General features: G+C 40.5%; 1 protein-coding gene across 8 annotated transcripts; it reads left to right on the top strand.

Annotated features, from left to right (window-relative positions):
• Positions 1-55,500: 55,500 nt before the first annotated feature.
• COL11A2 (collagen type XI alpha 2 chain) lies at positions 55,501-179,417 on the top strand. Of its 8 annotated transcripts, XM_063431544.1 has the most exons (67): positions 55,501-55,782; positions 88,464-88,631; positions 88,715-88,925; positions 90,409-90,571; positions 103,362-103,493; positions 108,460-108,573; positions 110,696-110,905; positions 111,788-111,937; positions 112,246-112,434; positions 115,263-115,322; positions 115,788-115,829; positions 116,913-116,975; positions 117,068-117,142; positions 118,179-118,265; positions 118,345-118,401; positions 119,387-119,440; positions 120,134-120,187; positions 120,366-120,419; positions 120,517-120,570; positions 121,802-121,855; positions 121,946-121,990; positions 124,609-124,662; positions 124,755-124,799; positions 124,903-125,001; positions 125,086-125,139; positions 126,648-126,692; positions 127,430-127,483; positions 127,742-127,786; positions 128,199-128,252; positions 128,433-128,540; positions 128,627-128,680; positions 128,767-128,820; positions 130,334-130,378; positions 133,996-134,049; positions 135,886-135,930; positions 136,194-136,247; positions 140,945-140,998; positions 141,185-141,238; positions 141,815-141,922; positions 142,041-142,130; positions 143,721-143,774; positions 144,932-145,039; positions 146,834-146,941; positions 149,068-149,121; positions 150,815-150,868; positions 152,132-152,239; positions 152,762-152,815; positions 152,899-152,952; positions 153,207-153,260; positions 154,268-154,321; positions 154,407-154,514; positions 156,474-156,527; positions 157,157-157,210; positions 159,773-159,826; positions 160,044-160,097; positions 160,290-160,397; positions 161,056-161,109; positions 161,218-161,271; positions 163,943-164,050; positions 164,156-164,209; positions 173,194-173,229; positions 174,501-174,554; positions 174,768-175,017; positions 176,214-176,326; positions 176,411-176,479; positions 177,011-177,244; positions 178,039-179,417. In XM_063431544.1, exons 1-67 carry the CDS (start codon positions 55,683-55,685, stop codon positions 178,183-178,185), a joined length of 5,613 nt encoding a protein of 1,870 aa, XP_063287614.1. In that variant the 5' UTR covers positions 55,501-55,682; the 3' UTR covers positions 178,186-179,417. The 8 variants fall into 8 exon arrangements, with proteins under 8 accessions (XP_063287614.1, XP_063287608.1, XP_063287607.1 ...); XM_063431538.1 differs by lacking the exon at positions 108,460-108,573 and having other exon boundaries at positions 55,502-55,782; XM_063431537.1 differs by lacking the exon at positions 108,460-108,573 and having other exon boundaries at positions 55,502-55,782; positions 111,788-111,940.
• Positions 179,418-235,332: the final 55,915 nt, after the last annotated feature.

Raw genomic sequence — 235,332 nt, 5'->3', positions numbered from 1 at the left:
GTTCCTCTCCCTTCTCCTTTAGTGGTCCTCCCCTGTACCTTAGTGTCCTCCCTAAATGTTCCCCTCTCCCCCGAGTGTTCTTCACTCCCCTTCCCTGTCCCATAGTGTTCTTTTCCCTCCCTCCCTGTCCCATAGTGTTCTTTTCCCTTCCTCCCCTCCCCCATAGTGTTCATATCCACCACCCTTCCCCCATAGTTTTCCTTACCACCCCACCCCCTGCCCCATAGTGTTCTACCACCTCCGGCCCATTGTGATCCTTAACCCCCCCCCCCGTCCCATAGTGTCCCCCCTGTGTATCTCCCCTCCTTGGTCCTCGGTGTGTCTCCTGGTAGCTTGGCCAAGCGGAGTAGTGCGCACCGCTGAGATTCAGTCTCCTTTACCCAGCCGGACTGACTGGAAGTTCTCTCTCAGTCAGCACTTCCATTCAGTCCAGCCGGGTACAGGAAACATAAGTTCCTTTACCGCGGTGTGCACTGCTCCGCTCGGCCATGCTACACAGAGTGCCTGGCAGGAGGGAGCGCTGTGCGCCCACCTCCTGCCTGTCACTCCAATCTAGCGCTCCCCCCCCCCCCGGCCGCTTGTGCCGCCTTATGGACGCGCCGGCCCACATTCATTATCGGTATTGCCGGTGATTATCGGCCGATACTTACAAAAAAATCGGAATATCGCCCGATAATATCGGCAAAACCGATAATCGGTCGATCCCTATGTATATTATATTACACAAGATCCAGCGCACTCACTCATCCACTAAACAGCAACTTAAAAGCTCACATATTTTTTTTAATTTTTTTTTAACCCTCAATCTAGGCAAAAATAATGGGGGTTTAGTTACAGTATACGATCATACCTTGCATAACCCTGCCACAACGTTGATGTACCTCATTCTTGGCAGGTCCTACTCGAACAGCCTAATGTCTGCTCTTATGAGATTAACCTACTTACTTGGGGGGAAAAGTTTCCATCTGCAGCTCTCTACAATACAAGGTCAAATAGGGTGCTGGAATGAGGCACCTCTGACAATGAGGCGTGCAAAACCAAGGAGTTGGCCTAAACTCTCAAATATCTAATATCTCTCTCTCCTTCTGTCTCCTTCTTCCACTGTTCATTTTGCACATATAATGGTCAAGATATTGTAACAATTAAGGCAATAATACATAGAGGAGGGGGTGACGCAATTATGTTAAGTGTTTAAACATTTACAATAGGTGCATGATATATTATGTGTTCTAATCTTAATTCTTTTAGAGGTTCACTCAGTAGTATGTCTGCTATCATGGAATTATGGTCTTTTCAACATGCCAACATTGCTGTTTAACTCAACGTGTTTCTTTCCAAACTTTTTTTATTGTTTAATTTTTTTTAAAGTACTGGATCACAGGGCTCAGCTTCCATTTGTGTTGGTGAGTGTAGAATTTATCAATGTTTAAATCTTTTCCACAGTGGTTCCAGGACTCCTATTCCATACAATTGTGGAGCGGAAGCATTGTGCTTCCTCTACACATTTTTTTACCTTGTTCATTGCCGCGTTCTCATGCACACTCTGTAGCATACTGTTTTCAGTGTATTCTACCACTTTGCACTGAACTGCAATTAGAGGTGTGTTGGTGTATAGCACCAGGCTTCTTTTACAATAGAAAAGGTAAGCAAATGGTGGGTCAGGGGCCCTAGTCAAATCAGCATCTCCTCAGAGAGTTGCATTGAATCAATGAATCTTTATGAGGAAAGTTCAGTGTCTCCATGCCGAGGGCGGAGACACTGAATGTCAGTCTCACAATGCAGCACTGTCGCACGAAGCACCTCTAGTAGTCTGTTGAGTGGCCACTGGAGGTGTCCCTCGGCCAGTGATGGCTAACCTTGACACCATACATTGTTTCTGGGCTACATTTCCCATGATGCTCAGCTAGCTTCTGGAGTTTAAAAGCTAGCTGAGCATCATGGAAAATGTAGTCAAGAAACAATTTATGGTGTCAATGTTTTATATTATTAGGAGGTCATGGGGAGTCCCATTGTGTTTTCTGTGCTGCCTGCTTGTAATGACAGTATGCCAAATTATTCACATACTCCTACAGAGAAACTGCAGATTAGCTGAACTCCTTTAGTCTAACTCCAAAAAGACTAATCGGTGATAGGCAAATGTCCAAACTTGTGTATGGCATGGAAATCAAATATACAAATATACAAATATGAATGCAAATTGTCTTTTTAAATGAGTTTCGTTTTCAGTTAGATTATTCTCACATTATCTTCCATTTGGAACTTGGTGAATACTTTTGGCAACGGATTGCGGTGTCATTACATAGTTTAGTAGTTCAATTTACTCTGATTTTGCAGGGCCTAGAGAGGATGAGACAGATTTAATCAGTGCGAATAGGAATTGTGTACAGCTATTTCACAAACATGCTATTTTCTAAATCCCGTGAGGTATGTTTGATTTTCACTGCAAACAAGTATCTAGTGTGTGTGTTGCTATTCCTTTGACATTACAGCTGTATAATATATTCAACATGTATATGGAAGCTGATTAAGACATTACATTTCGAAAAATAGAAAGCGTGCTGTTACTGTGCGTGGCTTTTTCCCTAGAACTGTGAAATAGTGCCCCACGATGCTTAGCCAGAAACTAGTGCGAAATCTAGTCTAGAAATGCCTGCCTTCACCTCTCTGTACCTCGAAATTTACATCCCCTGTTGTTTTCTTATAATCTGGGAAAATAAATCAAACTCTGAAATGTTACGTGAATCCCCCTGTGTAGAATTACCCCCTTTTTTTTAAATGAATTCTCTATTGTCCCGTAGGTGGGTTAATGACGCACCAGGAGTAAACTAGATAAACCTACTTGGTTCAAAAGTGTGTGATTGCTCGATCACCTTTTATTGCCCAATATGTGTGGCACAGGGAACAAGGATGTACATAACCACATATTTTAAAATCAGAAGTGCTTACTCACGGGGTAATCCCCAAAAAGCCCAACAAAGTTGTGTCTTAGTAAATATCGCATTTTCACTTATTTGTGCTCTCATTTACATTTGTATTCTATGTTTCCATTGTGAGGCCTTTTTTTTATTTTTTTTTTGTAGATTTCTCCTGTGATTGATTTGTATAATATATGCTTGGCTATTGACAATCTAATTAGAATATCCATAGTAAACCTTAACTGCTTTTAGAATCAGACTTCGGTTTTGTAGAACACATGACATTACCAATTAACTTGCAAATAGTAGGTGTGGATGAATGTGGCTTGGCCTTTCCTATTGTGAAATTGTGCATGTCAACAGGCTTTATGTTGTTGGTTAGGTTTCATTAGTGCTATGAAGAAATCTGAGCATGTTTATGATGTCACATGTATACACAGGCTGCCAGTTACATTGCTGAATGGTTACTGATTGACACAATGTTCAGGGCTGAGCTGCCAAGGTTTTAAAACCACACAAACAAGTGCTATACACATAGTCTCAAGTCATTTATTGCCATACCAGTTATCCCCCTTTTACTTTGTAAAAAAACAAAACAGCAGCTTGACATCTTGCGCCTCTTTGCCTTTTTTCCCCTTGGTGTTTTTTGATAAAGGAAAGTCTCTTGCTGTGAGTCCGTCACATTAACAATAGCTACACATACACTGTATCTACTAAACACACAAAACTGCATCCCTTACACAGCCACTGTATCTACTATACAAATGAAATAAAATACATCCCCATCACACTGAATGCCCTATAGTCTACATTCCCCAAAACACACACACCGTACACACATACTGTTACATAACCCGATGGCTTTTACCTTCCCCGTGGCGTCCTGAAGGCAGTCTTGGGGTCTCGGGCGCCAGCTGCTCTTGGTTTCATGGAATTCCTGGCTTCTCACGTTCAGCTTGACTCTTGACCCCACTCCTTTGCTGCATACCCTGTCCATCGGACTGTCTGAAGCCAGAAGGGTGCAGACAGCAATCTGTGTCAATCGCTTCCTTTGTAAATAAAGGGACCCATGCCCTCATAGAGCTCCCAGGTACCAGTATCACTCTCAGGCACCTGAGAATGTCGTGTTTGCGAGGGTGTTGCCGTTCCACTGCAGCAGAGTTCCTCTCCAAGCAGACCAACCAGTAAATTGCTATGCATACAGCCCATAATGAGTGGCAACAGTATCGTGTGCAGATATAGAGGTAGAAAAGATAACTTAAAATTTAAAACGTTTACTCCAACACGGAAGAAAGCACTCACAGGGATTCTAATAAACAGAGTATGCACCTAGCAACAAGATTGGGCCGATACATGCTCATTACATATATGTTCTATATTGATGAGATTTCTGTGTGTACTATACATATATATATTAATATGTGTAAATATTAATACATAATTATATATATATATATATATAACACACATTAATATACGTGCGTGTGTGTCTCTGTCTGATTTCCCCCCCCCTCCCCGGGTGTGACTATATTGCTAACCCATCCCCTTTAAAAACATACACCTCTAACCACACCCATTTTCTATGGAAACCACTCCACCCCCAATCCAGGTCACATGCCCCCAAATAGCTTATTAGTGTCATATTTATGCCCAGCTTGTCAGTGCCGCTTGTCCACATACAGCTTCTCAGTTCCATCTTTGTCTCAAAATAGGTAATCAGTGCCATCTCTGTCCCCATACAGCTTCAGTGCCATTTTAGTTTTAAAATATCATTGTCCCCATATTATCAGTGCCAATTTTGTGTCCACATAGCTTAATAGTGCCATGTTTTTTCCCCAAAACACTGAGCAGTGTCATTGTTGTCCCAAAATTGCTAATCAGTTTCTTTTCCTCAGAGAGTTTTTTTTTTAGCTGGTAGTGTTTTTTTGTATGAACTGTGTGTAAGCTGGGTGTATTTTGCAGAGAGTCAATGTATTTGTAATGCAGACATGTATTTACAGATGTGTGTGAATTCCAATTAATATTTGTGTTTAATAATAATGTGTACAGATGCAGTTATTGATTATTTGTATGACGTGTTAGTGCAAGAAGGTATTTGTAAGATGTGTGTGTGTGTGTTTGTATGTATGAGTGTCCTTCACTGGACGTTGCCGTGTGTGCATGCATTGTTGTTTTCAGCAGTATGTTTGTTTATATTTCTAAATGTCCCTGTGTGACTTATCTCACCATTCTCTTCCACTTTTGGCTCTATCCCATCCCCAGGAGTGTTGCCATGTGGACCAGGGACTTCAGCCCACAAATACATTTGATAACCCCTCCTATAGTTGACAGTAAAGGAGGACTAGAGTGCCAGGAAAACAAACTTGTTTTCCTGGCACTATAGTGTCATTAGGTGTCCCCCCTCCTGATGGGCTAAAAAAAAAACCTTCAGCCACTTACCTTTCTCCAGTGCCGGGCTCCCTCTGTGCTGGGGAACTCTCCACCCCCTGCCGATGTCAGATCTGAATGCGCGGCAAGAGCCGCGCGCGTGCATTCAAACAGCCCTTAGGAAAACATTACAGCATTTTCACAGTGAGAATCGCGAAAGCGCCTCTAGCGGCTGTCAGCGAGACAGCCACTAGAGGCTGGCTTAACACTTAGTGAAACATAGCAGTTTCTCTGAAACGGGTATGTTTTCAGCTGCAGGGTTAAAACTAGAGGGAACTGGCACCCAGACCACTTCATTGAGCTGATGTGATCTGGGTGCCTATAGTGGTCCTTTAAGCTTGCCCAATAATCCACCTCACCTCTACCGTAAAAAAAAAAAAAAATGCTGGCCCCCACTCAAAACATAGTGATATTACAAAGCTCTGGGATACCCAGCCCAAGCTGTCTCTCCTCACCTTAATTACTGTTGCTGGCTGGCTGCTGTGACTAGCAAGCTGCTGTGGCCAGCTGGCAACTGTGGCTGGCCTTTTTCTTCCACCAGCAGGCGTCTGTTTTTTTTTTTTTTTTTTACCCCTTTTGTGTGTCTCTTTTCCCCCCACCCTGTTGTGTGTGTGTGTGTGTGTGTCTCTCCCCCTAGCCCTTATTTATTTATAAAATATTTTACCAGGAAAGATACATTTAGATTTCTCTTGTTTTCAAGTATGTCCTGGGTCCACAAAAACATTGCATTGATACAATAGGGTACAATAAAATACAAAAACAATATTAATACACAGTATATACAAAATTTAACATAGGTAGGAAATATATAATCAACCATAACATGTGCATTCAGTTTTGAGGTATGTAGAGAGGGATCTCATGACCCCTTCACGACCAATGACGGTTCAGGAACATCATCGGAAAAATCCCCTTGAGGACCGGTGACGGTCCTGAACCGTCATAATGGAAATCTTTACTCACCTGGTCGCCGTCGTTCCCCCGGTGGCGAACGGAGTTGCTCCCAGTGTGGGGAGACTGCCTGACAGCCCAGGCAGTCTCCCTGCGGCAAATTAGGACCCCACGGCCACGTGATCGCTCAACAGAGCGGTCATATGGCCACAATAGGTGACCAAGTGTCTGCCTGCATGTGTAAAATATTATTTTTTTTAATGTTAATGAAAAATATAATTTTTATATATTTATATATATATAAATATAATTAGGGATCGAGCGATTATCGGTTTTACCCGTATATTCGGTATTTTCGGCAATATCGGTATCGGCCAATAGAGACACCGATATTGCCGATAATACCTCCTAGGACCGCCGGGCTCATTACAAGCCCGGCGGTCCTGGGGGGGCCAGCAGCAAGCACTGACTTACCCTCCCAGCAACTCCATGTCTAAATCTCGCGAGACCTGCGGCCACAGAGCGTTGCCACGGGTTACCATGGCAACGCTCCGTGCGGCAGTAAGTGCAGCGAGATTTACACTGGGGAGCTGGAGGAGCTGCTGGGAGGTAAGTCAGTGCTTGCTGCCGGCCCCCCCAGGACTTGACTTAAACCACCGGACCACCAGGGAATACTATATCCCCCATCCCGGGTAAGAAGCAGGGAGGGTGGACTAAAAAAAAAAAAAAACACAATTTAAATATAAAAAAAAAAATCCTCCCCCCCCCATTTTACACAAATTACATCACTACACACACACTGCATTACATACATGCACACTACACAAGCACACACACACACTGCATTACATGCACACTACACAAACACACACACACACACTGCATTACATGCACACTACACAAACACACACACACACTGCATTACATGCACACTACACAAACACACACACACTGCATTACATGCACACTACACACACACTGCATTACATACATCACTACACAAACACACACACACTGCATTACATACATCACTACACACACACACTGCATTACATACATAAATACACTACACAAACACACACCCACACTGCATTACATACATACACAAACACACACTGCATTACATACACACACTACACAAACACACACTGCATTACATACACACACTACACAAACACACACTGCATTACATACACACACTACACAAACACACACTGCATTACATACACACACTACACAAACACACACTGCATTACATACACACACTACACAAACACACACTGCATTACATACACACACTACACAAACACACACTGCATTACATACACACACACTACACATACACACACTGCATTACATACACACACACTGCATTACACACACTACACAAACACACACTGCATTACATACATAGATACACACACACTGCATTACATACATAGATACACACACACTGCATTACATACATACATACACACACACACACACTGCATTATATACACACACACACACACACTGCATTATATACACACACACACACTGCATTATATACACACACACACACACACACTGCATTATATACACACACACACACACACACTGCATTATATACACACACACTACACACACACACACTGCATTATATACACACACACTACACACACACACACACTGCATTATATACACACACTGCATTATATACACACACTGCATTATATACACACACTGCATTATATACACACACACTACAAACACACACTGCATTATATATACACACACACACACACACACACACACTGTATTCACTTTACCCACACTTCACACACAGCTCCCCTGTCTAAATACACTTCATCCACTACATGTGGCATGTATATTTTGTGCATTTACCGTTAGAAATAGTTTATTTTTTTCAAAATGGTAAATGTACAGAATATCGGTAAGTTATCGGCTATCGGCCTGAAAGTTCACAGATTATCGGTATCGGCTCTAAAAAAAATCAATATCGGTCGATCCCTAATATATATATATATATATATATATATATATATATATATACACCGTATTTTTCGCTCCATAAGACGCACCTCACCATAAGACGCACCTAGTTTTTAGAGGAAGAAACCCAGAAAAAAAATATTCTGAACAAACTGTCCCATAGTGTTTCTTACTATGGGACAGTTTGTACAGAATATTTTTTTTCTCCCCTGTCCCATAGTGTCCCCCCCTCCCATAGTCTTCTCCTCTCTCCCATAGTCTTCACTCACCCCCTTCCCATAGTCTTCATCCACCCCCTCCCCATAGTCTTCATCCACCCCCTCCCCATAGTCTTCATCCACCCCCTCCCCATAGTCTTCATCTCCCCCCTCCCCATAGTCTTCATCTCCCCCCTCCCCATAGACTTCATCTCCCCCCCTCCCCATAGACTTCATCTCCCCCCCTCCCCATAGACTTCATCTCCCCCCCTCCCCATAGACTTCATCTCCCCCCCTCCCCATAGACTTCATCCCCCCCCCTCCCCATAGACTTCATCCCCCCCCCTCCCCATAGACTTCATCCCCCCCCTCCCCATAGACTTCATCCCCCCCCCTCCCCATAGACTTCATCCCCCCCCCTCCCCATAGACTTCATCCCCCCCCCTCCCCATAGACTTCATCTCCCCCCCCCTCCCCATAGACTTCATCTCCCCCCCCCCTCCCCATAGACTTCATCCCCCCCCCCTCCCCATAGACTTCATCCCCCTCCCCATATTCTTCTCTCCCATACTGTCCCCCTCCCCTTGTCCCATTATTACTTACCTGTCTTGCAGCGTTGGCCGGCAGCACAGGGCGCACCGCGGTAGTGGAACTTGAATTTCATGTTCCGGTTTCCGGCGGGACTGAAAGGAAGTGCGCACTCAGCTTGTGCACACTTCCTTTCAGTCCCGCCGGAAACCGGAACATGAAATTCAAGTTCCACTACCGCGGTGCGCCCTGTGCTGCCGGCCAACGCTGCAAGACAGGTAAGTAAAGCTTCATATTCGCTCCATAAGACGCACAGACATTTCCCCTCACTTTTGAGGGGAAAAAAAGTGCGTCTTATGGAGCGAAAAATACGGTATCTATATATATATATATATATATATATATATGTGTATATGTGTGTGTGTGTGTAATGAATGAGGGCTTGCACTCACGGTCTGTAGATAAGTAAAATACTTCTTGTTTATTTCAATTCGATTAAAACATGGTTGCTGCCATTTTAATCGAATTGAAATAAACAAGAAGTATTTTACTTATCTACAGACCGTGAGTGCAAGCCCTCATTCATTACATATTATAGTAGTTTTTGGCTATGGCTTTTTATGCACCCGGCATTTTTCATATTTTTGAGTGTGTGTGCTGGGTAACATTGTAACATATATATATATATTCGAAGTTTCGACCCATACAGGGTCTTTTTCAAGATCCCTTGAATCTTGAAAAAGACCCTGTGTGGGTCGAAACGTCGATTAAGGATTGTTGTATCTACACATGTAATTTGCACTTAAGAATAAAAAAAGTTATTCACGAAGTCCTGTGAGTGCACCTTATAACATATTTGAATCTCTCGCGCTCTCTCTCTCTCTCTCTCTCTCTCTCTCTCTCTCTCTCTCTCTCTCTCTCTCTCTCTCTCTCTCTCTCTCTCTCTCCTACATCCTGTTCAAAATTATTATGCAAATGATATTTCTAATTTACCTAAATAATTGATGTAAATAACAATCAGCATATTTCTCATGTTATCAACTATTAAGAGTACAATTCAAATTTTATTGAACAAACCTAATGATAACAGTATTTTTTTTTTAAACATTAAAAAACTAACAATGCACTGTTAGCAATTATTACGCACAGTAAGTTTCAAAACACTTTATAGGTTGTAAAGAACTGAAAATTGACACTTGTTGTGTTTACAGCATATTTACTGAAATCAAAAGCTTTTTCAATCACATTTATAACAACATTTCACTTTTTAAACATTTTAACAGTTCACATTACATTTTAACATAGGACCCCTTATTTGATAGCATCTTCACAAGTCTTGCATCCATTGAACTTGTGAGTTTTTGGACAGTTTCTGCTTGAATTTGTTTGCAAGATGTCAGAATAGCCTCCCAGAGCTGCCGTTTGGATGTAAACTGCCTCCCACCCTCAGATCTTTTTCTTGAGGATGCTCCAAAGGTTTTCAATAGGATTGAGGTCAGGGGAGGATGAAGGCCACACCATGACTTTCTCTCTTTTTATCCCCATAGCAGCCATTGACGCAGAGGTATTCTTTGCAGCATGAGATGGTGCATTGTCATGCATGAAGATGATTTTATTACGGAAAGCATAGTTCTTCCTTCTGTACCAGGGAAGAAAGTGGTCAGTCAGAAACTCCACATACTTTTCAGAGGTCATCTTTACACCTTCGGGGACCCTAAAGGGGCCGACCAGCTCTCTTCCCATGATTCCGGCCCAAAACATGACTCCACCACCGCCTTGCTGACGTCGCAGCCTTGTTGGAACAGGGTGGCCGTCCACCAACCATCCACTACTCCATCCATCTGGCCCATCCAGGGTTGCATGGCACTCATCAGTGAACAGGACTGTTTAAAAATTAGACTTCATGTATTTTTCTTCCCAATGCAGCAGTTTCTGCTTGTGAGCATTGGTTAGTGGTGGCCGAATAGAAGGTTTATGCACAGTTCCAAGACTCTGGAGGACTCTACATCTTGATGTCCGTGGGACTCCAGAGGCACCAGCAGCTTCACATATATGTTTGCTGCTATGTAATGGTATTTTAGCAGCTGCTCTCTTGATCCGATGCATGGATCTGGCAGACATCTTCCTCAATGTGCCTTTATCTACACGAACCGTCTGTGCTCTGAATCAGCCACAAATCTCTTAATAGCGCAATGATCACGCTTAAGTTTTCGTGAAATATCTAATGTTTTCATACCTCGTCCAAGGCATTGAACTATTTCACTCTTTTCGGCAGCAGAGAGATCCTTTTTCTTCCTCATATTGCATGAAAATGGTGCTCTGCTTAATAATGTGGAACACGCTCCTTTAGTAGTTTTTCCTTAAATTGGGCTCAACTGGCAAACAGGGTATATATATATATATATTATAAAATATAAATAATAAATAAATTAAATGTAAGAATACATTTTTAAAAAATTCTATATCTATATGAAATGTTATTCTAACTGTATTTTGATATTAATATATATATATATATCAAAATACACAGAATGAAATTATATATACATCTATGTATATATAAATAAATCAAAATAATACGAAATATATATATGTATATACAGGTAGACGTCAAATATATAAATATGCATATATATTTAAATTCTACATGCGTATTTTTGTAATATTTTTACATAATTTAGTAATTTTGTTGATTGCAATTTGAGGGACCTGCCTGACAATCCAGGCCGAAAGTCCAGAGAATTTAATTTGCAAGCACTGTATTTAACCATGTAACTTTCTATGACACCCTAAAACTTGTACTTTACTTGGGAGACTTGTTTTACTTGGGAAACTTCGCTGAACACAAATATTAGTGATTCAAAACAGTAAAACATATCACAGCGATATTGTCAGTGAAAGTGAATTTTTTGCATTTTTCACACACCAACGACGCTTTTACTGATGATATAATTGTTGTGATAAGTTTTACTGTTTTGAAACACTAATATTTGTGTTCAGCAAAGTCTCCTGAGTATAACAGCACCCCCCATGTACAGGTTTTATAGCATTTTTGAAAGTTACAGGGTTAAATATAAGGGTCAAATATTTTTACATTGAAAATTGCCAGGTTGCCTTTGAGAGCGTATGGTAGCCCAGGAATGAGAATTACCCCCATGATGGCACACCATTTGCAAAAGAAGACAACCCACGGTATTGCAAATGGGGTATGTCCAGTATTTTTTAGTAGCCACTTAGTCACAAACACTGGCCAAAATTAGCGTTCAATTTAGTTTTTTACTTTTTTCACACACAAACAAATATGAAAGCTAACTTTGGCCAGTGTTTGTGACTAAGTGGCTACTAAAAAAGACTGGACATACCCCATATTGAATACCCCGGGTTGTCTACTTAAAAAAAATATGTACATGTGGGGTGTGATTCAGAGATTTATGACAGATAACAGTGTTACAATGTCACTATTGATACATTTTAAAAATATATATTTTGAAACCGCAATTTCCTATATGTACTTATAGCCCTATAACTTGCAAAAAACGCTGGGTGTTTTTAAACTCAGGACAACATTTTGAATCTATTTAGCAGTTTTTTTTCATTAGCTTTCGTAGGTAAGTAAAAGATTTTTCAAACAAAAAGCTAAAAAAAGTTTTAATTTTTCACCATTTTTTATTTTTTTTAAAGTACCGTATATACTCGAGTATAAGCCGACCCGAATATAAGCCGAGGCCCCTAATTTTACCCCCAAAAACTGGGAAAACTTATTGACTCGAGTATAAGACTAGGGTGGGAAATGCAGCAGCTACTGGTAAATTTCTAAATAAAATTAGATCATAAAAAAATTACCGTATATTAATAGAATATTTATTTACAGTGTGTGTATATAATGAATGCAGTGTGTGCGTGTGCAGTGCGTGTGTGTATGAGTGCAGTGCGTGTGTGTGAGTGCAGTGCGTGTGTGTGTATGAGAGCAGTGCGTGTGTGTGTATGAGAGCAGTGCGTGTGTGTGTATGAGAGCAGTGTGTGTGATGCAGTGTGAGTGTGTGTGTTTGTGTATGTGTTGGGGGGTGGGCATTTTGATTAGTTATTTTATTATTTTTTTTTTGTTATATTATTTATTTTATTAATTATTATTTTTATTTTTTTGTTAGTTATTTTTTTAATTATTATTTTTTTATTATAATTTTTTTTCGTCCCCCCTCCCTGCTTGATATATGGCAGGGAGGGGGGCTCTCCTTCCCTGGTGGTCCAGTGGTATTGGCAGTTCAGTGGGGGGTTGAGGGGGGGGGACTGGCAGAGCTGTACTTACCTGTCCTGCAGCTCCTGTCAGCTCTCTCCTCCTCCGCGCCGTCCGTTCAGCTCTTCTGTCAGCTCACACTGTAAGTCTCGCGAGAGCCGCGGCTCTCGCGAGACTTACACTGGGAGCTGACCGAGGTGCTGAACGGACGGCGCGGAGGAGGAGAGAGCTGACAGGAGCTGCAGGACAGGTAAGTTACAGCTCTGCCAGCCCCCAGTCTGTATTATGGCAATGCAAATTGCCATAATACAGACTATTGACTCGAGTATAAGCCGAGTTGGTTTTTTTCAGCACAAAAAAACGTGCTGAAAAACTCTGCTTATACTCGAGTATATACGGTAAATTATGACATGATACAAATAATGGTATGTAAAGAAAGCCCTTTTTGTCCTGAAAAAAATATATATAATTTGTATGGGAACAGTAAATGAGAGAGAGGAAAATTACAGCTAAACACAAACACCACAAAAGTGTTTAAAGAGCCCTGGTCCTTAACTTACAACATGGCCAAAAAAGTCCGGTCCTGAAGAGGTTAAAGGATTTTAGGCTTGGGGAAGATTTGAAAGTGTGCGGGAGGTCGTTCCATAAATGCGGCGCTCTGTAGGAAAAGGAGGATCGGGCTGCTTTCTTTTTGTATTGAGGCAGACTAAAAAAAGTCATTGTACTGGATCGGAGGTTATAGGCAGTGGGAACAGCAGAGGAGGAGAGCATTTTGCTCAGGTAGGGTGGGAGCTTCCCAGAAAAGCTCTTAAACACAAGGCTGGAAAGATGAAGGGTGCGTCTGGATTCCAGCGACAGCCAGTTTAGTTCTTTTAGCATGTCACAATGGTGGGTCCTGTAATTACATTGTAGCACAAATCGGCAGAACGAGTTATACAATGTATTAAGTTTATTAAGGTGGGTTTGCTGTGCAAGTGCATATACTACATCCCCATAATCAATGATTGGCATCAGCATTTGCTGTACAATCTTTTCCTTTACTGTAGGGCTTAGGCAGGATTTGTTTCTGTACAGGGCACCTAGTTTTGGTTAAAGTTTAGATGCAAGCTTTTCTATGTGCAGGCCAAAAGATAGATTGGGGTCTAACATCATACCCAAGTATTTGAAAGAGTGAAATTTGTGTAATTTAGGTACTGTTCCAAAGATCACTGTGACAGTTTTTATCAGGGGCCAGATAATTAGATTGTTGGTAATACTCACATAGTTGTGTATTCTTATAACATTTTTTTTTTTTTTTATATTCTTTATTTTTGGAGTGCAGCAGAAACAAACATTGCTTGATCATGACATTTAGGTAAGTTACAGTATAAGTGATTACAGGCTTCAAGTTTAAACACAGTATGTCAAAAAACTGCACATATTTTTTGGTTGAAAATGTAAAACATGAATTAGTTGCTGCTCCAGCATTTACATACATGCTATTTTACCATGTCGAGATGGCCAAGCGTTGTACATCACTTTGGTAAGGTCTGAGACATGGCTTGCTAAGAACTTGCGTTATTACAGGCTATAATAATAGGTTAATTAAGGCATAGTTAAGTACAAGCTGTTATTACCACTGGGAGACCACGCCCTGCTGCAGAAATGATTGGTGCACTTTCGCTAAATAAAATAAGGTGAAACAATTTTAATTGAAAATAATGTAAAATTATGTGGCTGGCAGAGGCCCACTTGCTGAGCTGAGTTAAACTGAGGGCACAATATTTGGTAGGTGTCTAACATTTTACATCTGTATCATTTTATTATAGCAAAGACATCAGGCCACAGTTCTATGCTGACAGGTGGCTGGCAGGAGTATAAGCTTTAAGGACAGAACTGCAGCTTTGCAGTGGGAGATAAGATGGTCACCTCAGGGGCCCTTGCGGCCGAGTTCTAGTCCGGTTGGTGAGGTCAGTTTGTCAGTGGTGCTGGATCTCGCCTGTGTAGTCTCCAAAGTGTGCAGGTTTAGTTCAGTGGGGCACATAGGCAAAACAGCCATGTGAGGCTCTGCTCCGCCAGTGTCCTCTGTGTGCCTCTCGATCTGCTGCTGCATGCCGGCTCTCAGGTGTGCATCACGGCTTTTTCAGCAGGGGTGTGCGGCGCTTTGCGTTGGAGACCAGTTCTCTTCTCGGCTGATGGGTAGGGTTTTGCTGGCTCGTTGTGCCCTCTTCGCTTCGCCGGCTTTTGGCCTGCTGAGATGCTGCAATGTTGTCAGGCTTGTGTGTGGGTGAGGAATATCCCTTCCCTCTGCCATTAGCGCACATGGCGTCCACCATTTTGGATGAGGTGCAGAGGTCGCCGATCAGGGTGGTCTCGTTACTGGGCCTTAACTGTGTTGTAGCGGTCGGTGTCCCAGGGCAAGGACCGGGATCACCCCCCCGGTCCAGAGGGGGGGGGGGGGAGAAACAGGGCCGGTACCACTCTGCTCTGGGCCTTCAGGTCAGGCACTGTTAGGCGGGATAATGGGGCAGCGGCCGTCCGCCCCACTCACCGCCGGAGTAGGCCCCATCTGGGGCTTCAAAGATTCCTCCTCCAGGGGACTGTAGCTCAAGGAGCCAGCCTCTCCCCGGATCCAGTGCCTCCTTTGGGCTGCTGGTCATTGCTGTCGGTCAGCTTGTAAGTTGAAATTCGTTGTTTTAGGGTTAAAATTGCAGGAGCTGTTCATCCTTGTGACCGTCCAGCTCGGCGGTCCGGCCCCGCCCCCCCCCTTCTTATAACATTTTTGACAATACTGGGAGCACTGATATTGGGCGATAGTTAGAAACCAAAGTAGTATCACTATGTTTATGGATAGGCACTACTCTTTCAGTCTTCCAAAGTTTGGGTATGTATCCAAACACCAAGGATTCATTAATTAGGGTTGTGAAAGGTTTAGCAATTGCCGGTGCACTTGGCTTCAACAGCATTGCTGGGATTTGATCAGGTCCTGACTGGTTTTTCGTTTTTAGATTATTAAGGTGTTTCTTAATAACCGTAATGGGTACATGTCTAAAATGTAACTTCTCTATATTGGGTCTTTGCAAATTTAGTGGGGCCTGATCCACATTTGTAGTTTCAGGATGTGTGCCATTTATTAGCTTGGCAGTCAGGGTAGTGGAGCATCCAACAAAATAATTGTTAAAGGCATTTGCTACATCTAAGGGAAGTTGCAGGGTTTGGTTATCCACTTTGACAGTGGAGGGTTGGGAGTGGATTCGGGGAGTTGGTAATTTATTTATGACTTTCCGAAAGTTTCTAGGGTTTGAGATGTTATGTGCCCCTTTTACTCTCCCCTTACGCAGCGGGACATGCAAATTCCAAACTTGTAGGAGTTGAGACTGAAATAATTCAACTGCACAGTCTAGATCTGGGATAATGTTTAATCTGTGCCATGGGAGGTTCTTGATGTCATTTAGAAAGGATTCAAGGTACAAAAAATGTTGAAGGACATGGTGATTTTAACCATAGGAGAGTATTTAGTAGCCTTTACTTTGCACACGCAGTACACTAAGCAGTGATCCCTGAAACTGTTAGGGAGAACACCTGCCTCCTGGATGCTATCAGGAGAAGTGGGAAGAATCCAATTGAGCAGGGTATGGTTATGGCTTTTAATGTTTATGTGAGTTGGGGAGGAGATTAATTGCGTTAGCTGCAAAGTCTTAAACAGCAAACAAGAACTATTATTTTTAGGATTCGGCCAATATTAAAATCCCCAAAGACCACCAGTTCACTTTTTGTGTCTTCTGTGTGTCTTCTGTGTGCCTCTTTGTCTCCCCCAGCCAATTTGCGCATCCGTTTCTCCCCCAACTCCTTAGTGTCTTTTTTCCCCTTCCCCAGCCTATCTGTGTCTCTTTGCCCCCTTTCTATGTTCCTCTTTGTCCCACAAGCCTTTCTTTGTGTCTATGTGCCCCCCAGTCCCTCTGTGTGTCTCCCCACAGCCCCACTTTGTGTGTCTTTGTCCCATCTCAGCCCATCTGTGTGCCTTTTTCACCCAGTATCTGTGTGTTTCTTTAGCCCCCTGCCCCTTCTGTGCCCTCTGTAGTCTCTCTCCCCTCCTGTCCCCTTATGTAGCCCTTCTACCCTCCTGTGCACTCTTCAGCCGCCCTCCTCTCGTGTGCCCTTATGGACCTGGTTGATGCTATTATTTCCCCCCCCCCCCCTTCCTTCCCCGGGCATAGAATAATACCCTGGAAGCTAATGACAACCATCTCACAATACAAAGCTGTGATAAGAAAGTGCATTCCGATAAAACAAGCACCTTTTTAACCCCTTAAGGACCAAACTTCTGGAATAAAAGGGAATTATGACGTGTCAGACATGTCATGTGTCCTTAAGGGGTTAAATGAAAGTAATAAGGCTAGGTAAGCACGTCCGGACACAGAGCAAAATTTAAACAAAACTACCCAGACAAGTAACATGCTCGGCTAACCTATATGAAAAGCCACTGGAACTGAATGCTTTTTTTGGAGCATTGTGCCACTCCTGATAACAAATAAAAAGATAAGGGAACTTGTCACAGAAAGGTACTTGAAGGCAAATAAGGATATTTAGATGCAAATAAAGATACGATGATAAAATGACTGCCACTATGAGGGCCAGAACTCAATGCATAGTTACCTGTGTCATATATTCATATATATATATATATATACATATATATATATATATAATATATATGAATATAATGCAATGCCAAAATTTCAGAGTACTGCAATACGCAATGATACCTTCTTTATTGGACTGACATAATATATCAAGTTTTCAAGAGTTTTCCTCTCTTCCTCAAGTCTGTCTGAAGCAATATTGTATTGATTCAGATCTACTTATTCATTCCTGTCATTACATTGACTGGCCAAGTAACTTACATTTTATATAAATGTGTGTTACTTGATTGTTGTAAGTGTTGCAAATGCTTACAGCTGAATCCTGGCTATGTTTGTATACTTTTTATTTAAACTTGTATACAATGTAACATTCTTCCACTGGGTAAGTATATTAGTACTTAGGCAATACTGTGCTTCGGCACTTTTGAACTTCGGCAGTTTCGGAACTTCGGCAATTCAGCTATTCGGACTTTCGGAAGTACTTAAATCCTTCTGCAATCGCCTCTGTAATCCATTTTTAAAAATCCGTTTGAGGTGATTGTCTTCTATCCATTCCCTCAGCGGCTTCTGTCAGACCATCCCTACAAAGGTTTCTTCCACTGGGTGCAGTTTGATTGCAGTTAACACATCTATTTGATTTTTCTTTGTGTTTTCTTGGGGAATCCTCTTGTGGATTGCTCGGGCTTAAAAAGGCCATTTTAACAATAATATATTATAGGCCCTAAGTGGCACTCTTTTACCCTCCCCCCCCTCCTATATAGGTTAAACGTATTTGAGGTTCACCTATGTTTTCTAGATACAGATCATGAGGCAGGGTGAGAAGCCATATAATTTAAAATATATATATATATACATATATCTTAATATCCGTTTCAATTTACTTCAAATGCAAGGAGCAAAACAAATAAAATACTTATTGTTTACCTTATAGATATTTTTCCAGTCTAGGGCAGGCAGCATTTTAACAACCAAATCTGTTTCAATCTTCAGTCAGGACACTGCAAACAGCACCAGAGGGATTTATTATACGATTCCCGGTTTTGAAAATTTTGGCACTCACACTTTCCTGGAGCTTCATACAGCTCCAGTGTATGCGCCTGGGAGGAATAATCCCCACCTATGGATCAAGTGCAGAGGCAATTCTTCAAGTTATAGGTGTGGTAGGGGGTATCCTCATAAAAAAACTAACAAATAAAAACTGTATATGGTGAAGTATGTAGAGCTATGAAGCAAGGGTAGGTAAAAACTATAAAATGTACACTCACGTGTAATGGAGCCGTAAAACCTGGCTCCTCTGATAGCGCTTGAAGTGGTATGATCCCCACTCAAGGATACAGGTGTAGATGCAAATTCTTCCCTCCGTGTATATGTGGAGATAAACAAACAGAACCACAATACTGTACACTGTAATAAAGGAGTGTGAGCAGAAATAAATAATTTAAGCCTACTCATAGAGCAAGTTGGGTGGTATGATCCCATAGCTCCAAACAATTTAAATACACTATTATTCCTTCTCTGGTTCTCTTCACATATACCTTGTCAAGGATTACTGAAGCACTGCACCTACCCCCTGTTTTTATCGAATATTCTAAAATGTACCTAACTCAGTTAGTCCCGCTTTTGCAGGCTGATTACTGAGTTCTTCAGATACACATGGGAAGGTGGCCTCAAAAAAAGTTTGTAGGATTTAATTCCTGTTTGTCCTGTTTAAGGACAGAAAAAAGACTGTGGGTTAGAGGGAGGAGGGACCTTTTATGCCTACAGTCTGGTTATAATTAATTACCGTATATACTCGAGTATAAGCCAGGCCCCTAATTTTACCCCAAAAAACTGGGAAAACGTATTGACTCGAGTATAAGACATGGGTGGGAAATGCAGCAGCTACTGGTAAATTTCTAAATAAAATTGGATCCTAAAAAAATTATATTAATTGAATATTTATTTACAGTGTGTGTATATAATGAATGCAGTGTGTGTGTATGAGTGCAGTGTGTGTGTGATGCAGAGTGTGATGCAGAGCCTTGGTGGGGGGTGGGCATTTTTATTATTTTTTTCATTATTATTTTAATATTAATTTTTTTTGTTGTATTAATATTTTTTTATTATTATTATTTTTTATTTTATTCTTTTTTTTAAATATTATTTTATTATTATTTATATTTATTTTCGTCCCCCCTCCCTGCTTGATACATGGCAGGGAGGGGGGCTCTCACTCCCTGGTGGTCCAGTGGCATTGGCAGTTCAGTGGAGGGAGGCTGGCAGAGAGTGCTTACCTTTCCTGCAGCTCCTGTCAGCTCCCTTCTCCTCCGTGCCGGTCCGGTCAGCTCCCTCTGCAAGTCCCAGTGTAAGTCTCGCGGCCGCGCTATGACCCCGCGGCTCTCGCGAGACTTACACTGGGAGCTGACAAGGGAGCTGACAGGACCGGCGCGGAGGAGAAGGGAGCTGCAGGAAAGGTAAGTAACAGCTTCCTGCCAGCCCCCCTCCTACGCAGCCCCTTGTCTGTATTATGGCAATGTAAATTGCCATAATACAGACATTGACTCGAGTATAAGTCGAGTTGGAGTTTTTCAGCACAAAAAATGTGCTGAAAAACTCGAGTATATACGGTAATTGTTTCCTGTCCTGTTCCTGTTGGGGGCGGAGCTAACCCATAAGTGATGCTGCCATGAATGGCCAGGAATATGTGTTTAAGGGTTCCCATATCGTTTTCGCATCTCCAACATGTGGAGCTTGAGGTTTGGTATATCTGAACCAGTTTGCAAGGCACTATGTACCTGCACATTAATATCTTGGTATATGCTTCCCACAACTTTGGACAAACTGCAGTTTGGACCAAAACCAATCTCCAATGTGGACTATGCTATAAAACTGACTTACTGCTCCTCTACAGTACCACTCACTTCCTTACTTCAGCAAGTTCATTACAACAGAGAGAACAAAAGTCTACCTAACATTGCTTGGGCACTCAGGGAGTATGACAAATAGGGAGGAACCTTTTGGCCACCTTGGGTTAGAGGGGGCCCAGAAAATGTCTTGCAACAGCGCAATCACTAAATTAGTTCTGTCATTGGAGAGAGGGGGCATATAGCTGCGGGACTTGTGACAGAGTGTGTGACTGTGTGTCACGTATTCATTCTCACATAAAAATGTGGTTAATGGCATTTACTGTCCTGACAGGAAAAGTTGTGCTGAGCAACATTACTGTCCTGACAGGAAGAGCTGTGCCGAGAAGCAATCAATCCACAGGAAGGTTTGTGCTGAGCAGCAATCATGCAAATTGAAATCTGGTAATTGCCTTTGGGTTCAAATGCCGATTACAGCCAATCAGATCCACAGGAGGGGTATTTAGGCTCAGTTTTCCTCTTGGTCAATGCCCTGTCGTGGTTTCATGCCTATGGTTATCCAAGAGTGCGTTCCTGATCTTGATTTTCTGGTATTTGACTTTGGCTTTGTTTTGACTTCTCTGATATCTGGTATCCATGACTTTTGGCTTTCCCTCATCTTTGCATGCCGCGCATGCGCATTAGCGCTCCCCATAGGAAAGCATTGGAAAAGATTTTGTACTAGGAATGGCAGATGGATTACTGTAGAATCTGGTAAACTTAAAAGGCATATTGCACAGTCTGTTGCTCTACATAATTCATTTTCAGCACTTTCAGAGTGTAATGGTGGGAGACAGGCTCAGGCACCAAGTGTATTGGTGTTAGGGAGACAGGTTCAGGCACTGAGTGTAGTGGTGTTATGGATACAAGCTCAGGCACCGAGTGTAGTGATGTTGTTGAGACCGGCTCAGGCACTGAGTGTAGTGGTATTATGGAGACAGGCTTGGAGACTAGGAGGGGGGAACAAAAGGGTGATAAAACATCAATCCAATTGCCCCCGAAAACAAGGACAGAAGGTGCCTGTAGCAACTGTGTTAAAAAATGATAAGCTTAGAGTCATGTCTACAAATACTCGCAGTTTAGGGAATAAGATCCATGAACTTGCGGCAATAATGGCAACTGATAATGTAGATTTAGTCGCTGTTACTGAGACATGCTATAATGAGAAAAATGACTGGGACATAGCAATACCAGGGTACTCTTTTTATATAGAAAAGACAGGGAAGGCAAGAAAGGGGGAGGGGTGGTCCTGTATGTGAAGGATAGCATAAAATCTAGCCTAATAAAAGTTAGTGAGGCGAAAATAGAGTTCGTTTGGGTTAAGTTAGAATTTGGTAATCACACAGTAACTCATGTAGGTGGGATTTATAGGCCCCCGGGACAAATAGAAGAGTTAGATTATCTACTAGTTAAGGAAATAGATAAAATGACAAGGAAGGGGGAAGTTCTCATCATGGGTGACTTTAATCTTCCTGATGTGAACTGAAATACCAAAATAGCTGCCAGGAGCACACATATTCTAAACTCCCTACTGGGATTGTCTCTAAAACAAGTCGTTGAGGAGCCAACTCGTAAAGAGGCCATACTAGATTTAGTGTTAACAAATTGAGATTTGGTATCAGATATTACTGTAGGTGAAAGTTTAGGATCCAGTGATCATCAGTCAGTGTGGTTTAATATAAGAACAGTGACTGAGTCACGCCACACAAAAACAAAAGTTTTAGACTTCAGAAAAACAGACTTTTCTAAAATTAGAATATATGTAAAGGAATCATTATCAGACTGGAGCAATTTCAATGGAGTCCAAGAGAAATTGGATTATTTAAAAGATGCACTGCTAAAGGCAACAGAAAATTGCATTAGGCTTGTCCGTAAAAGCAAAAAAAACAAAACACTGTGGTACTCCGCAGATGTAGCCAAGATAGTAAAAAAACAAAAAGTTAGCATTTAGTAATTATAAATAAACCCAGAGTGAGGAAGATAGACAGATCTATAAGATTAGGCAGAAAGAGGTTAAGCAAGTTATTAGAGCTTCCAAATCACACACGGAACAGAAAATAGCACAGTCAGTAAAAAAAAAAAATGTTTAGATACATAAATGAGAAAAGGAAAGTAAAACAAGGATTAGTTAGATTAAAAACAAAAGAAGGAAGGTATGTAGAAGAGGATAAAGGTCTAGCTGACCAAATATTTTTGTTCAGTATTTACAGATGAAAAGGGCCCTACAATATCAAAAATACAGCTTTGTATTCCTGACATTATAATGTCCCTTTAAATAGGAGGGCAAATGAATCTGAAATCAAGCTGTACTTTTTATAAGAGAAGATGTAGACCCAAATCACAGCTTTAAAACTACTAGACATTTATAACATGACCTAAAGATTCTCCTCCTCTGTGGGTGTCTCTCACTTTTTATATGTCTGCATGTCCCTGTATGTATCAGTGTCTGTGTTTTCCATCTCTCCCTTTCAGTGTGGCTGTCTCGCAGAACATCTGTGTTGTACACAGATATATTTAAAAGAAGAAAAACTACCACAACAAGAGGACATAGTCTTAAATTAGAGGGGCAAATGTTTAAAAATAATTTCAGCAAGTATTACTTTACTGAGAGGGTAGTGGATGCATGGAATAGCCTTCCAGCTGAAGTGGTAGAGGTTAACACAGTGAGGGAGTTTAAGCATACGTGGGATAGGCATAAGGCTATCCTAACTATAAGATAAGGCCAGGGACTAATGAAAGTATTTAGAAAATTGGGCAGACTAGATGGGCCGAATGGTTCTTATCTGCCATCACATTCTATGTGTGCAAGATTTAGCAGAGATACCTTATATATAATTTGGGTGTTTAGCTTAAGTTACAAAAACCATGAAACGTGTCCATTTTGTTCTGTAATCATGTAACCATAAGGACTGCTGTGTGGTGAGACATTTGTGCCTTTTCGACGGTGGAGAAAATCTGAAAAGAGCTTTGTCTATACGGCTGAATGAGCTTTGCCCTACTATTGCTAATCCCATATCATAGTGTAAGAAGTAATACATACATTGTACATATATGGTTCACACATCCCGGAGAGATAAAAACCCAGCTTGAAATCTGGATTGAATTTCAGTACTTCCAGATAATGTGTTAGGGGAATCAAGTTATGTATGTAGTAATCAGTAGCAGACAGTTCGCTGGTGGAAGTAGTTATTAGCCAGTTGAAACAGCAGTGAAAACAGGTATAACCGGCAAAACCTCTGGACCGACTTTATTCACCATATGTCTTCCACAATTTATGTTACAAACTACTGTATTGTTTATTTACAAATCTGCAAGCCTCTATATTCTAGCTGGACCACAAGAGGGCAGCAGCATCCCATAGTTTGACTTTCTGGTTGCAAACAGGTAATTCCATGCATTAAGGAATAAGACAACATATTGCCCAGAGTAAAGTTTACCTGTCATGGGTGACCTAATGATTATAGAAAATCATCATTACATTGTAGTAGCAGGAAACCTAGCAACTGTACCTCCCCTCATCTGTCTATTGGCTCTCAACACAATGGTCAACATTGACAATTGGATTATTATTATTAATATATAGTAGCAATTTATTCTGCAGAATTTTACAATATTATAAAAGGGGGGAATTTAACAACAAATTAGATAAACTATTGCAATTTTTGACATGAACAAGAGGTTGATAAGGACCCTGCTCGAATGAGCTATCAATCTAGAGGTGACAGACAGAGAGGTGGATCTCCTACTCTGTGTCTGTGCTGTTTCTCTGGTGAGTATACCTTGTGCTGTTTGTAGCAGGCCAGGGGTGACCCGTGTGGTTACCTAATCCAAGATACTGCATTCACCTGGAATAGAACTGGTTACCATACGTGGAGACCCATCCTTTCCCCAGTAACTGGATGACACACAGGTCCAGGGGGTACAACACAACTTTATTGGCCACATTCGGCTTTATAATTTTCCCCATGCAAGGGGTGAACACCACACATTGTCCCCTCCCAGGGGTCCCAGCGCAGGACAGGAACTCTGGTCCCTTTGTCCCTTATCCACGTCACCCAAGCACAGGGTTTCCCACTTCCAGGAACAGGGGGTCTTCTTCCTAGGATCCTTCATGCCTGGGAGCCAACATGCGAGAGAAGGGGTGGTCGTTGTCCCTTTGTCTCCCAGGCATAGAAAGCCCACCACTCAGTGTCTTCCTCCCATGAGCCTCTGTACCTGGGAAGCACCTCACGGGAAACCCCCTGCCTCTCTGTTCCCCAGGTACAAATAGCCTGCCTAACCCGCCATTGTCACCAAAGGATGTCCACACCAATCCCCAGGGACCACCGTAACGGTACTTGCCTCGAGCAGCCTCCGTTCGCGGAGTCCCCGTGTGAAACCAGGAAAGGGAAGCGTCTCCTTTTGGGGCACGAATGCTCCCCCTGGTTGTCGTTCGTCTATACAAGCCACGGCCACTCAGGGAAGCACTCATTAATTACTTATCTTGCGATTTTACACTTATGCCTCGAGTTGTGAATGATGGCGCGAACATTCCAATAGGCACGGGGAAGGTACTTGTTCGGGAACCAATCCACAAATGCTCCACCTGGATGGCATTGGTCTATGTGAAGTGGCTGCCACCCAGGGGAGGCACGCACCAAGGCTTCCCTTGCCCTTTGTGGTTTTGACACCTTGTTACGAGGTGTGAATGTTCTTAGCCAACATTCTAAATGAGGTATCAGGGTGGTCCCTGTTCGGGAGGTGAATGACTGCCCATTGTGGAAAACCTCCCGAATGGGGAGCAGGCACATTTATACTGAATAGCAGGGAAACACACAACTTCTAATAAGGCAATGCACAAACAGGCCAGCGGTTCTGCCACACTGTTCACTTTCTGTGTTCACTAGAGGAATGTAAGAATCGACTGACAGATATCACTCTGTTCCGACAGCAAAGTATTGACAATGAAACCAGCAGGTCAGCATCATGGGGGAGGTGCGACTTTCTTATGGTGTGTTCCCAAGCATCACCACTTTAATAGGAGGAGGAGAGGTGGGCTGTAGATGGAAGATGGCCATGAGTCACATGTCTATTCACATATAGGATGGAGTTATTATTAGTATTTATATCTAATCTGTGATTAATGAATAAGCTCGTTTGAGTAGGGTCCTCATCAACCTACTGTTCCTGTAACAGTTTGTAACTGTCTAGTTTATTGTTAAATTCCCCCTTTTATAATATTGTAAAGCACTGCGGAATAAATTGGCGCTATAAAAAATATCAATAATAATAATAATAATACAAATAATAATATACAAATTTCCCTGTGGGGGTTGTTACAGTGAAACTAAACCTCTAATGACATGACATGTCAGACGTAAGAATTTAGGGGAAAAAAATTATACCAAAAAAACAGGCACTGTGCTATTTTAAAAAAAAACTAAATAATAAAATTCTGAATCAATGTCGAGTTATAAAATTCTTTGTATTTATAGTGAAAGGAAGAGAGAGATAAATTGGAGTTGATAAATTTACAGAACACCGGCTCGTGATAGGAGTTTGTGCACTCTGCTTTGACATATGGTGTCTATGCTTTATCCAGAGGTTTTTCCTTTTCACACCCGATCTTACAATATCTCTCTATTTCTTCAGCCCCATCTGTGCATACAATGCTTCCCTCTCATTCCTAATACACATATACCTACACTACTACACTTCATGATATCTGTCTTTCTCTGTCTCGAGATCCCTTTCAAGAACGCAACATATCCTTTTCTCTCTCTCTCTGTGTTATTCTCACACAATATCTCTTTTACCTTCCACTCCCCCTCCCTCTGTCTCATTTCCCCTCCCTCCCTCATTACACAAATTCCCCTCTCTCCTCCTACTGCCATTCCAGCCTTCCATATTTTTCATTCCTTCTCTCTCTTCCCTTGGGTCGTATGTCCACTGCTAAGGATCTCTTATTTTTACTCTCCCTCCCATCTAAATGTTTCACTAATGAGAGAGAGAGAGAGAGAGAGAGAGAGAGAGAGGGACGACGATTCAATAACTTTAAATATGAAAGAAATGTGTTCATGGTGGAACACTGTTATTTCAGCACAGGAGTTTTAACTAAACAGATAGAGTAGGGCACAGGGTGCGTTCTGAATCCCCGCTCTGTCCTTGTGCTTTTTATATCACGCTAGACCCAGAAAGCAAAAAAAAAAAAAATGAATTTAATTTTTTTTCTGGCCCTGTCAATGGCTCCTTGTTCTTTGTGTGTGAAAGCGAGAGAGAGAGAGAGAGTCTCACCTTCTGCTCCCATTACCCCTTCGAGACCCTACCAGGCTGCAAACGAGAATTCCTGCTCCTGTCCTATCCTGGGATCGGCTTGATTGCCTCGCACGTTTCACGGCAGACCAATCGACACAAAATCTCTCTCTTACTTTTCGAATTCGAAACACTTTTTTTTCCAGCTTTTGTCAGAGTGCAAGAAAAACATATTTTTATGGCAGAAAAGTTGTCGTTTCCATGTTAATGGGAGGAGTTACTTAAAAAAAACAAAACTTTTTTGTAATAAGTCACTTTTTAAATCAAAGTACTACGTATCATTTTTTTTTTCTTAACCACAACAAAGGTTTTGTGTCTTTTTAAATGCACGATAAATAATATTAAAAATAATGCAGTCACAAACAGTAAAAAGAAAAAAAATATTTTTTTTTTTTCCAAAAGCAACCCTTTCATCTTCCTGAAAGGATTTCTATACAATGAAACCATTTATTTAAGGAACGGGGGACTTGTGTTGTTTATTATATCCAATTGAGCTACATTTTACCGTGAATAAAGAAGTGAATTGTTTAAGTGTGTTTTTTGTTTTGTTTTCTTTCCTTCCTTTTCACTGAGGGTTTTTTTTAGGTTTTTTTCCCCTGGAAAATATTGAATGTAAATGCTCTTTTTTTTTTTTTTATAATTCATACAGAACACAAATGCTTGTGATTAAATGTTAAAAGCAGAAAAAAATATAACAAAATCCCATTCATTCCATAAGCGGAGATCTGCATGAAATGTTTTGACTGGAAGGCAAGTATCAGAGAGAAAAGCAGAGATAGGACAGGTCCGTATTTAAAAAGAAACCTCTGTGTGGGTTCAAAATGTCTAAGAATTCTAAATATTTTACGGTCTCTTGGGTTGTTTACACCCTCCTCCTCGCTGTTTTCCTATTGGCTCTATGTAAGACCCCACCCTTTTCCAGCCCTTACTGACTCCTCCTCTCATCCCCAAAATTAGATCTCCGTACTTTGTTAAAGGAACACTATAGTGTTAGGAATACAATGCTGGTGTCCCTCTGTAACCAGTACCCCTCCTCCCTGGCAAGGTAAAGGGTTAAAACACTTACGTGATCACTGCACCATTGGCCCTTAGCTCTGGGTTGGGCTCCTCCTCTGCTCACGTCAGCCAATGAGGGGAATAATGCACATAGGCGCCAAGCGCACATTAGGCTTTCACCATAGAAAAGCATTGAATGGCGATCTTTCAAGACACTGGACGCCCTCATTCAAAGCATTAAGGTCGTCCAGCATTACTCTGTGAAACTGCAGGAAGCCACTAGAGGTAGTCTTTACTCTTCAAAGTAAACGTTGAAGTTTCTCTAAAACTACAGAGTTCTCCATTGCAGGGTTAAGAGAACAAGAGGCACTACACCAAGACCACTTCAATGAGAGGAAATGGTCTGTGTGCCTGTAGTGTCCCTTTAAATATTCCTATCTTTATTTTATTTTTTAATATACAGGCACTTTATATATCGTTTATTTTGAGACTTTTAACCAGGTTAAAGGATTCACTGAGAATATGCATCATTTCATCCAAGTAGAAAGCTATAAAGTGAAGCTGCAGATATAAGGAGTAGAATGACAGAAGACGGGTACAGGGGTACAGATAGTTCTAGTGCGTCCAACCAGTCTGCAGCTTTCTTCAGACTAAGTTATGAAGTATTTACACAAGCTTCATAATAGGAAATATGACTTCAGGCAGGTGCACATTGCGATGGCGCTCCTTGTGTCATTGGCCGAATAGATGTGGGACAGTGGGATGAACCTGAACAGCTGGACTTGGTACTGACGGAGCAGTGGGTGGGTCTGCTCAGAAAAGGGTCAGTTCTGCATAAAAGGGGCAAGTGAGCCTGGTGTGTTCTTCAGGCAGACTCATTGGTCAGCCCCACTTAGAGTTGGGCATGTGCAAATAGTGCTGGTGAGATTTGTGCTGAGTGCTCCAGCTAGCCTTGGCCCAGTGTGAGTGCGTCCAATCATGTGCTTAGCTTAGTGTAGACTTTCCTCTGGTGTCCCCAGAAGTGCACTATCAGTGAACAAACCCTGGATATTGGGACTGGAGCCCAAATTCGGTAATACCTAAGACTGCAGGGAGATATGCTACGGCAGACGGTGTTTGCAAAGAGTATCTCTGAAATTCTGCAATTGACTCATCATTGAAATCAAAGGCGATTAAAGAGCTCCAATAAATATTCACCAAGTTTCACCATAGTATCCATGAACTTACGATATCTCCCGAAGTTTATTTAACCTCCCAAAGAACCATAACATGTGACATTTCCTGCATTAAACTGGAAAGGATTTAAATCACAGTTTATTTAGACTTTCAAAACATGCGAAGATCTGATTAGAAGATATTAAAATGTCCGTGTTGTTATAATTATTTTATTTTTATTTCTCCATAGGGTCTCTAAGATTGAAATGTTGGAATCCTAAACTCTGTGTTTCTTTGGTACTGTTATCAGTAAATTGCGGTGAACTAAATAACATAAAATAATACGATTTCTTTCAGTGTTACAATGTTCCCTTTTTGGGCATGTTGTTATTTCTACAAACTTGATTTTCTTTTTTACATTGTTACATTGGTGTTATTTATAATTGTTGATACACCACCATCTCAACGTCATGTCTGTGATGGCTGACTAACAAAAAGTCACAAATAAAGAATTTATTAAAAAAGTTGCAATGTTGCCATGGCTCAGTCTTATAATTTCTCTAACTCTGCTATTTTAGTCAAAATTTGGCAATTTCGTTTTCAGTTTATTAGAAGTCACGGTTTAGTGAATAAATAACATTAGCGTACTGATACCGATCAAGAAGAGATGGGTTTAAATCTTAAAGGGGCAGCCCGCTGCCCACATACATTCAACATCTAAAGAAAAAAAAAAAAAGATTTATTAGTAGATATACCCCAAATCACAACATATATTTCATTTTCCTTTTTTTCCGTTGGGGGTATATTTAGACCAGCTTGCAAAAATTCCAGATCTTTTGCCTGCTGCCTTTGCAAGCCCTCTCCTTCTAACCCAGCCAAGAAGTCTTTGCAAGGCGCGTTCTCTTGGCGATTACTGCCTCTTGACAGGGCAGTAACATGACCTGTTGTCTGATTGACAGCCAGGGGGTGTAACAAGGTTAATTTATTGAAATCTGCACTTTTTGTAAAATGGAAAAAAAAAAAGGATAACACACTCTTCACACATAAAGCATTTCAGCAAGCTAAGATGCTTTAGGGATCCAGAGTGTCCCTTTAAAGGGAGATTCATACTGAGCAATGCAACACATGTTTTTAATCGGGTATAAGTGTCCCTTTGAATGTGCTAAGAAAACACCTTGCAAGGCAGACAACCTTATGAAGTTTCCAAAGAGAAGATAATATTGACTTAAATCTGCTATATTTTATATTTATTCGGTAGCTTTTAATAAAGATTAGTTCTTAATAAACTTAACATACTGTGGATTTCTAAGATGGCCTGCAAGATAGCCTACATACAGTAACGTTAACATTAATATTATACTTAGGGCATATACCACAAAAAGTAAACGAAATATAAAAAAAACAACAACAACCTGTCTTCTTCATTCCTATCCTGGCAATGACTGGTTGGAGAAGCAGACCTGCTACAGGTATTACACTCCCTCCCATACCCTTTCCTTCCCAGTCACTGTACAGGTATTACCCCCCCCTTCCTTCCCAGTCATTGTACAGGTATTACCGCCCCTCCTTTCCATTCCCTGTACAGTTATTACTGCCTCTCCTTCCCAGTCACAGTACAGGTATTACCCCCCCCCCTCTTTCCTTCCCAGTCACTGTACAGGTATTACCCCCCCTCTTTCCTTCCCAGTCACTGTACAGGTATTACCCCCCCTTTCCTTCCCAGTCACTGTACAGGTATTACCCCCCCATTTCCTTCCCAGTCACTGTACAGGTATTACCACCTCCTTTCCTTCCCAGTTACTGTACAGGTATTACCCCCCCTCCTTTCCAGTCACAGTACAGGTATTACCCCCCCCCCCCGTCCATCCTTCCCAGTCACTGTACAGGTATTACCCCCCTCCCTCCCAGTCACTGTACAGGTATTACCCCCTTCATTTCCATTCCCTGTACAGGTATTACCCCCCCTTTCCTTCCCAGTCACTGTTCATGTATTACCCCCCCCCTCCTTTCCATTCCCTGTACAGGTATTACCCCCCCTTTCCTTCCCAGTCACAGTAAAGGGATTATCCCATCTCCCCCCTCCCCCCCCCGTCCTTCCCAGTCACTGTACAGTTATTACCTTCCCTCCTTCCCAGTCACAGTAAAGGGATTATCCCATCTCCCCCCCTCCCCCCCCCCGTCCTTCCCAGTCACTGTACAGGTATTACCTTCCCTCCTTCCCAGTCACTGTACATGTATTACCCCCCTACTTTCCATTCCCTGTACAGGTATTACCCCCCCCCTCTTTCCTTCCCTCTACAGGTATTACCCCTCTTTCCTTCCCAGTCACAGTACAGATATTACCCCCACTTTCCTTCCCAGTCACTGTAAAGGGATTATTCCCCCCCCCCCCCCGTCCTTCCCAGTCACTGTACAGGTATTACCCCCCCCTTTCCTTCCCAGTCACTGTACAGGTATTACCCCCCCCTTTCCTTCCCAGTCACTGTAAAGGGATTATTCCCCCCCCCCTCCTTCCCAGTTACTGTACAGGTATTACCCCCCCTTTCCTTCCCAGTCACTGTACAGGTATTACCCCCCCTTTCCTTCCCAGTCACTGTAAAGGGATTATTCCCCCCCCTCCTTCCCAGTTACTGTAAAGGTATTACCCCCCCATACCTTCCCTGTCACTGTACTGGTATTACCCCCCCTTTCCTTCCCAGTCACTGTACAGGAGCCTGCAGGGGTATATATATGTACAGTGCTGCTGCCATAGGAAGTGAGGGAAGAGATTTGAGGCATCCCTTTTCAAATACCACTTCATCTGCCACTTCATTAGACAGACACTGTATTTACTCTACGCAGTGTTATAGATTCCCACAGCTATAGTTTACTCACTGCAATGGCATGTGTGGTATCTGCCCTGACATAGATGGGTGCTGGTCCATTCCATACAGCAGTGAGCTGGAGTTCTTCAGCTTTTCTGCTGTCATTTTTGGTCCTACTGAATATATCTGGGAACGTTCTCCGGTATTCTGACCAGGGAACCCATATTATCACTAACCCTTCGCCAGTACTCCCGCAGTGCTTTAATAAACAGCTGAATATATGTTTTGTTATGAATTTACTTCATTTAAATTATTTTATTGAGTGACAGACAGCTAGATAGGATATATATCATCTCTTTAATAATCCACTCAATATCTCCAGTGGCAATATCCATCCATCTTTCTGTTTATTCATCATAACAGATAAATCAACAGCCCCTTACTATTAATTTCAATGTTTTTACCACACGGACTGTCTCATTCTTGGAAGTCAGGGCCTTCCTAGCAAGGCTCCAATTACCTAGTCTGCTGAGCTAGTTATTGTCATGGCTTTCCCATATTTATCCAGTCCTAAAGGGACCCCACACTCCAAACCTTCCATTTCAGACTGATTCACCAAAACCTCCTCATCTTGGTCCAACAGTGTCTGTAGATGCCATCGGGTACCACTGCTCCCTTATTTGTAGCTGGAAGTAGTTTAACAACACTGAGTTAACCATTGGACTAAGGCCATGGCCTACGTCTCTTTGGGAGTAAATTAACTTTATTTATGATCAACTATCAAAAAATAAAAAAGGTGTTAAAAGTGCTAAATAAAATCAAATTGCAGGTTTGTTTACTGAAGTGAGAATTTAATGTGAAGTCTGTGGGCAGGAGGACGGCATTCAAGCCTCTCAGATAGTCCGTGGCACAGGAGCTTCTGACAAATAGTTTTTTGTCTGGAATTTTTATCATTGAAAAAAACATTGGAAATCATGAATAACATATGTTAACCTTTGTGCATGAGATGCTTCATTTTCCTTAAGTTTGTAGTCAGTTACATCATACTCCAGTTCAGACAAAGCACAGCTTGGCAAATATTATGAATGAAGTGGAGAAATAGAAACATTGTTTAATTGTTCTTTTTCTCTGTATTTTTCTCTCTATGCTAGTGCCAACTGATAACAATGATTGTCTGAGAACTAAAATGGAGGCGCCCAAGTTCCAAGGTAAAGCGGTTCGGATTTCTACATTTAAATGTATTTTTCCACACCTCACAGTTTCATATTTCTTAAATAAACGGATAAGTAAAAAAAAGATAAAAAAAATCATGGGAAGTGATAGTGTCCCTTTAAATGGACAGATTTCTACTGTATAATGCTAACCACTGAATGAAAGCCCCCAGAATCTCTTGCATTGAAGCTTTTCAGAATCATATAGCTATCTGTGATAATGTACAAACTGTATTATTGGAACTTTAAGGGAAACTGCAGCTTGGGAGGGAGGCATCGTATGTCTATACGTGTTGGTTTATAGAGAAAAACTGGGAGTCACCTTCCTTCTGATATTCTGAAATGTAAATAAGACATGGAAAAAGGCATAGCAGCATGGGATGGGGAAAGTCAAAATCTGTGAAAATGGAATTTAACATCATTCATTTTCTATAGTATCTTCTATCTGTTTCTCAGTTATCCCTGCTAGTCTATGATTACATAAAGGGACACACAAACATTACATTTTAATATAGTGGTTTTGGTGCATACAGGTGGGTGTGGATGTGTATTCATGATGGGAGATCAGATATTAGGACAGTTGAGCCTTCTCTAAATGTAATTTCTGGTGCAAATAAAATACAGTTAGAAAACAGCAATATACAATCTGACGACAGTGAAGGAAAATGTGTATGTTGGGAGTGATCACATGTAAATCAGATTGAGACAGAGTGATTGGCAGTTAAGGTGTGCCATTCCATCAGGCAGTGTATAGAAACAGGCAGGTGGGTATTTTTGTCGAAGTATTCTATTTAATTTTTAACAGATGTCTACTGCAGTAGGTAGAGTTTGTAGACGGGTAGGTTAGTTAATTACAGGTTATTTGGTTGTATACATGCCCACACATATTCAGCGTTATGGGGGTTATTGTATCCTATTCTTTCAGGGCAATTTGTGCCAGTGAGACCGCATGTCCCTTATTATAGCAGGGTGAATTGGATTTTCCTTTGTCCTGTATGAGTTGGGGCTAGCTCCAGTGGTAGCTGTTGAAGTTTAAATATGGTGGGGAACCAGACCCTACTCCCTGTAGAACACCAGGTCGGGGAGTTTAAGTGTTCAATAGTTACCTAAGCTGTTTGTAGCGGTTACTCTCTGGCTGTCCATCACATTTTCATTTGGCAACCATATTTTCTTATGTTTATTTGTATACAAACAATTTGGAACTAATCATTCATCTGGTTGTTCGGTAAAAAGCCATGGAAACTAAAGTGAATCACTCTGTTCGACATACGAACAAACTACCGAACAACCAGACCACCCTTGAGCGAAGTGTGGCTCCAATTTACCTCCCCAGTCATCTTTACTGGGCAGACTAGATGGGCCGAATGGTTCTTATCTGCCGTCTCATTCTATGTTTATATCTATGTTTCTTTATTACCACATAATTGAAACATAGGAACGCACTGTGTTTTCCCCTGAGTGGCCGCCATTCGGCATATGAACACGTGGCAGCGGCCATCTTGCCATACAAACGCACAGCGGTGTTTGGTCGTCGAGTGTCTGGAACCCAAATCGGACCCTCGACCACGCGAACACCGCTGAGACCTCCAGACTTCCATTACTTTCATGTGCGAGGAAACACACGGACAGCCTGACGTTTGGTAAAAGGAATCCCACGAACAAGGGGATTCATACGAATGCAAACACAGCCCTGTAGATTCAGTATTTTCGTGCCCTTTCCTTCACGAACAGAGACCGACTGCAAAGCCAAAATGCATGGAACTGATTTCGGCTACTATTTCGTGTGCGGTCGTTCAAACGAATACATCCATGTAATTCCCGAACCCCTGATCCGATCTGGGTGATTTTTGAGTATGTTGCTCACCCAGATCATGGCTACCAGGGGATGTAAGATTTAGAGGTGTATCTTGTGTATTTGGTGTACATCCAGAAAATGGGGAAAAGTGTGTACTGAATAATGGGATTATCTGTCATGCAGAGGGGAGGAGATGTGTGGGTTGTAACTTGTATATGATTGGTTACTGTATAATTTTATGTGGGTGTCTCCCTTGCATGGGAGAGATGCATAAAAGCAGGGCCTGTGGAATAAAAGATCAGTTCTGCTCCTGATACTGTGTGTCGTCCAGTTATTGGGAAAGGTGATGGGATATTCCTGGATTATTTTCTTTACTACTGATGCTGTTTATCCTGGGTTTACTTCTTGTTCCTGCATTACTTTTGGAATACCAGCGGAGAAGCCTATGGGAAACTAGTGCTCCGCTACACTGTTTAGTTTACCTTTGATTGCCACAATTTGTTTATTTCTTTGTATGTGTGCTCTACCTGCAATCTATTCAAATTATTTAATTTATTTGGCATAAACAGGGGACAAAACCGAAATCCCAGAATCACATTCCAAAATGACAACTCAGGAGCCAAGTCAGTGCTTATGGATTTCGTAGAATCACATTTGTTGGACTTACTTATGGGTAGTGTATGATCCTAAGGTCAGGGCTCTATTAACATAGGGGCTAAAGGAACTGAAGCTCCAGGCCCATGCTCCTGAATATAAATAAATACAAATAGAAATATATACTATATCCAGCCTTTTCTCTCTCCCTGACTGCTTACTAGTAAGAATGGATGGAGAGGATTGGATAGGTGAGTGCTGGATGAAAACATAGAGCAAGCGCATCATTAGATAAGTTTGCGGCAAGCTCAGGGCACCAGAACAGCACTGTTTGCCTTAGATGGCAGGACTGTGTGATTGGCTGGCAACCTGGCATGCATTCAAGCCAGGATGACCTTCCAAATCTTTGGCAGACTTGCCGCCTTTCATAGAGGCTCTTCCCCATTTGGGTGGTTCTAGTGGCATAATTCCCATCACTGGCCCACCTTGTTTTACTCCACCCAGTATCATCCCACTACATAGAACACCAATGTTGAGGCTATGGATATGGTTGAAAGAGGAAAGAAAGAGATTAGCGAGAGATTAGTATAAGGTATATGTATTCTTATAAATGCATCCTGTGAGTCTACCTCCACCAGATACAAGACACTTGGGAGGTATGACAAGACGATATCATTATATCTGTGTCAGCGTCAGTGGAGGAGTAGGATTGTATGTGTTGCAGTGAGTGTTTGTCGGTGGATTACAATAGTAATAACTCTGTCTGATCGGAGTCTGTCTCTATTTACCATGGATGGTCATGTGTAATGTTATTATTAATTGAATAAACGGGCTTCTCGTTACTGGCTGTACATTTGTCTCAAGAATTCTGAAAAGATTAATATCATAAAAAGAGTTTTTGACGAATCCTTCCAATTCCAGGAAGGTGAGCAATGTGTCGTCCAGTTCAGTGGTGTATCCTGGTTTTGTGCTGCCCTAGGCAGAACAAAACTCAGGCGCCCCCCCCCCCCCGCGCGCCACCCCCACCCAACCTTTACCCCGCCCCGCATTCTAAATACACACACACACATTCACTGACAGATACGCATACACTAGCTAACAGAAACACACACTGTAACAGACAAACTCACACACTGTAACAGACAAACTCACACTCAGTAACAGACAAACTCACACTCAGTAACAGACAAACTCACACTCAGTAACAGACAAACTCACACTCAGTAACAGACACTCAGTAACAGACACTCAGTAACAGACACTCAGTAACAGACACTCACTAACAGACACTCACTAACAGACACACACTCACATACACACACTCACATACACACACACTCACAGGCAAACACACACACGGTCAGACAGACAGACACACACACACTCACAGGCAAACACACTAACAGACACACACACTAACAGACACACACACACACTAACAGACACACACACACTCACTCACTAACAGACACACACACTCACACTCACTAACAGACACACACACTCACACTCACTAACAGACACACACACTCACTAACAGACACACACACTCACACTCACTAACAGACACACACACACACACTCACACTCACTAACAGACACACACACACTCACACTCACTAACAGACACTCACATTAACACTTTTTTTGTTTGTTTTTTTACTTTAACCCCCCAGCCTCCTTACCTTTGGGAATGCTGGGGGGGGGGGGGGGGCTTCTTTTTTCCCTGGTGGTCCAGTGGCTTTTTTTTTAACTTTAACCCCCCAGCCTCCTTACCTTTGGGAATGCTGGGGGGGAGGGGGGGCTTCTTTTTTCCCTGGTGGTCCAGTGGCTTTTTTTTTTTTAACTTTAACCCCCCCCCCCCCCCAGCCTCCTTACCTTTGGGAATGCTGGGGGGGGGGCTTCTTTTTTCCCTGGTGGTCCAGTGGCTTTTTTTTTAACATTAACCCCCCCCCAGCCTCCTTACCTTTGGGAATGCTGGGGGGGGGGCTTCTTTTTTCCCTGGTGGTCCAGTGGCTTTTTTTTTTTAACTTTAACCCCCCCCCCCCAGCCTACTTACCTTTGGGAATGCTGGGGGGGGGGGGCTTATTTTTTCCCTGGTGGTCCAGTGGCTTTTTTTTTTTTTAACTTTAACCCCCCCCCAGCCTCCTTACCTTTGGGAATGCTGGGGGGGGGCTTCTTTTTTCCCTGGTGGTCCAGTGGCTTTTTTTTTTAACATTAACCCCCCCCCAGCCTACTTACCTTTGGGAATGCTGGGGGGGGGGGGGGGCTTATTTTTTCCCTGGTGGTCCAGTGGCTTTTTTTTTTTTTAACTTTAACCCCCCCCCAGCCTCCTTACCTTTGGGAATGCTGGGGGGGGGGCTTCTTTTTTCCCTGGTGGTCCAGTGGCTTTTTTTTTTAACATTAACCCCCCCCCAGCCTCCTTACCTTTGGGAATGCTGGGGGGGGCTTCTTTTTTCCCTGGTGGTCCAGTGGCTGCTGGGCGGTCGGGCGGCGCTGCTGGGCGGGCGGCGAGGGAGCACTTCCTTTGAGCTGTCTGCTCAGCTCCCTCGCGCGCCGCACAGTGAGGCTGGGAGGCGGAGCCGGAATATGACGTCATATTCCGGCTCCCAGCCTCACTCTGCGGCGCGCGAGGGAGCTGAGCAGACAGCTCAGAGGAAGTGCTCCCTCGCCAGCCGCCCGCCCGCCCAGCAACCAGCCCAGCAGCCACCAGCCCAGGATGTCTGTTAGCCGCAAGGCTAACAAGACATTTGCCTTGGGCATTTGGGGGGCGGCTTTTTTTGCCGCCCCCTGGAAAATGCCGCCCAAGGCAAATGCCTTGTTTGCCTCGCGGCTAATACGCCCCTGGTCCAGTTACCTGGTTAATGGTTGGCAGGGTCTTGTAGTCCAGTGTAGTCCACTGTTAAATATCAGTGGCAGGCATATTTTTGTGTTTGTGTTTGTGTTTCATCTGGATCTTATTTTTCCAGGTACTTTTTCGCTTTCAAAGAACTGTGCTCCTGTGGGTTTCTTATTTCAGTGTTGAAACTGGATCTCCTTAAGTCTCAACAGTGAGCACTAAACGTCAGCCATCATGAACGACTCACCATGGCAACGGTTTATGACTGTATTAATAAGGTTAGACGTTGGTGTAACGGAATGCAGTAGTATAGTCCACGGTTTCCGTTGGTATCACAGGTAATCCTCAGTCAGAGTTAGAAAGCAAGGCAATATCCCAATCCTCCCAATAACCGGACGAAACACAGTCAACTAACTGGCTTTATTCACAGCTGGCATATTTATACAGTTCCCCATGCAAGGGGTTTCTATACAGTAATTTCAGGGGATTTCTCCCATCATGCAGTGTAATTCTCCCAACAGGCTTTGCTGCACGAGAAGGATACTCCCACTAAAATGGACGATTAAGTGGATTATCCCCTCGTGCAGCAGAACTGACAATCTACATTAAAATACGTTTTTTGAGTTTCATTCGGTAGATTAACGTGACCGAATGTTCGGTAGATAGCTGGGGTCTGAGCGCATCTTTTGGGAGAATACCGCTCAGCTCCCAGCTGAATTGACCGAACACCGCATGAAATACATTTAACCATCGAGTTCGGTTTAAAACTACCGAACACCGATGGGGAACGAAATGTAATGAGAGCGGAACTCCCGAACGCTCTGGAAGTCCAGCGGTGTTCGCATCATTGCGTAGCCGTTTTTAGTACCAGGCACTCGACGACCGAACACCGCTGGAGAGACAAAGGATCCAAGATGGCCGACCGCCGCATGGTCGGTAGTCGAACGACGGCCACCTAGGAGAGCCTTTAATTACCGATTGCAACATTGTTGCAATCGGTTAATGAGCGCCACACGACTCTAAGCGTGTGGTCCACCTGGGGAGCCCGTATTCGTTTGGCGAACGGCCCGGATAGCCGCAATTCGTCAAACGAAGTGTTTGCATGCTGGTAGCTTAGGGCTGCCAGCATGCGAACGGCCATAGATAATACACACGTAATACAAAATATACAGTCCCCCCTTACAGCCTACGGACAACCTTGGTATAGCATAGTCCAGAAGTGGCTAGGTTTGCCACAGTTGGGTTATGGGAGTTTGGATTCCTTTTTGGTTCAACATTATGTGAGTTACGGTCAATATTTAAATTCATGTTCAGGATTATTGGAAATAAAACATTTTACACTCTATAAGCAATGTCTGGCTGAGATTGCTGGTAGCAACAGTCCACAGAAGAGAGTGCACCCCATACATAGGGCTGTAATAGGAAGAATGTATTCCTTAAAATATGGTTTTAAAACTGTGATTTCAATTTTAGAAGTAAGCATATCCACTGGCGTCAAATAAACGTGACATATATAAGCTGCGGATAAAGTAAAATAAAGTACGGTAGTCTAGATATCTTTCGCTTATTCAGGCTTTGGTCCAATTAAACCACTGGACACCGCTATTGTAGGCGACTAATAATTATTCTGCTAATTAATTATATTATTATTATTATTATTGGCATTTGCATAGCGCTAACACATTCAGCAGCGCTGTAAATATTTAATACAATAGTATTAATATTTAATATTTAACTACAACTGATAGCTAACTTAGCTATGATCTGCAAACGATTCCTCCTAAAATTAGTATGTTGCAGGAATAATATTGCAAGGGCTGGGAATATAAGAACCAAAGACATATAGCTGGAGATCTTAATGTAAGACAGCAGTCACAGAAATAGAACTGTCATACAGAATGGCAATAGCACAGGAAATGACGCTATCTAGAGCTGTGCTTAGATGTAAATAGGACTCTGCAGGGTTTGATGATATATTCCCTGTGTCCTTCTCCTGTAATTAGATGACCACACAGAGCTTTCTTGTAGAAGAGTAGGTTGCTAATAACGGGTAGGAGGCAACATGTGTTCAATCCTGGAAAAAAAAACTCATTTTATTTTAGTGGCAGCATTTGTGTAAAACACAGACTCAAGATTTGAGTTCCGTGAACAGCAATGTGTGCATGAGTGTATCACGGAGCTCCACAACAATATCACTCACTGTAATGTGCATTGTATGAGAGCATCACATAGCTCCACAACAGTATCACTCACTGTAATGTGCATTGTATGAGAGCATCACAGAGCTCCACAACAGTATCACTCACTGTAATGTGCATTGTATGAGAGCATCACAGAGCTCCACAACAATATCACTCACTGTAATGTGCATTGTATGAGCATATCACAGAGCTTCAAGCAATGATACTCACAGTAATAAACACTTTGTATGAGTGTATCACAGAGCTCCACAGCAATGATACTCACAGTAATAAACACTTTGTATGAGTGTATCACAGAGCTCCACAGCAATGAAACTCACAGTAATATACAGTGTGCATGAGTGTATCACAGAGCTCCACAGCAACAAAACTCACAGTAATATACAGTGTGTATGAGTGTATCACAGAGCTCCACAGCAATGAAACTCACAGTAATATACAGTGTGCATGAGTGTATCACAGAGCTCCGCAGCAATAAAACTCACAGTAATGTACAGTATGTATGAGTGTATCCCAGAGCTCCACAGCAATAAAACTCACAGTAATGTACAGTATGTATGAGTGTATTAGAGAGCTCCACAGCAATGAAACTCACAGTAATGTACAGTATGTATGAGTGTATTAGGGAGCTCCACAGCAATAAAACTCACAGTAATGTACAGTATGTATGAGTGTATTACAGAGCTCCACAGCAATGTACAGGAGTCAGTCATCACATCAGTTTATTTATTATTTATAAAGGGTTAACATAGTCTGCTACAAGTCAAGCTTAAATTAGAGGTGGTGAAAGTCCACAGGCCTACAATCTAAAGGATGAGCCTAACCTGATGCCTGGGAAGGAAATATACTTTTTTGTGGATGCCATGGAAACGCACGATGCAGGTGACAAACCCCATACTACATATTACATATGTCTTTATCTGTCAACGCCCTGTCCGTAGGAGTCCTGTAATTTAAAAAGCTAGGAATAGCTGCAAATCCTAGGCTAGCACTAGGCCTGTCCAGCCATAATTATAGGCAGAGCAAACCTCACTCTCCCTTCCTGGTGCAGTGAGCACAGAAAGGGAAAGACAGTCGAACATAGTGAGGGTTTTGCCTTTTAAAAAGGCTCCTGGTGGAATAACATACTCCAAATTCTTCAGGGGTAATGTACCAAAGCAGCACAGCCGAGCAGCTAACGATCTGCTTGTGTCCTGCCTAACTTGAACATCAGAAGAGGATGCTGGGTGCTATTACACATTATTACATAGATCATGGCATGTTATTACATAAATCAAGATGCATTATTACATAGATCATGGCGTGTTATTACATAAATCAAGATGCATTATTACATAGATCATGGCGTGTTATTACATAAATCAAGATGCATTATTACATAGATCATGGCGTGTTATTACATAAATCAAGAGGTGTTATTACATAGATCATGGCATGTTATTACATAAATCAAGATGCATTATTAGATAGATCATGGCGTGTTATTACATAAATCAAGATGCATTATTACATAGATCATGGCGTGTTATTACATAAATCAAGAGGTGTTATTACATAGATCATGGCGTGTTATTACATAAATCAAGATGCATTATTACATAGATCATGGCGTGTTATTACATAAATCAAGATGCATTATTACATAGATCATGGCGTGTTATTACATAGTTACATAGTTACATAGTTACATAGTTAGATAGCTGAAAAGAGACTTGCGTCCATCAAGTTCAGCCTTCCTCACACCTGTTTTTTGCTGTTGATCCAAAAGAAAAGAAAAAAAAAAAAAAAAAAAAAAGAAAAAAACCCAGTTTGAAGCACAATTTTGCAACAAGCTAGGACAAAAAATTCCTTCTTGACCCCAGAATGGCAGTCAGATTTATCCTTGAATCAAGCAGTTATTACCCTACATTGAAAGATTATATCCTTGAATATTCTGTCTTTGCAAGTATGCATCTAGTAGCTGTTTGAACATCTGTATGGACTCTGATAAAACCACTTCTTCAGGCAGAGAATTCCACATCCTGATTGTTCTTACAGTAAAAAAACCTTTCCTTTGCCTTAGACGAAATCTTCTTTCTTCCAGTCTAAACGCATGGCCTCGTGTCCTATGTAAAGTCCGGTTTGTGAATAGATTTCCACACAATGGTTTGTATTGGCCCCGAATATATTTGTATAATGTTATCATATCCCCTCTCAGGCGACGTTTTTCTAAACTAAATAGGTTTAAATTTGTTAACCTTTCTTCATAGCTGATATGTTCCATTCCTTTTATTAATTTTGTAGCCCGCCTCTGCACTTTTTCTAGTGCCATGATATCCTTCTTTAGAACAGGTGCCCAAAATTGCACAGCATATTCAATATGTGGTCTTACCAGTGATTTATAGAGAGGCAAAATGATATTCTCGTCCCGAGAATGAATGCCCTTTTTCATGCATGACAATACCTTACTGGCCTTGGCCACTGCTGATTGACATTGCACATTGTTGCATAGTTTGTTGTCTATAACAATTCCCAAGTCCTTTTCGTGTGTTGTTATCCCTAATTCGCTTCCATAAATCAAGAGGTGTTATTACATAGATCATGGCGTGTTATTACATAAATCAAGATGCATTATTACATAGATCATGGCGTGTTATTACATAAATCAAGAGGTGTTATTACATAGATCATGGCATGTTATTACATAAATCAAGATGCATTATTACATAGATCATGGCGTGTTATTACATAAATCAAGATGCATTATTACATAGATCATGGCGTGTTATTACATAAATCAAGAGGTGTTATTACATAGATCATGGCGTGTTATTACATAAATCAAGATGCATTATTACATAGATCATGGCGTGTTATTACATAAATCAAGATGCATTATTACATAGATCATGGCGTGTTATTACATAAATCAAGAGGTGTTATTACATAGATCATGGCGTGTTATTACATAAATCAAGATGCATTATTACATAGATCATGGCGTGTTATTACATAAATCAAGATTTGTTATTACATAGATCATGGCGTGTTATTACATAAATCAAGAGGTGTTATTACATAGAGCTCGCTGTGTTACACCACATATCCAGCTCTGGAATACGATGACTATTGGAATATTTAGGATTATTTATTGAAATTTAGTATTACTCAATCTGTGTCCATTTGTGATTAAGGCAGTCCCTTCTGTTAATGTGTCTGTAACTCATTCCTTTTATTACCTCAATCCGCATGCCCCTCTTTTTATTAAAGCACTCCTTTCACTTATATAATCCGTCTCCAGGATCACAGATTTTATACAGCTTGCCACCTCCTTCTGTAATCAGTGCTAGATATCTTTAATAATGGCAGGCATGCTGGGTATTACTGACTCCGTTACCATTTCTATTATGTATACACTATATATTTTACCGTTTGTATCTTTTGTACGTTTCCCCAAGTCATTATTTTATTATTTTCAATTACGTAATATTCCTTTTGCCCACTGGCTGCTAGCACCATTTATTTATCATTGATTATGGGCCCGATACAGGGAATCAAATCACCTCATCCCATATTGTCAATGTAAAGATTAGCTTTAAAATATGAATAATAATGGTTCGCTCCCAATAAGCCTTTAACGACGGTAAGTTATTTGATCTGAGCTATTAAATGGCTTATAAACGTGATCGACTATAATCAAATTATCGCCAAAGTTATAAGTTATGTGTATGAAAACTGCACACAAAATAATTCACTAAATTCGGTTCGTATTGGTGGTAAAATGGCCCAAAAAAAATAATCCAAAAATATATCATATGAATACCACAGGGTTTTCTTTGTTTGAACACAAAGCCGTACACCCATAACTTTGGCTTGGTGTAGACACAAAACCTCGCAGAGCTATCCATGGACTAGTGCTGTACTTAGTGGATGCGGCTAAACACAAATTGTTCGTGTTTTTCCTGTGGTAGCACAAATCAGGCTTACATAATTCTTAACAAAATTGAAATGTGCATAACAAACAAAACATACCAAAACGTTTACTAATGAATTTGTCAGCACATATTTTTCTCAGCATCATTTTTGTTGTTTGTATATTTCATAACTACCTTAAAGGGACACTATAGTCACCAGAACAACTACAGCTTAATGTAGTTGTTCTGGTGTCTATATCCTGTCCCTGCAGCCAATTTAATGTGAACACTGTCTTTTGGAGATGCCAAAATTTCCCTATAGAGATGCATTAAGTCAAGGCATCACTATGAGGAGACACTCATTGACGCAGCACAGCGTTTTGTCGCGATAGCCTCCCAATACTTTCCAATAGGAAAGCTTTGGATTGGCTGATGATCTCAGCCAATGGGGGTGGAGCAGGAGGCAGAGTCAGCGCTAGCGGACCTGCGTGGCGCTGCTAAAAAGGTACGTTTTATACTTATTTAAGGGGGGCCGGCCACCTAACATGTTTTTTTTTAACACTATAGGGGCTGGAATACATGTTTGTATTCTTGACCCTATAGTGTTCCTTTAAATACGGCATCATGTGACTAGTTATCATAACCACATTTAATTATTTTAATCACGAACAGTGCTGCCGATGAGCTGTCAACGATGACAAAGCAATCAAAAAACTAGCATTCCAGTAACTTACAATATCAATCTGATCATTATCAGATCACTGATGTGAGGGTCCTATTCCTTATGATAAATAGTCAAGTTTCATGAATCACAATCTGCAAAGAGGAATTAGTGACACATTAAAGGAGCTTCATGATTCCTTGTTACGGTGCTATTTATATGCCAGTACACAATGTATGAAAATAGACTGTGCTGACGGGTCTTCAATTGTGGCTCAAACCATTGCTTTTAAAATGACCTGAATACATAATGACAGTGTTTATTATGTTCATCATATCATTCTCATTCCTCAAGGATTTATTTGCACAACACCATACACAAACCGAGGGAGTTTAAAAGCAGGATGAAATGTGAATAGGGGGTTGCTTGACATCATAATGAAGAGTGACATTCCAAAATCTAGGGTCCCCAAAAGAAAGTAAATTAGAGCACACACTAAGTAATAAGGAACTCTATAAGTAACTAATATTGGTGTAGCAGAGAGGTAGTATAATCCACAGTATCTCCGCTGGGTAACAGGAACAGCATAAAATAATCCAGGTAAATAAATACAGCATACAATAATCCCGGTAGCGTTGTAAGAATCCTTCCTTCCCAAGAGCTAGACGACACATAGGCTGGGAGTCAACTGAGCTTTTAATCACAGGTCACAGTATTTATGGGATTCCCCATGCAAGGGGTTTCCCTACTGACATTACAGGGGTTGTACAGTAGGGGACTACATGGGGACATTTCTCCCATCATGCACTGCTGCACGAGAGGGATACTCCCACTAGAAAATACAGTTAAGTGGATTATCCCTCCGTGCAGCAGAACCAATATTTCACATGAAAATGCATAACTTTTATATTGTTAACTTTATTTAAACGAATGGACGTTCGGTAGATAGCTGGGGTCTGAGCGCACATTTCGTGAAAGTACCGCTCAGATCCCAGCACAACTAACCGAACGCCGCACGAAACACACATTATTTTCAAGTTACATTCAAAGTACCGATTGACCTTGGGGGAACAAACTACCGAAGAACCGGGGCTCCCGAACGGCTTGGAAGTCCAGCGGTATTCGTGCCGTCGAGTAGCCGCTTTTAGTTCCAGGCGCTTGACGACCAAATACCGCTGGGCTAACAAAGGATCCAAGATGGCCGACGCTTGGTTGGTAGCCGAACGGCGGCCACCCTGAATCTTGCTAATTACCGATGGAAACAATGTTGCAATATTTAATGGGAGCCACACGACCTCCTGTGTGTGGTCTCCCATTCGGTAGTTTGTTTGTTTCACGAACAGTGTTGAATTTCACTGTTCGTGAAACTACTGTAGGAATGCTGGTGGCTTTCATGCCGCCAGCATACGAATGCTCTTGTTCGCATGAAATACAGATACATGTATACACTTGGTTCTAACAGCCTTAAATCTACAGAAGCACATTAATGCAAATACAGTCTTAAGTGGCTAGTTTTGCCACAATTGGAAAATGGACCAAAGATCCAGAATAAAACCACACAATCTACAATCTGAAGAACCATGATGTCAACGCACTAGCTGAATACAAATAGAGAGAATATTGAAATGTAAGCAAGCAATGAATAGACAAAGTGAGTTACAAAACATGACACATTCAAATCGAGCCGAAATGTTACTATTTAAACCTACATTGAAGTAAAGATAATCAAAATATAGAAACAATATAGCTACAACCATAACTAAAGCATCATTATCACTGGGATCACACTTCGTAAATGACAAAGGTATGAAGCTAAGACCAGATACAATACAATTAAAGCTTGCTCTTACATTTAGGGAGAGTTTGGTGCCATTATTCTCAATGTTCAGATATGTTCTGCGCAGTGGGTCAGTAACTTGATTACCTTGTAGATATTTGATGATGTAATCCATACCCAGAAATCAGAGTGCTAGAATTGTTTAACCTTAACGAAATGTCTGGCCACATGTCTATCCAAGTTACCATTCCTATTAATTGTTTAAATAGAAGATCTGTGTCTATAGACTCTTTATATAAGTAAAAATAAGGGGTTAATAATTGCAGTGATGTAACAGCATCACAGACCAGCATGGACTTGCTGAACTACAATCACAGCTTCTGTTCATGATGAAGAGCCATTAAGGCATGAAGCGCTTAAGCCCTATCTACCTGGTTCCTTCACCCCAATTGTGTTCAGCAATTTTTTTTTAAAATGAATAAATTAAGGTAATTTTTTACTATTTCCAAATTGCTCTTTTAGATGTTTTTCTTTCTGGACATCCAGCCTTCAAAACATTTTGTTTTCTCCTCTATAAATTCTTTCCCTTAATACATCGATGTTGGGGGCGGGGCCTAACCGCAGAGCCGAGAGGTCGCAGAAAAGAGCTGCTCCTGCACCTCGGGACAGAAACCTCGGGTTAAACGCCTAAAACTTACCGTAAATTCCTCAAACGAGTATCCAGCAGAAAGGCGAGACCGGGGGCTACCTACCGATACCAAATATGTGGCATACCAAGCAGAAACCCTCGAAGTACCCCTCAAGGCCTGCCTGCATAGCCGGCACAGGGGAGACGGCCGCTTCCCTGATGCCTCCAACAGAGATAAACATGATTACGGGCCCTAACCCCCCCCCCTATGGACCGGTGGGGGTCATCCCGGTCCCAGGAGGACCACCCCAGAAGCTGTGGCAGCAACCCCAACGGGATCGACCTGTAAGCAAAATGGCGGAGACTACACTCGAGCCAACAGGCCCAACAAAGGAGACCGACATCCTAGCCCGGCTGGACGCCACGTTTACAGCGTTTTGGGACAAACTAGCAGACCGGCTGAGCACAAGTAAGGCTAAAGCTTCAGACCCACCTAAGGCACCGCCATATCGCTCCCGTCCAACGCGCACACGTAGTCAAGCCAAGCGCGCCAAAAAAGTATGGCGGAGAAGAAGACGCTCTCTCCTGCAGGCAGGGACACACACGAGGCGGCGCCCGACAGCACGGCACAAAGTACAGCAAGCCGCACCCAAGCAGATGAAAACAGAGCTGCTAACCATGAGAGCTGGGAAGAGCCTGCACTCACACCCGAGAGGGGTCCACACCACGCCTGCAAATATACCGGGGAAAAAGAAGATCTATCCACATCTCAGCAAACGGGCAGCAAAGCACATGAAGCACACAGGCCTGGTGGTCGGAACGGAAGGCAACCAGCACAGCACAACACCCCACACGGACGACAACAAAGCCCAATGCGAAGCAGAACCAGCTGCAGCAAAGCAGATTCCAGAGAAACAAAGCTGTTGGGAAACCTATACACGGAACCCAGGAAGGACCACACCAGCCAGAACGGGAGTTGGGTGAAGCAACCAGGACTTATGCACTCCACGGCCTACAGCCGCAACCCTGCCTGTAAGGCAGAGACGGACACTCATAGCAGCCGACAGTAAAGTATAAGACTCTCCTTTACATGGGGAACACCCACCCTACACACCCAGCTATAGGCACTAGCAATGTTACGCTTATAACTTAACTCTCACCGGGGCCACTTTAGACGTAACATAAAGTCTTGCGTTAATTAAACCCGTACCTGTGACCCTTACACCTAAGTATATGTTAGACTTAGCATACTGTAGGAATAGGCTGAAGCAGCTCAGACAAAGCGACTGAAACTACTAGCTGGACTGATTGTTCACCCTAGTTAAAATGGCGACGTTTTCGTATTAACTTAACTTAATCTATGACATTAACCTGTTATTGTTTCAAGTTGTAATGTTTGACCTAACCCTGTATCACACCTTCCCAGATAAGATGAACTGACAAACTACTTGATAAGCGACAATTATATATAAAATGTGCAGAACCCTCTAATGCCTGACTATTGTAACATGATGTCTCATTACATGTTTTCCTTGCTGTTGTGGCATGATAAGCACGACTTGTTGAACCCTTGCACAAATAAAATAAAGAATTTAAAAAAAAAAAAATACATCGATGTTTTTGCCAAAATACGTTGAACTGCAGGGACATGGTACCCGACAGATATCAAACTAGGTAGTGCACGTGATTGCTTTGCCTCATATAATATATTTTCCTGGTTTATGTCCGATAAAAACCATTGATGGCGAACACGTTACACATTCAAACTAATGGATTAGTAAAGACTGTGATGTAACGTATGTAGGTTAAGGCCTACGAAACAGGGATGAAGATAAGATATTATATGAATTGTATTCAATGAAGTAATTCGCAGCAAAGAGACAATTCCCAGAATCCCATCTCATCCCCTTTGAATCCACCAAAAAACTAATCTGCTCCACACTTTCTTCATCTCAGCGCTAGGTAACGTCTCCCATCAAAATGCATGCTGTGAACATAAAGAGCCTAATCAGTGGCTCTGGAACATGTGAGTGGCTTTATTTTACATTTATTGCTAATTTGTTTTCTAAGCATACTGCACTATATGTCTTTTATCCATTCCTGTTTCTGAAGGACACACCATTATCACCGCAAGAAAAAAGGAGTCTCCAATAAATTGCCCCAAGCAGATTTATATGAGCCAATTTTTGTATTTATTTTTGTCCTGTAATAGTGTGTATCTATATTATACAATCTGTACTATTGTACACTGTTTTTTTTTTTTTAGGTCCTAACTATTGTGGAAATCTGATTGCTGCTAAATATTATATACAACATTTTATATATATATATATATATTTTTTTTTTTATAATTGCACCTTAAATGTGAATTTAAAAAAAAAATATTGGAAATGATATGTTATTTTATTGAAAGTTTGCTGTGACTTGCACATAATTACATGCAATTATTTGTTCTGTGTACATTGGTACTTTATAGGTGACTTCAAATTGGAACTTAGCCACATAAACTGTTATATGTGTAAGTTTACTGTGCTTTGCACTTTATTACTTGTGTGCACTGTAATCACATTTAAGCACCATATAAATAAGGTCACAGTGAAGAGCTACACTATGCTTTTTTATTTTATTGGTGTTAGGGAATACACTTAGTAGTGACCAGTGGTTAATTAAATTTTCATGTTAATATTAACTACACATTAAGAAAGAAAACTAATTCCCTTTAGATAAAAATCCCTTTTTTATTTTTAGAGATTGAGTATGTTGATTTTTCTTTCTGTAATACTGTTTTCTTCTGTTAGAGGTAAGATTTCCTTTCCTTGTTTCTCAATGGGTAATCTTTAGTACTTTGTACAGTCCTGTTAACGAGCAGGTAACCAGGTGGTTGTTTGCAGTGGGCCTGTATATATTTCTGCTTTAAGAACTTTCTATAGGTAGCTTTTCACATATATGGTATATTTAGCGTTACCATAAGGTTTTCACACTTCTGCTTTCGATAGGGTGCCCTGTGGGTTTAATGTTGATCAGAACTGTCCCAGGGAATGCAATGGAATGTGTTCATTAAAGCCAAGAGGGGAATATTCAAAAAGCATCAATTTTGATTAAAATGCACATCTGATAATTATGCCTCACCTGCTTTTATGCAATTTAATATAATTTTGAAGTATTATTTGTCTGCTGGTAGCACTAGCACTGGTAAAATAATGAGGACCTGTCCCCACACATGGTCAGTGGATGAGTCCTGTTTAATAAAATGAAATAGGAGGCATCCTAAGGTCCCCTGTGCCGCCACCGATTCCATCAGAGCTCTCTGACAACTATGTCTCGAGAGAAGTCTTAGTTTTTAGATGTGCGTTGTAGCTGACATAGCATGGGAAAGCCTTTACAATGGCTCTCACCACTGAGAGCTCAGTCTGCGGTGAGCATTAGCGGGGCAAAGATGCATTAATTTTATTGCATTTTATTTTTCTATATTTTTTTGGGGTGAATTATTATTTATTTTCCCCATTAGTTGCGTTTGGAATTCTGTATTTTGATTTGACTTTTTAATGGCTAAAAAAGGATTTATACAAATGAGTTTATAGAGATAACCTTTAATCTGTTTAAGAGGGCCTCACCAAATATAGAGTCCACTCTGCACGGAGGGGAAGCAGAAAGGAATGCCTGCCTCCCCAACACTAGACACCAGGGACCCTGGCCTCCTCTCCTCCTCTCAGGGCTCATGACAGCAAGGACTGTGTGTATGTGACCGTGAGGGACTTTTGTTACTTATATTGTGCAAGTATGTGACTGGCTGTGTGTGTGACTGTGTGCGTATAAATATGACCAATACTGTGTCCATATGGTTGTGTGAATGTGTGTGTATTGTGTGTGTGTGACTGTCTAGGTATGCATGGGGCTGTGTGTGCAATTGTGTGATTATGTATGTTGTGATTAACTATGAGTGCTGGACTTTCTTGTTTTGTGTACCACGTATATCTGGAGATGTGGTCACCCCCTTAGTTTGTTACCCCATGTGTTTTTTGGTTGTTTTTGTTTACATTTTGCATCATTCAAAAGACATTAAATTCTGTGATTGGAGTGCAGTCCCTTTTATTCAATATTGGTGTGTTCAGTTTGTGATTATGGTTATGTCCATATATATATATATATATGTGATTGTATGTCTAGGCATCTATGCATGTGACTGTATTTAGTGGGGGCAAAGAAAGGGTTTAAAATGGGTTAAAAGTCACACAAGACGTAACAGTGACAAGACGGTAAAAGGAAACAAGAGACACACAAGGGGGAAAGAAGGGATTAGGAGAGACATTCATGGAGAATCAGGAAAAATGCACAAGGGTTTGAGGAGGTGTGAAGTAACACAAACATTTATTCTAATCTATTGGCATGGTAACGACTAACCTATTCAAAAACAGATAAAATGGAATTAAATATCTAATTCATTTCGTTTCAGGTCAGCTATTTCGTCCAAGATATATTGCTTTGGCCTAGATTTTGCAATACCTTTAGGTTGGGTAAGGGGATGGGCCAGGGAGGATTTTTCCCTACAGTGCGCCTAACGACCTAAGGCTGGCCATGTCTATCAGTGTGTGTCTGCCAGTGAGTGTTTTAAATCAGTGAATGTGTGTGTCTATCATGGAAAGTTTGTCTGTCATTTAGAGTGTGTCTGTCAGAATGTGTGTTTGTCAGCCAGTGTGTATGTATGTGTCTGTCAGTGTTTGTATCTACAGTGAGTGTTTCAAATCAGTGAGAATTTGTATCTGGCATTGAGAGTATGTGTGAGTGTGTCTGTCTGAGTGTGTTTGTCAGTGTGTGTCAAATCAGTGAGTGTGTGACTGTCAGTGAGAGTGTGAGACAGTCAGTGAGTGTGTGACTGTCAGTGAGAGTGTGAGGCTGCCAGTGAGTGTGTGTCTGATTACAAAAAGGATGAGGCTTAGAGATGGAGAGGTGGAGTTGCTACCATAGAAGCATGCATGACTGGAATGGACATCTGCAAAGGGGAGGGGTTAGTAATCACCACGCCCAACCGGGAGACGCCGAAATAATTCTGCTCCTAGGCACCTGTGACCATACAATCGGCCCTGCCCACATTAATGTGCAGTGTATGAGTGTATCACAGAGCTCTACAGCAATAACACTCACAGTAATGTGCAGTGTATGAGTGTATCACAGAGCTCTACAGCAATAACACTCACAGTAATGTGCAATATAGGAGTGTACCACAGAGCTCTACATCAATAAAACTCACAGTAATGTGCAGTGTATGAGTGTATCACAGAGCTCTACAGCAATAACACTCACAATAATGTGCAATATAGGAGTGTACCACAGAGCTCTACATCAATAAAACTCACAGTAATGTGCAGCGTATGAGTGGATCACAGAGCTCTACAACAATAATACTCACAGTAATGTGCAGCGTATCAGTGTATCACAGAGCTCTACATCAATAATACTCACAGTAATGTGCAGCGTATGAGTGTATCACAGAGCTCCACAGCAATAAAACTCACAGTAATGTGCAGTGTATAAGTGTATCACAGAGTTCTACAGCAATAAAACTCACAGTAATGTGCGTATGAGTGTATTACAGAGCTGTACAGCAATAGCACTCACAGTAATGTGCATTATATTAGCATATATCATAGAGCTCCTGAGCACTAAGACTCATAAAGAGTTGATCTGCTATTGTCCTGAAATAACTTAAAATAGCCCCAGCTCACCTCACAACAAAACTCCCTGCCTCACCCTCCAATACCTACCTGGAAGACCCTGAGAAACTTCTCATTCCCCCTGAGAATCTACTCATTCACCCTGAGACTCTGAGAATCTACTCATTCACCCTGAGAATCTACTCATTCACCCTGAGACTCTGAGAATCTACTCATTCACTCTGAGACTCTGATAATCTACTCATTCATTCTGAGACTCTGAGAAACTACTCATTCACCCTGAGAATCTACTCATTCACCCTGAGACTCTGAGAATCTACTTATTCATTCTGAGTCTCGGAGAATCTACTTATTCATTCTGAGAATCTACTCATTCACTCTGAAACTCTGAGAATCTACTCATTCATTCTGAGTCTCGGAGAATCTACTTATTCATTCTGAAACTCTGAGAATCTACTCATTCACTCTGAGACTGAAAATCTACGCATTCACTCTGAGACTCTGAGAATCTACTCATTCATCCTGAATCTCTGAGAATCTACTCATTCACTCTGAGACTCTGAGAATCTACTCATTCACTCTGAGACTCTGAAAATCTACGCATTCACTCCGAGACTCTGAGAATCTACTCATTCATCCTGAATCTCTGAGAATCTACTTATTCACTCTGAGACTCTGAGAATCTACTCATTCACCCTGAGACTCTGAGAATCTACTCATTCACTCTGAGACTCTGAGAATCTACTTATTCACTCTGAGGCTCTGGGAATCTGCTCAATTACTATATTCACCCTGTGCATCTGCATATTCCCTCAGAGAATTTTCCTATTCACCCAGAGACTCAACCCACTCATACTCTGATCTCCAGAATCTGCACATTTATCCATGGACCCTGAGAATCTGCCCATTCACTCTGAGAATCTACCCATTCATCCTATGATTCTAAGAATCTATACATTTATCCTGTTACCCTGAGAATCTGTACATTCATCCCAAATTTCTGATAATCTGACTTTATCCCCTTGAGATTATTGCCATTATCATTCAAACCCTGTGAATTTGCACATTTACAGTGAGAATCTGCCCATTCATCGTACGATCCTGAGAATCTGACCATTCATCCGGAGAATCTGTCCAGGGAACTAAAAACCAAATTGCAAAATTTGGGGTAAAATAGTTAAACTGTGGAAAATGATTCTGAGTTATCGCTGCCTATTTTGTGTAATTTGGTATTACTGCGTGTTGAAGGAGAGACAGACTCTGTCACCCAGGAGAGATAATGAGAAACCGAGTGTGCGGTGGGAGATGAACTGAATCCAGCTAGTCATTGCGTGACTTCTCTCATGAACGAATGGACTTACAACAACTCTGGTTCTGCAGAATGTGTCTTTATGAGTTAATCTGTGTTTGTTCGGAGGACAGGGACGAGGATAGAAACATAGAAACATAGAATGTGACGGCAGATAAGAACCATTCGGCCCATTTAGTCTGCCCAATTTTATAAATACTTTCATTAGTCCCTGGCCTTATCTTATAGTTAAGATAGCCTTATGCATATCCCACGCATGCTTAAACCCCTTTACTGTGTGAACCTCTACCACTTCAGCTGGAAGGCTATTCCATGCATCCACTACCCTCTCAGTGAAGTAATACAGGATGGCCAGAGGTGGCATTATCCTAAACATAACATTATAAAATGAGACGTAAAATAGTAATTTAGGACTATTCACCATTCCCCTTAATGTAGGAAAGCACGTTTTTGTAGAAGAAATTGCAATCTTTGTCATGTCTCTATGAGGTTATTAAGGAATTTCACAGAGAACTGTTTTGTCAGGGGGGTACGAAGAGGGGAAGAGAAGAAAAGAAAGTGTATATGTTAACGAGCAGAGGAAAAGAATAAGAGAAAGAGGGAGTCAGAGAGATGGAATGAAAGATGCAGAGGTGGAATGTTAGAACATGTGAATGAAAGATGGAATGGGGGGGCAGCTATGATTGGGGTTTTCAGAGAGAGAGAGAGAGAGAATGGAGGTGATGTGAGGGAGGGATGGTGAATGGTGGAAAGGAAGGAGTGAATGTGGAGTTGGGAGGGAATAAGGTCATAATGGTGGCATAGGTGACGGGGAGAATGAGAAATAGGTCAGGGCACTAATTAATGACAGAGGGAAAGGGAGAGTGTGAGAGCGGAGATAAAGAAGAGAAAGTGGGTGAGAGTGGGTGTGTTTAATGAATTAAAGCTCAGACAGGGTCTCACCTCAGGCACCCCCCTCTAACTCTCCTCCTCCCCTCCCAGTGCCGGGCAGCCCTCCCCTCTCCTCCCCAGGCTGCCTGCACATGGTGTAAGTAGTGAGAGTTGAACAGTAGCTGCAGCCTGTCCTCTCCTCTCCTGTCCTGTCCTGTCCTGCTCCCTTGTACCTAGCTCCTGCTGAACCTGCGGCCCATCCTCCTCTCCCCTCCCTTCCCTTCACCTGGGCACCATGCCCCGGCCTCAGCGGCAGCCCAGGGTCCCCGGGGTGCCACCTCTCTGCAGCCTGGCGCTGCTCCTCTTCTGGCAGCTGGTGAGGACCCAGGCAGCAGGTAAGACTGGCATCCCCATGCCAAAACATATTTGAGGGTGTGTAAGCTTGGGGTACTTGGGGTACTTAGTGACAAAGCCCAGAATGCATGTTGGGCACCCAAAATGGTCTGAATGATGGCACCCAGTGATTGCATTTTAAGTAAAGTGACTCAATATGAACACTCAGAGCTGACAGATTGTCTGCTGCTGCAAGGTGCATGTTGTATTCTGTTTCAGGATCCGCAGCTAGCCCCTCAGTGACATTACGCACTGCGTTCCGGGGTACACAGTGCCCACGGTGCCCATCAGCTTACTGACAGCACTCAGTGGTACCGCACACGAATGATGCCTGTTTAGAGATGTGAGCCACAGCTATTCTAACCTGTTATATCATTCCTAAATTTTATGCCCCAACCAACGTGTTGGGCTGTCAAACGCAGAGCTGTCAAAGCAAAAAATGTAAAAAAAAAAATACCCCAACTTTAGCTCAATCTAACACGGGGAGAGTCCAACTCTCTCCACTGAAACGTGCTGCTACTGCAAAGCAAAGTGGATACAGAAGCAATAAATAGTAAGGACTTGGTGCTTTGAAACCAGGGACAGTTCTGAACCGAATTCCAAACACTATCTCATAGAGCAGGTGAAATGTAGATGGGAATTTTGGATCTCACAGTCAATGTCCCCACTGGATCTTAAAACATACCTTCCTAGTTATGGTGCAATTCATTTTGTGTGGTGGGTACCAGGTCTGTTTTGGGTACCATGGTGGAATGTTACTGTCACGTCACTTTTAGCACCCATGTCTATATCTAGATAATGCCTGGTTGTTAGTTTGTAGGTATTATAGGCTGACACTAGCTGAACTGAACTCCATATTCTTTATGGACAATGACATCCATCTTCACCCACTTCAATGCGACAATAACAGCCCCCCCCCCCCCCCCCCCAAATTCACAGAACACAAGAAGAGCATCAGTGCCCACAGTATACCAAAGCAATATTTTTTGAGAATCAGAAAGGGAGATGAAACCAGATACACTTTAAATGTGTTCTATGGGCGTAAGAGTTACATTGGTGATGTGTTTTACCACCTGCGGCAGGTTTTTTGGAGACTGTAACACATATCTGTGGGTGCAGGAGGCTTCCTGCTCTGCTGCGGCCAATGAAGGTGTTTTCGGAAATCATGTCATTAATTGGGAAGGTTTCTATTTACATGCATTGCTGGAATTCAGATCCAAGGCACAGTGTTTGGACTGTGTGACTGTGGAGTCCAATAAGTGATTTTACAGACGATCCTTGGATCAGGTTTTACGCATTCCTATTTATAAAGTCTACAAACAAATAATATATTGTATTACTATGAATCGAGATGACCTCATAGAGCAATGACAATTCCTGAAATATTAAACATGACGACATAGTGCTGATATATTTTTAGTAGTTTATAAACAGGCAAAGAAAGTTCGTTTTAAGGTTGGTGAATATTGCCATTATTAGACAAAGGTGTGGACATGATATGTGGCAGAGAATCGTGTGGGTTCTGCTTGATGTATGTAGATTAAGAAATGTTAGGGTAAATATTTGAGGTGGGAGTACTCTTGTGGTGTCAGCTAGCATTATCTATTATTGCTTTTTTGGAAGCTTATTAGAGTGTTGGTGTGTGTTTAGCATGCAGGTGTGATGTTTAGGTCTGTTGCAGATGATTAGGGAAGGTGTTATCCATGTGACAGCTGAGTTTGGTGCATGGCAACATCTGGGTTCCAGCCTAGGAGCTTCAAGTGACAACTCATTTTGACACAATTAGCATCAAAATCATAAGCACCTTCCACAAACAGTTCACATTCACATAAATTAACATTAAACAAACAAACAAAAAAACAAAAAAAAAACCGGACCTTATAAAGGAATTTCACACATATTGCAATTAAATTCTTGTCTTGAGAGAGATTTATTAACAGCTGTCACTTATGAGAGTGCACACCCTGGCTATAATAACTGTCTGGGGGCAACACTCAGCAGAGTGTGTGACTGTCACCGGATTCCTTGTGGGGATAGTGCTGTATTTTAGAATTCATGTGTTTAAAAAGGGTTAGCATAGAGATGCAGTTATGTGTGCGTGCGTGTGTGTGTGTGTGTGTGTGTGTGTGTGAATAGCAGCATATGTTTGTGTACAGTAGGGTCTGTGTCTCTGAATGTGGTATGCAGGAGCAGCAGGCACACAGGGTGTACAGGTAGTGGGTACACAGAAGCTTTAGAGTTATGTGAATAGACCACTCATACCACTTTTATCTTAACCCTTTATGCACCAGGCTGAAGCACTGGGTGCTGACAATTGGGTCAGTCACATGCATTTTTAGAATTTGGACTGATGGCAATGCAGAGAGGAATGTGCATGCACATATTCTATAAACAGGTTAAACTTTTACTGCAAAGGCCTTTAGCTGACTATTTGTCCTCGTGCCAGAACAGGAAGGGTTAAAAACATATTCTTATAGTAATAGTGTCTCCAAACCCATTGCCTTAAATATTTCAGGCCCAGTGCAATGGCAATGCATTAGTAAGTGATGTTTTTCACATCCCCCAGGCACTGAACTGGTTAAGGTTGGGGTAATGTTTAAATAAAAGTACATGTGTTTTATTACATATAAATATCAATGGCTTGGAGGGAGTCTGATCTAGACATATTTGCACATCTTTATAATATTATAGTGCTATTTTACTGCAGCTTCATTGGCAGCTGAATGTTACCCTGCTGGATGTCAAAATTGTGAGATTTACTAAAATGTCATTCCTTAGTAATTCCATTATATTCTTCGCAGCAGAAGTTTGTTTTGAATTCTTTTGTGTATTTTATTCCCTGACGTCTGTTCCCCAAGGAGAACAATGGAGATATTTTATTGTTTTAAACGGCCAGATTAGCTTTTTTTGGTGTGCATTTAATGAGCTCAAAACTGGCCAAAGGAACAAGAAGACCTTTATAGAAGATCCAGAAAATTTCCATGAAGGCAGCAGTGTGTTAGGAGTGCACGCATCTATAAAAAGGTGCTGTGCTGGGACTGCTTTGGAGTCTGGGCGTCTAGCCCCAAAATCTCCACAAAATAAAGATTTTATATACAAGACTGGCAGAGCTGAAAAATCTGCTTAAAAATGAAAAAAACTTGCAATAAGGCAGAGAGAGGAATTGACAATGTAGCATTAATTGCATTGCCAGATTGTCATTTTTTTGCTGTTCCAAAAAGCTTATAGCCAGGATCCCACAGCAGCCAATATGGTTGGGAGCACATGTATTTCACATACTGCTGGGCAGCATTTTTTTGGCTTACATTATGCTAAAAAAAAATAGCAACCACAAGCATAGAAGATTTGTGGCAGAATTGGAGGGCAGACCTTCACTTGGCTTGGAGGAACACATTTAGGGAGATGGCCTAATGTTTCTAAATGCAATCTGTGCCAGTGAGTGATGTATGTTCCATATGATGACACGTGGTTTGAGGAGAGGTGTGGGGAAAGGGTTTACTGGATAAGAGATGATGGACTAAGTAGGGTAATGTTGGAGATAAGAGATGATGGACTAAGTAGGGTAATGTTGGAGATAAGAGATGATGGACTTAGTAGGGGAACATTGGAGATAAGAGATGATGGACTAAGTAGGGTAATGTTGGAGATAAGAGATGATGGACTAAGTAGGGGAACGTTGGAGATAAGAGATGATGGACTAAGTAGGGGAACATTGGAGATAAGAGATGATGGACTAAGTAGGGTAATGTTGGAGATAAGAGATGATGGTCTTAGTAGGGGAACGTTGGAGATAAGAGATGATGGACTAAGTAGGGGAACATTGGAGATAAGAGATGATGGACTAAGTAGGGTAATGTTGGAGATAAGAGATGATGGACTTAGTAGGGGAACGTTGGAGATAAGAGATGATGGACTAAGTAGGGGAACATTGGAGATAAGAGATGATGGACTAAGTAGGGTAATGTTGGAGATAAGAGATGATGGACTTAGTAGGGGAACGTTGGAGATAAGAGATGATGGAGGTTATGAAAATGAGAGTTTATTGCAGTGATCTACTTGTCAAGAAAACTTAGAGGGAAGGAATGTAATACATAATATATGATATATTGTGTAAGATACAAGGGATTGCATGGGGGAGTGTTTGTAGCAGTTATAGCCTTGATATGAGATGATGCATTTTATTTATAGAGTCTAGAACAGTATTCTCCTTGACCACATAGAATACATTGTGTGGAGGAGAATCTGGTGACGTGATCTAGGTGAGAGATGATGGGAAGAGTCTAAAACATTGGTATTCTTGATAAGAGATGGTGGGTTGGTTAGGAGAGAGGATTGATAATAAATGATGGGTCTAGTATTGTAGGGGAGAGCTTGCTATGCTCATTTTCTGGATCAGAACTGATGAATTGGGTAGGAGAGTATAGAGCAGTGCTTTATCTAATAACATATTGCAGATTGGGTGGAGAAGAGCTTGGTTTAATGATTCAGGATAAAAAGTGATGGATTGGATGGTGGTGTCTAGGGCAGTGATATGCTTGAACAGTAGCATGGTTTGAGTGAGGGCAAGCTTGGGGCTGTGGTCTTTTTGGCCAACTGATGGGATGAAGATTCTGGGACAGTGAATTAGTGATATGAGGTGGCAAATTGAGTGAATACAGTTTTGTGTTTATTAAGAAGGTAGTTTGGGGTATGATCTTCTCATAGAGTGAGTGTGCTATCTTTAATAAAATATATGAGACAGTTCAAGGGTAAGATAATATAGTGGAGATAATAAAAAGATGACATTTTGTAAATGGAGCAGAATTAAATCATATATTTTCTTATTCAACTAGTATAATGCACAACACACATGGGAAAGTCTAGGCCTGGATAAAACATAGTACTTTGTTGAAGGGTTTTACACTCGTACATTTTCACTCTTGGGACAGACTTTTAACACATGGTGACAGATTGGGTAACAGATCTGGCTGAATATGAAGAATCCATTCATAGCCTATGCTTACAGGACTTATTGCGAGCTACAGTTTGTAGCCGAGATGAAGAAGAATTGATGTTCTAGGTGCAAATCCATTAGAGAATAGTTTGGTCTGTTTTAGTCATTATAAGAAGATGGTGCAGTCTGCAGGAATAAGAGGAGTCAGACTGAGACATAGCGGAGAGGACTTTAATGTCTGGCTGACTTGCAGAGTTTTTCTGAAACAGTTTAGTTTTTTTTTGTTACTTTAAGTAAGTTAAAGAACATTGGACTTTTTTTTTATTTTAAGAAAATGATATTGCTGACACATTAATTAATTTGTTTGATGCATTTTTCAAACTCCCAAAACAAGGTTATGTCAAAGTTCAATTTATAAAAGTACACACATCCCAATGTAAGAGCTTGTGAAGGACCAATTAAAGTAGTGATGACATATGCATTGATATGGGATCTTGGATGTTAGTCACCTGATGCCACCACTATAGTACCTCTACCAGCTGAAGTGGTAGAGGGTAATACAGTGGAGTTTAAGCATGCGTGGGATAGGCATAAGGCTATCCTAACTATAAGATAAGGCCAGGGACTAATGAAAGTATTTAGAAAATTGGGCAGACTAGATGGGCCGAATGGTTCTTATCTGCCGTCACATTCTATGTTTCTATGTTTCTATTATAACACAGCTACTAGAGTAGTTATATATTCTCTGTATAAACTGAGTGATCTTCATTCCCTAACCTATGTTCTGCACAGTGGGAATGGATACACTGCATTCTGTATTCTGCGGTCTAAACCCTGTGTTTGAATGCATTTCTATACAACCATCATAGCCTTGCAGTTGAATATAAGGATCTGGATGTAGAGTCAGAACGTCACTTTCTGTATAATAACAACCATTATATGTTAGCTGCACCTTTATTGCATATTCAGCTATTTTGATAGGAGTTTGAAAACTGCTACACAGAGAATTAGAACAATTATCATTGAAATAGATATAGTTACAGGGGCACCCAATATGTAAGAATAGGAGAATGAGGCAATATGGGATCTAAGTAGGGCATATGTACCGAGCAGAAGATAGCATTATAAAGAGGTCATATGAAGGAGCAGGGGGTTGTATTGCTGTCGGAGGGGGTTTAGGGAGGAGTTACATGTGGCAAATTAGATAGTTAAAGTATAAAGCCATTTGAAGTGGCAGTAGGAGGAGTCTTGGGAAGAGCTACACTGTACTATAGGAGGCATCATAGGACTCGTTATATGGAGTAGTAAAGATATACTGTAGGTTTTTGCAAGACACGTAATAATTGTACTGGGCAGTGCATATACAAATGCTACTCAGTTTCATGTGGATCCATCTCTCCTGGTGTGAAGAGGCTTGAAATGAACCAATCTCAGTGGTGTTTTTTTTTTTTATTCCTGGTCCCATTACATGTAATTGATTTAATTTCTCAAACATGAAACCATTAATTCCACATGCTGCATATTCAAGCCTTGTCTGACAGAATGCAGAATTCATAGGTATGCTTTAATAAATATGGCAACCCTGGAGCTAAACAATACAGAAAAGCTGTATGGCGCAGTGGGAGGAGACTTAGGTAGTATAGAAAGATGGGAGATATACTGTAACCATGACATCACTTCTTATTCTTATATACAATGTGTCATTAAAGGGATACTATAGTCACCACAACAACCACAGCTTAATGTAGTTGTTATGGTGAGTATAGCCTGCCCCTGCAGCCTTTTTACTGTAAATAGTGCCATTTCAGAGAAAAGGCAGTGTTTACATTGCTCCCTAGGGACACCTACAGTGGTCACACCTTTGAGGCTACTAGATGTGCTTCCTGGGAGAGTGTTGCACACTGAGCTTTCCCTATAGATATGCATCCTCACCAATCTCATCCAATCCAAAGCTTTTCCTATGAGAAAACATTGGATTGGCTGAGATCATTAATTCTGATGATGTCAGCAAAGGAGGCGGAAATGGTGCGAGGCCAGCAACAGCGGACCCACGTGGTGCTGGAAATAAGGTAAGTTTTCTCATCTTTTAAATGGGGCAAAGGGGGACAAGTCACCTAAATGGGGTTTTTTAACACTATAGTGTTATGAATACACGTTTGTGTTCCTGACCCTATAGTGTTCCTTTAATTATAGAAAATAGCCGGTGAGGTAATGAAGTTAAGAATACAGATTGTGACTATTCCATTTTGAAAGATCACTTGTGAGAAGATAGTTCAGCTCTGTGAATAAATGGAATTAGAGATTTCAGCATTAAACGTCACTTAGGAAATTACTGTGGGTGTGATCTGGGCTCAGAGGGCTCCTTTCACACAAAGCATAAGGAAGGGATTATATTCTGAAAGTCTGCTCTGCTGCAGAAAATAACATTTAGAGATGCACAATTCAACATTCAAGCTCTCTCACATACACCCAGTGTCTGCACTGCCCCATACTATTCATTGTAGCACCTTTTATTTATACATTTATGTCAAATGCGCATTGATATAATGAGTTCTTTTCAGTTAGTTTAGGCAGAGTTACAGTGACTATTACTCAATATTGTTACCATTTATTTCATATTTTTACAATATGGTGTTCTATTCTAGGAAAATCAGAACTGCTACATTTTGTTTCAGTCAAACAAACGCTCCTTTATCCAGGGCAGGGCCCACATTACACACAATGCATTAGCATGGTGACCCATTCTTCAATTGTAAAATATAGCTCAGTCAGCATTTCTTCAAATGTAACAAGATAAACTCGGCAAAACTCGTTAGACTCGTCCTAGTGTCCAAACAAGAGTCCATTGGGGAAAGCAGAGCCACTACAGAAAACATTCATTGCAGCAGCTTTCGGGGACCTGATGAAAATTATGAATCTGTTCCAACTGAAAAAGTTAACAAACCCAATTGATTTAAGGGGTGTAATCAATAAATGTAAAGGCCTCTGCTGGAAGATGTGTTATAGTAAGGAATCTTCAAGATTCTATGACAATAATATATACTATAATATATGCAATCCAGGAACGAGTGATATCATTCATGTAAACAATGGTCCTTCTGTTGGAGCCTGACATATTGTGTTTTTGTCCTTATATGTAAAATAATATTTCTTTATTTTAAAGGCCCAAGACTTAAATAATCCCACATATTGCACTGTGGAGAAACACTGAGATTTGCATGATCTCTTTATACAATAAAAGCAAAAATTTGAAAAAAAACACAAAAACAAAATTCGATTTGGACTAATTCGAAGACAAAGCTCCATAATTCTCTGCTACTTATAGCCTGGCAGGGAATTATGGGAGTTGTAGATCAACAACAACTGAAAGGGCTGCAGTTAGACATTGCCATCAATGACAAGTCTGTATGTCAAACACAGCTTGGTTGTCCCCACTGGTATTTATGTTACCCAGCATATTTATAGATGGGCAATGGGTCAAGGAACTTGGCTCAAGCGCCTGGTGGGCTGTTGGCATTCAAAGTGAATAACCGTTAAACAGACCACTATATTTATATACTGCTTCTGAGAGCACCAATCGCTTTGTAGATCTTTCCTTTGATTAGGGTTTTGCATTACATGTATGACCGTGTAGGTTGGTGAGGGTGAACAGTGCGCTGAGGGGATAGATGGATGTCAATCCACGCATATCACTTCAATTTGCGACATCTTGTACTCTTCCTTTAAAAAAAAAAAAAAATCAGATTAAAACAAAGGTGATAGAACACATAACACCATCCAGCCAATCAGTACAGTCCTCTCCTAACAGGAACCAATGAGAACAATAGGGACCACCATGGTAGGGACTTGTAGCAAGCACATGAGCCTAGCCAAGTCCAGTAACCTTTAAAGGTCAATATATGGAATTAAATGAAAATATAGACGTTAACCTAAATACACCAGTGCCTTTAGATAGGAGGGTCCGGCTTTGTCTGTTCATATACTCTTATTTTTTTTTTAAATATTACATTGGCAGATTAACATATTTAATTTGAACACTAAGTAATAACTCATTTTTTAACGCACCGTAATAATAAGTTGATTTTTTTATTTCATATTTATCTGTTCTGTTTTGCCATCAAATATGTATTAAGCTAAATTGCTAAGATATATTTGCCAGTGTGTTCTCATGCAATTTGTTCAGCTAAATCCCTGTTCTCTCACTAATTAAAGGGATAACATTTTTATGCCCAAACTAGGAAGATGTTAACTAAAATATTGCTTCCAAAAAATCAAAACATTTCCCGAAACTGTCTTAATTTGAAAACATTAGTTCCGAATACATATTTACATGATTACCCTCCAGTAAGTAGCTAGAGGTTGATCCAAGCAAGAACAAACAGGCTGGGTTTACAGCTGATACTGGGCCTGGTGCTCAGTAGGGCCTAAAAAAGGATGAATTTATGTCACTCAATTTTCTGGAGTGTGAGCTGACAATTTCAGCCTATTAGTGGTGCCGGGTTCACGGTTTTCTGATTGAATCCTAAGACCAAGAAAGGAAGATGATTGGCACAACAATCGTATGCTGTCTTCCAAGTTTTGGAATACACGGTTTAACCCCTCAGGGAAAGATGGTACCCAGGACCTCAAGACAATACCAACTTCATTGCAATTAAGTTGTTATGGTGCTTGGAGTGTTCCATTAATACTCGAATGTTTTAGATGTTTTCTACTTGGATGTTTTTTTTGTATATTACATTTTAATATTGTATTTATAACATCATCAATAAAATATATCTAAATTTATCGGTAGAATAAGAGAAGTCCAATTTTAGAAGGTCTTACCATTAGACACTGCAGACAACATCTTTGAAAAACTAGTTTCAATATAAGTTATAATTAGCTTAGCATATGGTGGTCATTTTACACAGAGCTTGTGATATCAGTTAATTTATTAATGCCCAGTCTATATACATGTCTGTGCTTTTCGGGAATATGTTTTCTAGAGAAGAAAAATAATTGCAATGCTAAATGTGTTTTTTTATTGTATAAGTAAAAAAGAAAAACGAGGGTAAAACTTGTTTAAATCTCCCCACACCCTGCATAATCAAGCTCTAACTGGGCTGAAATTTTGATCCTGTGTTATTCTGTGTACTTGGGACATCCTCTGTCTGCAATCCTAGGACGGGCCTGCACAGAGAGCCCATTGTGTGAGTGAATATACAGTGCTCCGTGTCTCCTGTGTTTATGGAACAGCCACAGTTTGGGAGAAGCTGGGGGGCCTGCAGTGAAAGGAGTCAGGGGAAGAGGAGGGAGGTAAATATTTAGTTTGGTTTTAGAAAGTATGTGTCAGAAGTTGGGAGATCATTTTCAGAGCCTATCACTGGCCTGTCTGTTCAGATGCACGGCATATGCTGGGATATGGATCTGAGGATATTTTAAGGCGTGATGTCCTGAGCAGTTTATTTAATACTAAATGACCGAATGTCTGAGCTATTTTCATAGATTTTTATTTCTACCGTTACATTTAATAATGTGCACGTCAGTGTTACGTTCCTCTGCTCTAAGCTGATTACAGACACGGAGGTTGTAACAACAAACAAAAAACAATTGTCCCATTTATTCTGCTTGTAATGAAGTCGTGGACTGAATTTGCTTCTGTGGCTTTCATGCTAGCCCTATGCACATCGAATAAATCCCTTTACGATATTAGTGCTTACTACTTCCATCGCAAATCCACCGCAACCCAGAAGACGTCTCAGCTTTTGACCATGTTTCACAGTCCAGAATTTTTTTCTTCCACCAGAGAAAGTATACGTGCGTCATTAATCCCTTAAGGACACATGACATGTGTGACATGTCATGATTCCCTTTTATTCCAGAAGTTTGGTCCTTAACCCCTTAAGGACCAAACTTCTGGAATAAAAGGGAATCATGACATGTTACACATGTCATGTGTCCTTAAGGGGTTAAAGGACCACTCTAGTGCCAGGAAAACATACTCGTTTTCCTGGCACTAGAGTGCCCTGAGGGTGCCCCCACCCTCAGGGTCCCCCTCCCGCCCGGCTCTGGAAAGGGGAACAGGGGTAAAACTTACCTTTTTCCAGCGCTGGGCGGGGAGATCTCTGCCTCCGATCCTCCTCCGTTCCACCCCGTCGTCTGAATGCGCCTGCGCGGCAAGAGCTGCGCGCGCATTCAGCCGGTCGCATACGCTTGCGTGCTCTCACTGTTATTTTCACAGTGAGAATCACGCAAGCGCCTCTAGCGGCTGTCAGTGAGACAGCCACTAGAGGATTTGGGGGAAGGCTTAACCCATTAATAAACATAGCAGTTTCTCTGAAACTGCTATGTTTATAAAAAATATGGGTTAACCCTAGCTGGACCTGGCACCCAGACCACTTCATTAAGCTGAAGTGGTCTGTGTGCCTAGAGTGGTCCTTTAAGGGGTTAAATATGGTTGTGACCGTACAAGACTATTACTGGCCATATCTGCCTTTGCTCGGTGCTCTGCACATGTATAGGGATAGCTGACTGTTGTACACGAGGAAAGCCTGTATAAATGCCAGATAATTTCCTAATTTTTGCCTTTCAATATGTGCTGTGATTTGCCCCACTGCCATGTCCCTATCAGGGGTAGTTGTTAAAGGCACACCCTGTCCCTTTAACAAACCTTCCAATGCCAGGAGTTAATTCCAGGAATGCTGGTACAGTCAGTAGGCTAAATTCCTTTCTGGAAAAAAAAATATATGTGTGTGGATGTTTGATGCTAAAAAGTCACCAATCCCCGCAGTAAAGGCACTGCCCTGATTATATTGGCCAAATTCCTGGGGGTTATAGTGTTATATTATAGGACAATGAGCTTTTTGAAACTATATCCGTTCTCAGTGGCTCAGGCTTGTGAAAGGCTTGAAGTCAACTTGTTGTGGGCCAAATGAATCCATTCACATAACTGAAAAAAACAAGTTTACATTGAGGTTAATTCATTAAATGGTGACCTGACAATTAACTTGCAAAACTGAGGCCAAAATTAGCGACGTGGAAAAATGTTAAACTTGGCTGGACGGGAGAGTTTTTCCATCTCAGGTTCTTATGGCAAAACGTTTTCAAAATGTTAATCCGCAACAGTGAATTGAACTCATTGAGTCTCATGGTTTCTGGAAGTAAAGGAAACATATGTAATAACTAAAATAAACAATGCCGAGAACACTCAGGTATACATTCTTAGATATAGCCCAGTTATACATTCTTAGATATAGCCAGGTTATACATTCTTCGATATAGCCCAGTTATACATTCTTAGATATAGCCCAGGTATACATTCTTAGATATAGCCAGGTATACATTCTTAGATATAGCCCGGTTATACATTCTTAGATATAGCCCAGGTATACATTCTTAGATATAGCCCAGGTATACATTCTTAGATATAGCCCAGGTATCCATTCTTAGATATAGCCCAGTTATACATTCTTAGATATAGCCCAGTTATACATTCTTAGATATAGCCCGGTTATACATTCTTAGATATAGCCCGGTTATACATTCTTAGATATAGCCCAGGTATACATTCTTAGATATAGCCCAGGTATACATTCTTAGAAATAGCCCAGTTATACATTCTTAGATATAGCCCAGGTATACATTCTTAGATATAGCCCAGGTATACATTCTTGGATATAGCCCAGTTATACATTCTTAGATATAGCCCAGGTATACATTCTTAGATATAGCCCAGTTATACATTCTTAGATATAGCCAGGTATCCATTCTTAGATATAGCCCAGTTATACATTCTTAGATATAGCCCAGTTATACATTCTTGGATATAGCCCAGTTATACATGCTTAGATATAGCCCAGGTATACATTCTTAGATATAGCCCAGGTATACATCCTTTGTGTTTGCTCAGGTGTACCTTGTTTTATCCTTGGCTTATACTTAGCTATTTTATAAATAAACATGTCCCATGTTCTAGCTGAACCCCTACCATACCAGGTAAATACACAGGCCCTGGAGGTAGGAAAAGGCAGACTATCTTGATAAATGCCGTCTTATCTTTGAGACACCTGCATGGACATCACTGTGCATTGAGCCTATGGAGTGCTGATGGCACTTAGTGATACAATGAAGCAATAATGGGATTATGACTCTACTATGGTCTGGTACCCTTCCTGCAGTACCCCACTGAACGTGGCCCCTCAGGGTTGCTCACAACTTTAGAAGTGGCAGATAGAGGGTATGCCATTCACTTTACAAACTGCACTCAATTTCTGTAATTATCTGAACATGATAAAAGGAAGGGGTAAGCCTGAGAGCACAGTTTCCTTAGTATATTCAAAGCCTTTCACTCAATGACCCATTACATGACATTATTTAACCCTTCATAACCCTACCCAAGCAGCCATGAACAGTGACTGCTGCCAGTATTATCAGCCCCTGTCCAGGGTACTGAAGGGCGAGGGTGAAACCATTAAAGGAACACTATAGTCACCTAAATTACTTTAGCTAAATAAAGCAGTTTTAGTGTATAGATCATCCCCCTGCAATTTCACTGCTCAATTCACTGTCATTTAGGAGTTAAATAACTTTGTTTCTGTTTATGCAGCCCTAGCCACACCTCCCCTGGCTATGATTGACAGAGCCTGCATGAAACAAAAACTGGTTTCACTTTCAAACAGATGTAATTTACCTTAAATAATTGTATCTCAATCTCTAAATTGAACTTTAATTACATACAGGAGGCTCTTGCAGGGTCTAGCAAGCTATTAACATAGCAGGGGATAAGAAAATCTTAATTAAACAGAACTTGCAATAAAGAAAGCCCAAATAGGGCTCTCTTTACAGGAAGTGTTTATGGAAGGCTGTGCAAGTCACATGCAGGGAGGTGTGACTAGGGTTCATAAACAAAGGGATTTAACTCCTAAATGGCAGATGATTGAGCAGTGAGGCTGCAGGGGCATTTTCTATACACCAAAACTGCTTCATTAAGCTAAAGTTGTTCAGGTGACTATAGTGTCCCTTTAAATTCAACATTCGGGGTTATTCGCTAGAGCGAGAATTCAAAGTGAATTCAAACTGAGTTTCCAATTTGAGGTCAAAATACCGAACTGGAAACATTTTCCAAGTTCCACCTATGCTTTCAGTTTGGCTAATCGGCCTTAAATGTAAAATTCACAGTGAATTTACTTTAAATTCTCAATTTAGTAAATAACTCTGATTTTATTTCTATTCGTCCCTCTGGGTTTTAGGTTGGGTTGATAAAATAAATGGACGAGAGTCATAATTGGAAGACATTTGGCCCTGTCTTTCAGCTTTAGCAGTATTGGATATAGTCTCAGGAAATGATGTACCATGGCTATAGAAATTAGAATTTGTTCATTCAATATCTATTTGGTAATATTTAGACTTTAGTAATACTTATCAGATGATATTTAAACCTGGCAATTGGTGCTCTTTTTTAAACTAATTTATCATAATTGAGATTGCTGATGGAATACGTGTGAGTTGATTAAGGCAAATTTAAATCCACAATCTTTTGTGATTGTTCCATATTTACAATAATGAACTTTGTGAATAGGTCTTAATTCAGCCAGTTAGAGTCCAGTAAGTCATGGCATAACACAATGTTTTTCATTAAAAAGATGTAGGACTTCTGGAGATTTTAAACTGTGTGTGAATGAGTTTTATAACAAATCTTATGTTGGCCAATCACAAAATTTAACATGAGCTTGTCGTGACCTCTCATGCCCTCTAGAAGCAGCAATTTTGCCCCAGGGCAGAGCTTAGCACTGCAGTGAGTTACATTAACTGGTTTTAGCTGTGTAGAATATTTGTAACTAGAACTCATATTTTTATTAAAAGGATCCTCCTAGATCTCAGAGGGGTGATAGAATGACCTTCTATATCCACCGCCATTGACATGCTCAATATTACCCCTGTGAAGCCAATGGTACGTCTATATGACTGACCATCCCGCTGTACGCACTCCCAGCTTCTGAAATATATAGTCATCGCACACAGGACTGGATCAGTGGCATCAATCCAGAGCCTTAACATCTCTGATGTGGACCTTGTTAGGGTTTGTAAATAAATTGGATAATAATGATAATATGAATATTACCGAGTGATTCATTTCCATGAGCGAATATTTCTGAGGGTTGGAAGTATCGTCATTGCAATCTCCACTGTACAGCCAGAGTATGAGAACAAAACAAGTGAAATTACTTTTTTTTCTAAAACAAATTCAAACTCATTATTGTTAATTCCTCAAAATAATTTGGTTGGAAAATAAAAAATAAAAATGTATAAAATGTTTCTGAGTTTTCAGATTCATGCCGACAGGTACCGCCGACAGGGGCCAACCTCTGATTGGTTGAGAGCATTCATCCGACATTCTCAGCCAATCAGCGACTCCACATTTATACGACTGGCATGCAAAGAAATGTACCTTTTGCAAGCCAGTTTTGTGAATGGGGAGTTACAGATTGGCTGAGAGCATCAACTGACTTCTATTTCAGACAACCAGTGTAGCCCCTGCCTGGCAGAACTCCACGCTTCCAGAATCAGAAAATTCAGAAGTGAGATGCCGCCAGGGGGGAGTAGACATTGCAGCTGGAGGTAACTTTGGGGTTAATCCATTCAAGAACAGTTTAACCCTTGGAGGTAACAGTGCTCCTGGCCTAACCTACACCAAAGAATGCACTTGAAAACATGAGAAACTGCAATGTTTACATCGCAGGTTTAAGTGCACCTCTGATGACTGTCAGAATTCCTAACACCAAACTGGGCAAAAGCCATGGGCCAAGCCCGACAGGGGAGATCCCTGCCGGCCATGCAGAGCCAGCCTTGCTGTGTGCCATCTAGGGCAGGTGGGGAGAATAAAGCTCTCTCTCATTGGCCCTTCATTCCAGGCAGAGCGAGGGGAGGTACAGAGAGCTGCAGGCAGAGTAACTCACCTCCAGTGGACCACTAGCTCCTCTACCTGAGAAAAAGGTAAGAAGAAGGGAGGGGGATAAATGTAAATAATAACATTAGTAACAGTAATATAAAAAAATACACCTCTCACCCCCCACCCACACAATATAGAGACAATGCCACACCACAATCAGCTCCCTTTACACACATGCACTCCACCAACAGCCTCCAACGCATGTACAGCACTATTTCCTGGCCTCACTTATGGAGACACCAGAGACAAGTCACAATCAAACACAGCCATTAATGTGCCATTAAATTCGCTTGTCCTGGGCAGAACAAATGCAGGGCCTTTTTCTCATATGAGAGTTTTTCAGCATAGGCTGCCCTGGGAGAGCGTTGAACCAACATCCAACATGTTCACTCTGAAGGGGGTTTGCATATCATGGGTGATGCCACAAACCCCCATCTGGTCCCACCCCTTTCCACTGGGCTGCTGTAATGAAAAAATAATCCAAATCGTTTTCTCGGGGGCCATATTGCCCTGACTCCTAGTTAATAAGGGTCTTGATGACCCTCACATTAATGGGTAACTCCAACCACCATGACCACGTTAGTGATTTGAAGTAGTCATTGTGGTAGGCGTTGTGCAGTATTTCAACTTGAAGCACTGTAAGTTAATTGAGTGATGAGGGAAAGCTGCACCCCCAGCACACGTGACATTGACCATGTCAATTCTGTGCATATTTTCCATCTGTTGTCAGATGCAGAGCATCCACCCCCTCCCTCTCCATCCCCTTGCTGCCCCAGAACACATGCATGTGCTCTGAACTGGTGAAATGGATCAATCACAGACTTCTGTATGGCTAACACTATAATGTTCTTTTAGCCCTGGCTAACACTATAATGCTCTTTTAGCCCTGGCTAACACTATAATGTTCTTTTAGCCCTGGCTAACACTATAATGTTCTTTTAAATGTAAATGTACCTTTCCATTTTAAACACTTAAATACCTTGTTAAATACTTGTATTATTATCAAAATGCCAAGTTATGGAAACCGACTATCGGGAAACATCAAGTGGTAATGGCAAAAAAGAAGCAGAATTAGTGTGGCGGCGCCAAACCCAATCCCCAAGAGCTACGGCTGAAGGCATTTTATTATTATTCTAATTAACAAGCAATCAAATATTTAACAGTATATATCACTCACCCACTTGGAAATAAATGCTATTCTAAGTCTACGCAAAGACTATTGTTCAACCCCCCTGGGATACCGTCCTTTATTTTAATACAAATCAGAATTGAATTCATCCCAGTTTGGATCGCTTCTTCCCGAGCCATTGAATTCCATTTTGCTGGTTATATACGCTCACTGTTGGGATAAATCAGATTTTTCCATCTGCTTAAGTTTGTTATTTTGAAGTGCTTAAAGTGATTTTCCATCAGTGCTTATTTCTTCAGTCAGTGTTTGCTGGGTGGTGAAGAGCTCTGTCAGTCGTGTATATATTATGGAAATGTATATTAGTGTTGTAATATGAGCGATCACCTACTCACTGTGCCTGGGTTTTATTCAACTTCTTTTACAATTTATCTGAGTTGTGAAGCTCACTGTGCAGGAAATTTGCCTTATTGGCGTCTCACAATTTAGTTAGGTTTGTTAAGGGAAGTGAAAAAGTTTTAAAAATCTTAAAAGGTCCCTGGGATTAAGCTTTTACCACTCTACCTATCCCCCAACCTTATGTAGAGAGGGTAAAAGAAGGATAACTATAATTACATCAGCTTATCTGGTGTTATGTCTCCCTGTTCCCACTGCCATGAGCAATAGAGGTTTGGTTTAATGATAGTACCAGCTGGTCATAAAACTGGCCACCCATCTGCATCTCATCCTATTCTCTGTCCTTGTTAGATGAGGACATTTCCTGTGTAAAATTCCCTATTGAGCACTATGGAGAAGGTCCCACCTACATTTGCAGTACATCGTGCAAATAAAACATACAGCAGTCTGTGATTGATCCATTTCACCAGTCCAGAGCACATCATGCATGTGTTCTGGGACAGCAAGGGGATGGAGAGGGAGGGGGTGGATGCTCTGCATCTGACAACAGATGGAAAATATGCACAGAATTGACATGGTCAATGTCACGTGTGCTGTGGCTGCAGCTTGCCCTCATCACTCAATTAACAATATTCCAGTACTTACAGTGCTTCAAGTTGAAATACTGCACATACTAACGCCTACCACAATGACTACTTCAAATCACTGAAGTGGTCATGGTGGTTGGAGTTACCCATTAATGTGAGGGTCATCAAGACCCCTATTAACTAGGAGTCAGGGCAATATGGCCCCGTCCTCTGACCTTCCAACCTCAGACATGGAGGAGTGCAGGTTAAATAATTTGTAGGTGCCACTGGATTTATTATTAACAAGCAGAGATCTCTGGGTTTCGTCCTATTCCCACACTCTATTTGGGCAATGTTATAAAGTGAGTAGGTTTTTATGCCCACATAATCCTCTCCTAAACAAATTATACCCATCATTAATAAAATGATGCGCAAAGTGCCCATGATCCCTTGCACTATTTGTTTTTCCAGGTAGAGTGCCCGGGGGTCTCATCTTAAAAAACGCTATAATAGTTTATACTGGGGTACATAAAATGGCAAGTGTTAGGAACAAAAGATGATCCATTCTAAAAATCACCTTCATCTATCAGTCCTTCCTTTTTTGACTCTAGTGTTCCTATACACTTGATATAACAGCAACTTGGGGTAGCTGGCCAGGGACGTCCCTCTGGGGCAGCTCGGAGGCATATATCTGGTTACTGCATACATTAAAATGAATACTTTACTGGGGAACTATTACTTCCCAGGATTTTAAACATACCGTTGACCTATTTTCTATATTTAGCAAACATATATTTGTGAAATCCGAAAAATAAACTCAATTATAGGAAGCAGCATATCTATCCTGTAACTGGGCACCTCCGTCTTGGCTCTCAGTCAGCGATGATTATAAACGGTGCCATTTTCTGCCATTGGACATGGCTAGTGGAAGAGATGAAACTGAAACACCGCTTCTGTGTTCATTGTCATTTGCATTGTGTGCCCTGGCTGTGCCTAGACTGAGCTGGATTGTGATGTCACTTGATAAATACTGAATATACAATTTAAAAGAAAACAGAGCATGGCATGAAAAGGGCTAACACGAGTTCTAGATGGATTGCAATGTATTGTTAGAGGACCGTTCTGCTTTAACATGTAATGTTACTCTTTGTAACTGGATCACTGATGTCTCTCAAAGGAACACTCAACGTCATAATTAATTCGATTTATTTTAAAGTCCATCTGGTTTGGATTATTTGGCTTGCCCTCTATAATATAAAGAAAAAAAACAATTTTCACTCAACATTCATCCAGTTCTGGGCATTGTTCATCGCTCCCAATCTGTCTCAATGATATCTGCTCCAACCCAATACTTCTCACAGAGAAGCACTAGAGACATACTGAGCATGTGCAGCAATCATTAAGACCATTATATGCTTCTCATATACTATTGGTAATAAATCCAACTGAAAGGCTTCATGAGGAACTGCCTCCAGTGGCTGTCTAATAAACACGTTGATTGTCTGATTGACACATTGATTGTCTGATTGACACATTGATTGCTGATTGACACATTGATTGTCTGATTGCCACATTGATTGCTGATTGACACATTGATTGCTGATTGACACATTGATTGTCTGATTGACACATTGATTGTCTGATTGCCACATTGATTGCTGATTGACACATTGATTGTCTGATTGACACATTGATTGCTGATTGACACATTGATTGTATGATTGACACATTGATTGCTGATTGACACATTGATTGTCTGATTGACACATTGATTGCTGATTGACACATTGATTGTCTGATTGACACATTGATTTTCTGATTGACACGTTGATTGCTGATTGACACATTGATTGTCTGATTGACACATTGATTGCTGATTGACACATTGATTGTCTGATTGACACATTGATTGCTGATTGACACATTGATTGTCTGATTGACACACTGAGTCTATGGAACAAGCGTGGTATAACCTAGAATCAAGAACGGGTTTGGATAATATGGCACTGCTCCTCTGGTGTGAAATAAGCAAAAATAAAAAATAATATATCTAATATAATATACCTAATATATCAGAACACACTTCCCTGGTTCTTTATCAGATTTTAAAAGAATGGAAAATCATAAAGAAAGAACTAAAAATGATTAATAAGGTCTATGAAAATGTTCGTATCAAGTCTTTAGAACTCATTATGTCTGACATTTATCTTAAAAATTGGTATATAAAAACCAAATACCCTATTACGGATTTACATATCGGACACCAGATTAGGAGGTATGATGATTTAAAAAATACATTGAATTTGTCATCCAAAGAGATGGTTAGTTATCTGCGTATCACGAGTTTTTAAAAAGATCATATGTTGAGTTTAGACAATGACACGCGGATATTACTTAGGAAAATCTTCTCTGGTGCTAAACATAAAAATATATACTCTGTTGCAATGGAGTTACTAAAATTGATGGGAGGTTCAAACATGCCAAAGGCTTTAATGAAATGGGAAAAAGATTTATCAATAGGTATACATTATAGAAAGTGGTGTCTCTCGTTTATATATATCAAAAAATATATCCACTGTTTAAACATACTAGAGACCCCCCCCCCCCAAAAAAAAAGATTAGTTATAGGGGGTATATGGTCCCAACGAGACTAGCTGAGATATCCCAGACGAACCCTCCGAACCGCTGAAGATACTTTCATTTAGATGGATCAATGACCCATATATGGTGGAGTGGTCCAAGAATTATGCAACTATGGAATGTAGCTTTTGAACTAATAAAGAAAGTAGGAGGGGTGATACAAAAAAAAATTGGAAAAACGTTTGTATTCCGACTAAAAAACATCTTAAAACTCAACTGATAATTCGGCTTGAGATGGAGAGCGGCAGCATTCTCACCAATATATATTCTAATCGAAGATGTCTTGAAACCTATACGACCCTTACTGATAAGATTAAAGGTTATTGAGATGCTACCTTTATCCAATCCTTTTAAACTACACATCTTTCGACCTTCTACAAGAATATTTGAGCAACCATATTTAAATTGGACTCTACGACCATGTGTTTGGGTTGATGTGTGCGCATTAATTCCTGTCTTGTGTATATGTGTTTTGCACTAGCGATATACAAAAGGCTTATAACAATGGGTCCACAATGGTGTAAACTAATGGAATGAATGTTGATGTTTGTCAAGTTCTGTATATGAACTTTGTGTATACATTTTTTTTTCTCAATAAAAAGCCTTTAAAAAAAATGAAATAATAAAAAAGCGCGTTTTTCACTTTCTTTTGTTCTTTGTCACATTAAAACCATTGTGTTTTATTGTGCAGATAATACACATGGTGGGTTTGAATGCTCCTGAAGATATATTTGTTTCTTTTCAGCCTAGATTGGAACTCCCCTTTAAGTAGTATTAACTGTTTAATAATTGTGACATATTTGACGAATACTGACAGAATGTGCTAAATGACAATCACATGCCACCTTTCACCCTTCCTTTTTATATATATCCTGTTTTCCTGCTCTTTCTCCCTGTGCTGCCTTTGCTAACGCTGCTATAGTCATGGTGTACCCGGCACATTCCACTCTGCAGGTCCCCTGCCAACCTTCCAAATGGGAACCAAATGGAAGTATTTCTACAAGAGGAATCAGTTTATTGATGTTCCGGCCTCTCCCAAAAATCCAGACAGACTTCTAACCTCCTGTGAGCTCACTCAGTCTCCCACTGTCATGCAAAGTATCACTTCTAACTGCGGTACCCTGGAGAGAGGAGGCACTGCAGGAAAAGGGAAAGAGGGCCAGTTAGGGACATGTATTTGGGATGAAAGATGGCTCTATATATGTATTACAATGATAAACACATAGTCACTCAGAGGAGATGACAGTTTCTTAATGATTTTTCCTGTTTTGATTCAGCTACTTTAGCTGGTCAGATCAGCTGCTTCTGATAATTATAACCAGGGTGACTGCCTCACAATTGAATCAGGGCTAGTTATTATCAATGCATGCTGCAGGGCTGCAAAGGTTAAATATTACAGACTGGCGTCTTCATTTAACTTATAATAACTCTCTGGATATGGCATTTTTTCATGATGACACCAGCTATACAGTCACCATAACAGTAGCAGTCTAATAGCAATAACAGATCAAGGGGCCCATTCACTAAGCTGTGTATTGCATTGACAGCTAAACTACGAACTGCCGGCCAAAAATGGCTGAAATCTAAAATCTCTCCAATTCAGCTATTGTGACGTAAAATGTGGAGTTTGTTGATACTTTGTATTTTGTCTTTTTATACTGCACAAGATTCCACGTGCTTGGTTATAACATGGCGATGATTTTACTATATCAGGAAAACAATATTTTGACATAATTAACAAACAGAGGGGTTGTTTCTGGGGCGAGTACCACCCCTCCCCTAACTCTAAGCTTGATGTAAACATTGCCCTCTACATAATAACTTGGGGTACAGGGCAGGCATTGTGCTAGGTAGGTATATTGTATCTCCCTTTGTTTATATTATTTCATATTTAATATGCCAACATCTGTTCCAAAATTAATTTAAATCATGATGGTATATTATATTTATTGATCAAACACAGTATGCATTATGAGAGTATACCAAGTATACAGAGGCCACATTTTACCTATATACATTTGTGTATAAACAGATGACTAATTTTCTCTCTTTTTGAACACTACCAAGTTGAATGTTATTAAACAGTCTGCCTGTGCTGTTAGGTAGTCGAAGTGCCAAGACACTTGGCAGGACTAAGTGTTCTTTCATTTGCAGTGCTCTGACTGTATATGTGTATTAGAGTGTGCATGCCTGTATGCATGTGTGTGTCTGTGGGTATATGTGTATATCAATGTCTATGTAAATATATATCTATATTTAGGTATCAATGGAGTGATAGATTGTAACCCTGTTTGAATAAACCTCTTATATGTGTCAATATAATATTATCTGTTGACTGCTGTTATTTATCCCCTAGGTATGGTTGTAATGCAGAATATATTGCTGCTAATAAATGCTACTGATAATAATTACCAGCTGTGTAATTTTACTCTGTGTTCTTGTGGTGTTCATACTGCCCTATGGACTATGTTGGTGCTATATAAATACTATAATTACCAGCAGTATGATTGTACTCTGTGTCCTTGTGGTGTACACACTGCCGTATGGACTATGTTGGTGCTATATAAATACTAATAATTACCAGCTGTGTGATTTTACTCGGCGTCCTTGTGGTGTACATACTGCCCTATGGACTATGTTGGTGCTATATAAATATTATAATTCCCAGCTGTATGATTTTACTCTGTGTCATTGTAGTGTTCATTCTGCTGTATGGACTATGTTGGTGCTATATAAATACTATAATTACCAGCTGTGATTTTATTTTGAGTACTTGTGGTGTACACACTGCCGTATGGATTATGTTGGTGCTATATAAATACTATAATTACCAGTTGTGTGATTTTACTATGTGTCCTTGTGGTGTACATACTGCCCTATGGACTATGTTGGTGCTATATAAATACAAATAATTACCAGCTGTAGGATTTTACTATGTGTCCTTGTGATGTACATACTGCCCTATGGACTATGTCCGTGCTTTAGGCAGTTTATCAGATGATGGCAGGATGAGCAGACTGTGTGTGGGCCCATTACCCTGTGTTTATAAAGGATGTGCCCTCTGACCTCTGACACTGGACTGTCTGTCTCACTCATTGTATTCTGTCTGTCTGTGACTGTGTCTGCTTGTGGGGCCTGTCCTGTAGAGTGAGACTAAATAGTGTCTATGGATGATGCTGTCTAATTCCTTCCTCCTCTTCTCATTGTCATCTAATTCCTTCTCACCTCACAGTAACGTCTCTATCTTACCGACGGCCCTCACTGCTCTCTCTATGATATCAGACGCTCTCATTTCACTTTCTGTCTATATTTTCATCTTTATTTTTACACTATCCTTCCTTCCTCTCCTCCTTCACTCTTATCTTCTACACCTTTCCCCCTCGTCCCATTTTCCTTCTTCTCCTCTCTCTCTTTCCCCTTCTCTCTTATCATGTCCTTCTTTTCTTCTGTCCTGTTCTCTCGTGTCCTCTCCTCCTCCTTTTCCTCTTTCCCCTTCCTTCGTGTTCTCTCCTCCTTTCACTCTTTCCCCTTCCCTCGTGTCCTCTCCTCCTTTCCCTCTTTCCCCTTCCCTCGTTTCCTCTCCTCTATTCCCTCTTTCCCCTTCCCTCGTGTCCTCTCCTCCTCTCTCTCACTCCGAGTCCCACTTGGATTGAAGTATGTGGAGGGTAATGACTTTTTCCTCTCTGGCTTCTGGTTGGAAGTCCTGCAGACTGAATAAGCATCAGATTACTGGGAGTCTGTGATTCACATCAGCTCCTTTCATTAGTCTGCCCCCCTCCCAGCTCCTTTCCTTTCTCACTCTGTCTCATTCCTTATTCTATTTATCTGACCTTTCTCCTGCATCCCTCCCCCAGCAGTCCCCCAGCTGTCCCCAGCACTGTTATGAAAGCGAAGATATGTACAGGTGAGAGAGAGCACTCATTCCAAATGCATATTCTTCTCCTGGGACATTCCTGCATGTCTAATATATGCAATATATTACGCTCTAATTACCTGCGCTCTCCTCTCTGTATATACAGGTAACAGCGCTCTCATTACCTGCGCTCTCCTCTCTGTATATACAGGTAACAGCGCTCTCATTACCTGCACTCTCCTCTCTGTATATACAGGTAACAGCGCTCTCATTACCTGCGCTCTCCTCTCTGTATATACAGGTAACAGCGCTCTCATTACCTGCAATCTCCTCTCTGTATATTCAGGTAACAGCGCTCTCATTACCTGCACTCTCTTATCTGTATATACAGGTAACAGCGCTCTCATTACCCGCTCTCTCCTCTCTGTATATACAGGTAACAGCACTCTCATTACCTGCACTCTCCTCTATGTATATACAGGTAACAGCACTCTCATTACCTGCGCTCTCCTCTCTGTATATTCAGGTAACAGCGCTCTCATTACCTGCACTCTCTTATCTGTATATACAGGTAACAGCGCTCTCATTACCCGCTCTCTCCTCTCTGTATATACAGGTAACAGCACTCTCATTACCCGCTCTCTCCTCTCTGTATATTCTGGTAACAGCGCTCTCATTACCTGCACTCTCTTATCTGTATATACAGGTAACAGCGCTCTCATTACCCGCTCTCTCCTCTCTGTATATTCAGGTAACAGCGCTCTCATTACCTGCGCTCTCCTTTCTGTATCAAATTTATTTTAGACAAAGTAAATAAAAACAAAGATTAGTAATTTAACATATACAATAAAAAAGTCATGTTGGTCTTCTTAATCCAATTTAAGAAGACCCACAGGACTTTTTTATTGTATATGTTAAATTACTAATTATTGTTTTTATTTACTTTGTCTAAACTAAATTTGATAATGCACATGCCAAGTTGTCTCGTGGATCATCTACTGCTGCTGCTGAGTAAAGAAGGGTATCGTCCCTTTCTAACCCCGCCCAGACTTTCTGTGGCTGTCCAATCACAGACTTCCCAATGCAGAAGTCTTTGTAAGGCAGGTACTCTGGGCAACTGCTGCCTCTTGCGTTTACCTCCAATGAGCTAAACAAAAAAATAAATAACAGGACCATTTGACTGCTTAAAAGCAAAGGGGTGTGTGGCAAACATGCCTGTAGCGGAGCTCCCTGTACCCCGGCTGGGTACCTCCACCAAGGATCACTTCCTAGCTGGAACCGGGGCAAACCTCAGCGCCTCTACCCCAGTCGCCGTGGCTTGACTGGGGTCCTCCTGAAGCCTCTTCGTCCTGGAGCAGGCTAGGAGATTAGCTCTATTCCCTCCCAGGGACTGGATGACACAGTCCTGGGAGCTGTAGTCCTTACAAGGACTTTCCCCGCTGAATCCTCCATGATCTGGAACAAGGTGCTGAACAGTGAATAGCACTTTCCCCTCCCAGTAAGTAGACGACACATAGTTCTGGGAGTACAACGGATTTTAATCAGCCAAACTCGGCCTTTTATGCACAGACCCCAGCAGGGGGTTTCCATTGCATTCAACACAAGCCCCTCCCAGGAATCTCTGGGCCTGGGAGATAATCAAGTAAAAGACTGGTAAGCTAATTATCTCTCAGGAACAAGAGGCAAACACAAACTACATTTGAATGGAACCGAACGCTCGCTCCCTGGCAGCCGTTCGCACGGACAAACCCACAAAAGGTCCTCAGTGGTACTTAGCCGTGACCGCTATGGAACTAATTTCAGCATGAGGACTTCATGGCTCCCGGTCACCTCAGCGATACTTAGTCGCGAATGTTCTGGAACTGTTTTCGGCTAGGTGACCTTGCGGTTCCCGGGCAACTTGGTCCGGTGTTTTAAACAACTTTGCGACCCACCAGAAGATCACTTCTTGGAGGGAAGGTGCCTGAGACACACGCTACCTAAGAGCCGGGGAACAGGGGAACAAACGCTACCTAAGAGCCGGCTGAGCACCCCGTATTTCGGACACGGGAGCTCCCGAAAGTTGACCAGAAAAAGCACCAAACGCTCTGGAACTATTTTGGGCTAGGACCACATGTGAGGTCCGTCAGAACCCCGGTGGCGATTCCCCTACACTGTATGGATCTGAGCGCTATTTGGATAACTTGGGCGCTCAGATCAGGGCTATTTGGGGATGTATAATATGTGGGGTTGCTGTATGTTTTTATTATGTTTTTGGATGCTTTTATGGTTTTATGTTTGGCTCTATGTTCCTGGGAGATAATTAGCTTACCGGTCTTTAACTCAATTATCTCTCAGGCACAGAGATCTCTGGGAAGTTCTTGTCTTGTATTGAATAGAGACCCACTTCTGGGAGTAGTGTATATAGGCAGACAATAAATCAGATCCTTTACACCCTTCACTCTGTCTCGACTAGTGTTTGGGTGGAACAGCTATACTCTCTGCAAGAGAGCTTAATCACTCGGAGCTGTATGCAGGACCCTGTTCCAGGGTGGGTAGCAACGGCGAGACCCGTGCCAAGCTGTGGCAGCTATGGGCTTTAGCCCTACATGTGTCCCGGTAATAGCTCGGGAGTGTGTTGGCAGAGGTACCTAGTTGGGGTACCAGGCGGTACGCCACAGGGCGTTACAAGGTAAATTTAGAGAAGTGCCAATTACTATTGATATCTGTATTTTTGTAAAATGAAAATGAGGACACACTCATTCAGGTGTCTGGAGTTTCCCTTCAAATGTTGTTCAAAAGATGCCCTGTGTTTAATGTGAGCTATTTTAACAACAATTATTTAAATGTATTTCAGTTTATAACACACCTTCCTACATTTGAAATGTACAAACTAGACACTTTAAAGGTACACTACAGTCACCAAAACAACTTTAGCTTATGAAGCAGTTTTGGTTTATAGAAAATGCCCCTGCAGCCTCACTGCTCAATTCTCTGCCATCTAGGAGTTAAATCACTTTGTTTATGAACCCTAGTGACACCTCCCTGCATGTGACTTTCACAGCCTTCCTAAACACTTCCTGTAAAGAGTCATCTAAAGTTTATCCTTTCTTTATTGCAAGTTCTGTTAAATTGAGATTTTCTTATCCCCTGCTATGTTAATAGCTTGCGAAACCCTACAAAAGCCTCCTGTATCTGATTAAAGTTCAATTTACAGAGCAAGAGATAATATTGTTTAAAGGACCACTATAGTGCCAGGAAAACATACTCGTTTTCCTGGCACTATAGTGCCCTGAGGGTGCCCCCACCCTCAGAGTCCCCCTCCCGCTGGGCTCTGGAGAGAGGAAGGGGTTAAAATCTTACCTTTCTCCAGCGCCGGGCGGAGAGCTCCTTCTTCCTAGCGACGTCATCGGCTGAATGCGCATGCGCGGCAATCATTTACAATGATTTTCACAGTGAGAAGCACGCAAGCGCCTCTAGCGGCTGTCAATGAGACAGTCACTAGAGACTCTAGAGGCTGGATTAACCCTCAAAATCTTACCTTTCTCCAGCGCCGGGCGGAGAGCTCCTTCTTCCTAGCGACGTCATCGGCTGAATGCGCATGCGCGGCAATCATTTACAATGATTTTCACAGTGAGAAGCACGCAAGCGCCTCTAGCGGCTGTCAATGAGACAGTCACTAGAGGCTCTAGAGGCTGGATTAACCCTCAGTGTAAACATAGCAGTTTCTCTGAAACTGCTATGTTTCTAAAAAAAAGGTTAAACCTAGCTGGACCAGGCACCGAGACCACTTCATTAAGCTGAAGTGGTCTGGGTGCCTATAGTGGTCCTTTAATGTAAATTACATCTGATTGAAAGTGAAACCAGTTTTTGTTTCATGCTGGCTGTGTCAATCAGAGCGAGGGGAGGTGTGGCTAGTGCTGCATAAACAGAAACAAAGTGATTTAACTCCTAAATGGCAGTGAATTGAGCAGTGAAATTGCAGGGGAATGATCTATACACTAAAACAGCGTCATTAAGCTAAAGTTGCTTTGGTGACTATAGTGTTCCTTTAATTTTTGGTTGTGGGTCTGAGCGTGGCCATATGTATCTTATTTACACAGATCGATTTCTCAACACATTTATTTTAGTTTAACCCCTTAAGGACCAAACTTCTGGAATAAAAGGGAATACACTGGGATACAGTCTGGCTAGGTACCCTCTCCCCTGCCATCTCCCCCTATATTATCTGGACTTTAGGAAACTCATATACTGCTCTCAGTTCTAATCGGCTGATCGGACTATTCCTCTGTAAACATTGCACCCTCAATCTGTGTTCAGTGTATAGAAATAAGGCATCTGCTGGTATATAGATAGAGAGACAGAAGGACAGGCAGACAGACAGACAGACAGATTGACAGATGATTGACTGATCGATCGATAGATACGAATAAGATAAGAAATAGTCTTTATTACACCTGGACCAATCAGATACGTGCTTGTGATAATACATACAGATACAAATGGTATGTCTAAGTCCTAGCAGGCTGGACTAAAACACTGTATTTGATAAGCTCTCCAATAAAATTTGTATGTCTAATGAATAGCATGCATACAGCATTGCATATCAAATTCAAGGTTGCATAAGAGAAGAAATAGCTGTACATGTTGTAGACAACCTGTAAATAAAATATGCTGAACAACGGATTAGCAGGGATACAGGTGGATAAAGGTAAGAAAAGGACAGAAAGAGGAGTATTCGCTAAACCTCTCACTGTCCCTAGCTTAACCCAATATCCCATAGACACAGATACCTGCCTGCTTCTCAGCACACCTAGGATCTGGGTGCAAAGATAATAAACCTCTAAAAACAGAGAAAATAAACCTAAAGATAATAATAAATGCAGGAATATATAGAGAGAGGAGATAGATAGGACCAGGGATGGCGCCACCGTTAGGCGAATTAGGCATTCGCCTAGGGCACCGGCCAGCTGGGTGTGCCCACCGGAATATTTCCTGGTGGGCTCCCCCTGTCCTGGTCTTCCAGGTGATGGAAAATGACGGCGCCTGGAGGAGCCTTGTAACAGGGGGCCCAGGAGGTGGCCATTTGTCCACATCAGGGGACCCCGGAGCTGCCGTTTTTCAGTATGGCCGAGCAGGCACCTGCTTACCCTGATGGCAGGTGCCTGCTCTGCCAATGAATGCCGGTAGAGGAGAGTAGTCAGGCAGGCGTCAGTGTGAGCAGCAAGGAAGGCTCTTCTTGCAGCTTCCCACTCCTCCCTCGCGCCCTCTGTGACGACGGGAGCCGGAATATAATGTCATTCTGGCCCCGGCATACTAAACAGCGTGCTGGAGGAGCGAGCAGCTGCCCCACACTGGACCCCAGGGAGGTAAGGAAGCTGGATGTCTGAGTCTGTGTGTTAGTGAGTGTGTGAGTGTTTGACTGTCAGTGAGTGTGTTTATGTCTGTCAGTGAGTGAGTGTATGTATGTCAGTGAGTGTCTGCGTGTGTGTCTGTTAGTGAGTGTTTGACTGTCAGTGTGTGTGTGTGTCTGCCTGTGTGTGTCTGTCAGTGAGTGAGTGTATGTATGTCGGTGAGTGTCTCTGTGCGTCTGTCAATGAGTGTCTGCCTGTCAGTGAGTGTCTGTGTGTGTCTGCCTGTGTGTGTGTTGTCTGTCAGTGAGTGAGTGTATGTCAGTGAGTGTCTGCCTGTGTGTGTGCCTGTCAGTGAGTGTTTGTGTGTGTGTATGTCTGTCAGTGAGTCTCTGTGTGTCTGTCAGTGAGTGAGTGTCTGTCTGTCAGTGAGTGAGTTTCTGTGTGTATCTATCAGTGAGTGAGTGTGTCTGCCAGTGTGTGTCTGTCAGTGAGAGAGTGACATGAGGGGGCGGCAAAATGGATCTTTGCCTAGGGTGGCATAAATCCTTGCGCCGGCCCTGGATAGGACCTAAATCAAACCCCCAACAAACTGTCTGCTGCCTATACCTCAGCACAGCTAAAAGACTGTGTGCCTTCCATAGGGTACATATCCACTTTAAACCAAGGGAAAAAATACTGCAATCCAGGGCCCACCTAGAAATACCTCAGCACACCTACAAAAATGTACAGAAGCCACTAAAAGGTCAAAAGGGCCGTTAGAAACCCTGTAGTACAAATAGCTACAGTCCTGGTCGGCCTTATAAATCCTACATTACCCCAGCTCACCACAATGGTTTGCCTACATACCAAAGAAAATAGTCCACACTAAAGTTGGAGAATCAAAAACATACTATGACATACTAAATAAGATAAGTGCTACCCAAAGTGACAAAAAGAAGAATAAATTACACAAAAGACAAGCCCGACGCGCTTTCGTCATGTAGTACCATGCCTTCGTCAGAAAGGAATCATGAGGGGACTCAGAATGTTTGAGAATCTGCCCATATGCTTTGGGAATCTGCCCATTCACATGTGAAGCAATATCCATGTATATAGTGAATAAAGGCAGGTATATTCAGTGTGCTGGTGGGTAGAGGTTTTGTCCAAGTTACTGTATGCAGACTGCACACTAATAAAGCGAGGGATAGTGGGAGGAATGATTGTATCTGAGGCCTAGCTCAATGAATCTAACAGACCTCACTGGCATTTTAACTGTGAAATATTTACTGCCGCCAGTTTCCATTCTCTCAGAGCTGTGGCGTCCAGACACCTGCACTGCTCGGCAAAGCTCTGAGATGTTATGTTAAGCTGTGTGTTATTCTACCGTGTCTATAGGGCTCTGCATGCAGCTCCATGGCTATGTGAAATATTCTGCAAGGGGTTCTGTGTGCCCCGGACTCTCTGTATTTCTGATTCCGCACGCTGCTCTGGGCATAATCTACTAAACTATGAATTTAGAAAAATTGAGAATAATCTGCAAATTTGACACACATTTTGTTTAATTTCCCTATTAACTAAAAGGGTATTGAGGTACTTAAAGTGGCTCGCAATGTGCAATTCAGAATCTAGTAAAAATGATATCCACAATTTGGGAAAATCAGAGGGATTTTAACATATTTAAAACTGAATCTGGATTGTCCCTAAAATGCTAAGTTTCCAAAACAGATTTGGGTATTTCGCTTTGTTGATCCCCGTTGACACGGACAGGAAAAATAAATAGGAATTATTTGGCCACCAGGAGAACAACAATAAACAAACAATGAATTATATAATAATAAACCATAGCATTCCTTATTATTAGTGGTTATTATGGTTTTTAAAAAAATATATTTTTTCATTTTATTTAACATTTTGTCCATGCCTATTTATATATTTGCGTATTTTAGAAGACAGCTTGAGAATTGTAAGGGAATGAATGACCGAGTTTACATTTGAGGTTATTTCAGGTCATTCTGAATCAATATGAATCCAGGTAGAAAGGCTTCTATTCAGGGATTATTGTTAGGTTTGGTCAGTTCAGATGATGCTATGCACTAGTATAGAAATCCCTTCTTGATCACGGGTATTTTTGTGCTATACGCAAGGTTGCTGTTATTCTGACATTCTTCCTAAACCTGCTCAATTCAGTAACTGCTGCTCTGATGTACCCCAGAGATCCATGTGATCATTTATCGTACATACTTTAGCTCAAATTTCTGTTTTTCCTTAATTATTGTCAAATATCTACTTTTGAATAATAAGGGTTAGCCCTGTAAAGTCACCATATCAAGGTTACAAAATGCTTGTGATTCATTCCCTCCTCTTACATTCATCTTCCCATTCATTCATGTTATCTCCCCCATATATCACTTATCATTCTCCTACTTATCCCTTTTTGCTTGGTTTAATGACACCTATTTATTCCCCCTTACTCATGTCATGTCATGTCTTTGTACAGCCTAAACTTCCCTAATGCTCCTAAATTCTCCTTAATTTCTTACTTTATCCTCTTCAGTCACCCACTTGTTTCAATCTATGCTTTCCCATCTGAATCACTGGCAACTCCATTCTCTCACTTTATCTCTCTTCACATATCCCTCCCTTCCCTAATACTAACAATTCATTCATTTACTTTCTCTCTACACATTCCCCTTCTCTAATGTTCTGTCCCAGGTCATTCACATACGTCCCATTCACAGCACCTCTGCCAACTTCTGATCCCTGATTTAATTCTATCCCTTCTATTCTTTCATACTTCTTCTCTTCTCCTTTTTATTCATTCATGGTCCCTTTTGGTCCACATACCCCCCACCCCCATCTTCTTCCCCCTACACCCTATTCAATCTCTTTCCTTCTTTCCTAACATTCATATTTTTTCTTTCTCTCAACAGTTGACCATGTGGATGTATTAAAGGGTCTCCAGTTCCATACACAGCCTGAAGGGATAAAGAAGACTTCTGGCTTTTGCCCTAATCGTCGCTCTAGCACTGGTTCAGATGTGGCTTACAGGATATCCAAGCAAGCTCAGATCAGCGCCCCCACCAGGCAGCTTTTCCGAGGTATTTGCACCTTTTCCACAAGGAAATTAGAAGCACATAGATTTTCTCACATTTTAACATTGTTTTAATTTTTTTTATGGCAGATAAATTTCCGGAGGACTTCTCTATCATGGCATTGGTGCGTGCTAAGAATGGATTACAAGCATTCCTACTGTCAATATATAGTGACCAGGGAGTCCAGCAGCTTGGAGTGGAATTGGGACGTTCCCCTGTCTTCCTTTATGAAGATCAACATCAGAAGCCCGCCCCTGAAGATTACCCTATTTTCAGCGGGGTGAACTTGGCAGATGGAAAGTCAGTATTTCGAGTAATATCAAGCATATGAACGAATACTAGAGGGCATGAACGATGCATTGGTCATACTTGCCACTCACGGGTTTAACCCAGAATTATATTTATATAAATAGTATTTTATTTTCAAATTCAAGCTCATTTGCTGTTGAAGAGCGACTGTGCTCATATAATGTAGTGTAGCATTGAATGGGTGGTTGGGATGGATACATAGTAAGTGATCCTATCATCCTGGAGAGTAGAATTCAGAATTCAGACGTATGATGCCCAAATCTCTTTCATGTAACAAAGGAAACAGAGTTGGATTCAAAAGAAATTACTCCCGCTTCTAGATTAGCAATGTATATACTATCTGATCTCTATAGTCAGTGTCTGGTAGACCTTCATCTCCCAGTTGGGAATCGTGTGATGGATGTCTGATATATTCCATACTTCACTTGCTTTATTGTATTATTTGCAATGCCTCTTTTTTCAAATTATAACATTAGTATTGGCTCTAATCTTGTCTTTACTCTTTTTATCTCTTTAATTTACAATCACTCTTCAGTCTGTACCCATTCCTCCAAACCCATTTACCAATGTCACCTCTCACTTCACATTCTGTGTTCTCCCTCGTCTTGAAATCAGCTATATTTTCATGGTTATCTATCACTTCCCAGTGTATTTCCAATCCCCACTTACCTCATCTCTCTGTGATGAAATCTCTCACTTCTCATTATCACAGTTATTCACTAAAGGAATGCTTGCCGGGAATTCAAACTTAATTCAAGGTGAAGTTCAAATTTAAGAGCAAAATAGCAGAAGAAAAACAGAATTTAATTTTTTGAATCCATTTTCAAATTTGCTTTGAGTTCCTGGCAAAAAAACTCCCTGAGTATGTCCATGTTTTGTGTTGCCCATTTTGATCATCTCCCATGTCTGGCTTTGTCTTCTCCATCTCCCCATCCCCTGATCTTCTCTCACTTCTCATTCTGTCTTCCTCTCCTCCTCATATAATATTTCTCTCCATGGTCATCTCCAGCATCCCCAATCTTTTCCATCTCTGCAAAACTATTTCCAAAGCCATTTCATATTTCTTAGGTATGTTTCCAACTCGCTAAATCTTGTTTCTATCTTTGACCATCAGTAATCACTCATTTCTAATCCAGTATCTCAGTCTCTTTAAACTTCTCTCTTTGACCTGACCACCTCATTCTTGTCATACTGTTTTCCCCATCTTCCAATACCATTGACCATTGACCATTGACCATTTTCTTCCTTTTCAATGTGTTTTCTGTCATTCTGTTTTCCCAATCTCCCCCAAAACACTGTCACTTACTAACCAGTGATGGTTTTTCACATCGCAATGTAAAGCACAGATTGTCTGTCTTGTCACTTCACATTTTATCTCTTCCGTGTCTCCAAACTATCTCCATGATCATATCTAATCCTGTCTTTTTCATCTTCCCAAACCCACTCTCTCCATCACCACTTACTTGTTCCTCAGATGGCATCGCATTGCTCTGAGTGTAGAGAAGACATCAGTCACCTTAATACTGGACTGTAAGAAGAGAATAACAAAGAAGCTTCCACGTGGAAAGAAATCCATCGTTAACACTAACGGGATCACTGTATTCGGAACACGTATTCTGGACGAGGAATCATTTGAGGTGAGAAAAAAATGGATCTGTATGTTATTATACCCCAAGAATAGATGGATAGGTATCTTTGTCAGAGTTCCAGTATGATGACGGTTGTATTCACAAGCACATGAAGAGATTACTTGATCGTTACAGAAAACAATACATTATTATTATGAAGAGAAGATTGTGGTAAGAACATTTTTTTAGCTAGAGGATGAAGTTATTGTTCCAGTGTTATACCACAAGAGGGCACCCTCATTGCAATTTATAGAACACCTTTAGCATGAGTTCTTTACCAGAATCCATCACTTCAGGGAGTTGAAGTTGACGCATTCTACCACTAGAGGGAACACTCGATAAATCCAGGTAACACCAAAGATAAATGTCATCAGGACAATACTACATCAAAATGCCTCTCAGTTTTTAGTTCTTAGTAACCTTAAACCCATAATGTTCTACTTCTGTGATAACAGGCAGCAGGATGAAATGGGCACAGAATTTTATGGGTTTAAATATATAAAAACTTAAGAGTTTACCAACATGAAATACATTGCAAGTTGAATATCATTAATGAATCCGTGAATTAGAAAATAATATAAACATTTTAGCCACTTAACAATTGATTCTTACACTATATTATACTAAAGTTTAATTACATTAAGTACAACGGCAGCAGCTGGTAGCTGCACTAATACATAGCTGTAGTTAGTCACATAATAACAGGGGATTAAAGACCACTAAAGACACCTTAAACATGTTAGCTTGCTGAAGTGCTTCATGTGTGAAGAGTGTGTCCTCTTTATTTCATTTTACAAAAAGCACAGATTTTAATACAAATTTACACTTTTTTAAATTAATCTTGTTACACCTTCCTGGCTGTCAATCAGACAGCAGGTCATGTTACTTCCTGGTTTGGTTAGCTAAACTCAAGAGGTAGGTAATTGCTTAGAGCACCTGCCTTGCAGAGATTTCTCATTGAGCTGCATTGGGAAGTCTGTGATTGGACAGCCAAAGTCTGGGCGGGGTTAGAAGGGGAGGGCTTGCATAAGCTTCAGACAAGAAATCTTCAGCTTTTCAATCAATTTTAAGATGTACCCCCAATGAAATAATGCATAATTAAACACATGCTTGTTTTCACTGGGTTTTATCTATTAAATAGTATTTTATTTTGAGCAGTGGAATGATGACAATTAATTTTGGAATATAGCCACAGTGATGGCGATTTTTTGTTTTTTAATTCTGTTGGCCTAACATTTTAAAATTGTTGGTTACCTATTAGTGAATCTTTGTGTGTGAATCTTTAACTAAAGAATTGTGATGAAATGAAATTCAGATGTTACGTTTTGGGCAAAATAGAAAAAATGCAATAACATTGTAAAAACCTTTTGTCATATACTTCCTACGTTCAGTTTTCAATTCCTCAAATGTCACTGTTTATCAAATGGCATGTATCAATCCTCCCACTGAGCTGTATACGTAGTAATTTATACTGTTTTACATTATTATGGGGGGGACAAATGTGTGGCTAGTCCAGTATTCTAATAAACCAATCATCTACAAGCTAGTTTGTTTGTGTGTTTTATTCCATACATACTTCCCTATAGTTTATGAATGTGTAGAAATAATAAAAAAAAATATATCAATATCTTACATTGTTATTGTGCTATTTTGGGGAGGAGGTATATTTGGGGATTAGAATATGTGGTCATTTTCCATTAATTATTTTACACTAATTGGAATCCTTTCAATTATGTATTTAGATTTGTGTGGGACATTTAAAAATAATATAGATTTGGCAAGTCCTTTGTTTTGTTTTTTAAGCCAATCCATGTTATGTTTTAAGTAGTAAGTAGTCTTATTTCACAATGAAATAACAAAAAAACAAAACCCCCATGAGTAAAAGAGGGGAGAGGGGGGGTGTTAGGGGGCTTGGGTAGGGAGAACTGTAATAAGGAAAAAAGAGCCCTAACTTTATTGAAACTAAGATCGATAGTGTAAGAACGGTGTCCAGAAGATCAGCGTAAAGCGGGTAAATCTAAGACTCTGAAAAGGGCGCAGGTGGTTAACCACCATTTAAAGTGGGAACTGAAGTAGAACCAACTCTGTATTTTAGGACTGTCTCCTGGTGGGTAAATAGTTACTTATATTTATGCCTGGAAGGCTGGAACCTTTTATTATTCTTGTTTCACTTTTTATGGTTGTAATTCGGTTGTATCCACACATATTTCCTTGTCACTTTACCCACCTTGTTACTTGGGAGCGCCCTTTGCCCAAGTACATTATGGCCATAATATGATGTGTTGTCACCCCTTGGATGGTCCTCTCGTAGGTAACCATAGAGGGTTCAGTCCTTCCCTAGACATAGCATGTACACCCCTTGGATGGTCCTCTCGTAGGTAACCAGAGAGGGTTCAGTCCTTCCCTAGACATAGCATGTACACCCCTTCGATGGTCCTCTCTTAGGTAACCATAGAGGGTTCAGTCCTTCCCTAGACATCGCATGTACACCCCTTGCTTGGGTTGCTTATATCTTTATAATGTCTGTCCTACTGAGAACTACCCACTCCTCTGCCAGATGTGATGTCATCATTTTATTTATCTCTTTTTTTGGGGGTGGGAGGGGGGCTTTGTGATTTATTTATACTCAGAATCTCATATTCATTCGTTTGGTAACCTGAATGATGCAGATATACACTTGTATATGCCCTCTCCACCGTTTTAGAGATGGGCTTTTATAATCACAATTTTATGCCGTATCCCCACTGGGTGCATGTCTTATATGATGGACTCGTCTCTCTTTATACTGTTTCTCCACTTGCACAATGGCTTCTTTGATGTCTCAACCTGGCCGAGTCCACAATACATTTGGTGCAATTGCCGTAGGATCCTACGAGAAGCATTCCATTGGACTGTTTGGTTGGAGAGGGAATGAGGGAGTGAGGGAAGGAAGGAGGGAGGGGGGAAAGGGGTAGACAAAGTAGGAGGTTTAAAACAAAAACAAACAAAAAACAATTGAATGCAGAGACCTGGGAGGGGCTGCTCGGTAGGAAAGAGGGAAGAGGAAGCTTCACCTTGCAGACACGTGAGCTGTACGCACTGATGACATATGTACATTTTGCACAGAATTGACATTTGGCAGCCCAGAATAGAGTTAGTATTTTGTCATTCACCTATATCTAACCACAGCTTCCAAAACCTCAGACCTGCTCTCTGCAGCCTTTTGTGCCAGGGAACGCACCAATCAGAGGCATTCATTGAGAAGCCACAAATGCACAATTGCTGCTTGTCTATGGTTCTCAATGAGCTCGTATACAGCTCATTGATAAGAGGGGATGGTGGGTGCACACCTTCCTCTTCCATTAGCTCTCATTCTTTGTGCAGCCAACCAATGTGGAAGAAAGCCTCCCTACTTCCTGATTGACAGCCATGGAGGTGTTTCTGCCAACACACGTTAAAGTTAAATGTAGAAAGTAATCCAGGCACTCCAAAGTATCCAAAAAAAAGGCAATTTTTATTGGACCCACGAACCAAAATACAACGTTTAGACCCCTTAGGGTCTTTGCCAAGCTTGACAAAGACCCTAAGGGACCGAAACATTGTATATTGGTTCGTGGGTCCAATAAAAATTGGATTACTTTCTACATTTAACTTTGCATTTGGTCCTTTGGTACTGGGACTGATCCGGTCAGCACCCAAGGATCCCTGAGAGGAAGGTTCTGAGTGCAGTTCCACCACCTTTCCATGGACACATGTTAAAGTGGCGATTTGTATTGAAATTGACATTTCTATAAACTATCACAAATATGACAGACTCAGACATATAAACACCTCAGTAAGCTGAAGTGCTCTGCGCGTGTTCAGTGGTCCTACACTGCAAGCTTATTATTGCAAATGGCGAATGTTACATTTCCCAAACTTTCAGTAAATGTTTTATTTTCCTGGACAGCTAGAGCAGATGGGGAGGTGGTTGAAGTGGTGCCCTGGCCGCTACCCCCAGTCAGAGCAGAGATTAGAAATGAACTGGCACATATTTGTTGGTTATAGTTCTATTTGTACACCCTCTAAACACTTTCCTATGATGGGATTCACTGGGGTGAGATGTGCAGATAAGCTAAGTAAATATAAACCTATCTATTTTGCTCCTTCGGGTGTCATTCCTCCATCTCACTGCGCTGTGCGTCCGTCAGGGATACCTTTCTTATTATTCCAAGTGCCATATGCAGGGAATCATGGGATAACTAAGATTTGGATTGGATGTCAGCATTTACTGTAAAAAATATTAATAATAAAGAAAGACTTATGTGTAAAACCTAAACCACAGCTAACGACTAACTCTAGGTTACTATCTGAATGGGATTTGACTTCCTCTTTATAATAGCTTCATTTTATATGCTAGGCCCCAGCACACCATGGCAGCGCCGTGTGATAGTTGTGTTTTCACTGGGTTTTCTATACTCACTGTAATTCATTTGTTGAAATATGACGAATTCTCGAATTCTTGCATTTATGGGGCGACGCTGAAGTTTAATGAAATCTTTTGCACAGAACAAGAGAATTTTGTTTAATGACTGTGATTTAGCTCTCGTGTAAGCAAACCGTGCTGAACTGAAACAGAGGAAGTGGCTGCTGATTGTGGTTTTATGTTAATTATTAGAGATGTGTTCACTAAATTTGTTTTCTTAAAACATTTGTGAAAACACATTGGAGTATTTGGAGGCAATTCTAAAAGTATGGAAACATGTGAGCCAGTAGGGGTGTGCCAGGCAGTATATTTGGCTGGTAAATAGGGACGAGGAGCTAAACAGATGGCAAGGAGTGTAATGCTGGGCTGGTGAGCCGGAGACTGGGTAGGTGTAATGACTTTAAGGTTTGTGTCTGAATGAATAAGTCTTGAAATGGATGGTTGGTAGTTGATCGGAGTGTATGTTTGTGGTAGGGAAGGGGGCAGATAGTGATGTTTTGCTTTGCAGCCGAGTCAGAGTAATATGTAGGTTGAGCAGATTTGTAGTGTGCGAGTCTGGGCAGATTACAGGCAGAGTCCTGTGAGCAGGTGGGGTGTATTGTGATTTGTTGAGTGTGTAGTATCTCAGTAAGTACTAGTGTGCTTGGCAAGGCAGGTTGGTAGGAATGAGGTAGGAATACAGGACTGGTATAAGCATGGGTAACTCAAAAGTTACTTGCCACTGCAAGCTATAGTATTCTCATCATCGAGGACTTTCTAATCTAACCGCCAATGGCTAGTGGAAAGTGGAAATTAAGGGGTTTAATCATCGTTATGCTGTTGTAGGAACATAAGGACCCCCAGCATGGTCTGCCACTTGGCATATCATTAAATACATGCAGGCAGAGAGGACACATGTTGGGAAAAAAGAACCCAGTTGGCATTAGTGAGGTCTCAAGGTGTCCCATGATGTCCAGCCCCTTAACTAAATGCACAGTCCGCAGCCTCGTAACGTCAGCCATGGCAGTTAATATTTAGCTGGGGTCTGGCTTTCCCCTGTCTAATGGGGGGCTGCTCAATATCACTATGTGCAGTAGGTGGTATGGGATATCAAACAATTAAATAAGGGCCAGCAGATCTGTGTTTCTGTTGTCCTGAATTCTTTCAATATTGCCCCATTCCTGTCCATCACATCGACATTCAGGCACAGAATGCTAGGTCCTCCTCCTTGTACACTGACCACTTCTGACTGATTCAAAAACTCTCACCAGCTAAATGTGGGTGAGGGGTTGGGGGATCACTAAACTGATCTGCTCTGATAGAGAAAGGGTCAGCTGGACCGCCATCAAATAATAGTGAAGCCATTGACAGCCACACAATGGATGAGGGGACCTGGGACCATTGCGCAAACCCTGCTCCAGCCTGGCAAATAAATGGAGGTTAACATTTTCCTGTAGCAATCTCTGAACATACCTCCACATGTGTAAATTCTCAGCCAATGGGGAGTCTGAGCAGTATCTGATAAATATTCATATCCCTACATATTGCATCCTTGTTAAGAGCCGTAACATGTGCTTTAATTCACTAATACCGATTAAACGGGGATAAAGTGTAGAAATGGGCAGTCATAAACGTACAACAGAGGCATAAAGGCAAATCTGTACTCCATTTAATTAGATTAAGCATGCTGACTATAACCTTCTACCATCTAGAAACATAGAAACATAGAATGTGACGGCAGATAAGAACCATTCGGCCCATCTAGTCTGCCCAATTTCTAAATACTTTAATTAGTCCCTGGCCTTATCTTAATGTTAGGATAGCCTTATGCCTATCCCACGCATGCTTAAACTCCTTTACTGTGTTAACCTCTAACACTTCAGCTGGAAGGCTATTCCATGCATCCACTACCCTCTCAGTAAAGTAATACTTCCTGATATTATTTTTAAACCTTTGCCCCTTAAAATCTAACATTTAGGTAAATCTTTGCTACTTAAGATATCTTTACCTTTCCTATAACAGCTGCTATCACATTAGATACTTTCAGATAGTTACTTTTTCGGAGTTAGTACTTCATAACTAAGTATCTTTTTGTTTAAATAGATCTATTAAAGTCATTTACTACTTTATATTATTTCTTGTTTGTATATATCAGTACCCCCTGTATATATTGTCCCTATCCCCTGTATTCCTGAGATTTAAGGTTACTTTACCTTTTTAATTATATCCATTAAACGTTAGATTTTAAGTGTCTAATTTATTCAGGTTCCCAGTCTGTTAGGACAGATTATATTCTTTCTCTCTTATTTAACTTTTGTGAAGGGTTACCCCCTCTAATCTGTCCTTTAGATACTAATGATACGCTTACAGCTTTTTTTCTTCTCTTTTCAGGCACAATAACCACTACATTATGTTGTAGTGGTTATAGTGCCAGTAGTGCCGTAGTGCACTTCTAGTTTAAGAACAGTTTGACAACTTACCTGGGGTCTGCCGGGATAGGAGCTGTAGTGTGTGTGTGTGTATGTGTGGGGGGTGGGGGGGAGCAATGTGTGTGTGAGTGATGGAGTGTGTGAGGGTTGCAGTGTGCGTGTGTGAGGGTAGCAATGTGCGTGTGTGTGTGAGGGGTGCAGTGTGCGTGTGTGTGTACAGGGGTGCAGTGTGTGTGTGTGTGAGTGGTGCAGTGTGTGTGTGAGGGGTGTAGTGTGTGTCCAGGGGTTCAGTGTGTTTGTGAAGAATGTAGTGTGTGTGTGTGTGTGTGTGTGAGGGGTGCAGTGTGTGTTTATGTGGGGCAGTTTGTGCATGAGGGGTCCAGTATGTGTATGAGGGTAGGTTGTGTGAGGGGTACAGTGTGTGTGTGGGGGTTGCAGTGTGTGTGTATGGGGGGGCAGTGTGTGTGTATGGGGGTAATTTTATGTATGGGGCAGTGTGTGTGTATGGGGTATATGTGTGTATGTGGGTGGCAGTGTGTGTAGGGGGCGTAATTGTGTGTATGGGGGGTAGTGTGTGTGTATGGGGGGTAATTGTGTGTATGTGGGGTAGTGTGTGTGTGTGTATGGGGGGAGTTATTGTGTGGTGTGTGGTCTGTGGGAGTAGGAGGGAAAATTAATAAATATATACTTTAATACAAAGACGATATCTCCCTTACCTTTGCCTGGGAGGGGGGACATATCCTGTAATCCATGGTGGTCCGTGGGGAAGCCCTTGTGGTCCCAGTGGTGACAATGAACTTGTGGTAACCGCGGCAACGCTCTGAGCTCGGGAGAGGAGAACCCAACAGAGCTGCAGGATAGAGCTCCCCCGGGTCCTCTCTCCCTCCCTTCCCTGTTGGCTGCCAGCATTACAGTGCTAGCGGGCCGGAGATCGCCAGCAGAGCCGGCAGGGGAGAGAGAGGCACAGTTCCTGGTGCTATGATCATATGATTATAGCACCGGGAAAATATCTTGCGTCTCCCCTGTGTGCCCGGCACACAGTTTGGGAACCGCCGATCTAGACTCTTCTTCTTATCCCTGTGATAGAAAGGACACAATCCAACATTTTTTAAATGATCTAACGCATTCCTTTCTCTATACAATTACAGTGAGCGCTTGCAATAACATTTACATATAAATACCAACTTCATCTACAAATATCACCAGAAAATTACAGATGTCATTGTTGTGCTGGCAAAATATTTAATTGCTTATACAATAGTGGATAATCTAGTGGATAACTTGGGCAACTGCATGCAAACTAATAACAAAACAAAACCTTTTTCACAATTTGTATAAAAATACTGTTCTAGGAGTGAACTGAATCATTAAAAGCAGATAGAATATTCAGACACAACACAATAGCTGATCTGCACACTCCCTCGGTAAGCTAAAATGTATACGTGATGTAGTTTTGACACATGTGGTTGCATGCAGTTCACAACTATGTCCACTAGATGTCACCAGAAAATAATAAATAAAACTGCATTTTCCCAGCGCTAAAGTAAATTTTCTTATAAAACAGGATAAATAATGCAACTGCAAACGAATGAATGCAATTCTTCTTCTTTACAATTTGTATTATTATTATATTTATATAGCGCCAACAAATTCCACAGCGTTTTACCGTGGGTGGACGAACAGACATGTAATTGTAACCAGACAAATGGACGCACAGAAACAGAGGGGTTGTAGGCCCAGCTCAATGAGCTTACATACTAGAGGGAGTGGGGTAAAGTGATACAAAAGGTAAGGATAGTATTAGGGAAGTAGATTGGTAGAATAGTATTCAATGACGACTTAGTGTGGGGTTCTTTGGAGCCATTAACAGTTTAATTGATACGCTTTTGTGAAAAAGTGAATTTTTAATGATTTTTTGAAGGAGTGGAGACTGGGTGATAATCTAACAGAAAAGGGAAGGGGGTTCCACAGTAACAGTGCAGCCCTAGAAAAGTCTTGAAGGCGAGCATCAGAGGTGGGAGTACGAACAGAGGATAAACGCAGGTCTTCGGCAGAGTATAGGAGCCTAGACGGGACATATTTGTGTATGAGGGAGGATAGATAGGTGGGCGCAGCATTATGTAGAGAATTGAACAGCAAGAACCAGAATTTTATATTGAGCCCTATATCTTGTGGGAAGCCAATGCAGGGACTGACAGAAGGGTGAGGCTTGGGAGGTGCGGGCGGACAGGAAGATGAGCCTCGCCGCCACATTCATTATAGACTGCAATAGGGCGAGTTGGGAGCACGTAAGACCACTGAGAAGCGGATTACAGTAGTCAGGGCGAGAGAGGACAGTGGCATGGACCAGCACCTTAGACTCATGTGGTATTAAGAAGGGGCAGAGGCGCGCAATGTTTTTAAGATGGAAACGGCAGGATTTGACGATTGACTGGACATGAGTGGTGAAGGAGAGGGCGTAGTCAAAGAGAGCACCTAGGCAGCGAGACTGCCTGGTGGAGCTGAGATTTTGCAGCGAGTAGATCGTTTGATACTTTGGTCAGAGCCGTTTCCACAGAGTGCTGAGCGCAGAAACCAGACTGAAGTGGGTCGAGCAGAGACTCGAGGAAGTCTGTCAATCTCACATACACAAGTCTTTCAACTATCTTGGACACAAAAGGCAGTAGCGAGATAGGGCGGTAGTTGGACCGGGAGTTAGGGTCAAGGTTGGGCTTTTTTAGAATTGGGGTTCCAGTTGCATGTTTGAAGGGTAATGGAAATATGCCAGAGGATAGAGAGAGAGAGATTTGGAAGTTTAGTGAGAGGCAAAGCAAGAGAAGGATAAGACGTGAGGGAATAGGATCAAGGGAACAGGTGGTGGGGTGGGAGGACTGAAGCAGATCAGAAACCTCTTCTGCTGTAGCAGGTGTGAATAAACATAGAACAGCAGAGGGAGTAAGGTTGGGGGAAATATTGTTAGGGGAAGGAGAGAGATGAGAGATCTTTTCCCTGATTGTCGAGATATTGTCAGTAAAGTAAGTTGCAAAGTTTGTGGCGGTTAAGTCGGTAGGAGGAGGAGCAACAGGGCAAAGAATCGAGTAAAAAGTGTCAAATAGTCATCTGGGTTCGCAGGAGAGTGTGGTTATGAGGGTATTGAACTAATTTACTTTTGCAGTGGAAAGAGCCAAGCTGTAAGAGCGCAGCATAAATTTATAGTGGAGAAAATCAGGTGCAGAGTTAGACTTTCTCCAATAGCGTTCAGCAGTTCTGGAACATTTTTAGAGGTATCAGCTTGGAGTGCCAAGGATGTAGTTGGGGGCGCTTTCTGCATTTAAGTGTAGGAGGTGGCATAATGTCTAGTTGAGAGGAGAGGGTGGAATTATAGAAGGAGATTGCAGAGCTAGGACCGGTGAGGTTTAAGATAGGGAAAAGGAGAGTTTGAAGATTAGTGGAAAAATGCTCTAGGTCAATACATTGGAGTTTTCTGTGATACTGATGTGCCGAGGGTGGTGTCAGTTGGGTCCTGTGTGATAATAAAGTTCCAGGAATTAATTGAATCATTAAAAGCAGATAACATATTTAGACACAACACAATAGCTGATCTATGCACTCCCTCGTTAAACTAAAATATGTTTGTGCCATAGTTTTGACACACTTGGTTACATGCAAATAACAACTTTGTCCACTAGATGTCACCAGAGAGTAACAAATTTTACTGTATTTTCCCGGCTTAAAAATTCATTTTCTTATGCAATAGCGACATCTTGTGGATAAGTTTGAAAACTACATTGTTCTTTTTGTATATTGCAAAAAGTCACATCGACAGCAATCCTTAAAAAATAATAATAATCCAGACTTGAAATAACACTGGAATTTAATAAAACAAAAAATACGACCATTAAACAAAAGCAAATCTGCACACTCTCTTAATAAGTGAAAGTATTGTTTCTATACTGTAGTTTTGGCACATGTGAAGTGCAATACAAATTGTGACCACTAGATGTCACCAGATGATAAGAAATTGCAGTTTAATTAATTTCCTACACATTATTTTTAGGCCACATTATGGAAACTGCATGTAGTTTTTCTGTGTGGTTTTATTTTTAGAAAAATATTTTCTTTTCCTGTAGAAAATACAATTTCAAATGTGAATGGAAATAATTACATTGCTAAAACATGAGAATATGTGGGTCTGGGCATAACTACGTTAGATTATAATTACCTCACATGCAAATATCAGGCTGTCACACACTGTCACACACAATTACCAACTTTGTTTCCACTAGATATTTTTAGGACATAACTGATTTTTGTACTTTTTTTTATTTAAAGAATTCATTTAGACAATATGACTTCCAGCGCTGCAGACTTAATTGAAGTAATAATATATTTTTTATCCATGAAGCATTCATTTCGTTTTTTATGGTTTTCATGTATATAAAATTATATCTAGATGCATAATATTATAGTTTTACATTTGGCTCAATGGCTCACTCACTCCCTTGAAATCCGTATTCCAATTTGGCTACATCCATTTTTTATTAAACCTTTGAATTCACGTGTAGACATATGTTTCAGATAATTAATATATGTATACATTTCTTCTGTGAATGTATATAAAATAGTACTTTGGATGTTGGGATCTGTGAAATCTCTCATAATTAATGGCTTTAAGAAAACGGTGAGGGTACTAACTTCATATTAATGATCATTTTATTTTATATAACACTAACTACAATAGGCCCTCTAGATCTACAGTCTTACCCTAAATGCATATCATTTGTTCTTATTGATGGGCAACACGTGATACGCACTGCTTTGTACTATAACCGATTTAAAGCTGCAGTAACAACATTAATTAATTAATCATTGAGTAACCCTGCAAAACATGTATATAGAGATGCTGGCCACGAAGCTCTTCCAACAAAGTGAGAAGGCAAATTTGGTGCAAATCATCTGAATAAACAATGCAGCGATTCACGTCTATTTGACCTTATAATTTGAAAAGATACTTTGAGGTTTGAAAACGAATGTAACTGCTGCTGGAACTTTTATCAGTACGTTATCTGACCAGCTCTGACCTACACAGATATTTTGTGCAATATTTATTAAGTCATTCCTTTTCGATGTCACAGTCGTAAATTCTAAGAAAAAACATTATCGCCATCTCTGCATTTCACGGAATCATATAAGCAATAAGAAGATTGAAAACGAAATCACTGTGATGTCAGCCAGTTCTGCTGTTGGCTCTGGGTTGCGATCTGTGCAAATTCCTAGAATAGAAGACATGGGTGGATAAACACATTATAACCTTATGTTATGGAAGTAGGAAGAGAGACCTCCATTAGTTCAAAGACTCCCCAAGTAACAGTGTTCTTTGACCAATATGTGACCAGATTCTTCTTAGACTATATTTGGCAATAGATGGTTTTCAATGGTAGTGGCATTTGCCCTTGGTGGATCTTACCTTTTAAAACCAGCAGACAAGTCCATGGATTGCATGGTGTTCTGACTACGGCCTCGGTTGGATTGTAAATGGTAACATTTATTGTATATTATTATCTGATATCCTTTTAACCCCTTAAGGACACATGACGGAAATATTCCATAATAATTCCCTTTTATTCCAGAAGTTGTGTCCTTAAGGGGTTAAATTAAACCAGTTCAGTTGTGATCCTGAGCCAGTAGATAATGGCATGGCGTGATTAATTAATTTGAGCCACCTGTTAGCTTATAAGAGCAGATTTATTCTCTATACTGTGAATGGCTTGGCATTCACCAATAAATGGTAAATCTTACATCAAATAGTTGATCTGAAAACTTGGCTGACTTTTTTTTGTTATATTAGCCTAGAATGCTCAATCCCCTTGTGAAATCCAACAATTCATGGTTTACTATTTTTCAGAATCAGTTGGTTTTGTGAAATCATTTTCTTATGTTTTGTTTTTTTCTATTTTACTGTCCTCAGGGAGATATACAACAACTGCTCATAGTATCTAACGCTCAAGCCGCCTACGATTACTGCGAACACTACAGCCCAGACTGTGATACTGCTTCATCCAACACACCGCAAGCCCAGGACCCAAACTCGAGACAAGATGTAAGTGTGACGTTGTCCTGGGGACAGCAAGGAGGTGACAAACATATTGACAGTGACTAAAACAAAAGCCTTTTATCCCATGTAGTCTGCCCCTCTCCTATCTAGTAACCAATACCATGTCAATATATCCTCGTTATGTCATTCCTCGTACTTTATATATTTTATATGTTAGTATTTTATTCCTCTGGAATGCTGTAAATGGTAATATATTAATTATAATCAATGAATCCCAGGCCTTTCATTCCAGGCTACAACAATCAGTAACGCAGCTTCCAACTTCATCACAATTCATTTTCACTTTCTGACAATGTTATGAGCAGCCTTGGTCTCTTTAAATACATTTCTGTTTGCTGATAAGATGGGCAGCACTTTATTTCATAACATTTGTTTGTGTTTTACACAGCTGGTGTATGAATAGTGATACATTATCATATCTACAGTATATTCTTACAATGGAAATGTACTTTGAGAACTTCCTTTAATCACCAAATTTCACATGCTGGACTCATATAATGCCCTTTATTGTGTCCTGTTGAATGAGTCAGCTGTATGGGTCCTCTCCCAAAATATGAGTGGAAACATGGGTGATCTCTTGTTAAGAAACTGAATCCTCCAGTATTTATTTACAAAACCAGTAATCAGAAAGTAACCAATCTATGTATTGGGTAGCCTCTTCTCTGGACCAAATCCCGTCTACAATTCCTTGTGACCCCAGAATTTCATCTTCAGTCTCCGTAGAGTAGAGTAACAACTGGAACTCAGAGTAACTGACCCAAATATCAGCCGCTCTACTCAAAGTCTTCAAAACTGTTCAGGTCTTTGACTAACCTTGTTGCCTTTCTGCTGATTAAGCTTTTTGCACCCAACCCCCTCCCTGCAAATGTCCAAGTCTTCCTCTTCATCTCCCCAACCCTCTCTTTGTATTGATAAAATGTTAAGAGATTGAGTAAGATCCACTCATTGGCCAGTCCTATTGGTCATCTGGCCTTATCTGGGAAGATCTTGCTTTCTAAAGGGAGATATGCAGAGCTCTCGGATATGTGTTAGATTGCTTTTTGACATTATGTATTTTATAGGGTTAAGTTTTCAAGTGATGGTTCAAAGGAATGTGCTTACTGAAAAATGCATTGTACTGTAAATATTTTAAAGGATATAGACATTGATATAGGTCTGCATACAGAAATATTCTTAGGTGGATAAATGACTGATAGGTAGATCGATAGACAGATAGACAGATAGACAGTCAGGCACACAAACAGATAGATAGATAGACAGACAGATAGACAGACAGACATATATATATATATATATATATATATATATAAATATATAGAGATAAATAGATAGACAGATAGACAGGCAGGCAGGCACACAAACAGATAGATAGGCAGCCATAGATAGAGAGATAGATAGACAGTCAGATAAATAGATAGATAGATGGATAGATAGATGGATAGATGGATAGATAGATAGATAGATAGATACAGGGGCGGACTGACCAGTCGGGCACTTCGGACATGGTCCGAGGGCCCGGCTGGGAGGGGGGCCCGCCGCCAGAGCCGCCATCAGGGGGCCCGGCGGCAGGGCCGGATTGCCCCACCGCGGCCTCGGCATCTGTGCATGTAAGTGCCACCGGGTGGCCGGTCCGGTGGCACACTGAAGGGGCCGGGTACATGCTGGAGCCGCCGGGCCGGGTGGCAGCCTCGCCGGTCCGGCGGCACTCCTGTCAGGCTGTCAGTAACGCTGAGGACGGAAGGAGGGGAGGAGGGGAGGAGCATGTCTCTCTCACATGCTCCTTTGCGGTTCCCACAATTCCCAGCACAGGATGTGGGAACCGCAAAGGAGCATGTGAGAGAGACATGCTCCTCCCCTCCTTCCGTCCTCAGCGTTACTGACAGCCTGACAGGAGTGCCGCCGGACCGGCGAGGCTGCCACCCGGCCCGGCGGCTCCAGCATGTACCCGGCCCCTTCAGTCTTCTCTTGGTAAATGGGAGGGGGAAAAATAAAACAGAGAGGGGGAAAAGATAGAGGCAGGGGAAGAAACAGACAGTGGGAAAATAGAGACAGGGGGAGGGGAAGGAAAGAGACAGAGGGGGGGGGGAGAGAGTGACACAGGGAAAGGAGGGAGAAATAGACAGGGGGGGGAGAGTGAGACACAGGGGGAGAAAGAAGGGGAATAGAGAGATGGTGGAGGGGGGAGAAAGAGACAGAGGGGAAGAGAGATGTGGGGTAGAGAGAGACACAGGGAAAGGGGGGAGAAAAAGACAGGGGATGAGAGATGTGGGGTAGAGAGAGCCACAGGGAAAGGGGGGAGAAAGAGACAGGGGGGAAGAGATATGTGGGGTAGAGAGAGACACAGGGAAAGGGGGAGAAAGAGACAGGGGACGAGAGATGTGGGGTAGAGAGAGACACAGGGAAAGGGGGGAGAAAGAGACAGGGGACGAGAGATGTGGGGTAGAGAGAGACACAGGGAAAGGGGGAGAAAGAGACAGAGGGGACGAGAGATGTGGGGTAGAGAGAGACACAGGGAAAGGGGGAGAAAGAGAGAGGGGATGAGAGATGTGGGGTAGAGAGAGACACAGGGAAAGGGGGGGAGAAAGAGACAGAGGGGACGAGAGATGTGGGGTAGAGAGAGACACAGGGAAAGGGGGAGAAAGAGAGAGGGGATAGGAGATGTGGGGTAGAGAGAGACACAGGGAAAGGGGGAGAAAGAGACAGAGGGGACGAGAGATGTGGGGTAGAGAGAGACACAGGGAAAGGGGGAGAAAGAGAGAGGGGATGAGAGATGTGGGGTAGAGAGAGACACAGGGAAAGGGGGGGAGAAAGAGACAGAAGGGACGAGAGATGTGGGGTAGAGAGAGACACAGGGAAAGGGAGGAGAAAGAGACAGAGGGGACTAGAGATGTGGGGTAGAGAGAGACACAGGGAAAGGGGGGAGAAAGAGACAGAGGGGACGAGAGACACAGGGAGAAAGGAGAGAGACCCACAAGGGGAGGGGGAGAAAGAGGCAGAGGGGGAAGAGAGACTGGGAAGGAGAGGGGAGACATGGACACAGAGGAGCAGTGAGGGGGAGAAAGAAACATACAGAGGGACTGGGGGAGACAAAAAGGCACACAGTAGGGCTGTATATATAATTGGTGGATCGCCCCAGCCGATCTCTCTCCCCGGTCTGCAGGCACCGTGCGGGCAGCTGGCAGGGAGGGAAGAAGAGAGGACCCGGGAGCTTAGCCTGCAGCTTCTCTGGGTCCTTCTCACGCAAGCACAGAGCGTTGCCGCAGTTACCACGGCAACGCTCCGGCTCTCGCAAGAGTGAACTCTAGCCCTGGAGCTACGGGCTAGAGTTCACTCTCAACACTGCGACCACCAGGGATTCCTGGTGGTCGTAGTAGTGAGAGTGAACTCTAGCCCCATACAAACACTGCCCCCCCACACACACACCATACACATTCACTCACTGCCCCCCATACACACACACTGTCCCCACACACACCCTACACATTTACACACATTGCCTCACACACACACATACACAGACCCCCATACACAGCCCCCCATACTAACATTGCCACACACACCCTATATGTTCACACACACACACACACACACACACACTGAACCTTTCACACACACTGCACCCCTCACACATTGCACCACTGCTCCTATACCCTACTACAGCCCCATATCCCAGCAGACCCCAGGTAAGTTTTCAAACTGTTCTTAAACGGTTTGACTACTTACTCTGGGAGGGGGTCCTGGCCCTCCTGGCACCATAACCACTACACAGAGCAGCAGTGGTTATTGTGCATGGATTATTTCTTTAAATAATCTACAAGTGCCCCCGTAGCCAGCCAGCCAGCCCACAAGCCAACCAAGCCACCAGTTAGCCAGCCCACAGGCCAGCCAGGCCAGCAGCCAGCCACAGGCCAGTAGCCAGCCCACAGACTTACAACAAGCCACAGGCTTACAGCCAGCAAGCCCACAGCCTGCCGGCAGTAGCCAGCAAGTCCACAGCCTGCCGGGAAGCCACAGCCTGCCAGCCGCAGCCAGCAAGCCCACAGCCTTCCAGCAACAGTAATTAAGGTAGGATGAGCCAACTTGGCCTAGGTATCAGCAAGCTATGTTGTGTTGCTATATTGTAAATAGGAACCAGAGTGTTGGAGAGACCCCCCTCCAGGCCCCCATTAGACTCCATTGTAGTCTCTAATGGGGCTCGAGTAGATTCTTTCTAACACTCTCTAAATAACACTGAGATAGCCTCTGCTAGAAAGACCCCCCCCCCTCCATGGCCCATTAGCCCTCAATTGTAGTCTCTACTGGGGCCTTGAGGGGATTATTGCACTTTTGTTCCTTGTGTCTAAAGATTGTGTAGGGTGTGGCTGGAGGCGGGACAAGGGTGGGGCTTGCTACGGAGCATGGGTGGGGCCTGTAAGGGGGCCCTTGATTTATTTTGCCCGTGGGCCCTGAGGGTTCTCAGTCCGCCCCTGGATAGATAGACAGACAGTCAGATCGATAGAGGTCCAGTTGTCTTCTTCTTGTAACTCTAATTTGCTTTATAGGATGGGCAATGTGATCACTGACACAAATGCCGAAAACGCCAGCTGAATTCTGAGCTTTTCGTGATTAAAATGTAAAACTCTGCGTTTGGCCCATAGATTAAGGATGTCCGTGGTTGCATTTTTGTCCTTGCACCAGTTGGACTACCTATTTTAGAGGGGTGGATGATTAATTTTAATGTTTATAATAGAAACCAGTCTGGTGTAGAAACAGTTTTACTTTTCCAGTTTAATTAAAAGTAATCATTAATAGTTTGTGTAATTGGTGTTTTTACTGATAGTTCGAGTATAGAGGTACCCAACATAACGCCTTCACAATATACAATCTCTTAACGATTCCAAATAACAACCTCTCTCTCCCTTCTCCCACTCCTCATGCTTGGTCCCCTCTTCCCCAACCTTGCCGCTTATAGTATGCAGAGGAAGAGGTGGAGTATTACGAGTATCCATATTATTATGACAATAAAGAGGAAGGGACACCTGCCCCACCTACTGCCAAAGCCCCCGAGGGAGGTGCAGCTGAGCAGGTAACACGTGGATGTGTCATCGTGTCCATCCGTGGTGTCGTGTGTCACTCCATCTCATTCCATCCAGCATCTGTAGCTGTCAAACATGGTGCTGCTCAGTTTGAGAAGAAGGGTACTACATCCGTGCTCTCATATATTTGGGGTGAAAATTTTAGATTTGGATGGGGTTGGGGAAAAAATCCAAAAGGCGCTTCTTCTGTTTTTTTATTTTCTGTTTTTGAGAATGTGCTTTACCCTCTGTTATATATATTTCCTGGTTTACAAGAGTCCTTCCTCTTATATTTCCTGGTTTATAAGAGTCCTTCCTCTTATATTTCCTGGTTTGTGTGTGCACTTCCTCCTGTTATATATACGTCCTTGTTTGCATCCTCTGTTATTTATAATTCCTGGTTTAGAAAGACACTTCTCCTGCCTAATTATTTGCAGTTCTTGTATCCGCTACGCATTCTTTTCTCTTGTTGTATTCACAAATGTTCTTTATTACGCCTTCCTTTTTTGTTTTATTTCCTGTTTTTTTGTATTTCCCCATCTTTTTTTTTTTATACTCCTGCCTCCCAGACGTACCTCTTGTTCAGTTATTGTTTATATTTTGTACTTTCCTTATACATTTTCTCATTTATTTCTTGTTTTCAGCATGTACTTTTCCTTGCGTCCCCCTATTTAATGACACTTTCTGTTTCGCATGTTTAAAGGAACACTATAGTCACCTAAATTGCTTTAGCTAAATAAAGCAGTTTTAGTTTATAGATCATTCCCCTGCAATTTCACTGCTCAATTCACTGTCATTTAGGAGTTAAATCACTTTGTTTCTGTTTATGTAGCCCTAGCCACACCTCCCCTGGCTATGATTGACAGAGCCTGCATGAAAAAAAAACTGGTTTCACTTTCAAACAGATGTAATTTACCTTAAATAATTGTATCTCAATCTCTAAATTGAACTTTAATCACATACAGGAGGCTCTTGCAGGGTCTAGCAAGCTATTAACATAGCAGGGGATAAGAAAATCTTGCGATAAAGAAAGCCTAAATAGGGCTCACTTTACAGGAAGTGTTTATGGAAGGCTGTGCGAGTCACATGCAGGGAGGTGGGACTAGGGTTCATAAACAAAGGGATTTAACTCCTAAATGGGAGAGGATTGAGCAGTGAGGCTGCAGGGGCATGTTCTATACACCAAAACTGCTTCATTAAGCTAAAGTTGTTCAGGTGACTATAGTGTCCCTTTAATTCTACCTGTGCTATTTTTATATTTTAAGTCTCACACGTGTAATTACTGTTTTTTTGTATTATGTATAGTTCCTGTGTTTTTTTTTTTTTTACTTTTCCTGTTTGCCAAATGTATTTCCTTCCTGTATCAGATCTTGTTATTATATATATTTATTTTCGTTCACATTTACTTCTTCCTCTATTTTTAACGTTACCAGACACTGTTGTTTATTCAGCAAGTTTCCCACGTATAATTCCTTCCTAGCTTTTTCATTTGCATACTCCCTCTTCTGCCATTATATTCTGATTTCTGTAGGCGTTGCCCTTTGTTCCTGGTATCCCCTTTTGCTTTCTCTAATATCGTTTACAATATCTGCTTTTTATGTATTCTTCGTCATTTTATAATTTACTTTATGTCGTTTCCACCCATACTTTGTTCCACGACCTCCCTAAGGATAGGGGTCAGGCACTGTTGTTTTAAAAAACTTTTGTTTTGATTATTTCTCTCACATATCTATTTAACATTGAACCTGACACCTAAACAGCAATATAAACCTGCCTGGATTTTCTTTTAGGTTAGTTAGCATTACTTATAAGTATGGTGAAATATTTGCCCCGGTATGCTGATCTATAGTAACAAAGTCAAAAGTCTTAGAAATTGTATTAAAGGGTTTTGGAAATTGTGGGGTATATGGAGCAAACCGTGTTACCCTTTTGTTCTCATGCTTGGCCGCACCATGGTTCTGTACCCCGTGAATGTTGCTTGTCCATCATATGTTTTATTCATGCGTGTTTCTCTCTTTCTCTCTCCAATTCATTTGTTTGTCTGTGCACCACTTCCAACGTGTTCACTATCATTTCCTGCCCTGAAAACCCTTTTGCCCCCTGTTCTACCAAAACTACCCTGGTCGCTGGCAGAAAAACAAGGCCAAAAGCCACAAGCAGCCGGCAAAACCGAAGCCAAAGGTGCCTCCTCCTGCCAAGAGTAACAGCAAGGTGAAAAACGGGGCAGCGGGCAAGTCCCCTGCCAAACGCAACACCCCTGTGAAAAATTCTGTAGGCAAAGTTCCGCCCAAGAAAAACTTCGCTGGCGCCAAGAGGAAGAACGTGGGAAATGGTTACCAGCAGGTAGAGCAAAAAAGTATGCAGATCCCAGGAGCGAGATCTGACATACATGACCCCCCTTTGCCCACATTGCTCCCCAAACCCCATGACTTCTCTCAATGTGTGTGGAGATAGTCAGACAAAAAAGAGAGAGAGTTGCTTGTCTTGTTATATGTCTTGTCAGTGATATTTTCTTTTCTGCACTGTGCTGCTCCATGCTTGGAGCTCATTCATCATTATGACCACAAAATAAGAGAGAAATGAATGCAACAGAACCAAGTGCATTACCTGGAATTCATTCACAAAATTCAGAAACCCAATGACCAGGAATAAGTTACTGATACACAGTGGGATATATGGGATTAGACTCAAAAAGATTCAAAATTTGGATTTGGGCATATTAATAAATAGGTGATTGACCTCCTTCATCTGCACTCCTATTTTGTTTCTTCAGAGCTCTCTGTTGGTTTTGTTGGCTGTGTAACTGTTGATGTTACAGCGAATGGATGAATATATCTGCCTCATCATATACCTTTGTGAATGTATAATCATCACTTTGGACATTTCATACAGAATCCATTATTGGCCTGAATCTCTTTTGCTTTGAGATTGGGTGATAATGCTAATTCTGATTGAATGTGAGATGGGCAGAGGTTTTTTTTTCCTCTTGCACGAGGAAAAAATTAAAACAGTAACTCACTAATGCTTTGATTTTTTTTTCTCTCTTTATTCCCTCTCTCATGCTCTCATTTTTATTCTCTCTCTACCGTAATTCGGTGACTTCTGTATTTCTTTGTCTCTGGTTTTCACGTCTAATCTTCACAACTTTCCTCTCTTCATTGAATCACTTCATATTTGGACCCTCTTTTCCTCAACTTCACCCTCTTTGCCCTTCTGGTCACCAAGGATCCAGCTCTTACCTCTCAGCCTATCATGACCCCTGAGCCCACCATCGTAGAACAAAGTTATGATTACACTGCACCTCATCATGAAGAGGAGGAGGTGTATGGGGCCTGGGAGGAAGAGGTCCCACAGGAGGTCCTACCCACTCCACAGGTAGTCAGTGACATCTCCGCTTGTGTTGGTGTTACATTATTTTGTTTCAAAAGAAAATTCTAGAATTCTCATATTCCCTTTTCTTGTTGCATGTTCCAACTCAGTCCCCCAAAAAAGCATCCCCAGGGAAAAAAGACTGCTCATTCCCAAGTAAATGTCTCACAAATGAAGGCCTCCTCCCCTTATCTCACTTACATGTATACCAGTAATGTCAATGTTTCATTTGACCCCAGTTCCTGTTATACTGTACTCTCCCTCCCTCTTTCCTCCACCTATCTTCACACTTGCCTCATCTTCCTCTTTGGAAGGAAAAAGAACAAGCTCCTTCAGTGGCGGTCAAGGGTAGTGATTCCTTCACAGAGGAGTATGTGGTCGGGGAGGAGGACACTCCAGCAGCTGAGCTGGATTATGAATATGTTTACAAGGATTACCATGAGGGCTCGGAGAGCGCACAGCTGGGCCCAGTCCTGTCAGCAGAAACCCCAGAGAGTGGAGGTGTAAGTCTCAATATTTAGTGTCCCTATACTTTATGGAGAAAAAAGGAAAAAAAACATGTTACAAAACATTGGTGGAAAAAGTTCAGTGAAACCTGTGATTCCCCAAAACTACCTCTTCCTCTTTGATCCCTTTGTTCATTTCTAATGTGACTTCCTGTGCGTCAACTTTTCATTGTTAATATTTCCTCTGTCCATGCGTCACCTGTTTTCTGATGTCACTGTTCCCTTTACGTCTGTAGTCCTCCCCATGGACCCACATTTGTGATGTGATCCGTGTCTTCTGTGTTCTTTTGTTGTCTCTTCAGTCTTGAAGTATGTCGTCATCCTCTACAAACTGCCTATCTGTTTTTCTTCCTTTTTGTTTACTCCCTTTCATCATCTGGCCTCCCCTGATCCATTGCAGGTTCTGCTGACAATATGATAACATATTTTTGTGATGTCAGAAGTAGCGCAATCCATGTGGTGTCTTGCGTAACCAAGCATGCCTACTGCTTAGTGTCATCTTGGTCATATTGACTCCCAAAGGATTAATTCTGACTCAACTTCAGTCATAGAATTCCCATCATGCTCTGGGGTTTTATGATCTGGCCAGTCTATTGGTCTGAATGCTTTGGCCTTGGCAATTCTGCAGCTAAGCCCACCTTAAGATGCCAGCCTTGCTACTGCAATTCCTACATATCTTGGTTATCATTTGGCTAGGGCTTGGCCAACAGGTAGCTGTCCAGCCATTTACAGCTTCCCATGATGCTTTGCAATTTGATGCCCAGTCAAAGTATCATTAATGGTTTAGTTCTGTAAAAACAGGAAGGCTACCTGCTGCCAATTCTTGATGTAACATGTGCATTGTTCTGTAAACAATGGGATATTTCTGTATACATTGTATATTTATACATCTCTGTGTACACACCTCATATTACAAAGGGAACAAGTCAAGAGTACTCAGTTTGAAGTTGGTAGTGAATGTAAGAGCTTACTATCTAAGGAAGCAAAAGACGTGCTTGGGTAAAAAAATAGAAGAGGCGTTTAGAAACAAATCACACACATTTTAACATTTACCTGTGTGCACTAAACATATAGAAACACTGTATTTAAAAAAAAACACATTAACCTTGAGAGTGCCAGAGGGCTGAGAAATGCAATGCCATGCTACCACCTGGTACTCTAAAGATTAATATTATTGTCTGTATAATAAACTCCCTTAATATAAATTTTGGCATATGTATTCACCCTGTTTGGCTTTTTCCATATTTTGTATTGTTACAACCTGGAATTAAAATGGATTTTATTACATTTTTTTATGTAAGTTAAACAAAGCATACCTAAAAAACTGATGACCCGACATATTTCTTATTGTAATACAAAAGCTGTATAAACAAGGAGAAATGTGTTGGTTGCATTTTCACCCTCTTAAATAAGCTCTGGTGCACCCAGCTACCTTCAGGAGTCATACAATTAGTTAAATGGAGTCCATTTGTGTTCAGTCAGGCATCTCGTCATCTCAAAATACATTCACCTTTTCTCAGGAAGGCACCAGAGTTTTCTTGAGAGTATATTTAAACAAACAGCATTACGGAGACAGAGGGACTATCAAATACGTTAGGGATACAGTAGTGGAGACGTATCAATAAAGGTTGGGTTAGTAAAAACAATATCCTACACTCAGAGCATCCTCCACAACACTGTTAAATCCATTATTCAAACTGGAAAGAATATGGCACTACCACAACTTTGTCTGAAAAGAAACCTTTTACAAAAACTCAGTCCCTTTGTAAGAAATATGTCAGAGAAACAACCAAAAGGTCAAGGGGTTGGGGAGATATACAGCTTTCATGGAAGCTGGGAGAAACCATTTATAGGATAGCTATAAAAAATGGATGCTCCATACAGCTAGAAATTAGGAATGTATGGCGAGAAAATGGCTATTGCTGGAGAAATTTGAGGTTACCAAAAAGCATGTGTGAGATGATGACGACACCAACATTTTACACTTTGGCTGAGGGTTAAAACATTATATAAACCAACAAGCCAACACTGCTCCTCTCACAAAGAAGTCATCTTCACGGTGAAGATGGTGGTGGTAGCATCATGCTGTAGGGATGAGACAGGGAAATCAGACATGTCTGAGGGGGCAGGGTCAAATTCAAGGCAAACCTCTTTCAGTCTACATCTAGTCTAGGTCACCTATAGCAGAGGCTTAGGTCCCCACTCCATTAACATAATGACCTTATAAATACATAAAACTTGAATGGAATGGTTCATAAATGAATAAACGCAATGTCTAAGAATGTCCCAGTCAAAGCCCAGACTACAACGGGATTGAGAATAGTCACTGTCCAACCTGACAAAATTACAACATTAAGACGAATGGCAAAAAAACGTTCAATAAATATGTGCAAAGTTGGTTGAGATTTATCCTAAAATACTCACAGCTTTAACTGAGGCTAATGATGACTTTGGGTAACCATTTAGCAACTGACAAAAGCCATTTTTTTTGTCTTGTTCAATTCACATTTATGTAATCAAAACGTATTTTGCAACTTTGACGTGTTAGGTATGTTGTGTAGCTAAAATGGTAAAAATCTCAATAAATTCCATTTTAGTACCACCACAAAATGTGGAACTGTCCGAGGTCTGAATACTGATGAAAGGAAATACGAGTCAAAATAAGATATAGTCACATTTATAGGTAAAGTCATGTAGCAGCTCCATTAGTAGATGATACCTGCTTCTTCCCTGTCTGTCAGATTAGAAATATCACACAAGGCATGCCAGGTCTGATCGATACTAAATAACGGCATCTTTTATGGTTATATGTGTGCCACCCTCAGGCAATCAGCGGACCCCGGGGGGTAAAAGGAGATAAAGGCGAGTCGGCTGTCCTGGAGCCGGTAAGTCCTGCCTTTTAACATTCATTATTTTATTATCACTATTATTCTCTTTATTATGCACCAAGACATTTTGCAGGTTTGACAATGTACTTTCAGCACTGCGAGCGCCCATTGTTGTGAACCTCTAAAGTGATGGTAAACGTATAGATTTTAAGTTAAAAGGCATAGTTATATTTTTCTGCAAATATTTTTGATAGCACTTGGTTGCCTATTGCTTTCATACAATGCTATACTAATAAATGTTTGTTTTAGATCATATTTCACATTATTAAAACATCATCAGATTGTAGTCCTCTATTGTACATGATGTCTAAAGTTGAGGAATGCCAGTAGATAGTTGGAAAATGTTATAATTCTACTTACCCCTAAGATCATCTGCTTTGTTATTGATAGCAATCATCGTAGATATGACATTATACAGTAATTGTGTGAACCATTGTGACATTAATCCTTTGTTTCTCACAGGGTATGTTGGTTGAAGGTCCACCAGGACCAGAAGGACCTGCAGTACGTATAACTCTCCTCAACTCTTTCTCTCTCTCTTTCACTCATTTACCCTTCTCTTTCTTTATTGATTATCTCCTCTTCCTTTTTATGTCATTCACTCAACCACCATTTCTTGGTCTACATGAATATAAAACAGAGCTCCACATCAACAAAACACTGTAACTTAAGTGCCAGCGGTCTCTGATTAGGCAAGACAATAATGATTCTGGGCTCCTGTCCCACCATCCCAAGCTTGTTCTCAGGAATTCCACATCTGAGAATACCAGAGAAATATCCCATGCTTGATAAACTCACGGCATTAAATCCTATACAAGAGCTCTTCCATAGGCAGCCCTGAGTGAGCCAAGGCTGGAATGGCCACTTTTCAGTTGGTTACCTGTTTTTTGGGGGGCACATTGCCTTGTAGCCCCTCCACACCTAGTACTGGCTCATAAATATAAAATATTCAATATGTAGATTAGTCTCTGAAGTCATGTTTGTCAATAAAATGCGTTATTATGTGTTATACAGAGAGACTCCCTTTTCGTACACTTTAATTCCTTTATCCATTAAATCACTGGATTCCTTTTATGGTCCACAGGGCTCTCTCTAATTCTGTTTCTGCATCCTCCATTTTGCCTTGAGTCTCAGTGAGCAAGTCTAAATTATATATGCATCTAACTAATTTTCATGAACGGCTGTCACGGTTATCACAGTAGTGTGGTTGTGTGCATTTTCATTCATGAGAAGTATTGGATAAAGACATGTATGTACTTTATAAGACCAACCACAGAGTTTATTGCCCTTGGTTAAGTATAGAGCTGCCACTAACAGAAAATTATGGTAATTGTACCCCAATAACAACTAGATTTACCACCTCACTCACACCGTAGATTAAACAGGATATATAGATGATAATCATGTCTCTTTTCTGTTTTCCTACATAAAATTCTGAGCTCTTTAGTGTAGAGTAGAGTAATAAACAGCCACCAAGTTAGTTATTTGGGAGTTACAGCAGCCTTACAGTGTTACAGAGTTACAGTGGGAAAGGACAAGCTCTGTACCACAGTTTAATGTCTCTAATGGGTTTCTGCTTTGTATTAGGGTCTGTCTGGTCCCCCTGGAACACAAGGACCACCTGGACCTGCTGGTGACCCTGGAGAGAGGGTAAGTTAGACATCCATTATTGTGTCTGTGGCATTCTGAATAATATAACAGTTTTCTTTTAAAATGATTGTACTCTATCCTCCCTGTTCTAGGGGCCTCCTGGCCGCGCGGGTCTCGGCGGAGCCAATGGATTGCCAGGACCACCAGGAAGCTCTGTCATGCTCCCAGTAAGTTTCCAAATATAAAAAATGTAATACATTAAATATTACTGATTGGACTAACTGGTTTCAAGATTGTGTATGTTTTATTGGGCTACCAGGAATACTTTTATTCCCGTTGGAATGATCTTTCACTCCGCACACTTTGCTGTAATCCCACCTCAGTCATGCTCCCCCCTTTCTAGCTTCTTGTAATTAAACCCACCTTATCTAAACAGCTCCTAGACCCAGCCCCTCCATTTCACTTCCTCTCTACCTTCGTCTTGAAAACTTCCAAAAGAGTAATGATCCAAGAATGTATCCGTTCTCCAATTATAAATGGCCACAGCCATAATTATCTCGCAGGAAATACGAACCCAGATCTGGTTCTGATTATTAGTATGTAGAGAACAACAATAAAATGTATTTTCGTTACATGGTTTAATGATGATACTCAGCACAATATGGCTGTTAAAGAATTTGATATGGCAAACTGTATGTAGCCAACAGGAGACAAAATAATGCCATCCCTTCTCACTGGCTGCATGGCGTTCTCAAATGTAGACACAGGCCTACTATTGATGAACTACAATGCACAGAATATTCTTTCCATTGCTTCCTGTCCAATCTTTGCTTCTCTCTGCTAATTATTGTTTTTATTAAAACTTTTAACAAATATATATTAGTGGTGGTGGTAGGTGGAAAAAAGGTCACCTCTCTTGGCTCCTTCCCAACAAGCCTACAATAAATTAGAATACATTCTTGTTTTTATTACTTGCCAGCTTTGTGTATCAATATTTGTGCCGCCATTTCCGTATAAATACTCTGGCTCCAAGTGTTGGGTACTCCAGGCATAGAGTGATAGAAGATCTAGTTCTACATAATTTAAATACTAATCTTCTAATGCTTCCTCATGAGATATTAAATGGAGGCCTTTGTCCATAATGGTAACATCTAATCATTCTATATAGATGGTAGCTCTAGATTGGTTCTGGTTATAATAAAGAAGAGAGCCATCTAGATCCCTACTGCTTGTCCTCTTCTCATCACATTGTCTGTTGTTCAGTTCCGATTTGGTAGCAGCGGTGGAGATAAAGGACCTGCGGTTGCTGCACAGGAGGCCCAGGCACAGGCCATTTTACAGCAGGCCAGGGTAAGTACTCTGACATGTCCTGCTTGTTTACAGTCATCTCTTCATACTGTATCTTCTAACTATGCCTCTCGTCCAACAGCTTGCACTTCGTGGAGCTTCTGGACCCATGGGATACACTGGCCGATCTGGACCAGTGGTAAGTGAAGTATTGGATATTGTGCAATATCTCATAGTAATACCATCACATAATAGTCCACAGTAATAATATTATTGAGTAACATCTAACATACTGAATACTCAGTAACATCCCATAGTAATACTGAACACTGGGCAGCAATTCATATTGATACTCGGTAATGGGTAACATTCCATAGTCATACAGTGTGTTTAGTAGCATCCCACAGGTAGGATGGTCATCGAGTTACATCCCATAGCAATACTATTGTGCTTTATATTTCTCCTAGTAAAAGTAAAAATGTTAATCATCCCATAGTCTTAATAGATATTACATAAAATGTCACAGTAATACTGAGCATTGAGTAATATGTCACAGTGATACTAGCACTGCTTGCTAATGTTGAATATTGTGTGACGTCCCATTGTGTTACTGAATATCATATAGCAATGCATAATATACTGAATATGTGTGAGATATCATGGAAATGCTAAGTATGGGATAGCATTGCAAGTTATACAGAGTAACAATGTGCAAAGCATTGTTTAACATATAGTAATATAGAGTATTATGTAAGATATAATATATACTGTGTTTGCGTGGCACATAGTGCTGTATGACGTATCATAGTAACAATAAGCATTGTGTAATACCTCTGAGTAATAAAACGCATTGCTTAGCATCTCATAGTAACAATGATCGCATGCAGCATTATCTAGAGGTGAGATCTTAAATCTGCCCCCTCAATATTAATTGCCTAAACCCCCCTGATTTCCTTGAGTGCAAGAAATGGCTAAACAATCTTCGGAGTTGTAGTTCAGGAACATCGAGCAGTTTGAGATGCTTGATCTAGAGTATGCATCCTATAAAATACTCAGGGTTATATTGTATCCCTTTAAATATTGTGTAGCATTGTTGTTTGAATTAATCCTTGTAAGTTAATAATATTTGTCTGCCAATTTCCATTTATTATGATAACTGTTTGTCATTTATTGCTTCGTTTTAGGGTCCACCTGGAAACCCTGGTGTAAAGGGGGAGTCAGGAGATATCGGTCAACAGGTAAACTAATATTTCAATGTAATATCAGGCAGCATTCTTTTTATATATGTATTTATTAGAAGCTGTCTAACAAAACCCCCGATTTGGCATGCCAGTGTGGGCCTATGGGTTCTGTGTAATGGACTGGTTATGATTTGCTGGACAAACTGAAATAATAAATGAGTTGTAAATATGGCTTAGTATAGACTGACCGCTGTAATATTATGCATTCTCTAATTACAGTGTTCGGGTCACTTAATATTTCATAAACGGTACATTAAAAGCATAGTGTTGAGAGTGCTGGGCTTGATGTCAGCGATGGCTGCTGAGTATTATGTGAGATGAAGTCCCCAGTTCCAGTGACCAAATAATACACACGCATACGAAACATGTATTGGGACACTATCCTCGCACTGTTTGCCTCGCCTGGCTGCCCCAGCTCCACACAAACATGGCACGATGAAACACTTGGCTACCTGCTGGTTAATTAATGTTCTATGGAATGTTAGATCCCAGTATAGATTCTGCCAACCCACCCTGCTATTCCGTTACTTTTAAATATAGTGCGTAAAATCATATTGCGTAAATTTATACCGGTAAATTATTACCACAGTGCACGTTGTAACATTATGTTAATTATTGTTTTATACAGCTATATTTACATATTGTATTATGGTGATATAAGGGTATGTTTTTCATTTTTACACGTTTCAGGGTATAAGAGGACCACAGGGATTGGCGGGCCCTCCAGGAAAAGCAGGGAGAAGAGTAAGGATTACCATTTTATCTTCCTATTTTATTTCACTTTTGGTTTCATCCACTTTTCCAAATCATTTTATTTTCCTTTTTTATTTCATCCTTCATTCTTCTTTTAATTGCTTCCTTTGTTTTCTGTGGTTTTCACTTTACCATCTCCTTACTTAATATGACCTATTATTTCTTCCAGGGCCGCTCGGGTGCTGATGGAGCTCGTGGTCTTCCTGGTGAATTTGGGATGAAGGTATGTAAACCCTTAATTTCTGACACCTCTCAAACCATGTCAGGTCATGCTCTGTCTATCATGCTAATCCAACTGAAACCAACTGTTTTTGTTTTAGGGAGATCGAGGTTTTGATGGTCTACCTGGACTTCCTGGCGAGAAAGGACACAGGGTCAGTCAGCCGAAATTAATTTTTATGTTCTTCCTAACCAACAATTCACACTTTCACAGCACTCCATTCCTGTAAACTAATTTCCAACTTTTTTTTACATCAATTCATTGCTAAACCCATTGGAGAAAGCTATGTTTTTATAAACTGTACCTATAAATAGTTGAAAGTTTACAGAATATGGAATTCTGGAACATCGTCTACAATCTTGAGTCAGTCCTGCTACAGGGTTGGGCAAATGGTAGATTCCCAAATGTTGTGGAACTATAGCTGCCACGATGCTTACACAGCCGCCATGGAAACAGCAGTTCAACAACATCTGGGGATCTACCGTTTTCCCAATCCTATCATACTATAACAAATATTTATCTAAATCTCCCCTTTTTTTATTACAACAAAATGTCCAAGCCAAGTATCTTCCACTGGTTACATCTGCACCATCAGGGTACCCAATTACCAAACCTAGTGCCATTCATCCTAAAATGTGTTACCCAATGAAATCTATTGTAGTATTGTTCCATATCTCTTACACATGGCGGCTCCACAATATTGTGCCATCCAGTGACACCCTATAGAATATAAACTTAATGGACACTCCATATAAAACACTTAAATAGTCACCAATGCTGTGACAGAAACACAACTGATGGGGATGAAAAAAAGTAGCATTTTTTTTTTCAGTGAGAGAAGGAAAAGCCAGTACGAGTGAAAAAAGTGACACGAAAAAGAGTAAAGAATGATAGGAAACCCTATGATACTGTGTATCAGGAGTGATTACATAATATTAGAAACATGAGATGGAGCAAATGTATCAGACACAGAGTAAAGACTAGAGAGTGAAGTATGAGTCTGTCCTCACATCCTCACACTAAGGTAACCAACAATTACAATTTGTAGAAAAGAACCCAAATGACCAACAGCTAAACTTCGACACGTTCGAGGGGCAGACTCAAACAGATAAAATAATGATTAACAGTATCAGATCATTAAACCGGACTAGTGGGTAAATCTCGTTATTTAAAGTATGGTACACACAGAAAGCACACATATTAATTAGCATTTACCATCCCCATAATCCTTCAAACAGTGCTGACCATTAAGCTGTCATGGTCTTAGCCCAATTTGTAATAGAATTTGCCATGTCTCTGATACCATTTGGGGTGTTTGTGATAACCTACTCTCATGAGTCTTCTTTCATTTTTCTAAATGACACAAAGTATTTTGTCTACTGCAGGGTGACACCGGTGTTCAGGGACCCCTAGGTGGACCTGGAGAAGATGGTGAGAGGGTAAGTAACTGCATTGAAACTTGGTATCACATTTTGGAACCTAAACTTCTATGTTGGATTAATAACCCTCTCCTCTTTTTCTGATCATAGGGAGGAGATGGAGATGTTGGACCCCGTGGACTTCCCGGAGAGCCAGTAAGGAATTCTTCTTGTCTTAGCACTAAAGCCCACAGAGGGTATAACGTGCCTATACACAGATAACAACCAATATAATAGAGGACAATGTTATCTATGTAGTGTATTTGTAGCACACAGCTTTCCTTAAGTCGTGTTTTATAATCATGGGTAAAAGCAAGTGGGAAGGGTTTTTAACCCCTTAAGGACCAAACTTCTGGAATAAAAGGGAATCATGACATGTCACACATGTCATGTGTCCTTAAGGGGTTAAAGGGCCCCAGTCTACCGTTACACTGTACAGGTTCTGCCATAATACCCTGTTTTTGTATTTATATTTGGGTCGATGTTTCTGAGTATGAGATAGGTGTAAATATTTATGGGAACCTCCCATCCATTCTTAACATGATCTGTTCCATGCACTTATTGTGGGAACTGCTCACCCTTTTTCCTCATAATGTTTGTGCCACTTTGTGTAAAATTGCCAGCAGCAGAAAGTGATAACGTACTATTGGGACAAGAAAAACTTATCCACAGGATGGATAATCATGCTTACACCCAAATCCATTTGTTAACGATATGCAGCACTGCAAATGATCAATCAAGCGGTGGCAGACACTGTGTTTAATGTATCTAAATTCTGCCAGTAATATGAACTGTCTGTGTGGACACATGTTGGTAGCAATTGGGGGCTTTAATAAAAAGGCTGTACAAATTCTGTAAACTGTCACTATGGTAACTATGGAATTCCCTGCTGATTACATTGGTTTCTGTAGTGATTATCCTACTTAAAGAACTTTACCCACATGTGTGTTAAAGGTGATTTAATAAATATAACACCATCGTGCTGTATAGTTACATTAAAGGACCACTATAGTGTCAGGAAAACATACTGGCACTATAGGGTCTCTAGGTCCCCCCCCACCCTCAGGGCCCCCCTCCCGCTGGGCTCTAGGGGGTGTTTACCTGTTTTCCCCCGCCGGGGACTCTTCTCCTCCTTTTTGCCGTCATCAGCTGAATGCGCATACGCGGCAAGAGCCGCGCGCACATTCAGGCAGTCCATAGGAAAGCATTCTCAATGCTTTCCTATGGGCGCCGGCATCTTCTCACTGTGAAAATCACAGTGAGAAGTGCGGAAGCGCTTCTAGCGGCTGTCAATGAGACAGGTTCTCTGAAAATGCTATGTTTACAGCAAAATGGGTTAAACCTAGATGGACCTGGCACCCAGACCACTTCATTAAGCTGAAGTGGTCTGGGTGCCTATAGTGGTCCTTTAACATTTAAGGTTTTCATTAGTAAATGTCATTGTTCAGACATCCCTACTGTGGGACTAACCATGACTGTGGTAGCATAGAACTACCCGTATTACAGTGCTGACAGAGGAGATATGCAAACATTGAGTTAGTAACGCACATTGTATTCAGGGTGACGATATTTCGCTTGTTATTTGGTGAAATTGTTAAGTGAAATCGTTGATTTTATAAGTAAGCCTATTTAAAGTGACAGTATAGTAAGTATAAATATTAGTCACTTTAGATAAACAAATTAGCCATTATATATAGTTATATAGGTTTAATCAAGAATTAACAAGGGAATTGCAAATTATTGGTCAAAGCATATAACCTGGAAAAAATGACAAGTTATGGATTATTCCAATCCAACTAATGAAACCAAATTTTTGCAATTTCCTCCGCAAGTCACCATGATTGCCAGTTTAGAGAATGCATATTATAATGCTTCCCGTGGGATTTATCTATTATTATTTTTTTTACCAGTTTAATAAACATGCATGCTCACTCACAGCTGCCTACACACTCAGGAGAAGAGCAAGTTTATAGTGGCTTTTATAGATGAGATTATACGATACCTGTATATAGCTGCCTCTCCTATTATAGTATATGGGTTTTAAATTGATGTAAAGACATAAAGTTGTGCATTTAATGCATCCAACACAATTGATATGTAGAATTTATCCTTTTTTACTGATGGGGAAGATTGTGGAATGTCCCTATAAATTTTATTGCCAACGTGAAAAGTAGCATTGAGAGCAGTTAACACAATTTAACAGCCCAGGAGCTCCTGGTAATCAGAGTAATCCGTGTATCACCATGGGTAACTACACATCAGGAGTATTTTTATATTTGCAAGCCCTGTAATGACATATACAATAAACTGCTCCATATGGTTTGTGCATACGGCAGACTTGCCTGTTCAATGGCATGGATTCTGGTCTAAAGTAATGTACAGAAAAGATAGAACTGTATTAATATTGGACAGTACTGTGTTAAATGCTATCACTGAACACTCAAACAGCTTCCTCTCCTTTTAATTGCATTTCCTTACTGTGTTAAATGCACTTAGAATTAAACACAGCTTTGTTATTACTGTATTTCACTGCGATTTCTTCAAATAAACCGATACAACTAGAGGTTCCAATAGAACAAGACCAATCATTGAGCACTTTCCATCTGATTTATATACTGTTTATTTGTTTATGAGTCCTTTGGATACTAATTGTTTAGAAAGGTCCCATGGATATAATTATGTTTTTTCTTTAGTGTATTTAATGTTTTAGTTTAGTTTGTGTTATCATATTCTGGGGGTAGCTCATATGTGTGCGTTTTTGTTTTATAATTTAGGGCATTAGAGGACTTCTTGGACCCAAAGGCCCCCCTGGAATTCCTGGCCCCCCTGTGAGTATTTGCCATATATATCATAGTGGGAGTTTCGATATGCAGACCACTTACCCATATAACGTATAACCTCACATTCTTTATCTCTGCAGGGAGTAAGAGGTGGTGATGGACCTGTAGGACCAAAAGGAAACTTGGTAAGATATTCATTTGTGGATTATATTTAATTAAGAGAACTGTAATTTATAATTCAGACAGTCTATATTTGTGAATAATCTAATTTAATGCTGCATTTTAAAGGGTCCACAAGGTGAGCCTGGACCTCCTGGACAACAAGGTACTCCTGGCACGCAAGGACTTTCAGGGCCACAGGGTGCACAAGGGCCTCCAGGAGAGAAAGTAAGTAGCTGAATATGTGTTTGTTGGGTAGAAGATGCTGAAGGTTTGATATACAGATTCTTATTTCCATCTGCTTTTTTACAGGGGCCTCATGGCAAGCCTGGACTTCCTGGTATTCCTGGGTCTGATGGACCTCCTGTGAGTATGATGTGCAAATAAACTTAAATAGGGCTGTGGGCAAGGGTACATGTCAAAGTAAATTCAAAACCCAACTGAATAGTCTCCATCACAGACACCAAGGAGAGTTTAAGTCAGCATGATAATGTCTCCTCTTGGAGATGGACATTCCTTTTTTGCTTTTACACACCCCACAGCATGCTGGGAGAGTTACCATCAAACAGCCACATATGTACCTTGTATTGTAATACAGCAGAGATGATTTGGGGTTCTTAGATGTTTGTTAATGCAACAGTTCCAAACATATTTAACAAGCAAATGAAGTTCCCAAATATTCATGACTCTTGTTTTATTTATAGCGTGACAACACAGTCCACATAGAAATACTGTACGGCTGACAAACAAATAGAGGAATGCAGGATCAAGTGACGAGGGGCTAGCTCAAACTGACCTGCAGTCTAAAGGACTTGATTAAAATTATTACAGTCAATAAAAGGAATGGGAGTTTGAATAATATGACGATAATATAATGAGGAGTGGAGTGCGTGTTGCATACCATGTCTGCTAAAAACAAAGATAGGAGCAGAACATAAATGATAAAATAGGAGAACTGTCTAAATATTAAAATATAAAGTAAAATGAAAAATGTTGATCTTATACCATTAGATCCACACCAGCAACAAAATATATTGGGCGAGCGTAGGTTATATATACCCCATGATCACTTTATAAAATATGAATGTAGGGTTAGAATTAAATCCTACCTGTAGTTATTATGCCATTTTGGCACAAAGAACTGTGGTTCTACTAAAAATACCAAATGGCATTAAAAATACATAATTTTTATATTATGTATATATTTAAACGCCATGTGACCAAAACTTAAACATGTTTATTTTGGATTAACTGATTTGGATGAACCAATTTTGCTGTCATGTAGAAGTCTATTATTAAAGTGGCAGTGTCACCTCTCCTGAAAAATGAATAATTTATAACACTAGAATCTTTATGAAATACTCGTTTTGACTGTGTTTCACTGAATTTCCAAACCAGTCAAAAAAGATAAAGAGACAAAGTAGGGGCTACTTTGTCTCTATATATTTACACCTCCTGACTTTCCTAGAATCTGGGCAGAGCTACAGTGTCAATCCTGACAGCTGTCACCAGTGACAGCTGGAGAGAATTGGCTGTGTCTATGGAGGATACTACAGTCTCGCTGGATCCTCCTTAGGCCCCAATGCTTTACTCTCGCTCTTAAGGGACAGGTTCAGGTAAGTCATTCTCACCTTTACTTGCCCCTTCCCGCTACTGGATCCCCAGTGGCAATGTCATCGTCGGGGGTTTTTGCGAATTCGACAAACTCGCCAGACAGTGACAGGGCTGGTGGAACTGCTTCTATTTTATTATTAAAAAATAAACACATTATAATCTTGCCAAATGTATTTGTTAAAATAGATGTGATGTATACGACAATAACAGCATATAAGTGTGATCTTTATGATGTTGAACTTTTTCCTTTTACTTCTTAGGGTCATCCAGGTAAAGAGGGTCCAGGAGGGACCAAAGGAAACCAAGTAAGTACTATGGACAGTATTAACACGAGCATATCTCTAAATTGTGACTAGTGATCAAAGCACAATTTTCTAATAATAAATTGAACATTCCAAAGGACTTGTTTTCCACAGAGTGAGTTTCCAGAGGACTCAGTGTCCATTTAGTCTTTTTCATCCAGTGGATGACCTTTACAAAAGGTTTTATACATTTCCCATTAACCGCTGCATTCCGTTTGGTTGGTCTACACAGTTTGTTTCTATACCAGAAGTACTTGTCAGTTGTAGCGTTGTAGAAATTATAAAGGATAGATTACTAAAACAATCTGCCTTGATTTCTTATAGACACATGACCTAATTTCTTTCTTCCACCCAATGTGTGATTGATACACTTTTGGGTATGTCCCACTTCTCAGACTATACATGTTGACCCTTCAAGTATGTCCAAACTTTTAAGGTACTCATGCTGTATCTGGTCTGCCATATCTGTTTTAACTTATAAATGTCTATAACATTTGATTCATCTATCCAACTGCACATTACTCATTTACACTCTCCTAGAACACAGCTCACCCTTTCTGTTTAATGGCCCAGGAAACTCTGATTGATGTAACCCATGTAATATTTTAGTTGGCCCTCGACTCTTAGAATCGCTTCCACCCTGTGAAGACTGAGCCATACAAGACAGATATGTTGCTACTACAGACTGACCGTTTGTCATGCGTAATTTCTAACACCAGATATCTGCTTTGTCTTTATAGGGTCCCCTTGGTCCACAGGGTAACCTTGGCTATCCTGGTCCACGTGGTGCAAAGGTACTTTAAAGAAATCAACTTCTGCTTCTGTCGGAATACCTGTCGTCTACATTCTTCAATCATTGAGCATTTTATGCTTGAAACCTTATCCTTTTATTTCCAGCAATTCAAATACCCTGTTTTTGGTTCCTATATCCATCATTAACTTTATTTTTGTTCATTTATTCATTTTTGCTCTTTACTTTCTAATATCTTCTACCTACTTGCTTTTCTCTTTGACTTCATTATTGATTGATTGATGTAATTATTTATTTACAGGGAATTGATGGAATTCGTGGTTTGAAAGGACACAAAGGAGAAAAGGTACCAAAACAATGGCCCATTTTTTCTTATAAACCCAAGATTTCCCCTTCCACCATCCAAGGACAATGTCTCCTGCCCACTAAGTCTCTATGGGTACAGTGGCATCTCTTGTGCTACATAAGTGGGCACATCTATAAGAAATGCAGTCAATCACTTCTGTAACCATTTTATCAGAAGAGTCTGGGTGTAGCCTTCTATAGGAGTGTCAGGGTGTGTTGGACACGACTTTGTAGTGTGTAGTAAGTGTCTTAAGGGCAGTCTGCTTGTGCAAAAGGTGCATTTGTCTGGAACTTTTAACTTACTCTAAAAGTTACCAGCCTGTTCATAAATGTAATCCACCCTTTCAGGGATCTCTTAATATTCCATCATAAGAAGGAGCCATGTTCTTGACGTGACCTTTATTAATTGTCAGGGTGAAGACGGATTTCCAGGATTCAAAGGAGACGTGGGGGTGAAGGGTGACAAGGTGAGTCTAAAACAAACTCAAACTAATAGCACTAATTGTTCTAAATGTTAATCAAAACACCATGCACTTAATTTCTTTCTGTTATCATAGTGTATATTATGTTGTATTAAGAAAAATATAAAGTTCAAACTGTACTTGTTTCTAAAAATGTGAAGTGCCATCAACACCTTTTGCTTTTAGGGTGAAGGTGGAGTGCCAGGTTCACGAGGAGAAGATGGTTCAGAAGGTCCAAAAGGAAGATCTGGGCCCAATGGTGACCCTGGACCTCTTGGATTGACTGGTGAGAAGGTGAGCTATGGCAGCTTAGTGCATGTACACCTGTATGAAAAAACTATGGTCCATAACTTACCTGCATCTCTTCTCTCTCTCTCTAGGGCAAGTTGGGGGTACCAGGACTCCCAGGGTACCCAGGACGTCAGGGGACAAAGGTGAAGAAAAGGGCAGCAGATGACTGGTGGGAAGATCAAGCCATGCTGTGGTGGGTCATAACTTGTCCTATTTTATGTTTTTGCAGGGATCACTTGGATTTCCAGGTTTTGCTGGGGCCAATGGAGAGAAGGGAGCTCGGGTAAGGGCTATCTTATATATTTATACCATGTTTATATTTATACCGGACTCGTGCAGTATTTAATAAAGTTTCACAACGAAGTTCCATGAAAGGTGATGATTTATTTATAAGAAACTTTGTCATATGCGGCAGAGATCAGACCACATAAACAACAGAGATCAGACCACATAAACAACATAGAGATCAGACCACATAGACAACATAGAGATCAGACCACATAGACAAAATAGAGATCAGATCACATAGACAACGTAGAGATCAGACCACATAAACAACGTAGAGATCAGACCACATAAACAACGTAGAGATCAGACCACATAAACAACGTAGAGATCAGACCACATAAACAACGTAGAGATCAAACCACATAGACAACATAGAGATCAAACCACATAGACAATGTAGAGATCAGACCACATAAACAACGTAGAGATCAGACCACATAGACAACATAGAGATCAGACCACATAGACAAAATAGAGATCAGACCACATAGACAACATAGAGATCAGACCACATAGACAAAATAGAGATCAGATCACATAGACAACGTAGAGATCAGACCACATAAACAACGTAGAGATCAGATCACATAGACAACGTAGAGATCAGACCACATAAACAACGTAGAGATCAGACCACATAGACAACATAGAGATCAGACCACATAGACAATGTAGAGATCAGACCACATACACAACATAGAGATCAGACCACATAGACAACGTAGAGATAAGACCACATAAACAACGTAGAGATCAGACCACATAGACAACGTAGAGATCAGACCACATAGACAACATAGAGATCAGACCACATAGACAACGTAGAGATCAAACCACATAAACAACGTAGAGATCAGACCACATAGACAACGTAGAGATCAGACCACATAGACAACGTAGAGATCAGACCACATAGACAACGTAGAGATCAGACCACATAGACAACGTAGAGATCAGACCACATAGACAACGTAGAGATCAGACCACACATGTGTAGACAAATGTAGTGACATAAAAAGGAAATATAAAAAAGTCCTCACACAGCAAGACATAAGAAAGGGTGTGGGGGGAACAGCAGAACTATAGAGAAAAATGACGTATTTCCCTGTAGTTATTTTGTCCTCCCTTCTTATGTGTTTAGTTGTGTGGACTTTTATTATTTTTCCTTTTAATATTGCTACATTTGTCAACACCTATGTGGTCTATTCTCTGCCTTATATAACAAATACTATAATGTTATAATTCCAAGATTTATGTAAACCTTTCCTTTAGTCAGAGTAAGTTCTTTAGTTTTTATATTCAGATATAAATTCACATATATACAGCACATTATAATTAGCAGTGGCAAATAACTTTTAAGGCTTGGCTAGTAGTGTAGAACTTTTAAGCCCTGCTTCTATGTCACTTTAATAAAATATAATAAACTCCTTTCCCCCATGTTCTTATTTATTACTTTATTTCATATGTTCTAAATAGTTGTACTTTATGTTCACTGTGGTCTCTTTTAGGGTCTCTCAGGAAAATCTGGTCCAAGAGGAGAGAGGGGTCCCTCGGTAAGTGAAGCATTCTAAAGGCTGTGAGCTGTGATATTTCATAATGTCCTTGCTAAACGAGTACCCAAAATCCTTTTATTGCATGGCCCTTTTGCCTAAAAATATATTAAATATAGCCCATTACTTACACATTCATTTACTGTCCTCCCCTTTTGCTAACACTAGCATATTTAATGGTATATTGGTGTGTATTGGTGTTACCACAATCCTTCACCAACGATAAACAACGCAATGGATATTGTCTGTTCCCCCCCCCTATAGATTGAATAATCAGACTTACTGTGTCCTTCAATTAAATGTCCTGTTTAAATATCCATCAAAATAACTTTAGTATTGATCTGTTAGTTACCTGTCCTATCCAATAAATCACGGATGTAAAGTCGTTGGATCTCTGTAATTCATGGCTATTACAACATATCTCATTAAAGCAGACATTGGATTCTTAGAACATGGCCTTCACTTGGTTAATATCTGGTCTCCCATACATACAATCAAATGTTTATTTAAAAAAGTAGAAATGCTAACTTTTTATTACATATGATGAAATACAGATCTAATTAATGCATTAGTATTGTATTACATCGTCCTCACCACACATGTCAGTAATGTAGTTACATGTTTGTTATTACCTTGCTAAGTTACAGATCATAATGATGCATTCACATACTTGTTATCATATGAGTCTTTTCATACACATTACAGTAATGCAGACCACTAGCTTGTTATAACCAGGCCTCACCTTCATATACCAATAATGTAGCCACTAGCTTGTTATAACCAGGCCTCACCTTCATATACCAATAATGTAGCCACTAGCTTGTTATAACCAGGCCTCACCTTCATATACCAATAATGTAGCCACTAGCTTGTTATAATCTGACCTTATCTTCATTTACCAATAATATAGCCACTAGCTTGTTATAACCTGGCCTCACCTTCATATACCAGTAATGTAGCCACTAGTTGTTATAAACAGGCCTCACCTTCATATACCAATAATGTAGCCACTAGCTTGTTATAACCCGACCTCATCTTCATATACCAATAATGTAACCACTAGCTTGTTATAACCAGGCCTCACCTTCATATACCAATAATGTAGCCACTAGCTTGTTATAACCCGACCTCATCTTCATATACCAATTATGTAGCCACTAGCTTGTTATAACCAGGCCTCGCCTTCATATACCAGTAATGTAGCCACTAGCTTGTTATAATCTGACCTCACCTTCAAATACCAATAATGTAACCACTAGCTTGTTATAACCAGGCCTCACCTTCATATACCAGTAATGTAGCCACTAGTTGTTATAACTAGGCCTCACCTTCATATACCAATAATGTAGCCACTAGCTTGTTATAACCAGGCCTCACCTTCATAAACCAATAATGTAGCCACTAGCTTGTTATAACCAGGCCTCACCTTCATAAACCAATAATGTAGCCACTAGTTGTTATAACCAGGCCTCACCTTCATATACAAATAATGTAGCCACTAGCTTGTTATAATCTGACCTCATCTTCATATACCAATAATGTAACCACTAGCTTGTTATAACCAGGCCTCACCTTCATATACCAATAATCTAGCCTCTAGCTTGTTATAACCTGACCTCATCTTCATATACCAATAATGTAGCCACTAGCTTGTTATAACCTGACCTCATCTTCATTTACCAATTATGTAGCCACTAGCTTGTTATAACCAGGCCTCACCTTCATATACCAATAATGTAGCCACTAGCTTGTTATAATCAGGCCTCACCTTCATATACCAATAATCTAGCCTCTAGCTTGTTATAACCTGACCTCATCTTCATTTACCAATTATGTAGCCTCTAGCTTGTTATAATCTGACCTCATCTTCATTTACCAATAATGTAGCCACTAGCTTGTTATAACCGGGCCTTATCTTCGTATACCAATAATGTAGCCACTTGATTTTTATAACCGGGCCTCATCTTCATATACCAATAATGTGGCCACTAGCTTGTTGTTACCATTCCTATAGATCTCAGTAAAGCAGAAACTAGCGTATTATTGCAGGACCTTCCTTATAGATCTCAGTAAAGCAGAAATTAGCTTATTATTGCATGACCTCTGCTATAGATCTCAGTAATGCATAAATTAGTATTATTGTTGCATGACCTTCCCTATAGATCTCAGTAAAGCAGAAATTAGCTTATTATGGCATGACCTCTACTATAGATCTCAGTAAAACAGAAACTAGCTTATTATTGCATGACCTCTACTATAAATCGCAGTAAAGCAGAAATTAGCTTATTATTGCATGACCTCTACTATAGATCTCAGTAAAGCAGAAACTAGCTTAGTATTGCATGACATCTACTATAAATCTCAGTAAAGCAGAAACTAACGTATTATTGCATGGCCTTCCCTATAGATCTTGGTAAAGCAGAAATTAGCGTATTATTGCATGACCTTCCCCATAGATCTCAGTGAAGCAGTAACTAGCTTATTATTGCATGACCTCTACTATAAATCTCAGTAAAGCAGAAATTAGCTTATTATTGCATGACCTCTACTATAAATCTCAGTAAAGCAGAAACTAGCTTATTATTGCATGACCTCTACTATAAATCTCAGTAAAGCAGAAACTAGCTTATTATTGCATGACCTCTACTATAAATCTCAGTAAAGCAGAAATTAGCGTATTATTGCATGACCTTCCCTCTAGATCTCAGTGAAGCAGAAACTAGCTTATTATTGCATGACCTTCCCTATAGATCTCAGTAAAGTAGAAACTAGCTTATTATTGCATGACCTTCCCTATAGATCTCAAAAAAGCAGAAACTAGCTTATTATTGCATGACCTCTACTACAGATCTCAGTAAAGTAGAAACTAGCTTATTATTGCATAACCTTCCCTATAGATCTCAGTAAAGCAGAAATGTGTTTGTTTTTATATGATCTTTCATATGAATCTCAGAAATCCAGAAAATTACTTATTAATGCAAAAACTAACTAGCATAATATTACATTACCTTCTCTACATATCAATCATACTAATGCAGTCCCTAGCTTGTTATATTACATGACTTTCCTTACAGATCTTAATAATGCAGTGTTTAGCTTGTTATTACATGACGTTTGGTATAGATCTTATAAATGCAGTAACTAGCTTGTTATTACATGACCTTCGCTATATTTCTTATTAATGCAGTGTTTAGCTTGCTATTGCCAGGCTTACCTCTAGATCGTATTAATGCCGTTACTAGCTTATTATTACATGGATTTCCCTATAGATCTCAGTACCACCGTAACTAGCTTGTTATTACATAGCGTTCCCTATAGATCTCAGTAATGCAGTCTTTATCTTGTTATTGCTTAAACTTCCCTAAAAAACTCACTAATGCAGTCAGTCCATAGCTTGATATTATATATCAGTAGCAACAGAATTTATTAATGCAAGTTAGATGTTATTATATGACCTTGGCAAGAGATTCCAGTCATGCATTAACTAACTTTTACATTTAACATCACAGCCTCTTCTGCATCCACATTATTTTGCAATGACCTGTTACTTGTCTACATTTATCTTTAGTTTATTAAAGCCTGTAAACTGTGTTTTTAATTGCATAATACATTTATTTTAGGGACCTAGAGGTCAGAGAGGACCGAGAGGGGCCACGGGGAAGTCTGGGCCAAAGGTGAGTTTCAGGCCTCTAATAATTTATTGTTTCAGTCATTTGGGATGTGCTTTTAGGTTCACTCAGCTGTGCAGTGCTTGGGTAATCTTGTCTAACACTCAATGAGTATTGGAGAACACAAATCTAAGTTACGTTTTGTTTCTATTTTTCTTTCTTGCAAATATCAGTGTCAAAGTAGAGTGACAGTTAGCATACAGACAGTCCATTAAACCACTCATTAAATCACTCATTGTATCTTGAAAGGAATGGGATATAGTGGTTGCTGACTAAGTAAATAACAGCAAATAACAAGAACCTTTCCACGGGCTATAACATTACATTGTTGAGTGGGTCTTGTGGGAGTGGGGCTTGCATGGGAATGTATTGTGATTGGTTGACTTCATATGATCACCAATCACCTTGTACCGAATCCTCTTAGATCCATACAAAACCTTTTTTTCATGAGCCCTCCAGTAAAACTGTTGGATGGTCTGGACTTTTCCATAGAATTTTCGCAAAATGTTTTAATGCAATTGCACTGGGCTGTAATAAGTGTTTGTCTCAAGTTAAACCACCCTCTCTCTAATATCCCCTAATAGGTAGAATAATGTATATTGGTCAATGGGAGGCGGAGTATTTTAGGCCAAGGGAATGGTAATTCACTGATCCACTTTGGGGCAGGTGGGGCAACAAGGCCAAAGAAAATGGGCACCTTTTGACCCTAAAGCTATTAAGAGCAGTGGGCTAGTCATCCCCAGACCTGCTTATAGTTGGGCTTAGGAACCGCCTTGCCCACTTAAATCTCTTAGATCTACCACCTTCCCAATTACATATTACCCATACAAATTGATTACCTTGTCAATAGATTAACAGGCAATTGATTTGTTTAATGCAATTGACAGGGATTTATGGCCAAGTCAATCTGACGATTTTCCTTATGATTACCATGTAAGATTAGTGTGGTGCAGTCAATGATATAATGTCCTTGACTGCAATAACGCTCTATAATACTTGGATAGAATTAGAGGTAGGTAGGCGCATGTGGAACAAAATAAACAAATTAAAATGGCAATATGCATATAACCTGCTAAGCACCAAAAAAAGTGAGGGGTGCCTCTAATAATGCAATAATATTTATTTGTTGCCATTAATATAGAGATTTACAATATTATTAAGGGGACGTTAGCAAAAAATGATAGAAACTATTATAAATGAAAGACCCTGCTCAAACAAGCTTACAATCTAGAGGAGGTGGGGTATAAAAACACAATAGGAAGGAGATTGAAACCAAGTGACATGGCAAAGTAGCAGAATTGCAAGGTGAAAGTGAATCTATTTGAGAGAGGAATTACAGTTACCCTGGGAGGTCATAGAAGTGGGTTTTAAGGGACTTCATAAAGCATTGAAGTCTTAGGGGAAGTCTGACAGGGGGAGGCAGGTTGTTACATAAGAATGGAGCCTCCTGCGAGAGGTCCTGTAAGTGTGAGTTAGCAGTATGTGTACGTGTCACGTGCATGTTCTCTTGCAGTGTTACTAGAGAAATGTCAACTCTTGATGATTAAAATGTACATAGATTGAAATAGGTGATAACTTCATGAACCAAGTATCTTTAAAAGTAAACCCCTTTAAGGCCCACAGTACCTCACAACACTCTCTCACCTGATCATTTTTAATGTTTTTTTTTTTAATGATTTTTGTGTCTGGCTGGCTTGTATGTGTCTCTGCATTTATGAGTATATGTGTCTATAGTTTGTTTGTGTTTGTGTGTCAATGAGTAAAAATATAGGCACATATCAGTGTTTACATATAAATGTGGGTGATATTCTTACATTAATTTGGCTCTCTTTTCAAATACAGGGTACATCTGGAGGTGACGGACCTTCTGGACCATCAGGAGAGAGAGTAAGTCACCCTCAAAGTCTCATCTGCGTCTCATCATCTTAATGCAAGTCACCATAGCTCCATAACTTCATACTGCACCCGTTTAAATTAATTCTATTACTTACTACTTACATTAAATTGTATTCACTATTTTATACTCCTTTACTCAGGCTTTTCTCTTAAGTTCCTCTAAAATCACCGTCAATATAATTTACTTTGTCATGTTACTCTTGCTATTAATACAATGAAATTAACTTCCTCATCCTGTTTCCCTTCTTTTGTAGGGTCTTCCAGGACCACAAGGACCTAATGGCTTCCCAGGCCCTAAAGGACCCCCTGTAAGTATTCTTATGGGCTGACGAGGTAGTCCATTATGGAATGCAGAACATATGGTGAATTCACTGGTCTCCTTTTCAGTATTCTTCCAAAAACAAACCAAGTTCCTAATCCACAGTCTAACCATTATGCCAAATTCTATTAACAATCTATCTGCCCAATTTAGAACACATCATGATATTCAAGCACACAGATCCAAAAAGTTAATGTTTTTTGTGTAAAAAATTAGATTGAGGTGTAGATAGATTCTCACAATATTCACTAGAATTGCTATCATGATTTTTTACCATTCATAGTAGCAAACAGCATGTGAAAGTAGTGTAAATATCAGACTTACGATAGTCCTGTTCTGAGCTGTTGTAAAGTTTAAGTACTTTTCAAGTTTTCAATCAGTGTGCATCTGTTAGTCAACAGCAGCCATCTCCCAGATAATGAATAACTTGCAGAATAAGCTCTGTGCCCATGCAAATCCATGTCTTATGCAAAATAAATGAACATAGTGAGAAAACCATTAAATAATGCGAAACCCAAGGATTTGTGACATTGCAAAAGCCACGGATTCCTCATGGATGCCTTAATAACATGACTTTTACATTAGTTATTTATTTGCAAAGCTAAATTGAGAACAATATCTGTGATACTGCCATGCGGAATTAGAAAAGCATGCGCGACCTACATTGCCTGCACATTTCTCACAGACCTAAACCAGGCTGCGTGGTACCACTAATTCAGATCCGCTACAATCTTTAATATCCATCCACTGATTGTAATTTAACCATGCCAGGTTAATGTTGGGGCTTTTGGAACTGAAACGCAGGTCCCACAGATTGCCCAATATCTATTGCAAACTGCAGCCAAGTGTTCAACACCACATACTTCCTAGTTCCTACTGCATCATCTTCCCAAGCCCAAGAAATATTGTGATACCAGTAAACACTGCCATATGTTCTATGGTACATTATTGATGGTTTTGTGGCTAGTTCAGCAACCTGGGAAATGTAGTCCACAATAGCTGGAGTACCAGAGGTTAACAATAACTGGCTTAATACAGAATATTTACGTATAATTATTAACTAGATCCTGCAAAACAGAGAAAATAGGTCTTTTATTTATGTGAACGGTATCAACATTTCTAATTATAAATTATAAATAGAATTGAAATAGATTTCTGAAAACTTATGCTCATAATCACGTGTTAGTGTGCGAATTATTACTTTTATTTTTATTTTTTTTTAATCTTTTTTATTTATTTTATTTTGTGTATATCAAAAAACATACATATTATAAAATGACAACACAGTAAACATATAATACAACAATACAATATGATACAATCCTAGGTGGCTGATGCCATGTGGATTTTACTTAATTAATTAATTTCAATTTGTTTGGGAGCTTAATAAAGGCAAATAATTATATTTCGGGGATAAATTTCTTGTGAATGATATCTTATCTTGCGCAATTATTTTATCAGGTCACCCCTGTGTTTCCCAGTATTTTGAGGCGTCCTCTGCTAAAATATAATTTTTTCCTTGTGTTAGCCCTCTTTCCATTTGTAATTGGAAATTTATTTGTTCTTTTAGTGAGTGCCATGAAGGGACTTCTTGGGTTTTCCATCTTTGAGCAATTAGAATTTTTGCTGCTATTAATATGTGTGAAGCCAAGTATTTTTGTAATGTATTTAGGTTAGGCATATTTAAGTGCAATAGGTACGATTCTTGTATCTTTCTGATTTCCCTAATCTCGAGATTTTCTAAAATTTTCTAAAAGTAACCAAATTCCAGTATTTATCCAACCTAGGGCAGGTGCACCAGAAATGGGTATAGGAACCAATCTCTGACTTACATCTCCAGCAGGAGGCTGAACAGTTCTCATACATCTTATGTAGTATTTCTGGCACTAAGTGCCATTTGTGGATGATTTCATACTGTATTTTTAACAGATTCAAGCAATGTATGGATTTTTTGAGATATGGAATAATACTAAACCAGTTGTTTATATTTATTTCATGTCTAAGCTCTCTCTCCCAGCTAATGAGGGCTTTAGATTTTGTCAAAAAAATCATCGGGTAACTCCAGTAGGTCTTTTTTAAATGATTTTTCTAATCGATATTTCCCCTTCTAAAAAAATGGTTATTTTTTTTTATATAAATAGCATTCTTGTTTTCTTTTAGTAAAAAGTCTCTTATTCTTAAATAGTTAAAATTTCCCTATTTGGAAGGGAGAACTCGAGCCTAAGTTGGGGGAAATCTCAACTTTACCATCTTTCCATAACTGCCTTTATATACATATGCCATTTTGGTTCCATCGTTTAATATCTAAATCTGGGATATTGTCTTCTAAAAAGTCTATCGGGGTATTGGGAAGAACTAAACATTGGATATCTAGCTTTTCTTCCCATTTCCTCCAGAAACCTAAGAGGCTATATATTATTAGATTATTTTTATAAACATATAAATCTTTTTCATTCAGAGCTGAAGATAATAGAAGTCTTCTTAACACCAAGACTTCACATTTATACCATATTTCATGTTTTTCCTCCTCATAATTGCTGCATTGTGGTATTTATTTATTTATGTCTGGGAAACCCAGTCCTCCTTTATTTATATCTATTTTTTAAACTTTGAAACTTATTCAAGGTTTTTTTCCTCCCCAAATATATTTTACTAAGTTTTTTTGTATCTCATTTAAATAAGATCTTGGTATGGATAAAATAACTAATCTAAATAAGTATATCCATTTCGGAGGATGTAACTTTTCACTGCATTCAATCTCCCCCACCAGGAAACCTCTAGTTTACGCCAAGTTTGTAACATTATTGAAGTTTGAGAAAATATAGATCTAAATTTTTTTTCTTTCCTTCCTCTGTGTCCATTAGGCATCCTTTTATTCTGTTGTCTAATTGATTGAGCAAATGGCTCTAATGTAAGGACCTATAATAGGGGAGATAGAGGACACCCTTGACTGATCAAGAACCATGGGGACAATATACCTGCCCCTACAAGTTTTGCCGATGGAGACACATACGATGCCTTAATCAAATCTAAGATTCTTCCACAGAAATAGATACTTTTAAAAAGTATCTATCATGAACCCCCAGTTGATCCTGTCAAATGCTTTCTCTGCATCTAAAAACAGGGCCAACATGGGGGTTCTCTTTCTTTTTGTTATATCTAATATATGAATAATGCGCCTGATGTTACAGTTGGATGACCTTCCTGCTACAAAGCCTACTTGATCTTTGTTGATCAAGTCTGGGATTATTTCTTTTAATCTTGTGGTTAATATAGAAGCGTATAATTTTGAGTCAGTATTAAAAAGCAAAATTGTCCTGTAACTACCAATCTATGTAGGGTCCTTATCTGCTTTTAAAGTAGGGATTATATTTGCACACATCATCTCACTAGAGAAATCCTGATCTGGTCCAATTGAATTGAATATCTGGGCCAATTTCTAATCCACTTTGTCTTTTAATATTTTAAATATTAAATTTGTAAACCTGTCCGGGTCAGGGGAAATGTTGTTTTTTAATTGATCTATAGCTCTTCATATTTTGGCTACCGAAATTGGTTGGTTTAAAAGGTCCAACTGGACTTTAGATAGGGTGGGAAGTTTAATATTCTCAAAGTATGTTTTCAAACTTATTGGAGAGATATCTTGCGGAATATTATAGAACTTGCTATAGTAACGGCCAAAAGCAGCACCAATATCTTGTAGTTTTAAATAGTATTTATCATTTTCTTTTATTTTATAGATTCTTCTCGTTGCTATTTTTTTTTCAATTTACTAGTTAGTTGGAAGTTTGTCTGCTTTATTATTTTTATAGTACCAAGTCGGATTTCGTCCTTTTAGATTCTCTTCAATTTTTTTTTTCCTGGTAAAAGTTTATTTTATTTGTAATTTATTTTGTAACTTCTTGGTAGTTAAAACCAATGGATCTTGTTTATTTGTTCTTGACAATTGTTCAAATTCTAATAATAGCTCTGGGAGTGAAAGTTCACCTTCTCTTCTATCTCTAGACCCCTGCATTTTTAAGTGGCCTCTCAGCACGCATTTGTATGCACACCAATTATTTACTGGCTGAATTTCATCAGAATAATTTTCTTTAAAAAAAGAACTCCGTAATTTGCCTTAGATATATAACATTGGAATCTTTTACCAATATAGAATCATTTAATGTCCAATCCATACCTGGGGTTCTATTCTTTATCTCATCAGATATCATAATAACCGCATTATGATCGGACCATTTTATATCCAATATATATATATTCTCTATCTCATAAAATGAGCTTCACCTAGGAACATGTTCAATCTAGAATATGAGAAATAATTCTGGGAGAAATACGTGTAGTCCCGTTTATTCGGGCAGAAGGCTCTCCAAAAGTCCTATAATGACTGCTCCTTCATGATTTGTTGGAATTTTTTAGTCTGACTTACTATTTCCCTGGAGCATCTACCATCTTTGGGAAGTCTCTTGTCCGAGTCTACATCTAAGATCATATTGAAATCTCCTGCCATTATCAGTTTACCTTGCTTTACTGTCTCTCATCTATTTAATATTTTCCTTAAAACATTTTGTGGGAATGTATTTAAGGCATACAAGTTTACAATCGTGTATAGGTCTCCGTTCAGCCGACATGCAAGAATAATAAATGCAAATTATTACTTTTAACTAAAACAAACCTTTTCTTTGACAGGGCCCTCCAGGGAAAGATGGCATTCCAGGGCATCCCGGACAGAGAGGGGAAGTGGTAAGTGGAACTCCTAGCTTTGTATCTATAGAACATGATGTGAACCAAAATAATTCTTCAGTACATGTAACAACGTAATTATATTTTAAAGAGCTACATTTACAGCAATGTTTTTGTACTTGTTCACATGGGAGGGCAATGAATGGCTTCTGATTCTCTCTGAACATTTCGTTCTGCTCTTTGTAGGGTTTCCAAGGAAAGGTGGGAACTACAGGACCCCCCGGAGTTGTCGGAGCTCAGGTGAGAAGTTCACGTCACTTTAAATGGGGATATGGTTTGTTGGAGTTGAGGAATGATACAATGATTCATTGTATCAGCATGTCCATGATCAGTGTATAGATAATTACAATCACTGTAAAACACTGTAAAACACCAACAGTATATAGATAACCAGGATGATTAAAGACACGGTGTATAGGTACTCATTATCACTGTACAAAACAGCCGGTTCATCTTCAATACTCCATATAGCTATCCTGAACATTTTATGTAATGATTGCCTAAATGTTATACAAAACAGCATGTTCATCATCAGTGTATGGATTTCCACAGGGTAATTAACACACTGTTCAATCTCAGGGTGAAGATACTCAGCATCAATATGTGAAATAAAACTTGCTTAATATTAGGCTAAAGATATTCAGTTTTGAAATGTAATAGAGACCTTCCTTATTATCACGGTAATGATACTCAATATCAATATGTAATACAGAACTTTTTATTATTGGGGAATGGAAATTCAGCATATATTTACAATAGAGCCTCTCCCTAGATGCACTCTTTATATCAGTCTGACTCATATCTGCTTCTTCACAGGGATCCCAAGGTGAGTCTGGACCAATGGGAGAGAGAGGACATCCTGGGCCCCCAGGTCCACCCGGAGAACAAGGTTTAGCTGGACCATCTGGAAAGGAGGGTACTAAGGTGAGTGAGCATGTTAGACTCAGTACTCCCTTTATTTCATCCCTACCAACTCATTATATGGTATGGTTCCCTTTTTGTTTCCAGGTCTCTAATCTTCTGCTCTTCACTTATCTGTTAGGGTGACCCAGGTACTGTTGGTGTTGGTGGAAAAGATGGACCAGCTGGTTTAAGAGGATTCCCCGGTGAGAGAGGCCTACCTGGTACTCCAGTAAGTAACGGACACCCTGCTCCAATCTGAGCTTGATGTATCATTATAACATACAGCTTAATTTATTGGAGTACCTGTCATGCTGCAGACAGTTGTACTCATCTTACTCATCGATTGATTGCACTAGCAAAACTGCTAGACAGTGTATATTTAAAAAAAAGTCAAAATAATACATTGCACCTTCCGCCACCTGTCAATCAATTCTCAGTATTCCCAGCTGCGCCATTTTTATGCCGGGAACTAATTGACCAGCTAGAGGACAACACGTCTATATGTGGTTCTCCATTCATCCTTTACAGCAATTAGAGTGCATGTACTGTAATAGCTGTAATTTTTTTTGTAGTGAGCAGATCTCATACTTTGCCAAAGAAATATTGAGATCATTGGATGGCTAGCAGGTAGATAAGATCCTTGGATGGATAGCAGACAGATGCACTCAGTGAGTGTCTAGGAGAGAGATGCAGTCAGTGTATGGCTAGCACAGAGATATAGTCAATGAATGGCTAGCACAGAGATACATTCAGTGGATGGCTAACACAGAGATACATTAAGTAGATGGCTAGCACAGAGATACAGTCAATGAATGGCTAGCACAGAGATACATTCAATGGATGGCTAGCACAGAGATACATTCAATGAAGTGCTAGCACAGAGATAGTCAATGGATGGCTAGCACAGAGATACATTCAATGGATGGCTAGCACAGAGATACAGTCAGTAGATGGCTAGCACAGAGATACAGTCAGTAGATGGCTAGCACAGAGATGCAGTATATGGATTGCCAGCACAGAAATACATTCAATGGATGGCTAGCACAGAGAAACAGTCAGTGGATGGCTAGCACAGAGATACAGTCAATGGGTGGCTAACACAGAGATACAGTCAGTGGATGGCTAGCACAGATATACAGTCAGTAGATGGCTAGCACAGAGATACAGTCAGTTGATGGCTAGCACAGAGATACAGTCAATGAATAGCTAGCACAGAGATACAGCATATAGATACAGTCAATGGATGGCTATTGGCTAGCACAGAGATACATTGAATAGTTGGCTAGTGGGTGGGTGAGATCTATGGCTGGCTAGCAAGCAGATAGGACTAATGGATGGCTTGTAAGCTGATAAGATCACTGTATGGCTAGCATGCAGACAGGCAGGTAAGATAGCCTTTTCACTGGATATCAAACAACATCACTAAATGACTGGCAGAAAGATAGGATTGCCGAATGGCTAAAAGAGATTTAGAAACCAAGTCTAGTGGGCAGATAAGATTGCTGGAGATAGATTTATATGCAACTAAATCAGATCTCTCTCTATTGCCCACTGTTTATAAAGCAGAACCCAATTCATCTCTCTGTTCTAAATATGTTATACCCACCAATACGCAGATAAGATAGTTCTCTGAATATTATGTGTCCTCCGTGACACGCTAGTCACATTATCCTAGACATGTCTGGAGATGAGACAGATCTCCAGTAAAATATCAGCTCTGTGATGGAATAAAATGCATTTGGCTGTCTGCTCAGATCATTACCAAGATGCATGGACAACATCAAACACTGGAATTAATTATTATTATGTCTCCTTTTAGGGTGGTCCAGGTCTCAAGGGTAACGAAGGCCCAGCAGGACCCCCTGGCCCAGCGGTAAGTGACTTCTGCTATAGAGACAATAAGGAAATGCTCTCCTGTATGCAGAATGTGTTTAAAAGAGAGCACAGAACATATTAACAACTGCGAATATTGTTGATGTCGGTGTGGTCCTTGTAAGTTACTGCATTTCTTTAACAAATACAGTTATCACTTTATCATGAATATAAATGTATGTGCAGAAATGCCCTTTTCCTATAATAGAATGCCCTCCGCAATGTTCACACCATACAGATAGCACGAGAAGATTAAACTGTGCGACAGCAGATAAGAAACACTTGCGCTGTTTAATCTTATCCTGAATACTCGCAGGACACTATGGCCATCCAAATGCATGTTTAAATCCCCTCTACAGAGCCTGCTGAAAGGATATTTGATGTGTTAATCATCCTGTCATTTAAGGAATACATTTCACATTACATTAAACCATTTCACCTTCACTCAGCGGTCAAGTAGACTATGACCGTTTCTCGCATATTTCCCCCTGTACTTCCTACTGTATTTTGTTGAATACCCTTACACATTCCGATCTTATTGTAATATGCCATCTTCCATGTATGTGTGTGTGTGTGTGTGTTAAGGATATTATTAAGACTTCCCAATAATGTTTATCCTGTAAAACATTGTTATTAAAAACCATTGATTGGCAATATTTAATACAATCCCCTCACCACTGCATGCCCATTCAACTGTTTAAAACACCATGTAGCCCTGATCATGAAAAGGTTGGAAGAACACAACAGAATGTTAAATCACAGTGGTTTGTTATATTAAATCCCCAAAAATTATGTTTGGAAAAAAAAACAAGAAAACCACAGTTGCTGATTATGTACCAGTCTGCAATTCTTCTCCCTATGAGAGAAAGAACTGTATGCTATCCAAATGGAAAATACTGAAGGACTTCATGAATCCATAGCTTGCCCCGTATAAGTAAATTTTTTCCAAACTATTCCAAGTGTTAAATGTAGAATTGATGCAGTGCATAGAACGTGCAAGACAGTATGTATTAGCTAGTTATTATTTATTATCAATAGAAATGTAGAATTGTAGAAATGGACAGGAGATAAGGAACATTTAAATAATCTGTATTTGTGTATGTTGCTTGATGTTTCACTTATTTACTTATTTTGGCTTCTCCCTTATTATTTTTGCAGGGATCACCAGGAGAGAGGGGAGGTCCCGGGCAAGGAGGACCTATTGGACCTCCAGGAAGACCAGGACCTCAAGGGCCAGCAGGGGCTGCTGGGGAAAAAGGAGTACCAGTATGTATATATCAGTGTAAATCTGCATTAAACAATACATTAAATATACACCTGTTTTATTTCAATTAAATTAAGCCTTTAACTGTCAAATTGAACACACCAAGATTAGATTACTCTGTACTTATAGATTTTCCATAAATCTAATTTTTAGAGGGATTACCCTCGTTTCTAGTGGTTTAGAATGTATAGAGTTTCTGTTTGTATCACGGAGCTCCCTAGCAATGAACTCACAGGGATATGGAGTGTGTCTAGGGAGTGTTTTAAAATGCAGCATTAACACTTGCAGTAATGTGTGATGCGTTGAATGTATCACAGAGCTCCACAACAGTAAACTCACATTAAGGCTTCTCATAAATTAATCTCACATCAACGTGCAACTGTATCAATATGTTCCAAAGCATCAAACCAAAGCCCACAATGATGTACAGTGATGCAACACAGTAATACGTAGTGTGTATAACTATGTCACTGTGCTCCAAAACACTAATAATTGCAAAAATATTTGTCTAGACTACACAAACTATGTTTGTAAATTAGTTTGTAAAAATGAAAAGCTTTTATTTATTTTTCAAGTTATTGATTTCATTACACAAATAGTTATAAATAAATCATGCAGTTTAATAATTGTCAGGTTTTCTCCCCTTTTTCAACACTGTAATTAAAAGAACCCATCGTTGGTTAAAGAATAATAAAAATTATTATTTATTTCATACATAGTTTTAGACATGTTTGTAAATTGGCACACAAAATCAGTGTACTCAAATCACTAGTTGCTTTATCATAGTTGATGACATGTGCAAAAAAATGTCCAGGGACACTTTGAGGCAACTAGATACACAGATATACACAGACACACAGATGCACACACACTGACATACATGAACAAACGGACACACACAGAAATATGTCAAGAAAAAAAAATTTTTCAAGCCACCTTCCTATGGGGCCTATGAGGTTGCCCTAGTGCTGTGAAAATGTTAGACAGGTAATTTTTGCTTGGATAGAAACCAAAAACATAGGATTGTCCTGACATTCATGCTCAATATTTTCCTAAGCAGGAGTTTAAATTAGGCTTCAAACCTGGATTCTCGAATATCTCACAATTATGAATTACGGTATAAGTCCATAACACAAACAGAACTCTACCATCCCAATAATTTTACCACACTTGGTGGTTGAGGGCTGATAATATAACACTATAAAAATATATATATAACAATATAAAACAATAATGCAAAACACAGACATATGTAAACTTTATAACACATAATAATGAAACAACAGGGTTTATTCAACCTCTGGACACAGTTGTTACCTGAGTAAACAGCTGCAATAACATTTTAGGTTATTTACACTGTCACTCAGATTCCTGTAATCATTGCTGTTGTTATATTATTTAAATAACATTATATAATAAAGTATAACATTTCTCGATAATTTTGCTAAACAATACTAGATGCCGACAATTTGAGGCCCTTTAGCTGTCGTCGGATGACTGGCAATCAACATTGCTCTACAGGCCACATAATTACATAGTAATATATTGGGCAGACTAGATGGGTCAGATGGCTCTTATCTGCCGCCACATTCTATATTTCTATGTTTCTATATAGAATGAAAAAGAATTGAGTGCATCGGTATTCAATCTTTTATACATTTTATATATTTTAACTTCTTGTTTCTGCTGTTGATCTAAAAGTAGGAGACCATGCCCAATTTTACATGATTTACAAAAGGGCTGCATAAAGGAGAGAACTCCCACTTGATTGAAAGCCGTTTCCTCTCTATTTCTAGGGCGAGAAAGGACCACTTGGTCCGGCAGGTAGAGATGGCGTGCAAGGGCCTGTAGGATTACCAGGACCTGCTGGACCTCCTGGCATATCTGGAGAAGATGGGGACAAGGTACTGACATTTCTGTTGATGTGATGTGAATCTTTCATGTAGTGTTGCAGTTTATGCGATGTATAGTGTGCTGTGTCTTAATCGTGTGTAGTGTCATTGTTTAGTTTGCAGGCTGTGTGTGACTTTGCATGTCATCTGTTGAGTGCATGTGATTTTACCTGTGATATTTATGTTAATATGTGTTATTTTTTTTGCTCATGTCTGTTAGAAGTATGATCAATATATGTAGTAATATGCTGCGTTTTTGTGACGTTTTTGTGTTATCTGTATATGTTTGATCTGTTGTTTTATGTGTATGTTTTGTGTGTATGTTGTGTTTCTATATCATGCATCATGTTTATAGATATATACTCTATGACTAAAATGAGAGGTAACACCCTAGGTGCAGTGTACGTGATCCAGGAGCTGACTTGCAAAAATGGCTAAAACTGGAGATAGTAAGATTATAAAAATTATAAAGATTATAATAATTACAATGTGCAAATAAATAATAAAAAATCGTGGTGGTGATATAATATTGGTATAAATATAAATATATATATATATAAATAGGGTAGAAATACTTCAAAAAAGGAACACTGGGATAAAGTGCAACAAGAATGTATGGTGAGTATACCTTTAAGAACTGCTATAGGCAGAATTTGTGGAATAAGCACCAAATAATATACTTTTGTAAAAAGATATAAACATAATACAGCAGAAGAAACAGTATGTGCAAAAAACTGTTTCCTGCAGTGCAATATAATGGTGATATCGCTGTAAAGTGCGACTAGAACAAATAATTGGAGTAGTAAAAAACTGGGTGAAAGTAAAAACCAGTTTATTCACAATATAAAATAAATATAGATAAAAATATGTGTCAGGAATGGAGTCCAGAATGATTACCAGCACAGTGGATGAGGGTGTTGGAAGTCAGCCTCAAGGGCCAGTCCGGATGGCTGTGGATGGTGTGAGCACTTTTCTCTTTCCAGCTGCCGGCTGCCGGTAAAGAAGGCGTGCGTGTCAGACCTCGCTCTGGGAGGTGAGTGATGCAGAGCTCCCGGTCAGGGACTGTGAAGGCTTCGCTGTCAAGTTGTTACACCACTGGCTGGAACATAGATGGAATCGGTAACCTGCTTGTTACCGATTCCATCTATGTTCCAGCCAGTGGTGTAACAACTTGACAGCGAAGCCTTCACAGTCCCGGACCGGGAGCTCTGCATCACTCACCTCCCAGAGCGAGGTCTGACACGCACGCCTTCTTTACCGGCAGCCGGCAGCTGGAAAGAGAAAAGTGCTCACACCATCCACAGCCATCCGGACTGGCCCTTGAGGCTGACTTCCAACACCCTCATCCACTGTGCTGGTAATCATTCTGGACTCCATTCCTGACACATATTTTTTATCTATATTTATTTTATATTGTGAATAAACTGGTTTTTACTTTCACCCAGTTTTTTACTATTCCAATTATTTGTTCTAGTCGCACTTTACAGCGATATCACCATTATATTGCACTGCAGGAAACAGTTTTTTGCACATACTGTTTCTTCTGCTGTATTATGTTTATATCTTTTTACAAAAGTATATTATTTGGTGCTTATTCCACAAATTCTGCCTATAGCAGTTCTTAAAGGTATACTCACCATACATTCTTGTTGCACTTTATCCCAGTGTTCCTTTTTTGAAGTATTTCTACCCTATTTATATATATATATTTATATTTATACCACTATTATATCACCACCACGATTTTTTATTATTTATTTGCACATTGTAATTATTATATTCTTTATAATTTTTATAATCTTACTATCTCCAGTTTTAGCCATTTTTGCAAGTCAGCTCCTGGATCACGTATACTGCACCTAGGGTGTTACCTCTCATTTTATCTTTCAATAGGTTTCTAGGTGAAACCCTATTAATATCCAGTCTTGAGCGGCTACCCAAGAGTCTAACTCCCCCATTCCTGCGTATTGCATTAGGCATACCAGATCCCTTTGTTCTCATATACTCTATGACTGTTTCACATATGTGATAAGAGTGTCCATTCATCAAACCTACTATATGTGTATTATGGGCTTCTTTATTGTATGTATAGTTGAAATGTTTATAGTCCCGTAATTACAATTAAAATTCTGTTTCAGGGTGAAGTTGGTGAACACGGTCAGAAAGGAGGGAAGGGTAACAAAGGAGAACATGTGAGTATCTGTATGCACCTTGTTCACAATGAAGCACCCATATAAATTCATGGCTGTCTCGGTTGCTCGGGTTGTCCGAAGAACCTGATTTTTTGGTCTTCTGTAATTAGTTACTGATGAAGATTTGTTCTAGGTTTATACAATGTATATGCTGATAGTGCTAAACATTTACCAATTTCCTTCCCAAACATATTATGAAAGCATTTACCTGTCTGTAATTTCTAACCCATAATGTCCTAATCTCTTTTTCCTTAAAACCCATCTACCATAGTCATCTACCAATCCAAGACCAGATCCCATTTTACCAGTTCCATGATCTCTCTCCTGTCAGCTTCAATGCATTGCTTCAAAGCATTTTCAGTCCCATCCTGTCCCTCCCTTTCTTGTGATAATTTCTCATTAATTTCCAGAGCAGTAATAATTCAGTGATCATTCATTCAATAACATGAGCTCATCACATACCTCTTCCTATTTTAATATACATACCATCCATTCCACCACCATGTGTTCCCTATATACCATTATTTCATTACTTTTTCCACATGAAATATTTAATCCTTTCTTCCCATATACTTTCCCATACCATCTTATGACCTATTATGTGTAACATGAGCTCATTATATTTTTGACTTGCTGTTATTTTAATACATTCCAGTCATACCACCATCCCATGTCTTCCTTTCATAGTATTATGTAACCCTTTACAATTATCATCATAACAATCTCCAATATCATAAATACATTATGTTCTTCCATACTTCAATCCCATCACTCTTACCATCCCATCATCCCATCCTTCTCTATACTACTGCACCACCGTCCACTCTACTATACACGACCTGCAACTTCTCATCATCTCCTATCTCACCACCTTCCACCTCTCACCAACTCTCACCTTTCACCACCTTAAACCTTTCACCATCACCCACCTCTCACCACTTACCATCTCTCTCCGTCTCCCACCTCCCCATCTCCAATCTCCCATCTTTCACCATCTCCCACCTCCCACCTTTTCTTACCTCTTACTATCTCCCACCTCTCACCACTTACCACCTCTCTCCATCTCCAACCTCTCACCACTTACTACCTCTCTCCATCTCCAACCTCTCACCACTTACTACCTCTCTCCATCTCCAACCTCTCACCACTTACTACCTCTCTCCATCTCCAACCTCTCACCACTTACCGCCTCTCTCCATCTCCAACCTCTCACCACTTACTACCTCTCTCCATCTCCCACCTCTCACCACTTACCGCCTCTCTCCATCTCTTTTGACATTTCTTCCCCCTTGGAAATTTCATGTTAAGCCAGGTCAACTCTTAATAACCCGTAATACATCTTTTTATTCATGTATTGCTTCACAGTGACATTGTCAATGTTTTTACACATATTGATGTCCTATATGTGTCAGAGGCTAATTATACCTCTACACCATCCCCAAACCCCAAAACATATTTCTTTAAGTCCACTCACACCATAATTAGTTTTCCTTCTTGCTTTCCACTGTCTTGCTCAAACAGGGTTTCTGTAACAATTCAATTTGTAACTTTGTAGCAAAAACTTTGCTCCTTTGCTAAAAGTACAGTCAGCACAATTTATATAATTTTGTCACTTATTACCTATTATTAAGTGTTTAATTGTGACAGTTCAACAAACATCTGACAGTTGTTATCCACCGTTGTTTTCTTTCAGGGTCCACCTGGCCCATCTGGCCCAGTCGGAGGTGTGGGACAGCCAGGAGCGGCAGTACGTATCTTACTAAATGGTTTATAAAATGTGTCATTAAAACAAAATACACAGGAAGCAGGTTTATCTTAGGCAGATGATGACTAATTTTAGTAATGCAAATTTTCAGATGATGCCCAGGCAGCATAAAGTATGGTTAAAATAATGATAGATGTGGTTCAAAAACATCTGTAATTCCATTGACTTTGATATACCATCATAATTGGAAAAGAAGGCTAGAAAGAATACCTAAAAAAGTGGAGGGAGATCCATACTTTAATACCCGTACATTGTACAAATTCAAACTGATTTTACAAATTATTTAACCAGTCTACAAACCCATGTACAATGGTTTATTTGTGGGAAATAACTATTCCAGTGCTCTCTTACTTAGCGGAAACGTTTCTGTACAGCTATGGCAATTTTAAAACAGGTGTGTATGGTTGAGTAGAACCATAAACAGCCCTGTTTGCATTCACTGGAGAAGGATATAAAATGTGTATGTGTTGGCTCACCAATACGTATTTTCTGATATCTCAGTCTCTACAGACATTTGGGTAAGACCTAAGCAGAGATCCAATTGACAAAGTCATTTGTAGTTACTGTTAATAGTTACATAGTTACATAGCTGAAAAGAGACTTGCACCCATCAAGTTCAGCCTTCCTCACATATGTTTTTGCTGTTGATCCAAAAGAAGGCAAAAAACCCAGTCTGAAGCGCTTCCAATTTTGCAACAAACTAGGAACAAAAATTCCTTCTTCACCCCAAAATGGCAGTCAGATGTCTCCTTGGATCAAGCAGCTATAACCCCACTAATTAGAAATTATATCCCTGTATGTTATGTTTTTGCAAGTATTTATCCAACTGCAGTTTAAACATCTGCATGGACTCTTCAGGCAGAGAATTCCATATCCTTATAGTTCCACCTGTAAAAAAAACCTTTTCTTTGCCTTAGATGAAATCTCCTTTCTTCCAGCCTAAATGTGTGACCTTGTGTCATATGTATAGCCCTGTTTATGAATATATTTTCAGACAATGGTTTGTAGTGGCCCTGAATATATTTGTATAATGTTATCATTTCCCCTATGAGGTGCCTTTTTTTCCAAACTAAAGAGATTTACATTTTTTAACCTTTTTTTACAACTAAAATGCTCCATTCCTTTTATCAATTTTGTAGCTTGTCTCTATAGGATGAGTAAAATAGATACAAAGCATTATTATTATTATTATTATCATTATTATTATTATTATTATAATTTGAATAATTATTTCTCTCCTGTCAGGGTGCTGATGGAGAGCCTGGACCACGTGGTCAACAAGGAATATTTGGTGCTAAAGGAGATGAAGGGACAAGAGGTTTTCCAGGTGCTCCTGGACCCATTGGACTTCAGGTATTGTCTAATACTTAACTCAAGATAGTTGTGCATTTCAGTATATGTCTGCATATAGCTACAGAGCTGGAACAATAGAATATAGTAGTAGTAGATAAATGTTGGTCCCTGCTCAGCAACTCCTACAACTAAAATATATATAGTTTGTATTGCCCAAACCATGCATAAACCACTTTTAAACTTGTTGCCTCTAGTGGTTTCCCTCATTGTATGCCCACAGTGTGACTATGTCTTCCTATACACATACACATATTTAAGTACATTTCCTATTATACTCTGCCAACTTGCAGTTAGACATCAGTATTCTTTAAAGTTATATAGGCATTCTATTGCACCTTAACATAATTGCAAAATATAGTACTTACACCAATGCTCTACAAAGCATAGACTCGTATTAAGGCTGGATTTCAATCAGCACATAGCTATATGTTCCAATGCACACATTTATTACTTTCTGTTGATTGAGTTGTTTGCCTGACCTGTGGACATATACAAGTTGAATATTTTATTTGTGTTTTCAAGGGATTGCCAGGCCCATATGGAGAGAAAGGAGAGACAGGAGATGTTGGTCCAATGGTAAGTCTCAGTATGAAGTAAAATATATGTAACACTAATACAAATTAGATTGTTATCTTATATATTTACATTTCATTTTTAAGGGCCCACCTGGACCTCCAGGCCCACGTGGTCCTGCTGGACCTTCCGGAGCAGATGTAAGTGATTTTTTTTTTATCTAGACTAAACTGGTAAACTTTACTAACCATTTTCCTTTTCTCAAAAACACATGTTTAATGTAACATTATGAATTCTGATATTACAAGGTTCTATGGCTAAATCGTTCAAAAAACATCAGTAATATAATAAATCCCCACCCCTCATTTACACCATCCCTTTCTTTTCCTGTTTTGGTTCTTTCTCCGTTCTCTTTCCTTCTATCTCATTTATTGTCTCATTAATGTTTTTACAGGGTCCACAAGGTCCTCCTGGTGGAATAGGAAACTTGGGACCTCCAGGAGAGAAGGTAAGGGAATATTTTGACTGAGGCACATTCCCCACCCTAGTATTTATTATAGTAGATACAACATGCACATAAAAAATTGACAGCATTCATAAGGCAGATCTTGTCATCTAACAGTTGGTGTGCACCATTAGATCTTCACTATATAAAGATGAGGTTGGGTTATCATCAGACATATTTTAGACATGATAGAGCTCACTGAGAAAACAGTGCTCTACATTAAAGTGAGCAAGCAAGTACTGGAGATGCTTAAAGGAACACTATACCGTTAGGGCCGTTTAGGGAGTGAAAAAAGGTACTTTATTGAGATTAAATGAATTATTGAGATCCTTAAATGAGATTTATTGAGATTAATGATCTCAGGCAATCTAGTTCTTTCCCATAAAAAAATCATTGGGAGGTTATTGCACATGTGCAGCAAAATATTAGGCCATCTGATAGAAATAACAGAATTTTACTCTGCTGTTTCTGAGTGACGGCCACAAGAGGCATTTAAACCCTGCAGTGAAAACATTGCCATTTTGAAGGATAGCATTGTTAACATTTGCAGGATTAAAACGGGATTAAAACTAAATATATGTTACATGGTGGTAAAATATATCGTGTTATATTAACAAAATCACATTTTACAAATTGACTTGGATATTTTGGGGCATTGTTTCTTTAGAAGATCTCAGAAGTAAGATTTATTGTTTGAATGAACCATTTGAGTCTTTTTAAATTGGAGAACATTTAGCCCAATTACTAAAGCCGTTACAATTTCTATAATTTATTTAGAGTCAATGGACAGCTGTAATAGAGTCCTTATATGCTCAGTCTTTCTAGAATACCATACATGCCTAGTGTGAGTGACGGGGTTTCTCCAACATGTTCTAACACATGTGTGGTATATCATTCCCCAATAATTCGTAAAGTGAGATGGATGCGTACTGGATGGCCTATTGATGCTTCAAAGAGTGGATCATGCTTTAATTTGCTAGAATCTCACAAGGTTAATGCTTGTCTTTCAGGGCGAGCCTGGTGAGACTGGAGTTCCTGGTATTACCGGTGAACCTGGACCAAAGGTGAGTGAGTAATGGTATCTAGCTTATTTGTAAAAATGAAAAAATAAATATAATCACATGTAATGCTGCTGTTTTCTCCTGCCAGGGACCACGGGGAGATCGCGGTGAGAAGGGAGAGTCTGGACAGGCAGGAGACTCTGGACCAGCAGGAGGAAAGGGTCCCGTTGGTGATGATGGACCTAAAGGAAATCCTGTGAGTATAGACCTACATGACAACTGGAAAAAGAACACAGGGTACCGCCCGTCTACCCAAATCAATATCTTCCTTAAGTCCTATATGTATTCATGCATCATGACAGCATTATATTTTATTTATGTTTGCCTGAATTACTTTATGTGGAATATATTTAGTAAATTTTGATTTAATTATGCCATAGAGCATAGGAAAGCTGTACTTTATTACAGAGGTCAATTAGGGTCCAAGACAATTCATTAGCTCCTTAGCAAATGTAAACAAACTATATCTCCCATAATCCTTGTCTAACTAACCACCTTTGGATGCCGTGTAACTAATGTTCTCTGTAATGCTCTATAAGCAACGTAAGTATTTGGTATTTGGTGTGAGTAATGATGGACAAAGAGCCCATTTTTTGTGTGCTATATTTCTGTAATTCAGGGTAAATGAACCCCTTAAGGACACATGATGGAAAAATTCCGTCATGATTCCCTTTTATTTCTGAAGTTGTATCGTTAAAAGGTTAAAGGATAAAAAGTAAAAAAAAAACACCTTTTTATTTCTTTGTTCTCTGCATGGTCCAGATGCAAATAATTAGCACAAACCAGTCATTCAGTAAATATATAAGAAATAAAGCGAGTGCTATAATTATGTTACGTCTTGGATAACTAGGGGGAGGCAGGGTGCGGTACACCTTTTTTAGCTCTTGGGTTCAAATAAATAAGACTTGCACATTAATAACATAACAACTTAAATATCATAAATTAATTATAAAGTTAGGAGCATTAAAATAATATTTCCCATGTCTATCTGATCTTTCTGTATAAACCACCTAAAGTTGTAGCTTTTTACCTCTAGGGTAGATTGTGTGGTTATAAAGCCAATTGTTGAGTGACGCAAATACACTAATTTCATGTGTCAAAGTGCGAGCTTGTGAATATATGTGAATTATTATATTTTACATTGGTAGTCAATCCAAGATATTTTATGAAAAATAATTGTTCTCGAAATAAAATATGCGTGAAATTGTAAAAAAATAAAATAAAAAATGTAATAATAATATAACAACTTGCAGATTCATTTCCCTTGGGCGAGTCTCCCCTATCCTTTTCTATCAAGTAAATAGGAAGTTAATCTTGGTTGTACTGCTCATAAGAAAATGGTTCCCATTTATTTTATGAAAGACTTTCTGAGCATTCTAAGCAGTTTTCTTTCTATAGCATCCATTGGAAGGTCCAGGATTGGATCTATTATCCCAGTCACGTTTCTTTTTGGATGAGGGAAGGAGGTTAGTAAGGGATAATCAGAGGGGCACTCCAGGATTGAACTGGCCCTTTAAAAAACAACAAACAGCAACAAAAACCATTATGTAGCTAACATGACCCATATGCAAAACAATAAGGTTTAATAATACCTAAAAGTGATACAGACTCAGGAAGAACGTTTCATTTGTTGTAATTCTACACAGTTTTCAGCTTCTAAAGAGAGCTCTGCCTAGACAACCCCATAACGTTCAATTACTTTTGACACTACTGAACTTTTTCTATAAGATCCTGCACAGTATAGTTTCTGGGAGAGTCATGTGTCAGCCTTCCCTTATGACCAATGTCAGTGGTCTTATATTTGGAGTAATGTTTTTTAAATTGCTGTTATTAGATACAATGTGCAAAGGGGATATAAGCAGGGGGACAAGTAATTCAAGAGGAGATAGGGGGAAAGGGACACCAGGGGGGTATCTGCAAAGGACATCTTCCAGAGGACAGCTGTGTACTTTGAAAATCAGAATAAACAGCTCAGTTAACCTTCACCATGATTTCTGCTTTTATGTTTAAATTGGATGTTTTTAATCAAAGATGGAATCACCTTATCGATTCTTTAAGTTTGCGATACTTTATGTTGATAGCTCTCTGCATTACTCTGCATTGTTTAACTTTGTGTACATGACATCCTGGTAACTGTATAATTTACATTTTTTAGGGTCCTGTAGGATTCCCAGGAGATCCCGGACCCCCAGGAGAGATGGGACCCAGGGTAAGTACCAGATGTATAAATTCCCTTCACTCAAGAGGGTTTTGAAGTAAACATGCAAGTGAGTGGGTGCATCCATACTCACAGATTTAGAAGAGTACCTTCAAAATATACTGCTGGTTTAGAGTGGAATTCCTTACATTTCGTTACAAAGCCTAAATAATAGACAATACAATCCAGATTCATTATTTTTTTGCCTTATTTTGGCGCAATAGCATAAAATAATGGGTTTCAAGGTTGAACTCGATGGGCTTTGGTCTTTTTTCAGCCTAGATTAGTATGTAACTATATAACTATGTAAGGAGAGCAGCAAGCTGGATGTAAAGTGGAATGCCCAATGAGCCCAGATTTCAAAGCATCACTATAGATAACCATGTTTCTCCAGCTATGATGAACAATGTACCTGTGTCTGTCAAATACCTTTCCTTTCCTATTAATTTCCAAATTTTTCTTTTTTCACAATAACTGAGACATTAGTGTCAGAAAAGACACAGATGGCATCAGATCATGGGAACAAAGCCTTTTTCCCAAAAGGAATATCTTGATACCTACCGAAAATACGAACATTTCAGCACATGTCAGAAGTTTTGTGGACTGATTGATAACACTGTGATTTTCTCCTTGTTTCTCAGGGACAAGATGGTGCTAAGGGAGAAAGAGGAGAAGATGGGGAGCAAGGAGAAGCAGTAAGTCAATGGATCTTATTACAAACAATTGTATTCAAAATAGTTTCAGTCGTACAGGAACTGAATAGTTGACATAGCTACAATAAATGTAGAGCAACGCAAGACCCGTGAGGCTCTCATGCATTAAAACATGTCAAATACTTAAACGTAATGTCTTTTCAGAAAGATAATGGTTGGAAAGTGTCTGCTCGCATTATAGTGTGAACATTACATAGATAGATAGATGGATGCATAGATAGATACATAGATAGATAGATAGATAGATAGATAGATAGATAGATTAAACTGTGCAACACCATATTTTACATTCAGAATTCTATACATTTAGAGAGAGAGAGATAAATTAAAAAAAAAATATAGCCCAGAAGATGCAGATTCTCCTCGGCCCTAAATATAATATGTATATGGGGCCCCCATAGAACCACAGACCATAGTATCCAGTCTCCTTTTTCTGTTACATTAAATTAACATATGCCCTCAATAGGGCCCATGAGATGGCCAGTCACCCACGCCTTTTACATTAAATCAAAATGGTCCTTATAGAGTGCCATATAGCAATGTCCAATCTGACCCCCCAGGTGGCTGGGTGTCTGAAGTGTCTAGCCACATCTCCTTAAATATGTCCGTACCTACTCGTTTCATTCTTGTAATAGTGAAGAGCTTAATAAATCTAAAATAAAATAAAAAACAGTGATTTTGCTTTAAAGCACAAAAACAACTTTAGCTTAATGAAATAGTTTTAGTGTATAGATCATGCCCCTGCTAATTTTACTGCCATTTAGGAATTAGTTACCTTTGTTTGCCCTAGCCGTACCTCCCCTGGCACAGTCTACATTTAATTTTTTTTTTCATTTTTCATTCAGATCTTACAGCACAGTGTTGTTACTTTAGAATTATTTATCTCCTGCTCTGTAAATTGAACTTTATTCACACACAGGAGGCTCCTGTTGTTACACTCTAACAGTCTATTAGCAGAGCAGGAGATAAGAGATTCTAAATTAAACAGAATGTGCAATGAAGGAAGTTCAAACATTAAATCTCTATTTATAGGATATGTGTAGGAAGACTATGCAGGTCATATGTAAGGAGGTGGGATTTAAGTGATTTACTCCTAAATGGCAGAGAATTGAGTAGTGAGACTGCAGGGCCATGATCTATACAACAACGCTGCTTCAAGGCTTTTTTTTTTTGTCAATCTTTGTTTATTAGAATATTTTTCAAAACATTAGGTGATACAGAAAGAAAAGATAGAGTAGTGTTTAAACAACGCTTTAAGGTACATAAGCTCAAGTGGGTACATCTTTCAGGCTGCTCCCCCCATCTAGGCATACACATCCGGAGTTAGGTGGCTGGGTATGTTCACGCATTGGTGGTTGAACTTCGTTTTGCATGACCCCTAGTTATCTAGTTTGCAGAGGATCACTGCGTCTCCCTTGGAGGGTGAGGGGAGTATATAGGTGTTTCCATCTTATATTTTAGATTTTAGCCTCTGTGCCCCCTTCTTACATCCCAGGGATCCCCCTGCCTTTTCCCTGTGTTTGTTTGTAGCATGTGTCAGGTGTCCCTGTGTAGTGCAGGTCATGTGGGTAGTTTGTCTTCTTCCGCGGAGACTCGTCTGTTCTCACCACCTTTTGTCTGTCACATGTCAAATGCCCCTGGGGGTGTCATGTGTCTGTCTTGCCCGCTTGAGCTTGACATGTTTGCCTCCCGTTCACGAACCCTAAGGAAGAGTCCCCATTAAGTGTCCGAAGTGAGCCTCGCCTCCCGTATGTTAGGCGCCCGAAGGAGGAGTGAGATTCCGTGCTGGTATCATTAGTCGGGTTGTCACTATCAGAGTGTCAGCTGAGGATTGAGAGATCGAAAAGGCGGGTGCACCCTACTAGGTAGGGTTGTTAGGTTAGCTCCGCTATACGTACATGAAGGAAGAGATAGAGGGGAGAGGGCTTCAAAGCTGTTTTGGATCATATACTGTCCCTTTCATTTTTTTTTATTTATAAAAATTTAAATTCTAAAAATAAATAAATAAAAAAGAATGGAAAAGCAAAGTAATTGACACAATGTAAAAGGTAACAAATACAGTTGTAAACATGCTAAGATGTAACTAACAGTAGTTGCCATGGGACAATGAAAAATGCTTCAATCGTCAGTGTGTGAATTACAAAAATATTAATAATTTCAAGCAAGCAAAACGTGCCAATTTATACAGTGTAGTGAACGTGATAGACCATAAAGGAGGTGGATGGAATAATTAGGAAAGAATAGCAATGGAAATAAAAGGGACATGGAAGTGAAGTAATACAATTGAAGAGGAAACAAGCTGGAAGTGTCATGTATTGAGCAAATTGTTTGGGGAATAATGGTAGATTGGGTTTTACTTCACTTAACACCCTCTTAGCCATACATTTTTTTTATCCTAGAGGCAGCACTGCTGTATTTTTATTGTGGTCTGTGCGGGTTTATAACTGAAAATATTATAGCCACATTGGACATTTTTTTTGTTTAGCACCATTTGCGACCTGAGAATGAGGAAACACACACCTAAGATATTATTTACTCTTTTAGGGGTCTCCGGGTCCTACTGGAGAGAACGGTCCTCCTGGTCCTCTAGGAAAGCGGGTGAGTGCAGATGAACTAATCAGGAATGAATATCACACTGATCACAGATCACAGATTTCTGTCTACTTCACCATATATTGTTTTCTGTCATATCCAATTCCTTCCATTGGGTTACTGATCATCTTCGTAACATTCTATCATCTCTGCTGACAACATTCTTTATATTGGACCAAAACATGCAGAATATTTGTACAAACAATTTCCTTTCTTTTGATAGGGTCCTGCTGGTCCAGCTGGTCCTGAAGGTCGTCAAGGGGAGAAGGGAGCCAAGGTAAGTTTAGTGACCCCTGTTCCAAGAGCTTAAAATATATATATATATTTTTTTTTTACCACAGTATTGAATAATTAGTTGAACTAACGGGTTTCTTTAGAATTATATGCTCTTGATTTTTAAAACAAGTTACACCCATTGTGGTCTGACTCCCACTTCAACCCCTAGCAGTAACCTTATGTCCTTTTCCAGGGTGAGAATGGTGCTGTTGGCGCTCCTGGTAAGACAGGATCGATAGGACCTCAGGGAACTGCTGGAAAACAAGGATCAGAGGGACTTCGTGGAATTCCAGGAGCCGTGGTGAGTTAATTCATTTATTACATTTTACAGAGTAAGAGAGAAAATATGTTTCATGAAAGTATATGAAGGTTATTCACTAAAGGGAGAATTCAAAGTGAATTTAAGCCAACAATGGCCAAGCTGGACACATAGCTGCCTTGGAGAACTTGCTATTTTGGATTTAACGTTGAAATTTACTTTGGATTCACTTTGAATTCCCTTTAGTATAAAACTCTGCCAGTGGCTATTTGCAATGTGAGAGCAGTAGTCCACGACAAAGGCTTTATATACTGAATTAATAATATGTGACTGGGAAGTTCCACCCAGGGATCCATGCATGATTTCAGAGGATTCTGTGATAGCTGAGCCTTGATCAGAGACTTAGTGACTATAATGGGCACAGGGATTAGTGATTCCTGGAAAACCTTATTCCTTAATAGTATTCTAGGACTGAGAAAATAATGTGACACTGGAAATGTTCACTCCATGTAAGAATGTCACAGAATGTCACAGCAAGACATTCTATTCTGAGACAGACGATAAGTGGATCCTGTTATGTTTGCCTGTGTTCTAATTAGCATGCCATTTTAATGCTGGTCTGACGAAAGACTTACATTGCAATATAGAAACATATATCATACGGTCACAACAAACTCTGATCCTACTTTCTTTGTTGCAGGGAGAGCAAGGTCGTCCTGGATCAACGGGGCAGCCTGGACCCCCTGGACCTGTGGTAAGTGATTGATTTCTTTGAGTGCTTATGTTTGTGTTTATGTGTGTTTGAGTTTATGTCTACATACTATGATCATATTAAGCTAAAATAAATATGTGTGTTTTACAGGGACCCCCTGGATTGCCTGGGTTGAAGGGAGATACAGGAGCCAAAGGAGAGAAGGTAAAACATTCAGATTATTATTATTATTATCATTTATATTATTTATAGAGCGCCGTCAAATTCCGCAGCGCTTTACAATGGGTGGACGAACAGACATGTAGTTGTAACCAGACAAGTTGGACACACAGGAACAGAGGGGTTGAGGGCCCTGCTCAATGAGCTTACATGCTAGAGGGAGTGGGGTAAAATGACACAAAAGGTAAGGATAGTATTAGACTAGTGACAGTTGCAGAAGAGGAATCAGTTGGGAGCTATTAAGAGTTTAATTGATACGCTTTTATGATTTTATAATTAATCAGATTACATTTAATGTAACCTAACATGTAGACCTGGCACATTACATACATGAAGAAAACTTCCTATTATACAAAATAAATATGAAATACAAACTGATCAACAAATAACATCTGAGTGGCACACACTACGCAATGAAACATAGTGTATTATAGAAGATACATATCATAATAAATATATCCCTGCTTGGGATCTTAGTGTCTTGTGACACAGACATATGTTAAGACTGTTTTTGTAGGTTTTATACAAGTCAAAAATTTTGAGTTTCGGATTTTTGCTCTAAGCTGGAGATTGAATTGTCTGTGGGCATAAATATTCATTTATTGCCGTTTTACATATCATATTACATAATAAAAAGGCTGGTGTTATCAAGTCTGGAAAAAAGGCTTGGAGGGGAGAGCTACAAAATTGGAATATAATGTAAACCTCTCATGCATAAAAAGTATGACTAGCAAGGTCACCTTGGAAGTCATATAAAAGTTCAATATTGCAAGCAAATGTATTTATTAAAGAAAATACTTCAATAAATATTGATTCTTTCTCCACCATTCTTCATTTCTTAGCGTGTGGCTGGGCTGCCACCATGTCACTTGGGTAAAAGATAGGCAACCATATACGTAGTTGGTATAACAAACAAAAGAAATCAGGTTGCACCTAATAGAAGCGAAACTTATTTTTACAACACAAACCGATGAAGAAGTCCACAGCTTATGGTTCAGAATTTGTGGTGTTTCACCAAATAATCTTGCTTGTTAGATCATATGAGTTTTGGTCGGTGAGTATATGTGAACAGAAAACAGAAAAAGAAACAACAATGGTGCAATACTTCTTTGTAAGTGGAGACACACAAAACTCAGGTACAGCATTTTCACTCACATGATATGGAGCTTCAGACCAGTTACATTTTCTTAGGCATATAGTGGTACAATCCCCAGCAATGGATTTAGGTGCCATAGGCCATATGGCTGTAATAGTTGTTCCTTGATGAGTATGAAAAATGACAAAAATCAGCTCACAGTATCAGGCGTATGGCGATACAATCCTTGTCCAAGAGATATCTCTTGGTCACTGTTTCTTAGGTAGTGCAGGTGAAACCAAAGGCAAGATAAACAAGAACAAAATATAGTGTTCACTGTTTAACAAAGTATTTCAAAATATGGAAACCATACTCACATTTAGCAGAGCAATGACACTGCTCAATGTTTTCAGTGTAAGTGGCTAATCTCCACCAAGGATTAGATGTCCAAATTCGACAGGAAGGTGCTTCAATCAGGAGTGCCAGGAATTATTTTTTAAAAACACTACAATGCCAAAAATATATCTAGTGGATCCAGTAATGATTAAAACCAAAGCAGCTTTATTGTAAAATAAAAGATAAAACAATCCACAACGCTTTTCTCCTAGAGGCTTTTTCAAGTGGTATTACATTGATGTCTGGCACACAGTTATATAGGGGAAGCTACAAAAAATTTCAAGGTAAATGATGTCATGATCACTTGACTGCGGTTGCGATCACATGACCATTCAGGATAATGATATACATTTGCTGGGAATTCATATAGAACATTGTATAGGAAGTACAAGTGAATAGAATGGTAAAAAAATAATAGGATATAACATATATATAATGGAAAACCAAACTAAAGAAAACATATACGTAATGTTTGACAGAGCGGTAAAAGAAACATGTTTAAAATAGTAAATTATACATTTTAGTAATTTGCTTAACACAATGTATAGATTATTGTCTGTAATGTAGATGGTTTTTACTGGTATATGTGTTTGTAAATACGCAAATTTTACGCATATTAATAATGGTCAATATACTAATTTAACTGATTGGATCTTGGTCTGAATGCAGAGCTGAGAGAATGTCTCTACAATAATTCTATAAACTGGATGAACTAAAAGATGTTTTTCAGATGAATATGAACTAGAAAATGATATGGTCCAAAATTTATGATGATTTAAATCTGGCCATAGTATTTAATATGTGAAAGTAACTTCACGGTTTGGTGTTTTTTTATATTTTTTTATATGCATAAATGTTATTTTTTTAAATGCAAAACTAAGTTTTTAGTTTGAAAGTGTTTTATTTGACTGGGATGTGTATTTCTGGCTGGCTCATTTTGAAGAAGACAAATACAAGTGTGGGCGAGACAAAAACCTAAATCACTTTAGCTTGCTGAAATACTTTATGTGCGAAGTGTAAAGCAATTGCCCAGAGCACCTGACTTGCAAAGACTTCTCATTGAACTGCACTGGAAAGTCTGTAATTGGACAGCCACACAAATCCTGGGCTGCATCTCTTGTATCTGTGGTGTCCCTCCGACTGCCACGTGGTAACATTATTTCTCTTTACGTATTTCTTGTTCAGGGTCATCCTGGACTTATCGGTTTGATTGGACCCGCAGGAGAGCAAGGAGAAAAGGGAGACCGAGGCCTGCCAGGACCACATGGGACAGCGGGACAGAAAGGAGAGACCGTGAGTACCAGATTCCAGAAACAATATACTATGATTATGATACAATGTTATTAAGATACATTGACTGCCATGTTCAGGACTGATCCTTACACTTTCTTCCTACAGGGTATTTCTGGTGTCACAGGTCCCATTGGGCCAGGCGGATCTGCTGGTGTACCCGTAAGTCCCTCATATGGTATTCCACTTGGACAGTAGAATGCATTCCATGTCAGTCCTTGGTTTGCTGATTCCTACTGCAGTCGTCTATCTGTCCATGTACATTACATATTCGTTTTCACATTCTATTGGTCTCAGTTTGCCGTTTCCATGCACATCACCTTTATCCCTCCCCGCATGTCACATAACCCCCCACACCTTCTATTAGCCTTGGTTCCATATCTCCTAGTGCTCCTCCCCTCTCTGTATGCTTTATACCCCCACACCTTCTATTACCCTTGGTTCCATATCTCCTAGTGCTCCTCCCCTCTCTGTATGCTTTATACCCCCGCACATTCTATTAGCCTTGGTTCCATATCTCCTAGTGCTCCTCCCCTCTCTGTATGCTTTATACCCCCACACATTCTATTAGCCTTGGTTCCATATCTCCTAGTGCAACTCCCCTCTCTGTATGCTTTATACCCCCACATTCTATTAGCCTTGGTCCATATCTCCTAGTGCTCCTCCCCTCTCTGTATGCTTTATACCCCCACACCTTCTATTACCCTTGGTTCCATATCTCCTAGTGCTCCTACCCTCTCTGTATGCTTTATACCCCCACACATTCCATTAGCCTTGGTTCCATATCTCCTAGTGCTCCTCCCCTCTCTGCATGCTTTATACCCCCACACCTTCTATTACCCTTGGTTCCATATCTCTTAGTGCTCCTCCCCTCTCTGTATGCTTTATACCCCCACACATTCTATTAGCCTTGGTTCCATATCTCCTAGTGCTCCTCCCCTCTCTGTATGCTTTATACCCCCACACATTATATTAGCCTTGGTTCCATATCTCCTAGTGCTCCTCCCCTCTCTGTATGCTTTATACCCCCACACATTCAATTACCCTTGGTTCCATATCTCCTAGTGCTCCTCCCCTCTCTGTATGTTTTATACCCCCACACATTCTATTACCCTTGGTTCCATATCTCCTGGTGGTCCTCCCCTCTCTGTATGCTTTATACCCCCGCACCTTCTATTAGCCTTGGTTCCGTATCTCCTAGTGCTCCTCCCCTCTCTGTATGCTTTATACCCCCACAGATTCTTTTACCCTTGGTTCCATATCTCCTGGTGGTCCTCCCCTCTCTGTATGCTTTATACCCCCGCACCTTCTATTAGCCTTGGTTCCGTATCTCCTAGTGCTCCTCCCCTCTCTGTATGCTTTATACCCCCACACATTCTATTAGCCTTGGTTCCATATCTCCTAGAGCTCCTCCCCTCTCTGTATGCTTTATATCCCCACACATTCTATTAGCCTTGGTTCCATATCTCCTAGTGCTCCTCCCCTCTCTGTATGCTTTATCCCCCCACACATTCTATTAGTCTTGGTTCCATATCTCCATATCTCCTAGTGCTCCTCCCCTCTCTGTATGCTTTATACCCCCACACATTCTATTAGCCTTGGTTCCATATCTCCTAGTGCTCCTCCCCTCTCTGTATGCTTTATACCCCCAAACATTCTATTAGCCTTGGTTCCATATCTCCTAGTGCTCTTCCCCTCTCTGTATGCTTTATACCCCCACACATTCTATTAGCCTTGGTTCCATATCTCCTAGTGCTCCTCCCCTCTCTGTATGCTTTATACCCCCGCACCTTCTATTAGCCTTGGTTCCATATCTCCTAGTGCTCCTCCCCTCTCTGTATGCTTTATACCCCCGCACCTTCTATTACCCTTGGTTCCATATCTCCTAGTGCTCCTCCCCTCTCTGTATGCTTCATACCCCCACACATTCTATTAGCCTTGGTTCCATATCTCCTAGTGCTCCTCCCCTCTCTGTATGCTTTATACCCCCACACATTCTATTAGCCTTGGTTCCATATCTCCTAGTGCTCCTCCCCTAGCTGTATGCTTTATACCCCCACACATTCTATTAGCCTTGGTTCCATATCTCCTAGTGCTCCTCCCCTATCTGTATGCTTTATACCCCCACACATTCTATTAGCCTTGGTTCCATATATCCTAGTGCTCCTCCCCTCTCTGTATGCTTTATACCCCCACACATTCTATTAGCCTTGGTTCCATATCTCCTAGTGCTCCTCCCCTCTCTGTATGCTTTATACCCCCACACATTCTATTATCCTTGGTTCCATATCTCCTAGTGCTCCTCCCCTCTCTGTATGCTTTATACCCCCAAACATTCTATTAGCCTTGGTTCCGTATCTCCTAGTGCTCCTCTCCTCTCTGTATGCTTTATACCCCCACACCTTCTATTAGCCTTGGTTCCATATCTCCTAGTGCTCCTCCCCTCTCTGTATGCTTTATACCCCCACACATTCTATTAGCCTTGGTTCCATATCTCCTAGTGCTCCTCCCCTCTCTGTATGCTTTATACCCCCACACCTTCTATTAGTCTTGGTTCCGTATCTCCTAGTGCTCCTCTCCTCTCTGTATGCTTTATACCCCCACACATTCTATTAGCCTTGGTTCCATATCTCCTAGTGCTCCTCCTCTCTCTGTATGCTTTATAACCCCACACCTTCTATTAGCCTTGGTTCCATATCTCCTAGTGCTCCTCCCCTCTCTGTATGCTTTATACCCACACCTTCTATTAGCCTTGGTTCCATATCTCCTAGTGCTCCTCCCCTCTCTGTATGCTTTATACCCCCACACATTCTATTAGCCTTGGTTCCATATCTCCTAGTGCTCCTCCCCTCTCTGTATGCTCTATACCCCCACACATTCTATTAGCCTTGGTTCCATATCTCCTAGTGCTCCTCTCCTCTCTGTATGCTTTATACCCCCACACCTTCTATTAGCCTTGGTTCCATATCTCCTAGTGCTCCTCCCCTCTCTGTATGCTTTATACCCCCACACATTCTATTAGCCTTGGTTCCATATCTCCTAGTGCTCCTCCCCTCTCTGTATGCTTTATACCCCCACACCTTCTATTAGTCTTGGTTCCGTATCTCCTAGTGCTCCTCTCCTCTCTGTATGCTTTATACCCCCACACATTCTATTAGCCTTGGTTCCATATCTCCTATTGCTCCTCCCCTCTCTGTATGCTTTATACCCCCGCACCTTCTATTAGCCTTGGTTCCATATCTCCTAGTGCTCCTCCCCTCTCTGTATGCTTTATACCCCCGCACCTTCTATTACCCTTGGTTCCATATCTCCTAGTGCTCCTCCCCTCTCTGTATGCTTCATACCCCCACACATTCTATTAGCCTTGGTTCCATATCTCCTAGTGCTCCTCCCCTCTCTGTATGCTTTATACCCCCACACATTCTATTAGCCTTGGTTCCATATCTCCTAGTGCTCCTCCCCTCTCTGTATGCTTTATAACCCCGCACCTTCTATTAGCCTTGGTTCCATATCTCCTAGTGCTCCTCCCCTCTCTGTATGCTTTATACCCCCGCACCTTCTATTACCCTTGGTTCCATATCTCCTAGTGCTCCTCCCCTCTCTGTATGCTTCATACCCCCACACATTCTATTAGCCTTGGTTCCATATCTCCTAGTGCTCCTCCCCTCTCTGTATGCTTTATACCCCCACACATTCTATTAGCCTTGGTTCCATATCTCCTAGTGCTCCTCCCCTCTCTGTATGCTTTATACCCCCACACATTCTATTAGCCTTGGTTCCATATCTCCTAGTGCTCCTCCCCTATCTGTATGCTTTATACCCCCACACATTCTATTAGCCTTGGTTCCGTATCTCCTAGTGCTCCTCCCTTCTCTGTATGCTTTATACCCCCACACATTCTATTAGCCTTGGTTGCATATCTCCTAGTGCTCCTCCCCTCTCTGTATGCTTTATACCCCCGCACCTTCTATTACCCTTGGTTCCATATCTCCTAGTGCTCCTCCCCTCTCTGTATGTTCTATATCCCCACACATTCTATTACCCTTGGTTCCATATCGCCAAGCACTCCTCCCCTCTCTGTATGCTTTATACCCCCGCACCTTCTATTAGCCTTGGTTCCATATCTCCTAGTGCTCCTACCCTCTCTATATGCTTTATATCCCCAAACATTCTATTAGCCTTGGTTCCATATCTCCTAGTGGTCCTCCCCTATCTGTATGCTTTATACCCCCACACATTCTATTACCCTTGGTTCCATATCTCCTAGTGCTCCTCCCCTCTCTGTATGCTCTATACCCCCACACATTCTATTAGCCTTGGTTCCATATCTCTTAGTGCTCCTCCCCTCTCTGTATGCTTTATACCCCCACACCTTCTATTAGCCTTGGTTCCATATCTCCTAGTGGTCTTCCCCTCTCTGTATGCTTTATACCCCCACACATTCTATTAGCCTTGGTTCCATATCTCCTAGTGGTCCTCCCCTCTCTGTATGCTTTATACCCCCACACATTCTATTAGCCTTGGTTCCATATCTCCTAGTGGTCCTCCCCTCTCTGTATGCTTTATACCCCCACACATTCTATTAGCCTTGGTTCCATATCTCCTAGCACTCCTCCCCTCTCTGTATGCTTTATACCCCCACACATTCTATTAGCCTTGGTTCCATATCTCCTAGTGGTCCTCCCCTCTCTGTATGCTTTATACCCCCACACATTCTATTAGCCTTGGTTCCATATCTCCTAGTGCTCCTCCCCTCTCTGTATGCTTTATCCCCCCACACATTCTATTAGTCTTGGTTCCATATCTCCATATCTCCTAGTGCTCCTCCCCTCTCTGTATGCTTTATACCCCCACACATTCTATTAGCCTTGGTTCCATATCTCCTAGTGCTCCTCCCCTCTCTGTATGCTTTATACCCCCAAACATTCTATTAGCCTTGGTTCCATATCTCCTAGTGCTCTTCCCCTCTCTGTATGCTTTATACCCCCACACATTCTATTAGCCTTGGTTCCATATCTCCTAGTGCTCCTCCCCTCTCTGTATGCTTTATACCCCCGCACCTTCTATTAGCCTTGGTTCCATATCTCCTAGTGCTCCTCCCCTCTCTGTATGCTTTATACCCCCGCACCTTCTATTACCCTTGGTTCCATATCTCCTAGTGCTCCTCCCCTCTCTGTATGCTTCATACCCCCACACATTCTATTAGCCTTGGTTCCATATCTCCTAGTGCTCCTCCCCTCTCTGTATGCTTTATACCCCCACACATTCTATTAGCCTTGGTTCCATATCTCCTAGTGCTCCTCCCCTAGCTGTATGCTTTATACCCCCACACATTCTATTAGCCTTGGTTCCATATCTCCTAGTGCTCCTCCCCTATCTGTATGCTTTATACCCCCACACATTCTATTAGCCTTGGTTCCATATATCCTAGTGCTCCTCCCCTCTCTGTATGCTTTATACTCCCACACATTCTATTAGCCTTGGTTCCATATCTCCTAGTGCTCCTCCCCTCTCTGTATGCTTTATACCCCCACACATTCTATTAGCCTTGGTTCCATATCTCCTAGTGCTCCTCCCCTCTCTGTATGCTTTATACCCCCACACATTCTATTATCCTTGGTTCCATATCTCCTAGTGCTCCTCCCCTCTCTGTATGCTTTATACCCCCAAACATTCTATTAGCCTTGGTTCCGTATCTCCTAGTGCTCCTCTCCTCTCTGTATGCTTTATACCCCCACACCTTCTATTAGCCTTGGTTCCATATCTCCTAGTGCTCCTCCCCTCTCTGTATGCTTTATACCCCCACACATTCTATTAGCCTTGGTTCCATATCTCCTAGTGCTCCTCCCCTCTCTGTATGCTTTATACCCCCACACCTTCTATTAGTCTTGGTTCCGTATCTCCTAGTGCTCCTCTCCTCTCTGTATGCTTTATACCCCCACACATTCTATTAGCCTTGGTTCCATATCTCCTAGTGCTCCTCCTCTCTCTGTATGCTTTATAACCCCACACCTTCTATTAGCCTTGGTTCCATATCTCCTAGTGCTCCTCCCCTCTCTGTATGCTTTATACCCACACCTTCTATTAGCCTTGGTTCCATATCTCCTAGTGCTCCTCCCCTCTCTGTATGCTTTATACCCCCACACATTCTATTAGCCTTGGTTCCATATCTCCTAGTGCTCCTCCCCTCTCTGTATGCTCTATACCCCCACACATTCTATTAGCCTTGGTTCCATATCTCCTAGTGCTCCTCTCCTCTCTGTATGCTTTATACCCCCACACCTTCTATTAGCCTTGGTTCCATATCTCCTAGTGCTCCTCCCCTCTCTGTATGCTTTATACCCCCACACATTCTATTAGCCTTGGTTCCATATCTCCTAGTGCTCCTCCCCTCTCTGTATGCTTTATACCCCCACACCTTCTATTAGTCTTGGTTCCGTATCTCCTAGTGCTCCTCTCCTCTCTGTATGCTTTATACCCCCACACATTCTATTAGCCTTGGTTCCATATCTCCTATTGCTCCTCCCCTCTCTGTATGCTTTATACCCCCGCACCTTCTATTAGCCTTGGTTCCATATCTCCTAGTGCTCCTCCCCTCTCTGTATGCTTTATACCCCCGCACCTTCTATTACCCTTGGTTCCATATCTCCTAGTGCTCCTCCCCTCTCTGTATGCTTCATACCCCCACACATTCTATTAGCCTTGGTTCCATATCTCCTAGTGCTCCTCCCCTCTCTGTATGCTTTATACCCCCACACATTCTATTAGCCTTGGTTCCATATCTCCTAGTGCTCCTCCCCTCTCTGTATGCTTTATAACCCCGCACCTTCTATTAGCCTTGGTTCCATATCTCCTAGTGCTCCTCCCCTCTCTGTATGCTTTATACCCCCGCACCTTCTATTACCCTTGGTTCCATATCTCCTAGTGCTCCTCCCCTCTCTGTATGCTTCATACCCCCACACATTCTATTAGCCTTGGTTCCATATCTCCTAGTGCTCCTCCCCTCTCTGTATGCTTTATACCCCCACACATTCTATTAGCCTTGGTTCCATATCTCCTAGTGCTCCTCCCCTCTCTGTATGCTTTATACCCCCACACATTCTATTAGCCTTGGTTCCATATCTCCTAGTGCTCCTCCCCTATCTGTATGCTTTATACCCCCACACATTCTATTAGCCTTGGTTCCGTATCTCCTAGTGCTCCTCCCTTCTCTGTATGCTTTATACCCCCACACATTCTATTAGCCTTGGTTGCATATCTCCTAGTGCTCCTCCCCTCTCTGTATGCTTTATACCCCCGCACCTTCTATTACCCTTGGTTCCATATCTCCTAGTGCTCCTCCCCTCTCTGTATGTTCTATATCCCCACACATTATATTACCCTTGGTTCCATATCGCCTAGCACTCCTCCCCTCTCTGTATGCTTTATACCCCCGCACCTTCTATTAGCCTTGGTTCCATATCTCCTAGTGCTCCTACCCTCTCTATATGCTTTATATCCCCAAACATTCTATTAGCCTTGGTTCCATATCTCCTAGTGGTCCTCCCCTATCTGTATGCTTTATACCCCCACACATTCTATTACCCTTGGTTCCATATCTCCTAGTGCTCCTCCCCTCTCTGTATGCTCTATACCCCCACACATTCTATTAGCCTTGGTTCCATATCTCTTAGTGCTCCTCCCCTCTCTGTATGCTTTATACCCCCACACCTTCTATTAGCCTTGGTTCCATATCTCCTAGTGGTCTTCCCCTCTCTGTATGCTTTATACCCCCACACATTCTATTAGCCTTGGTTCCATATCTCCTAGTGGTCCTCCCCTCTCTGTATGCTTTATACCCCCACACATTCTATTAGCCTTGGTTCCATATCTCCTAGTGGTCCTCCCCTCTCTGTATGCTTTATACCCCCACACATTCTATTAGCCTTGGTTCCATATCTCCTAGCACTCCTCCCCTCTCTGTATGCTTTATACCCCCACACATTCTATTAGCCTTGGTTCCATATCTCCTAGTGGTCCTCCCCTCTCTGTATGCTTTATACCCCCACACATTCTATTAGCCTTGGTTCCATATCTCCTAGTGCTCCTCCCCTCTCTGTATGCTCTATACCCCCACACATTCTATTAGCCTTGGTTCCATATCTCCTAGTGCTCCTCCCCTCTCTGTATGCTTTATACCCCCACACATTCTATTACCCTTGGTTCCATATCTCCTAGTGCTCCTCCCCTGTCTGTATGCTTTATACCCCCACACCTTCTATTAGCCTTGGTTCCATATCTCCTAGTGCTCCTCCCCTCTCTGTATGCTTTATACCCCCACACATTCTATTAGCCTTGGTTCCATATCTCCTAGTGCTCCTCCCCTCTCTGTATGCTTTATACCCCCACACATTCTATTAGCCTTGGTTCCATATCTCCTAGTGCTCCTCCCCTGTCTGTATGCTTTATACCCCCACACCTTCTATTACCCTTGGTTCCATATCTCCTAGTGCTCCTCCCCTCTCTGTATGCTCTATACCCCCACACATTCTATTAGCCTTGGTTCCATATCTCCTAGTGCTCCTCCCCTCTCTGTATGTTCTATATCCCCACACATTCTATTACCCTTGGTTCCATATCTCCTAGTGCTCCTCCCCTCTCTGTATGCTTTATACCCCCCACAGGACACCAGTCAGTGGCACTTTTGGCATTTACTGAATAAACCTTTATGTGTTTATAATGAGGAGTAATACAGATCCTCACTCTGTAACAATTTGAATGGTTATAATATGAGTAAAATAGTTCTATACTATTTATCCCCTTGAGTAAGTTTACCTCCTAATATGAAGTCTGTTGTACCTTATATGTGGGCAAATATTATGATTTCTCTTTTTATAGCTTGAATGATATTCATTTGACTAATTTTTTTTAAATTCATTTATAAATATCATATCTATTAACATTCTCTGACATAATCCTGTTCCATATCATATAACTGGCCAAAACAATAATCTTTATCACAGAATGTTCATTCATGTATGAAATCTGCCACTAAGTGTGATTCCTCTGTAGATTACTATTCTATCACCCATACACATGCTCTCTGTGTATCAAGCTCAGTACATGTTTGGATCATAGTCATCAATCTGTGATTTATTTCTTTGCAGGGTCCACCAGGTGTAAAGGGAGCCAAAGGAGCTTCAGTGAGTACCTTGTTTCTGTGATGAATTATAACTGCCATAAGTTACCAACTGTGATTTCTAGTTTACTAATATCCATTCTACCTACCTATCCCTGCTCCATTCTACCTACCTATCCCTGCTCCATTGCCCTGTTCAGGCTATGCTGGTTTTATCTGGAGAAGGGCAGATACATAGTTTGATTGAATGTAACAATATAGTGACCAGTAGTGGATTTAGAACTATCCTTAACCTATTCTTCCCAGATCTCCACATCCTTGTTTCCACACAGTTCCTAAAAAACTACTCCCCCCTACCCCTGAGTGTGGAAGTGTGCCGTACTCACAGGGCTTTTTCACTATGCCAAACTTTTTTGATTCTCATGATGAGAATTCTACAACACCGGGTTCAGAATCCAGATTTCCCTGGCAAACCTAGCACTTTACACACTGCAGTGGTAAACACTCATGCCCCTTTGTTATCAGTGTATCCTTAATATTACAGATTTTATATATCTGATTATATATTATGGCATCTATCTTCTTTTCTGTTAATACTAGTATTTGTAATTGAAAATAAACATAAATAATTAAAAGACGGTGCAAGATCTGCATAATAATAGTCAATAAATTCTGAATATATACATATATTTGGCTTTGAGCAAAGAACCCTAACAATGAAAAATAGAAACTTAAAATATCTCAAGGGGTTTATCAAGTCACAGGAAGGTGACATGTTCTATATAAAAAGGGTATCTAGGACGTTATGTAACAAAACAAAGGAAGACTTATCAATGAGTAATGTCTGTAGCATCCTCATTATATTCTTCCTTACATTATAAGTGTATATTCATTGCACATATACAAATAATAATATCAGGATATTTAAACCAAGAAGCATATATTTAGCTTTTGATAGTTTTACATAGTTTCCCAACTCAATGGCACCCATTTTATTGACCTTGGAAGAAATGCAGGATGAATGGGTCTTCCATTTCTCTGGGCCAAACTCCACATTATGTAACTTTCCTGTCTTCAAATTATCCCTAAAATGACTAGGTTAAATGTCAGTAGTAGATGGTCTGTGACAGAAATTGGGCAAGCTGCTTAGAACCTGCTTGAAAGCTTTTTTTTTTTTTTTATCTGTGTGTACTTCTGCTTCCAGAGATGTATCTGAATGACTATTGATGCGTTCTGTCAACAATACATAAGGTCCCTGTTGTGTTGCGAGTTGTCCCAGGTACATTACCTGAGATAACAGTACATGTGTGTAACGCGTTCTTTTCTATCATATAGGGACAAGCTGGACCCAAGGGTCAGAAAGGTTTTCAAGGACCTCCTGGACCTCCGGTGAGTCTTTTAGTTGTGCTTTGTTTCAATTGTTCATGTTTTTTTACCCATGACACTGAGTGCTATTTCTTGTGTTTTTAGATATTTGAGCCTTTTAATAATACTATTTCTGAGCTTGTAAACCATTTTTTCCCCTTGGTACTAGGGCTCCTTTCATTCTATATATCAATGAGCACCCTGTCAAACATACTCTTCTCCATTTGTCCTCTGCAGGGACCACCAGGTGAGGTGATCCAGCCTCTGCCCTTCCAGATGCCAAAGAAGAACAAACGTTCAATTGACGCCAGTCAGTTCATGTCAGACGAACCAGCGGGTGATTACACAGATGGCATGGAAGAGATCTATGGCTCTCTTAATGCCATCAAGAAAGATATTGAACTAATGAAAACACCGTTGGGCACAAAGGAGCATCCGGCTAGGACATGTCAAGACCTGCGTCTAGCTCATCCAGATGTTACTGATGGTGAGTTGTGGCATCTGGCTCAGAATCTAAGATACGGTCTACATGTGGCCCTTTTAAACAGATATAATATTATTGCACATTAAAGGCATACAATGTACAAAATTCAACACAATAGGGGGATGGATAAAGGGTCATCACATTTGTTCACTGAAGATGCACTTGTTTTTTGCTTTTTCGATTTAAAAATTATTTATTTATGTTAGCGTAGCAATGTAATAAAAAGGAAAGTAAACTTGTGGCACAATAAATGTAGGAAGAATATGTTTCTGATGGAAGATAATTCTAAGTGAAATATCCCTGGTTTGTCAAGGTTCATTTTATAATGTGAGATATATAAAGCAAAGATATCAAGTAGAGTGGGGACAGAGCAACAGTTAGTCAAGGAAAATGACATCATTTGGGTACGCTCAGATATTTGTTTTTTAATGACATTAGATATAAAAATGGCAATATTATTATGCCATTTGTTTGTGTGAAATAGCCAATGACTGTGTGCATGATGGAGAAAGTTAGGAATGCCCTTCCAGTAGTGAATTGTAGGTACGATAGGTGAAAATGAAAGACAGAATTGGACAGCAGAGTTCTAAATAACTAAGTATGTGTTTCGACATTTAGCACACTGGTTGTGTATTAAAACTGACATGCCGGGTTCAGCATACTATCTTACTGGATTGCATGTTTAACTGGAAGCAACAGAATACTCACTTTTACCAAATTACAAACCTAATTTTTTCTTCTGTATAATCGGTATCATATAAATCAATCAAATGGAGTAATCTTGCTGTGACCCCATGATTATGCATATATTTAAACAACCACGCTATAGTTTGTGCTACTATTTTTAGATTTTTTTCTACATCAGTTTGGATTGAATGAACACAATTTTCAGTGTGAATGAGAAGATTTGGTGGGTAAATGGGCAAATCATCAGGTCGAATATGTCTTTATTGAATAGATCTCTCTAAAAGATGAGGTTATCTTAGGGTGAAGGATAAGATAAGAGGATAAGAGATAACTCAATAGGCAGACTATCGGGGTGAATGGCAGATTCTTAGTGTAAATGGGCAGAATCGCATTGTGAATGGGAAGACCCTCAAGGTTTTTGAGTTGATCCTCAGGATAAATAGGCAGATTCCCAGTGGTAAAGAGTAGATTCTCAGTCAGGTGAAATGACACCTATGCCTTCTTCCTCCCAGGTGAATACTGGATTGATCCCAATCAAGGTTGCACACGAGACTCCTTTAAGGTCTTCTGTAACTTTACATCAGGAGGAGAAACCTGTATCTACCCCAACAAAGACATAGAGAAGGTGAGGACCGGAGAGGGAGATTGCATCTCAGTGACATGTAGATAAAAGGACCAGGTATTCTAACTCTGATCTTGTCTCACACAGGTAAAGATGTCAACCTGGAGCTCAGAAAAGAAAGAGACCTGGTACAGCAAATTCAGGAGTGGCAGAAAGGTGAGGTGATAAGACATACTGGGCCACACTGGGCACAGTTGGAGGCATTAAAACAGGAATTCTCAGAGATGGGGAAAAATATTGCTACTTCATATATGGTTGTTTATTTAAACACAGTAATAATATGATTAAAAAATTCCTAAAATCAGAAGGTGCTACAATCACCTTTGTGGGCCAAACCACCACAAATAAAACTAATGATAAAATAAAATATATTTTATCAATGGTTGTTTATTTGCCTCTGTTGTGTTTCGGTCACTTGTCCATGTTATTAGTTTTCACTCAAACATCAAGTGTACTTGTATCTCCTGTGAAAAATTCTGAAAACTCTTACTAATGTCTTACCATTTACTTGTTCGTTCATTCTTTCATTCATTCATATTTCTAACAATTCCATATTATTTTAATATTTATAAACTTCATTATCTATAAATCCTTCCAACCAGTCTTTCACTCACACCTACTTTTATTTTCCTAAAACCTTCAAATATTTGCCCTTGTTTTCTAATCATCCTGTCCTTCTACACACAGTTCTCATATGTCGATTCGGAGGGTATCCCCATTGGTGTGGTGCAGTTGACCTTCTTACGACTTCTGAGTGTCTCTGCCCATCAGAACTTTACATATCATTGTCACCGCTCTGCTGCCTGGCACCTTACCTCCACCAATAGTTACCAAAAGGCTCTGCACTTTATGGGTTCAAATGAAGAGGATCTCTCCTTCCACAATAGCCCCTACATTAAGGCTCTGAGAGACGGTTGTGCGGTAAGTTAAATGGAGCAGATTGAGGTCACATTCATAGTGGGATGGAAGAATTCTTAGTTCCTGATTACAGAATCATGTGTTCATTACATTTGTATAGGATTCCAGCTCACAGGCAAATACCAGAAAGTGGTAGTGTACTTACAAACCATTTTGTTTACAGTGATTATATAATATAATTTTGTATTAATTACATGAATTTCAGAAGTGTGGGGAAACTATGAAACAAGGTTAAAAAAAGGAAAAGGAAAGCAAGATGAGGACATTGCTCACAAAAACTTATATAAAATATTTTGTTTTCTCAAATGCTATATTTGTACTTTTAGTAAAACATTTATTATTAAGGCTATTTTCTTTGCCGACAAAAAAATACAAGTCAAACATAGGTTTTAACTAAGCTATGTGTCTTTCTAAGGATTCCCATTAGTTCTGACATGTGTTTTATAGCAGTGTGTGGTACTTAACATTAAAACCTACAATATTACCATTCCTTTCCCCATGGGGCAAATTAACACCTGCTTTATAGTATTTTTTATTTTTTTAATTTTTACTTATTTACGTATTATTTCATTTATCCAATAATGAAACTTTTAAAATTTGCATTATATGTTTTCTGCTTTTCAGTACTGAATTTTAGATAAACAGCTAAAACTGTTAGGACTGAGGAACTTGTGAATTCTGAACTGTCTAGATATGATTTGTGATTTGCTTAAAAAAATAAATAAATTAAGAATATTCAGCCATATGGTAGTTAAAACGCAATACTGATTGTTTATCAATATTTTCCAACTCTACAGACGAGGAAAGGTACAGACAAGACTGTGTTGGAAGTCCACACTCCACGCGTGGAGCAGCTACCTTTGATGGATGCCATGTTCATGGACTTTGGAGAAACCAACCAGAAATTTGGCTTCGAAGTGGGACCTGTATGTTTTCTGGGTTGAGGCCAATCAAAAATAACAAACACCTCCCGTACAATTCTTCCCCCTTCTGAAATAAAAAGGAGAAGCCCCATTCCCTTTATTCCTATACACCAGTATTCAAGAAACTCAACTGATGAGGACCAGAAAATATCAATCCCATCACGATGGAACAAGAGGCCCAAAGTCAACATGTGACTATAACCTTCAATTTGGGTGGCTCCTCAGATGACCAAAGAAAGATTTTATGATAGACTCTTAGCTAGAATTATTTGAGGCTTTTTTTAAACCCATCATTCTCACCCAGGAAAGAGAAAAAATGGGGTCCACTTCCCATAGCCTTTTAAATTTACACACAATGAGGACACTGTAAGCCACTTTTTTCACGTCCATAGAGAGCTTTATCTATCGTTAAACCTTTTCCTTGAGCTCTTCTGTGTCAGATATGTAAAAAGAAAACAAACAAGCGCCTAAAAAAAGGACTCTATTTTTTTTTCTTCTTCTGTGGATAAATGAAAGTTTTAAATAGTATTTAAAAAATAATAATAAAATTTGTAATGAATTCCCCTTCTCCCTTGCACGCAGAACTCGGGATAGAAAATGTTAATATGTCCTGTTGAGCTGATGGGAAAAAAAGTCTGTGAACAAAATTTCACTATGGTGCTTACAGATAAAGCTTACTATTTGACCAAGGAGATAAAAAAACCCTCACAGGTGCTCAGAGAATTACTGTGTAATGTTTGTAAGTATTTTTTGTATTGTAATATATAATCTATAATTTTGCTGCTTTTTTATTTTTGTTCCTGTTTTTGCGCATGTCCATACACCTCTACATGTCTTGGCTCTCAACCCCATGTCTGACCCTCTGTCGCTCCCCTTCTTCTAATCTGTTACCATCAGTTCCCAGCCTCCAGCCTGCTCAAAGTCTACTGTTTCCTCCTCTTTTATTTAAATAAATGATGTGCAAAAGGTGAATCCCACAGAGGAATAAAATGGCTACAGGATGGGTGCTTTCTTTTTATGTTTTAGCAGACACAATTTTTCAAGTTCAATTAAAGAAAGCAGAAGGGAAGATTTGGGGAATTAGAATAACTAAGCTTCTTTGTTCATTAAATTGCTTTATAGGTTTGAATCTATTTCTTAACCTTCAAAGGAATTTGCTTTTGACATTGTACAAATATTCTGCATAAAGAAAAAAAAAAGAGATCTGTATATGGTAAAATGGTTTGTGATAAATTGTCCCCAAACTTTTTCTAGATACGAGAGACTTTATTTGTTTTTCCCAAACGATAAGCCGGGTGTAAAAATACATTACCATATTGTCTTAAAAAGGAACACCACAAGAAACACATTAGATTACTATTCTTTCAGTGGAATTTATTTTGTATATATATTTGTAGGTCTCAACACATTTCTCGACACATTAAATAATTACTTAATAATCAGGCAATGCAATTTACCCCACGATAGTAATGCAAAACCGAAAAACAAATTTTTGTTGATCAAGATAGTCATCATCAAAGTGGTTATATTGTGTCAGACTGGTACAAAAAAAAGAATATAACGTGGTTTAGCAAATTGTTAATATGGTTACATTACATACACTACAACATTTATATATTTCTTTATTCAAAAAAATAACATTTTTTTTTCTTTACGGGCAGGTCCAATCTAAGCAATTAAATGTAATCTTAGTACTGGCATATTACAAATTTGTTAGTAAAACCCATCGAAGTGAAGTTACAGGTATAACCACCTTGTCATTGGCAGTAGGGGAACCATACCACCTATATATTCACGAAAACATTTCATTTTGGGCTGCAATTTGTAGATTATAAACAGCAGTCTGAGGCCTCTATTTCAGCTAATTCGACCCCTAGGAATGCCTTTTTTAAACGATTCCATGAATAATTATAAACATTATCACAACGAGTAGTGTCGGTCCATTAACCTACTGAATTTCGAGATGCTCTGTGAAATCCTGAATTAAAAATGGTAAAATGTAAAGCACACAAACACATGCACAAACTTTTCAGCTGCTATTTATCTAGTAAAAAAAATCTATCCCTTAAGGAATGAGGTAGCTTTAGAAGTTTTTAATAAAGCTATGACAGTGGACTCTGAAGAATGGTTGCAAAGTGGTAAGACTTTAAAAAAAATAATTATATAATTATGGTGAACATCGCTTGTGTTACATATCTCAGCTTATTCATTTACTTTGAAAATGGTTAACACTCACAGGAAATTGGGAATTGTTCTTAGAACATCACTCTAGGTGTCTGAAGGAAGCTGATTCCTTGATTTCCAGGGAGCTGTCCAACATTCTGTTCCTGGTCCTGGAATCTGTCTCTTGCTTGCTCTCATGGAACGAAGACACCGGAAGTATTGAGTACATCACATTATAAAGTGCAGTGTAACATGTTTCTGTCACGGATAAATCATCCTTTAATTATGTTTAGGAAAACCCAAATCAATTCAAGCACTTGGAGAAGCAATAAGGCACACAACACATGATACAGAAAAGTGGAAAACACCTTCAAATAAGCATATAATTGATACAACCTGGAGAATATATCCAGAATATGAATATTCTATATAGGAATATAGTGAAATCTGAAATAGTAAAAAATATATATCATAGCGTTATACAGTAAAGTATAATAATGGGAATGTGAAGCAAGTATTAAACTCACAAACGAAAATGCAAATCAGGCCTCTCACCCCCCTGGGATATATGTGATATAGGTCTTGATAGTAGATCCAATTGGAAGTGTGTCTTTAGAGAGATGGATAAAAAGAGCCATACATGGTGAAGTATGTATAAAAAAGTACAAAAAGTATTTATTGGAAACACTTACAGACATAAAATAGTAGTGGGCATGTCTCCACTCTCAGTGGAACTGGATAGCAGTATGGAAGCTGAAGGCCCAAATCCAATTCAAGTAGTAGAGAGCAGGAACAATAAATGGACATCAATAAAAATTACAATAAAATAAAATATAAACATAAAGTCCAAAATATCCAACGCGTTTCGTCCAGGTATATGAGGGACTTCTTCAGGGATATGTAGACGTTCGTCTGTGGAGTGACTTCTTATACCCGTCATAATCTTCTTTCATGCCGTTCACCGGCAGCGTGCGTTCCACGTTGGGACGCAAAGGGCACTTCCTGTGACGTCCGTCTTTCCAAAAGCGCATGCGTAGAAACAATCAAAGCGCTCGAGAATCGAGCGCGTCAGTGCGCATGCGTAAGGTCTAAATGATAGAGAAAAAGTATACACAGCCGGCGAACATATCGCCACATAGATAAGTAAACCGAAAAACATTATTCTAAATCGTTCTGCCTATAACAAGCACATAATAAGTACACATGTAGTAACCTAGAGGCAGTGGTATTAAATATAGTGTATACTGTAAAATGTATACTTTTTCTCTATCATTTAGACCATACGCATGCGCACTGACGCGCTCGATTCTCAAGCGCTTTGATTGTTTCTACGCATGCGCTTTTGGAAAGATGGACGTCACAGGAAGTGCCCTTTGCGTCCAAACGTGGAACGCACGCTGCCGGTGAACGGCATGAAAGAAGATCCTCCACAGACGAACATCTACATATCCCTGAAGAAGTCCCTCATATACCTGGACGAAACGCGTTGGATATTGGACTGTTTATATTTTATTTTATTGTAATTTTTATTGATGTCCATTTATTGTTCCTGCTCTCTACTACTTGAATTGGATTTGGGTCTTCAGCTTCCATACTGCTATCCAGTTCCACTGAGAGTGGAGACATGCCCACTACTATTTTATGTCTGTAAGTGTTTTCAATAAATACTTTTTGTACTTTTTTATACATACTTCACCATGTATGGCTCTTTTTATCCATCTCTCTAAAGCAGTGATTCCCAACCCAGTCCTCAAGGCACACCTACCAGTCCAGGATTTAAGGATTACCCAGTTTTGTCTAAGGTGTTTTGAGAAAAAAAAGAAAAAACACCTTAGACAAAACTGGGTAATCCTTAAATCTTGGACTGGTAGGTGTGCCTTGAGGACTGGGTTGGGAAACACTGCTCTAAAGACACACTTCCAATTGGATCTACTATCAAGACCTATATCACATATACCCCAGGGGGGGTGAGAGGCCTGATTTGCATTTTCGTTTGTGAGTTTAATACTTGCTTCACATTCCCATTATTATACTTTACTGTATTACGCTATGATATATATTTTTTACTATTTCAGATTTCACTGTATTCCTATATAGAATATTCATATTCTGGATATATTCTCCAGGTTGTATCAATTATATGCTTATTTGAAGGTGTTTTCCACTTTTCTGCTTCTTGTTTTATCACTTTGGGTGTTAGTGAGGTTCACCTGGAACCCCTTCAAATTTGGCAGATTTATTATTTATGATTAGCTGGTATACTACTGTTTTCTTACATGACACATGATAGTTGTGAATCCAGAAGAACTGCTTCTGCCATTTATTGGGAGAGCTTAGCTTTTTATAAAGTAAAAGTGCATGATCGCGTACGAGCACACATATCTTGTGGTAGATACGTCACAGGAAAAGAATGTAAGAAATAGACACATTTGTTTAAGGTAATTTTTACAAAAACAGATGGTTTCCTAGAATTCAAAGTAGATAACAGTTTATGAGACATTCTCCGGTGGGGGCTATTCTGCTCCCGGAAATAGACATATATGGTGGGCAATGTTCATTTAAGCATGAAGCATTACATGAGTCCAAGTTAGCCAATTTTAATATAGGCTAGCCATTTATGGCACCTACAAGCTTGAGCCTTGGAATCAAGGTGCATTCCTTCACATATATAAGCTATGGTGCTATACTCCTGTAATACACGCCATTGGCTATTGCAGAACATTAATTATTCTTAATTAGATTTGACAAAAGGATTCCTCAATCCTGGCAGTGGTATGCAGATTGTGATGGATTAGGGAAATCTTAATTAGAGAGTTTAATGCACGTTATCACCATAAAAATTTAAATTACCCTGATCCTTTTTACTTGTGAAGTTTTTAGACCATATTTAGGTGCCTTTGGTACCTTTTTCATAAAAAAAAGATGAAAACGTACCTTTATTCCAGAACCAAGACTGTCTCCTCCCTGAAGTCAATCTGCCCACCATGAGATCATCAGTTCTGCAGATCTCTGTCCAATGTAATGCTTCTAATAAAACCATTTAACTAAATACTTGAGAAACATTTGTTTCTAGTTCAAGGAAACCCTCCTTGTTGGCTCACTGACAGCAGGAAGGTGTGTGTGACTCTAAGGTCTTAATAAAAAAAATATTGATTTCTCTTTAAGTTTGCACATTTATAAAGTAAGCATTGATTTAAATAGATTAAAACATAAAAAAACAACCATAACATCAGCAAATCCGCTAGTGCCAAGTTTCAACATAATGTCTCGATACTCAGAATTCTGTTGAGCTGAATCAAATAATAATCAAATTCTACAGAGCGGTGATGGCTCACTATTGTAGTGCAGTGGTTTTTGGACCATACTGACACTTCCAGAATAATAATTATAAATAAAAACAGAGTTACCCTTTCAGGGACGTCTTAGTAATACGTAGCAATTAACTGGACAGGTAAACTTCTTTTCATTTTATAATGTCTGTCCAACTATAAAAACTGTTACAAAGAAGTGAATAATGAACAGTAAAGAGTCGAGAGAGTCATAAGATAAAATGGTCTAAGCACATAAGACATGGCTTCATGCATATTAAACAATATGTTCACAGCAATAGAGAAATGGTTGAAAATGGAGATGTAAAAGAATGTACACCTGTGTAACGAATCCCCTATACTCCGACTGAATATAACCGCTGTAGTTCTCCCAAGTTCCAAGTGCAGCAGTGATTATAGCTCTGTGTTCCCAAACATCAGCCTAGACTTGATGAAGGGTGAAGTAAGACTGGTTTTATTAGGGCCAAGTGGTCTCCTTTCATACACAATGCACAGCCTAAATTACATTATACAGAACACACCCACAATACACAGTCTCCCTTCAGGTTCATATGTAAACATCTCTCCTTAATTCCTGTAGTTGAGAGATAATTGAGTCTAAATGACCTTAATTCTATTATCTCTCAGATACAGGAAAATATACACAAAATCATAAAACACCCCAAAAACAATAAAAATACACAATAACCACACAAATTATATACCCCCAAACACCCCTGATCTGAGCACCCAAGTTGTGCAAATTGCACTCAGATCCATGCAGTACAGGGGAATCGCCACCGTGTTACAGTTCTGACCGTCCGCACACATGGTCCTATGCCCAAAACAGTTCCAGGGCGTTTGGTGCTCTTGCCGGTCAACTTTCAGGGGCTCCAGTGGACAAACTATGTGGTGTTCCACCTGGCTCTCAGGCAGCAATGGTTCCACATAGCCTCAGGCACCTTCCCTCCAAAAGCACTATCCTGGCAGTTTTCAAAGTTGTTGAAATAACAGGACCAAATTGACCCTGGGGACCAACCGGGAGCCGCAAAGTCCTCATGACAAAAATAGTTTCAGGGCATTCGAGGCTAAGTCCCCCTGAAATCTGTTCACGGTTTTGGTCCATGCGAGCGGCCACCAGGAAGCTAGCGTTCGGTTCCATACACATGAAGGAAAAGTGCCGAACTAGGGGAACCAGGGGAAAGTCTCTTAGGGAGGCCAGGGCAGGCAAACTCCCGAACAGGGTTTTTGGACCTGGCCCATACTCCTTGGGGAGGAAGCTAGCTAGCAGGCTCCTCCAGGAGCCCGTGGCATAGGCACGTTTGCCACATCTGTATCTTTCTTCTCTATAGGTTCTATATGATTGTCCTGGCCTCTAGCAAAACTGTGACACTGAATCATGTCACTGAATATATGATTTATTTGTAGAAATATCAACACCAAAATTGTGAACATGCTCCCACCACAGAGAAGCTGTCTTTTAGCGATGTTCTAATACCTGGCATATTTATATATGATTATAAGGCTTTAGACACTTATCATGACACCAATGCTCTAAAGAATTCAATCCCTTTAGATTGTATGGTCGTTTAACACAGTAAAGGAGTTTAAGCATGCGTGGGATAAGGCTATCCTAACTATAAGATAAGGCCAGGGACTAATGAAAGTATTTAGAAAATTGGGCAGACTAGATGGTCCGAATGGTTCTTATCTGCCGTCACATTCTATGTTTCTATGTTTCTATGTTGGGGGAGGGCACTCTTCACATACCATTCTGGTATGTCATACATGTTCTGATAGAATTCAATATATGTCTTGTTTCCTATTGTACAGCGCTGAATATGTTGGCGCTATATAAATAATTGTAATCTGGTAAGTAAAAAAAAAACAGGCGTGGGGTAAGTTATTTCCATTGGCAGCTTTTTTTATTTATAGATTATAGTAGAAAATTAGAAGATAAATCAGTAGACAGCCGTAGGGCACCGGGATTCCACTAATAACCTATACGTACAGGGAGTGCAGAATTATTAGGCAAATTAGTATTTTGACCACATCATCCTCTTTATGCATGTTGTCTTACTCCCAGCTGTATAGGCTCGAAAGCCTACTACCAATTAAGCATATTAGGTGATGTGCATCTCTGTAATGAGAAGGGGTGTGGTCTAATGACATCAACACCCTATATCAGGTGTGCATAATTATTAGGCAACTTCCTTTCCTTTGGCAAAATGGGTCAAAAGAAGGACTTGACAGGCTCAGAAAAGTCAAAAATAGTGAGATATCTTGCAGAGGGATGCAGCACTCTTAAAATTGCAAAGCTTCTGAAGCGTGATCATCGAACAATCAAGCGTTTCATTCCAAATAGTCAACAGGGTCGCAAGAAGCGTGTGGAAAAACCAAGGCGCAAAATAACTGCCCATGAACTGAGAAAAGTCAAGCGTGCAGCTGCCAAGATGCCACTTGCCACCAGTTTGGCCATATTTCAGAGCTGCAACATCACTGGAGTGCCCAAAAGCACAAGGTGTGCAATACTCAGAGACATGGCCAAGGTAAGAAAGGCTGAAAGACGACCACCACTGAACAAGATACACAAGCTGAAACGTCAAGACTGGGCCAAGAAATATCTCAAGACTGATTTTTCTAAGGTTTTATGGACTGATGAAATGAGAGTGAGTCTTGATGGGCCAGATAGATAGGCCCGTGGCTGGATTGGTAAAGGGCAGAGAGCTCCAGTCCGACTCAGACGCCAGCAAGGTGGAGGTGGAGTACTGGTTTGGGCTGGTATCATCAAAGATGAGCTTGTGGGGCCTTTTCGGGTTGAGGATGGAGTCAAGCTCAACTCCCAGTCCTACTGCCAGTTTCTTGAAGACACCTTCTTCAAGCAGTGGTACAGGAAGAAGTCTGCATCCTTCAAGAAAAACATGATTTTCATGCAGGACAATGCTCCATCACACGCGTCCAAGTACTCCACAGCGTGGCTGGCAAGAAAGGGTATAAAAGAAGAAAATCTAATGACATGGCCTCCTTGTTCACCTGATCTGAACCCCATTGAGAACCTGTGGTCCATCATCAAATGTGAGATTTACAAGGAGGGAAAACAGTTCACCTCTCTGAACAGTGTCTGGGAGGCTGTGGTTGCTGCTGCACGCAATGTTGATGGTGAACAGATCAAAACACTGACAGAATCCATGGATGGCAGGCTTTTGAGTGTCCTTGCAAAGAAAGGTGGCTATATTGGTCACTGATTTGTTTTTGTTTTGTTTTTGAATGTCAGAAATGTATATTTGTGAATGTTGAGATGTTATATTGGTTTCACTGGTAAAAATAAATAATTGAAATGGGTATATATTTGTTTTTTGTTAAGTTGCCTAATAATTATGCACAGTAATAGTCACCTGCACACACAGATATCCCCCTAAAATAGCTATAACTAAAAACAAACTAAAATCTACTTCCAAAAATATTCAGCTTTGATATTAATTAGTTTTTTGGGTTCATTGAGAACATGGTTGTTGTTCAATAATAAAATTAATCCTCAAAAATACAACTTGCCTAATAATTCTGCACTCCCTGTATATATATTAGCGTAGAATTTCAGAAAATTAGTTTATGTTAACTGGAACCAATGCACTATACTGCTTACTTGGAATTTAACGTAGAGGATCATAAGGTCAGTTCATGATAACTGAATCCCAGAACTCACTTCTCTTATTTAGAAATTGTAGAAAAAAAAGATGATGCAGGATAACAACGTCTCTTATTTACTAATCGTTAAACTTGTGTACGAACGCGTTTCAGCTCGAACAAACAAATCAAATTCCTTTTAATCCATGCTATGTACAAACTACCCGATCCATATATCCCAGACGCATTCATTTGTTCTGGTGAAGATTAAAAAGAATTTGATTTGTTCGAACCAGCTGAAAAGCATATGTGCACAAGTCTACCAATCATAGAAGATCTGAAGTTAGGTTAGCATTTAGGTGTAAAATAATTGGTTACCATGAGCCATTTTTTTTTTAAATCCAGTAATTAAAGAAGATCAGGAGGCGGATTAGAAAAGGGGCTCTTTTATAGAATATCTTAATCGTATGCATTTTCTTTTGTTTGAAATAACTGAAGTGGATGTGAAGTTTGATGAGCCAAGTTTGGAAGTATTTGTACATCATTGAAGACAATCAGGAGAATCCAATGACTATTCTCTTATTTGTGAATTATAGAAAATAATCAGGTGATGGGCAGAGATATTAAGCACAGAGTATTTTTCTTGAATATAAAATTACAGACAAAGACGAGAAGGTGGGTCAGCAGAGGAACCAGGTGCAGGATGTGCTTCACGCGTCTCTTATTTAGAGATCAGGAAAGAGGAAATCTAATTTAAGCTGGTTCGCTTTTTTGCTTCAGATGAAATTAAATAATCAGTTTCACTTCTATAATAATATCATGAGTACATGGACAAAGATAATCTTTTTAGTGATTCAACATTTAAATAATTCCACGTTATTTAAGAAAAAGCTTTAAAATAGTTTTAAGGGATACCTTTAGTCGGGTTTTTTTCTTATGCTCTTTTGAAAGAGCACACAATTTCATGTATACACCGTGCTAGCAGTTTCTTTTCTAGTAAATGTATAGATTTGGAAAAAAAAACTTTTTAAAAATAGTTTTTTCTCTCAGCTCTTAGCCAATACCTTGGTAGACCCTCAATGGCGAGGCATTGACTGACAGAGACAGCAGAACGAACCTCCCGAAGGAGGTCATTCTGCTCTCCCAATGATAGCACCAGGTAAGGAGTATAGGGACAGAGTGACATGACATCACTCCATTCCAACACCGGCATGCTGGTACCTAATCCAGTGTGTTGGGATGTATCCCCAAGCATGTCAAATTACCAAAGGCAGAACAGAGGATGGTACAGAGGTGGGTGCTACATCAAGAGTGACAACTACAAAGTTTGAAGAACGTATTACTGGAACGAGGAGAGGTGAGCAAACCTCTATATTTTACATTGAATACGTCATGTATCTTTGTGATATATGGTGTATTATTAAATGCATATGGCAGCGATTTCAATAAAGTTAACGTTTTTAGGTTCACTTTAAAACAAGCATAATGAGAGAGGGGTTTCTTTTTGAAGGGAAAGATTGTGAAAGCTCAGCTTACAAATTTAGAGTTCAATCATGAGAATTGCAGTTGACAAGTTGAAGTTCCCTGGCAGAGAGTAAATGCTGTTTAAGGAATCTTGTATCTTATGGAGCAGGACTACCCCTGCAGTGTGGTCATCTGTACCAGATATGCATAGTGAAATTAAGAATGAAGGAAGAGACACATAAACTAAACTTTAGCAGCTTCAGCTAATGATGCTGTAGTCATAATTTAAAGTATTATACCTGTTGACCTCCTCGAGTGCACAACGTTTTCCCCCAAATTCAATACTACCACAAATTGAGGTTTCCTTCCAGTCTGCTACAAAAAATGTTTGGGTAGCTATGGGTGATCCTCATACACATTGATTGAGGTAGTATTCCCATTGGAGAAGTATGTCACAGTGATAATATTGCTATTTATGATGAACTTGGATTGACTTGTGTCCATATCAACATGATTCTGAATATTTTGCTAATTTACAGGCATTATATTACATTTATTCAGCTTTTCATGTGTATTTAAAGAAACACCCAAAGCACTATAACCACTATAGTACTATGTAGTGGTTATGTGGACAGAAGTGCATTGGTGTGCCACATTGTATGACCTCTTACCTGGGGATAACTGGGTGCTGCTCTCTACCTCCACTGCCAGATAACAAGACCTCCTGTTTGGGACCTACCAGTGCTTATCACTGGACTTAGCTCTGAAAGAGAACTTCCAGCTCTGTTGGTTGTGGTGGATGCAGATAGCGGTTCCCAGCAGAAACTGGTAAGAAGTCATATCATTATAAAATAGGTAGATTTCTTACAAATAGGGGGGAGGGGGCATCATAACCACTTATTTTTACACACACATCTTCTCTTCTTCCATTGGATATATTCCGTTGGCGAATGCTTCTATTAAAATTTTGCACCACTTTTTAGAAAATAATACTTTGATAAATTGCACAATTTTGAGCAGTTCTTCTAGCACCAACTGACAGATAGCAAGATGGAGGCACTCCGTTCCAGGATTAAACTAAATACAGCAGTGTCGATTCTAACAAACACATATTTGTTACAGATACATAAGCATATTATTAAAATTCTGTGAAGGGGCAATCCTCCTTTATACAGCTAACTTTGAAGGTGGAACTTTAACTCTATATTCTAAACTACATATACATATTACTTAGTTAGTGGATCATTTCAGCACCAAATTATCAAGAGTTGTATCATGTAAAGTTGTATATACTATAAATAACATTAAATATGGTTGTGACCTGCCGGCGTGCTGTAGTGTTTATGGTACTAGGAGTGAACTGGCACTCTCCCAGGGTAAATAGTCAAACTGTTTGCAAATGATTTAACTTACTTGGGATCAGCCAAGTGTCAGTCACAGTGTCCAGTATAGCTGAGAATTTTCTGCATGGAACTCCCGTTAGCTCCCCTCAGTTACATCCTGCAAAATAGTGGTAGCTCATTGGCTGAAAGCATGTGGAGGCTGCAGGCAGAGAAGGGAATGTCCCATGGGGCCCTACACTGGTTACTAGTGTGCAGACCCCCTTTTTACTTCAATTAGGGATGGTTAGTGATATACACAAGGTGGAGTATCTTACATGCACATTCAGAGGTAAATCTTTATATTGAGTATTGACCTACAATAAAGCATAGAAAAAGACAGATAATAGCGCAATATTGTCTGTATTATAAGTAAAGTGCCAAAATGCTGATAAGGTACACTCACAAGTGTGGAGCCACTAATTGTTAGGCTCAGATATTCAGCTTTGTGGGATATAAAAGATCTCACTTCCTTCTCTTTATATCAGATAGACTTCTCCTCTTTTGATTGCAGCCACGGGTATGCAGTAAAGGTTCAAAGAGTGCTTTATTTGAATAAAGTGCACAATAGATAAAATACAAATAAAATAGAAACCTTACATTTGGTACTGGTAAGTCTTTAAAGTATGTAGAATAGTGTTGCACAACGCATTTCGCCTCTCCAGGAGGCTTCCTCAGTTGCAGCCCTTCTGCCATGTGTGTTGTGCTACTTATAGGTGGTTTTGATTGCTGTTTTCCAGGTGCCGTCCATTTACGGTATACTTCTGGTTCCGGTTAGTGAGTTCCACCAACGTAACAGGTTCCAACAAGAGAGAGGCGAAATAAGGAACAAATGGGAGATAAATAGGGAACCACATCACTATAAACCCGTAAGAACACCACATAGGGAACATTACACACTGAAATCTAAGAAACCGAATGATGTGGGGAGAGAAAACTATACATCCAAACCAAAAACATACAGTGATGTGGTGAGAGAAGGTATCCCAATTTATTAAAAAAAAAAAAAAAAAGGAGATAACTACCAAACATACTCCCATTAAAAAACTAGAGTCAAGGCCAACTACAACATGGAACCAAAGTGAATGCAGATCCTTACCCCCAGATACCCCTCCATCTCCTTTTTTTCGGAGGGACTTGATGCAAAACAAGAGAGATCAGTCTAAGTTGAGCATGTGGCGTGAGCACGTTCAAGCTCTCAAGCTCTTCTTTTGGATCTGATTGATAGCTACGAGGAACAGGTTTAGAGCTGCAGCAATTTAGTTAAAAATGTCTATAGTTCTAACTAAGCCACTGTAAGTCACCTTAAAGTAGATACAGAGTAAAATAATGCACTGTTGTGATGGTGCTTAGTTAGAATCACCCTTTAATGAATAGCAGTGATAATCCACTAGATGGCACTATTGTATTATAAATAAAATCAGTTTTATGGCCATCGAAGTTGGTACGTTTGCAGTTTGCTCATAATTTGAATTAGTACTTTTAGGCACCAACCACTTATTTTTATTTAACTTTTGCAAATATTTCAAATCAAAATGATAATATTTAACATATTTAAATGTTTAACCCACCGATCTTCAATACAGGTACCCCAATTCAAGTTCTTCTTCACCGTTATCCATCTATCCAAAATATTTGGATTGCTGCAACAATTCTGACGCAGCCAAATAAACCGGTTTCTGCAACAAGCTAACACAAACTTGCTTATTGCAATGTCTGTTGACAGATTACTGCAAGAGTAAGGTAGCAGGCAGAAAAAGTGCTGGGTCTTTCTCAGTCCAGTACTCCTTGTGGACTTGAGCTGGTGTCCTGCAAGCTCAATGCTCTTCAGGCCTGGACTGGCCTATTGGGATATTTCCAGTTACCAGACTATGGGGAGGATGTGTTTGCAAGTAGCTGCAGAGTGAGCGGTAACAGTGCTCATTGCACATCCCTCCCATCACTGAAGGCAATGGAATTGTGGGAATTAGAGTTTGCATGCACTTTATGAATATTCCATCTTGTTGGACAAGTCAAACTCATGGTGGTTGGTAGAATATATATGTTGTAGCACGTCGTGACTTCAGCAGCCAATTTTATGCACACAAAATAGTATTTTGTTGTACCTGCACCCAGGCAAACGTTCATAGCCCTACCTTGGCCCCGACATAACTGGTTCATCAGAAGGTGGGTGAGATAATGCTTGATTCTATGCACCACTTCTCTTAACTGAACTCATAAAAGCAGACCAATGTGTGTCAGTCGAAGAGCTACGTAGGGCATATTTTCTTACTTATAAACAAAGGAAAATATCGAAGGCAGGTTGACGGAGACACCAGGTGCCAGGCATTGGGATCTCAATAATCATTTTTCTAATTCATAAGCCAGAGATGAAGGTGAAAAGGTCTGTTAGCAGGGGATTCACTAAACCACTTCTCTTATTTATAAGTAAGAAAATAGGAAATCTTCTTTCATTTAGTTCATTTTTTTGTTACTCAGAAAAAGAAAGATATGCTTTCACTTCTGTAATAAAGTGACGAGGACAGTTTTTTTTAAATGATTCATCAATTTCATAATTTCCCATTATTCATATATAAAAGCTTAAAATAGATGTTAAACAAACTCAAGAGGGAGGTTAGTGTTTCTGGAAAAACTCAATCTAAAGTTTATACCATGAGATATCAGAAACAGAACAGTTTAGAGCTGCTGAAGCCTTTAGAGCTATACCTGATGAGCAGATCCACCATGATACTACTGTCAGTGAGGTCTTGCTCACCCAGTACGCAGTCACCCCCGAGGCGTACCACAGACGATTCTGGGAATCCAAGAAGCAGAGCGGGGACTCTTGCACCAAGTGGGCCTGCTGCCTCTACAGAATGGCATCCCACTGGGTGACCGGGTGCCAAGCCATGTCGGGGGAGGATGTGTTACAGTTGTTCCTCCTAGAGCCCTTCTTTAATTCTCCTCAGCCTGACCTGCGAGAATGGATTCGTGACCAGAGACCTCTCACCTTGCATGAAGCTGCTGATGAGTACACTGACTCTAGGAAGACGAAGACGGAGACGGAGACCCCCCTCCTCACCTAGACTTCCGGGCCCCGGTTCCCCTTGGCCCAACTTTTTCCCAGGGACCTACTAGGCATCAACCCGTCCCACCAAAGACCAGGCCTCAGTGTTGCAGATGCAAGCAGTTGGGGCATGTTTGGAGCCAGTGGCGTACACATGACCCATGGGGCCCCGGTGCGAAAATTGATCCGTGGGCCCCCCCCTTCGCGCTTACTCTGCGCGGGCCAGGGCAGCAACACATGGCGGCGGGCACCTGGTCGCAGGGGTTGCAGGGCTGCGACCGCGGTATTTACGCCAGTGCATGCAGATGCACACACACTTAAAGGACCACTACAGACACCCAGATCACATCAGCTCAATGAAGTGGTCTGGGTGTCAGGTCCCTCTAGTTTTAACCCTGCAGCTGAAAGCATAGCAGTTTCAGAGAAACTGTTATGTTTCACTGAGGGTTAATCCAGCCTCTAGTGGCTGTCTCACTGACAGCCGCTAGAGGCGCTTCCGCCATTTTAAGACACTGAACGTCCATTGGTAAGCATTGAGTAATGCTTTCCTATGGGCGGTTTGAATGCGTGCGCGGCTCTTGACGTGCATGCGCATTCGGAGCTGAAAGGCGGAGAGATCCCCAGCACCATGGGAGTCCGGCGCTGGAGAAAGGTAAGTGCTGAAGACACACACTCTCACGAACAAATGCATACACACTAGCTAACAGACACACACATTTACTGACAGAGACACACTCAGCGGCAGACATACATACACACTCACAAAACATACACTCTCACTGACAAACAGACATCAAACACACACAGTAACACTCTCGCACACACACTCTCGCTCACACACTCTCGCTCACACACTCTCGCTCACACACTCGCGCTCACACACTCTCGCTCACACACTCTCGCACACACTCTCGCACACACTCTCGCACACACTCTCGCACACACTCTCGCACACACTCTCGCACACACTCTCGCACACACTCTCGCACACACTCTCGCACACACTCTCGCACACACTCTCGCACACACTCTCGCACACACTCTCACACACACTCTCACACACACTCTCACACACACTCTCACACACACACACTCTCACACACACTCTCACACACACTCTCACACACACTCTCACACACACTCTCACACACACTCTCACACACACTCTCACACACACTCTCACACACACTCTCACACACACTCTCACACACACTCTCACACACACTCTCACACACACTCTCACACACACTCTCACACACACTCTCACACACACTCTCACACACACTCTCACACACACTCTCACACACACTCTCACACACACTCTCACACACACTCTCACACACACTCTCACACACACTCTCACACACACTCTCACACACACTCTCACACACACTCTCACACACACTCTCACACACACTCTCACACACACTCTCACACACACTCTCACACACACTCTCACACACACTCTCACACACACTCTCACACACACTCTCACACACACTCTCACACACACTCTCACACACACTCTCACACACACTCTCACACACACTCTCACACACACTCTCACACACACTCTCACACACACTCTCACACACACTCTCACACACACTCTCACACACACTCTCACACACACTCTCACACACACTCTCACACACACTCTCACACACACTCTCACACACACTCTCACACACACTCTCACACACACTCTCACACACACTCTCACACACACTCTCACACACACTCTCACACACACTCTCACACACACTCTCACACACACTCTCACACACACTCTCACACACACTCTCACACACACTCTCACACACACTCTCACACACACTCTCACACACACTCTCACACACACTCTCACACACACTCTCACACACACTCTCACACACACTCTCACACACACTCTCACACACACTCTCACACACACTCTCACACACACTCTCACACACACTCTCACACACACTCTCACACACACTCTCACACACACTCTCACACACACTCTCACACACACTCTCACACACACTCTCACACACACTCTCACACACACTCTCACACACACTCTCACACACACTCTCACACACACTCTCACACACACTCTCACACACACTCACACACACTCACACACACACACACACACACACACACACACACACACACACACACACACACACACACACACACACACACACACACACACACACACACACACACACACACACACACACACACACACACACACACACACACACACACACACACACACACACACACACACACACACACACACACACACACACACACACACACACACACACACACACACACACACACACACACACACACACACACACACACACACACACACACTCACTCACACACTCACTCACACACTCACTCACACACTCACTCACACACTCACTCACACACTCACACACACACTCACACACACACTCACACACACACTCACACACACACTCACACACACACTCACACACACACTCACACACACACTCACACACACACTCACACACACACACTCACACACACACACTCACACACACACACTCACACACACACACTCACACACACACACTCACACACACACTCACACACACACACTCACACACACACACTCACACACACACACTCACACACACACACACTCACACACACACTCACACACACACTCACACACACACTCACACACACACTCACACTCACACACTAACACTCACACACTAACACTCACTCACACACACTAACACTCACACACACACACTAACACTCACACACACACACTAACACTCACACACACACTAACACACACACACTAACACACACACACTAACACACACACACTAACACACACACACTAACACACACACACTAACACTCACACACTAACACTCACACACACTAACACTCACACACACTAACACTCACACACACTAACACTCACACACACTAACACTCACACACACTAACACTCACACACACTAACTCACACACACTAACTCACACACACACTAACACTCACACACACACACTAACACTCACACACACACACACTAACACTCACACACACACACACTCACTCACACACACTAACCTCACACACACTAACCTCACACACACACTAACACTCACACACACACTAACACTCACACATGTTTTTTTTTAATTTAATCCCCCCAGCCTCCTTACCTTTTGGAGTGCTGAGGGGATTCCCTGGGGTCCAGTGGGTCTGCTGGGCTCCTGGGGGGGCGGTCACCCGGCGGGCAGTCAGGCTGGCCGTTGCGCGAGGGAGCACTCTCCCCTGAGTGCTTCCTCTTCAGCTCCCTCGACGTCATCTTCCGGCTCCGGTATCAGTGCGGTGCGCGAGGGAGCTGAAGAGGAAGCACTCAGGGGAGAGTGCTCCCTCGCGCACCGGCCAGCCTGACTGCCCGCCGGGTGTAAGCAGGGCCAGCCTCGGGGGGCCCGGAGGTGGCCGGCTCCTGGGCCCCCCAGGAGAAGAGGCTGGCCCAGTGGCTACATACAGGGTCGCAGGGGCGGCCGGGCCCCCTGGTGGGCCGGGCCCGGTCGCAGCCGCGACCCCTGCGACCCTGGTATGTACGCCACTGTTTGGAGCGATTGTCCCCTAGAGCCCCCTAGACCCTCATGGTGCTGCCTCAACACTGCACTGCCTTGTGCCTCAGCTCCGGCCGCCCACTGCGTGGAAACCGAGGCCCATCCAGAAGAATATTAGGGGGTGCTTGGTGAGGCTGACCCAGTGCAAGCAGTCACTCAGGACAAAAGACAACACCGGCAGATTGTGCTGGTAAATGGGCAGTCGTCTCGTGGATTAAGAGACACTGGGGCTACCCTAACCTTGGTACAACACCACTTGGTGCAATAAAAGGAGCACAATGAGCAAACCATAGCCGTCCGGGTGGCTGGGGGAGCCTTTCATAGTCTACCCACTGCCCGCATTCAGCTGTACTGGGGAGCCGGGTCTGGCACAGTGAACGTGGGAATTATGAAAGACTTGCCAGCCGAGGTTTTACTGGGGAATGACTTGGGTCCTTTAACATCTGCCTACGTCCCGAGGGAACATGCCGAAGTTCACCCTGTAACCATCCATCTACAAGCTAGGACTGCGGAAGCCAGCCCACCTGCCAGGGAGTCCCAGGTAAGAGACTGACCCAGAGACGGACTCTAGACTCGACCCCGTTAGCCTGGGATCCTCCAGAGGAGTTTGGGAGGGAGACCCGGGAAGACCCCACATTACATAAGTATAAGTATAAGTTAAGGCAGATACAAAACAAGGGGGATTAGAGGGTGAAATCCCTGGGAGCAATATAGGCTGTAAATGCTCACGAGACCCACAGTCAAGGGACAGCCCCATCCCAGAAGCGCCAACTGGTAGTTCCCAGGAAATACCGGGTGGAACTGCTCCGGATTGGCCGGGCATCTGGGAGTAAGCCGCATGTCCTATAGGGAGACTCAGAACTTCTTTTGGCCAGGAATCTCTAGGGACGTGCGACAATACTGCAAAACCTGTGACATTTGTCAGTGGCTAGGGAAAGGTGGCGACCACCCCAAAGCACAACTGATATCTATGCCCATTATTGAGGAACCGTTTAGCCGGATAGCAGTCGACCTAGTAGGACTCCTAGCTAGACCCAGTCCATCCGGTAAGAAATACATCCTGAAGCGATTGCCTTCCTGAATATCCATGCAGAGACAGTTGCCGAGGCTCTGGTTAGGATATTCGCTAGTGTAGGTTTTCCCAAAGAGATCATCTCAGATCAGGGAACATAATTCACCGAAAACCTAACCCAACAGCTTTGGAAGGTCTGTGGTGTTAAGCCCATACTCAGCTCACTTTACCACCCCCAGACTAACGGTCTTTGTGAGCGGTTTGATGGTACCCTCAAGCAGATGCTGAGGACCTTTACTGTCGTTGCAGGGACTGGGAGTGATTCTTGCCTCACCTCTTGTTTGCTTATCGAGAGGTCCCGCAGGAATCTACTGTGTTTTCCCCTTTCGAGTTGTTCTATGGGAGAAGGGTACGAGGTCCCCTTGATCTCATTAGGGAACACTGGGAAAGAGAAATGGAGCATGAGGGGACCCCATCGTGCCGTATCTTTGGGACCGCATGGAGCAACTGTCTAAGATGGTAAAGGAAAACCTGCAGGCAGCCCAGGGGTTACAGAAGAAGGTTTGGTACGATCGGGTGCCTGCCAACGTACGTTCCGGGTGGGACAGAAGATCCTGCTGCTGAAACCTACCAGACAGGACAAGCTTCAGCCAGCATTGGCAAGGCCCCTACAGGGTGATGGAACAACTCTGACACCACCTATGTAGTCGCCAGCTGTGCCGATGAGAGGATACAGAGATCCTTTCATATTAACATGCTGAAAGAGTACCAGGAAAGGCAGGAAGACATAGCTGCCGTATGTGCGCCGGCTACAGACAACCCAGACAGCCTCCCCCCGCCGATCTGTTGGAAAGGGAGGCACAGGCCTATCACCAGTCGGGTGAAGCTAGGAGACCGGTTAATGGCTATAGAGAAGGATCAGGTTCGACAGTTGCTAGAAAGTAAGCGACAGGCCTTCTCCCAAGAGCCCAGGTTCACCACTCTAGCTATCCATAAAGTGGAGACCCCCTGGGCAAGCCCCACTCAGGCAACAACTCTACCATATATAAAAAATAAGAAATGATCCCAAGGCACACCACGATTTTGCACATAAAAAGAGTATTTATAAATGCATAGAAAATATAACAAGGCATCATTATAGCAGAGAGAAAGTGGATAGTATAGTGCTAAACCAATCTATAGTACCAAAACCACAATGTAAGTAAAATGCTAAATGCAAAAACCCATTAAAAAAGTATGCTGACCAAGAGCAGGAGAAATGAAACCTGAACGTTTTGGCTGTGAAGCCTTCCTCTGGGGGACCACCCTACCGGAAGGAGATACAGGAGATGTTGCAACTAGGCATCATCGAACCCTCTGATGGTCCGTAGGCTTCGCCGGTAGTCCTTGTGCCTAAGAAGGATGGGACTACCCGATTTTGCGTGGACTATCTGCGACTGAATGACCGAACCGTTACAGATGCGCACCCGATGCCTCGGATAGATGAACTGTTACATAGCATAGCCAGGGGACGTTATCTGACCACCATAGACCTGTGCAAAGGCTACTGCCAGATTCCCCTGGCCAAGGAGGCGATCCCCAAGTCGGCCTTCATCACCCCATTTAGCTTGTACCAGTTCAAGGTTGTAGCGGAGAGGTAGTTTAATCCACAGGGTCTCCACTGGTAGACAGGAACAGCAGGTAATAATCCAAGTAGGCAGGTACAGCATGCAACAATTCAGGTAGCGTTATACAATTCTTCCCTCCCAAGAACTAGACGACACATAGGCTGGGAGTCAACTGAGGCTTTATTCACAGGCTTCCAGTATTTATGGGATTCCCCATGCAAGGGGTTTCCCTACTGACATTCCAGGGGTTGGACAGTAGGGGACTACATGGGAAACTGAACAACCTGGACATTTCTCCCATCAGGCACTGCTGCACGAGAGGGACACCCCCACTAGAATATACAGTTAAGTGGATTATCCCTCCGTGCAGCAGAACTGATATTGTACATTAAAATACATAACTTTTACATTATTCGGTATATTTGAACGAATGAACGTTCGGCAGATAGCTGGGGTCTGAGTGCACCTTTCGCGACAATACCGCTCAGATCCCAGCTGAAATAGCCGAACGCCGCACCAATTACACCTTGCATTAAAGTTCCCTTCAAACTGTCGAATGAACTTAGGGGAACTCATTGTCGAAAGACCGAAACTCCCGAATGGCTTTGAAGTCCAGCAGTATTCGTACCATCGAGTAGCCGATTTTAGTTACAGGCGCTCGACGACCAAATACCGCTGGACTAACAAAGGATCCAAGATGGCCGACCGCCGCGTGGTCGGTAGCCGACATTGTTGCAATCCTTAATGGGGGCCACACGACCTCCTGTGTGTGGTCTCCATTCGGTAGTTTGATCGCTTCACGAACAGTGATGAAATTCACCGTTCGTGAAGCGAGAGAAGCCGCCAGCATACAAATCTTAGCATACGAATGCCCTTGCATGCCTGAACCACATTATCGATGCTTGGTTCTTAAAGGCATACACATGCAATAAACATAATACATACAGAAAGGACAATATACAGTGGCTGTGTTTGCCACAAAGGTCATGCCATTTGGGATGAAGAACGTCCCAGCCACCTTCCAACGCATGGTGGATAGACTCCTCGATGGCTTCCAGGATTTAGCCTGGATGACATTGCGATCTACAGTGAGTCCTGGGAGGAACACTAGGTTCACATGGAGATGGTGCTGGATCATATTCGGGCTGCTGGCCTGACTCTGAAGCCAGACAAGTGCCACCTTGGCATGGCAGAAGTCCAATACTTTGGACACTGGGTGGGGTGTGGGAAACAGCGACCAGAACCCGCTAAGATTGAAGCGGTCGCTAACTGGCCCACACATTGTACCAAGACCCAAGTGTTGGCCTTTCTGGGAACCGCTGGCTATTATAGACGTTTTGTACCTGACTATAGTGCTATCTCCAAACCCCTGACTGACCTGATGAAGAAAAGTTTACCTTGGCAGGTCCTGTGGTCTCCCGCATGTGAAGCCTTGTTTCAGTTTTTAAAGCAAGCATGGATTCATGCCCCTGTCTTGGCTGCCCCAGTCCCTAACAAACATTTTATTGTACACACAGACGCTTGCATGTTTGGACTGGGGGCAGTCCTAAGCCAAATCGGAGAGGATGGAGGAGAGCACCCTGTTGCGTATCTCAGTAGAAAGTTGTTAACCCCGGAGATGAGCTATGCGGCAGTAGAAAAGGAATGTTTGGCCTTGGTGTGGGCATTGAAGAAACTGACTCCTTACTTATACGGCCGGGTATTTACGCTGATGACCAACCACAACCCATGGGTGTGGCTTAACCGGGTTGCGGGAGTCAATGGGCGATTGCTACGGTGGAGATTGGCACTACAGCCCTACAATTTTACTATCCACTACTGGCCCGGTAAGTAGAATGGCAACGCCGACGGGTTATCCCGACAGACTGAGCTCAGCACCTAACCTAAATCCGGACATTACCATGTAGACCTAGAAAGGGTCAATCCGGGTCTGCCGGAGTGTTCCACAAGGAGGGAGCACTGTGACAGACCAGATATAGCAGCAAATTCTGGCGCTTGTTTCTAATATGTACAGCAGCTAAACCTTCCCAAACCAGAGTCTCCTCTTTCTGGTAGTTGATACAAATAGAACTGGGATTGTAGGAAGCAGCGTTTAACAAATAAAATCCTTGTGTGGAATCTAATGGAACCAATATAAAAGAGAAAACAAAATGGGAGAGGAATACTAGCATAGTGCAGTATGTCTATAAAAGCAGAGGCAAAGTATAAGAAAAAATATTGCACTCACACTTTTCAGGAGCTAAAGATCAGCTCCAGATCACAGCGTATGGACGGTACAATCCATACGTCTGCGGATGTCAGGGTAGTCCTGATTGCCTCTGGTATCTTATCCTTGTGCCAATGTTCCAGGAAAAGTGTTCTCTGTCCTGATCCAATAAAGAAAAGAAAAAAAGAAATATACTCACAATGGATGAGCAGGTAGAGATTGAGATTGCTCAGTCTTTAACAGCATAGGTGGTTTGTCCCCCACCCGGGAATGTGAGATACAGCTTCTTCAATTAAAAGATGTTCAAAGGTAAAATACAGATTAATTTTATTAAACAAATACAAAGAAAATAAATAACACACTAATACCTTTCACCTATACAGAAGGCTTTTTCAAAGTGTTACAGAGTAGGGGACCTTCACTCTTAAATAGCTGGAAAATTCAACAAAACTGGTCAGATGATGTCATTGATCATGTGACTTGAACATCAATTAACTTTAAAAGCATAAAATAAAGCCAAATGAGCAATTAAGGATAAAAAAGAAGTTTACAAACAGCATCATATGTGTAAATATATTATACATATTAGAAATAATAAGTATTCACAAAAAGGTGTAGTGATACAAAAGAGTACACTTTAAAGGGAGTTCCAAGATGGCCGCCACGGTGTACCAGGATGACCGCCGCCTGCAGAAATTAAAAAGAAATACAGATAATACACTTAAACCTGAGTGTAATCAGGATAGGGGAGGGGGAAATCTTTGCATAAGCAAAAAAAATAAAGGTTTTATAATTGGCACAAAGTGCCCGAAACCTGACATCAATGATGTGCTATTGAAGGGTACAAATATGCTGCAATCTGTACCATGTGATGGGCACGGACCATGTTGCCATGGGAAACCAGCAAGATTACAAAGTGAATGCTGCTAATACCCCCAAGCAGAAGGGGTGTTGGGAGATGTAGTTCCAGAGGCAGTAGCCTGGAACTTAGGGTAGAAAAGATATCAGAAAATAGTTTCCAACCATATGCACATTCAAAATTATATTTCACCACAAACACAAAGAAAAATAACCACCATCACTCATTTTTTTTAAACCAAAAACCCCTAACAGACAGATTCTAAGAGTTCCCATATCACCACATGAACTTATTCAAAGAAACAGATTTTATATTCTATCATCAGTCTACACAGATACTGACGATCATTTTTTAGAAATAGGGACATCACAGCGCACTACACATACAATAGAAAAGATAAGAAAAAGAAGCCCAACACCAGGGGAAGCAGAGGGGGGCGAAGAGAACAGAAAAGGAAGGAGGGAGTAATGAATACAAAAGAAAAACAACCTAACTCGGATTCTGCTATTTTTTATCTTAGTCAAAGAGCCCTAAATGCAACAGAGCTAGCCGTTTTAAGAAAAGGTTTAAAATATGCCCCCACTCGGAAATTTAACCCCTTCTTAAGCGGTACAGTCATGGCTGAATCCTTTTTTTGTAACCAGTGTCCCGACTCCATTACATCTAATTGACCCCCTAGTCACCCCCAAATGCCCCTAAGCACCCCATATTACCTAGTTTAAACTTCATTTTCTGCCCGGACCTGGGCGCTGCCATATTTGTGTGGGTAGATGAAGGCCCTGTGAGAAACGTCATCTGCCCACACTAGATAGCGCTGTGAGATTCCCGCACATGCCCAGTTAAACACTTGAACATGCTAACGGGAATTTCATCCATTCATTCGTCAGAAAGACGAATGAATAGAAATGTCAGACGAATGAACAAACACTCAATATCGGTGTTCATTTGTTTGTTCAGTTTATTACAAGGAGGGAGCTACCGGCACGCAGCTCCCTCCTTGTAAAATTTTAAAATAGAAGAGGCAGGGAGCTGTGCTCCCCACCTCTTCCTAAGCCCCCCATGTCCTCCCTTACTCTATGGGGGTCAATAGGTCAATAGGCTCTTCCTAGGCCCCCCATAATAGCATAAGGGAGATTGAAATCTCCTGATTGTCCCTACTCGCTATGCTGTGAGTAGGGGCGTGTCTACTAAACAGTGAGCAGCCTGTTGTCCTCCCCCCAGCCCCTGCTACTGTGCGGCGAGTGGGGGCCCTGAATGAGAATGGGGGGGAATCTAACATCCACCCCCCCACCCCTGAGCGGCAGGTGGGAGCCCTAAATAACAATAGGGAGGGGACCTATTGTCTTCTACCCTGGCCCTCACCCCTGAGCACCGGCTGGGGGCTCTAAATAGCAATGAAGGGGACCTATTGTCCTCCCCCCGGCCCCCACCCCTGAGTGGCGGGTGAGGACCCTCAATAACAATAGGGGGTGGGGCCCCAATCCCTGAGTGGTGGGGGGGGCATAAATATCAATAGGGGGGGACCTTTAGTCCTACCCCACAGCCCCCACCCCTGAGCGGCGGGTGTGGGCCCTGAATAACAATAGGGGGGCCTATTGGCTTCCCCCTGGCCCCCACCCCTGAGCGGCGGGTGGGGGCCCTAAATAGCAATGGGGGGGAATGGGGAGGAGCGAGATGTAGGACGCTGGGCTGCATCCTCGTGGTGAGCGGCTGTAGGCGCGACTGGGCTTGTGTGGAGACAGGAGAAGCTGGGACCAGCGTTAACTGAGATGCCGACCGGGATTTCCCAGTGAGCAATGTGAGGGGAACTCTGGCGATGGGCGGACTGAAGCTTGCTGCAGTTTCGCTCCGCGGACAGGTGAGTGTGGATGGAGGATACAGATTTGCAGGCTGCAGACGGGGATTGCAAAAGGGATAAGACTTCACAAGATAAGTAGCAGTTTGTTACTTTGCAGTTTGTTTGCTCTGAATTTGTCTTAAACAAAAAGCCTTTTTGTACATATAACATTTGACAAGGAGGAAGGAAGTACTATAATCACCATAAATATCAGAATACCATAACCTCCTCTGGCATATTTGGGATCAGTAAGGGAGATCTCTCTAATTAAAGGAGTTGCTGGATAAAAACTAAAAGGCAGCTCTTAAACATATAAATCAGATATTTATTATCTGTTTGTAATAAGAACTAAGGAGGAATGGAATAGCTCCTTAAATTTTTTTTATTTTTTAAAATTCTTTATTTTTGTAGTGCACAAACATGTAACAGCTGGTGTGAGGTACCCCAAAGGCAATCCTCCAGCATTTCAAATTTAAATATTACATTAGGGTAGATGAGAAACATGCACATTTTTGGTAATAGTAGGAAAAGGTTAATACAATATGTTGCATTCAAGCTTGGTCGATTATGTCCTGTCGATTAGGTCTGCAACATTTTAACAACTACAGTGAGGAGTGCGTCAGATCATGCTTAACCTGTAGCTCCTTAACATTTTAATCCAATAAAATTAAGGAAAAGGAGTGTAAACTAGAAATTCAGGTGGGAAAAAGGGAGTCAAAAAACAAAAAACAAAAAAGATATATAAAAAAAAAAACCTTTTGCCATAAATTAACAAAAAATTATGGCTACAAAAAAATAATAATCACAAAATGGAAAATATGTAAAAAAAAAAAAAAAAAAGAAAGAAAAGTGGTGGAAAACTAACAGAAAAACGCCTTTTTTTTCATCAAATTCGACACCAAATAAAATAAATATGGAGCAGCCGATTAATTGAAATACCCCGCCAGAAGGATCCACAAAAATTATACTAACAGAGGAAATCCAGGAGGATAGTCAAGAAAGAGAGCAAACTGAAGAAAAAAGTGAATATGACGATCTGCTTAAACATCTAGACAGACAATTTCAGACCCTAAGAGAAGAAATACAAAATCGAACAAAAGATTAAGATAGACCTCTCCACGCTCAATCAAAGGCTGCTGGGAATGGATGGAAAACTAAAGGAATTGGAACAGAAGGAAAACACCCATTGGAGGGTAAACTGACAGAATTGGAGGACCGCTCAAGAAGGAACAACTTGAGAATCAGAGGTATTCCGGAACAAGTCAAGCAAACAAATCTGGAATCATATATAGAAGAATTCTTTAGAGATCTGAAGATAGAATGGGACCAGAGAATCCCTATGACTGATAGATGTCACAGGGTATATAAACCTAAAGGCGTTCCAGAACACCTTCCAAGATATGTGATGTTGTGCTGTACCTCCTTTAACCCCTTAAGGACACATCACATGTGTGACATGTCATGATTCCCTTTTATTCCAGAAGTTTGGTCCTTAAGGGGTTAAACTAAAAATGCACATTTTAAGTGCTATAAAAAATAAGGGATGTTCAGAAAAATATGACAAAGTATTCCAAGATCTGTCAGGGGCAACCACACAAAAAAGATCGTTTTCCGTGGCCACACTCACCTTGAGAAAAAATAATAACTACCGCTGGGGTTTCCCCACAAGGATTACTATAATGTTTGAGGGGAAACTCACACATTGCAGTAATGTAGATGAACTTAAAAGGTTGATGGAGGAAAATAGAATTGGTAATTGTTCCGGCCAGTAAGAGAAAAGCACAGGAGGAGGAAGTGGGGAAGTGAAGGGGAGTAGGGATCTTTGTACGTAAGTAAGGTTAGACAGGAGGGGGAGAAGTTAATAAGGGGATTAGAAATACAATAGATAAATTGCTTGGATTGCCTAGGGCTTACAAATATTTTGTTTTGTTTTTTTCTCTTCTGTATTTACTCTGCATTAAACACATTCAAACAAGGGAATGAAGAAAATGTTATACACACATAAATAACTTTAAGACAAAGGAAATAATAGGTATTTAAGATTTATACATTTTGGCACCTATCAATATATTGAATAAAGGGAAGCAAAAAAAAAAAGTTTAAAAAAAAATATGTTCACATAAGTCATTCAAAATAAAATAAAATACAAATATTCACATATTTCATAAAAGGTTGCCGAGAGGTTCTGGTTGCGTGATGACGTAGGAGGAGGAGGGGTACGCACGCATCCTGAGGTGGGGAGACTGAGCTCGGACGGGAGAATGACCGCAAAACCGCGAGTCTAAGCGTGGTACAACCGGGCGTGCTTTAAGCTGATACCGACACGGAAGGACCTGCAACCGAGAACAAAGTTTAATCCAAGTCTACTCGAAGAAATCAAGGAAAAATAAACATGAATAAAAGTGAAAGATTTGCCTAACAAGTTGAGGCAAGCTGCCACAAGATAAGTACACGTTAAGTACCTTTCTTTCTTAAACTTTCTTTGCCCGGGAGAATATGACATGGTGGAAATTGGAAATATTGTATTGGACAAGTGTAGCAACATAACAAGAGGGAAGGCAAAGTATAGTAACCCATATAAGATTGGGAGAAAGAGAGTAAGAGATTACAAGATTGACAAACTGATACAATGTCTGTTCGTCCACCCATTGTAAAGTGCTGTGGAATTTGATTGCGCTATATAAATGGCATAATAATAATAATAATAATAATAATAATCTGTTAAACATAAAGCAAGAAAGCAAGATAAAGAGTGAAAAGGGGACAAGCAAAGGAGGAAAGGCGGGAAACAACTATAAAGCAATAAAATTAAAATGGCAAAGAAGATTGTTCCTCAATTAACCCAAGATACAAACAATTCTTCAGTTTTTTTTTTTTTTTTTATTATTTAAGTGGATGTTTCCCCAGAGTTAAAGCTCTTTGGGTAAAGAAAAGAGGATTCTAATGATCACAACACATAGGGAGCAAAAGGCATTGAAAAATCACATAAGATCTACTGCTCTCAATTAAATTGGCAAAGCGTGTGAAAGAAAACCCCTAAACTCATTAACATCTATAAGAGCAGGGTAGGAAGAAGAAAAAAAAGAAAGGAACAGGAAGAGGAAGAGAAGGGAAAGAAAGTAAAGAGAGAAATAGAAAAAAGAAAGGGGGTAGAAAAGGGAAGGAAAAAAGAGAGAAAAAAAATATAAGGGGTGGATGCACTAAACGCACACCTAAAGATTCCCTCCCTAAAGCTCTCTATATTGGAAAATTAAAATAAACTCTCAGCAGCTGTCTAATAAAAGGCAGGCTTCACTACACTAAAGACCATGTCAATCAAGTCTACAGAGAAGGTGTCTGCAAAGAAAGCAAAGAAAGCAAATCTGAAGAAGACCCTTCAAGTTTTTTTTCTACTAGCGCAAAAATCGTTTGTAGATAAAAAAAAATTAGATAATTTGTCCCGGTCATCGTCAAAAGGTGAAGACTCTATTCAAAGCTCGTCCAGTCAAACAGATTTCTTAAAACAGTGCTTGGAAGAACAATTGGTGGCAATAACTGCTCAATTAAATAATAACTCTGCAGACATTAAAAAAATGCTTATGGAAATAATGGAGAAAATAAAGCTAAGTGAAGAAAAAAATTACAACTCTAGAATTTGAAGGCAGAGCACTTAAAGAACAAAACGAACAACTAAACATTCAATTGAGACAATTGGAAGGGATAATAGGTGATCTAGAAGATCGCTCAAGAAGAAACAACTTAAGAATAAGAAATGTACCGGAGTCGGTCACACAAGAAAAAATTCCGGAGTACCTTGGTAAACTATAGTCAGCACTCAATATAGATTTGCCTAATTTAAACTCTACAATGGAAAGATATCATGGCTTAAATAAACCAAAAGTGATTCCTCAACACCTACCAAGAGACATAATAATCAATTTCCAATCTTTTCAATTTAAAGAAGCCATACGTTATGCAGCCCGAGCAAGACCGAGTAAAGAAGAAGAGTTTAGAAATATTAAGATATTTCAGGATTTATCATTTTTCACCAGATTACAAAGAAGGAAATCTATGGCGATTGCGAGTTCATTAAGAAGCTTAGATATAAAATATTATTGGATCTACCCTATTAAAATAAAGATTATTACAGAAGGAACAGCAGAGACATTTGAAACGCCAACTCAGATTGAAGAATGGATAAAAAAAAAAAGACTCTTTGAAAAAACATCGAAGAAAAGGAATTTTGAGATTTAAACTACACGAGCGTTACTTGAACTTTGAAAGTATATGAAGCGGATAGAGGAACATTTTTATTTTTTTATTTTTTATAATCTATATTTTAGATTATATATTAAATCACAGAGTTTAATTATCAAACACTGATAGGAAAGAGTAAGAAAACAAATTAAGTTGTACGTAGACGTTTAGTAAGCAATGAGTTATACAAGTATAATTGGTAAAGGGAGAAATAATACTAGACAAGAGTATTACATAGTTACATAGTTACCTAGTTACATAGCTGAAAAGAGACTTGCGTCCATCAAGTTCAGCCTTCCTCACGTATGTTTTTTGCTGTTGATCCAAAAGAAGGCAAGAAAAACAACAGTTTGAAGCGCTTCCAATTGCAACAAGCTAGGAAAAAAAATTCCTTCTTGACCCCAGAATGGCAGTCAGATTTATCCTTGGATCAAGCAGTTATTACCCTACATTGAAAGATTATATCCTTGAATATTCTGTTTTTGCAAGTATGCATCTAGCTGTTTGAACATCTGTATGGACTCTGATAAAACCACTTCTTCAGGCAGATAATTCCACATCCTGATTTAATGAATGCTCTTTTTCATGCATGACAATACCTTACTGGCCTTGGCCGCTGCTGATTGACATTGCACATTGTTGCATAGTTTGTTGTCTATAACAATTCCCAAGTCCTTTTCGTGTGTTGTTATCCCTAATTCGCTTCCATTAAGGGTATACGTTGCTTGTGCATTCTTTACGCCGAAGTGCATAACTTTGCATTTTTCAACATTAAATTTCATCTGCCAGTTGAGTGCCCAGTCCCCCATAACACATATCCATACCAGAACAAGAATTGGAGATTTCGCAACCACTCATATCAGCATACTCCAGATCCAAGGACCTTCTCTCCAGACCGAAGTAAGACCAAATCCACCACCATGACTACTAAAAGATAGCAAGATCCACCAATCTACTTCCAACACACGGGGAGAAAGATTTTTTTTAGACCCCCCCCCCCCCCCCGAAGAAATTCATGATGGAGGACTTCAGATCCCCAGATGTGAGAAAGAAAAGATCAATAAGAAAAATAGAAGAAGAACCAGAACAACAAGAAGACCCCATCCAGCAGAAAAGGAAATAAACATCTTCAACCTATCCACCAAATTTCTCAACACAGATGAAATATCACTTCTAAAAAAAGGCCTAAAGTTTGCACCAACCTCAAGAAGTTCTAATTTTGATGTATGCATAGACTTGCACAAATTCATATGGAAAGTCTATCAAAATTGTTTTTGCAGATAAGGATATGGTACAACCCAATACAATACAAGATTATGTACATACAGGACTACACCCCACTTCTACGTTCTATCCACAGCATGTTAAGACTGATTCGATCAAAGTATTTGAGAAGATGGTGGAGAAAGATTTTCGAAGAAAAATTACCAATAAGATCAGAAAAGATAACCTAAACAAAAAAAAGAGAGAAATTCACTTAAACAACTAATGAAATTCGGGGATATAACCATTAAAGCAGCAGACAAAGGGGGCAGATTAGTCATCCTTAATACTGTAGACTATATGGAAGAACAGTACTATTGGAGGCAAAAATAAAAGGTGTCCTAAACCATGAGGAGCTCCATTTCTTATATCAAGATAATCCAGTAACAGATACTTTCTATCATATGCTGAAAATCCATAAAGATCTGATGAAGCCTCCTGTTCCCATCATATCAGGAATAGATCCTCTAACTAGCAACATAGTCCTGCTTATGTAGATTTATTATCTCAACATATGGATACGCATCTTGACTCCTACTTAAAAGATACCACTTACCTTCTACAACTAATTCCTAATATAGAGTGGACAGAGGAGTGCCTCTTAGTCAGTTTTGACGTAACTTCATTGTACACTAGCAATCTGTAACGGCTTACCTTAGTTGGGAGTCCGGTAGGCAGAGATTTTATTAAATTAAACACAGGCCAAAGTGGAGAGGTAAGAATTCACCTGGTCTGTGAGTCTGTGCACGGGGGCTGTGCAGGATATTGCTCCAAGTCGCAGTACAGGTAAGGACACAAGCAGGAGAATCGTCAAGGGCAAGCCAAAGTCAGAGGATGCCAGAAGTCAGGATACACGGTAAGAAAGCCAAGGTAAGGAGCCAACTGGAGAACACTGAAATCACGAATACTAATATAGGAACCAGAGTAAATTAACTGACACTGCCCTCAGAGAGAGGCAGTGTTTTATACCTGGCTGAAAAGGCATACTGTAACGGATCGACGGGCACCCCGACTGGGTACCTCTTTTGAAGGATGCTCCTAGCATTTCCTGAGGACTCCAAGCACTGCAGCAGACACCACAACCACCGAATCGGAGAAGCATATGAATGTTCTCAAGCATATGAATGCTGTAAACAGCCGAATAGGAAAAACCATACGAATAGGTTTACACTCCTAGCAGTCAAACTGGAACAGCATACAATAAATCCTCCCCCAATAATGAGACGACACCTCACTTTGAGGGTTAAACAGAAACTCAACTGTAATTGCCACACACTGGCTTTTATGCAAGTCCCCATGCAAGGGGACATCCCACAGGGTGGGACACAGTACAACCAATCATTTACAGGAGAACCGTAAAACACACCCAGCACAAACATACAATCCCTCCCCTCTGCCTGTGATATAATTACTGAACGCAATGGGTTAATGTAATTTATCACATGCAGGAAAAATACACTTTTTATACATACACTGTCACTTTAAAAATATGCATATTTACATAAAACCTACATATTCAGAATCAGCATACTTTAAATATAAACATAACCAAAATTCAGCCAATTCCATTCAGGGGTTAAAAAGTTAGCAGGAGGTCCCTTAATGACCGACCGCACGCACATTTTCCTGCCCAAAACAGTTCCGTAGATTTGGGCTGTGCGGTCGGTCTATTTCCCATGTTAAACTCAGTTCAAACAGACGAACGACAACCATTCGAACTAACTGTCGAATGCATTGAAGTCTGGAGAAGGTAAAACTGCAGCTGAATTACAGATGGCCGCCGCCACGTGTTCGTCTGTCGAATGGTGGCCACCCAGCGTTCGGCAATTTACCTACAGCAGGCTCCCAGCCTGGGAGGTAAATTGCCTGCACACTTCCACCTCTGGGTGGTCTGCCTGTGTGGTACTTGGTTCAGTAAGCCCCATTTACTGAACCAAGTGGGAGAAAGCCAGGAACACAGTATATTAACAGTCTGGGGATACTGGGAACAAAGTCTTAAAGGAGCATTGTCCCAAATAAGTCTGGGGACACTGGGGACACCGTCTTAAAGGGGCATTGTCCCAAATAAGTCTGGGGACACTGGGGACACCGTCTTAAAGGGGCATTGTCCCAAATAAGTCTGGGGACACTGGGGACACCGTCTTAAAGGGGCATTGTCCCAAATAAGTCTGGGGACACTGGGGACACCATCTTAAAGGGGCATTGTTCCCAAAAGTCACAGTATGTCCCCAGATGGTTTTTAAAGGGCCAGCAGCAGCACCATACAAATCCAATATGCCCAAATATTGTACTTGAAGGGCCAAATCTCCCAGGGGCCATAGTCAGCAGGTGGGCAAACAGGCTTCTCCAATGCCCAGTGGAGAGGTTGGTTTCGCCACACATACTATACAGATGGACCATGATTGACAGGAGCAGTCACAGGTTAAGTTCAGCCCCCAGTGCTGGAGACATGGCAGGGCTAAGTGTCAGGCCAAACCAAGAACTCAAGTGGCTCAGTGTCAGGGTCTTACCTGAGTTGGGAGTCTGTAGCGCAGATATGTTGCTCACCCTTGCAGATAGCCACAGGCCAAGGTGGTCAGGTAAGCATTTACCTGACCTGTGGGTCTGTGCAGGATGAAGTACCAAGTCACAGGACAGGCAAGGACTCAAACAACAGGATCGTTAAGGGATAGCCGAGGTCAAAGGATGCCAGAAAACAGGAACAACGAGGAGTAGCCATGTCAAGGGATGCCAGAGTAAATGTATTCAGATGCAAATAATAAGTAGCAGATCAGACAACGGAACACACAAGAAGATCAAAGACAGGGCGAGGCTGAGTTTATATACCCTGCTGATGACTGATGAGGGTCAGGTGGAGCACAGCCATAGTCAAGGTACAGCCCCCAGGTTAGTAGACATGCCAGGATGAACAGGACCGGAATGACTTGCAGGTAAACAAAGCTGTTGTGGCTCAGAGGTAGGAAGCAGGACCAGGACTGCGAGGTTCCCCGGTTCAAATCCTCTGTTGGGAACTCCTGGGATGACCACGTCTGGCAGTCTGTCGTGGTAAGAACCATGACACTCAGAGGCAGGAACACAGGCTTAGAACTATATAGCACCAAGGTTCAAATGAGTTGGGCCCTTCTGGGGTGACCTTGTCTAGATGTAACGGTGGGATCTGTGACACATTCCACATTGGGTTGGGATGGATGCAGTTAAAGACTTTTTAGATCTGTTCAATGACGTTAATGAGGATCAACAAAGATTTATACTGGATTGTATAAGCTTTGTTCTGGAGCATAATTATTTTATCTTTGAGAATAAATTCTGTCTGCAAGTCACTGGGAATGCTATGGGGACAAAACTAACCCCTCATATGCTAATCTGACTATAGGATGGTGGGAAAGACAATATGTCTGGAACAACAATCCATTCCGAGACAAACTAATGTTCTACGAACGTTTAATTGATGACATCATACTAATATGGTGAGGAGAAGAGACAGACCTACTTAAATTTATAGACCATACCAATTCTAATACTATGAATTTAAAATTCACCCCTGAAGCTAGTAGAACAAAATATCACCTTCTTGGATTTTAACATTTTTTTTAAATGAAAACAGAAGCCTTCAAACTACGAATCCTCATAAGGAAGTCAATCGTAATGGCTTCTTGGATGCCAGGAGTGTTCACCATCCAGGGTGGATCCATAACATTCATCAGAGCCAATATATGAGTATCAAAAGAAACTGTAGTAGGTCCCAGGAGCTAGAGGAAGAATTCCAGAACCTTACAAACCCAGTTTGTGCAGAAACATTATGACTATCAACACCTTCCAAGAATCTGCAATGAAGTTCAAAATATGAATCGGAAAGATCTAATTTCCACAAAACGGCCAACAAATAAGAGAAAAGACACATTTAAGACAACCAAAGGTAGACCATGACCAGTTTTCATGAGCAAGTATAATTCAGCAGCATCAACTATTTTATTTATTTATTTTATTTATTACTGTTATTTATAAAGCGCCAACAAATTCTGCACTGCTGAGAAAACATGGAGAGCTTCAATGTTGTTAGATCTAGGAGTGTGAGGTTAGGCCTGGAGGTTGTGGGAGTTGCTGCTAGATGTAAAATGCAGAGCTTCAGTATTGTTATTTCTGTGAGTGGGAGGTGAGGCCTAAAGAACAGAGAAGGAGATTAAACACTTATATAAAGGTATTTACAGCCAGGAGGAGCAAAGGAAAGAGAAAAGTTTACCAACCAGATTCTATCACCCGAAATATTAAGAACCGTGTACATGAAATATTGGTGGAATACATGAAATGACAATAATAAAAAAACTGCATGCACAGAGAATTACAGGTATACATAGTAACAATGCTATAGTAACAAATTCTAATATGGTAACAATGTAAGAATAAATGGGGTGGAGAATCTTCCAAGCTTCAGTCAGTACCTGGGGGTTGGTGGAAGTTACTGGGAGATGTAAAATGGAGAGCTTCAGTATTGTTTCTGGGAGTGTGAGGTGAGGTCTGGGGGCTACTGGGAGATGAAACATAGAGAGTTTCAGTATTGTTTCTGGGAGTGTGAGGTGAGGTCTGGGGGTTACTGGGAGATGAAACATAGAGAGCTTCAGCATTGTTTCTGGGAGTGTGAGGTGAGGTCTGGGGGTTACTGGGAGATGCAAAATGGAGAGCTTCAGTATTGTTTCAGGGAGTGCGAGGTGAGGTCTGGGGGTTACTGGGAGATGAAACATAGAGAGCTTCAGTATTGTTTCTGGGAGTGTGAGGTGAGGTCTGGAGGTTACTGGGAGATGTAAAATGGAGAGCATGTGGAAACATTGGTCCATTATTTTCCAAGACGAAACCACGTGTATTGACAATGGAGAAAAACCTAAAATTGTATTTAGAAAGAACCAGGCCATCAAAAATATAATAGCCCGAGCATGACATGGAGAAAAAGAACCGGCAATTCATCTGGTAATCTGTTATTGAAAGGAGTCTACGGGAGAAAGAACTGTGTAACATGTCCATTTTAAAAAGAGAATATTTTTCTTTTCTTTGAACCATAACAATGAAAGCAAAAAGAATGAAATTCAATGAATTATTAGTTGCAACACAACATACGTAATCTACCCTTTGGAATGGCCATGTGACAAACAATACATTGGTCGAACTTGTAGCAAACTAAAAACTAGACTTAACAAACACATACGGGCTACAAAGAAAAAATGCACCAACCACGGAGTTCTGTTACATTTTATAGAAACCTACAACGGAGACCAGCGGGGTTAAGCATTAAAGGAATAGAAACCATTTATCCCACTGGGAGAGGCGAGGATAGACTATAGGGACTCTTATTGGATTTTCAAGTTAGGTACATTATTTAATGGTGAGCTCAATAAAGACCTAGATATAGCTGCTTTCTTAAGGAAGAGGAAAAATAATTAACCCCCCTTTCTTCCCCCTCCTTTCTCTTCCCCCTCACCTTATTTCACCCACACTCTTCTTTCCGCTCCCTCTCCCTCTCTTTTTTCTTTATTCTTCACAAAAATGATTATGAAATTAGCTTACTTCAACTCCAAGAGTGCTGTATATTTTTCATGTATCTTATACTAAATTTTATAACATGACAGGAGGCTTCGTATTTGCTTAAGTCTCTCTTTACTAGAACTCCACAGCAGCACAGAAAACAACCAATCAGAAAAAAGTTAGGTACTATAAAACTCCCCTCCCCATGCATCATTTCCTCTTTCTTTGCTGCTCCGCATCAGTACAGGTCAGAGTACCACTGCCTCCTGCTTATTGTGGGTGGCTTTTCGATTTATTATGACTTATTTATGATTTATATTTATATTATTCAGTTGCCATATTGTGTATTTATTATTTATATATTATATATGTATATACCATATTTATTCTATTTAATTTTTAATTTTTTTTAATTTTTGTATTTAGTCATATATTTCTTGTTTATTTATGTATATATTGTATTTGATGTATATATTTATATATTTTCAGTTTGTTTTGTGGTGACTTTGGGCTTGCTGCCCGTTTTTTACTCGTTGCTCCCCCTGTTGTTGGGGATGTTTCCTTCATGTGGTGGTTTTCGGGGGGTTTCCTGGGGATTCCTTTGGGTTTTGCCCCCCCTTCCCTCCCCCCCCACACTCCCTGGTGCCCTTCTGTTGCTCCCCCGCGGGCTACGGGCGCTCCGCTCGGGGAGGCAGGAGACTAGCCGTTTGGCTAGCCTCCTCTGTCTCCCCGAGCTCCAGTGTGAGCATGCCGGCGCCCGGGGTTACTCGCGGTCGTACGCGAGTACCCGGCGGCCGGGTCAGCCCACACAAGTGGCCGCCTCGCCGTGGCCGGCTTCTTCAGGGAGCCACGTGCAGCCGACCGGCGAGAGGAGGGTGCACCTGCTCACAGCCCCTCCTCCAGGCGCGGTGGTCGGACCGCAGTGTCCTCCTCGCTGGCATTCTGGCTCTGTAACATGATGCATACAGAGCCAGTCTGCCAGTGAGCTCAGGGATAAGCTGGGTTTCGGTTCTGTTACCAGTTGTTTTTTTGTCATTAAACCTAGTAGCTGATATATATTATATTGCACTATTATAAATGCTTGTACTTCAGTAGATATGTTCCTGATCTATCTCTAGAGTCAGAGATGAGACTATTCTGGCATGATATTCTCTGTCCATGGCATATGTTAAAAGCTAAGCAGACCTGGCTCTGGCTCAAACTGGTATGATAGACCAGTCTATGCTGACACTGATTCAATCCCATCAGATTCTGTGACTTGTAGAATTGGAAGGTGGTCCCTTCCAAGCTCAATAAGAGGGTGCATTGAGTTGACTATTATTTTTGCCCTATTCCTGAAGTTATACCATGGGTACGATAACCTTCTGGCGGCATGCTGATGATGCATACTATGGATGAAGAAATCTCAGACTGGTCTGCATGCCCATGTGCATATCATATTCTCAGTTGATATGTATTGCTCACTATGTCACGTTTTAATGGACGCAGTTATCCCTGGAACATTTTCGGTTTATACCTATTACAACTGGGATACCACTATTGCCTGCTGGGCATTTAGGGACTTCTAGTCCCAGTTATATGTTATTAACACAGTATTATGCCATCTAAAAGGGTTGGAGTCTGGGGGCCCTATGTCACAGGATGCTCTGAGGATCTACAATTTTTTGGGAACTCTACGCAACTCAGGGGTCCCCATTACTCATTCAATACCCATTGTAAAGCGCTGCGGAATTGGATTGCGCTATATAAATAACATATTAATAATAATAATACACAACCAGGATAGGCCTGCTATGTCTGTGCCCCATTGATTGGCCTGCTATGTCTGTGCCCATTAAAACGGCCTGCTATGTCTGTGCCCATTAAAATGGCCTGCTATGTCTGTGCCCATTAAAACGGCCTGCTATGTCTGTGCCCATAAGAACGGCCTGCTATGTCTGTGCCCATAAGAACGGCCTGCTATGTCTGTGCCCATAAGAATGGCCTGCTATGTCTGTGCCCATAAGAACGGCCTGCTATGCCTGTGCCCATAAGAACGGCCTGCTATGTCTGTGCCCCATTGATTGGCCTGCTATGTCTGTGCCCCATTGATTGGCCTGCTATGTCTGTGCCTATTTGAATGGCCTGCTATGTCTGTGCCTATTTGCTTGGCCAACTATTCTGTGTCCATTCGTTTGGCCTGCTGGGCCTGTGCCCTTCTGGGAATATCACTGAGGAAAACACAGTACCCACCAGTAACATGGAGATAGGCAGGTGTCCAGGCATGCACCATTGCCATAGTGTCCAAGAGGACACCAGTATACGACCATCTGAGTGTGGTGGGAAGGGTGAAGGCCCTAAACCTCATGCCTGAAGGGCAAGGTTTCCTATGAAGACCCCAGGCACACACCCACGGTTTACACCAGACCGGCGACGGCACGTCTCCAAGGAGAACTTTGCACAGACAAGGACCGGTACTCAGACACCTACAGGGGAACGCGATGTTTCCTTGTCTTTAACAACTAACTCTCTATCTGCCTCCAGGTATCCATATAGGTATCGGTAGTTATTCCTGCGTAAGGTTAGATCCTGGCCCTGTTCAGTGGGGCCTTCTATCTGAGATAGAATTTTTGTATTTACTCTTATTTACGTTTATTTTTGTTTTTGTTTTCGTGACTTCCTTTTCCTTTCGCTCGGGTCGTCGAGAGGCCTGACTTGACCTCCTCCGACCTCCCGGGCACTTGTGGATTGCGGAGAACGTCTCCAGCTTTCCTCAGGCTATCAACGGTCATCCTGGACCCCGCACGCGCGCACGGGATCCGGACGGGCAGTTGGTAGTTTTCCATCTTTGTTTCCGTAGGTTACCCTCAGCCTTATGCTGATATTAGTAATTGGTATACCCTGCAGTTTGTCACCCTGAGTCTCTAGGGATCACAAGAGGGTGAGGTCCTCGATCCGTGGATATTTTATTTTCAGGAACAGAGAGCGAACCCCTTTCATATACAGAACCGGACACTGATTTGTTATTAGTGGGCGCAGCCCTCCCTCAACCCCAGATACTGAGCTGGATTTAGAGGACATGTTTGGAGTGACACTTTCCCATAGAGTGAACCGGTCACGGATGTAGACTCTACTGTGTGGTTATTTACGGGTGCAGCCCGTTCAGGCTATCAGCCAGACGCTATCAAGATATTAGATCACATTAATAGAGAGAGCGTCTCTCTCATACTCGCGACGCGCTACAGTTCCGACCATTTGTTCATCACACAGGCTTGTACCTGTGCAAGACATCGTTGACTACATAGAGGGGCGTCCCTCCTGCATTCAATTTGATCTGTCGTCCGTGCTACTGATTTCGTTATGGAGGACTGCCTGGCCATGCAAGGTATACATATTTAGACTGGATCCCTCTATTTTATCTCCGGTAATGGATTGACTGGATCTGGACCACTGTACCACACGCGAGAAATACCCACAGAGGTATACAGGGGGAGACTCCCACCTTTTTTACACACACTCCTGGAGATGGTATGGCTGACGGATGAGCCTCAGGTAGTACGAGAGTACAGGGTTTGGTATATTCTGTACCATATAAAACGGAGAATTGCTTTCAGTTTTGGATATCCAGACCATTGCGATCAAACTGCGCAGACAGTTTTCTCCCAGATCAAGATGACAGGAGATACGGAGACCTTCATGGAGCAGACAGGCACTGCCTTGCTCAGGTAACAAGACTAGAGAAGGCCTACTACGGGTGGTCTGAAGGTAAACCGTATGCATGGATCGCATGGTAAGACCGGAAACCCCGGTTGTCTTGAGTTCCCCAGTCATTACGATCTTGGGATAAGATGGCAGTACTGCCCCATCTCCTCGGAGCACATACCTGGTGAACAGGGTTCGGAGATGGTGGGCCTTCCATCTATACTCTATATATATTCCTCACGGGAGCCGTTTTGTTTTGGATTCGCACTAACCCACTTTTCAACTACCGTCAAGGAGACCTACGAGTCTCTATGGAGGTACCTGGTGTGCCCCGACTCCTACACAGACACCAAAGTCAGGTCACGTCCTACCGCTGGAGTAAGGCTCAGGATGGTAGCAGACTCAGACAGGGCTGCCGACATTCTCTAACAGGACGTCACATGTTTTGGACGGCTGAAGCTGGACCCTTCTTTTTTCACTATATTTGCTCTCTGGAGTCGCCTGTCATGAGTGAAGGGACTTTACTCCTTGCCTGCGCATTGGAGAACGCTATGTGTTCGCTAAGAAGGGAGGTACCCCTCTATAGGGAGACTTTGACTTCAATTATCAAACTCACATTCCTGGGTCCCTTGTCCTAGGGTCTACTCTGGGAGTTACGTGCCTGGACAGTCAGGGGTACAGGGACCTAATGGTCTCGCTATATTATACCCCATCTAGTAGGTGGCGTGTATACCAGGAACCCCTACACAAATTTTTACAGGTCGGGCATGGAACAGGATCGTACTACGGGTAATCGGATTATTTCACTCTCTCACTACAGCACGTGAGGACTCTTCGTGGTTTCCAGGTCCCAATCACCATTGCATCCGTACATCTTTCACTCTTAGACGATGACATATCTGGATGGAAATCTCCACTCCTGTTTACGCTTGCCATCCCTTTGAATATTTCTGGGATTCTCTATTCCCAGAATAGTTGACCACAGTTCATCCACACAAGTTCAGTTTGGAACCCTGAATGGACCTCCTTTTGGAGTCTTTCCTCTACCGCAGCCGAGGATTACACAGTCAATTTGGAATATTGGAATCACTTAGGATACGGCTGGTTTGACCACACTCTTGCCTACATACTAATTTATTCTCGGATGAAACATCTCACCGGGTAGGTCAGGAGGGAACGAAAGATCCTACTCGGTTCTATTGTGATATTGGTGGTGGATTTAGGCGCATTCCTTGAGATTGGAGATCTACCTGCAAGGCCACATCGCCGGATGACCCTGGCACGATCGGAGGAGCCACCTTACAGATCAAGAGTTGAGACATGGTGGCAGTTTTCTTCTCGCGGCCCTAAGTCCGCAAATGACCTATGATATTTTACAACTACAGGAAAATGGCTGATAGGTCAGATTGCAAGCTCATGGACCGACTGCTAGGAAACAGGTCGCAACACCATGTACAATGGATCTATCGGCGGATTGTGTTTTGTTTTCCGCGTTTGAGATGCTTCGTCGGCTGGCATCTTCATTGATCCGTCTTCTGTCGTTTATCGCAGTTGTTAAGTCCAATTAGGATTACTCTGATATCTCCTGGCATAGGTACCAGCAACACAAACAGCGTTGGATTGGTGAATTGAGCGTTGAAACAGCAAATACGAAGCCTCCTGTCATGTTATAAAATTGTAGATTATGCTAGCTTTAGTGTACCTATAATCTTAATTTTATTAATGACAGGAGGCGAGTATTTCCCACCCATTCTTATCCCTCCCTTGTTTAATGTTAATAGTTTAGATTAATCAGGTACGTATGCAACTCTGCTTGTTGTCTCTGCTACCTGTCACTTGTTTCTTATGTCTGTTTTTCATATGTAGGGTTGGGATATTTACATATTAAGGTAAATTTGGTTGTTACACTGGGTGCCTACATGTTTTGTTCAGAGTACATTTCATTGGCTAACCAACCCTTTCGATTCTGTTTTTTCTCTCGTTTCAGTTTACAGTCCATCAACGCTATCTGGTTTGACAGTTCTTCACGGATGGTGGACATTGGTGTATTCATCGTATCTAGGACTTCGTTTCTTCCCCATTATTTTTGTTCTGTTTTGTCGCAGCTTGAAAGAGGAAATGATGCATGGGGAGGGGAGTTTTATAGTACCTAACCTTTTTCTGATTGGTTGTTTTCTGTGCTGCTGTGGAGTTCTAGTAAAGAGAGACTTAAGCAAATACGAAGCCTCCTGTCATTAATAAAATTAAGATTATAGGTACACTAAAGCTAGCATAATCTACAATTTTATACACACTTTAGGGATGTGACTATATTGTTACATTCTTCAATATATATATAGAGTAAGCCTGGACATGTTTGCTATATATACACCAAAAGCAATTAAAAATAGGCGCTAGTAAAAATTGTCTAAAAGTCTAAATACAAATATCAAGAAATATTATAACACAGAAAAAGCTGCACCTTAAAAAGTGTAAAGCTCCAACACAACACTTTTACAATACAAAACAACTCCAAATAAAGGTGCGCTGTGTCTTTAAGACCAAATGTGCAATATGTGATAAAGTGCAAAAATTTAAAAAGTGCACTTAAAGTGTTAAACAAAATTATACATACATATATGCGTCCACTCCAATAGCAATGAACATATAAAAGGGAGAGACAAAAAGCAATAATAGTGTAAATCTATTTTAAAAAGACTTATTAATACGGTGTTATAAAATTTACACTCACAAAGATAGAGCAGTAAAAGCCTGCTCTAGCTGTATCAGCTTCTTCAAATATTTCCTTTAAGGAAAAAGACAGCACGGACAAAAGATTCTTTTTCACGTATTTTAATGCCCAGCTTAGCACAGGTACTCCACCTTCCTCTGCATACAGTGAATAATCAAACGGAATGGGTCGTGTATACTTTGGGGTGTCGACAAGTCCCTTAGTATTCCGCCGCTGTTTTCGCCACTGTTTCTGATTCCGACTTCCGGGAGGAGGGGTTTCCAGTTGTGCGTAACACGTGGTGCGTAATTTGCGTGATGACGCGTTTCGCCGTACTCACGGCTTCATCAGATCTGTCCGTTCACGTCCTCTTTAGTCTTTTATACACACCTCCATGGGTGAGTTTAGCTGATTGGCATCAAAAGTCTTTATTAGGAACACTCGAACACTTCTTAAGAGTGTATACCTCTTAAGTACATAAGAGTATATATTTAAAAATCAACTTTATTTCAAAAATTAAATCTGTTAAAACCTATTAATATAAAAGTCCATTGGCTTAAAATTGTATATGGCCAATACCAATGTATTATAATCCAAATAAACCTAATGCACAAAAATACATTTAACATTTAAAGGGGCAGTACATAACATATAAAAACAATAAAAACACCTTACTTAGAAGTTCTATCTTCTTGCAAATGATAAAGAACATGTTTATAACATTAGAAAAATACATGATAGCTGTATAAAATGTAAAAAAATAGAAAATTAGTACATATATCTAAATAGTAATGCACTTTTGAAAAACTGAACACTTATCTAAAAAATGATTTGAAAATTATATTTATGAAAATGAAGGATTATTTCTTTCTTTTCTCTTTTTAATAGAAGCCTAAATTATTAATATGTTAACCTAAAAAAAATAAACAAATCAAATTCTATGTTGAGCCCCCTAGGTTCTAAAGTTTTTAATCTGTGGACCCATTGCATCTCTTTTTTACCTATATCTATAATGTGATTTCCTCCTCGCCATGACTTCTTACCAACTCTATCCCTAAAAATATTAAGCCCTTTGGATCCTTATTATGGTATTTCTTAAAATGTGCAGAGACACTGTGATTATCGTAACCCTTAATAATATTGTTCACATGTTCGTATATTCTTTTGTGTAGTGGGCGAATTGTTCGCCCTACGTATTGGAGTCCACATGGACATATTAATAAATAAATTACATTTTTGCTAAAACAGGTAATGAAATCATTTATAAAAAATTCAGCCTCATTTGTTTTACTTTTAAACTTACTAATACCTTTTAAAGTCACGTTTCTACTACATCTACATCCTGCACATTTGTTACATGAATAAAACCCTTTTTTACTATCCAAAAAGGTCTTAGGAATTACTTTTTTTGGGTGGTTAAAAGTTAAAATGCGTCTAAAATTAGGTGCTCCTCTAAAAGTAATAAAAGGCTTCTCTGGGATACTTTTTTAAAGTTCATTATCTTTTTTAAGGACATGCCAGTGTTTGTTAATTATAGATCTTATTTTATTGCAATCCTGATTAAAGTCAAAAACTAAGGGTAAAACCACTTCCTTTTTCGTATTTACATTTTCTATATTATTTTGTTTATTTAATAGATGACCAGGTTCTAAACTGTTCACTTCATTGTATGCTTTTTCTAAAATTTGTTGTGGATACTTTTTTTGTTTAAATTTATCTATAATTACCTTGGCTTGTTCCTCAAATTTTTCTTTATCAGTGCAATTTCTCCTAATTCTTTGTAGCTGCCCCTTAGGGATGTTGTTGAGCCAGGGAGTATAGTGGCCGCTATTATATAAAACATAATTATTGGCGTCCACCTTTTTAAAGAAATGTTTTGTTTTGATCTCATTATTTTCTATATATATTTCTAGATCTAAGTAATTAATATGTGATTTGCTAAAAACACTGGTTAAGGTTATACCCCAATTATTATTATTTAGTCTTTCTAGAAATTTAATAAGATCTTCCTCCGCTCCATCCCATATAAAAATTAAGTCGTCAATATACCTTTAATATAGGACCAGGCTTGCCCCCCACTCTGGGCTCTCGTATATATATTTATTTTCCCAGCCTGACATATACAAATTCGCATAACTGGGGGCAAACCTGGTCCCCATGGTAGTTCCTTGGCACTGTAGATAAAAACTTGAATTGAATAAAAAATTATTATTGTTTAAAATCCAATTAATACTTTTAATTAAAAAATCAATATGTTTATCTGAAAATGTATTTGATGTGTTTAGGCAATCTTCTATTACCTGACAGCCATGGATATGTGGAATAGAAGTGTACAGGGAAGATATATCACTTGTTACCAATACATATGAATTTTTCCACTCGATATTTTAAAAAAAATTAATCACGTCTAGTGTATCTTTCAGATACGAAGGTATTATTTTGACTAGCTCCTGCAACCATATTTCTACATATTTAGAAAGATTAGCTGAAATAGAATTTATCCCCGAGACAATAGGTCTCCCAGGGGGATTCTCCTTATCCTTGTGGACCTTGGGCAGGGTATAAAAAACTGGCATTCTGGGAAAATCATTATGTAAAAATTTATGTTCATCTTCATTCAAGATGCCGTCCTCCCTCCCCCTGTCCAATAGTTCATATAGGGAATTTTTTATTTATTCTATAGGATATTTTTCTAAAGTTTTATAGACATTTTTATCTTGTAATTGTCTGTGACATTCTTTTATATATTTATCGGAATTCTGTATCACTATACTACCCCCCTTGTCTGCTGGCTTTATTATGATCTTTTTATTGCTTCTTAATTGTTGTAGAGCTTCTTTTTCATCTCTACTTAAATTATTCCTTCTATTTTTAGTGTTTTTCTCAAGTTTTTCAAAATCTTCTATTACTGACTTCTCAAAGGTGTCAATAGCACTAGTTCTAAAATTTCTAGGATAAAAACTAGATTTATTTTTCAGAGTTGTATGGGTGTTGTCTATGACCTTTTCTTTACATTTATTTAGATAAAAAAACCTCTTAAGAGTTAAACTCCTTGAATATTTCAACATGTCTACGTATGCAGAGAAAGAGTCAAATTTCCTACTAGGGGCAAATTTAAGCCCCTTATCCAGGACTTTACACTCATTCTGTGAGAGATTATGTTTGGAGAGATTAATTATTCCCTGTGGTTTCCTATTTTTCCTTTCTTTCCGAATCTGTAATTTGACTCCTCCTCTGCATCCTCTTGGTCTCTGTTTCTCCTTCTTTTTTTTGTGGTGAGAAAATGACTCTCTCCTTTCTCTTCTCTAGAAAATCATTGCTTGTCTGTTTAGGTGTTTCTTCAGACAGAACTTCAAAACGATTTCTTGTAGCAATGTCCATTGTGTTTTGTCTATTAACGGGACTATGATTTCTATATTCTATACAATCAGAGCTATTACTTGCTTTTACCCTAGGCCATTCCCCTTGAATTTTATGTTCTGGGGTTCTCCATGTTTTTTTATTATATGTTCCATGACTATTTAACCTTTTTCTTTGTACGTTTTCACGTACATTTTTATTTTCCGATAAATATATAAAAGAATGTCACAGACAATTACAAGATAAAAATGTCTATAAAACTTTAGAAAAAGATCCTATAGAAGAAATAAAAAATTCCCTATATGAACTATTGGACAGGGGGAGGGAGGACAGCATCTTGAATGAAGATGAATATAAATTTTTACATAATGATTTTCCCATAATGCCAGTTTTTTATACCCTGCCCAAGGTCCACAAGGATAAGGAGAATCCCCCTGGGAGACCTATTGTCTCGGGGATAAATTCTATTTCAGCTAATCTTTCTAAATATGTAGACAAATGGTTGCAGGAGCTAGTCAAAATAATACCTTCATATTTGAAAGATACACTAGACGTGATTAATTTTTAAAAAAATATCGAGTGGAAAAATTCATATGTATTGGTAACAAGTGATGTATCTTCCCTGTACACTTCTATTCCACATATCCATGGCTGTCAGGTAATAGAAGATTGCCTAAACACATCAAATACATTTTCAGATAAACATATTGATTTTTTAATTAAAAGTATTAATTGGATTTTAAACAATAATTATTTTTTTTCAATTCAAGTTTTTATCTACAGTGCCAATGAACTTCCATGGGGACCAGGTTTGCCCCCAGTTATGCAATTTGTATATGTCAGGCTGGGAAAATAAATATATATATGAGAGCCCAGAGTGGGGGGCAAGCCTGGTCCTATATTATAGGTATATTGACGACTTAATTTTTATATGGGATGGAGCGGAGGAAGATCTTATTAAATTTCTAGAAAGACTAAATAATATTTTTAGGGATAGAGTTGGTAAGAAGTAATGGCGAGGAGGAAATCACATTATAGATATAGGTAAAAAAGAGATGCAATGGGTCCACAGATTAAAAACTTTAGAACCTAGGGGGCTCAACATAGAATTTGATTTGTTTATTTTTTTAGGTTAACATATTAATAATTTAGGCTTCTATTAAAAAGAGAAAAGAAAGAAATAATCCTTCATTTTTATAAATATAATTTTCAAATAATTTTTTAGATAAGTGTTCAGTTTTTCAAAAGTGCATTACTATTTAGATATATGTACTAATTTTCTATTTTTTTATATTTTATACAGCTATCATGTATTTTTCTAATGTTATAAACATGTTCTTTATCATTTGCAAGAAGATAGAACTTCTAAGTAAGGTGTTTTTATTGTTTTTATATGTTATGTACTGCCCCTTTAAATGTTAAATGTATTTTTGTGCATTAGGTTTATTTGGATTATAATACATTGGTATTGGCCTTATACAATTTTAAGCCAATGGACTTTTATATTAATAGGTTTTAACAGATTTAATTTTTGAAATAAAGTTGATTTTTAAATATATACTCTTATGTACTTAAGAGGTATACACTGTTAAGAAGTGTTCGAGTGTTCATAATAAAGACTTTTGATGCCAATCAGCTAAACACACCCATGGAGGTGTGTATAAAAGACTAAAGAGGACGTGAACGGACAGATCTGATGAAGCCGTGAGTACGGCGAAACGCGTCATCACGCAAATTACGCACCACGTGTTACGCACAACTGGAAACCCCTCCTCCCGGAAGTCGGAATCAGAAACAGTGGCGAAAACAGCGGCGGAATACTAAGGGACTTGTCGACACCCCAAAGTATACACGACCCATTCCGTTTGATTATTCACTGTATGCAGAGGAAGGTGGAGTACCTGTGCTAAGCTGGGCATTAAAATACGTGAAAAATAATCTTTTGTCCGTGCTGTCTTTTTCTTTAAAGGAAATATTTGAAGAAGCTGATACAGCTAGAGCAGGCTTTTACTGCTCTATCTTTGTGAGTGTAAATTTTATAACACCGTATTAATAAGTCTTTTTAAAATAGATTTACACTATTATTGCTTTTTGTCTCTCCCTTTTATATGTTCATTGCTATTGGAGAGGACGCATATATGTATGTATAATTTTGTTTAACACTTTAAGTGCACTTTTTACATTTTTGCACTTTATCACATATTGCACATTTGGTCTTAAAGACACAGCGCACCTTTATTTGGAGTTGTTATGTTTGCAATATAGATGCACAAGATTTATATACAGAGAGTGATTTATCAAATATACTACTAAAATCCATATAATCAGAAATAGCTTTTATATCTACCTCTGTATTATGTAAAAGGAGTATTGTATTATGCACTAGTAGTGTTTTAATTTGTATTTTACTGTATCCCTGCCAACAATGTACCTGTATAAGAATTATTCTTTCCAATATTTAGTGACATGTGGAATGCTTTAACAGAATGGTGATATATGTTTCCTTTACTCATTGGAGCAATATTTAATAGATTAGTACATACATTAGAAATATAAAGCTTATAATATCAGCTACTAGAATTCTCTTTGACTCAGTGACAGCGTGAAAAAAAATATATCACTGGGACACTCAAATATATGAAAAGTCTATACAGCTCGTTGTTCGTCTGCCTTCCCTGAAGAAGAAACCACCTTGTAGTTTGGACTTTGAGAGCACCAGAACCACAGCCCTCCAGTAATCCAGAGCACATAAACCGGAGAGACTGAACTGGACGAATCTGATAATCCAACACGGATTGAAGGGTTTCACCGGGAGCTCTGTCCCTCACCACTGGAATGACCCCCAAACACCTTCACAAACAGGACTGGAACTATTCTATGCCTGAAGTCTTCAGCCACAAGGATTTACTTGGCCCATCCAGCGTCAATTCTAAATGTTCACCTCACGTCAGATCCTGTGAGTTTCTTCCAATTTGGGAGCAATATTGGGGATATTTTATTTTTATTATTTTTTTATTTCAGTAATTTTTCTTAGCATGTTCCACTTTTTATAGATTTTAATCTTTTTTATGTCTAGATCATTCTAATAAAGGATATTATATTACAGCCATGTCTACTAAACTGCAAACACAAGGAGTACCAAGGATATCTCCTTCTAAGAGCGACATTAGGATTTGCTATATGTACACGATGAACATTGTGGATTTGCTATATATACATGATGAACATTGTGGATTTGCTATATATATACACAATGAACATTGTGGATTTGCTATATATACACAATGAACATTGTGGATTTGCTATATATACATGATGAACATTGTGGATTTGCTATATATACACGATGAACATTGTGGATTTGATATATATACACAATGAACATTGTGGATTTGCTATATATACACAATGAACATTGTGGATTTGCTAAATATACACAATGAACATTGTGGATTTGATATATATACATGATGAACATTGTTGATTTGCTATATATACACAATGAACATTGTGGATTTGCTATATATACACGATGAAGATTGTGGATTTGATATATATACACAATGAACATTGTGGATTTGATATATATACATGATGAACATTGTGGATTTGCTATATATACACAATGAACATTGTGGATTTGCTATATATACACGATGAACATTGTGGATTTGATATATATATACATGATGAACATTGTGGATTTGCTATATATACACAATGGACATTGTTGATTTGCTATATATACACAATGAACATTGTGGATTTGATATATATACATGATGAACATTGTGGATTTGCTATATATACACAATGAACATTGTGGATTTGCTATATATACACGATGAAGATTGTGGATTTGATATATATACACAATGAACATTGTGGATTTGATATATATACATGATGAACATTGTGGATTTGCTATATATACACAATGAACATTGTGGATTTGCTATATATACACAATGAACATTGTGGATTTGATATATATACATGATGAACATTGTGGATTTGCTATATATACACAATGAACATTGTGGATTTGATATATATACACAATGAACATTGTGGATTTGATATATATACATGATGAACATTGTGGATTTGCTATATATACACAATGAACATTGTGGATTGTGGGGATATTTATGGGATAATAATAGTAAACAGTTGAGAATTACCCACTATTTTAATTCTCAGATCCCAAAGAACGTTATCATCAAGTGAAATGTATTCCATATAAAGAAAATCACAATTAGTTATAAAAATAGACAATTTATTGTGACATTTTAAAATAATAATAATAAGTAACATGCGTGATAATAATCAATGGAAATTCAGTATAACATGAATATGCAATACAATATGGTAATATAAAAACATCTCCTAATGACTAAGACAAGATTTACGACTGTCTTCACAGAGAAAGAATGTGAAAGTTTCACACAGAGAATAGAATGCAGCGTAAGGTTGTAAAAACTTTATCTGACAGTTAGAATAACCCTTTCAATGCTGGCTAGACCTCTTCTAGGCATTTAAGATCTATTCTTATTTAATTTTAAATAAAATAATATTTAAACCAGTCATTAGTCATTTCCTGGATCCATCCAATGAGAAAAAATCTATATGTTCTATAGGCTGATATTTTAATTAATTTGCCTAAACAGATATTTAATCTTATTTTATAGCAATTCAATACAGCTGGATAAATGTCAGGATATGCTAACATGTGATATGTCACATTAATACATACTTATCCTAATTCCATCTGCAGCATGGAATGGTTATAAATATATATTTCTTAGTTAATTAAGATTTCTGAATATCGAAATCTGATTGTGATTTATCCAGTCATATATCATGCTATTAGAAAATTTTAATTAATTTAAATTAATTAAATGAAGCCAGTATATTTACCAGTTAAATAGATATTCTCACCAGATGTTCTCAGGTAGCTAAGTGTCAAGGAATGTTTCTCTGTCTTTTCTTTCTTAGCCTGCTTCCGACTCTTTTGATTTCTGCATACCTCCTTGCATCTGCCTTGATCCCTGATTTGTCGGATTACCTTGAATGCCTCTCTTCCCTTTGTCTTAACTTTTTAAAGGGACAGATTCTCTGTTCGTCACTGGCTATTAAACAAATCAAAACACTAGAGGTGTGATTATCGTTTAGATAGCAACTTAATATTTGGTCTATAGATGGCAGTCTCGTCCCACTAAACATACCTATCAAGGAAAGAGTTAACTTTCCCTGGTGGCTATTTTGACGTCATTTTGGCTTATCTATATGTTGCCATAATTTTATATTTTCTGTCAGATCAAGGGGTTTTCTTGAATTTTCTTCAGACTATGTGTCTCCAAATTCTGTAGTAATTCCTAATATGACAGTTCTTAAACTTAACTTCAACTTCCACTCACAATGGGATCTTGTTTGATATAGAAAGTAAAATTTAATTATTTAATCTTCTCTGTCACCTATGTCTGATCTTTAGAATTTATTCTATTCCATTAGCAATTTAGACAGTCTCTTATCACTTGGTTTGTTTATACTATACATTCCATTCAGCTCTGGTTAAGTTTTAGAGAAAGGATAGAAATCTTGTGTCTTTTGTTAACTTGAAAATAACAAAATGGATTCTGGTCTGTTCAGAGTGACTTCAGAATATACACTTTTAATTTCTATCATAGCACAAAATGTCTGCCGATATAAATACCCTGACAGGATTTGCTATATATACACAATGAACATTGTGGATTTGCTATATATACACAATGAACATTGTGGATTTGCTATATATACATGATAAACATTGTGGATTTGCTATATATACACAATGAACATTGTGGATTTGCTATATATACACGATGAACATTGTGGTTTTGCTATATATACACAATGAACATTGTGGATTTGCTATATATACACGATGAACATTGTGGATTTGCTATATATACATGATGAACATTGTGGATTTGCTATATATACACAATGAACATTGTGGATTTGCTATATATACACGATGAACATTGTGGATTTGCTATATATACACAATGAACATTGTGGATTTGCTATATATACACGATGAACATTGTGGATTTGCTATATATACACAATGAACATTGTGGATTTGCTATATATACACGATGAACATTGTGGTTTTGCTATATATACACAATGAACATTGTGGATTTGCTATATATACACAATGAACATTGTGGTTTTGCTATATATACACGATGAACATTGTGGTTTTGCTTTATATACACAATGAACATTGTGGATTTGCTATATATACATGATGAACATTGTGGATTTGCTATATATACACGATGAACATTGTGGTTTTGCTTTATATACACCATGAACATTGTGGCTTTGCTATATATACATGATGAACAATGTGGATTTGCTATATATACATGATGAACATTGTGGTTTTGCTATATATACATGATGAACATTGTGGATTTTTTTGGACTTTATGTGAACTCGGTTTTGTCCAATACTATGTATATTTAGAGGAAATAGGTTGTTCATATATACACTATTGAGTTAGTTTAATTATTTTGGCACTATATTTGTGGCACGGCTTAACATGAACTGTGAAAAGTTAGACTATTAGGGTTCTCTTATCACGTATATTTATGTTTACCCTTATTTTGTATTTTTAGATTCAAGGGTTTTAGAATTATTATTATTATTTTCTAGGTGGCTACAGTTATCTGTACATTATAATTCCCCTTTTTTTTTTTTTTTTTTTGTCAATCTTTCTTTTATTGAAGCATTTGTAATGGGGTACAGAAGAGAAGAGGGAAACGTATAGTTTGGTTACATTAGAGGGTGTAGACAGTATCAGCGTTAAACTAGTACATTTCTGAATAACGATGCTTCGTTTTTTTGTTTTTAAATTATGAACTTGTAATAACATAGTGTAGTCAAGAGCACTGCATGACGTGTTAGAAAGTCAAAGGAATAGCAAAATACAATAAAATTTCCTATACATGCAGTCAGTAAGTATAGCACGATTCAGGCTAGATTTACTCCGAGTTACAATAGCATAGGGGACATAAACACATGTGGATTATCGGTAGATTAAGCTAGGAGTAGGTAAAGACATCAGTCTATCGTAGCAAACGATAATATGAAATTTTCAGGAGGGTCGCCATCTAAGTTTAGCATACAGTACATATTAAAACAAAAATGATTAGCAATGTAAGAGCATCCTTATTGTGGTAGCCTGTGATCATGTACTTGAGCTGCACAGTTTAAAACTGCAGTATGTCACATAAGATTTACGTTCCTACCCAGGTAGGCAATATTAGTACAGGCTGTATGCTGTTCAAAGTTAAATCTTACACGTTATAATACTTAGCAACTTTGTACTAGCTATCCTAAAGATTATAAGACACCAGTGTCCAGGTATTGAGGCATATGCAGAAATGAAAGACAAGTACCGTATATACTCGAGTATAAGCCGAGTTTTTCAGCACATTTTTTGTGCTGAAAAACCCCAACTCGGCTTATACTCGAGTCAATTGTCTGTATTATGGCAATTTGCATTGCCATAATACAGACTGGGGCTGTGAGGGCTGCAGAGAGATGTTACTTACCTTTCCTGCAGCTCCTGTCAGCTCTCTCCTCCTCCGCCGGTCCGTTCAGCTCTTCTGTCAGCTCACAGTGTAAATCTCGCGAGAGCCGCGGAGGAGGAGAGAGCTGACAGGAGCTGCAGGAAAGGTAAGTAACATCTCTCTGCAGCCCCCACAGCCCCCTCCTACACAGTGCCCATCCACTGGACCACCAGGGAAGGAGAGCCCCCCTCCCTGGCCAGCTAGCAAGCAGGGAGGGGGGACGAAAAAATTTATATATAGCAATAATAATAAAAAATACAAATAATAAAATAAAAATAATAATTAAATAAAAAATTATAATAAAATAAAAAAATAATAATAATAAAAAAATGTAATGAAACAAAAAAAATATTAAAATAATAATTAAAAAATAAAAATGCCCACCCCCCACCAAGGCTCTGCATCACACTCTGCAATACACACTGCACTCATACACACACTGCATTCTCATACACACACACTGCATTCTCATACACACACTGCATTCATTATATACACACACTGTAAATAAATATTCAATTAATATAATTTTTTAAGGATCTAATTTTATTTAGAAATTTACCAGCAGCTGCTGCATTTCCCACCCTAGTCTTATACTCGAGTCAATAAGTTTTCCCAGTTTTTTGGGGTAAAATTAGGGGCCTCGGCTTATATTCGGGTCGGCTTATACTCGAGTATATACGGTAATAAAAGAAAAGGGCATAAAACTCAAAATATGGTGCATGGCGTTTAGGGGCTAGAGCAGCTGCTCAGAAATAGGGTCCAAAATAGGTGCTAAACTCCGGTAGCCAATTTAGAGTAGTCCCCTGACCGACTCCAGAGCTCAAGCTCCGCTGCCTGATTGCAGGGATCTGCTTGATGGTATGCTGCAGCCAGTAGCTCCGTATGGTGCATGAGGTTTTTGCGACGGCGGGATCACCTGGGAACTAACATTTAACTTGGAGGTGAAGTTGCAAAGAAAAGTCCAGCAAAGAGAGGTCGTGTGGCCGAGCAGGTAATGTCCCAACAGTTCATAGCCAAGTGTGGTGGTAGTGAGACTGTCTGCTAGGGAGGTTAGATCAACCTATTCCTCTGCTGGGTAGTGCAGCCGCACACTTCTGAGGAGTGGGAAAGATGGCCCCTTCGGCTTGTAAGATCCATGGGGGTGCGGCTCGGTGTAGGCCGTTGGTAGCCGACTGCCGGCCCCAGGCCTCTGTGAAGGCCCTCACCTGTGATCCACTGACGCGGTTACTCAAGGAGGCCGGGTCATCCCTTCTGCGGTCTTGTGGGGCTCCGGTGTTCTGCCGCCGCCAGCGGCGGGTGAGCCTCCGACGGTGTGGTCGGTGTTTTGGAGTGTAACTCCATGTGGTCTTCAGCCTGGGAAGGCGTCGTGGGCGGCCTACAGGGCTGCGTTTCTGTCGTTGGTCGAGCTTTGGGCCCTGAGGCACATCTTTGGGCCTGGTAGAAACTCCACCACCGTGGTGAGGTGGTTTAGAGTGCGTGGTTGGCTTCACCTGTCTTCTCTGCCACTTGTCAATGTGTGACTCGGGAGCTGTCCGGCAGAACAGGCTTGGTGCGTGGTGGGGAGAGTGCGGTGGGTCTGGCGATGGTTGCACTTTTCGTGGTTTATTCTCAAGCTTCGCCCAGAAGGCTGTGAACAGCTTGTCGATGCGAACCTCCAGCGGCTCCATTATGTCCCATGTGGTGAGGATCCCTGTGGAGTCCGCCATCTTGGCAGCAGTTGCATAGCGTGGCTGTCGTTTTCGGGTTGCCCCGTCGTCGTTTGGCAGCAAGTAGTGGTGAGCTGGGACCGGGATGACCCCCACCGGTCCATAGGGGGGGGAACGTGTGTTCAGGCTCTGTCTGGAAGCCGTCGCTGACGACGGAGGAGCGGCCGCCTCCTCCCCGCCGGCCATGCTTGAAGGCCTCGGGTCACTTCGCCGGGTATTCTGCAGTCGGTACCTGTTGTGTGGTACCAATGCGTAGCCCTCTTCAGCAGCCGTCTGTATGTGGCCCATTTGTCGGGTTTTGAGAGTGATTTTCGGCTTTTTACCGGACAGATTCGCAGTTGAGAGCCGGAGCAGCTTTGTCCTGCACCCACTCGGCTCTGCGTCCAGGCCACGCCCCGAATTCCCCTTTTTTATAATGTTTTCTTTTTATATATATCAATTGTTTTATACAAAGGTTTATTTAAGAAATCCTGTATGAATATCTTCTGGTATTTATAATGGTTATATTATATTTAATCATGAGTATATACTTTTTTGAAAGTACCTTTAGTAAACATTTCTAGTTGTTTTTATTGAAGCAGAATATTCTTATTTACACTGATCTCAAATTAAAGCTGCGTATGAAATGTTTGTAAAATATTTTTTTATATATTTCTTCTTATATTAAGAATATAGAAATACAAGCCATTTCTTTTCAGTATTCTAATAACAAATACACAGCATGTTATGTAGTAAAAGGAGGCAATATTTACCTTAATATCATTCACTGGACATTACATGAAGAATTGTGCCGCTATAGAGATAAGAAGTACCGGCACTTTAAAACAGTACTAACTCGAGTCTAAAAGAACCATAGAGTGTATATAACTGCACCCTAATGCCACTGCTTTATCTCGTAAAAGCGTGGGGCGTGTGGCCGAAACGCG

The sequence above is a fragment of the Pelobates fuscus genome, chromosome 9, assembly GCF_036172605.1.
Source record: "Pelobates fuscus isolate aPelFus1 chromosome 9, aPelFus1.pri, whole genome shotgun sequence".
NCBI classification, from domain to species: Eukaryota; Metazoa; Chordata; class Amphibia; order Anura; family Pelobatidae; genus Pelobates; species Pelobates fuscus.
The sequence above is the reverse complement of the archived record's forward strand: the minus strand, read 5'-3'. Positions and strand labels throughout refer to the sequence as shown.

Coding starts and splice junctions, on each gene's coding strand:
- COL11A2 (XM_063431544.1), top strand. CDS start 55,683: ATGCCCCGGCCTCAGCGGCAGCCCAGGGTCCCCGGGGTGCCACCTCTC. Junction 141,923..142,040: donor CTGGAAAGGAGGGTACTAAG/GTGAGTGAGCAT, acceptor CTTATCTGTTAG/GGTGACCCAGGTACTGTTGG. Junction 173,230..174,500: donor AGGGAGCCAAAGGAGCTTCA/GTGAGTACCTTG, acceptor TCTATCATATAG/GGACAAGCTGGACCCAAGGG.